General features: G+C 42.6%; 6 protein-coding genes across 9 annotated transcripts; 3 read left to right on the top strand and 3 right to left on the bottom strand.

Annotated features, from left to right (window-relative positions):
* Positions 1-16,544: 16,544 nt before the first annotated feature.
* CDCA2 (cell division cycle associated 2) lies at positions 16,545-28,160 on the bottom strand. The gene is made up of 14 exons (XM_086628112.1): positions 27,587-28,160; positions 26,941-27,071; positions 26,223-26,373; positions 25,235-25,437; positions 24,172-24,241; positions 23,079-23,326; positions 22,639-22,726; positions 21,898-22,118; positions 21,356-21,434; positions 20,666-20,715; positions 19,551-19,691; positions 18,626-18,800; positions 17,907-18,121; positions 16,545-17,504 (listed from the first exon to the last, which is right to left on the bottom strand). The coding sequence occupies exons 1-14, from the start codon at positions 28,116-28,118 to the stop codon at positions 16,671-16,673; spliced, it is 3,138 nt and encodes a 1,045-aa protein (XP_086484238.1). The 5' UTR covers positions 28,119-28,160; the 3' UTR covers positions 16,545-16,670.
* A 1,333-nt stretch (positions 28,161-29,493) lies between these two features.
* KCTD9 (potassium channel tetramerization domain containing 9) lies at positions 29,494-38,391 on the top strand. 4 transcript variants are annotated; one of them, XR_015222914.1, is made up of 13 exons: positions 29,543-29,604; positions 30,759-30,880; positions 31,523-31,566; positions 31,727-31,823; positions 32,288-32,346; positions 32,944-33,072; positions 33,717-33,784; positions 33,887-33,982; positions 34,420-34,569; positions 34,930-35,035; positions 35,300-35,433; positions 35,596-35,747; positions 36,203-36,237. XR_015222914.1 is itself a non-coding variant. In XM_086628139.1 (12 exons), exons 1-12 carry the CDS (start codon positions 29,494-29,496, stop codon positions 36,317-36,319), a joined length of 1,233 nt encoding a protein of 410 aa, XP_086484265.1. In that variant the 3' UTR covers positions 36,320-38,391. The 4 variants fall into 4 exon arrangements, 3 of the variants coding, with proteins under 3 accessions (XP_086484265.1, XP_086484267.1, XP_086484266.1); XM_086628139.1 differs by lacking the exon at positions 35,596-35,747 and having other exon boundaries at positions 29,494-29,604; positions 36,203-38,391; XM_086628141.1 differs by lacking the exon at positions 36,203-36,237 and having other exon boundaries at positions 35,596-36,189.
* Positions 38,392-41,166: 2,775 nt separating this feature from the next.
* On the top strand, positions 41,167-44,602 carry GNRH1 (gonadotropin releasing hormone 1). Its single transcript, XM_009987624.2, has 4 exons — positions 41,167-41,213; positions 41,676-41,817; positions 42,488-42,574; positions 44,561-44,602. Exons 2-4 carry the CDS (start codon positions 41,677-41,679, stop codon positions 44,600-44,602), a joined length of 270 nt encoding a protein of 89 aa, XP_009985926.1. The 5' UTR covers positions 41,167-41,213; position 41,676.
* An 8,221-nt stretch (positions 44,603-52,823) lies between these two features.
* DOCK5 (dedicator of cytokinesis 5) lies at positions 52,824-130,993 on the bottom strand. The gene is made up of 53 exons (XM_086627996.1): positions 130,951-130,993; positions 113,405-113,488; positions 106,052-106,092; positions 105,002-105,057; positions 104,018-104,114; positions 100,228-100,376; positions 99,262-99,397; positions 98,960-99,117; positions 98,216-98,297; positions 97,314-97,443; positions 96,580-96,652; positions 95,542-95,684; positions 94,774-94,899; positions 94,112-94,236; positions 93,645-93,743; positions 93,422-93,494; positions 93,009-93,112; positions 92,149-92,341; positions 91,353-91,450; positions 90,312-90,401; positions 89,126-89,226; positions 86,615-86,749; positions 85,773-85,884; positions 84,568-84,638; positions 83,592-83,698; positions 83,009-83,145; positions 82,255-82,350; positions 81,257-81,355; positions 78,455-78,549; positions 77,139-77,217; positions 76,510-76,610; positions 75,369-75,427; positions 74,719-74,873; positions 73,011-73,096; positions 72,431-72,587; positions 71,874-71,914; positions 71,668-71,758; positions 70,642-70,761; positions 69,793-69,882; positions 68,894-68,998; positions 67,442-67,583; positions 65,052-65,133; positions 64,768-64,852; positions 63,818-63,904; positions 63,173-63,349; positions 61,092-61,175; positions 60,142-60,279; positions 59,867-60,033; positions 58,891-59,068; positions 58,557-58,559; positions 56,411-56,549; positions 54,855-54,970; positions 52,824-52,925 (listed from the first exon to the last, which is right to left on the bottom strand). The coding sequence occupies exons 1-53, from the start codon at positions 130,991-130,993 to the stop codon at positions 52,824-52,826; spliced, it is 5,637 nt and encodes a 1,878-aa protein (XP_086484122.1).
* Positions 130,994-172,259: 41,266 nt separating this feature from the next.
* LOC104371743 (neurofilament light polypeptide-like) lies at positions 172,260-176,515 on the top strand. The gene is given in 5 exon segments (XM_086628202.1): positions 172,260-173,312; positions 173,847-173,971; positions 174,931-174,995; positions 174,998-175,249; positions 176,322-176,515. Coding segments are annotated over 5 exon segments (1,689 nt in total).
* A 6,629-nt stretch (positions 176,516-183,144) lies between these two features.
* On the bottom strand, positions 183,145-187,313 carry LOC147526672 (neurofilament medium polypeptide-like). The gene is given in 10 exon segments (XM_086627995.1): positions 183,145-183,689; positions 183,692-183,765; positions 183,801-184,565; positions 185,839-185,963; positions 186,265-186,436; positions 186,438-186,495; positions 186,498-186,605; positions 186,608-187,061; positions 187,063-187,232; positions 187,235-187,313. Coding segments are annotated over 10 exon segments (2,550 nt in total).
* Between the last annotated feature and the right edge of the window lie 31,124 nt (positions 187,314-218,437).

Genomic DNA, 218,437 nt, shown 5'->3' with positions numbered 1-218,437 from the left:
AAAGGAAAGCACCTACCAACTTTATTTGACACGTTTTGATGTAGAGAGAAACAAAGGTAAGAAGTGGACAACTGTAAGAAAACGCTACACAACTTCGCACCTTACTCAGGGTGTTGTGCTGCAAACAAGACAAGAAAATGTGTCTTCAAGGGTTCTCTAGGCCCGTAGGAGAGCCAAAATACCCACAGAAGCCCTTCCCTACAGAGCTGGGAGCAACACTCAGGCCTTCGAAGCTGATCCATGAGAGACATCTAAGTTTCTGTTTCATAACAGATCAACATGGGAAATAAAGCCTTCTCTGTCTCTCCTTTCATATCTGTAGGCTTTTAGAGGTTTCATAAACATTGTGCAGTGACATAGTTAAATCACCCTCTTTCTACAAAAGGCAGCTCCTGCTTATGAGTACTTGGCTCCTGCACATGCAGAGAATTAAGGACAGGTACGTGCTACCTACTGTTTGCAGGCTACATTCGGAGTTAACAATTGCACAACGTTGGACCAGTTTAGTGCTTAAGTTTCTATTTTATTATTTTCATTTCCCAGATACACACAATTGCTTAGTTATGGCAATTTTTTTTTTTGGTAAAAACTTGTTCTTCATAAGATGTGTATCCGCTGGCTTCCCTCCCCCTCGAACGACCCAGTACACAGGTGTCTTAAATCTGAAGTAATAGACCCTTTTGCAGCTGGTGATTTGCAGCACAAAAGGTGGAGGAGGGGATGGAAAGACAAGATGTTTGCCTGAATTCAGTTTACCTCAAACCCAACAGTGTGCAGAGAAAGTCGTGTTACCTAATTTTCCTAGGTCTTATGTTAAAACCCAAACCAGGCCTCTCCTTTTGCTGTTTTACAGACAACATGCACCACAGAAGCAAAAATGTCCTCTAAAGCCTTCAAAGCTCAAATTCATGTTTTAAATTCATTCAGCACCCAATGTCATGCTCAGCTTCTATCTTCACTGACCAAACAGCTCCATACCCTGCCCTGCTAATTGCAAACAAACTGAAATGAGGCCTCAGATTGAAATTCAGGGAGAATCTAAAAGTAGACTTTGTGTCTTGCTCTGGAAGGAGACAGGTTACAGCAGAAGAGACCCAAGGAGAGTTAAACTGGGACTGAAACTGGTGCAAAATCACCGGAGACAAGTCAAGGTACTGCTGAGACACCCTACAGCTTATCATGGCTGTGGAGAGTATCCAAGAGCATTTTGCATTGGAGTTTTCCCACTGAATGGCAAGCGAAACTTCAGCATTCCTCTACAACCTTCCGAGAAGGAAATAAGCCCAGGCAGCCTGGTGAAACTAAAAAAAACCTCCAAGCTGGACAAGGGTAACCCTGCTATCAGAGCCGGGGTCCTTTTTTATTTCTGACATTATTTAGTCAGGAAAATGACTTTAAGGAACAGATTTCATGAAAAGCCAACAGCATTCACCCACCGAGCAGAACCACTGCGGGGAAGATGACGAGTATTACCACTATTACCTAAAACCACAGCTTGCTTCCCACACAAAGCAACACCATTCCCCAAGCACAAAGCAGGATTTGCTCTGAGCCAGCTCCTGGGTAACAATCTGACCCCATACAGCACCATCACCACCAAGAAGCTTCCAGCTTCTCCCCTCTTGCTTTCAGGTATCAAACCTACATTAATGATGTTGCAGAAATGGAGAAAAAGTAAATAGAAAAAGTAATTTGAGGGGAAAATCCTCTCAGAGAACTTACCCTCTGCACAGCCCAGTGTCACCAGTCGCAGTGCTGGGGAGGAGACTGCAATGAGGGTGATCCAAGGCACCTGAGCCCAACCTGCTCCACAGGTGACTCATCAGGACACAGCACAACTGCCCACCCTTGAATTATTTCTGGCCTTACCCTTCCCCTCCTTTGTGAAAAGAGTGGTTTGGGCTGTGGAAAGCATCTGCAAGGCTATATAGCCACAAAATTCAAGCAGAAAAAAAAAAAAAGAGAAAATGAGAATATATATTTTGCTTTCTTTATTTTAGTGTATCTGGAGTTATAGCCACCTCTGCTGTGAAGGGGAGTTAAAAAGTTGTGAATTTTTTTGAATCTGTTTTGGGTTAACCACATTAATTTAATCATTAGGTTATTGATTTCTATGCATGTGTATACATTTCTCTCCATGCATTGCTCTTGGACTTTGTTAAACCTATCTGAAAGGGACAGGCCAGCATGTCCCAATGTTCTTTTTCTCTATGCATAGTAACTGCTAAATCTTTAAGAAGCTTTTGTCTGCAGAGATTTACTGGTTTGAGGTGTGGCTTTCATGCAGCACATCACAGAGGAAGTGCACACCCTTGGCAATCATGAAAGTTTGATTTCTCTGCTTGTTTATTTCTTTGCTTCCCTTCAGCACATTCAGTAAGTAATTGTGAAGGGAAAACTTGTCCTCTCCCAGAATTAGAAGCTCTAGGATATTTGAAACATTATGAAGACAAAACAAAAAAATTACATTTGCTTACTTCTCCGGAGAGATTAACGGAAGTCCTGCCAGCTAAAAGAAAAAAAACTAAAGAGTAAAAAGAGGCTACATGGAGGGAGGATAGAAACATATACTTTGTTCAGGCAAGCAGACTTGTTCCACCTGCTGAAGAGAGGAAATGAAATTAATTCCTCTTTGTTTTGTTTCTTCCTCCTTTATACTACAGCCAACGTCCTGCATTCCCTGTCCCCACCTGCTGGTAGCAGAATTACCTATTTTCCAGGCTGGATCATAGAAGGAAATGCTTGAAATGAAAAACCAAGTTGTATGGTGATGGGAAGAAAGGGGAAATTCGAGAAAGACAGAGAGAGATATTAAGGACTTTGCTGAAGTACAGCTTTGGCTGAGGCAGGTAAGATGCATGTGGCACTTGGGCTTAACCGTGAGCCGAACTGGCTGTTTTCCACAGGCCAGTGTGACTTGGAGCTGCCCTGAATGAAAGCAGGAAATTACATTTTTGCTATTTATAAACTGTGAGAGTGAAATAACATGAATACTGAATGCCTCTCCCGATCCCCATCTGTAGGGTTTTAAGTATCTTATAAGCCCCAATAGAGTGTTCTTCTCAGATCTTATAAGGGCATTCTCATCCTATCAACCCATAACGTGGTTCAGCGTAATTGCACCGTTGTCTTCCGTTATATTAAGTTGGAGACATTACCTGTTGGGTCACAGCTCCTATACAGCTGAAGCTAAAGTGGTTCTCTCTATTTGAAGCAGTAGGAGCCAGTGCTTTCTAAACAAGATGGTTCTTGTTGAATGACAAGTCATAAAATCCTAACAGCGCTACAAGCTTGTTTACAGGGCTTATTTTCTCCTGGACTTATTCACGCTTCGTACCTTCATGTGTATCAAAAACACAACAGAAGAACAAAGCATATAGTCCCAGGCAAAGTCAGCCTAACACAGCAAGGATTATCTCTAAATCAATCCAGTTTGTACGTGGCCTAATGCAAAAACATCCCAGAAAGAAAATCCATGTGACACTGCAACATAAATGTTGCAGCAATAAAAATGAATGGTTCTGCTTCCACTGCAAACGTGAGGCTACTCCGCCAGCTAAAGATTAGTAACACATATCCCTTCACACAAACACTAAACTCAGGCTGGCGTTACAGTAAAACGTACACACACAGACCCTATACCTTGCGAGGGGGTAGCTCAAGCTGCAAGCAAGACCCTTTGTTCTGCAGCGTCTCTGTTCATCGCCGTTTCCCAGATGAGGCACCTTGGAGAGTTTACAACGAAGCCCTGACTTACCCAAGTGAGTTGTTCAAACAGATTACGGCTTGTAAAATTTCCCCAAGTACAGCACTATTAACTAGAGACTCTGGTGCTGCACTACTTACCAGCTGGGAAAAAAATTTAGTTTCTACTAGATATTGTGAAGTTCAGCTTTTCAGGGCAGGGAAATTCCCGTAGGAACAGGAAAAGCTACAGCTGATGAGCACATCCATAAAAATAATAAAAAAGGCACTCGTGATTGTACTGAGATAATGACAGCAAATAAAAAGACTTCATGCACTGATCACTCCAGTATATTTAATCAAAATGCTCCTCCAAAGTGGCCTCCTGGCATTTTGGAGCTTCTGAGATCCCCCCTGTCACTGTCATGTTTGGCAATAAACCCTAAAACCTATGCAAGTCTCAAGTCCTTCCATGTCAAATACTTTTTCCCTGTCTACAGGAGGCTTTTTAAGACTCATGTCTACAAAGCAACTGGAGAAGGGACAATGCAGTTTCAGAAAAGCACTAACTATCACTTCTTTTCACAACTTTATCCTTAGATCCCACAAAACGTGCAAATCTGCTTTGCAAAGCAAGCGCAGAGACTATTATCACTTAAACAGATCGTCAGCTAAACTCACACCTTACATCAACGGAGCAAAATGGGAGAAAGGGCCAAAGGAACGGCGTTACAAAAAGATAATGTTTCATGGCACAAAAAGTGCAAGCAAAACTCCCTACCAGCTGCGTGGCTGAAAATACAGCCCCAAGAGCCTGGGCTGATCTAACCACGACGATGGAGTCCTTGCCCAGAACTTGCTCACGAGTGAGAACCCACTGTCAGCCTTCCCTCCTTTTCATGCTGAAGAAATTCCATAAGAGAAGCCTAAAAGGTGTTTACAATCTCTTTATCTCAGAAAAGGTGTCAATTCCTCTGACAGCATCCAGTTTCAACCTGTATGGCCACTTAGCAGAAAAGCCCCAGAAAACTCTCATCCCGGGACTCTCGAACGCTGCCCAACAGGACAATGCAGAGGGCCACCATGCCTGATGCACCTTTAAACGTGTTAGATCAGATTAGAGTCCAAAAAGAAATTATTACCTCCCTTCACTTAAACATCTATCCTTTCTTAATAAAGTATCCCAGGCATTGAATTTCAGGCCCAGTGTTTTCAGGGATACACGGGTTATTTCCAAGCCGAGCTATTACCAGTGAATGCGGTGACATTAATATGAGTAAATGCAGGAAAAAGGATGAAATAAAACATATCCTATTGAAGGAAATGAGAGCTCCTTAAGAAAGAAAAACACACATAGGAAAGACGTGGGCATATCAGGATACAAATGGGACACTGGGGAGTGCCGGATTCCACAAGCATGATGTTATTGAAGTGTTTGATACCAGAGTAAGCACCTGCAGATATGAATTACATCCTTGTTCAGACCACTAACATCGGAGTACTGACATCTCAGGAAGTGCTTATGTTATATTTCAAACCCCACTGCCAACTGCATAAATATCAAATAAATCAATCATAGATATAAAAGACATTATCTTCAGGACTTTAAAAAGCTGAACAAGCCACCTCTCTTCCAAAAGTAGTACCACCCTTACATAATTTGGGCTTTTTCTGTCGGTTGCACCTGAACAGCAGTAACATTAATGCTGTTGACCATCAGACGTTAAATGCTTCGCCTCTGTACACGGAGACAGAATTAGTATAGAAATAGTTAACAGCAGTAATGGCTCAGGGATGGTGCCAAAGGCTTTGCACACTGTAAACAGACTTTCCACTGCCTTCAAGAGGTGGACATCTCCTCTTACTCATGTAGGAACTGAGGCACCAAACGACGAAAAGACTTGTGCAATATCAAGAGAGCTCTAGAATGTCACGAGCAAAACGAGCTCAGGACTAGGAGTCATCGCAATGCTTATCAAACCATGCAGTCTTTATTTTCAGTGTATTTTGAGAAGCTATTCCTGACCAAGATAGATGAGGCAATCTAGAAATGAAATGTTGTTGTGATAGAAAGACATTTTGTCATCTGTATGCATCAAGTAAAAAGACCACTGAAAATAGACGACAAACGTATTTTGTCTCATTTTAAAGAAATCTTGTGATTTAGCTGGAAGTGTCTATTCTGTGCTGAAAAAGTCAGGTCTTAAGCTTCTGCTACATTTTTAATAATTTTTACAATTAAAAGTGTACAAATATCAAAATATTAAAACAATATAAATAAATTGGATTTTAATAATTCTGTGAGCTTTAATAAACTAAGATTTTACTAGCGTTATGGAATTTGGGATTTTAAGAACACCTTTCAATTTAAGAGTTTCCTCATAAGCTCTTATTAGATTAATTTGTTATTTTTCCTGGCTTGCCATGGGAGTCTTAATTACTATTGCTCCAAATACAGCTACCATCCATCTTAATCAAGCAGGGACTATTTGGCCATACCGCTAAATCATCTGGTGTAATCAGTTTTAAAAAGTTTGTTCTGCAGTGAAAAAATGGCTGAGAAAGGAAGCAAAAGTAAATATATCTTTTTACATTTTTGTTAACAGCAGCAGGAAGATTAAGTGGCTATTCTAAATGTATCTTTTTACATTTTTGTTAACAGCAGCAGGAAGATTAAGTGGCTATTCTACTAAATATTCATAAGAGTTCCAAATTTTTAAGCAGAAGCGTATTATGAGCGACGTATTCTGGAAGACATAAAAAAGGTCTGTTGCAAAGGACAATTTTTGAATTGGAATGAGTTTGTGAATGAAAATGAAAGTGTCAGTAGAATCTAAACTTAATTGCTGGTGCTAATTTCTTTTGAACTTCTAAGAACACAAGTTCTCCAAACCCAGGGAACTTCCAAGTAGAGACATTTGCAGGACTGTTCTTTTGCATGGAGTACACAGAGAGCTCCAGCAGAAGTTCTGGCCCAGCCTCACAGCTGATCACGCCGTGCAGACGACTGAGCTTTATTTTCGGAGGAGCACCACCACCACGGAACACTAACACGACTTGTCACTCGCTCTGGAGACAGCAGAAGCACTGCAGACCAAGCAGCCCATCTGCTGCACCAGCAGCTCTGGAAGCACTGGGAATTGCCAATGTCAGAAGTCTGCACTGTTAGAGACTTCGCTGCCGTGTTCTGTGGCAGCAATGAAACATCCAAGTAGCTGGTGGCATCAGGGTTCTGGACAACAAGTCCAAGTGCTGATCTTAGAGTCATGCCTCTTTCCCCTACTGCAAGAACACAGTACCACTTACACGCCCTCATCCAGATCCCAGTGCAGCCAGCATGAGTATTTCCCCTGATTTCAGCATGCTTCACAACAGTCTTTCTCTTCTTGCCATCTTGCATTATCTAGCATACACTCTGGTATTGAATGATTTCATGACCTGACTGTAGCAATAATATGCACAGTGTAATTCGTGTGTATTTAATATAATTACATAATTTAAATATGTTTTGGCAGAAGTCTTTTATAACCCTGTGCCAATTTCCAGTCGCCAATTTTAGTGCCAGTCCCTCAGCAGCTGGACCAGCTTAATGGTCCTTCTTGTTATGAACAGTTAAAGTCTGCCTGTGATTTTTTTCTTAAAAAAAACCAAACACAACCCCACCAGACACACACTACAACACTTTTACAAAAGATTAGATATCAAATAGGAACAGAGAAAGCATCTGTAGAGGGCTTGACCTTCTCTTCAGCCTCTTACGATTGCAGGGTATTGTGAGAGAAAAGTGAGGGATAAAAACCAAATTCAATTAAGCTTTTGCTTGGTTTTGTTTTTCTAAGGAGTGATTGAAGGTGCCAAACAAAAGATTTGGGATATAAAAATTCTCTCTTTGCCCACCAAACAAATCTGAAGCAGTAGAACATGGTTTGCCCAAAATACGGATGGAAACAGGACTCAGAAGTATCAAAGGAGGCTCCTTTCTAATTCATCTCCAAGGTCCAATTCAAGCCACTCACGAACCACTAAGTGTCCTGCCTTGGGACATGTTTGTCCAGGAAGTTATTCTTCTAAGTTTTATTACACCGGTATGTATTTTCATTTTATATCCTGTAAGGTAATTATGTGAACTAAAGATGAACATTTCAAAACTTTCCAAATCCAACTTGCACCTGGAATATGCTTTTAGGTCCTCAACTGTCTGAAAAACAAAACATGGACCTTTGTGAAATTGTAAGCTTAGCAGCTTTCAAAGAATAATTCTACAGAGTAGAACGGCCATATTTAAAAAAAAAAAATCTGTTGATCTGCACTACTAAATTAAAGGAGTATATTTCTCCTTGTTCTGAGATTTTCATTTGATATAGGAACCATATCAAGTGCCTCCATCTTTGATGGGGAACCAGTCTGTACACAAGAGGAAACACAATACTGTTACAGCTCAGACATTGTTCATATGGCTGCTGTCCCATTAATCCACCCAAATCCCTCCATCCTCTGGTCTTCTCAGAGGTCTCTCTCATTTTAATCCTCAAAAAAAACGCCTAAATTTAGAGTTTCCAAGGCAGCTTTCATAATTGAGATTTCATTAAATGTTTGCATACAAAACAAATGCATCTCTATGCAGCATTACTGTCAAAAATGAGACATTCCATTACCAGAGTTCAGTTCACAAGATACAATAAGAACGGGGGGAAAATGTAATGACAAAAACAAAGAAGGTTCAAGTTTCCTTAAAAAAGTCTAACCACCCCCCTTCCCTCTGTTCAGCTGCAGTAAGGTGAAAGGCTAAATGTGGACAGAATGGTAATATGTAAGCGGTTTTTAAGCTTTCTGGTGGGAATACTTAACAGCATAAGTATGTTTCCCCTGGAGACCTTCTCCACCATTTGGTCCAATTTCTTACTCCAAGAACTGAACCAATTCATGATGTAATGCTCCAGGGAAAACATTCCTCTCGAAAAAGAGTATCTTCCTAGGGAGAAGTTTGAAGAAAACATCTTAATATTGTTTAAACAGCTTTTGGCACGATCATACTAGTTGCAGTGCATTCAATACTGAAAGCAGAAGAAAGACAGGCTAAAAATATGGAAACGGAAAGTTGCAGGATTTAGTTTAAGACTTCTCCTCAACTGCCACCCCAACTCCCTAGCCCTTGCAGATCCTTAGTGGAATGAGAAAAAAGAGATTTTCAGAAGCAGAGATTTTCTTTGCTAATAAAAGAGGAACAATTTAAGGCTTTGGCTATTCTGTGTGTCAGTATGAAACCACATATTTAATTCTGCCTGTACCCTTATCATTTTCTTTAACTCTTATCCAAAGGTGCAATTCCAAGGCGCTTAGCACCACAGATCTGGCTGTGACTAAGGCTTTTTGTGGCTCTATGAAGAGGCACTATGCCAAGCATTAGAAAAAGTTCCTGGCAGCAATGCTTTAATTTGCTTAACTCACAATATCTTGTGTATGTACAGGTTCTCTGTGCTACCAACTGCTTCGCTTCCCTTGTAGGATCATCACTCTGTGAACCAACTTGTCAGTTTTGTGACTGGCAAGAGCTGGACATCAGTGTATTTGGGAAGAGGAGGAAGCACTGGGAAGACAGGAGGAAGATATGCGGGGCAGAGCAGAAGGCAGCACGCTCCAAACCCAAGGCAGCGGAATACAGCGACGCAGGAAAACTCAGCGGGGTACAGCAGACCTCTGTCTACTGTGAGAAGCAAGCAGGGGGAGAGATGCAAAAGTCAAATGTGAAGTGAACATTGGAGGCTTAGATTGCACAGCTTGTATTATATAATGCTCAGCATTAAGACAAGCTACATGCACATTACCTTCTCCTTACTTAAACCTTACAAAGCTTTCCCTGCAAACCATTCTGTGCGTACTTACGATTTTTTCTTGAGGGGAGAGTAAAATAACCTTTTTATTCATCATTAATATTTGTACCCACACAATTACTTTTTCCTCAATAGCACACACGAGGATACTCAACATATCCAAGTCACCGGGCAAACATGAATTCCCTTAATAGATTTGCATTAGTGAATATTATTTACTACCGAACCTCAGCATCACTGACCTTCTGAACATGGAACTAAGTGCATTTGTTTGTCCAAACATTTGTATGCCACAGGCAGGTTATTTATGACCATGAAGCATGGCTTCGAAAGTATCTTCAGTGTAACTCAGTTGATTTAATGGAAGGCAATATTAGATCCGTATTTTTCACCCTGATGTAACAAGTGCTGACAAATAACTGAAAGACAAAGACCAAGGAAACCGAGTAACAACTTCATTCAAGAACAGCACAAAACCAAACCCTGACCACAGAGGGAACAAAAAGCAGTTTCTGGTTCCTAGCTTGTTGAGTTTACTACATCATTAGGGCTTTCGAGGAATGATCACTATTTGTTCTTGCAACTTCTCTTCAGACTTTGAGACACCTTGTTTGTAACCTGTAATGATTTAATCATAATGATTGAAGATATCATGAGGCTTATTTATTTACTTAAAAACATCAAGAGTTTTGCATGTTATTTGTTCAAGGGGATTTTACTCGTAGGGTGGGATTGTGAGGAATAAGATTTGTTTGCAGGGTGGGGGTTGTCCAGGCACAGTATCTCTTTTGATAATTTAGTTGTAGTCCTTCATTGTTAAAATAGTCAGAGGCTTCTGGGTACAGGGGACTAAATTAAAAGTTATTGTTAATAATTATGGTTGTTCCAACTGTAAAACATGTTGCACAACATGAATTATCTCAGTTACACAGGGCAAGGTCTTCGCTGATCTGATTGGCAATGCTAAAAACCAGCAGTAAGCCTGCACCATAAAGAGGGTATTTAAACTAAACTTTAGTGGAGTTGGAAGCCAGTCCATAGCAGGCTTCTGTCAAGAGGTTTTACTGCTAGTTTGCTGGGTCTTGTGTTTGTAGAATTTTCAGTTTCTTGGTAGACCCTAAACTTTTAAAGCCTTGAATCACAACTATTTATCACCCAGCAGGGAGCTACATAAAGTGTATTTTCCTTCAGAATGACTATTCCCATAAAAAAACTAATTTAAAAAAAAAAAAGACAATTAATATTCTTTAAAAAAAATCTACAATATAGCCCAACTAACTGGTATTCTTAAAACTAAATACTAAGAACCACAAAAATTAATGCCACCTGCAAGCTGTAAATATGTGTATTATTTATTTTTTTCCAAGTATTTTCTTTGGCTGTTACATTCAGCTGAACAAGGCCTAAAAATTGTCAAACTAAATTCTTGTTTAAGAGTAGAGCTCTAACTACTGCCAGTTTGAGTGAAACACACATCCAGGTTTAGGGAATATGTTTTGTTTGCTTTGGCTGCAGCACAGGGTAGAACATTTTCCATCCCATCCGAATGCAGTCAAAAAGGTTTTGAAATATTGCACAATAAAAGCCATTCATTATATCTGTCTCCTCTCCCTTCCAAAAACAGAAATGGCTGACCAGTTCCAAATCTGTGCAGGGGGCAGGAAGATGGGAGTCAAGGGGTCACTGGAAATAACCCAAGACTAACACCAGGTTTTTCAGGTTTGAGTTAGGGAATATGTTCCATGCCCTCATTCCCAGTGCACGCAGGTTTTTCTTCTTCCCTCTCCAAAGCTTGGTTAAAGTAGTTAATTGCTCTGTTATGCACAATTTACAGGACTTAATTACAAAACTAATACATTAGCCTTCTTGTCTGTAAGTCACAGGCACAACTTCATCCTTCCCACTGGGACCCGGTGAAATTAGACCTTACCTTATTTCAAGTTAAAACGTTTCGATTTGCACTGTTTACCTCTTACTTTTGAAAACCTGCAACTTGAAGGAATACCCAACTACACTTTACAGCTTGTTTTTAGATTTATTTCCATTGTTTACCTACCTGTTAGCAACTTGAAAATGAAAATTTCTTTCACTGCCCACTCCTGTTCCTGTGTGCTTAAGCTATACTTGGCATACTTCAATGGCTTTTTTTTTTTTCTCCTCTCCATTTCCTCGTACATAGATCTAACAATGCTTTTCTGTTTGCTTCCTTGTGCATAGATCAGTTCATGACTAAAGTCTTTCCAGGTCTAAGTGAACTGCAAGAGTGCTGGAGGATTCAGAGCGAGAAGGAGGAAGAGTAGAACACAAACATTTTAGTGCATTTCTAAACAGCAACTGGACTAGATGAGCACATAATAGTGAAATTTATATGCAACTCTTCGGTGTTTCAGTATTCCTTTCTATTGCCCAATTAGTCAGAAGTAAGCAGAGAAAAATAAGTTGAAGACTAGATGAAGCTTTATTTACAATTGATTATTTTAAAGAAAAAAAAAAAAGGCATATACTATTCTTGTTATTTTCTTTCCCCTGCTTACCATGAGCGTCAGGTTGAGAAAACTATTTTCTATCTGTTACACATGTGAGAAAACTTGGTCTCCACTATTGTTACTTATGTGCATCTTGATTATGGCAAAATATTGGCATAAAATAATACCTGGAAAACACTAACACTTTCCCTTTAAAACTTCCTGAGGATTCAAGTATAACTATTGTTGTTCTTTGTATCTTCAGCTCACTGACATTAAGCAAATTAAATCAAAAAACTTTCCAACTGTGAAATATTCCTTACTGCTAGTTGTCAGACAATCAGCTATCTGAAAACGTATCAAGATTTCACTTGGTATGATAGCACAAGCAGGAGTGATGTGTAATTACTCTTACTTATTAATAACATCATAATCACAGAATGGCAAAACAATCAGTCTTTCTAGGACCCACCACTTGTCCTCTATGTCAGTCAGAGCACGATAATTACAGGGCAACCTGCTAAATGCAATTATTGGGCAATATACACTTAGTGCCAGCTATTACCACGCTTGAAGCCGTTTAAAGCCTGTACAACACAGCACTTCCCATTAGTGAAGGACTTTTAAACACCAAGTAATCCTTAGAACAACTTAAAGAGAGAAAAAGCCTCTTTAGAAGAGTAGGGCGAGTAAATGAGAGGTGAAAGAGACTGGGCAAGATCACAGATTTATTTAGATGCCACTGTAACACACAGACTGGTGTGGAGCTCAGTACTGCACAAAAAAAGTCAAACCAGTGACTTGACTTGAAGGCTACCAAGGCTTTCCTTCATGGTGGGAGGCTGCACCAGCCCACTGCCCAGTCTCACACGCTGCAGAGTGACACTTCACTGATCAAACCAAAACATCACTCGGTTTTGCAGGGCTGACTTTGTGCATTCTTCTGTCCAATGACTTCGCTGCAAATAAAACTACAGGTTGTATTGGAGTGGCTAAGCTGACCTAATGTGACAGAACACCGTTAAAATCTCTTCCAGATAGTGCTGCAATTAGCAGCTGAAAGCTAGAACCACAAACTCAAAATATCTCGACTCTTGAAACCCAGCTGCACTCACACTCAATATACCTTCATTTTAATTCCTACCCCCCCACATAGCAATGAAGACAAGAAACCACTTCAAAAAGTTCTTCTGTTGATTGAACAGGGATAGCAAAGTTGCTGGTCAGTCAAAGGTTAAAGTTAGCTCGGTTTTAGAAAAGCAAAGCAGAAAATGGAACGGCATTGTTCACTGCTGTTGACACTTGTGCACAACAGCACGGCCACCGAGTTGTAGGTGACTGTTTCAGCAGTCTATAGGGATACTCTTCGGAGTAAGAGCAGCAAGCCACATGAGAGCTGAAGGTATGAGGTACTATGTCCATTTTGTTAGTCTTGCATGAAGATTTCTCTCCCAAATTCCCCAGCTCCCTCCCATGCTGAACAGTCCCCAGCATTGGCAATTCTCGGGCTCCCTCTTCCATGACAGATTCTATCTCAGGTCTTAACTATTAAGCACGTCCCAAATCACCTCTTGCTACCCTAATCTCCAGCCATCAGAAAACACCACCAGAAGAGACCTCAAGAGACCATCCAGGCCCTATCCTCACCCCTAGGAAGGATCATATGTCATTCCTGACAGATATTTGTTTAATCTGTTCTTAAAAGCCTCCAGTGATGGAGATTCCACAACTTCCCAAGGCAATGTATTCCCGTGCTCAACTATCTCTGCTGCTGGAACTTTTTCTTAATGTTTAACAGAGACATTTTTCTCTTAATTTAAACACATTATTTCTTGTCTCATTCAGTACAGTTATGGAGAACAGATTATTACCCCCCACACACACTCCTCACAACAACCTTCTGCATAATTGAAGATCTGTCTCAAGTCCTCTCCAGATTTAACTGCCACCTCTTTATTTCTCTGTGGGTTCCAACCTCACTCTCATGGAAGCTACACAAACTGCCGTCAAGCATCGACATATAATTCCTAACAACCCTTTTCAACCAAGCTGTGCCAGGAAGAAAACCCAAACTTTGTTTTCTTCTCCTTACCCTTGCTCTTCTATTGACTTGACTTAGACTTCGCATCAAAAGTGCACTTAGGCCACCCACTGAAGACACCTCAAGGGGGAATTCTCTTCTGTGACTGATGCCCAGGATAGCAACATCCCAAAGAACACTCTCTAGGCAGCGTTTTAGATTAAGCCATCCAGTATAACACGTACTACTTGACTGCCTCTTCCTCCAGGACAACTCTTTACTTGACCTGACTATTCGTGTCTGGTATTCAGTATCTGACACAGACTCCAAAGGTCTCCCTCGCTGCTAAATTTGATATCTAAAAGCTGTTAGGTAACCCCTAACATCTCAGCTGCAACTGCTGTGCTCCACTGTGTTTAAGAATGCAATGTGATTTCCATGGAGAGAGCCCTATCTGAACGCAGTGCATAAGCGTTCCACTTTTCCAGATTAATTTTGGTGTGCAGTTCGATTTTTTTTTGAATGTTAGAAGTAGCAGCTATTATTAGTTTTAATCTCAAGGAGATTTCGATTTTAACCTTAGTTGGTATCTCTTCAAAGATACTGTAGTTAGGGTGTTTTCAAATCCCGTCACATCCACAAAACTCGTGTCAGACCGCCCTCTCCTGGTACGCCAACACACCGACATCACAACTGGATCCAACTCCAGCAACTACTGGCATTGTTTTCAAACACAAAATTCACATCGTGACACAAAAGCAAAGCCCAAAATAAAACGTCAAGGAAGCTGTTTTGATAATGTCAGCCACTTTTCTAAAGCAGCGTAAGATGAACAGCATTTAAGTAGTGAATTTTCTTTCAAGATGCCGTAGGAGTGGCTTGTCTTGGGGAAAAAAAACGATGATGTCTGTAGAGAAAAGCAAAACATGCATAAAAATGAAACTGTTCTGTTTGCTTTTAAGCTTTATAAAAGCAGCCAAGTCCATAAAGTCTTTTATTCCACATCAATTATGCTAAAAACAAGGTCACAGAAGAGAGCATTTTCAACAGAAAGCCATTTCCTTCAAGCTGGCACAAGTATTTCACTAGGTCTGAAACAGAAAGGTATGAAAAATGAGAGCAGCAGCAAATGTTTAAGTAGACCACCTACAGTCATCACTTTTTATTACATTGTTCAAAGTAGAAAAATGAAAACAGGAAGATGACAGGTCAACTACTGAATAACATGCACTGTGTTTAGTACACATACACCGAAGACTGGAAGTGTCCAGAAAAAAGCACAGCTTTATTGTATGATGAATGTCTCACTTTCCTTAGCCAATTTCATTTTTTAAAATTAATGTTATATACAATAAAGATTTAAAAGCTTTTTTTAAAAAAAAAAAAATGACCACCCTTCACACCAAAGAATTAATTTACTCTAACACAAAATTTAGTCTTACTTAGAGGAACTCTACCCCTGCTCGTGCCCAGAGGGTAAAGGAAAGCTTTTTCAGAAGATGGTAACAGCTTCCCTGCCTTCTACTCTTCCTCTTCAAGCCAGAAGTGATTTCTTTATTTGCAGAGAATCTCAAGGGGTTTTTAAATTTTTGAAATCTGAAAGAAAATTCATGCAGATTTCAAAAACAGTTTACAAGGAATGACCAAGCATATGGGAAACATCAACACTTCAAGCAATTCCAGCTGAAAGGGCATCCTTTACAACATCACCATTTAACTACTAAAGACAAATTCACATTTTATCTACTTCAGTTCAACTTCAAAAATACAACCAAATCTCAGGCTCGAATCCTGTTCTTTCAAAAACAGAAACAGAGCCCCATCAGCAAAATATGGCTTACTATCAACTCCAAATCACCTGAAAACTAATTTGTCACCACAGATCATGTTTTTAAACTATTGAATTTTTTCCTCTTTGCTTAAAACAGCTGAGAGTCCCACATTTGCTGACAGGTCCATTTAGCAACTTCCTATATGGACTGCACATCTGAGAGCAGCGCACGTGTAGCAAGATGGTCCATGGAACACATCCCATCTAACAGTCACCACCAAGTTTCAAGGACTGTAAACATTTCTCTAAACACAGGAAAACCCCAGCCTATGGCAACGTGCATACAAATGCATGCACAGACATTATTTTTGTATATTGTCTGACTGCCATATCCTGCAAGAAAACCCACTAGCCCCTAGCACGATCCTTCCAGCTGAGAAAAATTAGGTTTTGCCTTCTTGAAATGACTCAACTTGGTGTTGCAGATAAAGTCAAGCATTTGTCGAGTTTTTTATAATATTAGCAGTGTTGAATTGCTATTCAACAGACAGCATAAAGTAAGAAAAAACGTTAAGCAAGGATGTAGGCTGCAATAAACAGGTGACGTCAAATTCAGTTCAGTGTGGGAGGAAAAGTTTTTATCCTCTTGCTGACCTGCCATGACTGACTACCAGCCAGACCAGCGCTCTGACAGGTCTCCACACTGTTCTGATCCTCAAGCATTTGAGGCATCAAGACAAGGAAAATCAGCTCTAAGTTATCCAGAAAACAAATAAGGAACTGATAAGTAAGGAAATAAGGAGGAGAGAGAAGAAAGCAGCACTTAAGGGACAGAACGTAAGAACCTAATACTGACCTTCACTTTGGAAAATCAGAGGTAGCTGAAACCTCGCTAAATGTTAATTATTTTCAAGAGGTATTTCTACTTCTTCATAGTGTTTTTGGTTATTTCTGTCTTTCCTATATACAGAATTTGTCATGCTCCTTTTCCGGATTTGAGACCAAGGTCTTGTTTCTTGAGGTGTGGACACACACATGCTTCTCCTCCTCCATCTTTTGCAAGGAGCATCAGCAAGATGAACAGAGTCATCGTTCTCCTTCCCTGGTGCTGATAACTGGATGAGATTATGTTCTCTACGGTGAACGTTCTCGGATTCCGTAAGGATGGATGTGCTGATTGTTCTCCGGACCTTGCAAGTAGAAGCTAGCAGGGGAGAGTTCTTTGGAATCTCACTGGGTACTTGAATCCATGCAAGTCCTTCAGTTTCTGCATCTTTACACAATCTCATGCTGCGCCTCACGCTCTTTGCGCCACCGTTACGGCTCTTCCTTCTTAAAGGCTCTAAGGAGTTGTCTTTCAGCTGAGGAGCAAATAAGACTTCTTCCACATTAAAAGAAGAATCTGGAGAATTTTTTCCAGTTATTTCCAGTTTTTCAACAGGAGGAAAATAGATGGCACTACTTCTTCTTCTCCTTGGTAGAATACCTCTTACAGAATCTTTTTGTGGACACTGAGCTCTTTGAGCATCCTCAGGTACACTATTGACCTGTTGTTCCAGAAATTCTAGGCCAGTTAGCTCCTCTGCCTTATTTAGGAGATTTCCTTGTAATTTCTCGTTTTCTATCAAGGAACCACTTTCTTTTGCCTCTTCTACACATGCTGTCTCTTTACCTTGATGGAAATGGTCAGATGTATCAAAAACACACTTTGCATCTGGCACAATGTTTGAAAACTGGAGTGGGGCAAAAAAGGTATTTTTTTCTTTTTAAACATAGGCAAAGGTAACCCACAAAAAAAATAGTTTCAAAGAGCTGACAACTAAACAACTGCTACTGTTTTCCTCACCAAGTCTAGTCATTCTCAACAAACCCCAACTAACCAACATATAGAATCCCACGCGTTGGAATGTGCTCCAGTGTGGGGCCAAACTGATGTTACTTGAGGCCTTGTTCACATGAGTTCTCAACACCTCCTTCCAAGGATGGAGATTTCATGACCTCTCCAGGCAGCCCATTCCAATGTTTAATCCCTCTTAGTTTTTTTTTCTTCCCCAAGAACATTACTTTTTTGATCCAGCAACATCAAGCACAATTCTGACTTATTTCCTAGCAGTATCCTTAAGAGTATCAGTTACCTCATGATCAATGCCAGAAACAGACTGCAGATCACCATCGGACACCTGAAACACGGCATCACTGGAGCTGCTGGGTTCCCCAACGCCCAGGTCCTTAGAGCTTGAGCACATATGAACTGCACAGATGCTTTTCCTTCTCATTCTCTCAACCACTGGCTTCTGTTGACCATCCTTGTGAGCTTTCCCAGATCTGGTGTTATCTAAAAATATGTCCTCTGAATTAGAATAAACATGGGATTACTTGACTGCTTGTGCATGTACAAAAATCTTTTTTTAATTTTATGAATGACAGCTTTATAGATAAGTAGCATAAAAAAAACACCCAACAAACCAACAGAAAGCTACTGCATATCACTTAACTATTCATGCCCAACTTACAAGTTTTAAAGATATTTTAATATCTGGTAAGATAGTTAAAGATATTTTAAATGAAAATATCAGTATCTAGTCAAAGTACAGAAAGGCTTTGTTTCTTTTTTGTCAGCTTTACACTGGAGTCCAACAAGAGTTAAATTCATCCTGTTGGAGATGATGAATCTATTAGATCTTCTGGACTCTACTGTTACAGGAGGAATCAAAAGTAAAAAATGAATACTGGGCTCTTTACCTATGCACACAGTTCAAGATAATGATCAACAGCTTTTTTTATGTAACTGTTGAAACAAAAAATGAGAAGCAACAGAAAGAGCAACACAAAACAAAACTAAAAACCACATTACCTGAAAAAAGTGCATTTGTCTTTGATAAATTTGGAGATGAGGTAGAAGAGAAAGCCTCTGGAATTTCAGGGATAGGGCTGAGAAGAGGTTTCTTAGAAGCCATCTCTCTTTCCCCATATAAAGATTTTTTTACTTTTTTCTTTCTTCTTTTCCCATAGCCTGAATGTTTTATTTTCTGAAAAGATTGAGACAACTGAATAGAGCACAATGTAATTATAACGATCCTGTACAATATTTTCCAACAAATCAGTGACACCATTACTGACTTTTGACAGGTAACAATTGTTTCTCCTAAAACGAAGGTTCCACTTGTTCTGCCACCTACAAACTAATCTAAGCACTCACAGCAAAGCAGAATGAGATCGGATTTTTGTTTCATTTAACCAAAGCTAGAACTCAAAGGAATTAGTCTTCCAGCTCAAAACTACAGATTCTTCATTCAGGCTTAATTTAAAAAGGAGTATGTGCTTTCCCTTCCTAGACATGAAGGCAAAAATAATTTAGAAGTCTCACACCTTTACAATACTTACCTAGCATGTAAGTGGGCAAGTTCAAAGAACTATTACTGCACACACTTAGTAAGAGAAGAACCACAAACTCATTTTCTCTCCCTGAAGTCTGGAAAGTGACACACCACACTCCTCGCCGCTTTACCTCCATAAAGAATTTTTTTAAACCCTTAAAAGTATTTTTATTTAAACCCTGCTAGTCGGCCTTAACAAGCAGTAAGAAAGAGGGTTGTGCCACTAAGTGCAGGAAAACACAACAGGCATGAAGAACATTGGTAGTAACAGAAAACATAACACCCTTTAGAAAATCTTTACTACAAAGAGCAAAATAATCCCATAAAACGCACAAGAAAGAAGAGACACACGGATAGAGAAATAAAGGCAGCGTTCACCAACTGCAGTGGGCTGTCACTTACTTGAGTCTTTTTGGTAGCAGATGTCGTTCCATTCTTCTGTCTTTGAAACTTGCTCTTTCTTGGATTTTTAGTCTCTTTAGCATTCTTAGTACTCGTGGTCCTTGCGATGCTAAAGCTGGTCCCCTCTGAACTGGTGCTACACTGTTGAGGAACGTGAATTTTAAGTTGGTGAGGTGCACGTGTACATGCTTGCATTTTTAAAAAATATACCCCAGTCCAACAACCATAAAAATCACATTGTAATTAGTCTCCATTATTTCATGTATGAGGTCATAAGAGCTAGATGCTGGCAATTAGAAATTCAGATTTATAGAGCTAGTCTCTATTACCATATAATATATTCCTATTTGTACAAAAAGGACATTCTAATGAGAAAATAGTGAATTTTCATCTTCAAATATTTCTTTCGGAGAAGATGGGTTACTTTTTTCATATTACTTTTTTTTTTTTGCCTTCCCTGTCCAATAAGCACCTTAAAATGCCAGCAACCAGAAGAGATGCATGTATGACACTGTCTGCCTTATGGCTAGCAGACAAAAAGGTGAACAAGCCCAAAGATCTTCAGCGCCGATCTTGGGAACACAACCACATCGTCAGTGATCCTGAAAGTCATCACAGGTTGCAGACTAAACTCGACTTGTTAGCCTCTATCTCACATTCCTATGTCTCAAAAAAATTAAACCAAATAGGAAAATTTGACAGAAAACTTAGTTTCCATTCTCTTCACTTTTCTGTGAGTATAAGTTTTTAGATTCCCATGAGCAAAGCCCCTTATCCTATGAATGAAAATCTGTGAATGAATCTCTTCTAACTTTCGTCAGACTATTTGGGAAAGTTCCTGGAAAATGCAAAAGAAACAGTAAATTTAAGTATCAGGCTACAACCAAAAGTGTCTTTAATAACTGGAAAACCACATTCACTCAAAAATGAGATTCCTTAAGACAAGAACCTGCACTAACACGAGATATTTCCATATACGAACATATATACAATCCTCATACCTGAGGCCATTAAAACCTCTTAGAAGCATCAAGAGGTATAAAAGATAACAATTCTGCCTGAAGAATGTAAAAAAAAAAAAAATCAAAACAAACATCATCACTAAAGAAACTTACCTTCCTTTTAGTGGAAAAACGAGTTTTTATCATATCAGATTTCTCAGTTCCTGAAGAAAACAGGAATATTGATTCAGTTTCAACACAAAAAGTTAATCACATTTTGAGGAAATTATCCACATAATTTCTAACATTACGCACAGCATGGTCAGTCATCTTAGTCTTGATTAACTAGTAACTTAGTCTTGAGGACTATCAAACACAGCAAGATGAAAAAAAAAAACCACCTTCAGAGCTTGCTATTTTATAAAACAGAGGAAAACAAGACTTGTGAGGATTTGGTAACAAAATAATGAGCACTTACACAGCTTTCAGATACATACATACACACACATACACGACCCCCTTTCATTTTTTTTGTCATTGTCTCGCTTGTTGCTTTACAAACATCAAAACTACAATATCAGAATCAAGACAGCGAACTCGATTACTTAAAGCAGCAAGTCTAATTCTCTCAGCCACCTTCACAGAAAACCACCACCAGGTCAAATAACACCTAGTTAACATAACCAGGTACACACTGCAGCTACTGCAGAGACCTTTAGAAGAAAGCACGAGTGCTTACATTTTAGCAAAGTGAAATACATCCCCTGTGTAAAAACAACCAACCAAACCAACCCTGCATCATCTCTGAATTTTCAGATACAGAAAAATGCATTAGCTAATGACAAGACTACAAGTTGGGGTTACCGTCTGCGTTTTCAACAGGTGAGAGGTCTTCTGCAGCAACAGGATCCTCCACTAACTCCTGAAGAGGCTCAACACATTCCTTTAAACAAAAAAAAGTTAATTTTTTTGGCAACATATACCAGATATATACTGAAAACCACCTGGTCCTTTAGAGTTTAGAATAGCCAAGCGATTTTGTTGGGTTTTTTTCCTTAAAGAACGTGGCAGGTCATTTGCTATACACAGGAAAAAGAAATACAGTATCAGAAGTACATGAACAAGCCAAGGCAAAAACATTTCATGCACTACCAGTTCTCAACTTTAAACATCGCTCTGTAGGCCATGATGCTATTTAGAATTCATAAAGCAAAAGTTCTCAATGTCATTCTAAAGCTCAAGCAGACTGTATTTTAATATTTTAGCAATTCCTTTTCAAAACCAAGCAGACTGGGGAAGAAATTAAACAAAAACTGAGCATTCACAGAGACAAAGAGGCTGTTTTTACAGGGAAAAAAAAATCCAAACAAACAAAAAACCAACAAACACACCAACAAAAAACTTACATCAGTGCAATCAAAGTTTGGCTGGGGTAGTGGTTCTTCTGGGAGCCTTGGCCTGGCACAAGGGCTGTTACTTTGCAGCCCTGGCTGACGGACTGGCGTTGCTCCTCTGCGCAGCGGAGTATTTGCAGGCAAAGTTTCATCAAATATTTCTGGGCTTAGAACTTTTCCAAAAGTAACTCTCTTCTTCTTTGGCTTTTCAGAGCTGTGCCATCCCGTTTTCTCTGTTATAATTAAATGCATAGACTGCTTAGTGAATTCCAACAGAACTTTCATAGATCAGAGACTTTTCAAGGTCTTTTTATGGGTCTTAACCTTGTCTTATCAACCACACCCCGTTCCAACCAAACAGCAAAATACCACCTCCACCTGCCTGGATTCAACCTGAATTTTCACTATAGCTTCATTACAGTATCACGAATCACAGAAGAAAGAAAACAGAAGACTAGAAATTACTAGATAATCCACAAGTTCCAGCTGACAAGTGTAAAATCTCTTGGAAAAAAGGTGATTCTATTCCAGTATTAGAGGCTTTCTGAAGTTTTGGTGTGGGATTTGGTATGATTTTTTTTTCTTTTAACAGACATTATTTTCCTTGGCAACCTTACTTTCCACTTCATGCAGTAGGCTGTCACACATGAGCTGCTTCAGTGGTGGTTAATGCATATCATTCTTCAGATTTACCAAAAAGGCAAAAGTCTTAAGATCCCACTGCCTATTTAAAAAATAAAAGAGGAATCTGACCTGTTTGCAATGCTTCAAAGATTTCTGCACAATCGGAGACTGCGAGACATTCACCTCCTCCTCGCTCAACGGCATCGTTCGAGTATTCCTACCGAATTTAAGTGATAACCGTTTAATTAAAATATTGTCCTTGTTCAAATCAAAAGTGACAATAACTTTTTCTGTAAGCAGCACTTAATAATCAGCCCTATTCTTTAAAAACCTACTTGCTTTCTCAACGAATAAAACAACATACATATGGATCTTCTCGTAACAGGAAAGCTTCAAACAAAGCTCCCAAGATGACCCAATGGAGATCCATTGACGGCATCAAATTATTTCCGATGCATGTCAATTAGTCAAAAAGTGTCTTTAACCACAATTCAGCTTCTGGTAGTTCACTAATGACTGCAGAAGTTCATCCTTAGGATTAACAGCTCCATGTAAGTCAGGTAACCAACCTTCATGCTGTCCATTAGCTGCTTCCCTGGCGTTTTCTTCAGCACGGATCGCAGATGGGAGCCGCTCTGGATACGTTCACTTAACAAAATATTTCCCATTTGCAGTGGGGTGAGAGGTGGCGTGACAGGTGGCTTGCTTTCATCAAACATCCCCAGGCTCGGTTCTTCCACAAAACTAACTTTCTTTCTGCTTAGATCTGATAAAACATCACTTGTAATATCTTCAGTGATGTGGTCAGAAGTGAAATCTTCAGAGCAAGCAGACAGATACGACAATTAAAGACTGAAGTAAAATTGAGAAGACTTTAGTATTAGCAACACGAACTATAAATGTATGCATCTCCAGATTCTGTGCATGGGTATCACCAAAAAAGAATCCATTCGTTTCTAAATTTCTATTATTGTGCCACATTTACATTTCATAAAACATACAGAAGTAAAAACAGAGCATTGCATGAAGGAAAAGATATTTTGTGTAAGGATTTCTCTCTCCTCCATGTAAATTGCAGGGGTGGGGGGGAAGTATTCCCTAATGTACAGAGAGAAACTCCGTGCATTAACATCCCTCTCTCCTTCACAGGCTTCAGCTACTGAACTACACTTTTCCACAAAAATTGCCTGACTAGCAAAAGGAAGGAAAACTCTAAACAATTATTCCCAGCCTGTGTCTCAGTTTGATTCTGACAGAAAAAGCAAACTCGGACTGCTGACGTACCACCCAAGAGGCCCTACCCACCTCCCAAATATTTCAGCTCCTCTCATAAAAGCTATTTCCTTCCTATGAATTGTGCTTAAGTGAAAACATGTTTGATGATATGCCATACCAAACAAGCTCTGAATTCAGTTTTTAAACTGGGACTGGAGCCTCCTCTGCAGCAGCACTTGAATAGACAGTTATTTGTAGTACTTTTGTTTTGTTCACCCATCAGCCTTTCTGTCAAAGTCATATCAGGTTTCAACTGCTTTATAAATTGTAGACAAGACGACAGACATGGGCTGACTTCTTGTGAAACGTTTCCTTACAAATATTCTAAGCATTTTGACTTTCTAAAAAGAATATAACAAAGATTGTAACAGTGATGAATCCTCCTACCATGGCCTGTTTCTCCAATTACAACAGCCTCCAATGACTCAATGGGACTGTGTTGCTCACGAACCCATTCCTAGAGAAAAAGTTACAAGATTTTATATATATAGCATCTATTTATATACACACTCGCACAACATGCTGAATAAAAAACTATTTGCAAACGCTGCCTTTTAAAATAGCATGAACTATAGAGTTTTCTTCATCCTAACAAGGATTTCAGAGTTTTCTCAATCATCCGCTTCTTTAGTTGAATTTATTTTCCCAAAATACCAAGGCTAAATGCTTAAAAGGATTAGACATCAGAAATGGAAAAAAAAGATGGAATGAAAAACCTGTGTGTTTTAATCACTAATTTAGGAAGTTTCTTCCTAAACTTCCATACAATAGTTACACTATCACAGCTGGTTTATGACTCAAAAGGTGCTCGGTCCAGCAGCACCAGTGGACACACCGAGCAAAATGGACCCCATCTTCTTTGGTTTTATATATGACACCAATAAAAGGATCACTAGAGATACTTGTATGGAAGACAAATTAACTTCTCCACTTGTATACAAGTAAATCTTTTTTTTTTTCCATGGAATATCAAATAACTGCCAAACAGACACAAGGTGAAGATTAAAAATCGCATTCTAAGTCATCCCAACGGATCAGTAAAGTTGGTTCTGATATCTGGAAAAAGCTGTATTTGCCAGATCTGTGAATTTGGCACCTCACATAGTCACAGCTGCGAATTCAAAAGAATTCGGGCATATTTAAATTTTATCAATGGAATAAAATAAGCATTTGCATGTGACTATCAGAAGAGAGTATAGTTTTACTGACTAGAACAGCTGATAGCACCCACATTGCACATTTGCACGTAGAAGAAAACCAAGCGCAGCCCCAGGAGAGCCAGCAGCAGGTGTCTGAGGTGAGGCTGTACTCACTGTCGGTCCAAACGATCAGTGTCTGTGCCAGATTTTCATTCCTTTGACTTGTCATAACAAGACAGAAAATTCTTACAGGGAAGACTTGCTATGCTCTATGTTTTTTCCATGTTCTTTGCCCACACTTATAGAAGTACCTTTGAAACAGCAGCAGCATGTTCAGTGACAGTCACATCTTGGGGTGAAGACACGATGGTGCAGAGCTTGGTATCAGACTTACTGCTGTTGGTCAAATTTTGTCTTAAATTTTCTTTCAAATTGGCTCCACTGTTGTCTGACATGAACTTTTCACTCCACTGCTCCAGGTTCCGCTCTTTTGTAAAAGGTACTTTGTTCTGAGCTGCATCAATTAAAACAAAACAAAAACCAAACAACAAACCACAAACTTCAAATAATGCTCTCTTTGTGTTTCTTCACCAAAAGGACAGCGAGATTCAAACAGCTAGGTAATTTTCTAGTCAGGAAAAAGAAAACACATGAATTTTTTAGTTCTACTTTGAAAATAACATTACCAACTCTTCAAAACAAAGCAAGTTACTCTTTTCATATAAATGTTATTAACACTACCAATACCAGAGAAGTAAAGCCAATACCAGTTTGTTTTGTTCTATCATCTTCTCAGTTACCACAGTACTGCCCTGACTCGCTTGTGCAACACTTACCCTTTTAATTAAAAAAAAAAGGATGTTAACAGAATAATGTAATGCGATTTCTAAAATTGCTGCACTTAAAAGTTATCAAACCAAAGCCTGCACATCACTATCGAGAGAGATAACCGTTACAACAGCTAAAACCAGTTCTCATAAAAATCCTTCACAGAAAAAAGTGTGAACACTAACGCTTAGTGAAAAGTAAATTAAAGGGTAAAACTAAAAACAGTCACAAAAAATACTAGTCTTCATTTTTCTTCAGGGGTTGTTCTGAGAAACCACTATTCAGGATGCGCTAAGAAATAAGATAGGTTTAAACAAACCAAAAAAACCCCAACTGAGCACAAAAAAATCTGTGCCAAACCTTAGCAAGAAAGATTTTTTTGCTTATAGCGTTTGTAGTTTCGTACTTTTTGGCCTAAAGGAAGACCTGATGTTTAAGAGAAATCATTGACCAGAAATATAATCAACTTACAAGAGCCTGCTTCCTGGGAAGCATCATCCACTCGTGACAGTCCAGAGGAGCCAGTCTCCCCTTCGGCTTCTGGTACTGATTTAAAAGATGTCTGAAAGGCATCTATCTTCTCCTTCAATGACGTGGCATTTTCAGGGTTAAAAGGACTAACCTGCTCAAACAAAATTAACTGCATGAGACTTTCTTTCGCCCTGGATGACATGGGCTTTATTACCTTGTATTTGTACTTTGGCATAAAACAAACTCAGAGAAGCAGCAAATCTTGTATTTAATCTGGCTGCAATTTTAGTTGTGTGGCAAAAATATGCAGACAAGGAAGTGCATCAAGAAATCTGTTAAGTTTTACTGCCTTTCATCATCTGTCCCAGTAGACCACAACCAGAATTTGTAGTCTGAGTTAAGAACAAATGTGATTAAAACCCAAGTCACTTATGCCAGTATTTACTTCACTTTGAACTATCAACAGTTTAATTAGCCAAAAACCAAGCATGGCAAATGCAGGAAAAGTAAAGGTTATGGCAAACAAAAGTTAAAATATACGAGCAAGCTAGACATGGAGAAACGACTCCAGACTCTGCACAAACACGTCAACAAAACTAAGGCCATGGTTATCCCTCTACTGGCTCCTTCCCAAGACTTACCTGCTCTTTCTGCCAGTACCTGTTTATTCCAAGGGGGAACTAAACTGACACATTAGGTATTTGAGAAAGACTCTCACCTGTGTAAAAGCTGCTTTTTGCCTGTTGCTTCGCTGTTGGGCAAGGTATTGAATAAGGGTGTTATTTTCTGGCGACCCCCGTACTCCGACTGTTGATCTTCGTCTAAATTTTAATGAAGTTGGAGACTTCCCTGAAACAGAGACAGGAGGAGATGGTGGGAGGGAACACAACACACACAAAAAAAGATTTTTTTTTTTGTAAGAATACCTAAAGCTTTAAAACGGTTTTTCTTTTAAGAGTGATTTATGCTGTTTACGAAAACATCCAAAGTTAGCTGCTCAGCTCAAGAAACCTTCCTGAGCAAAAGCAAATTAACTTCCTAAAAGCAACATAAATATTAACTAAACTATACAACAAGTGAGGAGCTGTCTTTCTTCTACTTTTTCAATTGCTAGTGAAGGAACTCCCTACCAATAGTCTTACTACTCCTTTGTGAAACTCACTGACACCTAACCAACCGGACAGAAAAAAGTTAAATAGAGAATTATAGCAACATCATATCACAGTCTTATCCTTGGTCATATTCAAACTCAGCCAGACAACCTGAACCTGACCTAAATTGAGGCTTTTCATAACAGGTAGGACTACATGACCTCCAGATGTCCCTCCGAGAAGGCCAACAGTCATTAGTCACTCCAGCCTTACCTATAGATGGTTTAGTAAAAGTTTCTTGAGTAATCCCAAATTCAGCAACAGTTACAGTTGCAAAATCAACAGGTTTTTTCCTCTCTTTCTCTGATACTCCACCACCAGGTTTTCCTTCTGCTTTGTACCTATTTGGTGTCGAGTAGCATTCATTCCCCAAAGAAACAGGCCTACTTCTTGAAACATTTTCCTTGCTGTTCAAAGGCAAGGTATCTTCACCAAGCACATCCCCTTTTCGCATATCAAAAAAGCATTCAGTGAACTGATAGCTAACAAGATCCTCCTTGCTGTGGTAAGATTCCTTCTTGAGGCCTTTGGTGTATTTCGGGGTGCATTTTTGCAACTGGGCCTGCTTCCCATCACTTGAATTCTCCTTCTTGGATGTTTTCACAAGTTTGGATTTTGGCACTTTGCAAGTCTTCCGCTCTTTTGACGCGCTAGGGAATGAGGCCTCTTCTTTCTCTTCAGTATATCTACTCTCATTTTCTTTAACTTCCAGGGGAGCTTTTATATTCTCAGATCGTCTGTGCATTGTTAGTGATTTTAAGAAACATTCAGTCAGCCTTTGCTCTCCTGTAATTACAGACACCTATCAAAAAGAAAAAGATATTTTAATAGGTATTTGGTAAGAGCAAGAGTTTAGTATCATTCTCAAACTTCTATCAAATCCATGTTTTTCCCTGGAAGAAGGGGTTTAACAGTGTGCTGGAAACGGAAAGCCTTGTCAGCTACACAGAACGGACACAAAAGGACAGCTCTGTAAAGAAAAACGCACAGCCGTGTAAACCTGCAACACAAGTGTTTCATCAGTAAGGAAATAAGCTTTTTATCAAAGTTAAAGCTGCTTTTAGTATAAAACACTTGAAGCACAATCACCCTGCGACCGCTGTGCGGTAACTTGCAACGAGCACCAGCAGCTCAAAACTAACTGGAGCCTTCAAGGCGCTGACGTGTTTTGCAGGTAGTTTCTTGACTTTTAAGCCACGCACGTAGAATCAGTAACACCACTTGGAAACTTTGGTTCCACAAATATATGGTTTTGGGTTTTTGGGGTTTTTTTTTGGTTTTTTTTTTTCATTTTGCTAACACGAATTAAGCTGTTAGACACCACGTGCAAGGTGGTTTTTTTTTTTAAGGCCACACGAAACGCTGGCGGTACCTCCACCCCGTTACACACACGGGACGGGGCACTGCCCGCCCCCCCCCCCTCCGACCCCCTTCCCGGCGCACGCCATTCCCGCCGCCCCCCCTCACCGAGGCCCCTCCGGGCGCACGCGCCCCCTCAGACGCCCCCCCCAGCGCTCCCGCTCCTGTAAACCCCCTCGCACCCCCGGAGCCCCCCGCCCTCACCCCACCTTACCGCCGGCCCCCCTCACGCCCCCCTCCGCCGCCGGCCCCGCGCCCGCCGCCGACATTCAAACCGGGCCGCGCTACGCTGTATGGCTACGCTGTATTCCTCCGCGCCCCTCCGCGCCCACCCTCTGCGCCCACCGGCCGCCAGGGCATCGCAGCCGAAGGAGCGCGGAAGGAAGGCGGCTTACGAGGGCCGGTCCCGTACCGCCCTTCTTTCCCGGGCGCCGGGAGGGCTTCACGGGGAGGGGGGACTCTTTCGCTGGCCGCGCGCGGAGGGATCACGAACTATGGCTCTCGTGCCAGTTTTGAAAAAAAAAAAAAAAAACACCACAACCCAAACGGTCCATTCACGAACCGCGCCCACGTGACAGGCTGCACCAATCAAGGGCGGCTCCACCTCGGGTCGTGCTTTATGCTAATACAGGGCTTTACGCCTCCCCTGATTGGCTGTTGGCAGTCCTTGCCCCGCCCGTCCTTGCCCCGCCACTCCGGCGGACCGCGTTTCTTATTGGACAGCGGGCTCGGCGCGGGGCAGCCGCGATTGGCCAGGCCTCATGTCGGTCAGCGTTCGCTGCCTTCCGGGTTCGGCAGGAGGAGCGCGCTGCCGCCGCCGCAGCATGAGGCGGGTCACGCTGTTCGTTAACGGCAGCCCCCGGAACGGGAAGGTGAGGGGCGGGCGGGGGGGTCGGGCCCTCGGCGGGGTCCCGCCGCCCGCGGGGAGGTGCTGCCCGCCGGGAGCCCGGTCCTGAGTAACTCCGCATCCCTTTCCCTCGCCTCAGCCGCCGGTGGGCAGGTGCGGCGCAGCGCTGCCCGTGGTTCGGCTCCGGGAAGGGGCCGCCGCGCCGCGAGCGGGGCTGCCGGCGCCGGTGAGAAGCCCTCCGCCGCCCCCTCGGCCGCGCTGCCGCCGCCGCCGCCCCCTCCCCGCGCTCGGTGCGGTCTGCCGGGGCCCGGCCCTGCTGCGGCCGAAGCGGGAGCGGAGTGTTACCCGCCGGGGAACGGGCAGCGGCGGCCGGCGTTTGTGCGAGCCGAGGGGAATCGCGACTTCGTGCCGGAATCGCGACAGGCCGAGGGGAATCGCGACTTCGTGCCGGAACCGCAGTTAAAGTCACCTTCGCGTCACCGTTATGAACTCAGGTCCTGCTCTACGCGTCCCGGTACCGGTGGGAAGCACGTAGAGTAAATCCCGCAGGATGTCGGGTCTCCGCCGAGTGCGGCGCACGGCGCTGTGCGCTTCCTGTCGGACAGACAACAAATAAAACGAATCAAGCTCTACCGCTTGTTTAAAATCCACGTGGTCATGTCGCGACAGTGGCGATAGTGGAGGTTTGTGGGCCCGAGCAGGGCACAAATCGCCGAGGAAAAGGCCCTATGATGCAGTTCTACTGAACGCGATCCATGATCCCTGACATTTCCTATCCGTGTGTCTGGACTGAAGACAGTTAACGGGATGGCAGTTTAATTTTTGGTTTTAGAGAGGGGAAATAGATTCGGGAGAGACTTGTAGTAACAGAGCAAACAGCAGTATTTCTTTAGAGAAATAATACTTGAATCATCATATTCCTGTAGTCCCAACATTCCTTCTTCCGCTGCTGCCGCCACGTCAGTACGTTGAGTCGTGGCCAAGGGATGTGCACGTCACCTCGTTTTAAGGCAGCTGGGTTTCTAACATCAAAGTTGGTCTGTTTGATTCCCTTTTTCAGTAGAGACCCGTACATATCTTCCTCCTCCCCATAAGAAGATACTGGTGGCCCTGGTAGTAAGTCTGAAATGGCAGGAACTGTGTGAACACAGTGCCTGTAACCACCTCTGTCTTCCACAGGTCGTGGCTGTGTATGGGACTTTGTCAGACCTGCTGTCTGTGGCCAGCAATAAGCTTGGAATAAAAGCCACCAGTGTTTACAATGGAAAAGGTGGACTCATTGACGATATCGCTTTGATTAGGTAAGGCTTATCCAATAAAAGTCAAATCGTGGATGCAGATTAAGAGACTTACCGGCCTATTAATCCTCTGACCTTAATCAATAACCAGTGCTTTCCTTAAAAACAGAACTTGTCGTTGCCAGCCAGTACGCCCAAAGGTGCTGTCATGCCTCAAGGAAAGTAATGCTGTCTTTGAACTTCAAAGCGTTTCTGTCTTGATGAATCAGAACTTGATACAAGCTGCATTTTATGCCTTTTAACACCCTCCTGTGCTGATGTACGTACCAGGAAAATTCCACTGTTCTAGTCAGCACTTGGATGAGGTTTTTTTTTTGAAGGGGACGACCTGTAGCATTGCTTTGGCTTCATGGAACGCTCCCAGAGCGGGGAGAAAAGCAGCTCTTTTGTAAAATTAAACTGGTTGAGTAACAGAAGTGATCCCTACCTCGTTGATACAGATAGCACTCTAATGAAGTCAATCATATTACAATCCACTGGAACCTGCAAAATTCAGATAAAAATCAGATAAAGTTATAACTAATGGCAACTGATTATCATTTACCTGAAACAAATCATGAGGGGTTACCACTATCGCTTAGACGAACCAAAAATTATGATTAATTTTTTTTTTCCCTCTCCTTCTCTTCCCCCTTCCCCTTTCAGGGATGATGATGTTTTGTTTGTCTGTGAAGGGGAACCCTTCATTGGTAAGTCTCTGTAATGCTCATCTTTAACCTTCTGTTTAATGGAAAGATGTTTTGTCTTGCTTTCATGTAAAATCTTACTTTCTGGTGTTCCTACCATATGGAGGATTCAGGAATATTCACAATTTTTCTCCTAATTACTGTGTCTTTCTCATGTGTGTAGATCCTCAGACGGATGGGAGACCTCATGAAGAACTAACAGGGTCACACACAGATTGGTTAACACTCAATGTTGGAGGCCGATACTTCACCACCACACGGTAAAAATGCAACGAGTTGGTTTTGTTCTTAAAGGACTTGATTTCAGTCAAGTAGTTGTAGCAGCTGGTAGTGTCCATCCAGATGGACAGAGGCTTCAGATGCTCTTGCAAAAGAGCTAGAAAAATAACTCTGTGTTTTGTGTTTCCTACCACAGTTTTGCAACAAATTAATTCTTAAACAGTTTAGATATGAAGTAAAACTGGTGAAAAGCCTGAAGAGGCCAGGATTTATCCTTGGAATATTTCAGTCAACTAAGGGCTTTGTATTTAAAATACCTTTACAATACATCAAGTCAGAAAGATACTTCGTTATCACACTATATGAAATTAAATCAGTACAGCATTGTAGCTGTTGGAGTGCGTATCACACCCCAAGGGCAGAAAATACACACCAGCCAGCAAGTTTGTCTCTTGAGGGAAAGATTCCATGGCAAAAATAAAATAGCCCTGCCTTTGTTTCCTAGGAGCACTTTGGTTAATAAAGAACCTGACAGTATGTTGGCCCACATGTTTAAAGATAAAGGTCAGTATATTGAAATAAACTTTATTTTTTCAGCTAACAAATTAGCAAAGGAGGCAGAAGGCACAAGGCACTATCAAGTTGAGACTCGTGTTCATAAGTTAAAATACCAAAAGTATGTTAAAGTATCAGAGTGGAATGCATAATTGGGTTTTTGTAATTGTTTCTCTGTTGCCCATGCAGTGCCTTTCAACTGAAAAGATGACTTCCCTCCATAGTTAATATTTTGGGGTCTTTTTTGTTCGTTTGTTTCATTTTAGATTTTTATCTTCTTGTTGTGTCTTGCTCAGTTTTGTCAGCAGAATGAATGAGCAAACACTGAACGAGACAGCCTTTAGCAAAGGCCAGACTCAAATGCTGCTTTTGTTCTAGCAATGATTCTTATGTATGTGACAAACGTTTTAGTTATAGCAGGAATGAGTTTGGTTTAAGGTGATTCCACACACCCCTCTCCCAATTTTCTTTCCTTTTCTCTAAGAAACACCCGTTCAGGTGGAATGTTTCATAATCCAGTACTCTTTGGTAGTAAAAATCTGAAACTGAAGCAAATGCTCTTCTATTAATATATCAAATTTAATTATATATATGTTGTGGAAACAGATGCTTGGGGAAATAAGCAAGATCATAGAGGAGCATTCCTCATTGACCGCAGTCCAGAGTATTTTGAGCCAATTTTGAACTATTTGCGTCACGGACAGCTCATTGTAAATGATGGCATTAATTTGCTAGGTAGGTATTACTTGTATGACCTCTCCTAAATTACTACTCTTTAGAAGCTAAACTTTGCCCTCAGGTAAACATGATGAAGTCACTGGGACTTTCGTTTGCTCATCTAAACATTTGGGATTTTTCTTTGGTGAATTTATTCTTGAGCATTGCAATTCCACATGCTTGGCTTAATGAGGATACACTGTTTAAACTGACTTATCTTGAGAGCATTAAAATTTCTCCCTACCGGACTAATACCTGGCTGTAATTCTGGATTTGGTATCTTTAGCCTAATACTGGTATTGGAAACATCCTTACTACGTTATTTTCCTCCTTTTAGCTGCAAACAAATTTGCTTTTCCTCTATCCAGCTATAACTAATATAATGTATGTGGTTGTTAGTTTTATTACTTTATGCATTTCTTCGAGATGCCTTAAACTTCCACAAGTGATCTATTCATCTTTGTTAGTGTAGCTGAAATGTATAAAAGGTATAAGAATTAGAAAAAGTCGATTGAATTGATGCTTCTTCAATAGTAAGGATGGATTAACCCAAACTTTCTGGCATGCTCTCTGTGGCTATACACTGCCTTCTCCACTAAGAGAAGAGTGCCCTCTTCTTCAGCGACTCCCTGTAAATAACAAATCCTGCTTTGTCTTGTTAGGTGTTTTGGAAGAAGCCAGGTTTTTTGGTATCGATTCACTAATTGAACATCTAGAAATAGCTATTAAGGTAACTTGTTTTCTTTAATCTATGAATGCACATGTCCTGTTCTTGTAGGCAATATATAATTTAGTCCTGTCTGTATTAGCTTTTAAACGACTCTCTCAACAGAATTCACAGCCAGCTGAGGATCATTCTCCCATATCTCGAAAAGAGTTTGTCCGATTCCTGCTGGCAACCCCGACCAAGTCTGAGCTGCGATGTCAGGTGTGAAAATGCAGACTTTGTCTGGATCTCTATTGTCAGTGTCCGGTGGTTAAACATCCTGCAGCATTTTGTGACAACTTGAAATTCAAACATGTGCTTCCTCCGCTGCTTTTTAATTGAGTTTTGGTTCCAAGCTGTGGCAGAGTGACCTTAACATGAAATTCAAGTGCGCTGTTTGGGCTGCTTTCCTTCTTTAGGTTGAGGGTTTCCTGGAGGAGCAATTTGTTAAGCTATTGTCTTTAAATGTAAAGTGCACTAGGATAACCAAGGACAATGCTTGATAGCTTTGCGTTTTAGTCTTATATAGCAGAATAGATGGTCGTGTGTGTGTATTTAATATACACAGAGATACATATACATGATTCTCTTGCCTGTTTTGTGTTCAGAGCTACACTTCATCTTCTGTAACTTTTTGGGTGGTGTTGTTTTGGTTTTAGGGTCTCAATTTCAGTGGAGCAGATCTTTCACGTCTAGATCTTCGATACATAAACTTCAAGATGGCAAACCTAAGCCGTTGCAACCTAGCCCATGCCAACCTGTGCTGTGCAAATCTTGAAAGAGCTGACCTCTCTGGATCAGTGCTTGATGTAAGAATTGTTGTGTCTTGGAAAGTCTGGGCTGTGCTTTAGTTACTTTAAGGGAAGAGGAATTGGAACAAGCAGAGAAGTGTAAAACACGTAGTTCAATATTTTCTAGTCAGATCACTTCACAAGCTTTTTGAAGCTATCTTAAGTTAGAAGGAAGAGAGCAGTGGGTGATGATATCTATCCTGATATCCTGAGAAGTAATAGTATAGCAAGTTCTTACACTGCCTCACAGTAACAAGGTGGTTATGCTTTAATGGGATTCATTTCCTAAACAGAAATGAAAACTACACTCTGATCATTTTCAGTATTGTTCATCTTTGCTCTTTAATGAATCTCACTGACACGTCTGTCTCTTACCAGTGTGCAAACCTTCAAGGGGTAAAGATGCTGTGTTCCAACGCAGAAGGAGCATCTCTGAAAGGGTGCAATTTTGAAGATCCCTCAGGCCTTAAAGCTAATTTGGAAGGTAAGACGTTTTTGGCTGTTAGGTGCTCTGTGGAAACCGAACCATGTGTTTGGAAATCTATATGGCATAGCTGTGGTTTGTACAATCCATTTTGTCATGAGAAGAGGCCGCGAATACCAACCTGAGTATGTGACCGTATAATCATTACATTGCAAGTTCTACCTTGACTTCTGTCAATTTACATGTCTCTGAGGAAGCATCATTCTGGAACTACTGTGTTTTCTGGCTGTTTTTCTTCACAAAACTACTCTGTGTGTGTTTTAGGTGCTAACCTGAAAGGTGTTGACATGGAAGGCAGTCAAATGACAGGAATTAATCTAAGAGTTGCAACGCTGAAAAATGCAAAACTAAAAAACTGTAATCTTAGAGGAGCAACTTTGGCAGGAACTGATTTGGAAGTGAGTTATCATTCTTTTATATACTAACTAGTCAACTGATAAAATTTTGGAGATTGCTGCCTTTTGGCTGAGTTCTTCAGCTTCAAACTAGACCAAGTGCACTAGTCTTTTTTCAGTCTTAGTGATTCATGAATGATCTAGGGAATCACATTTTCTTTCTAGCCTCAGTTTGGAAGATGAGTCTAAAGTCTTGGATTTGCTAGCACCTGAAAGCCACAGGAGTGGCTCCTATCATCTCAGAAGTGATGCATGGAAATAATGCTAAACTTAACTGTGCCATCATGCCATCACTGAAGAGAAAGGCAGTTGCCTGGGTTTGTGGAGGTTTTTTTGATCCTGTGACATAATTTGTAGACTAGTGATGGAATCTTACCTGACTGGTGGCACACGATACGCTGCTGTCTCTATTAGAAAGACAAACTTGCTCATTTTGCAAGCTGTGTACATGGCTGTTCTTCCTCAAGTACTAGAGCAGCATTCAGAGTCATGTCTGGTGAGATTGCAATAGGCAACTCCTTTCTAGCTTTGTTCAGCAAATATTAGTAACACCTGGAAGATAATTTGATATAAAGAGTGTAAGTAACAACTTAAAAATATACCCAGCTGTTACCAGAAGTAACTGAAACTCTGAACTAGAGCGATAGACTAGAAGTTTACACTGAAATTTGTGGAAGTGAACGTGGCTTGTCTATAATTATAGTTAAGGTAAAGTTTTTAACTATGTTCTGGGTATATTCAATTAACATCTAATTTTTCTTTTACTCTTCAGAATTGTGATCTATCAGGTTGTGATCTACAAGAAGCTAATTTGAGGGGATCTAATGTAAAAGGAGCGATCTTTGAAGAGATGCTCACACCTTTGCACATGTCTCAGAGCGTCAGATAGGGAAGAGAACACGCCGAAGAGGAAGGAATCAAAATATTTATTGTGACTCTCTTCACCTCCTCCCCTTATTAAGTTAAAAGTAATGGTTATTAGATAACTTGCATTTGCAGTAGTGCCTAAGTAAACTCTTTGATCACTTTGGGAGGAGGGAGCTTTTGTTTAAGACTTAGAAATACATGAAAGTGGGCTGGTTCTAGAACCAGAATGTGTGGCTGGTTTAGGGAGAGGGGTAAATAGATTCATTGTTTAGCATTGCCTCACTTTGGAATGCATTTTAATTTATAAAGCACAATATATGCAATTCTATTTATTAAATCTGTAGCTGCAATATGAATAGAAAATGTTATTCATGTATAGTAGCAACAAAGTTCAGGTTTACAGTTAGACTAGTGTATTTACAGTCAGTTTCTTCACTCATGCAGTGTATTAAGTGACAGATGTGGTTTAGACAATGTCCACAGGATGTTTTCAGGTACTCTTCTGGGGTGAAACTAGTAGTTAACTGTCATCATAGGTAATATATTGCCTTGTAGTAGTTTGAATGCAGGTATAGAACAGCTTTATCATCTTCTAAAACGTGCAGTGGAAGCTGCTTCCACGGAAGGGATCTGCCTACACAGCAGATTAAGTTATAACTAAAACATCCCTGTTGAGAAATTGGATGTCTTATTTAATCCTTTCCAAATTAGTGTGAAATTGCACGATCAATCACAGCTGGTAAGAAAAATTCTCTTGCTTTCCAATGTCCTAACCACTCTGAACTGGAGTACCTGTAGGTTTTTCATTCTTTGTGGGGAATTAAATGTACATAGGAGAATACAATACTGTCACCAAAGCAGAGCTAAGCACTGGGGCCACCGCACATACTCTGTCCTCCTGTCATTACTCCAGTACATGAATAAATGGCACCCGTTTCCCCTCAATGCACTATGCAAATACTCTTGTACACTGCATCCTTGGAAGCATGGGCATAATCCCTTTCCCAGCCAGATCTTATTGTTCCACTTTGGGCCTGCTTTAAGTGACTGCAACAGTGTCTTGCGTAGGGCAACTGCTTTACCTGTGAGCAAATAGGGAACTAGGTGACTTCTGCAGTGCAGAAAGCCTCACAGCATGTCTTTAAGTGGTGGTGCACCTCGTTCAATAAGCTGTTTTCACTCTAGTAGCAATCTAGTTCTCATCTAACACGTTTATTTTATACACAATCAAAAAGCACATGAAGAAACTATACCAAAAAAAAGGTGCATCAAGAACTCTTACCTCAGATGCTTACTTAAAACACCCCAAAGTTAAAACCAACCTTGAATCTAAGGAAGTACAGCTGTTACTGGAAGTTAAGAACCAGTGTATCCCAAAACTTACAGAATGTGACACCGTTAGCAGTGGTTTGAGTTCCACAGTTACTTCAGTGGGGGTTGTCTTTGACTTGCAGTGCAGATTTGCTGTCCTCTGAAGTCTTTTTGTCTCAGTAGTTGTTAGAAAAATGCTGCTTTGCCATCAACCTAGAAAGATGAGTTCAGGACCAGTATGTGATTTGTTTGGGGGGAATTGCAGGATTCTCCCTTATTTTCAAGTTGGGTTAACTCAGGCATATGACATGAACTTCTGGGACTCAAAATCCCACAGCCATGTGGTTCAGAATTAGGATTTTATTTCCTCCAGGTTCTGAGGCCTCTTGATCTGGCTCTAGGACACCACCATATCCTTGGTGAAATACACCTATAGATTCAAGGGAAATATTTCAGCGTGATTTTGGAGTCCTTTCTCCCACCTCATCGCTGTCATTGAGAGAGATGTATATGTTGCAGTAGAAGAAGATTCCTAGGGCTAGAGAAATAAATGAATTATTTTTCTTTATCATATTTTGTAGCTGGCAGAAGTAAAATATTGTATGGAAAAAATCTATTTTCATAATCACTGTGTATAAGATATATTTGAACTTTCACTGAAGCACTATGTTTTTAATAATCACAGCATGTGGCATCATTCATTCACAGATGAATTTAAGGTACCTCTTTTGCTATGACAAAGCTGTATGAGTAGCCCGAAGTGGCCTATTCAGAAATTGCAGGTTCCAGCATAATTTAAATTGCATTAATAAAAGTGTGAAATATAAAAGTGTCTTGGTTGTCTTAATTTAAAAAAACAATCTCAATCTTATCTGACTTCTGTGGGAAGGACAGCAAGTTAGAAAAGGCAAATTTTAACTTTGATAGCTTCTTGTATGCAAACTTTAAAGCGTTGTAGCTGTTGGTTTTGCCATTCCTGAGACCTTAACTGTCACCTTAGACTGGATTTGTATGTAACCAGTGCATTCTCAAATAGACTACTTAGTGTAAACTAGGAATTATCCTCTCTTGACTACTTAATTTATGAGAAGGTTGAGTTTTAGATGTCTTCACTTCTGCACAGGCAATTTGCACTATGGCAGAAAGCAAAAGAATTTTTGCTTTCAAGCATAAAGCTTACCTGCTAGAAAAACAACTAAGTGTTCCTTCTGTTGTGGGATTGCTGCAATGTTTCTGATACCTTCAGTTTGAGAACTTCCATGTTCGGTTTTTTTTTTTTGACTTGTCATTCATCTGCAATACTTTTCAGCTTTTCTTTGTCCCCACCCGTCATATTTGCTTAATAAAATATCTGAAGTCAGAAGTCATTAACCACAATTTTCATAGGTATGTGCACTATTTAAAACACTTTCCACATTAGAGATTATCATCACACAGCACAAGCAGCTAAGCTGTGTCTTAGTAAGGAAGTGCCAAAGCACCTATGGAAGAAAAAAACCTGACCTTGACTTTGCTCTATGAAGTGCTCATGATTTCAGTCTGATAAACTCCGGCACAGCAGTGGTAATACAAACACAGCACACCACAGCCGTGCTGTGGAGCACCAAAACTGGGAAAAAATCTAGTTCTTCCTTCGGTTTCTCACCTCCAGTACACATCCATGGGTTAGGAATGCTGCTGAAAAAGCCTCAGAGATTCATTAGGTTAGGATATGCCTTTCCAACTCTTCTGATAGAAGAGAGGTCTTGATTCTTGGAATGGGAATCCACAAACCCGGGTTTTCCTGACAAGTCCTAGACTTCCATGTAGGTACTTCACAGCATTGGCAGGCACTAAGATTTCTCTCCCCAAAGAAGAAAAAAAACAGTGCACTTGAAGGTCTGGGCACTTTGGAAAAGTTTATGTCAACTATGCTCCAGGGTCTGAACACAAAAGAGAGGTCAAGTGCTGAACACCCAGCTTCACACTTGGATTTTTTTGAGAGCACAAAGCTGGGACCAGGCTGACGAGCCCGGAGTGAAGCTCTCGCAGACCTTGGATGGGACTCCATTCAGAGTCCACCTCTGCCAAAATCATAGTTTGTTGGTTTCCGTTACACGGGGCCGTAACAGTATTTGTGGGCAAACAAAACCAGCTGTCATCTTTCCTTGGCCTCCCTGCTCCTTTCTGTAACTCACAACTGTGGTCTGGAGCGTAAGAGAAGACGAGGAACAGCTCACAACCAGTGCAGCTACGTGCTCTTTCGGACGTGCTTTGGGGTCAGCTTTGTAGCAGCCCCCCCCACCCCTCTATTTAAATGTCATCCCTCAGGATGAAGATGATCTTCTATTTACCTTTAAATAACCTTAATTTTTGCTAGGCTCATCGGGGAAAAGGAGTCTTAAAACACTATTACAGGAAAATCTCTCTTCTGCAGCAATGTGCCTACGCTGAGGTCACTTCTCTCCCACTGAAACAAACTATTTTCACAGCTTGATCAGTTTATCAGCTGAAGTTAAATGTTGGCTCCTCTTGCCGTGAGTAGGAGGAGCATTAGAGCAGGAAGAATTACTCTTTGCTAGAGTTACTAAATCTTCCTTAAATTATTTACTTATTAAATTACTTTAATCCATTAATCTCAAAAAGATCATGGGACCAGGAAGAAAGGATGTTTGAAGAACAATAAACATGGTACATTCAACTGCACATAAAACAGTGCATAGCAAAACAAAAGAGCTACCGGGTGGATAAAAAAAAATAAAATAATTCACTTTCTGCAGTCAAAATTACTGAATTTAACTCCTACATGCAAATAGCTATCAACTCCTTTATAAAACTGCAGTGCATAACTCTCAAGAATGAAGAACTCTCAAAGTACTTCAATGCACATTTACACACACACAGACATATACAAAAAAAACCCACAAAATAACTTGTGTCCAGGAGTCCTATGCATGAAAGAGACCCCGTTGTGACAACTAAGAGGGTCCCTTCCCCAGCATATTTACAATTTAATATACTTGTCCATTTCATCACTTTAATACTACTTTGCCTTTTATAGAGCAAGGAAGATGAAGGCATTTTAAACATTAAGGAGCAGATTTTCAAAGGAAAAATGCAAATTGCACTTGTGCAATCCTAGGCTCTTGTTTCTGCACCGAAAGACTGTTGCCTTCATGCCTGACATACAGAGACTAAGCTGAATTCCTCATCCATTTCAACTCTCAACAAAGTCAAACTCACCCAAGAACTTTTACATAAAAATTAGAAGCCACTGAAAGAAAAGGTTGTGTATTTTCCACAGGGTGACAGCAGTCAGGTAGATTTGAATGTCAGATTTACAGCCTCTTAAAAGAAAGGCTGTTACTTTTATGGCTCTTAGAGAAAACAGCTGAATTTAATAGCTACACCCGGGGTGTTCCAATTATGTGCTTTACTTCTGCTGCATTAGAGCAATCTTAAGAACAAAATTGCAGCCTGGGAGAGAGAATTGGATAAAGTGACCTGCTGCGAACGGCTTGGTGTTGGGGTGGCTGTATATAAAAAGTGAGATGACGAGCGTACTTGCAGGACATTTTCAAACAGAGAAGAGCTGGAGTTGCTCTGCAACCTCTCTCAGCAAGCAGGTAATGTGCTTGAACAATATAACAGATTCCCTTTTTACTTATTCAGTGCTTACAGATGATCCTACGAGAAGAAACTTGCATTAGAAGAGACTGCAAAGAGCACTTTCTAAGGAGCTGGGACATTAGAACAGAAACTGCATAAACTGAACACATCTGTCAAATATCAACAGGGACTTTCATGGAACCTTTGAGGTTCAGAAATTCCTAATACTCTGAAAGGGTGTTCAAAAATCCTAATTCAGATCTTCAGCCAAATTTTTCAGATGTTAAGTCTCTTTATAATGAGCTAATCCGTGCTTTGAGAGGCTCAAAGCCCAGCTGGGCTCACACGTAGGCACAACGCCACTGGGGTGCAGAAGACCAGAACTGGAGATCCAGAAACGTAACATTTTCATAATTCTGTAAGATAAAAACGGAGCTGTAATGTCATTATGATCAAAAAGATGTTTTGTTCTCTCACAGAATGGATAAGTCCTGGAAGATCTTTGTCAGTGTCCTCCTATTTGTCTTGTCTCTGGAAATCTGCTTGGCTCAACACTGGTCTTATGGCCTGCAACCAGGGGGAAAAAGGAACGCCGAAAACCTGGCAGAATCGTTTCAAGAGGTGAGTTCTGGACTGTAAAACCACCCTGCTGTTTCAGCTGGGACCCCTTATCTGTAAAAGATGCAAGCAAAAAAGAGAGGACGTAGGCTTTACTGGTATGTGCACATACCTGTCTCTCTCCCTCCAAACATACAGACAGATGTATATACACACACACATCTTTAAATTAGTAACTGGAAAGTAACTGGCATGAGGGGAAGATATTTGCCAGCCCTGCATCAAGAGCAGCACTGTCTACTGTAGGCTGAGAGCTTGGGCAGTCTGCTGGGAAGGAGAGATGGAAGTTTGTGCTCCAGGTTAAACCTGGTTTCATCCTGTCCCTAAATTTCAGCCCATACTGTGACTCTGATGGGCTGTTTTCTGACAACACTCACCCACTTCGCTGAGAATGCAGCCATGGGCTGCTGTGGTGTGGGAACCCATGAGCAATTAAATGACAAAGCAGACGTGGAAGGTTCTGCCCACCATCGGTTTCCCCATCCTTTCTAACACTCCTAACAGCAATTCTAACATCCTGATTTTGAGTTTTCTGTAGCACAAATACAGCACCTGGGAAAGAGGTGAATTTAAATTGTGCAGTGGAACAGTTTCATCTTCACCTGGAACGAGGGTAGAGTCGCTTGAGCAGAAAAATCTCCTTTCCTGAAGGCTGTTTCACTTCCCCATTCAGATTGCAAATGAAATGGAAAAATTAGGGGAAGTGCAGAAGAGAGGCTCGTACCAACGTTCCACGTTCAGTGATCTGAAGGAAGCCATGGTAAGTAACATGGGTTTTCTTTTATCACTATGGGAAAATTAGGGGACCAGTCCAGGCTGGGAAAGTACACAGAGGGAAGAAGAAAAAACGGTGGTGGAGGAGGAGGAGGCAGCAGCATGTAAATTTAGTTCACGTGGCAATACTGGCTCTGCCCTTATTACCTGTATCATTCTCAAGTACCTCAGAGCTACAGTCCTAGGACAGGACTACATTATTCTTGATGCTCCAGTCGTAGCAATGCCATTACTCCCTAAATTAAAAACAAAATAAAGTCAAATGCATTCTACCTTAATACAAATCTATGCAGCATTCATAGATGCTTAACTTCAAAGGTGCAGTTTGCCAGCTGAAGGATCAAGCCATATGGAAGCTGCTGCTCCCAAGGTCCCTAGACTGGGAAATGTCTTTTCCATTAGATGCCCTAACACAATGACAGCAGAGACTTCACATACACGCTAACTGCCACAGAAAGCACGCTCTCCAGCAAAAATGTGCTCTTTAATTAATATAGCAACACCTTGATCAGGCCAGATGGTCACCACTTCCTGGGAAGTGTCTCTGTGCTGTCCTAAAAGTTGGAACACTCAATCTCTGCTTCATTTTTGAAGCCAAGACCAAAAGCTTCAAGTATGTGTTCCAGCCTTTCACTGTGGAATCTGGCCTGCAGAAGGCTCAAAAACTCAGCAACAGTAATGCAGACAGGCAGAGTCTGACTTCCATTGGATTTTCGTACAGCAATTACCCAAACTCCCATTTTTTTCAGGTCATCTTTAATCATATTTGTACTAAACATAAAATGGGATCTTTGTCTGACTCTGGCTTCCAGTAATACTACTTGCAGTATGAAGAGCAAGCAACAGTAACTCAGTATATTTAGACTTTTATTTTTACTGCAAGAGTCTATGTTAGGCAGGAAAAAGATACCAGAACAATTACCAGGATATGTGGAAAGGAGTCCTTAATACTTCTTACTCACTTTGCAGAGCTGCAGGCACCCCCCAGTCAGAATCTTAGGTTTGCTAGTAATCTTGCACATCGGCATAGAAACTTCCAAGCACCTGCATCAAACAGTTTGCATGTCTTATTCCGTGCACAGCCTGAACGATGTGGCCTTCTTATTTCTAGCTTAAGCAGCTAAACGGCATTGAAATGCTAAATGGCATTGAAAACGAACAAAAATTTTTCCAGATGCAGCTTTTCCAATCTAACACATTCCTGGAGTTGCTACAGGAATATTACGCAATGAAAGGGGAGGTGTCTGGAAATGGTCCACCCCATGGAAAAACTTCTCAAATTATCTTCATCATTTCCTGGAGAAACTGGTAGTGAGCACAAACAAAAAATAGACCTAGCTAAGATACAAAAGGGAAAAAAATGCCATGTTCAGACAGCACATCTATCCAAAACACGTGAGGCTTTCAGCTCAGAGGTAACAACATAAATAAATATTCAAGTAGGAGACGATCCAGCAGGATGTGACACAGGAACGTGGTTTCCATTCGTACTAAGGTACACAGAGAATGGTAACAGGGCAACTGTGCCGCTCTGTGATGACCTGGTGATGCTTTTGCAAGCACAGCTTTCTTGTCTCAGGTATCTCGGCCAACTGCTTGGAGCTCACAGAGACATTCTACATACTGATGCTTTGTGCAAGTTCATGCTTCTTGTCCTAAACTGCTGCCAAAGTGCAGTGTTCAACAGCTGTTGGGTTGCACTCCAAGAGCGGCTGCAGTGGTGGACCCATTAACAGATGTAAAGCTGGTCATGCACTTTGGGATGAAAAGGGCCATTATAAGTGCCAGTTACATGATCAGATCCATGGGCAGGTGGCAGAGAGATCACGTCGGGTCAGATTTATGTCATTCTAATCCTCCTTCCAATGGAGACCACAATATGAATATTTTAGCATCTGACCAGGCTTTAAAATTCCATCATCAAAGTCATTTCTTCTCTTTAAAAAAAAAAGTGTATGATGTGTGTTTACAGGAAAGTCTGATCGAAGGAGAAGCTGGACGAAAGAAGATTTAAACCCACAAAGCCAAACTACAACGGACTCAGAATAAAACTTCAAAGCTATGTTAAAATCAATTCCTCTTCAAATGGCCTCCGCTTAGATTGCATTGTGTGAATAAATACTCCGAAATTGCACTTAAAGAGTAGATGATTGTTGTGTAGATGACTAGCTTACATGTAAAAGAGAACACATCCTAGCCCAGTGGCAGGGGCTCAGCAGCAGAGGGTCTGCTTTGTGTCCTGCAATGAAAACTTGGACGTGACAGCTTTGGTTTCACACGTCCCGACGATGCCTGGACAAAAGCCCTGTCTGATCTCACTAGTGGCTGGATAAAGCAGTGATACAACTTTGTTAAAAATCAAGAATAAACTTACTGTTGGGATGTAATTCCACTTGCACTTCAGTAATCCATGTATGAAAGACTTTCATATGGTCTTATTTTACTGGTTCACTCAGAAAAACTACATTTATTTTAAAAAGGTATTTACAAACTTTACAATAGTTAATACATTTTTAAAAACATGAAAATTTATACACCTTGCTTTCATAAATCATTTACCCAGAAAGATGCAGACTCCCTTTCCAAAGCCTAGCTCCTACTCTTTCTTCAATTTAAAAGCTGTAATTTCTGCTGATTCAATTGCAGAAGACCAAAAGAAAGAGAGAGGAAAAAAAAGTTTTTGCAGTCCACAGAGGTGGGTTTTATAACTAAACCATCACATCCAGGATCTCAAAACACTCACAAAAACATGTCATCCATATTCAAGAAAAACGTGTCCCAGGGTTTATGTTGTCATTAAACCTTTATAATACCAACAATGAAAAGCTACATCATTAGTACCATGCATGTTGGGGCTGCATTTTAGAGCTGCTAAGGACTTACACCTCTGTTTAAAACCCACACAAACTGCAGACCATGCATGTGAAAAACAGGTTCCAGGTATGCAGTCATGCACTGGAGGGATGTCCATGGCAGCCTGAAGTCAGAACAGTCTGATTAACACCGCATGAACAGATGCTTTTCACCTTTTGTTAAGCTCCTCTCTACTCCTTGTGTACTCTATAGTGTCCACCACACCGTCCTGGAACAGAAGGATACAGGCTTTTTAGGAAGGACAGGCAGAGGAGACAAGGAAGAGTTGTCCTCTGTATCAACAACCTGCTGGAGTGCACGGAGCTTCTCCCCCTGGGGATGGATGAGGAGCTGACCGAGAGCTTCTGGGTCAGGAGTAAAGGGAGGGCAGGGACAGGTGACATTATAGCCCTGAGAGAGAAGTTTTTCTTGTTGCCTTTGATGTCACTGGCCAGATTTAATTCTGTCAGTGATAAAAGGAAGACAAAGGAAAATGTGGGCTGTTTCCAGAAGGAAACGGGAGACCTGGTTACCAGGGATATGGAGAAGGCTGAGGTACTCAGTGACTTTTTCTGCCTCAGTCTTCACTGACCAGAGCTCCAGCTGCACAGCCCAAGTCACAGAAGGCAAAGGCAGGGACTGGGAGAATGAAGAACTGCCCACGGTAGGAGAAGATCGGGTTCAAGACCATCCAAGGAACCCCAAGATGCATAAGTCCATGGGACTTGCTGAGATGCATCTACAGGCCCTGAGGCAACTGGTGGATGAAGATGCTAAGACACTATCCATCGTCTTTGAGCAGTCGTGGCAGTCCGGTGAGGTTCCCACTGACTGCAAATGGGGAAACATAACCCTCATTTTTAAAAAGGGAAAAAAGAAAGACCCAGGGAACTACTGGCCAGTCTCACTCCTCAAGATCATGGAGCAGGTCCCACTGGAAACAACGTTGAGGCACATGGAAAACAGAAGTGACTGGAGACAGCCAACATGGCTTCACCAAGGGTAAATCGTGCCTGACAAATTTGTTAGTGTTGGTGGCTAAGGAAAGAGCAACTGACATCATCTACCTGGACTTCTGCAAAGCATTAGACACTGTCCCACATGACATCCTTGTCTCTAAATTGGAAAGACATGGATTTGATAGATGGACCACTTGGTGGAGAAGGAATTGGCTGGATGGTTGCACTCAAAGAGTTGCGGTCAACGGCTCCATGTCCAAGTGGAGGCCAGTGACGAGTGGTGTTCCTCAGGGGTCAGTACTGGGGGTCTGGTGCTGTTTAATATCTTTGTGGGTGACATGGACAGTGGGATCGAGTGCACCCTCAGTGAGTTTGCTGATGACACCGGCTTTGTGGCGTGGTGGACATGCTGGAGGGAAGGGATGCCATCCAGAGGGACCTTGACAGGCAGGCCCATGTGAACCTCATGAAGTTCAACAAGGCCAAGTGCAAGGCCCTGCATGTGGGTCGGGGCAATCCCAAACACAAGTCCAGGCTGGGTGGAGAATGGATTGAGAGCAGCACGGAGGAGACGGACTTGGGGGTGTTGGTTGATGAGAAGCTCACCATGACCTGGCAGCCCAGAAAGCCAACCATATCCTGGGCTGCATCCAAAGCAGTGTGGCTGGCAAGTCAAGGGAGGGGATTCTGCCTCTGCAGTGCTGCGTTGAGCACATCGACATTAACAGGAGCAGAATTAGGTGAACCTCATGTGCTTTTGAAAAGCCCCTCTCCTGCCTTACAATCAGTGAAATCACATTATTTGTTCACTTTTTCTTTCTGATGTAGTCCTAGGAAAAGCTCACTCTGGTCCACTAGATATTTGGTCTGCAACAGTAAATATAAGAGAAGTTTTTAATTAAAAGAAAAAAATTCAAACAAGGTAGCAGTAATGGGTCAGGAATGTTTTCGCTAAAAACAAAAATTACAGTTAAATTACAGACATCTTAAACTTATTATTTCCATTTACAATTATAAAAATAAATAAGGAGAGAAAAATCTGAGAATCTGAGCCATTATTACTACAAGTCTAACTCACTGTTAATCTGAGGAACATACGCTGGGCTGCTTAGTGTGAAGGTTACGAGATGCAGGTTCTCAAGAACCACTGCACATACATCGTGGTATTTTCTGCCACTGCAGATCATAGAGCTGTTCTCCCTGGAATCGGTGTCCTTTCCTAATCCAGTAATCCGCTGAAATGGAAAGCTGTCTGTTCTCTCTTCCCCTAATGTGGATTAGAGCCTGTAACATTTTTAAAGGAATTTATCACAGCATGACAAATTTTAATTAAAGCTCCAGAAAACAAGTGTTGAGCATATTTCTCCAAAGAAAAAAAAATCCTCTAAGTCTTGAAATTCAACACTAGCTTTGAACAGCACAGCTATGAAATAGGATTAGTTTCTGTCTTCTCTGTAGACTGGATATTTAGCTTCAAGATTTGTTTTATTCAAAATTATGATTTGGGTGGAAACGCTGCTGTTCGCTTTCATTTCTGGTATGCAGAGATGACATCATTATGGACTGTTCTCTCATTTTTAGCCCTCCAGTTTAAAAGACGTTAGATGACATTTCCAAAAGCACCTAATGAACATGGAAAGATGATTCTCATTTTAAAAACTAAGTAGTGCGACCTTAAATTGTCTCTGAAAATTAAATCTCAGAACTTAAGTCAGGCAGGTACCGTAGCAAAAAGCAGAGCACTTAAAAAAATGAGGGGTCTGGTGGGACTTCTCACCGGAGTGTGGGCACTTAATTCTGCTTAATTAAAATCAGTCAGGCCTCATGCTTATTCACACACCTAATGCCCAACTGCCTTTAAAAATCTGACACTTAGAAGACAATGCTTTTTTCTAAAACTGGCACAAAGCCCTAAATCGTTCAGGCACAGGACAGAAATTCCAGCTCGTACCTCGAAGCAAACTGTGCTGACTTCTATCAGCTCAGAACAAAGCTCTTCCCATACCACAGTCAGCAATACCTTTAAGAAAATTGAACTCCTATTTGTGAGTTAGTTTGCCAAAAGGCAAGAAGGAGAAGTGGAAGGACTTTACAGCACTTCAAACAGACTCGAGAACAAAAATAACGCTAAGAAAGAGAAAAATTCCCCTAACCTTAAACCCCCTTCTGGCATACAAAATTTGCCAATGAAAATGCCCAAAATATCTCAGGAAGGGAAATCTCCTTGCTGTCTACTCCAGGCACCAGCTGCTTCTTTCCCTCCAGTTGGGGTGATGTCTCAGCGACAACAGTCTCCAACCAGCCAGACAACAAAGGCAGCAAGAAGAAAAAGCCTGAGCTGTGCGGAGAGCAGAGCAGAGCAGGATAACCCGTACGGGTCCTGCCGGGTGAGCCAGTGCGACTGCACAGCAGAGAACAGGGGAAGAGAGCATCTTGGCTGCTTTTTAAGGAGCTGGCTCGACAGAAAAAGCCAAAGATCAAAATACCCATGAAAGGCTTGTTTCAGCCACTGCTCAAGTTACCTGGAGCTTCCTAAGCTTCTGCCAGCACTGGGATGGGTTACAGCCACCACCCTGCTTGCTTCTCTGCCTCTCTAGGTGACTCGGGCATCTTGCTAGCTCAGATATTAGCACCCAGGATCAGCACACAGGACAGACAGCAAGTGTTCATGCTCCTAATGACTGGCAGCTGCATGATTAAAGAAAGAAAAGGAGGGAAGAGGATAATTAACCACTCACGTACTATGTACTCTGTTCATTAACATCATCTATAAAACTGCAAAAAAAAAGCAGTCAGAACCAACTCTCCTCAAGCTAAAGAACATTATGTAAAGGGTTATTAAAGATCAGCTGAAAAATTCTTCCCAAGGTCAGTCTTTTTGCATGGACTACTTCCCCCCTCCACCAAAGAAACCCCTGGTGAACGCACAAGGTACATCCACCAGTTAAAGTTATTGAAGCAGATCAAGAAAGTAGAGAATAAGACTCAAAAGTCACTTGGAACTAAAATACCCAAAACCTGCTAGTGAGTTTGTTTACCCATGACAGACAAACCATTAGCTGGGATTCCTACAGAGTCTCCTTTGTTCCTGCTGACTTACCAAAGGAGTCAAAAGCAAACCTGCTCTGAAAAGGAAACGCACCCAAGAATGAGGTAACAGGCAGATGTAGACTGGAGAAAGGCACTGAATGAACAATAGGTGGTGTTGATATGTACTTTTCCACAATTCAGACCACATCCTGCTGTTCTGCCTAAAGCAAAATTCTCATCGAAGACAAAAAGTTCTTGTTCAAGTGAAGAGTTTCAGAGGATGCTTTAGTTCATGCGTGCAGCAGAAGGGAGACGAGGAAGAAGCAGATGAAAAATGAAAGACAAGAAAACCCTGTGGTTTTCAAGTCAAGCAGCGTCTATGTCCAAGAACATAATGTGGAGCTGACAAGTCCTACAATGCACCAGAGAGAGGGGGTGAACCATGGTCAAGTTGTCCAGAAAGGTTTCAAAGATTTCCCCTGAGAAGGCAACAGCCCAGCAGACAGTTGTATGTGCGCTGCAGCAAACATGACTGCGGATGTGACTGCAGCGCGACTTCCAAAACGTCTCCAACTCGTTTTGTGATGTGAATCCAATATGACCCTTTGATGAAAGCAATCTGTTCCACAGAGCCACGCAGGCAGCAAAGCAAATGCAGCTTCTGCAGGTTTCTTTAACTGGAATCACACTGAAGGAATGCGTAAGAACAAAAGAAAGGACTATGTCAGTTGGAGCAAAAAACCCCAGGGTTTCCTTGGTTTTGTCTTTTCCTGAAAAAGGCTTTGCTGAGAAAAGCTTTCATTAGGTTTAATGAACTTAAATGGGTTTCATTACCTTACTGAAAAATTGAAGTCATGTGAGCAGAATGATGGCAAAGGAGCCTGCAAAAAAACCCAACCCAACAGTGTTGGTATTGACTGCTGTGAGCAACATCCTCAGCAAGGTTTTTAGTGGGTTTCCCCAACTTCTACCAGGTAATCAGAAGCCAAATGACAGTTACAGTTAACGAGCAAAACTATTTCCTAGAAGAGAGAGCTCATGATGGAATCTTCATCAATACCGATGATAAACAGGCCACAAGCTGCAACCAAACAGCCAAAGCTTTGTACAGGTTGAGAAATAAACTCAGATCCAAATTCCTCAGCTGGTCTCTCTTTATGATGAGTTTTAAGAAACTTCAAACTTTCCAAAAAGTTTCAATTTAAGCTTTGCAGTCAAACTCCCATGTTTCCTGAGTTCCATAGTGAAAGCAAACAACAACGAGTGATTTCTTTTTTTTTTTTTCCCCTCCTCTGGAAAACATGAGTGAAAAATAACAGCCGTGACGAAAGCTGTTTATAAATAGGCCAGTCACAGAGGCAGAATAGCACAGCAAAATATTCTGCCTGAATGTGACGAGAATAATTCTTACAAATCAAGAACTCCAAACTTCACTGGCTTTTCAGCTGCTGGGAATGTGGCACCAATAGGCAGCTGCAACTTTGGGGGGGGGGAATATACAAAGAAAGTTTTAATTACGTAGCTTGAAATGAAAACAGTGAAGTTCTTCACAATGCATTAGCTCTGAAACGGGCCGTTTAGGAAAGTCCTGCTCTACGCAGAAAAAAAAAAAAAGACCTGCTGTAACTCTCTTTGGGGTCATCTAGATCTTCTAAGAGTAGAACTGAGTAGAAACACACTTTGCACAAGGATTTTCAACTGAATTGTCTTCTGGCCTAAGTGCAGCCCTGCTATCAGAGCTGAGACAAGTAGTTCAAGGTGCAAAATGGATCTGCCCACATTAGGAGTATTGATCACAAATGGTGACATCCGTATTTTTACCAGCAAGCTTCCAGTGGCAGCTCAGGCACAGAGGAATGCTGTGCCTAAGGCCCATCTGGTCCATAAATAACGACGATATTTGTGTTGGATTTTTGGTCACTATGCAACTGTGAGGACAGGCTATTCCAACAGCCTCTTTCTGCATGGATCACATGAACTTAAAAATACTAAAACCTAAGATTATGTCATTTTTTCTCTATCCAAAGACTGATGCTGACTTCCAGACAGAGCAGGGAATAACTAACTAAAAGAAAAGTTAAACAGATTACCCCATCCTCCAAGGAAAGACAAGCTGCAGAGAGCTGGAGTAATCCAAGCAACAGGAATCTAGGTGGTTAATTGTCAAGTCTTTCACATGCATCCCAGATCTAAACGGCTCCTTCAAGTCTAGTGGCTGTTAAAAACCTAGATCAAGGGAGGCTACAAAACAAAGTGCAAGTACTGCCACAAATGGGAGCAGGGAAAAAAAAAAAAAAAGATGAGAATTACTTGTAGTTGTGTGAATTTGCCCAGCCAAAGTAAAGGTTACAGTAACTATCGGACTGTTTTTGAGGTCAGGAGGTATAACTTGTTTTGCACACTCCATCCTCTCAATGTTGCTGGTACCAGTACAGTGCTGGCATCAATGCAGCTTCTATTCTTCTAACATACAGGAGAGAAGCAACTTTTTACACCCTGTTAAAATACACAAAGATGTGATATTGTACAAAGTCCCAGATGCAAGAACAAACCAAGAAGGAGACATAATTCAGGAAGGAGTAACAAGTGCTCTGTAGTGTTGAAACCAGAATCAACAGTGAAATTATGGCACAGTACTGGTGAACCTAAACTCTCCACTGGGAGTGAGCAACAGACACTGCTCGAGCAGAGACGGTGTAAGGCAGAATGTCTGCACTTCGTCTTAAATATATATGATGACTAGCAGAAAAGATGACTTCTTGTTCTGCTAACAATGCTCAGGTCTCTGCCTGCAATCAAGAACCTTAGGAGACCACACATCATACACCGGCACCTGACATCTCAGGAGCCGACACGTCCCGACTTAGGAATGGCTGGGATCTGTTTCACTTCAGGCAAACCAGGGCTTGGCTGTGCTACAGGGGCAGAAGAGGGACCGGTGCCTCGCTACAGCTCTAAAGCTGTAATGAACTTCCCGTGAAAATACTGCAGGACACACCTCATACTGGTGTGTCCACACTGGTGTGGCTTACCTTGTTTCAAACACTGGTGCAAATCACATACTGTGACAGATTTACACCAAGAATGAGCTGCTGAAATTGCATCAGTGAAAAAACTCAGGACAGACAAGACTAAGACAGACAAGAATTCCAGCAGGGTGACTTCTCCTGCTACATGATTAGTGTCTCAGTACCGGAAAGGTAAACCAGAGGCTGGGAATACAGTCACAGTAACAGTTCCTTTTGGCATTTCCTAAAGAAAACTCCCAGTGCAGTGAATGGAATGGCAGGTGAGATCATTAGTCTTTAGGGTCAGAGAGCCCCAGTATGTCAGTAAAAAGAAAGCAGCCATTTCACTCCAGGTGCTTGCTGTTACACCAGCAAGTGATGATCCTCACTGCAACCCTTGCTCTGACGAGACAACGCTGGATTTTCTGGTTTTTGGGGGTGGAGGGGGAGGTTTGGCTTCACGTCTGCTGGGTAGTGGTGGAGCAACCTGAGAAGATAAAACAAAAACAGAAAAATAAAACTTTACCAGCAAGTTAAGACATTTTCCTTTACCAAACAAGAAATCCAAAGAGTCCTGTAGTACTTGATATTTCTTTCGAGAGCAAATCTTTGAATTCAGCCTCTCAGTGCCACATGCAATCAATAAGAGGGGCAAACAAGAACAGATTCCCCAGAGATAAAACCAGACAGGTTTTAGTTGCTAGAATACAGTTTAGCTGCAGCTACACTTTAGTTGCTCCTGACCTGCAGCCTGACTTATGAGTCTGAGCCATTTGCCCCTCTGTCCCACCTTGGGTTTATCAGTAAAACGGCCATAAAGTCATTTCCCTCAGGGTTTCAAGAGTCAACTCTTTTTATCTTGCTGGCTTGACAGTTGCACCAAGGAGGGGCCAAAAGGATGTAAAACGCTTCCAAATCAGAACTGTGAAACTAACTCCATAAAATGGCAGCAAGAGTTCTACGAAAGCAAGCCACAGCCCTCCTGCCCCGCACAGAGGCTTGTAGGGTGCTCCTTGTTCTCGCAGGAAACCACACTAGTGGGGTTTTTTCAAGTTGGCTGTTTGCTTTTTTTAAGGTGCATCCTGTAAACAAATGAGATGGGAAAGGCCAGGTGAACAAAAAGCTTATCTGGCTCATCACCTGATTAGCCAAAATGTCAAGATTTCAGAACTCTTTTAACTGAAGGAGGATAGAGTCAACTTCAAAACCCTTCAGAAAATACTTCTACAATCTCTCCTCACAGTCCTTCGAATCCTTTTCATTTGGCTGCAAGCCAAGGTCAATGTTGCAAGCCAGAACATGTTAGTAATTAGTTTTCTTACAAGACTCAAGGGAAGGAAGCTCTTTTATTAATCCTCTTGAACCACTGACTCCCACAGCATCCCTAGAGCTGGCACACTGCCGCCGATCGTGCCACCTACAGCAGCTATACTGCCCCTTTCCAGAAGAAGTCAATTCTGACCAAATGAAGGTCGAAGTAGAAAACCTCCTATTTACCCCAGGCTTCAAGGCTTTATGCCAGCGTCATATCTCTCTCTCTCTAGCAGAATTCAGTGATCAGCTGTTTTGTTGTCTTCCTGTGCTGTCAGAGGTAACCTATTTTACCTGCGATCATTCTTTAAATTCTTTTTGGTCAAATTCCGTGTTCACCTCACAAAGGAACTCAGTAAATCCTCTTTGCAGATTAGACTGGGGAAGACATCCATCCCTTCCACAGTTACAAAGGGATGCTTTCTGTTGCTGCACATTGGTAAGCAATTATATCAGAAGCACCTACATTTCAGGAGCAGATGAAACGATTCTGACACAATGACCAGAGTATTTGCATGTTAAATATCTGCAAGCTGTTTGGAATCCCACAGGGCAAGAGAAACATTAGTGGTACAGCATAAAGAAAAGGGCAATCTGATGTTCCTAGAAGGAAATCATCTTCATGAAATTGAGAAAAAGGCTGTAGCGAAGATGGTGATATAATACAGGCTGTTTTGAGTGATTAATGATGCACACCTTGAAAAAACCACACTCTTCTAAGCTCAAAAGGAAATATTTATCATTTCCGAAAATGTGTAATTTTTCAGGACCAGATTACTGCTCTCTTTTACATTTATAATGTTTTTGAAACTTTTCAATCATTGCACTTGTTTGTTTTCAATGTTTCTTCCCACCTCCACACACAGTTTGCCTAACCAAGGACAACACAACTCCCACTTGGAAAAAAAAAAAAAAAGGGACTGCACTTGATAGTCTTCTCTTGAAGAGAAAAACTTTTTATTCTTTTGTGGTTTCAGGGAGTGAACCACTAAAATGATTAGACAAGTTTCAAGTAGCACCACCCTAGAAGCAGCTTGGAAAATTCCACTGGTGTCTCTTTCTCAAAAGCTGTTTTCCAAACAAATGTCAGCTCTCATTTCCTTACCTCCACAGAATTCCTGGGGTTGCTATTCTCATAGGGTTTGCTTTTGGGCGGAGGTGGGGGTGGGGTGCTCTGTAAGCTAGAAGTTGCCAATCCATCAGCTTGCAATGAGGGAAAACCTAGAAGCAACAACAATAATAAAAAAAGACATTAGAGAAGGTGGAAAAGGAATGGGAAATGGGATCGACCATGCAGAATTTTAAGGGAGATTCATTGAATATCTTGTGCTTTTGAACTGCTAGCAGTTCTCTGCTTTAGCAGCTAAACCTGAATGGGTATGTCAAAAGCAGAGTCACAGTTCTACCTCCCTTCAGTTCAAAAAGCCCAGAAGAATTTTATCTTCATCAAACCAATATAAGCTCATGTGAAAAATGCATGCCTGAGAAAACAGAAAATGGAATCCATTATCACATCTGCAATGTTCAGTGGGGTTTCCTTTCAGCCTGGGCCTCAACCTGGGAATTCACTTTGATTTTAACTCCAGTTGAAGGGGTTGATAAGTACCCAAACTTCAGAAGAACTCTTGGGAAGCTGTCCTGCTACTAATGGCAATTAAAACCGCTTGCTAAGTAAAAGAGTGAGGTTTCACATTCCTTTCACAGATCTTTCTTTACATAGTTTTCCTGCATTTGTTTGTTTCTGGTTGTCTAATCACTCCATACCCCACCTTCATACGTATTTTTTTGTGTTTTAATCCTCTCAACAGTTTTACACCAGTTTAGTTCATTATATATACTGGATTCTGAATTTATGTCCACATAAGAGGAACTTCTGCTCCTTTAAAACAGAGCAGTGGAGTGAGAAATGCAACAGCAAGCAAGGAAGCTGTCAGTGGTCATACTACAGTTGTATTTTTACCTTAGTCATATTTATATGTTGCTTCAGAACTACAGAGCTTACTGGATATGCAAGGAGGGTAACTGTGAAAATTATTCACTTTGCTAATTTTTCAAGATAAATTCCTTCTCTTTTAGGTCTAACGTTTATCAGCTGAGTTTCCAAGTTGCAACTTTTTGCCACGTGATGGGGAGTTATTGTTCATTAATTAACAAAGCATTCAGGGCTTGCCCAGAAAATTTAGCCATAGAGCTGATCAGAAATGCCATGCTGGATTGATGCAGTTCCATCCAGTGAATTCACAGGAGAGATTCCTTTAGCATGTGCTGCAACCACCTGACCTGATGCATTTCCAAGTATCTACATTGACTGCATGTGATGTTCACCTTGAGGTTTCATATACCTTCCCACAAGTCAATACAGGAGAAAACAACAAAGAAATTGAAGAAGATAAAACCTGTTCTCTGGAATTCACCAGAAATACTGATCTTAACCAGTGATATGTAAGTCACAAGTATGACAGTAATGCCTTTGATAACACTGCCAAATTCTGTTATCTGACAAAAATATCTACAAACATTAACAGCCCAGGGTCATTTGCTGTGAACTCCTTCAGAGCAGTTCCTCCCTCCCTCCTTCCCTCCCCAGCAAAGACATACTAATTCCTACTACTGCAGGTACTGCTGGCAAGGATGTGACAATTCCTCTGTAACAGAACTTACTTTGGGTTCTTGGGGTTTTGGGAGTGATCGGTGGTGGGCTTCGAGGCATTGATTGCTGGAGTGAAGAACTCTGAAGCAAAGTCATTCTGTTGTCTCCTAATTGAAGACTCTTTGGTCTTTGTGCTTTTCCTGACATGCCCTGGTTGAAACAAAGAGTAAACAAAACCTTTAGAAGTCAGCAAGGTTGCTGCACACGTATCAGATAATCAGACCTGTCACAAAGGCATCAACACGCTCCAGAAAAGCCATGCATGAGACAGAGAGGTGCATTCAGGTGAAACGTAAGAGCGAAACCACTGCACTGGCTCAGCCGTGTCAAAAGGCATACGCTGTGTTCCTGTGACACATTCAGTTTTCTGTGGGACCTTACTAACTGGGTAGCACTGGTAAACTGTTTTTAACAACCTTAGTGCACTAACTAAGAGAAGATGTCAAGCTGAAAAACTGCTGCATTTGACTAGCAGTTCTGTGAACAAACTGGGGGGGGGGAAGTCTTTCCAAAAAGAAGAAAAGATGACATTCTGAGTGCAGGTCAGGACTGCCAGTATCATCCAGCTCCTTAGGGCTGTGAAACAAGTCTATTTCAGGCTTTACAGAGCAAATCCCTTCCATCCTGCACTCAGGAGATGTTGTTCCAGTTCCTTCCAGTGTCACACGTGTCCTCTGTGCTCTTCACTCAAATCATGAGGCCATCCCAATATGGTCCCAGGAGTCCAGTGTATGAATATTACAGTCTTTTTAAATATCAGCTTATTGCTTTACTGGGAAGGCTGTCACTTACACACGTAATTAAACCCACGAGGCTCTTCTAGAGATCAGTTCTCCATCATTGAGCAGTTCAGTATTTCTCACTGCACAGAGGGGACCACACACTGGGGTACAGTGAATATAAAACTTACAAAGACCAAAGCTGCTGGACACACAGCAAGCCTCTGGTTCCCTCTGGCTTTCTAGCTCCCAAGCAGCTTAGTCAAGAGCTGCATAAAAATCAGTCTGTCCAAGTCTTGTGCTGCACTATGCAGCTATGGAACAGACCAGCTATAAAACCCAGCTTTCTCTGTACTTTGCGATGTTCTGAGGCATCAATACAACCCTTAACTGCTCGTTCACTTCCATGAGCTGATCACACGTGGAATTTGTCCTCAGAGGCAGAGGGAAGAGGGGAGGGTGGGTGTTCTGTTTTGCATCTCTCAGCTCTCTGCAATGGGAAGTGTTGGACAGACATGCCTTCCTGTCCTAGCGAACTGGTCGATATAAACAGCCCTTCTCCCAACCTTTTCCCTCTTTTACTTAATAAAGCGATCAGCAGCTGACATCACAGTTTGTGGGTTAAACCCACTTAATTCTTCCAGAGGCAGAGGGCCAGGCCTCCTGAACCACTGATATTTACAATCCCAGATTTTCCTCTTGAGTGGGAAGCCTGTCAATACCGAACGACACGATTCTAGAACCACAGCTCCCCTTCTCATACATATTCTGCAGACTCCAAGTGCTGGCAGCATCACTCGGATTTGATGAGAATTCCTGAATATATAGCAGCATAACCTGTTCCTGCCAGATTCAGTTGAGGTCTTGGGAGGGAAAAGGAAATAGAAGAACTCATGTTTTCTTGTTATTTACGCAGCCTTTGTTAAGTCAAATTACTATCACTGAGCCGCCGGCTTAAATACTCAGATGCCCAATTCTTGCATACTCTCCGACGGTGTAACATAGGCTTAGCGTAAATCAGGATGATACTCCAAGGTCATACAACTCTACTTTTGGGTTGAAACATATCCATTTGTATGAGGTGATCACGCTGAATCCCACTGTCAGCTTGAATGCCTAACAGTCTCTGATATGCTCCTCGTTACAACACTCCTGTGGGGGTACAGATTCTCTTATCCCTCTTCTGCAAACAATTTGCTCAAGGATTAAACACTCCTGCCCTCACACAGGAGGTCTGCAGCAGAGCACAGACTGGAAGAACCAGTTTTTTAGAGTCCCAAGCTGGCAACCTAACTGTCAAATCATCTTCTTTCAACTCCCCAATCTACCAAACTGATCTTCACCTTGCAGTACCTTTGATTTGTGCAGTGATGCTGACTGATAGCAGCTGAACATCTGGCTTGCCAGCTGGATTTTTGAGTGGGCTTGCAGTGTCTACTTGCTCCAACAAAAACAGAGCAGTTCTACATTGTGCTGAGTGCACCACAGTCCTCCACTCCGACAAGAAACAAGGGCACTGAGCACCTAGATGAAACATCAGTGCCTCGTGCTTCCAGTTTGTACCTCAGGCCAAACTGCAGTTTGGTCTGTGACACAAGTTTTCCAAATAAAAAAGTCAGAATTACTCAGATGACAAAGGCTTTTGGTATTTGAACCCCTCCCACTATTTAATGAAGTTCCCAATGACATGCATGGCTGAAAACAACGGAAACACTAAAATCTCCTGCTGCGAATTTTATTATTGCTCTTATTATTTTATTATTTTTTTTTACCATTTTGGAAGTCAGTTCTGTTTCTGGCTCCTTCTCTACAATAACCTGAGACTTGCTAACACTCCAGTCCTTCCGCTTGAGTTTGCTAATCCGGTTATCACCATCATCTTTCATGGGCAGCTCCTCAGCTCTGGAAGCTGTTGATATTCTTCTTTCCAAGAGAGGCTCCAGAATAGATCTGTGGCCCACATCAAAAGAGTGAAAAAACATGAAACGTTAGTCCATCAGACATTTAAAGCACTGTCTGTTAAAAAGCTGTGATCTCCCAGTTTGCATAAGAGATTACAGTGAAAAACTGAGTTATGACCATAGAACTTTCAGTAAGACTCGTGCTCTTGAGTTACATCAGCAAGTTTGAGTGTTATGTCTTATGTACAAGACAAAGTGTGATCTACTTCCAGAGGGAGCCAGACCTGCATTTTATGCTGAACCCTGCCACCAGGTCTGCTGTGTGACCTGGAGCAAGTCACCTAGACTCCCTGGTTATCACAGATGCAAACCAGATGTACAGAGGAGTAACATCAGGAAACGTTTCCATGTGTGGCAGCTCCTTTTAATGCCGTGTAGGCAGCTGCAAACAGGTAGGTGGAACAAGCATCCTATGACTATGCACCTCTTTGCAGACCACATCAAACTAAATTACCTTGTAGTATCTCACACCCCTGTTTTCCAGAGTTCCTCGGAAACAGACACAGTTTGCACCTGAAACACACTGCCTCTGTCCCTCTTCAGTATCATGTGGACAATTGGGAGTCCAGACACAGAGAGTGGTGGGTTCAGTTCCCAGAACTCTACCTACCTGTGCTTCAAACTCTCTATCTGTAAAATGGAATAACAACATTGGCCTCCATTTAAAGTTTTAAATGTGTAGGTATTACTATTCTGCATGGAACAAATCTTCATTTTAGGAGTAACTAATTCTGGCAAAAGGCATATCCCCACTCCTGTAAATCCCATGTAAAGACTGATTACTAACCCATCCGAACCCGGTCTGGAGGAAGTGCTGTCAGACGAGGTGGAAGATGTAGAGACCACAGAAGATGCCACAGATGTGATAGAGAGCCGTCGCAGCGTGGAAGACATGATATAGGGCAACACGACAGAGCCTGACCTGCTGGGTTTCCTTTCGGTGAGGGAAGGAGGCTGCAGACAGATACACTGGTGACAAATCACGTACCACTGACCCCCAAGTGGGAAAGGGGAGGGTTGTGTGTGTTTAAGGCAAAACACTAAACGACCAGCTATGCTTACCAAAGTTATTACACCATACTGCTTCTCCACTTTCTTCTTCAGCTCTTTGAAACAGGCTGTCAGTCTGTCATGTAGAGGCTTCAGCTGTTCTGTCAGCTTCTCACCATGGATCCTGATCCCTTCTGCCAATAATGGCATCTGAAAGGAGGAACAAAATTAAGCTACAAAGGACAAATCAGTTCTCCTGTTCCAGGAAGGAATTTTCTATGCATGTTACACATCTCGGATACAATCAAAGGACTTAAAGCAATGTGTTTTAAGCTTGCAGAGGCAAAAAAAAGCCATCACACAGTACAGAAGCTCAGCTACCCCCTCATAACTTGTGACACTGTAGTGACACTGTAGTAACTTAACCATTTGTTTGAACTTCATGTGTTCAAGAAACATGAACACTGTCCCCACCTATACTTATGGTTTCCTCTTCCCTACTCAGATTGTATATTCTGCTCTGGAAAACACAGCACATTAAATGTTGGAGAACCACTTCTTAGCCCCTCAAAGCTGTATGTGTGAGGTAGCTTTAACTGGGCTCTGTTGTATGGAAATACGTCAAAACTGGTCTGCAGGGATGCACTTTGCATTACAGAAGAAATACAGCAATTTTTCATTGCTATGCAGGTCAAAATAGACAACTTCCAATGGTTAGGCTGACAAAACATTAGGTCTGATGATTTCATGAAAAGGTATCAGACATTTTGTTATAGTCATGAGGGAAAAATCTATGCCACATTGGCAAATATTCCAGAATAACACAGGAAGCACTACGAGGTACATGGAACAGCCTAGGCCACAATTTTAGAATAGGACAGTTTTCTCAAAATAAAACACAACTGTATGAACATCCAGATTGTTCTTATAGTATTTATCTGCATTATCTTTCCAAAACAATGATGCTGGAAAAACCACCTGCACTTGCACATAGCGCTTCCCAGTCTTTCCCAATAGGATACCTGTAGAGCAATCAGTTGCTTAAGCAGTTCTATTTTATCTTGATCTTCAGGATGTTCTTGAAGATACTTCTCTGTGAAAAAGGCCTGAAAGCAAAGAGAAAAGATGAAATAGATATTACGTTGCTTTCACAGCTGAGTGGAAGATCCCTGCTCTTTAAGAGCAATTAATTAGCGTTATTCCTAATAGCGAAGTTTGGTTTTAATATCTCCCTGACACAAAGAACCATTTGTTGAGAACTGGGAAGATGAGAGACTTGTTTTGTAAAAAAAAAAAACCACCTCAAATTTATCATTTTTTTCAGTGAACACTGATATGTAAAGAAAGTTACTTCATTGGAAATGTTTTCTTCAATTCCAGTATCGATTTGAGTAACAAAGGTTACGTTACTTGTCACTCCAACACCAGAAGCAGATCCAGCCTCTGAGTTCTCACTTCCAAAAGCCTCTCTCACTTCGAGCATCCAGTGACCCACAGCACACAGTGACTGGCAAACCATTCCAGCTGCCGAGGTGAACAGGGCATCTCCTGCCTGCCATCTCCTTAAGCCCTGCGACTTAAGCCCTTAAGTACAACGTTTTCACTTGGGGCTTGTTAGAAAGATTCAGTAGAAATAAAGACTGTGTTGAGAGTTTGACTTGTGGTTTGATTCAACAAAGCACCTTTAGTCTACACTTCTTACGTGTTTACCTTTAATAAACAGAATCTGGTATCAGTTTAAAGTTGAACAAACAAAAGTACACTTTTCCTGGACTGAAGCCTTAAAATTGTGCCAACTCACATTACTTGCTACAGTGTTTTGCATTGAAATGTATCACAATTCCAGAAGAATTTCATTTTTCTTTTTCCTAGATAAAACCCCTAATAATTTTTCATTTGGTTTTAAAACACGTCTCTGACCTACTTCAGCCTCTGCATATATTTCTTAGCTCTGCATTCCATTAACTGGGCTGTATGTGCAAGTGTTTATAGGCTTAGTGGTATGACTCTGGAAAAGGCTGATGTCAAGAGGAGGTTAGCCTGGGAAAGGACTGCTGGGTGGGTCCCAGCGGATTTTTCTTGAAAGTGTTTAATTATTACAAGAAGAAAGCGCATGTTAAAAACGCAGACTTTGGCTTTTGGCTACAATGAAACAATTAAAACTCAAGATTTTAGCCGCCCCCAAAAGCCAAATGTTCTGTACTGATCTTCAGTTGAAATAGGAAAATATGAACCAGAAATGAGTATTTCCAGATGTGGTTACAGATACTTCGTGTTTCCTAGTTTTAACTGCTTTCCCACTTTCGTAATTCTAAACTTTATGTCAACCTTAATTCATGAAATGAGCGGATTTAGGGCCAAATTGAGCCCTGGCAAAGTGTGCAACTCCTCTGGAATCAGCAGTTAGACCCCAGATAAATCAGACTCTCTCCCATTTAACATTTGCACTCCATTTCACGTGACTGGAACGCATCTGAGAAGAATTAAACATGTTTTAACACCATCCATTCAGTTTATGGAAATAAGCAATATATTTTGTGCTGGGAATACCATCATTAGATACTGGGAATAAACAGCTTAAGTAAAACATCACCAAAAAGGAAGAACGTACACTATTCAACTGAAGTCAACTGAATAAACCTGGATAGGAAATACTGCTTTTTTTTCCTGAAATATATGCTCTCTGCTGCAAGACTCCAAAGACAGATTATCTGCTGGAAAGAGAAATCTTAAATTTACCTTACCATTCCATACTAATGGTAAGGTATGGGCCGACCGAGCAGCTCAATGCCCCCACGAGATATGCCCCCATGTTATTACCACCACTGCAAATGAGGCTCAAAAGAGGTGGATCATTCTTCTCTGTGGCAGTGCAGAGCACCAAAACTAAACACTAAAGATGTGGGGGTTTTCCAGCTTGCAGGAAATCTCTTCTTTTTGTTCTCTTCTTGTCATCTTTGAGCTCTGAACACACAGATAGAGCTACAGAACGCACTATGTCTGAGTAATAGCTGAAAACTGAACATGGATCAATCATGGTCAATCTAGGTCTTCAATCTTGCAGGGGTCAACAAACTGAGATATAGACAAACGTGAAAAAGACCTTTTCGTAGTTGGTATATCCTCCCATGACTGCTGGGTCCACAATCCCATTCAGGAGCATAGAGAGAGGATGTACAGGAAGACTCCGGTCCCAGACGTGCTGTTGGACAATGTTGCTGATCTTCTCATTGGTTAGCTCCATCGTTTCTATGGCGTTCTCCAAGGGGCTGATCTCCTCCTGAAGGAAAGAAGAAACAGAATAAAGCTTCATTTGTCTCCGCTGAATATGTAAGTTAAGCAACTCCTCGTATCTGAATGGCAGCCCAATAGTCTCCAGCAGAGGATTTTGGACTCCCTGTGCTAACTATCTTGCAATTCAGAGATGAACACAAGAGTGATCTTATACCTGAACCTGAAGGAACAACAGTTTAGGACTCAGCTGCTGACTGTGGATTATGTTACAGAAGTAACCACTCCCCAAGCATTATACAGTCAATGCAGAATTTTGCTGCCTTGGGTAGAGCTACCTGCAGAATGGCATAAAAAGACAAGCTCTTCAAAGAAGATACACATTTGCTTTTATCAGAAGCAGAAGTTACTGGTGTGCCACATCCAACAGTGGAAGGACTAGCAGTCCTGACTGTTGCGAGACTTTACTTGATGAAAGATTGGAGGGGATGAGACCCAGCCCACACGCAGATCTCACCGTCGTAATCTGTTTGACTTCAAACCACTTGAGGATGCCTGGAAATGAATATGCTGTCGTGTAGGTTGTCCTTTCTATCCACATATTCTAGTTAGAGAAGAAGAAAATTCCAATAAGTAAGGGAAACATTGGTCTTGCAATTCAATTATCTTCTGTGGTAGAACATGGAACCAGGCTTCCAGCACTAGCTGGCAGAACTTACACAATGATTTTCACCTCCACTAATTGGGATAGAACCCAGTGTTTTTGGTAAGAAACACCACCTCTACTATTTAAACGGTACCAACATTAGCAGCAGTAGGCTGTTACCCTCCACGTTGACCAGTATTAGCAGGACTGTGAAGACAGCACATTTAGCCAGAGTGAAATGCAACAAGCCCAACCACTACACATGAGCAACAGAACACCTTATGGGCAGCAAGGAAATATGCTATCACAGCACACCCAAGGCTCGGTCTCCACTGCAAATCTTAAAAGTTGTCCTGAAGTTGAACTGATCCTTCATGGTTACAGGCTGGCCTCCTTAAGGATGGCTACAGCACCCACAATCTACCAGACACAACTGTACTCTGTAGGAAGCTGCAAGTTAGCACAGTATTTATGGATTCTAGATCAAGGACTTCAAACATTACAACCTGAGCTATGGAGCCCCTTAACATTAGCACGTTGGCTTTATGTCCCTGCCCATGGCAGAGGTGTTGGGACTAGATGATCTTTGAGGTCCCTTCCAACCCAAACCATTCTATGATTCTATGTAAAGATTGCAATGTGAAGTCCAGCCCTTTGTTTCTCCTACATTTTAACAGCAAAACTTCCTTGCCACGAGTGGAGGGAAAAAAAATTATGACAGCGTTGCTCAAAATGCCACCAGCAAAACAAACAAACGCACAGAAGCACTTTCTCACAGCACAGACACCCATGCCAACTGGCACCAAAAGCAAAGGACTCACAGCAAACTCGTTGTCTGGATCTTTCTCTCCTTTCCTGACTGGTCGGGAGTGCGTGAACTGCTGTACCTCGTTTGCTCTGTAGTAGCTGGAAAGAAGCAGGGTAAATGGTGAGTATTCTCACCTTCCATCCTCCTTACAGAAACATTCTTCTGTTTCCTCTCAAAACCAACCAGGTTTAAACAAGACTGTGAAATAAATTCACACAAGACACAAAGGCACTCCCATCTTGTGCCTAGGCTACTTGAGAAAAACACAAGAGGAAAGGTTGAAGGAAAAGAAATTACTTTAAGATCTGTTCAGGAACAGGTTTATCTCTATAATTAGGTGGCAGGTTCATCACAGGCTTCACAATAAAGCATTGCACATCTGAGCAGCTATAGTTAAGGATGGAAAACTATGAATTCTTTTGGGAAAACAGGAGAGGGAAAGAAATGCCCTTCCTGTTTTCATCAAATGTCAGACTTCTCAACAATTCCCTGTGCTCTTGTCATGTTTTGAAGAAAAATACTAGTTCATCAACCATCACAGGCATTATATTGCTTCTTGTTGTTTGTATGCTACTCGTGAACTAAAAGCCCGAAAAGGTAAGGGCTGTGCAAATATTCCCAACTATTGAAATTCCCTGGTGAAATGCTTGGGAAGCCTGGGTGCTACTGATTTCTACTTTGGGGAGAGGAAAACAAGGTTCTGTACTAGGTTCTGTAACGGATGCATCTGTCTCCCCTCTCTGCCATCACCCCATGATTATTTGTCGGATTCTTCCACTGCAGTGAAGCTGCCCCTCCTTCTGAATCAAGTAGGCTGTTTTTAATCAGTGAACATCTACTTCATCTTTAGCTTCTGCACCTCTGAATCATGATAGAAATTTTAAAAACAGTTAGTTATTACTATTCCCAAGCACAACAGCTTACAAGGTTGTTCCTCCAGAGCTCTGCTTTAAGACTGAAGTAAAAACCTGCATGGAAAAGTAAAGCACAAACAATTTGACCCACATTAATAGATTATTTCTGTGAAGCACCTGCCAATTGCACTCTGCAGTGGCAACGTTTTACTGGAGGGTAGGGTAGCCCCATACCTCCTTTATTTCACTGAGGGTAGTTCTCAGCAGTATTTTGAAAGCAAAGGCAAGGTCATTCTCCCTGCATTGAGGAGCCAGCTGGATACCAGCCAAATCTGAACCCAAAACCGCAGAGCCACATCAGATCAAGCTCTGAGCCCAAGCTAATATATTCTTTCTCTCAGGAGAGCTTATTAGCTTGGGCTTCACGCCATGCTAAGCATGCTATACAGCTTCTAGTTCAGAACTGGTGCAAGGCTAGTCTGTTTAGGTGTGCAGGCATTCCCTGAGACTGCACAGCTCACCTGGTATCTCCACTCCAGTACACTATTATGAAACAACCAAAGGAAGAGCAGGGAAGTAAAGTAAAAAAGAGCCTGAGACAAAGGAGGTTATAAAAGCATGAAGTTAAACTACAGAACCATCAACCTCTGCCTAACACAACAGTGATCTGGGCACTCAAACTCCTCATCTTTTCAAAAGGTGTTTGTCAGAGTCCGAGAAGAACCTGTACCAAATCCAAGCTATGCAGCTGCTCCCCTTTACAGCGGGGCTATGCCAAAGACCCGGAACCAAACACCCCCAAACTTTTGGAAGAGTTCAGATCTGGATCCAAATTTTGCAGTTCAGGTTCATCTTGAGCCAAAAACATTAGAACAAACACAAACAGATGCAAAGGAAGCAGCTGAAACAAAGCAGCAATAGAAGAGCCATTTTTTGATACCAAGTTTGGTCTTGAATGAATTTTAATTTCCTATGTGGATTTAGTGCTTGGCAGGCTTATTGCAAGGGAAGCATCTGGTATCACTGCTTGAGTTGTGCCTTTGTACACAGGCTTTTAAGGCCAAAATGGACCATCAGATTCTCTAGTCTGGCCTGTATAACGCAGGCTAGAAGCCCAGTAACTTGGTTTTTACTGATGTACATCTTCCAGGAGCACATCTGCTATTGACTGGAAGTCACAAACAAGAATCTGAAGCATCTTCACTGGGTTGCACTTGGTCATGCTCATGATTAAGAGAAAGAGGATCTCAAGCCTTGTAGTACGCCGTGGCATGCAGTTTGGAGTTCCACCACCACAAAATAGAACAAAAAAAGATAATAAAAAAAGAAGGTCTGTTCACCCAGCATCGTTCATCAACATAATCACTTCACACGTCTTACAAAGTGACTTCTAGGGGAAAAAAAACCCCAAAACAGTCACTTCATAAAAGATGACTGCAAGCAAGAAAAGAGCATACTTCCACTTTACATCCCACTTCCACTGCCTGTGTTTTACATCTTTCTCCGAGAACTACCGAAGTGGATCACACCTGCACTACAGCAGTCAGCACCACCTGCTTGAGAAGGCAGTACAAGAAATCCAGACCTGCAATCTGTTCAGGTTTCAACCTAACAGCGACTCGTTTAACTCTGACAATTTCAAGCTGTCTTTTTCAATAACTTTAAGTTCACTACTGCAATTCTGGATAGTCTTATTTTCATGCCCAGTGCCTGTCTTCAAATGTCTCCCTGGAGCAGTAAGTCCCTTGCTTGTTATTATTCTTGTTTACTCGTGTTATTCTAGGAAAGAGGCAGATCTTGAACGTGCCAAAACGTATTAGAACCAAAAGATACACTGTTTAGGAGAAGACTTGATCTCCTCTCCTGGAGGGGCAGTGCTGGTCATCTTCTCAGCACTAGGAAACTGGGTCAAGAGCTTCAGGTTGAAGTCCTCCCTTCGTTCATACTCTTTGCCACGGTAGATAAAAATTTTATTCTGTGGGTAGCAGAAGAAAAAGAGAATTAACATTAAACAAAGCAATGAGAAAGAGCTTTCCAAATATACACAGAATAGTCTCAGAGATCTAACTCATGTGAGGGGTTGTCTCCTAGCTCAGTAGTCAAAACACGTGAGAGAAGAAAGAGGCTGGAGTGAGAACACAGCAACTCTCAAGAGCGAGGCCCTGCAACAGCAACCTCCTATTTGTCTACAAAATTCATTGTTCCACACACAAGCGTTATTGAACATGTTCATGTTTTCCAGCACTCTAAGAACTCACACATTCAACACACGAAATCTCAGTCAGGGGACTGATTTTAAGCAAGAGAACATCTGTGCCAAAAAGTTCTCTGATGCAGGGAACTGCTTGCTCCTTGCCAGCCCATCAGCAACTGAGGGATGTCCCTATGCACAAAGACACAAGTTTTACCTCCGTTCCACTCCTGACTCTCTTCAGCTGCCGTTAACAAACCAGCCAACTACGGCAGCTTTGTACTACAGACTTAACATGAGACCATGGCCAATTATTTTTTCCAAACTGGCCACCAAGCAGTGGTGGTTTCTGGAAGGGACGGATTGAAAAACACGACCTGGAGGTGAAAGCCTTCTATGCCATCCAGTTACACAGTTCTAAGTTAACATTTTTCTTTTTTATTAAACTTGGCTTCCATTTAAGGCCAGCAACTTCAAACAACTCCAGTCTGAAAACGTAAGTGTTCCTTAATTTTAAATAATAGTCAGGAATGTTTTCTAGTGTGCTGCACCCTGCCCATCTGACTCACTTTGGCTAGATTCTCATATTATAGCTAGCATAGATCCAGCAATGCTTAGCAGCAATCCCAAACAGGAAGCATCTTTGCATTTTAATTCTTCTGCGTGGGACAGACTCTCACTAACGTGCTTGAGCACTGAAACGATCCATGTCCTGAAAATTAGGTTGATTCAGGCTGAAAAGCAACGGGATAAATTCTTTACAAGCTAAACATTTTCTAACAGCAACAATTATGTTTCTGAAGAAGTGTACAGGGCACAAATACAAAAGGTAGATTCTGTTTAACTCCATGTAAGAACATCTAACAAACCCTACTGCAACACTAACTTCACTGAAGATGGTAACAAAAAAATCTGGTTTCTTACTTGTTTCTTTTTATACTCTGAAATACTTTCAAATCCTTAAGAGATTTAGATCTCTCAGTGTCATTCAAAGGAAAAGGAGTTTAGCATTTGAATTTTCTTGGAAGCTCTGCAAAAGTTGTGACTTTTAAGGTACCCACCACTTCAAAACTTGAATGCTGAAGAATTCTTACCCTGAGAAAAGAGGGGAAACCCTGACCATAGTATCCAACAGCAAAGTACTCTGCTTGAGGTCTCATTGCCTTCATAATATTCTCATAAAAAGTAGCTCGTTTTTTCTGAAAAAGAAAAAGTCACCAGCATTTTCACTTTGCAGTATTCAAGGACACTGCCAGACTGTATCTCACATTCCCAGTGACAATTCCTGATCTGTTAGTCTCCCCTACAGAATATTTTACAATTATTTTTTTTTTTTCGATACAGTATCTCATCCTTATCCATTTACTTGGTTAAATATTTGGTTTGTCTGGGCCAGAATCAACTTCATTTCCTGGTCTGCAGACATGAGAACAATGCCATGTTTTTTAGGATTCCAGAAGGATACTTGAAATCCTTAACTATTGCAACACAAATTGAAAATAAATATGTTCTGAAACTGAGCAGACAAATGGTGACAAATGTCAGAGAACTGGCAAAATAAAACTGGGCAGATGATTCTCATATGAAAGAACATAAAGACCATCTGGTTACATCCTTAACCACTAAAAAACATAATTCAGAACCAAGATGATTCTACAGTTCTGTGTTCATACACAGTAGTTTTACCACAGAAATAACAAGGTGATGAGATTTATGGAGCCTGAAAATATACCACGCCAAATGTTACCTTATTTGATTAACACCAAGAATGCTAAACATCTGCACACAATATTGTCATGCTAATTACAAGGTCAAACCCACACACTTTAAGGAAAATTATGAAAACATTCTTCTAACATTAAGCTTTACAAAACCATGGGGGTTACGTCGATTTGTTTGCCTTTAACATAAATGTACTTTGGGCTTATCCTGCTCAACAATATTAATTTAAGCAGTCAGCAGCCTGCTGAAAATGGAGAAAAAGAAATCTTACCAGGAGATTACCAAGTCCCTCATAATCAAAGACCTTGTTTTCATACATGTCAGCCAACTCTTTGCTTAGCTGAATGGCTTTTTCCCACATCTCCATGGAGGGTGAAGGGAGGCAGGTGGGGGAAGAAGAGCACAAGTGAAATAAAAGACTCAGTTAAAAGCATTCATTACCACAGATAGGTAAACAAAAAATTCAGCTGATTTTAATTCAAGCAGTACTTTAATGCACTGCCAACTTTCCCTTAGACTCCACACTGTACATTTTTTGCAATAATTATTATAGTCACACAGCTCTTTTGATTTGTAGATCTGAAAGCAATTTACAAAGTAAGGTTTCTATTGTTCCTCTTGATAGGGAAAACTGAGGCACAAAGAGGTGGAAGAACATGTTTAAACAAAGGAGAGAAGGCCAGGTGGTCTCCTCCTACACTAACACTTCATCCTCTGCATCAGGCTTCTCTGGGTTTGTCTCATTCAGCCCTGGTAGAACCATCCATCCAAAGCCCAACTAACACAAGTTCAGTTTCAGCCAGACAGAGCCCCACTCACTGCAACGCAAAAACCTGACCAAAGCCCTGACCCAGAAAAAGAAACCACAACACCCATAGTTTTCTCATCTACCCAGTATCTTGAACAACGTTAATTTTTCAGATGCTCTTCGACTGACAAGGAAATAGAAGGATCCAAGAACCACCAGGACAAACACATGCCCTGCCCGTGCCAGTGCTGTGGTCCCTATTACAAAGCCAGACCCAAGCATCAAAGCCCTGTTAGGGAACCATGGCTGCTTTTACCCTTGAAACCAGCTCCAGTCCCCAAGCCAAGTGGTTCCCAGTGCAGAGACACTCACTTTGCCCCTGTCAAAGAAGGAGATGATTTCTTGGTAGAGTTTTTCCTTGAGTTCCTGTTGTGAGTAGACATAGTAGCTGTCCCTCTGCAGGAGGTGAGGGACACAGGGCTTCTCCGACCACTAGTAAAGAGGGAAAAAAGGCAAAGTTGAAGGAACTGGAACATTTTCAGATGAAGAAATCCTTAACAGTGGATAGATTCGACTTCTGCAGGGATGTGTTCAAGACAAATCCATCATTAATACAAAGGGAGAGCAAGGAAGCTTTGCAGTGATATAAGCTGAGCTGGCTGACGACTGTAAACGAGGAATGCAGACAAAAACACTGCATCTCAGCAGCACTGTGAGAATAACAAGTAGCCAGTAAGCTGTAACTTCTTAAACCACTCCAGCCAGCTGCTCAGAAAAAATCTGATTATGCTCTCCCACTACACACATAAGCAGCCAGAAAGCTTCAATTATATGCAATTTATTTCGACATTAAAATTTCATTTTAAATCAGTTTAAGAATTCATCTGGACTTCCTAGAATTTTTTAGTCATATTTAAAAATCACTTTAGAATGTTAATACGAGTTTAATTATATTTGCAAAACTGGTGTGATTTTGGCTTAAGGTCTTAGGCTGAGACACTAACTGAATGTGTACGCTTTATTAATCTGTGCAGGACAGGAAGAGGTTGATTTAAATCCAAATTAAGATGGCTTAGGCTAATGCATTTTACACTACTCACACAGAAGTAGAAAAAACTGTACCATGACCCTGAACACGGACATTTTCTCCCAGCTCACTATAGCACTCTGTTTCACCAAGAGTATGTAACAAAACAATGCTAATAATATTTTTGCTTTCATTCATTTAGCTGCTGTGCAATTTGCAAAATCATGAAGCTCCATAATGACCACTAGAACCTAGGTGATGCAAAGTCACATTAAAAAAAAAAGAACAAAGTGAATTATTCTGAGCTGTTTGTCCTGCATTTAAAACTTATACCTTGACAGTAGAAATTGAAATTGGCTTTAGTATAATACCTGGAGCAGTTCTGCATGGAGGAGGAGAGTGTATGCTGCCTCTGTGAAGTTCTCACAGTCTATGTGCAGGTCCCGGAGCTTATATAGATACCTAAATAAATGAAAAGCAATTGGTACTTGAAGTGAAGGGCTCCTCTATCAGTGTACAGAACACCCAGAGAAATAAAGGATTCATCCGCAGAGGTTTACGGAGGGGAACAGCCTACCTGATATAAATGTCCTCTCGTTTCTTCTCCTTATAAAAATTCTGCCAAGAATAGAAAAAAGTCAAATTTTTAAGATGGACTGCATCATAGATCTGCACAATCATCTCTAGACAAGTAACTTAACCATCAGTTTCAGATATTACCAAGATCTTTGCTGTCATTTTGACTACTTAGGTGCACATACCTCTGCAGCCATCCCTTTAAAGTGCAGCTACTATCACCTCTAGGAAAGGGTTAAGTCAAAGAAACACTTGTCCAAAGTTACACAGGCTCTTTGCAGTGGAACAGGGACTTAAGCCCACATTTCCCAAACTATCAGCTGGCCATCCTTCCTGCCTGTGTTCCAGATTACCATACAGACAAGGACCAGCCATGTGACTTCGTTTTGGACTGCACATCTTTTTACCTTTTCTAGCTGATAGCCTGATTTGGGCCCATCATTAACCAGAAATGGCATAAAGAATTACTTAAAATCCTACCAAAAAAAAATCTTTCAGAATCCACAAAAGCCAGGTTGGTAAAGAAGCACCCATATCCCAATCCAGCCTTCCCCATACCAGCACATTGACAGTGCAGCTCATGCGGTTCTCCTTGCTTTCATCATGCATGATCGTCCGGTAGTCCAGCAGGTTCTCTAGCAGGCTGCTGACCAGCAGGGTAAACACCTCCCCAGAAGCAGACAGGTACTTGTGCTTCCGACAGTGCTCCAGGAGGCTGCAGGAATACCCAGAGAGACAGAAGGGAACACTCAGCCACAGTTCTCAGCGGTGGTGAGCAAACTCCAGTGTAAATTACTCAAACAGCTGATCAAAAACTCGTGTGCCACACTTGGTGCTAAAAGGCAGCTCTGATTTTGCTTTAACTCTGAGCCTGCTGTTCTCAAGCTGTTCCACCTGCCAGTTTGGCACCTGCCTCCATGCTTTCATCTCCAAGTTTAGGGCAGTTGTGCAAGTTGCTGCTCCAGAATAACAGCATCATTTTAAGGCAATCGGTCTCAGAACACCTGTACAGTATTAAGATCGCTGTCAACTGCGCTGTCTCCCTGTTCACTGGAGTGATGAATTCGAGTTTCTTTGCATTAGAAAAAGAGCCAACTAAGCTGTTAAAAAGAGCCTCTATGTTCTTTACAAAACTTACAGTTTCTCCAGCAAAATCTTGTACTGTTCGTCCCCTCGGCCACCCTCCACTTCCTGGTCCAGCTTTGTTATCAACTCATTTTCAAACTGAAAATGCAAAAACCCACAATGAATAGACAGCAACTCTCAAGACTGTGGTCTGAACATCAGTAATGTTTGAGGCTGGTGTTTCTGAACTGCCCCGCTGTCAGACACTGATTTTACGAGCCAAGCTAGAGGACACTTTCATTGTTAGAGGAGAATAAAAATTATAAGAAGCCAAAACGACAAGATTGGAGCAAGGAAATGTAAGTCCTCTCTCTTTCATCCTACAGTCACTGGAAAGTCATGCTCTGGGGTGATTCTTCCCCTTCTCCCTCATCTGTTAGCAGTTCAGTTTTTCTAGGATGGAGAAGCATTCTAGAAGTCAGCTTACAAAAACGTCATTCACTCACCCTAAAAAAACTGAACTACTACCATCAGTTAAGGGCAAGTCACAACTCTCTGGCCATCATAAACACTTCTGACTACTAATTAAAGCAAGTTCTGCTGACACAAGAATCAAATCCTGTGTGATTATCTGTCTAGCCATGAAGATACGCCCTGTTACGTGCAAGCAGGCCAAGTACACGGTTTCAGTTATAACTGCAGCTAGTATATAAATACCACTGGAATGGAAAATCCATGCCATACACATCTGCTTCCTTCCACCAATTCCGAAGACCCCTGAGACCCTGGGGCCAACCACACTAAAGACTGATGACCTCAAGGGAAGAAAGATCCCATATGCACACTGAAGCTGGGGTCTAACCTGGTGTGAGGACGGTGCTTAGGGAGATGCACATCACATTTGACAACAGTCTGAAATGCCAAGGTGGCTGCCTTTTGGATGGATGGCTCCTACCCATCTCCAGGGAGAAGACTGTCTACAGTATAGCTACAGTGTCCCCTGCCTGCCAGTTGAGATGTTAATGCCTGATATCCCCAGAGGAAAGTTGGAAGAATAAGTCCTTAGAAACTGCAGTGAAAACTTAACCTCAGGGCAAAAGCAAAGCTCCTCTTTTTACTTCCTTACTTTCTGGTGCTTTCTCAGTAGCAATAAATGGTAACTTTTGGAGAAATTAGCACAGGGTTGGAATCCAGGGATCCGGGTCGTGTTCCCTGCTCTGTCCTTGTGCAGCCTCAAGCAAATCGTGTCTGTCCTTTCTATCACTGTTCTCCTTTCTGTAATGGTGGCATCAGTATTCACAAGTGTGTTATCAACGAAGTCAACGAGCCATTAGTCAGCAGGTAAGAAACTACACAGTCCTAACACTTGACTGTCCAGTTATTTTCTTTATAGTAACCTACATTTACAGCCAAAGATCTGTCTTGGGGAAATTTATATTGTTGTTACAAAAGTAAAAAGATACTACTTTTTAGAATACTCGCTTAGGGTCTCCAAATTGCTTCACAATCTAGATGTGAGTATTCACACATCTGCAAATGCAGAAAGACAGGAAAACAGAGGAATTCATTAATTGTCAAAATCATGCAAACACTCAGTCAGGGACAGAACTGAAGAGTCCTGACTCCTACAGACCACAATAACTTCCCGAAGTGTCTGGCATAACGCTTAGTTTGCATGGGTTTTTTTTTTGTTTGTTTTCTTTTTGTTTAAATGTTCTCTTCTTCTTCTTGCCCAATGGGCACTGTGGAACCTCTGTACTGAAGACACCAGGCTCCCTTACCTTGTGGAAGTTTCTGTTCTCACTGAAGTTAAACTCACACTGCATCATATCAAAGAAGATGGGAATGGTAGCTTTCCGTAGCTCAGGCTCTGGGACCAGAGTTACCTCCAGGATCGGGCCTACCATTGATGGAATGAATTTTTTTTTGTGGGGACCTGCAAAAAAAGTCAAAGTCAGATACATCCCAACGGCAGGATTTGGATGTCCAAATGTTCAAGCACATTATTCATATAAAGTAAAGACCGTAAAACACAGACATTTTGCTTAGAATGCGTATTTTATGGGGATAATTGCTACTTAAGGTAGAATTAACATGTTACAGTTCCAAAATTCAGGAATAGTCCAAGAACAGAACAGAACTGAATTGCATGCAATGTCACAAATCACAAAGACTCTCTGTAAAATTCTACTCTTGTCCTTCATACAGCAGAATAACCTTTATAAGGAATCTAAGTAACTATCTCAGCAGCTGACGTGTGAATTAGCTTTTGCAAGCTATTCACAGAAAAAGAAAGAGATTTTGTGCTCTGAAACAGCTGACCCTTAAGTGTATTTCCCCACATTAAACATGAGCAATTTTTATAAAAAATAAAGAATTTGAAACCCAGCTTGAGAGTTTGAATAAAGATAATTCTTTAGCTGGAACTCACCCAGGTTATACCACATATCCCTTATTTTGAAGCCAATTTCTTTCCTCATGTCTCCATATCTAGAAAAAAAATATTAGAAAAAGATGAAAAAGGCCTACGCATTGAAATCACCTTTACAAAACTGCTGAAGAAATTTAATATCAAACCCACAAAATCTATTACCCTCTCCTTACAGAAAACACCCCACATAAAACAAACCCGGGCATTTCTACCAAGGGGTCTCACAGACTACCTTCCCTACTAAGGGTCTGCCAAGAAGTTCCTCAGGATTAAATATCCTTTTGTTAGATGTTCACCTCTTTTTTCTTCCTTACCCTGCCCAGCAGCAAAGCTCAATGCACACAGGAAGAGAATGGCCATGTGCCACTATGACAGAAGACTGCAGATTGCCTGAGAGCAGAATAAAGCTGCAGCCCTGCTGCTTCATGAAATTCTACCCAGAATTTTTGTTGTATTTGTGTTTTTTTTTTCCTCCTAAAACTTTAACTGCTGACATTGAGAGAACACAGGAATACTTAATTACCAGGCTTCTTAAAGCTGTCATTATTGCAGAAAAAAGATGGCAAACAGTAACTATGTATGCCCTAACAAAATTCTATGTCAAGATCTACAAAGATATTTGGGCACAAGATTTCAGCTAAACATGGACGTAAAAGCTGCTCAGCATCTTTGTGAATTTGGCCAAGTTACTCAAAATTACTACTTTTCAGTTGATGAAAGCCTCTGAAGTGCTCTCGCTTTCAAAGCAGAAAAAGCAAAGAAAGGAGACTAAAAAGTTGCAGGTCTTTTAGGATTCTTGCTTACCTACCTTATGCAACAGCTGAGGAATTGCATGAGGTATTGCTTTGGGAACTATGGCAAGCCTTCTATTACAGACCTTAGAGCGGAAAGAATCTTTTGGCAAGATGCTTAAATTCAGCCCAAACAACTCAGGATCTGTCTGACCAGACTTGGGCATCCACAGTGTAAAAACCTGACATCTGTCCTAGTCACCTCTCCTTCCTTTCTCATCATTCCCTAATCAAGCACTCCTATGGCATCCTTCACCTCACTCTAAGATTGCACAGGGTATGTCTGGAACAGGATAAATAAAGCTTCTTAAAAGCAGGAAAGCCTGGCAACTTTTAAAATGTAAACTCACTTCTTGATAATTTTGTTGCGTTTGGCTTGTGAGAAGGTCTCCAGCTGGAGGGATTCATGAGTGAGAAAGGCCACTGCCAAATGGAAATAGTTATTCCAGAGCTGTGGAAGAGAAACAAGTCTAAACTAGGAGAAGACAAAGGAAAAGCAACAACCACCACAACAGAGCTACCCAGCCCCAAACGCTGCAGTGTCCCAGGTAGGTGTTAACGGGGACACAACAGTGAGCTGGCAGATGAGTCTGTGCTCTCACCACAGCAGGCGAGCCAGGAGCACATGGCAACTCAAAACTTCTCACTCTTTCTAGCTTGTGCTTTCCAACTAAAGGAAGCAACAGCGGGTACACCCGTGCAGCATTTTGTTCTTCCCTAGCCAAGCACAGATCAGCTAGGGCCAGCAAGATGCTCAGTGTGACCTTGCGAAGCCTGCAGCAGTGGCACTGCCTCACTGACCACAGAGTTCTGCCACCCAGAACTGCTTGGCACTCAGCAGCTTTCCTGTAAAAGACCACGGACATTTTCCACAGGCATGCTCCACATCAACCAATCTGTTAACGGTGGGATCTGTTTGTTCTTCCTGCCTTGCAGGGTTGGGGTCCACAAGAAAATACACGAACAATGGAACTATTACCTGAAGTTCAAAATTTGCTTCATCCAGAAAGACACGGTTGAGTACAGTGGTAAATTGGTTCACTGCCCGGAGGAAAACCCTGGAAGAGATCAAAAGATCAAATAAAAGTCTCTTAAAAAAGTAACATCGCAGTTCTGGGTTTATGACTTCTACATGTAAGCTCAGGAGACAGAACAGATGCTCCCAATTAAGACAGGTATTCTTCTGTAATGCTATTTCCCCTCTTTCCCAGAAGAGGGACACTCAGGGAAAGTTATTCTCCTGTTTCTGTTGAGAGTTGTAGAACACTGGAACAGGTTGCCCAGAGAGGTGGTGGATGCTCCATCCCTGGAGACGTTCAAGGCCAGGCTGGATGAGGCCCTGAGCAACCTGATCTAGTTGGAGATATCCCTGTTCCTTGCAGGGGGGTTGGACTAGATGACCTTTGAAGGTCCCTTCCAGCCCTAACCATTCTATGATTCTATGATTCTGAGCAAAAGAAACCTTGACTGGAGGTGGATCAAAACCAAAACCACATTTGGGGTCATCCAATCTCTTTGACAGTGCAATGTCATTCCAGATGGCAGCTTCTGTTAAGTTTAGCCCATCCTCTCCGCTGAAGCATCCAAGGAACTTGCCATTTTCCTGTCCTCCTCCACACTGCACCCCCGTGACACAGCACATGTTGGAGATGAGCTGCACGACTGTGCCATGCAAACAGGAGTTGCATGCCTGTTTTTTCTCCACTCTGCCCCCAGCCTGTGGGACCATTAAACTCACAGGGCATAGCCCCCGCGGTGTCGTGGATGGCAGGTTCTGGCCATGCTTTGCTACTTAGCACAGCAGCCAGCGAGCCAAGGCCATCTCAACTACAGACTGAGCAGGAGAGACTGACTCCCAGGAGGCCAAACAAGGTCCTGGGCCGAGGGCAGAGTGAAGCTGGGTAGCTGTAGCTCTCAGGCTCGCACACTCGGCCCTACACCATGCTTGTGTCCGACCCTAGCGTCATGTCTGGCACGTGATTGCCCCAGAACTGAAATCTAAACGGCTCCTCTGATTTACGTGGTGCTCTCCAGCAGATAAGCAACTGGATGAAAGACAGTATGGTTTTGATCGGGTGCCTTTGGGCAGGAGAAGAAAGATTTCCAGTTCTGTCAGCAGAACCGTGCGGGCACCACAACCTACCGAAACCCCATTTACATCACCCTGCAACTGCAGAAGACAACGAGCCTACGTAACCCCAGTGATTTCAAGCCTGCTTGTGTGAGCCACCCTCCTTGCAGGACCAGGAGGGCTCTGAAGCAGCAGCAAGACTTAAAATAGCAGCAATTACGTACCTGCTCTGCATCATATTCATGACCATCCAGTCAGCTGCATAGACGTTTTTTCCAATCAGATCCTTAAACATAATGAATGTTTCCATCAGGAAGTCCTGTTGGAAAAATAAAAACCACAGCACATCAGGTTGAACACAGCAGTCTCTTATGCACATGAAAATATAGGGAAATGCAAACGTTTGCAGCTGCATTGATTAAAGATGGCATTGATCAGCAATCAATACGCTGTACCTCCCAAGAAGGATATCTTATTGTGTGGGTATATTCCAATAACTAAATTATTTCTGACATCTCATTCATTCAATTACAGAAGGAGAAATAATTCCACAGAACATGTTGATCTGTTTAATTAAATCTGTCTTTACTGTTTTGAATTAAGTTGTGTGTAGGGAGTTCTGGTGCACAAGCTGGATTAAAAAGCAAAACCAATACTCAAGGACTTGTTTCCAAATGTCTGCATGATGACAGTGTAACAGCCCTATGCAGCATCTTCTATGAAGATGGAAATTATAATGTATTTTTCACTTCCCCCACTAGTTAAGTCCTTTCTGGTGCAGTTTACGACAGATAGTCAAACAGAGGCAGCAAACATGCTGTCAGACACATGGTTTAAAACATTATTGCAGAAAAGACACTTTTTGCACAAACACTGAACTGCTCCAAACAAAACTATCACACCTTAAGACTTGGGCAAGGCAAGGTTGAATTACAGAGTAAGAAGAAAGGAAAAGGAAACAGAAGAGAGATGAGCAAAAGAAGGTAATATCAAGAATATTGATCTCTATATTGTGATCTCTACAGATATAAACGCTACCTATGAGCAATTAAATGGATTCTATTCTCTACAAAACATTCAAAAATGAGAGGAACCAAAGAAGGTCACAGGAGAAATCACCACCTTGCAAAGATCATGAGCAAAAAATAGTTCTGTTGAGCTGAACAGCTTGCTCTAAGGAATTGGCAAGCAACGATGGAGTAGAGAGAGAAATGGGCATTTGGTGCTGCCTCAGTAAAAATCCTTTAGGCATTATTAAATTGGAGCTTGATGGAAAGGTTTGGACTTGACAAGGGGCACCTTGAAGGTATGAATTAACTTACAACAGTGCTAAACCAACCAAGTAATGATGCAATGCCAGGACTGAAAACACCAGTGCAAATAAAACCCAACAATAAACAACAAAAATAAATAAAAAACAATTACTGCAGTGAAACAAAATACAATGTTCTATTGGTATTAACAACTACTATACCACCACAAACACAGGCTGGCTTCAGTAGATTTAAGGATTTGTAAAAATTAGATTGCAAATTGGTATTTTCAATGAGTATCTGCTTAAGTGAAATGCAGGTAGTTTTAAGGATTATGTAATTCACACTCTTCAAACGTCTTCATGTAGAAGCTTTATGTATACACACAGAGCAATATTTAAGTCAGAAGATGCAGAATCATGAGAAAAAACAAGACACACCTTCAACTTGCAAGCTGAGCTTCAGTCTGAAGTTTACATTTCAGGAAAGCTTTGAAGCACTTGCTTAACCTTACCTTCAACTTAGGTTAGGACGCTTGAGCTCAATTGCTTTTCAGGAAAGAGAAAAAAAATTCTATATTGAGGTTCACTCAACATAAAATTTGTTTTAATTCTGCCTTGAATTCATGTTTTTCTGAAATCCATCAGATTTATTTTTCTAGCTCTTCCTCCTCAGACATAGTATTTCTACTTAACCCTGCTGAAAACCTTTTCATTCATTTACTTGATGAATGCTGGCAAAATTCCTGTACCTACTTAATTTTTTTTTTCCTTCTTTAATGAAGAATGATTTGGGTATTATAAAAAGCAATTCTAAAACTAGATGATGAGTGCTCTCTATCCAGCCAAGTGGCCTTTTAGCTGCAGAAGGGACAGAAATGTGTGTGTCCTGTAGGTGGCTATGTTGCTCAACAGATTGCAAGCAATTCCAACTGCACAGGGAGACAGAGATCACCTTGCCATCCAAAATGAATTACAAACACCTTCTTGTGGGTTTTGATCTAGCTTTTACAGGAAGAACACAACTCCAGGCACTTCCTCAGCCAGTATTTAAATAAGCAAGCAATTCTACTCTGCAAAACAAAGAGTATGGGGACAAAAAAGACAGAATAGTTGCAGCGTCGCGCGTCAGAGACTTGCATAAACACTGGGTTTGGTTCTGACTTGTTTTGGGCAGTCTGGGGAAAAGTCTGGACAGAGTTGTTAATTCTAAGGGCCTTGAAAAAAGAGAAAACAAACAAAACCAAATACCTAATGTTTCACCTGGTTTCATATTGAAAGTCAAGGGGACGTGAATTGTACCCATTTTTTAACATGAAGGGAACTATTTGCATTGCTGCCCACTAAAGCATGACTAAAGTATTTAATTAGACTCTAGAAGAGAGGAAAGAATTAGAAAGAAGTAGATAAAGAGAACAGGATCACAAAGACACAGTGAGAGCATGAAAGGGGAAAACGCTTTTCCTTTTCATCATCGTTCACTCTTCTGGTTCCTGACTTTTTAATTGCACAGACTTAAATAGTCATTAAACATGTTTTTACTCAATGCTGCAAATGCTATTCTCAGGCTCTACTGAGTCCACATCCACTGTGTATACCCAGCAGGGGTGATGTGAATATATCCCCAGTGACTGTGGCATTAGGTGCCCCTAAGTCATTGCTGATGAACGCAGTACCACCACTTCAAACGGAAAACGATAACTCAAAGTGACCTTTCAGAAGCAGAGTGTAATTCTTTATGGACTGGGCTAATCCCCCAGCCAGGCTGACTTACCATAATGTCCTGCTTGGTTTTGAAGGTACTGATGTAATAGTTGTAATGGGAATCTTCCATCTGCCTCAGGATGGCTGTCATGCAGGCCACAAAAATACCCTAGAATAGGAAAAACAAAACATTTTGTTATTTTCCTGTATTAAGTACTGTAAGTTGAAAGCATTGCATATACTTTCAGAGTTCTGCTTAATCAAATATCACTGATCAAAATCCTGCTTGTCTATGTCCTGGCATCAGCCTGTGTGACTGTTTAGTCCTCTACCATAAACTAGTCCAGACTTCCTACATTTCAAATACAAAGTCTAGGCATAGCTTTCTTTCTCCCCAGGGAACCCAGTTTGCAAGAAAAACACACCCTCGAAACAACAGAAAAAAATAATATGTATGAATCACTTCATTGTATCATGATTCTATGATTTTTCAAATTTACTATGGCAACTTTAATTCTCCCAGCTGACGTATCGGTAACAGCATTAACTTGACCTTAGAGTTATCAAAAAATAAAAGACTGCTATAAACACCCAGCTCTTCATTTTTCCATCTTTCTGTAGATGAAGTACCGGGTAAATTAAAACATATCAACTTGCTTACACCTTCTGAGTTGCCACACAGTAGTCAGAAATGCCCCTTAGAGATGCCTCATCCTTTAGCATTTAATCCTATTCAGTCAAGGTGACAAAAGAGCATTTTTTCAGCAAAGACTCCTTGTGTATTAGAAACTGCACTGAAACCAAATTCTCTGTGCACAAGGGCCCAAAGGAACTTGAAATCACAGCCAGCTGTGACTCAGTTCGACCTGCTGCTGGAATAGGACAATTTGTACCCTAATACCTGGTCTCAGAAAACCACGAAAAGCCATGTTTTAGTGGCACAGAAGCCCTGCAGGAAACGGAAAGATGATTTCATAAACCACTGCTACACACTGGGATCTCCCAGGAGAATAAATTCCACTGTAACAAACGGTAAAGTAATAACTGAAGCAAGTAAAAGGCTCTCACAATGTGTGGAGACTGTCTGCTCATTCCGATCACCGTGCGGTTTACTCTCCTTAGCAGGCGTTCCATGATCAGCTGGATGTGGAAACCAGTCTGCCCCTGGGGATATCCAGTGAGGAAAATGTGAGACAATTCTTAATGTATACTGTTCTATAGAGTGCTCTCAGCATGGGGGGACTGCCCTGACAGTGGTTACTTGCTATTAGAGGGTACAAAAAAGGAGAATTAAAACACACGAGCAATCGATTCAAATACTGTAGGGATACACTTGGTGGAGAGCTCGCATAATTGATCAGCTTCATTAGTTCATCCTGGCAGAGCTAAATCAAACAGCTCTTCAGCTCCAGCTATTCTGTTCACAGCAACTTAGAATCAATTACCATGACTAATGTGGTGAGTAACTGTAGTCTCCTGACTGAATGATGTTTGTTGTCCCTACTGCATAGCAGAGAAAAGGAGAAACCAAATACTTCTACTACTTGCTTCAAATAATTCAACAGGCCACCAAAGTAGTTGGGAATAACGTTTTGGTCCCTAGAAAGGAAAGTAATTGCTTTTTGTACTGTAGTGATAACCACTAATTCAACAGCTACTTTATGTGCAAAGAGATTCAAAGAACCATGCAGCAACGCAACACAATTTCTGCAGAGATCAGAACTTTGTAATTCTTTAAAGTGTAAGTTGACAACATTTCTTGGCCATAACTTCTCAAAAGAAGAATTAACCTTAATTTGCACCCTTGACAGTTCATGCTCACCACGTCTTTCCGATCCAGGACTTCAAGAACACTGCTAAGTAGCTGTGAGCTGGCCTCGTGGTCAGGCTTGTTTGAATTGTCATCCAACTGGCCGCTTAGCTGATCTATTAGTAGAGGCAGAAGAGCATCTCTGCATTCTAAAAAATGAAACAGAGCATTGCATCTTGTTGGTCTCAGGAAGTTCTTCAGCATTCACTACACATGGGTACCACACCATAGCTTTCTGCTCATAACTACTTTATTTTGAACATCCAAACATGCTTAAATTCACTTGAGTTACCACTAACAGATTAGAGAGAGTCATAAATAACCTGTAATTACGTGTATTGCATCAAACAGCACACTCTCACCTTCTGCCTCTTGCTAAATGAACACCCTGGATCAGGATCCTACGCTATTCGGCACTGTATAAAGACTGAACAGCAAAAAACCTTTCAGTTGTTCCATGGCAAGGAATATTTCTGAAGAGGGATTTAACAGCAGACTACTGTTGATGTAAAGGACACGTAAACTTGAGAGATGTTTTTGTTTTAAAGGGTGTGTGGCCTCATCCAGAATCCAGAGACTTCAATTTGCCACTTACCGGTCTGCTTGAACAGCTCACTCTCGACTATCTTGGTCATGCAGTTTAGCTTCTGTCGAACCAGCTGGTTGTCAGGAATACTTTGGATAAACTTGCTGAAGAGGACACTAGTGTGCAAACCACAAAGCAAGCAGACAGTCAGCGTTTCCACCCAATGTGACTCCATCCTACAGTTCCACTGTCCAGTATTCAGAAACTGCAGGCTTCATCTCTTTTAAAACTCCTACAATGAAGCTTGCATCTCAAGACACACTAGATCTATCACAAAAGCTTCAATTAGGCAATACTACCTGCCCTCCAGTGCCAGCACAAGATAAATCATACTTATTTTCATACAAAATGAAAGTAGAATTTTGCAAAGCTTCAGCAGACCACTGCTGAAACTTGAAACACTGCTATATACAGTTGCAAGAGCACATCCTTCCAGATGCCCCTTTCATCAAGCATGATGACTCATTTCAATCCAAGATTCCATTAAATTCAATTCCATGTACATTTGCTGTCTGTCTACTGTTTATGAGCAAATTACGTGTGTCAGAACAAAAAGGCATGGTTGGCAGGTTCTGGGCATATGAACACCAAAGAAGAGAAATCCACAGTGTTGTGAATTTCCTGAATAAATACAACTTTTGTTTTCCCAGCCAAGGGCATGTCTTTGTCACACATTTCAGTTTATCTCAGAAACAACCATTAAGAATTGGTGGAAACTTGCAGAACATTTCAACATATCACACCCCAGTCCTCAAATTTTGGTTTTCAGTGAAATCTCTAAGTGTCTAAGCACGAGCAGTTGAGATGCACAGATTCCTTTGAACTAAACTGGCTTCCTTTAGAGCCCTGCAAATGCTTCCTCAAATACCTGCACGGTACGTGCATCATCATGTCATAATCAGAGAGGCTCTCTTTAGGAAAGTTTCCAAAGTTCTTCCCAACAGATGAGCTGGGTTTAGAGGACAAACAAACTTAACACAGATACCTGAGCTCAACGGGGTCAAATACTAGTTTCACATCATTTATGATGCTTGGCAAATACTTTAAAGCTGCACCCTGCAAGAAAAAAAAAACAAGGATGTGAAACACACAGGGAAACCGAGTTAGACTAGCTTGTTCATTCTACAAGGGTGTAAAGGCTCAACAACAATGCCCATAGCTCACATAGCAACTCTAGTTTTTGTCAAGAGCAAATATGCAGACACCTGTAGAGAACTGTCTTAAAATTTATGCATCCAAAGAGCCTCCAGCAACCACACACCTGCAGCGTAGAGCGGAAAAGGTGAGGGAGGAAGGATTCGTAGCTACGTTCTTTAGTTTTGGCAAACATCCTGCAGTTCCAGGGATTAAGCTCCCATAGACTGACATGAAAAGCACTAGTCACAGTTAAACTGACTCGGTGTTCCACATACTTTACCACGTACACATGCACAGTAAGGAGTTATCTGGGTGCTAATACAGTTTTCATAAATGTACATCCAGACAACTAGGTGCAGCAGCAACTAAAACCCTTCCTGTGATGGTCTATGGCTGCTGCCAGCAGCTGCTCTGCCTGCGTGAGAATCAAAGTTGGGCTTTTAACCACCCAAGTGCTAATTCAAAGTCCAGAATCAATCTTTCCTTCAAACAGAGAAGCATGTTGGCTAGAAGAACTGAAAGCAAGCAAGCAATTTAGCAGCCTCATTGCATGGCTGTGATGCTCTGAGGAGGAGCATCAGCGGAAGGTTCGTAATCCGGTCGACACCAGAAAAACAAGCATGTATAAATTCTAAGATACATTTAGAAACTACTTGTTTTTTCCATTACTTTCATTCCCAGCATTATGTTGATTGTTGTAGTGGTTTAACATTTCTGTTTCCATCATCCCCAAGCCTGGTGTTCCTGGTTGAAAAGTCTCCCGCACTGCAGCAGATTACATCTTCATTGGTTGTTAGCTTTCATCCTAGCACGTGCTGAAGGGTTTTCAGCAAAGCCACAGCTCTCATCTTTATTTGATAAACTTTGAGGTTTAAATATTCCTTTTCTGCCACGCACAGTTCATTAAAACAGACATTCAGAGGTGGTGTGACTCATCCGAATGGGTTTCACGTGCCTCAAAGCTTGTCCCTTTTTCTGCCTCCCTCCTTTCCTCTGCAACTGTAGCAGTTGATCTAATAAAAGGTATTACCTCTCCCTGCAAATTATGCATACCTTAATCTTGACAGCCTCCTCTAAAGGCCGGTCCATGAGGACATTGAAGGAGAGGAACAGTTTGCGTATTGCATCATTAAATTCATCTCCATCTTCACTTTTCTCATAAAACCTACAAAGAACAGAAAGAGCTAGTTATACACATAAATCTAGGCTAACAGAGTCACAGTAGCTGAAATATGATTTTATTCTGTGGAACAACATCTTAAAGCAATCTCCTTCTACACAGACACGAGTGTAAAAATGCCATCAGGGATGCTGCAGTAGTTTCCTGCTGAAATGTATTACAAGGGAAAAGCTACACTTTTTAAGCTGCCCTTACATCAAACTGCTTGAGTTCCAAGAATCGAGTAGCTCATTCTGTATTAATCAAAAAAGCCAGAATGAACATGAGAAAAGGATTCCAAACATTCACTGTACATCCTTGAAAACATGTTTTGAGGCTATGGTAAAGCCACTGTCTTTGACCATACCCTAATTGGACAACGTGTGGCTCTTGTCTAGCACGTAACGGTGTGTGCATTTCTTAAAGTTTCTTGAAGTAAGGAAGTCATTCCACGTTTTATTGTTTTTTAATAAATAAGGGGTTCCTTTTCAGCACTACTATTCGCTGCTTATAGGATGCTACAGGTGACTAAAAGGATTCTCCTCTTGAAATTACTTATTTCACTTTTTACTCGACTTATTTTCTCCAGCTGTAAACAAAGGGCAGAAAGATACTCTTCTTAATAATTCAAGGACAGAGGATATGTTGAAGAATATCCCCCTCAGTGGTGTTGACTGGAAGGAACACCACTGACTTCCAAAAGGAGACACAGGGACGGCAACGACCGTGGCCTCACCTCAGGTACAGTATTCGTGACTGCACAATGAATCGGAACAGGTACTTCAGGGCTTTCAAAGCAGCAAACAGCAATTCTGTCTTGCTGGAGTCATCAGCATTTCCCACGTAACAGTTCAGTACTTTGGTGAGTTTCCTTTGGAAATAAAACAGAAAGGAGGATAAATATAGATGCAGTTAAGTTTCTGTATAAGTCCAGCTTCCTTATTCCAGGGAGGAACTACAGTCTAATAAAGAGATAACAGAGGGGTTCCTCTTCAGAGCCCATTTCCTTCTGAAATCTTTGGCTTCACGCAATGCCAGATTTTCATAACCAGTTCATGACTACAGATTTGTCTACGAATTCCAGCTTCTTGATCTGCTTTTTCCCTAAAATGAAGTGTTCAGGAAGCTGGAAAACCTATTACTACAGAAAGTGGACTGACACCTTCTCCACGTGTTAGCATTCCCATGTGTGGAGCACAAAGTTCTTCTGAAGCAATACTGACCAAGAGCTTTGAGAACTGTGGGCAGAGGTTGCATAAACACATTACAAGGATTTGCTATCTAGTCTCTGCCAAACCAGAAGATCAAGACCTGTGAGTGCTATGGTAGCTAACAGTCAGGCAAAATCCTCTTCTCTTCATTGAACAACTCCCAGCACCCAAAGCGGTGCGTGAGTGCTAGCCAAGCAGACAACAGCTTTTGCACTTGCTTGCTCTACTTGCCACACTGCCAGCATCCTGAGCTCCCTGAGTTGTCAGGTTCTGGCCCGTGGAGCACACGAAGGACACTACATAACACTACAGTCCACTTGGCATTCTAGAGGCACCACGCTGTCAAGCTAAGCTGGGAAGAAAGGCAAGGGAACAACAAAGCTAAGATACAGTGTGCTCATTAACCAAAGACATTTATTTATAGCAAAGGGCAATTAAGAATGAGGCATCTTCCACAGGTTATAGGGAAGAAAGAAAGGAAATCATATGCAAGCAGTGATTGTGTGGCCAGGGCAGAGAAGAAAGCAATCCAGGAGATGGCGACTTCAGAGATTTGTGGAATCCTGTTTCCTCACCGAATTATCTTTAGGTTGACAGCCACCAAGAGAGGCTGAATACTCAGGACTAGAAATTTGCGTGTATCAGCAAAAACAAGAAGAGATTTTTAGAAGTGAAAAGGAGTTTGGTTTCTGGTTTTCCTCTCCCTATTGGCCCTGGTTTTAACTTTTTAGTTGCCTGTTACCACAAGGGTAATGACCTTTGGGTTGAGTGGTACCAGATCAAGGAGCTGGAAAGTCAAGAGATCTGGGGGTCATTCCTGGCTTCTCTGCCAACTTCCTGGGTGTCCTTGGGCACGCAAGCCATGACTACCTACACCACTTAAACAAATGCTTCACTTTTAAGTACATGAAGTCAACAGGTCGACTGCTCATCAGCTTTTTCCTTCCCTGATAAAACAGGACTAACAACTGTGAGCTGAATATTTTTAAACTGCTTTCAGATCCACAGATAAAAGCATTACAGGGAAACAGAATTACTCCCATTGTCCATATTCATGTAGCCAAATGTGAAGGACTGCAAATTTCTTCTAAACAAATGCCAGTCTATGGGACAGAGTTTCAATACATAAGTGCAATCTCATGTTATCTTCATGTTTAAACCTCGCCATGACATTTAGCCCTTTTCTGAAGTCGGTGGCCTCCTCAATCTGCCTGGTTGTAGGCAGACAGTGGAGGTGAACATCATTTTTATCTCTCCTACCATCAACCACAATGTGGCTCATGTTATTTCAGCCACATATGGTTCCGTTTCTCCCTGTGACCCCATTCAAACACATCCCTAAAATTGCAGCCCAGAGAATATCGACTATTTCAAACTTTCTTCTGCTCAAAGTACTTTTGGAGTGGGATGGATTGAAAAAGTTGAGGCAGATACTGGCAAGACAAAACAGTTCCATGAGCAGCAATACCTGTCAGACCAGATTTCTGAATTTATTCAATTGTTGTTGTTCAATTTGTTGAATTTGTGTTCCTTCAACAATTTCCACAGCCCCTGCATACAGACTCATGATATTTTCCATTGCCTTCTGCATATACCCACAACTGCCAACATTACCCTATCCCCCAGTCTTGAGTGGCAATTCTAGACCAAGGCACTCAAAAGTTACAAGAAAGAAAGTATACTGACTGCATGAAAACTGTCTTCAATAGAAAAATCAGGCTGAAAAACATTAAGATGCTTTCACAACACATATAGATGACTACAGGTCAAAAGAGAGTTTGAATCACACAGTCTGATACAGGATTTTCCACGATAGCAGTGTCTTTTCCTTACAGAAAACATTCTTACAATAGAAACTTTTGCAGGGTAAAAAGAGTTATTACAGGGTTTTTTCCTCTGCTGAAAGCAGAGAAGAATAGGGCAGAACACTCTTGTCTGGTATATGCTGCCTTTATCACATCAGTGTAGTTTACCAAAACTATCAGCAAGACACTGCCCCAACGACAGCCTGGGGGTTTGTGGTTATGAGCACTTACACATATGCCAGGGTTGCACTGAAGTGCTTGTAAATATAAGTTTCAAGTACAGGGTTGAAATGCTGGAACTTGATGTCTCCGATCAAAGAAATAATAAATACCTGCCAAAAATGAAAAAAGAAACAGATGTACAGAGCCACGCAACCTCTAACTCAAACATAACTCAGTCTCTAATTGCATGTTATTTATTTTGCTGGGTCATAGTTTTTGTTTGTTTTTCTAACAGCAGTAATGCTACAGAGAGTGGCATTCGTATTCTAACAGTGACTGAATACTGTGGTGTGTGCAACTCCATCACTGCTCGCAGGGAAGGTAGGTCATAGCAGCATTTGGACAGGAAATCTGAGAGATAAAAGGAGCTACTCCACAAAGCAACAATATACAGGCAACAGCACTCCTCGCAGTCTTTGTGACACTGTCACAGAACACGTTAGATAGGCACAGAGCTGCTGAAGTTTGTTTTCCAAAGCTAAGAAATGATGCTTTTCAAGTGAGAACTTGAGATTCTGATGATTTATACTCAGAGCAAACACTCAGTCCTGTTACTACAATGGCATGTATTAGAGCTGGGACATTCTGCCCCCCTACATTGCCCTCTCCGATCAACGTCAGCTGAGTACATCCCACTTTCTACTTCTTCCTGAATTGTCAAGTATGTATTTGTTGATCAGCATGAAGCACACAGCTTTGTTACTGCACTACACAGCAAAGCCAGTGCCTTTCCTACATGCAGAAAACTCCTTGTGAAGTCTATTCCTCAGTCATGACAATCCTTCTACGAAGGCTCAGAGGAGCAGCCACCCCTCCTGCCCAAGGAGTCAGGGTGCACAGGTTCCATTCCCACCACAGCTGCAAATCCTCCACCATCATGACCCTGAACAAATCATTTCACTTTGTGCTTCATATAGATAATAAGGCTTTTCTCTTCTGTAAATTGCCTTAATGCAAGAAGTTATCTGAAGAAATGACTATAAATCATGTAAACGTTTATTACTGTTTTCACTGTGGCTACTAAAAAGCTCAATGCATATCTCAGTGCTGGCTCCCGAAAATGCCTTAAGAAATGTTTAAATATAATTTATTTCTCAGAGCAAAATATCAATCACTCTAAAGGAAGCACCAGGAACAGACTGAAAACGTGGCTGAAAAACAAACACTCTATATCCATAAAAGATGAATCACTCACCAGTGCATCAAACACAAGGAAGTCATAGGTTTCATTTTCTGACATTTCCATCATTATGTTGAAAAGTGCATCAAGGGTGTCTTGCAAAAACTAGAGGAGGGGAAAAGAAAAAACAACAGTAAACGGGTGGGAAAAGATGACTACTTCTCGAATCCTGCACAAGAGCCTACTCTTTTGGAACATTTTTTTCCTTCCAGCCTAGTGCAGTCGAACTGTAAAAGCTGTCCATGAAAGGGCATTTTAAAAAAGGATCTCAGTCCTGTATTCATTCACATGTTGTCATGATCATCATGCTATTCTCTCTCACTGCAGCAAGGAGGAACTTTTCTTATCAGCTCTGAATGGCCTCACTTTTCTGTTCTATTGCCTTTTTATCCAGCAGGAGATCTATCAAATACACTGAATTCTATCCATACCATTTAAGCCTGGGCTTAATCGATCTGGGCCAAATCGATCACATACGCTGTACTAAGGCATGACATTTTATGTAAAAACTGCTTTGCAATGACACAGCATTTACTGTAATTGTTCAGCAGTTAAGTAAAACCATGCCCTTGCATAATCCCAAAAGATCCACGTTTGGAACCACAGAAGCCTTACCTCCTAAATCCTTTCAGCAGACTATTTTCTGTGGCACTTCCCCACACTACTCTGACTATAAGCCCTCGGGGCCACCTCTGCACTCTGCTCCTCGATCCACAGCAAGTCCCTACTCACAAGGGAGGCCCAGAGCCACTACTGAAAATCAAAAGTCAGGCTTTGAGTGTATTTTCTATTTTGTAAGGATACAGGGCAAAATAAAGTCACCACTATCTCCCTGATCCTGGTAACATTTAACTTCTGTAGTTCTGGTGAATTCCATTAATGAGAGCTCTTGAGGCAAAGTGTACCTTTTGTTCTACTGTTGCTTAGCAGTCAGAATGGCTCTCCTAGCCTATATAGAGTGGTTTTGGGTAGAATACAATTACAACCCTTCAAGGTCAACACCAAGCACATACCTAAGTGTTTGCATAACAAGGAGACTTCAATCTCCAGGCATACCTTTACAATTTCTCCTCCTTCCACATCCATTAGCTTCCTTAGGTTGTGAGCTATGTTCTGAGAGTTAGAACGCCAGTTCAACAAACCCAGCAGGTCAACTAGCAAGGACAGAACATCAGCAATTAGAAACAGATTACGACGACACAGCTGACTTAATGGCTGCAGAACAATACTGAACAAGCACTAGAGTTATTTTTGGAATCAGCTTACAAGGAAAAGTCACACTGACTATAGAATATTACCTTGAGATGGTTCTTCTGTCTTGGCAAGAAGTTTTGCTATGAATGGAAATTGGTGTAATTTGATAACACAAGGAATCTGTTAGATAATTTTGCAGGCTTCTCATTCACTCAAGAGGAGGCATTTCAAGCTAGGAATTTTATTAGGGTGCATGATTTTTCTTACTAATGCTTGCGTTTACTTTAGAGTAGCCTCTTGGAGATGGTTCTTGAAGTTAAAATTGAAACCTCTTGTATAAATGACATTAAGCTGCAGAGCTGTTTATCACAGTTCTGGGACATTCCAGCTAAAAACCACACTTGAGGCTTTCAAAGGAGTCTGACAGGTTTCACATGCATCTTCCATGTTAATGAGGTATATACATATCATCTCTGCTCTGAAACTAAATTAATTTACTACCTTCAGATGCAAGAATACATGTGAAACTTAACAGCCTTGACAAAGAATGCCACATTCAGAAACAGAGGTTACATGCAGGTGGGCAGAAAGATGCAAGCGTGCTTGGCCTCGTCAGAGAGGATAATGAAAGTCGGGTTCAGTCTAATGCAAGACCTACCATTCTGGGTAAGTTTGGTGGAGCAGATCAAAGTGGCAATCTGGAAGCTGTCTTTTGTACTGTCTTTAGTGGGTGTGAAGTTGGCTAGATGGTGCAGATTTTTCCCCGAGGAGGCCTCCTTCTCCTCTACCTCCGTTTTGGTACAAGGAAGAGTTAAATAGCATTTAGCATCTTCCATTTTCTTGTTATCACCCTGTTGGTTGAACACAGCAGAGTCAAGGGTTATCTCACACTGAGCAGACCTCATCTGACCTCTTGCGGTTCTCATCTGCAGACACACTTTGACACAGTGACCGCCACAGAGGGCTTTAAACACCTTTTCTCCTCTATAGTTGTTTACTTGCATTGTCTGTTTGGGCCTCTAACTTTAGGGACCAGAAGTAACCCATACTACAAACAAGCTAAGCTCTTTTCAGAGTGATTCAAGTCACAGAGTTTAGGAGTGTTTCTCCTCCCCCACTCTCACTTTGTAGCTTTCTATAGCAATGCATTAACTTTTTCCTCTTACTGCCACTGAAGGCACCAGGGTCTCTCTTCCCATCACTGATCCTCCAAAGCAGGTGTTCACCAGGTCTGTTTGTTGCATACAGTGTAGGCAAATCATGTTGGAGGACAAATATTCTATATAGATAGATACAAGGACATACCACATTTGTGTACTTGCAGCCAGAAAACCCATCAGTGAAAGGAGAGATGAGGGTGACTTATAAAACAAACAAAAAATAATATTGTCCTATTATCCTATTATTAAAAATCTATGCAATGCTGGTGTCTACCTTACTAGTGAAAAAAAAGAAATCAGCCAAGAGAGTTGTTTTGATCGGTTAAACAAAAATGAAGACTGCAAATGCCCAAGCTACCTTATAAACAATCAAATTGTGTTTGCCATCTTGCAGCGTTGTTCCATCTGCATTCATCAACTTCACAAAGCCCATGCCAAAAGCTCTCTCAGACTTATCTCTAGCTGCAAACAGAAAGATCTTTATTAGGAGTTGTCTTATTTATGCCCATACTATCCATAATGCAGCTCTCTAAGTATGTGCAGCTGCTGCTTTATTTAATAGCATCCCATAATAACATGATGGAGCTAGCAAACTGGTGAGCCACAGCAGAAAGAGCTCGCTCTTTCCCTCTCATCTCAAGGCACTTAGCAGGTATTTGCTACTACACAAAAAAAAGTCATCTCTGAAGCATCTGTTGCCACACAATGCCAGTGGTCAGTTGTGCTGCTGGATGCACAGCACTCCTGCAGACCCTCTGTGCTGATACTTACATTCTTGTGATGACCGATGACGGAAAGTGAATCTTAAATGGCAACGACTGACTTCTTCGATTGCAATGGACACCTGCACACGATAACACAATGAAAAATGCAGCACCAGCATCTCTACCTCCAGTCAATTTACAGGACATCCTGTTCCTGATGCATCTACTGATTTTAAATTAGTTGTGTTTTCTACACAAAGGAAGTAAGACTGTAAATTACACACTCTTACCTTTACAGTTTCATACCAGTAAGGTTGCTTGACTTGATAATAAACAACAGACTTATATTCAGAGACACCTTCATAACCAGCACCAGGATGGATAGCTTTCTTTGGACAAAAAGACAAGGGGAGGAGGAAAAAGGGAAAGGTAAGTTCTAGAATGAAGGCAAAAAGTCTTAGATCAGAAATCTTCAAAGCGTATAACTGCCAAGAGTTACTCAAAGTCTAATCTTCACAGACAAGGGAATTCAATGTGTGTGAACTCTTCGAAAGTTTTACAGAATCTGTAAACATTTTCTCACATTTGAGGAAATAAAATCAGCAAGTACTCAAATTTGGTCACTGAGATCACCTATGGCACCTCTTGTTCATTATCACACAGTTCTTGCATCCAGTTGATAAGCAAGACCCTGTGCACCAGAGCTTTTATCTAGCAAACACAGCAGCCTTGTGAGCTCCTGCAAAGGCCATCATACCTCTTGGAGATTTCCATCTTCATCATGTACAGACATGGTGACTTCTACATTCTTAGGAGTCTTCTTCTTCCCTTTGTCAAACTCCCCTTGTATCAGGGTGACATAGATATCATTTCGAACATCACCTAAAATTCGTAGAGCTTAATGAGTCGTTTTTCCTCATACAGTTTTACACATTAATATTTAACATCCTTGGTTTCCACTGTTATCCTTATCTTAGCCTTTACTGATGCCAGTTAATGAACGACACAACATCACTATTTCATCTTCATCTCAAATTATACAAAATCTTTTAAAATGAGCCATTCTCCTTTTCATAAGCCTTTGTCTTTATGTAACTTTTTTAAAGTAATGAGCTCTATAGGGCTAAATCCACTTTGAATGGATTAAACAGAGTAGGGTCGAACCTCTACACAACAAAAATATCTCTTTGGCTAAACAGAAATCTCTTTCAAAAAGTACACACACTATCATTTTTCAACATAAGAAAGGAAGCTTATGTTTTCACTTCTTTGACAAAAAATATAAGATTGGCTGGAAATCTCCAGAAAAATCAAAGCAAATTTTCAGATAGCTTTAAAATAAATCTGTTCATAGCAGAAATTCTAGAATTTCAAGTGGCTCTTTCACTCCATGGAAGCACAGAGGCACATGGGACCTACCAGGTAGGATTATCTCAGGGAATCCCATTTTGCGAGCCACAGCAGTTGATCTGTCTACAAGGTGGGAAAAGTCCTTTTGAACCTGTGCTAGATCACCAGGAAGCAGTTTCAGGGAGACCCAAAGACCTAAGAAAAGAAAGGTAACAGTTGTTTACTGAAAAAAAAAAGTACAAAACCGTGAAATTTAAGCCTATGCTTAACAGAAAACTGTTTCTTCATGTGATCTCCCCACAACGATGCCTTAAATATTCCAAGCTGGTTCTCACTTGCCCAGTTCTCTGTCTCCCTAATGCTGAATAAGACCTTACTGGGCAAGTACATTCTCTGCAGTAAAACACAAACTTTCTGAGATGAATTCACTACTGTATTTGAGTAAAGGACACAAGCAAGACTAGAAGAATCCTGAATAATGCAATTTAAACCCAAAGACATTTAGAATACACAATCAGCCATGTTCACTTAAAAATATTTTATGTCCACATAAACAGTTTTATCTTAAAAATGTTACATTACTAGCAAATAAGTCATCAGCTAGAGAAGCTCTTTTCATGTAAGCAAGAACAGCTCGTGTTTTTATCTTTTTTTTTAGCTCCCAACATGCTGGGGCGACAACCCTTCCAAAGACCATACGTTTGGCTCAGGGAAGGTGGCAAACTCCAGTAAGCCTTGATCTCTGGACTTCCAAAAGTCATTCATTTTCCTTTGCAAGCAAGGAGAACCCTTCCCTGCAGCAGGTTTTCACATCAGCTTCTTGCCCAACTGCTGTACCTTGCCCTTTATGATTCACTTCCTTCGCAGCGATGACTTTGTTGAAGACAGAAGTGAGGGGCTCATTCTCTCCGATCACATGGGAAGTTATCAGTGGGGACATGATTAGCTGTCGCTGTCTGATGTATGTTTCCATGGCAATCCTGAGAAGAACAACAACAGAGACCAGGAAGCAGACAGGCAAACATCAAACACGTGCTTTCCAAGAAGGCTGGCCAACAGCTGACTATTTTCCACAGATTTTTTATTTTTTTTTTTTAAAGGATTCCATGGGAATTTTTTTTTTCTTCTTCACCTGCACAAACCTGAAAAGGTAGTAGGGAAAAAAAACCAAACCAAACCCACACACGATCTCCCATGAAAACACCTTGTAATTACATATGGCCACACTAAAAGGATTGCTGTATTTAGGACTGTAACAACGTGGCTGAGTCTACCCAAACAGCTTCATTTTAGTTCCTGTAATGTGCCAAAAATGTGAGCAATCAGAGAGCCTGCAGAACACACAATTCTCACTAGTAATACAGAAGTGTAAAACACATTGGGGCTTGAATTTCTTTCTCAGAAAGAGGAAGAAATCCCTTTCCTATTGTACTGGGAACTCTCTGTAAGAGGCAGACAATACAGAGGGTATTGACAAGGAGAAGTTGTGTTCTCTATGCTCAGGTGTTTCTGAAAATCTTACCTATCAACCTCCTAACAGTTCTGAAGGTCACATCCCCCAGAGCCCACAACACTATTTTGCACTGTGCTGCTCTTTCTTACCTCGAATGATACAGGCAGCTAGTAATTTCAGTTGCGTTGCCAAAACTCCCTAAGCAATTTAGCCTATCGTACAGACATGTAAATCACAGGGAACAAAGGCTTCAGAGGACTGACAAAAATCTTTTCCTTCAAAGAGCTGACTACTGCCATCAGCTAATCTATTTGTAGAGACCTTGGTACACTGCCAGGCTCCCATACAAATTTGTCCTTCTCCAAAGGACAACTGCTTTAAATAAGCCAGATATGGGATGGACTCCAAAGCCCAGTACTTACTGCTGAAATGGAATAAAATGTTGCTTTTCCTCATCGTCCACCTTTCCATGGATGATATCAGTTATGTCCATCACTGCAACAAGACAAGTTCATCATACAGTTTTACCAAGTTGCTAAAGAACACAGAGAGCTTTCCCCTATCAGAATGGAAACAGTTGCTTATTTTAGGCCAATGCCACTCGTGACAGCAACAGAGTGCACCACTCTCATCTTAACATTTTAAAAAGCACTCTGATAAAAACCAGGTGGGACTCATGCATTTCAAAGCTGAGAAGTTACACTTGGATTTCAAACGCCGATTATTTTGAAATTGTTTCCACCCTAAATTTCAAGCAAGTCTCTTCACAAGAATCAAACAGGAATTGGATGTCTCATTCACCAAGGCTCCTTTAAAAACTCCAGCTTGATCCCATTAGTCATAAGGAACAAATCCCTTTTTGATAAAGATCTGAAAAGTCTACTGCACTGATGGCAGTCTTATCTTTTTAGGGGGTGACAAAACAAGAAGTGAACAGCAACAGTATTTCATCTTCACATACAACTTCCATTAAAAGGTCTCAAAGGGGCACTATATGCAGCTCAGCATCAGCATCTCCGTTGTGAAGTCAGAGATGCTGACACTAAGAGGTTAGTAGGCTTTGCTGACATACAGCATGTACTTCCCAGTTCCCAGCCCACTGTCCCAGCTCAGTACTGGGCCATGCTATTTTCTCCCTTGATTGAATTTGTCATACCTGCCACACCGAAGGGCCTCCGGAGTCCACAGGTGTGTTTCTTCCCATCTTTCAGCTCCATATGCCCCACCCTCACAATCTGGCACACCAAGCTGATTTTTGGTCTGATTAAGTCAGAACTGCTTAAATCCTAGAAAGTATTTAAAATAAAGTTATATCAATCTGCTTTATGAAAGGAAGAGAAGACAACAGAGAGAGTAAGACTTTTCTGTTAGGTTGTACACACATATAAAAAGAAATTTATTTTTTAAAATGTGAAACCTGTTCCCTTTGAGCCCTAGAGAAAAAAACACAACAAACCAAAACTACAAAAACACTTCCATCCACACAGCAATTTCTAAACATCCCATTACTCTTTGATCGCACATCCCAGCAACAGTACTGGAAGGAGAGTAAATTATGTTAGTTGCCAAAGTACTAGATCTTGATGACCAGGCAGTTAGTTGTGCCACCTTTGCTACTTGTCAGAAGTTATTCCATTCATGTGCAGTTCTTCCATTAACATCTTGTTGCAAATAAACTCCAACACAGAAAAGGATCAGCAAAGCACTGAACTGAAAAACAAGCAACTATGATCTCAAGCCTAGTTTTTCGGTACAGTTAGGCTCCAACAGAGAAGTGCCTAACGGGATTTTCAGGAATGCATGGGTGAGTGACATCCACTCACAGTACTATTGCAAAATAACACACCTCTACTGCTGCTTTGGACTGACATACAAAAATCCAAAAGTACTTTCCAGCAGCATTCCTCTGAGGCTGCCTGTAACATCTTAAGTGTCCACGAAAACTCTCCAAAACACCACACGTGACCCCTCCCTGCTGCATGGGGAGAGGGAAAGAACTCAAAACTCCGATGTCTGCAGCATTGGGAGAATTTCCAGGATGTAAATACAATAACTTACAGTAAAGACTGCTTGAAGGTTATTTAGTTTCTCAATTTCTTTAGGCATCCCATTACTGCCCCAACGAACCAAGTAATTTTCACTGCAAATAAAGGAAGAAAAAAAACCTTTACATAAATCAGACATTCCCATTACCTGGCAAAAACTCAAAAGCATTTTCATCTTTTAGGAATATTTGAAAAATTCTGCCAAAATCTATCCCAAAGTGATTCTGAAGTGACTCATTTCAGCAAAGGCAGAAGGCAGGCACAATGTGAATGAGTTACTTCCCTGTATGACTGACTGCATGTCCACACTTGGTAACTTCAACGACTGAGACAGGGGTGCCTGCCACATGCCTCCCTGATAAAATTCTCCATATCTTCTATCAGTACAAGATTCCCAGCTCTTAGGTGTGAGCTTGCACTGACTTGACAGCAAACATCATGCATATACATGATTTAATAGGAAGCAATTAAATGCATCAAGTCAGTGACAACAGTAAGTAAACTTAAGAACATATAGGAGACAATCTGGGATCTTGACTAACGTATCACAGAAATGTCTTAGAGCTGGGCAGGGAGTGCATGGGCTCAGATCCTTGACTTCCTGAAAAATAACCCCCTTCCGAATCACCACTGGAGCAGCAACCAACAGAACAGAAAAAAAATATCTGCTGGATCTTCCCTTCTAAACTCTATCAGCTTCTTTAGCATTATCACCACGATGACTAAATTGCTATGCACCTACTGGAAAAAAACCTACCTGATGAATTTGGAGAGATCAGGATCATAGAGGCTCATTAACAGCTCTGCATCTTCTCCAATATTGCAGACAAAATTCTTGAAGTTTACATACAGGCTGTATGTATGTGTTGTGTTGAATATGGGCTGCCCTCGGAGGTCCAAATTCTGTTGCAGGGACTGCAAAGAAGGGTACTCCCATTAAAACCACCCAGAAGAATTCAGTTCTGGTGCCAAAGTAGCACAATATCCTTAAGTGGAATGTACAAATACAGCAGGCACTAGGTTACTCGAAGAGGACAAAGCCAGCAACACGAAGCGTACCTTCTCTTCCTGGATTCTTTCATCAATCCTTTTTGATGCAGTTTCATGGGACTTGAAGAGAGAGATTGTGCTGGTTTCATCTGGGTCCAAGATGTTCCCATTGTCATCTCGTACAACCAGGTCCAAACCTAGGATCCTGAGCAGCACACAAGTCACAAAGATGAAAGAAGCAACACGATATTTAAAAAGCAAAGGTGACTAAAGAGCACAAACCACAGATCAAACTTTGGACTGCACTAGACATCAACTCCATTCCTAGTCATATACCTGGTTTTCCTGTCCTGAAATACTTATCCCTCACCCTGCATTCTCCCATGAAAGGGGAAAATAATTAGTCAGGTAACTTAATTCTAAGATAATGTCATCTTTGTTTTTGCTTAAAGTGTTGGGTTTTTTTGTTTTGTTTTTTTAAAAAAAGGTATGTATAGCTATCCAACTTACGGATTATAGCTAATGATTATTCCTTGCCATAAGCTTTCTTCTTAATTGACTTCACCTGAATCAAGTCTGACAGGCAGATAAATGAGTTCTGGAGACAATCCCTGTTCTGTACAACCAATGAAAGGTGGAGTTTTGGTGGCCTACAAAATTCTATTATTCAATTGCTGATAAAGCAGTTTAGTTCATAACCAGCATCCAAATCCTGGCTCCAGCTAGCCAGGCACAAATTGTGCTCCATGGGAAATACCATGACGTGCCAGCACTTCTGCGGAATTAAGACAGGTAAGACGTCCTGCCAAGCTAACGAGATTGCTGGCATATGAGGAACCAACTGCTACATGCCCACCTGCCAGGCTAGTCACATTCTCCTGGGCACTGAAAGCTCCAATTATCCCCTTTCCAAGGAAAAACGTAAAGCCTAATTCAGTGTTCCCCTTGCGTGGTCATTCACACCATTGCGTATTAATAGCCATCTAGAGTCTTTACTGGGATTTGCCATTCTCCAAGACATAATTAGGAGTTTACCTGTTGCCATAGTCAATCTTTGCAGTGACTTTTTTCTTTAGCTCAGCTAGCTCATCTTTGGGAAGGGTCCCGGACAGGATCTGTGACCGCCATTCTATCAGGCTGTACGTCAGCTGTTGGACGTGCCGGAACTGTGTCGTCTTGTTATCCTACAGGAAAAAAGGGACAACTCTAAGTTAATGACAGCCTGAAAACGACGAGCTTAGGAAGTTTTCTGAAATGTACTCAATTGAATCTACCATACAAGTTGTACTTAACTAAAAATATCTGAGAAACTGGCAACATGTGACACTGCAAGATTAGACCAATGGCACAAATGCTCCAGCGCTTTGCACTGCCAAGGTTTAAGTGTCTCAAGATTCGAGGTCTTCACCATTTCCTCAGGACGTTATTTCAGAAAAACCTCATGGACAAAAAAATACACTTCTGGTGTTTTCCAGCACTTAAAACCACTATGATGGGTGCTTTTTATATACAGGACAGAGAGGTGATGTTAAATGATCGCAACTGTGTTCCAGCAGATTGAGACAGGAAGGCCAGCTTAATATACAGAAAGGCTCTTTCTCCCCACCTCTACCACTCAGAATGTGTGACACTGGACAAGTTTCCCATTTGTTTTGCCTATTTAGATTGTAAGATTATGAGGCAAACACCTTATTTGCTTTTAAAAACCTAAAGGTGATAACGAAACATAAATAATAATGACAGATGACCAACACTGAAGCCCACAGTTTCTTTTTTTTTCTCATGTCAGTTCCTTCTATAGCTTCCACCAGCTTAAAGAAACTCTTCAGCCTCTTTGTTACGTATAAAAAAGGCCTCTTGTCACCAGAATACGACACTAACAACATGAACAACACGGTTAATGGGAATGTCTGGCCTCACTGCTATTTACAGCGTTAGCAACTACGTTTTAAAGCCAGAACACTAAGCAAATTGAATCCATAGGCTCATTTTCATGGCTGCCTGCTCTCTCATCCTGTCCCACCATACACTCAAAATCCATTACATTAAAAAAAAAACACTAGCAACAAAATGCAGCAATATCTGGCATACATTGCATCCCTGCCAGTACGCATATTATGTTTCAAGGTTCAAATTCTACCCACTGGTAACCACGGATTGTTATGTCCATGTGTGACCTCCAGACAAGAGTTTCACGAAAATCAGAGTAGCTCTGTGGAAACACCATAATCTCGCTGGCTGGTGTCAGCAAATAAGGCTGCAGATTATCTGCTCTTCAGAGCACTTATATTTGTACAGAACTTAAGGCAACGCAGTCCTGACTCATCCCATGCTTTTAAGCACTACCCCAGCAGTAGTTGCTCTGACCCTACCGTGCCAGAGGCTGTCCAAAAATGCAATAAAGATATCATGTCTGGATTCCCAGACACCATCTCCCCAGTCTACCCAGGTACTCGCTCAGGTTTGCTGCAGTCATTGCATTTTCATCTTCTGCTACGAATGCAGCAGCTGTAATTATAAAGCACTGACTGAACAGGACATCAAAACCTGCTTTGTGAAGAGTTTTCTCCTACCATTTCTACTGTTATCATCTTTAATTAATGAAAGTACTTTTCATACTATTTACTGGTCCCACCCTAATAAAATTAGTCACACACCTATACACCCCTTTCCTATAGTTTCAGCTCCAAGGCTGACACTAATTAAAATGTGGATAGCTATGTGGTAACCTTCCATATTGGTAGCAATACGCACTTAGGTAAGTAATTAAGCCTTTGAAAGTGTCAGCTATACCATTTGTACCAGTCCAAAGGGAACCCAGACCTCATCCTCTCTTTACCACCATATAGTGAGCCAGTTACTGGGATGGTTTTTACTTGCACCGAGTGTCAAGTGCAGCTCATTTTCACAAGGAAGTGCCACAAATCAAACTAACATTTAATTTACATTAAACTTTAATCTACTGGGACAAAGTTTATGGTTATGCAGCTCCAAAATGACCGTCAAGAGGTTTTTGACTACATCTCATCCAACAGCTACTGGGAATTGGCCAAGGGTATACTGGCACACTCAGGCAGCAGCTGACTCACATCAGTTCTCTCTACCAAAGCTGTTAATGTTTAACTATGAACCCCAACTGCTCCCACACAGCAGAAAGAGACACTAATTCCTATTATTTCCCAATTCTGGTCTCTGCAAAGAATGTGAGTGATATCAACTACTCATAATTCACCCCCTGAGAACACGAATCTCCAGGAGTTATAAATAGCCATCTTCCTTTTGATTTGGGCTGACAGAGGCTGGATGAGTCTTAGCTCTCATGGAGAAGATTAGAGACATATTCAGTAAACGAAGGAAAAAGCGTGTTCTTCACTTGCATGAAAATAATCTCAAAGAGAAGGCGACTTGTGTTAGCTCTCAGGGAAACAGAGCAGATCTCAGTTTGACAGTTAGCTGAGTTATCTCTACAACTGTTTGCATTAGCTAACTCGTATTAACTAAAGGAAGTTAAACACTCTCACCCATATTTTGCAGTGGAGATATACCCACTGGTGCAATGCTTTCTGAAAACCACAAAAATTAAAGAAGTTAAATGAAGTGTTATCAAAGGGAAAAAAAAAAAAGTCTCCTGTACTTCCTTTTTCTCCTTAAATAACTCCTTCCTCCTTTAGCTTTTTTTTTTTTCTTTTTATACATACTGCAGGGGAAAATAAAATAAACTGAAATCCATTTCAAACCACAACATTTTCCAAGACTATTTTAAGACTTATATTGGTTAAGCACAGGAACATGAAAGATTTCTGCTCTTAAGACAAATGGATTCTGAGGCTAGGATCCTAAATTTATTCAGAAAAAAAGAAGCCGGGAACAAAACTCTCTTTTCATACAGTAATAACATCACATATGGCTTCTCATTAAATTAAGAGGGTGGAACAAATTCTTGTGGTTTCATAGTGCACAAACAAAACGTACTTGTGGCCTGGTGAAATTTTCAATAGGGAGATCTTGCTCTGGGTTATCTGAATGGTTAGAGTTAATTGAAATTAAAGTCTCATCTTAATTAAAGTCTCAGAGCACATACTATGCAGCTGAACTCGCTAGTAACCAAAGAAATATCAAGTTGAACTCTCTTTAATGTGCCTTAATAATCACCTTCAAAAGAAGGCAATTCATTGTGAACTCCAGTTGTGTTTCTTCAACCAAGAACGCACCTGCCTCCGCAAAACCACCAAATCCACGTATTACCTTGGCTTCTGACTTTTCTCAGGTGACTATCATATGGTCAGGCTACTGATTTAGTAGATAAGAGGTCTCTCCCTGGTCCTACTAAGAACTAAATGTATTATGTGATTTCTGCCAAGTCAAATCTTCCCCCAGCACACAGGGCCCTAATCCTCTTCCCATCCTTTGTCCATCTTGGCTGTTGGAGCTGTAGGCACTCCGTGGGGAGGACTAACCATTCTATTAAGTACCTACAACACTTTTAGAAAACCAGGGCTCCTGCTTGTTGAAGGCTCTGTTAGAACACCAGTATGCTTTCTGACACAACAGGTATCTCGCCCTCGTTCAGCACAGACGCACGACAGGCGAAAAGGAACCCTTATCTCACCAGTGAGCTGTGATGCACAGAGTTCCAACCAGCTGACACGATGCTGAGCATGACTCGTGCCAGTCAATGCCTCACCAGTGCTGTGTCATCACACAATTATTCCAGTACAGCACTAAACCACAGAGTCCTGCCTGTGATCACACACGCCATTCAGTGGGGAGCAGAACATTTTCAGCCTCTCATTTAATAAAGTACTAACCACTGAAGAGAACTCACCACATATAATTTGTGCCAAATAACTGCCCACTCCCTCAGGGTAGAAGTGAGTTCTTGTCCAAGGGGCAATTCACTTGGAATCACTGTTTCATGCTGTCTAGAAAAAAAAAAAAAAAAAGGAGAAGACACAAAAAAAGGTGTTACGCTCAAGATTAAATTTAGTGGTAAAACATGCTTTTTTGATAAATGTTTAAACAGAAATTTCAGAGGGTCAGATATTCACACAATTCACTCATGGTGCCAAGATTCTTAAATTGTTCAACTGGTTCTCCAACACACGTGCACATTCATTATCCATCTTTAATGCAAACGTGTTTCAAGTCTCTTTCAGTCTTTTTATTTTCAGCTGACCTATTCCAGAAACATAATGCTAACCAGAGAGAAATTCAGTTTGGAAGAATCACCACTTGCAATGGTAACTTGGCCACAGTTATTTAAAAAAAACCACACACATACACACACAGAAGGAGAAAAAGAAGAACTTTTTTTTCAAGTTGCTTCCTTTGCAACTGCTATTTTCCTCTCACTATAACGATCACCAAATTAGCTCTAAGAATCAAATGAGGAGTCATTTCCTTAACTGTTTTCCAAGACAGGAAGGAATCCACACTCCTGCTGGCTACTTGGCTGCGAGCAGGAGTGTGTTACGACTTGCAGGAGTCCCCAGAGGGGCCAAACGTAACTCGACAGACCTGCCTCGCTCCTAACTCCTCTCGCAGAGCTTTCTTATTTTTTTGCAAGTAGTATTCTCCTGCACCTATGCCTACAATTGTTTTGGCATCTACAATACTCTGAGAAAAAGAAAGTTATGCAGCTCCAGAAGTCTAGCACAGGCAGTATGCCCTGCTGCACACACAGGCAAGTAGCATTCATTACAACCACCACTATCAAGTTTCCTCTTTTTTTTTTTTTTTAAAAAAAAACCCACAACAGTATTCCACTGGTTTTGCTACCAAAAGTACATCCCAAGAAGCTCCAACCTACCCCCGGTCCTTCACGATTGCCTCTTTTAAATGGATGTATGTTTCTGGGAAAATGCCCTAAAAATAAATACAAAAATAAAATAAATCAATCACAGCATAGGATATGACATGACAAAAATGCATTCAACATAAAGCAGAGGAGGAGGGTAAGAACATGATCAGCAGAACAGTAACTGCTTATCTATAACAGAGATGTGAGGTCCACCAGTCCCAGCATCACATGAAAAAAGACAGAAAGGAGCATCTCGAGCACCATCTTTGATATTTGCACCTCAGAGAAGTTAATTCCTTGTTCCACTGAAACAACATTCATCTTCCCGTATGACATGTTGTAAAATCTTGCAAACTATCAATCATATTCATCTCCTGTTGCTACAAAATATTCTTGGAACCATCTGTCAAGTTGCCCTGGACCTGTGGTTCTCTACAGAAGCTCACAACACATGACAGCATTTGTAGGAATCCACCAGTCTCAAGTTTCCATTATTTAAGAGAAACCCTCTAGGAGTGCTGCAATTCTTTTCTATTTTCTTTTATTCCCCTTTATGCCTAAAAAACAGAGACTGTGAAGGCTGTTACCACATGAGAGGTGCCAGGATTCCTATGGGAAACCAGATTTCCCTGTAGTTTTCAGACTGGTTTCACAAACCTCAAGAATTTTGGCTGAGACTCATGCATGCATAATTTTTTGAACATTTCCTACGAAAAATCAAAACTCTACTCTCATTATGACATATAACTAATACTGGACATGTACAGGTCCCAGACCATAATAATAAAGCAATAAGCTGGCGTATGCAGATATGCATCAGTCAATACTACCAGTTCCAACTAGAATGCACACGCTCACAATGGAGGAGTACCCAGTTAAAGGTTTGGAAATGCTTAGCTCAAGGGCATTTATTTCTATCGCTAAGGAAAAGGACGCACCATCAGGGGCCCTGCCCAGAATTAAGACCAGAAACACATCAGAAGCACAGCTGATTACAGCACTGGATGGGGTCTGGCAAGGTGTGGAATAAAAATCAGCTCCTGGAAAGTGAGGTCATACCTTCTTAGATTTATTTCGGAGCGTGTATCCTCGGTACCAGCCTGCCAAAGGGAAACAAAATTATTATTTTTTTGAATACACATTGTCATTCTCACCATGGTTCTACAATGTAAATCGATTGACCTTGCTCATTTGAGATCTACCCTTGTGAAGATTCAGGTTGGATGTTAGGAAGTATTTCTTCTCTGAAAGGGTTGTCAGCCACTGGAATAGGCTGCCCAGGGAGGTGGTTGAGTCCCCATCCCTGGATGTGTTTAAGAATAGGCTGGATGATCTACTTAGGGATATGGTTTAATGGGGATTAGGGATGGTTGGACTCGATGATCTCTAAGGTCTTTTCCAACCTAGAAATCTATGAATCTATGAATCTATGAAGACACCTCTGCTCGCTGCAGGCTTGGTTCCCAAGAGTAGGGCAGAGGGGTGTCCCTCCCTACCATGAACGGACACTCGCACTTCCAGTCTAAATATCCATTTGGGTCGTACTGATGTGGCTCTATGGAAAAGCAGGTTGCTCCACACTATACATTTTGAAAGTGACAATCCTTGTGCCAAAAATCCTATGAATTTCTATGCACATCACAGAACTACTGCTGTGATGCTCTGACAGAGGAGGCAACCACAGACATGCATGCAGAACCACCAGCCCAAGGTCACACAGCAGAGAGAAACACACTCAAGCGTCCCAACTCCAATTCCACTCCACTCCTTTAAAATTTTCTTTTCTATGAAGTGTGTTTTCATCCCAATAATCCCATTGATTGTGCTTGAGTTCCACAAGCATGTAGGTTCTTCATTTTCTTCTGTGACTCAGTTGACAGCCTTCCTCCAAAGGAAGGCGGAAAGAGAATGTTTTATTAGACAAAGCAAAAAAAAATCCCAACCTCAATCTTGCCCTGGTACAGATATTGTTTCTCAATATTATCTTGACAAGATCTAGTGAAGTATGAGATGTAAAGCAATAACTGGGATCCCCAAGACTCAGCAGCATATGTCACTTTTAGATGTCTCTTTCTTCTCTCTTCAGCACCTGGGGTTTGACCAGTGGTTTGATTTCAAGGTCAGTGAAGTGCAAGTGCATGAAAAAACTGCTGTATTTCTTATGTCCTGCAGCAAGCCTTGCTCCCTGAGCAGGCAGGAGAGCAGCACGGCCATGGGCCAGTTCTCCCACTCTCCTCCACCACCTCCAAACTGTGTGAAACAAAGGGTTTTTTTCTCTCCACCCTCACTTTCGTCATCTGTCTTGGCTATGTAGGAGCTGCACACCATCAAGCACTCTGTCCACTGGGTACCTGTTCCTTCCCACAAGCAACAATTTCCATCACCTTCAGTCCTCCTGAAGTTACTGTACTGGAAATAAAACATTTCAGAAGAAGAATCTGCTCCGTTGTAAACAGTGGTGTGCAGACATGACGTCCTTTGTATTGTTCTGGGATAGGACAAACTTGCAGACTTGCACTTTCTCACGGATTCTTGGCCACGAAAAACATTCCAAACGTCAAGACTCTCTGCGACCCCAACTCTCAGTTGACCATGCCCCTGGAGCACTGGTTTTTCACTCTTCTCTTAAGGTTCTCCTTGTGTTGGAACTGAAAACACTGACCCTGTATCTCGGCGGACACGAAGGGTATAGATTATGGTCTATAAGGCACGAATGACGTTCAGAGCTATCAAGACAGACATCACTGATCCAAGACGATTATGTTCAGCTGACTGGCAGACGGAGCAGCATCAGGAAGGCAAAGGGATTTAAAGGAATAATCAGGCAAAGAAGAGAGGAGAGGAGGGTGGCGGGTTTTTTTCCTTTTTGGTTTCCCCCCATATACTCAGCAAAAAAGGCTCCATGAGGAACCATGAGACCCCTCAACCATAAATTAGAGCTTAGGATGTTTTTTTTTGTTTGGTGGTGGGTTTTTTTTGGGGGGAGAGGTTGTGTTTGGTCCTTTTTTTTTTTTAAATAAGCACAGTTCTGGCACCTTTCTCTAGCAATGAGAAGGTGAATCAGCTTGACCACATAATCCCCAATATTCCAGTAGTAAGTTAGGAGGAAAGGAGAAATTCCATTCCTTCCACAGGATGAAGATAAGATTATACATTGATGATAGACCGATGGATAAGGTACTGGATTAGGGATGAGAAGATTTAGGTTCTATTTTTATCCAAGTTGTAATTAATTGAATAGTCAAGTCAAAGTTATTTTGAGTGTAATAAAAAGCTCTCCGAATTTAACAAGAATATTTTCCCAGTGATTTTAACTCCATTTGACACAGTCTCTCAGCCCTTCTATACCACAGCTTCCTCACGTTTAAAATGGCCTCTTGGCATTAACCGCATTCCTGTAAAATATTTTGCAATCATTGCATAAAAGCATGTTGTATATTATTATGCAAAACTATTTGAGCAAGCACCTCACGCAATTTTTTTCAGAATTCTGCTCCAATTTTCACTAATCTTATTCATCACTTTAAAAAGAACAAAAGCTTTTGGCAGTGGTCGATTGATTACTTGATTTCTTCTTGAAAGGAACAAAAATCTGCCTAAAGCTTTGGAGGAATGATAGACTACTCAAGTGTTTCTCTTGAGTATTTTCTTCAAGCAGAGATCTGCTAAACAGAGAAAGGCTTTTCAGTTGAAGATGACATGGCAGATTTCACCTACTACAACACTCTTTCAAACTGAAGTCTGATTAAGAACACAGGGATAGTGGACTGAGTCTTGCAAAGAAATGTCAAAGTTTTTTGGTTTGTGGTTTTTTTTTAATGGAACACAGGTCCTCAATCTTACCTTTCATTAAATGGATTTTACGCCATATGTAAAGGATCAGAAAAATCTAAGAAAAATTATTCAAATTACAATAGTTTAGATGACAAGAAGTTGCACACAGTGATGCAATCCCAGGGCACGTGCCTAACTGCAAGGTCTTTGCTCCTCTGGCACTGGAGCAGACTGTGTCTCGGTACCACAAGGCACACCGCTGCACTGGAGTGCAATAAAACAAGGATTGCTGCTTCTATCTACAGTGGCCAGAGGAAAGAGAAAAGACTGGAACTCGGAACAAATTCCATGCAAACTTATTTGCATCAGGAGAAGGAAGTGGCTGGAATCACAGTATGTGGACACACATTCCTTCTATCCACAATTTGGCTATTTCCCACAGCTTACATGGAATAACAATATATTCTGCAGATGAGAAAAGATTCCCCTAAGCAGAAGCGTATCGTCCCCAGCTCACCACTCAAGGACAGACTCCCAGAGCATATGTAAATCCTGCACTGAAGCAGTCTTGGATGCAGCAAGATTCCCTTTTTTCTTGGATTTTGCAGCACGTGCCCAGTCTTGACAATATTTGGCAAAGAGCAGGATAAGCACACGCTGCTTATCTTATTAAGTGGAAAAAGTAATTTTGTACAGAGACCTCATGCCCTTCTGCAACCGGAGAGCCAACGAGAAAGGAGGAAAAGAAACACCTTGCTCTGCAGGTTATCTGCAGATTACAGGGGCGTACCATGACCAAGGCACCCAAAACTAACAAAAGCATGCTGTGCAGAGGGTGTTTGTGCATTTGTTTTAAACAGAAGGCAAGTCTAAGAAAAATGGTATCCTCCAGATCTTCATGTGTAATAAATACACTCTGCTGGTTCAAAGCATGCTTGAAGTACAACTAAAACATTTCAGAAGTTATTTAAAATCAAAATAAAACACCAAACATGCAAATTTAGACCCTATCTACAGCACAAACCCCACTTACAACTGCGCCTAATGGCAAATTGACCAAGACGCAGTATGCCACAACCTGCATTCTCCTGGTTCGAAAGAAACGCTGCACAGTGTAGACTATGGATTTATTCAACCTAATAGCAAAGGGCTCTCAAGTTGTCCCTACATGGATCTGAGCTGCATTAGACACCAGCACGCTATAGCTTGCACTAGAAACATTTGAAACCTTCAGTTCAAACTGCTCAGTCTGGGGTTTCAGCTCTGATAACCCTCACTTCTACATTCCATACGTTGTCCAAGCTGAAGATACCATTTACAGAGATGATCATCCACCCTTGAACAAATCCTTGACATCAACAAGCTGCAGGCCAACAGTATGAACAGACAATGTACCACGTTTGCACTCCAGTATCTTCTCCCGTGCCCTCACAATCCAAGCCTAACTGTGTGGTTGTAACGGGGACTTGCAAAGCATTGGGCAAAGCATCTGTTTAGAGCAGGGGAAAGGAAAGCCTCACCAGCAGTAGTGCAATGCCAGAGCCTCACCCCAAATTTGACCAACTTTCCAAGGACTTCCAGCCTTTGCAACAGGCCTCTAAGTCCTGATAGCATGTGCTAACATAAATGAGCAGAAATTCTGCAATTTCAAGGTGCTCTTTCTTATTGTGAGGCCATCAGGTGGTACAAGGGCAGCACCTGACTGCAGACACTCCACCTCAAGAGTCCATGCCACACTCCCACCTCGGCCAGGGCAGCACACCATGAGAAGTTTGCGGAGCACAGAGGTCTGCACCGAACCGCATCCCTACCTTCTGCCTTGCACTTGAATTCGAGTTCTCGCTTTTCGCTTCTCACACACCTCCTCCAGTGTCCCAGCTGTATCACTGTTATGTCTCAAAGCTACTCAGCCAGCTGAGAGCCAGATAACATTTATTGTTAACACCAAACCCAGCGCAAGCTTCAGCCTTGCTGCCTTGGAACAACCTGTGCACTCCAACTCCTGCAGACAGAGCAGAGCCAGCCAGAACCCCCCGAGAGAATACAAAGAGGTCTCAAGTGAAGGCTGTTTGATACACAGAGAGCCTTCGCTGCAAATGGAGGGGAAACAAACACCTGCTGACTTCAGCCAGGAGGAAAAAGGAAGCGTGTTCCAGATGACTGACAGAGCCCAAACGAACCGTGGTGCAACAGCCTTGAGAACCTTCTGGTAACTCACAAAAGATGCTCCTGTGCATCCTGAGGTAGGGAACAAAGGCAACGAGCAAGATTTTCCGAACGGCTACACCAGCACATGAGAATCTCTGGACACCCCTGAAAATCACAGAATCACAGAACGGTTAGGGTTGGAAGGGACCTTAAAGATCATCTAGTTCCGACTCCCCTGCCATGGGCAGGGACACCCTCCACTACACCAGGTTGCCCAAAGCCTCATCCAACCTGGCCTGGAACACTTCCAGGGACGGGACATCCACAATTTCTCTGGGCAACCTGTGCCAGTGCCTCACCACTCTCAGAGGTGGTGAGGCAAATCTCCCCCTTAATTCCCTAAAGCACGTCACCGATAGCCTAAGGAACGCCCTCAGCCAGGAGCTGCAGGGATAACTTACACCCACTAAAAGGAGGACTTCATGAGGCATCTCTAAGCCTTTCTTCTTGCAAAGCCAACGCCCTGGTTAAATGGAACCTTTTTCTAAATTGAGACTTGTGTATCCAGATAAGAAGGGCGATTAGTGGAACAAAACCCCCACTTTTATCAGGGGAGAGTTGTATTTGTCAGTATACATCATTAGCATGAGAAGAAACAGAAAAGGCTTCTAGTGAGAACACTAATTCTCAAAAATACAATGCACAGAGGCTTGGAAACAAAGCTGAAAGCTAATGTCCCAAAAGAAAGAAAAATTATCTAAATACACTAAGACATGAGAATTTCCTCCAAGGAAACAGAATATCAGAATTTGGAGTTTTTAAGATGAACTTATGAGAAATAAGACCAGACCCACAGGAGTTACCATCTCAGAGACAATCTGCATCTCTTCCTTTAGATTCACAAAGGTCTGGCCTGTATTTTTAGCTGGTCTTTCCAGGAAAGGTGTTTAGTTGTACTGCAGCAATTCCCAGGTGCCTCAGTCACAAACTAGGATGCCACAGTGATGGCTCAGTGTATGAAAACAATCAAAACATATTCACTTTCCCAAACCATTTACAATCAATCCTCTCAGGCTGAAGTTCCAAACTGGGACATTTTAGGCAAAAAAGGGATGCCATATGGGTATTCATTTCCTATTCTTGACTGTCTCTGTTAAACAGTTGATTATAGACCAAGTTTTAGGACTAAACAATGATGCTGCTTTAAAAGAAGAGAAAGAAATACCCCAACATTTTGGGAAGTACAAGATGCATCCTCTTCATGAGGGAAATTTTCACCCCTGACACTCTCTCTTCCTTGTGTCTTTTTGCAAAAGCAGTTCATAAGTTAGTACTATTAGATACAGATTTTTTTTCCCCATTTCTCCCTCTCTCTCCCCCTGCCAAGCACACTCACCACCATCATACACATCAGTGTGAAAACGCACATCAGCAACATAATCTGCTTTGACATGTAGGAACTGGCTGGCTGTTTCCAGTGTCAAGGTCAAAGAGAAGCGGAAAGAGAACAATTGGCTGAGAACAAATTGCTAAACAAGCAGCTTGCCATTCCCAGCAGGGATACTACAGAGTACTCCGGGTCTTTTTCAAGCTGATGCTGCTTGGGAAAACGATTGAATTTGTATTTTGGAAAGAGTACTTAGAGTTTGGAAAGCCTTCAAATGAAGTGGTGACTAGTACATTCTTTAAAATAATTACATGGCTACATTCCATTCCTGGTATCGAAACCTTAATTAAACAGTCTAGTTTAAAAAGCAGATATGAAACACACAAATGTAATTTTCATGTTGTTTAAAATATGAATTTTGTTTTCCTTTCTGCAAGATGTTTTACATTAAGGTACTTATGAAAAACTTTATCCAGTAAAGTACTGGGAGAAACACCCTAAAAAGGGAACAGAAGCTTTGTAACTGGAGGTTTTTTAAAACATACAATGCCAGTTTGAGATATTACAGCTTAAACCAACACTAGTTTTGAAACAATTAGACCTTTCCTTTCCTTTTCTTTCATCCACTACCTCTGTTGTCTCAGATCAAAGAACTAATTCAGGTTAAAAGCTACTTTTCAAAAATTATTATTATTTTTCAGCTGGATCAGTTCATCACATGACTGCACAAGCACTTGGCTTGGCACAAGGAGGAGTCAAGGTAGACAGGTGGGGTGTGAAAACAGAAATGAAGAAAGAGCCAGAAGTGTTTTTCTCTCTTGAAGTGCTGCCTTGAGATGCCAGTGATGTCTCACCTTGACAAACCTCTTCTAGGAACAGCATAGATACAATCGCCACCTCTGTATTTTATTTATTTTTAATACCATTTTTGAAGTCAAGTGCATACAACAAACACAACAACAAAGCAAGCTTTGTGCTTCTGGGCGTATCAGAAGCTTTCTGAAAATCTAGATCTGAAATTTGTATTATTTTTAAAAAATCTTGATTTGTTGTATTTACTTTCAAAACCACTGCAACATACTTGAAAGTAATCTGCAACCTACCTTCATACATCTCCAAAATGTGAACAGTATCACCAACTTGCAAGGACAGCTCCACATCTTGGACAGCATCGTAATTGTAGATGGCTAGGAAGGGGAAGAAGGAAGAGAGAGAGATGAAAAATACAATCATAAAATCAGCAAGGTAATCAGATTTTGAAAACTGGTATCACGGTACCTGTCAAAGGCAGAATATGATTTTGAAAAAAGCACGATAAAGTTACTAATCTATCCTGTGTATATAATACACCAGAAGAGTAGGCAGCATATCTATTTCCAGAATCTACCATAATTTCCTGCAAAGATAAGAAATATTATTCTTAACAGCCAACAAAGTTTGTCTTTTAACAACACAGATCTGTGACACCATATGAAGAAGCTGCATCTTCCCACTTTACTGACAACCCGCCCAGCAAAGGTCACTATTACCTCAGGCAGAGATTATGGATCAATTAGGTAATTGTCATTTTTTATTAGTGTTTCACAGGACTAACTGCAATGTAGCACTCACAAGCACCGGCAGAACAACATCAATTGGATGTCATAAGAAAAAAACACCACTATTCAATACTAAATGCTTCAGACTATCTGCTACAAAAGGCTCTTCCCAGACAAGAACCAATTTTAGCATGAAAACTTGAGATTCTCTGCAAATTAATCCCCACCAAAGACAAAGCCAATCAGAATGCTTATCGGATTTCCAGTGGGAAGAGGATTAAGTCCTGAAGCTCACGCTTCTAAACTGCCTTTTCTCTGGAACTTTCTTGAGATGCACAGTTTCACTGGGAAAGCAGATCCCTCCTTAGAGATGCTGGAGGCTTGTCAAGATAATAAAGTTTAATTTGACTTTGCTTTCAAACCAATGCAAGTAAAAAGACATAAAGCAGCCAAGAAAATGCTCTGCTACGGTTCAGTGGATTGATCGGCGAAGTCAGAACAGACCACTCCTCCATCAAATTGAGATTATCTTATTTATTTATTAAAAACACTGGTTTAAGCACAGACCACATCTTAAACGCAGCACTGCAATCTTCTCACACACATAAGTGTCATATTTAAGTCTCCAAATCTGTTCTCCAAGCAAACGTATTAGTGAAGTAAGCACAGTATTTATTTTTAAGAAGGCAAATAAATCACACAAATGTTTTCAGGGGGCTTTGGGAAAATTCTTCAGACTTCAGAGGGTGTGTGTTTGAAGAACTCTCTCTGAAAACAAAACAAATGAAAAAAATTGAGGAAATTCTCATCAAATGCCTAGCATTTCCGTCAAGATGAGGCGTATTGTCTCCTGGCGAGGATCCAGCATAAACGCAGGACTTTGGCTTACCACACTGGAAATTCTCTCACATATGCTAGCTTTCTTTAAAATATTGTAACTATAAATAATCCAACAGAAATAGGTAGGCAATGTGAATTTCCTGCAATAACTGAAATCTTTTTCTCACTTATTTCCTTATGCTGCAGGGGCAGTGTTTGTTCACAGTGGCCCCAATTCATGCCTACCGTACCTTCAGCCTGCAGAGATACATACGGAGCGTGCATGGAATCCATGACATTGTTTTCCAGAGGGTTACAGGAATGTTACTGGAGTTTTGCTCCTAAGGCATTAGCTGCCTCGATGTCCTGTTTCCTCCCCCTCCTCGCGACGGTGTTGTAAGCCAAGATATTCAAAATTGATTGGTGATCTGGATATTCAGTTTAGACACCTTAAAGGCTCCAGAATAGACCCAAAAGTTAAAATCCCATCAACATTTTTGGAGAAAAATTCAGGTAATGTTTATGGCCAAACATGAACATACACAGGAGTGGATCAGAGTAATCCATTAAGAGCTACCGTGTATTGGCAGACACTGAGATCACAAACTGACAGAAGAATTGGTTAATTTTGTCTTTGATTCAGTTAAAAAGAAACCGTTTTGCCAGATACAGAAAATAATTCTGCAAGGGTCTGCAGCGGTCAGCATAAAAGTGCAGCACCTGCCTCCAAGGAAAGTGAGCTCCCCGCGGCCGTGCCTTCTGCTGCAGCAAACCTGCCAAAGCCCTAATGCTGAGCAGGGATGCTGCAAGCCATGGCTGGGATGGGACGTCTCCAAACCTCCCCAAGGTGCAGCAGGAAGCGGTGTGGATGGATAAAACAATCCAGGCTTCCTCTGGAGTCACTGCTGAACTGTTGGCCTGTAACGTGCTACAGGGACACTGTGCTGCAGAGGTGGTGTCACTCCTCCGGTGAAGTCCAGGCATGGAGCAGCCTATGGACATCAATAATCCTATAGCACTGTCGACAGACTTAGAAGATTTAAAGCAGAGCGTCTTAGCCAATTTCTAACTTGGCTGATTACATTCTGTCTACTGAAGTTTCCTCTTGTGGTTACAGCTGGACTGCCTCATTTTCTGCCTTTAAATGCTGTTTGGGATTCGTGCTCTCCATGAGAAATAGCTGCTGTTTAGAAATTCATGTATGCTTATACGTATAGAGATTCCGACGTACCATTTCTAGATGCCTCGGGTTTCTTTGAGACAAACAGACATTATACAAATACCAGTCTGAATTTTTCCATAAATTGCTGCTTTAGCTTCAGACAAAAGCAGTGTGAGCAGCGCCAAGGCTCTAACAGAAAGGTGGGCGGGCATCAGACAAGCCTTTCTTTTGAGAACACAGACAGTTAATTCAAAACTAAAGAGCACACCAGCCACAGGAGGAGGGAGAACGAAACACGGCAGTTCCCTTCCCCTCGAAGCTCACACCCGTCACAAGGCAGACCCAAACGTCGCAGTTCCCTTCCCTCCTGTCCCTGCTCCACCAGAAAGGTTTCAGATCCCGATCTGCAGCACTTAGAAGCTGAAGGAACACGCTTCTGCCACTTGCACATCAAAAAAAGACAAGACTTGCAGTATCTTGCTTTGCTAGATTGAAATGAGCAAGAACAGAGGGCCACTGTCTAAAAAAATCTCCTACCCAATGGTTATGCACGAGGTTATAAAAGACAAATTGCTGGCATATTTTCCCTGGGAGCTTTACTGTTTGCAACTGATGCTTCCTGCTGCTCGAAGTCAGTCCTGGCCGAAACAGTCCGTCTGCAGTTCTTGGAAGGGCTGAGCCTCTTTCGCATCGTGTGTATTTAATCTGACCTCTTTCAGACTTAAAAGAGAAAGGAAGCTGCACATAACAAACATGGTCATGGCATGAAAAAATAAAAATCCTTCATACAAAATCCTGACAGTGCAGCTAGAAAGGAAGAAAAAAAACCTGCAGAGACTTTTGTCCCCAAATTTGCAGGAATATCTGAAGTTAAGTCTCTTCCCTTCAAGTTAAACTTCAGTTGAGATTTTGTCCTTGAAGTTCACTTTGGAACAGTGATTCTGTTCCTTTTATTATCCTGAATAACAAGCAGCACTAAAGTCCCACAAATTTAATTTAAACAAAGAGGATGAGATGGAAAACATGATCTGTAGGAAAGAGATACCGGGTTTGTTTTAGTGATCACATTATTTGAGTGTAACTACTGGCAATATATTGTATTATTTAATTTACAGGAAGGCAGTCCCTCAGTTTGATTAGCAGAAAGCAAGTTTAAGAAATGTTTTTTGGCTTTTTTTTTTTTCAACGAGGCATCCAGACTGCAGAATTCATTAGGAGGGAAGGTCAGAGGAGTCACCATCGGGGCTGGTTTGAAAAGGGCAACAGATAACTTTATGACCGATGACAGCAGCCAGAATAACGTAGGTGAAGATAAGGAGAAGCAATTTTCACGCTTCAGGGCAGAGGTGATTCCTCACAACGGATCCAGCAGGAACTCTAAAGGCATTGCACAACTGGGCGTGCACGCTGGAAGCCGGGGAATACGCTGTTCTGTTCGGAAGCATCACGCAACAGCCATCACCAGAAGCAAAGACCACACAAAGGGCAATGGGAACCTGAGACAGCCGGGGCTTTCCGGGGAGCCGGGGCCGAGTAAGAGCCAATGGTGAGCCACAAGTTTCTGAGAAGGTACCCAGTTCGACGTGGGCTGGCACATGGCAGAATTATGATGGGAAGAGCAGGTTCAGTTACGTCGCTCCCTCCAGTTGCACGAAGGCACAGGAGTAACCAGAGCACACGTTCCTGACCCGTGAAACACCAGACTGGCACTTAGAAGAAGTAAGAAGCCTCAATGTCACGCATGGGGCAGAAAACGAGAAGCACTACAACTATACTACTGAAAAAACCCCAAAACACACTTTGAAAACCCACAAAGCCTCACTTTGTTCAAGAGACCTGGGAATGGCCTTAATTTGCAAGAGGTCTGTCAGCAGCTCACCGAGCCTGACCTCGCTTTTAGTGAAACCAGTGGGAGTTCTGGCATGTGTTTCCATGAAAGCAGCGTTGGGCTTCTTTCTGCAGTGCCCACCACCCACATCCATTGGGAAGGAAGGTGACGGTGCAGCCAGCTCCGATGCCACACACACATCTGGGCACACTTTAAGGAGCCTGGTCACATCTGGACACACGATCTCCTGCACTAATGCGGTGTCTTTCACACAGTGTCACCAGCACGTGAGAAAGGAAGCAGTTGTTCTCTTTTGCATGCAGAGAAACTGAGGACAGAAAAACCAAAGGTCACAGCACATTCAAAGACGAAACCCAAATATTAATTTCTAGACCTATTTTAACCACAAGACTGCAACTCATTTTCCAGACTGTTCTAAAAGTGAAGCTCAGCTAAAACGTCTGAAACTAAAGTGAACAAGGCAGAAACTGTCACATACTATTTTGTGTGTAATTCAAAGCAGAATGGAATGGAATCCTTTCCTTAATAACTTGTTTAAATGCATTTGAAATGTGGATTATTGGCCTGAAAAACACAGCCACTGCAAGATCCATTATCTCTGACTTGGCTCAAAATAACCACCCCTCCACCCATTCCAAAGACACGATAACTGCATCCAAACACCATGTCCCACTTCTCTGAAGCCTGCCCTCCCCACTATCCGATAGGAGAAGGCTGTGCCTTACTTCCTCGGAACAAAGAATCACATTCAGTGCTGCTGCAACAGCCAGGCTTCGTCTCATTACAGCGTTCAACTGAAGAGTCAAAAACTATTGCACGGAAACAGAAGTATGTGCTTTCCTGTTGCAACAACCCTCTATCAAGAAATGGCATTTCTGCCAGACAGCCCCATTTGGAGAAGCCTGGTATGCTATTTGTTGCCAAGATACAACCAAAACCACAGTGGCTTTATTTAAAAAAAAAAAAGGAAATGCCCAAGGAATTAATTCTTAATAGGAACAAAGGCTTTTTGATGTTTGAGCAAAAACGTTCTTGTAACTTCCCAGGAATTTGTGTCTGAAAAAATGAGAATAGTATAATTAAGATTTATATGTCAGATTACTTAAAAAAAAAAATAGTCATGGTTCAACACTGTGAAACACGCACATTAACTGATTGTTACAAAAAAAATTACTACTCCTGAATTGGCTGATGTCGACATTCAGCCTCAATTCTACAAAGTTCCAAGTGACTGCTTAGCATTTTGAAAGCAAATAATCCAGAATAACAGGATTACATGGATAGAAATGCTTTAATTAACAGCCATCGTTAGGCTTCAGAGTCAAACATCTGATGAGCGAGAAGTGGGCCTTAAACATCTTCTGTACTTAGTTTCAGGCTGACCTCACCCACAGGAATACACTTGGAAGGACTTCTATTTATCCTTACATTTTTTAAGATTAGTTATCTTAAAAATGGGCATTAGATCAACTGAGAAATTACAGTCTGCCTATGCAGGAGGATATGGCACGGCCTTTCTAATCTGGATTCCGTAACCATCAGCTTCCATATTCATTCCTTTCTTTGGAGAACCATGAGAAAAGCAGGAAGATCCACACTGTCCTCCACATGCTTCCAGACCAACTTGCCACTCCAAAAACCAAACCCAGATAAGGGTGTTACCTGCTCACCTGCCGAGGACAGGGAAGCCTGTCTGCCAGATGCACCATTGATCAAAAGTCTACTAAGATTGTTGTAATTTCCTCTGAATAACAGATTATTACCCTGGAGATAGGGCAGGCAAATAATCCAAGGTTTTGCAGAATCTGTCCTGCACAAAGTCTAAATCAAATCAATTTCTGAATTTGAGACTGGGGAAGATTTTCTCTTTCAGTCATGCCATTATCAGCTTTTGGATATTCCTGTCTCTCTCTCTCCATCCCAGATTGGATTAGATTCTAGGATCAATGGTTCAATCTCTTAAAGCCTGGAATGCTTTAGAAAAAAACAACCACCTCAGCCTATGGGAATAGGGATGGCTTCACAAGCACTACACAAGCACTACAACTAGATGATCTCATGGTCTCTTACGGCTTTAAACTCTACAGAATGAAACCACAGTCAGCTCCACAACAATGCTCTGGAGCAAGTGGCAGACCCAATGACAAATTAGCCTGTGTGTTTTAATTAGAGCTTCTTAGTAGGTTCAGATCAGGCAAACAGAAATGATTCGAACTGTTGAAGCGAGAGACACACTGATTATAAAGGAAAAAGAAATAATCTCCATTTTTTCATGTCTACAGAATTCCCAGTAGTCATCTTGACTTAATTCATCCCCTCAATTATTTATTGCAAAGTGTTTATACCACATTAGCTGTACGAAAATAAAGATTATGTTCTCAAAGTGTATCTATAGTGCAACACAGGAGAGAGATATACATCCTAAACATCCACTGATTTGGATAGCAGCAATAAAGTCATCACAGCGTGAGCTGTTTTGTCTCTCTTAAGTGTGCTTGGGGCAGAAGCAGCCAAACTGTAGCTGCTTCTGTGATCTGAACCACCCAAAAACTCTTATGAGACTCCAGAGTAAGTTTTCTTGATGCCCAGTGACTTTTCTGGACTTACTTCTATGTCAGGGACTAGCAGACGGAGGCTCCAGTGCAATTGTTATAGCATTATGGTGTGCTGGCCCAGTCTTTGCTGTTTAGGAGCAGATATAACACTTGGAAAAAATCTTGAAATCTCTTTCTGTCACTAAGTGCAAATTTTAAAGCAGCTCCGCATTTGGCCCAGATGAAAGAGCTTTGAAGTCTTGGCCCCTCTGTCTCTTCCTCACAACTAGACCATGGAAACCCACAGTGAAGAAAACCTACAGTAGGAAAATCACCAGAAAACAAGTCTCTCCAAAGCATTCACACAGACACACATCCTGGGCAAAATCCTGCTCCAGGAGAACCCACCCTGACTTCACCTGCTGGCTGAAGGACCAACTCAATTCAGAGCTTCTAGGATTTGCAATAACCCACTCTGACCTCAAAAGTGACAGGAATACCCCCCATCTCCAAAAGTCCAATTTTCCCTTCTACCCATCTCAACGTAGAGTTTAAAGCTCTGCTCTTTTTACACATGCAGTAATTTTCTAAACCATTTTCTGGAAAACATATACCAGAAAAACGCATATCAGAGTCACAGTACACAATACTAAGCGTGCACTTTATTTTGCATATGGGTAACACATACACAAATTGTTAGCTGTGTAATTTTCTTCACTAGGCTCTCTACTTCCTTTTATTTTCACTCTAAAGGGCCCTAAAGGATTTTAAGCTCAGATAAAGAATTAATCTACATTAGCTGTCTCAGCTTATGTCTGGAGCAACAGAGAGTGCTGTGAGCCAATGGAGGAATAAATCAGCACCAGCAGTGCAGGAGCCAACCTGCTCCTGAATATACTACACTCAACTTAACCAGTGCTTGATAAAAAAAATAAATAAAATTATTTCCTTCAACTAGACCTGCAATTCCAGTCTCCCTGCAACATCATGAAACGTCTCCTTTTGCAGATACACAGAAAAAGTAAATAGCCTAGCCTTTCTTCTTGAAGACTGACACTTTTGTAAACTTTTATCAGGTTTGATACATCTTTCTACAACAACCATTTAAGGTTGTCTGCAAGACTACCAGGGCTATGGTTTGGAGGAATATACTTGGCTTTTGCTCCCACTGCATTACCAGCCTCCATCTACTTCCTGCAGCCAGGGGGAACGGTGCCTGCCGGCCAGCGTTCGAACAGAAAAGGGAAGATAAAATACTGAAGTGTTAGCCACAGTGTAGAACAGTTTTAAAGGCTACAGTCTGCTTCCAGTCTGGCAGATTCCAACTACGCAACACGCAATAGCATGTCAGCCTTACAGTGGAACGAACAGACACAGGAGTACCCAGCTTGGAACTCGTGCCAAAAGCAACTTCCAAGTGCAAAAAGATGATGACACGCCGCTTGCTGGGTCTGGAAGGTGGTCCTTGACTCAATGGTCTCAACTCAGCTGCTGGAAGATCTTGTGATTTCATCAAGCCAACCTCCCCTTAGTTGACGCAGAAGGAAAGAAGTCAGTGACTGGTACCAGACTGCCATTCCTGTTTCAGTGGTACTCAATTCTGAGCGGTACGCAGTTGGCTCAGGGTAAAAAGGTGAGAAGTTGTAGATGTCCCGTCACTGGAAGTGTTCAAGGCCAGGCTGGATGAGGCTTTGGGCAACCTGGTGTAGTGGAGGGTGTCCCTGCCCATGGCAGGGGGGTTGGAACTGGATGATCTTTGAGGTCCCTTCCAACCCAAACCAGTCTATGATTCTATGAAACAGCTGCCGGTGTTGTTATTACTATCACACTACAGAGAAACCCCTGATTCTGGTGCTATCAAAGCTGCATCTTTTACCAGTTCTAATTTCACAAAACACATCTACCTGGTGTGTTTAAGCACTTCATTTACTTACCAGGATATACGTTCAACTTGCACTGTGACACAGTGACCTTCTCGACATGCAGGATACAAGACAAACTGCTCCTTTTCATCTACTGGTGAGGCTACAAGAACTGGATACCATCATGACACGTGGCTTATGGATCTTATTTGGTTAAAGGGTGCTTGATATTATTGTAAGGCACGTTATCTTCCAAGCCCTGCAGCTTTATTCTGCCTCTTTGAAACCTGAGCAGTAACATCTAGCCTGAACAATTAGTATTCTCCCAAAAATATATTAAATCATAGTCTTGTCCTTTAGAGCAATAGTTCTAACCCTGTTAATACTGTTTCAACTATCATATCAACACAGAAATCAACAGTTTTGCCACTGACTTTAGCTGAATCAGAATCCAATTTATATTCACGTTAGCCCGCTGATACCATGAGAATCCAATAAATTTAAATTATTATGCATCTTCTCTATATTGTGCATTTTGAGGAGACCTAGAAGAGAACGGGCACATAACCACTCTTTGGGTTGTCCTCTACAAAAGAAGGGGTTCATCCCTATGGCCTTCTAAGTACTGCGGTACTTAATTCCAGTTGTAACAACTGCAGATACCTACCAGAGCTCTGAAAACCAGTTTTCACAAAAGTAACCTCTGATTTTGAATGTTTCCATTTTTACAGCCTGTCAAGAATGCTGATTTACAATATGCATACAACTGCAACCAAGTTTTACCAAGTCTGTCTGCAATCCTGTTTTTTTTTTTTTCCCCCCCAAGCCTGCAAAAAACCAAAAACCATCACTTGATAAATTGGACTACTCAGCTAATTCCCAACTTGAAAGCGTGTGGCACTTTCAAAAGAATTAAGTGAATTTGCCACTGGCTTTAAATTACCATCCTAGTTCTTACCGGGCAAAACATCAAAGGAAGTGGAAAGAAAACTTGGAAATACTACTGTACAGAACTGCGAGTGCTACTGTCTAATGAGTTTTGCTGTATGCATTACTTTCAGAGGGAATAAGGGTGAAGAGATGAGAGGAGGTCTAATGAGTAGAACACTTGAGCATGGAGTCCAACTGTGCCTACAGGCTAGTCTTCATCACAAAGTTCACCTGAGTTAAAACTTTAGCATTGTCTCTTGCTAGCATCACACCTACACACACCAACACTAAACTCAAGCTGATGGACCCACAGAGGATATAAAGCTAAGGGATCCCATTTCACCAGCTGCAAACATAACCCACCAGAATTACAGCCAGAAATTTGTATCCAAGTGTTCTCCGGCCTCCAACGCTTTCCCCTTTCCATCCGTGTGTACAGAAAGACACAGACAAGATCTCCCACAATCTGCATGAGACGAACTCATAGCGTGGCTTGGCTCACTGCATTTTAAGAAACTTGGGATCCGCTGCCCAAAAACTCTTAACCTTCACTGGACAGCACCCCTACGGAAACCAGCACTTGAGCTAACTCATGCTGCAGGGCTAACACAAGCAGAATTCCTACCATGCACAACCATGGGGATTCCAACTGGCCTCTGCACCTTCAGCCCTGCTCATCGAACACGGGCTCCACAACACACTACTCTCCCATAACGGATGCCTGTGGTTTCATTGATTCATGTTTGCAAAACAAGACAAGCCCCAGTCAGAGAACTGGCACTGCAGAGCGACATACACAGGTTCACATTTCCAGAGACCTTTCATTCCATTTTTATCTTGCCACCTATCTCAGGTAACAGGCAAACAGGGCAATAGTGTCGAAACGAGGAATAGGAAATCTTGGCTGGGAACTAAGGGTCTTACTCTGGAAGGAAAAAAGCCAAAGAAGAATATTGATCCCTTTGTTGTGATGAAGGCTGAAGAACAAGCTACTCCCAAATTTGCAGTAAGCAGACCAGTTTTAATTAAACCGCACAAATTGCAAGGAGACAAAGAATTTGGAACCGGGTACCACGCACTGCAGCCTTCCCTTCATCTTCTAGAGCTACTTTACTCCTTTACACTAAGCTCCATCTCTCTGCAGCTTGAAGCCACCACTACATTGTCAGAACAAAGAGAACAGAAGCACTGCAAGAATCAGGTCTCCAATATTTAAGCATTTATTTTTTTTTTAAAGTGCTCTTTCAGAACTAATTGGTCACTATTTGCCCATGACATTCTTAAACAGTATTAGAACTTTAGAGCTAAGGTTATAAACTGCGTTATTATTATGGAAGATCAAAGTACCAAGCTTCCCAAGAGCAGAAAACTGTTATCATCTCCACTGTATCTCAGTGAACTTTTTGCCCAGATTCAGTACTTTCCAAAATGAGATCTACTTTTATTGCAGCAACACCTCCAAAAATTTGAGAGTATAAGAAGTGGCCAAAGAACAATCTCCACAGAACAATCACTACTTTTTTTAGATACATTTTGACAATGTGCCAGACACCTCTCTGAAAGCTTCAAGAGGCTGCCAGAGCAATTCATCCTTTAAACAATGTTCCCCTCTCTATTCCTGGGAGATCTTCCAAGGAGGTACAGTCTGTACTGTACCAAAATGACATTTTAATCATTTAAGCAACTGGTCCAACTAGCACTCTGTAACATCTTCAGTTTTTGAAGGCAACCATGAACTGGCCACCTAGAAAGCTGTTTAGTAATTCATATTTATGTTCCAGTTTTATTAGCACATGTTTCCTGGCAAATGCACCGAAATTCATTACAGTATTTTAGGCATTCCATCATGAGTTAAATACATTGGACCTGAAAACACAGTCTCACTCTGGTAGGAAGCAGATAAATGTGTTTATGACTTTGGACTAAGGTAGTTTTAAGCTTGGCCATGGTTGTGTCTTTAACATTCTAAAATAAATAGGACTTTTTTTTCCCTAACAGCACTGATCGAAAGAAATACCTTACCAGTCCAGCTAAGTGCAAGTTAAATAGTAAAAAAAAAAAAGTTGGCTTTCAATTAAAAAGAGTTTTGGCAAGCTTGCACGTAAAAGGCATGCACATTTTTCAACTTCTGAACAACAGGGAAAGATTATTACACACTTACTGCTTCTTGATCAATATCCTATCGGTTTAAGCTTTTTCAATTCATGAACTTTTATTATTTTGCTTTTAATTTCCATAGTTCCTATCTGCATGTGTGCTAGCAAATACAGTCCTAGGCCAAAAGATGAACAAGAATATGCAAGAGACTGGTGTGAAATTCAGAACTGGTTGGCACACCCAGCTCTAGCGGGAACTGGTACTTGACACCCCTGAACAATTAAGCCCACATCTAATCAGCAGGAGACAGCTCAGCCAAAACTCTAGAAGGCAACTAGTAGTTCTGGATGCCTCCAGAGAAGATTTGGAGCCTCCAGAAAGGGGCCTGATTGTTAGTAAGATGAACTGCATGATAGCTCCTAAACATCAGGACTGTGGGTGATGTTTCAAGGTGGATACACGAGAGCTAAAGCTCCCAGAAGTCACAAGACACGTCTAGAAATACTGCTTTTCAAAGTAAGAATAAGAAAAGGAGCGGTTACAAGTCTTGCTCATGTCAGCAATGCCTTTGAAGTCCATAGGATTAGTTTCACAGGGAACTACTTAAGAAGTAGAGTAGTAATCACCAAAAGCAAGAAAAAATAGACTCAGGCTAATATGGATTAACAAAAACCAGAAAGGACTATGGAAGAAGTACCACACAGCCAATTTCCATATCAAATGACCTGTAGACACAGTAGTAAAAACTGGAGAACTAAATCAGAAATAAAGAAGATTCGAAACTTTTTGCTGCCAACAATGCCAAGGTTTTACTTTTCCCTATTGAAAGTTTTGTTGGTACTGCCACAAACATGACAATTTTTAGACACAAATCATAATAAAGCAAATGAGGGGGTGGGGAGAGGGGGAAGGATTGTTATAGAGTGTTTCTCTCAACAGAAAGGAAGACAGCCACTTCTGCAGTGGGAAGGGGCTCTTCCATCCTCCCAGAGCCCTTGTGCAGAACCTGCTGCACAACTTCACTTCCGAACCGTTCTGCAGGAACAGCAGGCACAAGGCAAACAGCAAGCTGAAACAAATACAGATTTCGCTCTCATTTGACGTGATGTACTACTATCAGCATGTGAAAAATCCTTTGATCAGGCTGTATTTCGAGACAACTTTGCAGAAGATGTATGAGGTTTGCACACGAAGCCAAGACCTGATGGCCCAGCACATCAGAAGTTATCACAAATCAAACCATTAGTAAGAAAATCTTATTCCGCAGCACTCTGTCTTCCTCTCTGATCCTCTGCATTTCTGCTCACACAAATCACAAATATAGCTGGCAGGCACTGGTTTACATTTGAAAAATTACTGCCATTCCTAAGACATGACGCAGCTGATTGTAACTCCACCACCACATGGTATTTCAACAAAGTAAATACTTCTTCATGACAAGAATAGTCCTACGCTCCAGTTCCTCCAGCAGGGAAAAATGTAATGGGTTTAAAAGGCCACTAATAACTATTAGGGTTAATTACCTGTCAGTTTACCAAAAAAATCTATTCAAAAAGAAAAAAATCCAACAAAATAAAAGATGATAGATTGAAACTCAAAGGCTGCTATGTGCCACAGCAACAAACAGTTCCTGTTGGTGATACATCGAGGGTATTTCAGCCATAGCAAGCAGCCACACTTCTTTTGGAACCAGAGCCATCCTCTTTCAAACAGCCACCCAGGTATCTGCGTACTTGAAAAGCAAAATGGGAATCCCTGGAACAGGACGTGGAGAAGCAGGGGATGCTCGGGAACTGAAGCTGCTCAAACGTTTCTCAACCTTCCCCTCCAAGCCCCTTGCCTTTAAAAATGCACCAGGTCAAAACACTTGCCACAGAGTGAATGAGCCACTTTGTTTAATTAGCTTCCCTTCCATCCAATATTTTATGACATTCTCTAAACAAAACATGACTCTGGTTTTACTCAGAGCCTATAAAGATTACTAAAATACAAACAACGCATTGATACACCTCATTGACCAGTGAAGTTTTTGTGGGCTCACAATAATATTTTAAGTCAGACATCTAACAATGTGTATAATCTCTCCATAGGGAGATCACAGGCAACAAACATTGCGTAAGCTTTCACTTGCTCCTTCTAAGCAGGACATCACAATTTGTGGCTTTCAGTGTTTTGCTGCAAGCTCCAAGTTTGTTGTTGGGTTGAAGCATTTTGTGGCACATGGAGTGAATGGTCCACTCTGGCCTCCAACTGCAGAGGACTGGCCACGATAATCTGCCTGGTCCTTCCCCAGTGCTACCATATAAGCTCTATGAAACGGCCACTACCCCAAAACAGGGTAAATTCACATTTCGAGAGGAAGTCACACCAGTGCACCCAGATGCCAGCCACCACCTTCACCAAAACGCAAGCTATTCTGGACCTCATTTCTCAGAGCTCTTTCAACAAAACTTCAGTTAATAATTTCTTATTCTGGAAGACCAGATCTATGGCTTGGCTGAACAACAGGTGCACACACAGATCAAACTACATAATTATAAACAAACACTTCACATCCTGTTAGTTCACAGTCAAAGGTGACATATAAAGCTTGTGTGTACCTGATGCATCATTACAGTCACCTGGAAACCATTCTGGCTGAAAACTCAGCACCTTTGATTTCTGAATTGGTTTTGAGCTGGGTCAGTTCCCTGACCTGGCTTACCAGGCTGCTATCGAAGGAATCAGAAGAAGGGGTGCCATTGCTTGTTCAGATGGCACTTTAGATTTACACCAGAGGAGCTTATGATTCCACAGACTCCAGATTGTCTCCTACTTGGTACTGAAATACAGTCTTTTCCAATCCACAAAGGACACTTACAGGTTAAGAACAGATGATGACTAAAGAAAGAATTGCTTTTACAACTGATGTGTAATACTTAAGTTGAAGTTAATGCAAGCCAGTGTTACTACCAGCAGAAAAAGAAAATAATTATATTGTTGATTCCTTATGCCCCAAGTTAATAATTTTAAAACAAGCAGACAATAAAAATCGTGGAGAGTCATTCAAGTATTCTTTCCTTCAGAGCACGCTGTTTTGACTGAAAAAGAGCCTGCATGAAAGGGATTCTGCAAATGACACCTTCTTGAGAGAGGCACTTCACCAAGAATAGGTTACTTCATTTCCTTTGGCCCAAAAACTGACCAGCTTTCAAGAAAGATAGTATCTTTTCTTCTCAAATTAGAGGTGAAGCATGCTGCAAGGAAGCTTTGTGAGACCCAAAAAAAGTCCTGTTGCTTAAAGAGGCAAGACGTCACCCATCAGATGATCAGCAGTGTTTTCGTCCCTTCACAAGGCTGAAGCTTCCAAAATCCCATCTGTTTCTGAGTTGAAAAATTCATTGCAAGTGAGAAACTCAAGCCATTTGTCTCTCACGTATGCTTCCCTAAAAATGCTACAATTTCCAGTCTTGCACTCCCTGCTGTCTGCCATTTCCAACTCAGCCCATATGCCATCTGCATTACCCATGCTAAAGGTAGTCTCCAGGTTTAACCAACTGAGGACAGAACTAGAAGGCAGCAAATGAGTTTGAACCCACAATCAACAAATCCCTAGGATATAATCTAGGACATAAACCATTCTGAACTGGAATGCAGAAATCAGAGAAGTGACATTGAATCACATTGTCTACTTCTCGGAATTTCTTACCGTGTTAGTATGATTTACAGGGTTGGGTTTAAAATAAATGCAAGTAGTGCTATATTAGTTCCCGAAGCACCGATTAAGAACAGGCACAACGTGTGTTCTTTCTGAAAAGAATGAACTTGTATCTTTACACTTCACAATTATCACCTTACCCACGCTACCAGTGAACCAAAGTTGTTACCATCTAATGGCCTGTATCGCACAAATCAGCACCATTACCCTCGTTACAACCACTTTCATAACTGGTACTAAGAGGCACCGTGGTCAGCAGGCAGATTAATGGCCAAGAAGCTCGCGCTTGCTTCCCTTTCAATCCTCATCAACTTCTTCAAATCAAGCACAAAAGCAATGAGGGCTGGTACCTCAGTGCAAAGCTTGAGCACAGGACATGGTGCAATAGCAGACAGGAAACCAGCAAGTCTGCAAACCTCAAATTGACAAAATTACGATTCCGTTAATGCCATGTATCAAACACTGCCTGACAAAGCTCATCATGGCATAAATAATTCTGTTTACTGCATGTGGGTTAACCCTGCCAGTTCTTGTTGCGAATTAAAAGCAAGAGCTGAAACGTTACAGGCTCTGTGCCAGCTTGGTCTGTGTGTCTGCATACAGGGGAAATCAGTATCTTTTTCACACAGCTGTCTGAAAACACAGGAGTAAGGAGATACTTCCCACGCTTTTTCATTGGTAATGTAAGGGAAGAGGCAGTTCTTCCCTCCATCCTGCTTACAAGGCAGTGCCCTTTCTGGGAGAGGAGCTGTCATGATCAGCAGTCGGCTCAAGCCAACACAAAAACTCACCCCGGAAGCTAATGAAAAGCACAGGAGTGCCTCTGATTCATCCCACTGCCCAAGGCCATTCTGGAGGTAGAAGAGTCTTGCTCAAAGGTGTGCTTAAGAAAACCCCACCACAATCTAGCACAGCCAATCATATCAGCATTACGTTTCACTTCACTATAATACCAAAATTTTTCATTTCCTAATGCTCAGAGTAATCTCAACAAGTCATACCTATAGGCTCCCATACAGAACAGCCCATAATAGCCTGGGCTGTAGCCTACACAGAAAGAAACAAAGTTCAGGGCGTACAATACTCCACACCCTCCCAGTTACCAGAGCAGAAACTAGATAAGGTTGTGCAGCGTATAATATCTCTGAAGCTTAAGCCACAGCCCTGCAAGAAGTGGGCTGCCTCTCTGCAATCAAGTGGCTAACTTATTTCAAATTCACTCTGTGAAGAATTGTGCAGGATGAGGTTTTTCCCCTTTAAACTCATGGACTGAACTTGAACGAACCACCTCATGGGAGCTGGGGCAATTAATACTTTGCAAGCATGAAATTAAAATTTTTTCTCACATCAAGAAGTCTACCATGGAACACAAGGGGCACAGAAGATCAGTCTTCATTAAAATAAACTATCAGAAGTTGTTTGTGTCATTAGTGGTTTCCTGCCTGTTGTTCTCTGCCTAATTCTCACAAGCAACCTCAAAATTCTGTGGTTTTCAATTTGTCAAACTCTCAAGAAATGGAGAACTTATCAGTGACACCATTGGTTATGCTTCTCCTAGAGAAAAGCAAGCCAGCATCTAACAATCTCCTTTTAAAGATGAAGGGGAGGACAGGGCAGAAGGTACAAGGTTTCAAGCTTTCACCATTCCTCAACCTATATCAAGATTTCCACCCCCTGCAAAGATGCCACCCACAGCCCCAAATTCACATCGTATCCTGTCACCACTTTTTCTATCCACATCTTCATATTTGCTGCTGTGTTACGAGCACTCCTCACTGCAAAACATGCTGGAGAGGCAAAATGACAAAGGTCAGTCGCGAACTTGCAGAAACCCAGAGCTCCCAGGGTGTGAGCTGGACACACACCGCTGCCTTCATCCCGAGGGGTTCAAAGAGTGAACACCCGCTGCTGGAACCTGAAAGTGGAAGAGAGCACGAACTGGGAAAAAGGAAAAAAAAAAAAAAAAAAAGAAAAAAAAGAAGAAAGTGCGTGGAGAAGCGAGCGCCGGGTGCGGGAAAGAAAAGGACTGACTGCAGCCGGGGGAAGCGAAGGGACGTGCGGTGCGGGGAAGCGGAGCGCCGGGATGCGGGGAGCGGGACGCGGCTCCCGGGGAACGGGGGGCACGGCTCCCGGGGCCGGGGGTGTCCGAGCTGGCACTCACCGACCCCGTACTTCTCCCGCTTGGTGGGGATCCAGCGGGCCATGCCGGCGGCCCCGCGGCTCGGCTCGGCGCGGCCCGGCTCAGCGCGGCCGCTCGCCCGCCGCCGCCCCTGCGCGCTGCCGGGGGCCGGGCGCCCCGCGCCGCTCCGCCATGCTACGGAACTTCCCGGCAGCCGCCCAACTTTCCTGCCTCCCCTGCCTGGAGGAGGAGGAGGAGGAGGAGGAAGGGAGGAGGAGGGGAAGGGAGGGAGGGAGGCGGCTCTCCCCGCCCCGGCCGGGATCACCTGCTCCCGGCCCGCCCCGCCCCGGGAACGGAGCGCTGCGCCCGCCGGTGCGGCCGGTGGGGCACGGGGGGGACAGACGGACAAACGCTGATGGGGAAGGTGGGCGGCGGCGGGTAATGGAGCCCGTTATTGCTACTTCATATGCCGATGTATAAGCGTGCAGGCGTTTCCCCACTGTTAGCATAAACACGGGTTTTTAAAAAGTAACTCATTAATAACTAAGAAAACAAAAGGGTTATTTTAAAAGTACTCCAAGCATCTGGAAAAATGGTCACAGGGCTGTACTTTGCAAAAGACACGATGTTCTTGTTTAGGAGATTGACTTGGCACTCCGTGACGTAAACCTCCACTTGAGTTCGGTGGTGTGAACTGGGACCTGATAAAAATATTTCAAATGGGTGAAACAGAGACATAAGCTGTGTACGCACCTGGATCCTGCCAGGCAGGTCTGATGTTCTCACCCGAACCAGGCTGCCTGGCTTCTGTGCTCATGTCGGCTGTGGTGTGGCAAATTGGCTGGGAGAGGGACGCTCGGTAACACCTACTAATTATACCCTTAATTATGCAGCACCACTGCAAATCACAGTGGCAGGTTCTTTACAAAGCGTTAGGTCCAAACTGAGGAGATCCAGGTTCTCATCATCTCTCTGGGGCTCTAAGTAACTAGATTTGATTTTTATTAGTGCCTGATCTTTGCTGTATGCCCATCTCCTGTGGAAGGCAACGAGGACGATAATCATTCAGAATATTTTAAAACCTAACCACCGGTTTAATTGCATTAAAGCACAAAAATCTGGGGAGATTTTTTTTTTTTATTATTTTACATTACAAGTGAGAAGCACCGGGGGGTAGCCCCATCGCTCAGCTGTTGCGGTGCCCAGGGCACTCCGTATCTCTCCAAGTCCCAGCCCACGTCCCTCTTGCACGTTCAGAACAGCTTTCCATACTACAGACTCTCCCACCTGTGTTTCTAGTAAGTTTAATTTGCCTTGATCTTCACTGGCGCCTCAAAGTGGCAGAGCAATATAAATAAGAATTAATTACTGGTAATTTGCTCTAACAAATAAACTTGTTCTTTGCAAGCCAAAATTTTAAACATAAGGACATATGATATCACCATTAGCCACCGTATCACAGAACAGTATACTGGGTTGTAACAATACATGGTGATCTGTCATCTGTCAAGAATGTGTGGCCCATGGATTTGTTACACTCACAGTGCGTTACTCATCTAGCTGTGATGTGCAGTAATGTTACACCCAGTTTCCACCAGACAGCCAAACCCTTCCCTAGAATGATGTTTTGATCTTCTCCCAAGGGCTGCTCATGACAGGAGTGAGATGCTCCCAACTACATTCAGATGTGTTCCTCTGAAGCACCGAACAGGAGAACACCGCAGGTTAAATATGGACATGGGCTCTTTCAACACTTCAACAGCACCTGAAGCTCCAACACAGAGTATGTCAATATGTAGAACAAGTTATAAGGAAAAAAAAAAAATAAAATTTGCAAGCTGGAACTGGTTAACTAATTTGTTATTTATAAAACACTAATTCTACAGAGCCAAGCATGATCAGATGTTGTACTGGCACATATCTGAAGTCATTGTTCTTACGCACAAAACTCTACAGTTCCTCTAGCTGAAGATTTAGTAGAGCCACTAAACGCAGTCCTTGCCGTGTTTCTGCAGGGAGCTGAGGGCTCACAGAGGGTGCAGGGCACTGCCCAGAGCCAGTGCCCTCACCACAGGATGGGGCACCCGAGCTTGGATGAAGAGCAGATATTTAGATATTTTGCAAATCCTTCTACTCTGGGAGCTTCACTCGGACTTTCTTTATGGAGGCTGAACATGGCAAAGTGCTTTGAGACCTTAACACAAAGAGAATGTGACTACGTGATCACGACAATTAAACAGGGTGATGGTTGCATTAGGCCCCTCTGCTCTGATCCTGGACCACCTGGATTCCACAACACTCCCTGCTAAAAATGGGATGTGGCTTTTCTGTGGCCCTTTTGCAGCGTACGGCAGAACAAGCGATGCAGAGCAGACTGCTGGTTTTCTGTATCCCCCTGCATTCCCGTCTGCCGAGGGAACACCCCATCCGTCCCTGGAGGGCTGCTTTAGCCATGCCTCAAGTGTCAGTCTTGTCAAAGTTTCAGCACTTAGAGCTAAACATTCCTCACTGCGATTCAAGGTGCTATGTGTGTGCCACCTTCCAAAGTTAGTTAAAATGACTCTCTTTAGAAAGAGAAAAACATCTATTTCTTTTCTGGTAAAGATAGTTTGCTTTCTTTCCGTTTCACTTCGCTTAGCCACAGCTTTCTGCAGCAACATCCCAAATAAAGAAGAGATATGGCTTCATGAGTAGTATCTTGTAGATGACAAGAGAGGGACTGTGGAACATGCTTAGATCTGAGGCCAGATTATTAAAGAAGAAAAGTATTCATGAAGACACTGAAATGAGTTTTTGAAAGACCACCTGTATTCTGGCTGCCAAGGCCTTCGGCTAGAGGTTCTCTAATCAAGAGTCTAACTGACAGCCTAGAACTTTGATTTTCCTTGAAGATTCTTGACTTTGTAGTTAAGCTGGCTGAGCTGTGCCAGTATTTTCCAACTCAGGTAAAGCAAATTCTTGGCAGCAAATGAAAAATAGAGCAAAGCATGAAAGATAGACAAGTAGTAACTAGAGTAGCTGGCTTCCTTACTGAAGTAGGGAAAGTTGGTGAACGAGTCATTAAATATAATGACTTGCAAATGTCAGGGGCACATGAAGGAAGCAATCTCAGCTATCACTGAAAGTCGGGTTTTATTTCAGAAAGCCTTTCATTTGATTTTATAATAATACCAACTGCATTTTTTTCCTTCTCTCTTTCTTTCTTTTAATGCTCAAGCGTTGTTTAACCAGGGCCATTGATGATGCACAGTCTGAACCCTGTTCTTCTCTGTCCCAAACAGGATCAGGATAGATAGTTAAATGCTAATTGATGCTACATCAGAGATTAACTCGCTTTGCATAAATACCACATCAAAATCACAATACTGAGGTCATGTTACAGATTCAGAGCTGGAGCGAACTGGGGTGACCAAGGTGCATTCACTTTTAGTGCTCCAAGAAAGTCATACTACTCCTGGGGCTTTTACTTTGTAGTTGAAAGAACAGCTCGTTTGCAAATTGTCAGGCTGCTGAGGTAACACCTTTATCTAAACTTAGCATTTCAAAATGTGAAGTTAACAGAGTCATTAGAAATAACCCCGTGTCTTAGAAACATTTCTGAAGTACCATCATCTACCCGCATCTGGGTTTTTTTTGTGGCATAACTGAAGTTTAGAAACGTAATTCCAGTGCCCTCCTGTGTTCCAGACGAGAACTACCACAGCTAAAGAGTACACCGACCTTCATTGAATGAACGGAAAAGAGCAGAAAACGAGATTTTTCCTGTGATAACCCTTCAGAACTCTTCCACTCTCCCACTTAGACCCTATCTAGCTCGGTTCTGGGCATATGCAAACAAAAAAGATGGCATTTGAATCAAGGAGGTTACAATTCAAAGCAAGAGAAAGGACATAGGAACAGTGTGGAGAAAAAATCATGCTGTTCAGCAAAATATTAAGTAGTTTTAGCACACCAACTAAAAAAACACTGCTACAACTAAAGCCATTTGTTCCTTAATTTAAGAAGTCAAACCCTCTAGCTGATGAATGATCAGGTCTGGTTCAGAATTGGAGCCTTATTTTACAACCACCAGCAGAAACAATAAATAAAAAGTAGCAGAGTAAGTATAAGCAATTAAATATGCAAATACAAACATCACAAAGAGGAGAAAACAGTGGGTTTTATCCATCTGCCTCTACATGTTTTATCATGGAACAGTATTTAACATATTATCTGAAAATCTCACAGCCCAGATACATCCATAGCTGAATATTTCACTGCACATTTTGTTACCCAAATAAGGCAAATGTTTTAGGATAATGCTAGTTTTGCTACTTAGTTTGCACTATCCTATTGTCAGTTCATTTTGTTGTTCTGTTCATGCAACAGAGATATTTCTAAATAATTATTCAACAAAACCACTATTTACCTGCCACCAATTTCACTGGCACTCTTTTTTTTTCTGGATTATTCTGTGCCAGCACAGCTGTGAGAAAGGGCAAACATTCATTAACTAAACTGAGGTTTACAGCTACGACAACCCACCTTTTGATTATCACATGGGGCTAAGGTAGGACCAACTTGTACAGAAGTCCTTTCTCCTATTTACAACTAAAGAGTAAGCAAAGGACTGTGTAACCGACCCCAGCTCACCCATTATTGCAAGATCCCTCTTTTCTGCAAATACATTTCAGCATGGTCCATCTTCCTGCAGTGAGGGAAGAAAACCATTTCTTCACTGGAAAAAAATACGTAGCAGCTCTGTGCACACGCCTCACTGACCCAAGGTCTAACACGAATGGGTGTTCCCTGTTTCCTTGTTTAATTTATATCCAGTATAAATTGATTCTTAAGCAGAGCACATAATATTTCTCTGAATATAATTCCGAGATGAGCAAATTCCCTGGAAGGCTAACTGCATGTTAACACACCGTTGTCCTGCGTGGTACCCTAGGCTGACAAAGAAGCAGAACTGTGGATAAACAATGTTTCTGAGAAGGCAAATAACGGAGAAGATGCTATGTAAAAGTCGTTGCTTTTGTGTAAAAATACCAAAAGCAATTACGTGATTTGGAGAGGAGATTTCCTGTCCAAGACTGATGTGTGTCTTGGGGACAGATCTGTAAAGGTATTTAAATGCTTAACGATGCTGAGATGCCTAGTAGGAATTTAAAAGTACCTCAAAAGCTAATTCTTGCTGAAATAATCTAGGAATCGTGAAGTTTCCCAAAAAGTCGTTCAGGCTCAGGTTTGCTAGTGTACATCTAGGTTGGTACAGACCTGACACTGCATGTCCCCAGCACTGTTCCACACGAGCTGATCAGCTCAAATCCAGAAGCTGCACAGATACTGCCTTCACATGGCTTACTCAGCTGGGTTCAGCAATGTTCAAAATTTCCTGGCTTTAATGACTTCAGGACCTACACTCAAATAATAGGTAGGCATAGATTTCTTGGAGAGGTCAAGAGGGCTTCACTTCCCCTTAGCAGCAGGAACCAGCATGACTAGTATCCCCAGCATGGGACATGTCTGCAGACACAGTGCTGTGCACTTCCCTGGATTCCCTCCAAGTCACCCCTGCGTTTCTTCAGTCCTAATGGGGTAGAGCTGTTGATTCCAGTACAATTTTGCCACTGTTGAGTTGGGATCATACACTGCTGAGCAGGGTAATAGTTTGTTAGACAAGTTTATCACTTTTTTCTCAAGAGAAATTCTAGATTAAATGTAATCATCTCTGTTTCATGATTTTGTACAAATATTTCCAAAGCCATCTGACTAATGAAACCTGACTCCTTTTCAATTAAACAGGAATGGGGACTATAACAACCCTTAGGCAGCTTTGAAAATTTCTGCCTTGATGTATCTTTAAGTCAGATGAACAGGTTCTGAGTAATCAGTTAGTTGGCGTTTCCATTTTAATAGCTTTGTATTTTTACGCCTGAGTTTATTAAAATTTCAAAGCTTCGCTTCTCTACCCCTTCTCCATCTGTTTCTTTTTACGGAAAGACAGAAGAATCTTCCCATCTAGTCTACATTTTATACAGATGGTGATCTCTGACTTTGTTCAGGCACGAATTCTACCCATGCAAATCAAAGCCTCAATCATACAATCAACTGTTGCATTAGTTGCAGAGCTCAGAAGAAAACGCAAGGTGTAACACCACATCTGCAACACTGAAGAGAATGTTCAATGCTGCAAATGCCATCATGATGCACACCTTCATCTACTTATCTGTACCAATTCAGTGTGAGAAGGCCAATACCTTACTCCTGTAGGTACTGTTAAGTCCCAAATCCAATATTCCTGCAATGAAACACAACAGGAAATGATACCTCAAGTGGTAGAGCATCCAGAGATCTCAATTGTAAAATTGCTTTTAACTATCTTCATCACCTATAATTCACTTGAGTCCATTTATTGCTGCCACATGCACGGAGAAAGAACCTCAGGGGCCAGCAGCAAATTCACCTCTTCAGCTCATGAATGAATTACTGCTGGAAGCCAGACTTTATTATTCATATTAGTAACTCATTCAGTGGTCACGATCCTCAATGGATGCAAATCAGCACAGCCTCATTGAAAGAAAGTTTGGCTTGCTTTTCACATTTCATGCACCAAATGTTGGTCTTAGTAACGCCAAAGTTCAGTTAGGGATCATCTGACTGATATTTCCACTCATGATGTCAAGATCTTTCCCCACAGCTGGATATGAAATTGTTTTATCTCACTTCTTTTAAAAAGGTCAGCAGAAGGCATAGGCAGAGGTTATCTTGCAATTCCCTTTGTCTGAAAAACTGCTGCATGTTTGATGAAAGGTTTTGCAAGCCAGTGGCATTGGGTGAAATCTCATAATCGAAATTGCTGAACTGGAATTTGTGACTGTTTCTAGGGAATAACAGGAAGTTTGACAGAAACAGATCTTTAGTACTTCGAGCTTTTATTAAAAAAAAAAAAGTGAAGTAAGATAAAGATCTCTGTTTGTCCTGTCAACAGCTGATCTCATGAGCTATGAGCAACCCAAATGACGTCTGCCATAAAATTACACAAGCGAAGTCAGCAGATTTAAGGAAACAGCAGAATACACATTGTCAGCTGCTGTAAATGAGCAGTTCTCCACCCATGTCAGTGTTTCTACGATTTACACTAACTGAGGTTCTGATCTATTGCCAGAGGGGCAGACACATGATCTCTTCAGTAGGTGACTGAAACAGGCCTGAACCTTCCACAAGAAATGACCATTTTCAACTCATCATTAGAGAAGGAAATCCGTGTGTGTGTCTCAGTCTTGTATCTAGTTAAACTCTGGGTTATTTAAAACTCCCTCAGCTCCTGACTTGAGTTTTACCGATTAAGAACGATGAAAAGCAAGCAACAAGTAACTCTTCCTTCAAAAATATTGAAGTCATTTCTCTTGCCATTCTTCACAGTAAATCAGCTTACAGAACAGGCCCAGGAAAATACAGAAAATGGGCTTAAAGGAGCTGATTTACTGTTTTTTTAAAAGGACACTCGAACTCGTAGAGGAAGAACAGTTGCGTGGCATTGCTGTTTAAAAATATATTCCATGGCTAATTGCTGTGAAGGGAAAAGGAAAATCTCATTTTGTTCAATCTTTGTGTTAAAGAAATTTTCAGAGCCCGGGACATAACCTAGTGATTCCAAACTCCCACACTGTTTTAATTGTTGTATTTTATTCTTTTGCTATTTTATTGAAGAACATTTGATGCTAGAGGAAGAACTCTGTTTATAAAATCAAGAAAGATCACAACTGGTGGGTTGATTTAAACTCCTCTCTCTCAAACTGGTATTTGTCTATGAAAAAGCTGTAATACTGATGGATTTTCTTTCACCTAGTTATTGATTTCTACAGAACTAAATGGTCATAGGGTTATGTTTTCAGCCTCTTGATTCTAAATGTATCCAAAACCATATTCACACACTTTCTAATATTGTTTTCTATGTAAGCAATTCCATATAGCAGCTCCATGAATGGTGTGGAACTGTGAAAAGGAAGCATAGAATTCTGCTAGATTTCAAACAGCAAAAAAGTGTCCCCAGGGCAATATCTGCTTTATGACACCATTCACACCGTGAATACGCCTGAGGCCCCCTGTGCTGATAGAATAATTATTGTGGAGACAAATGTTCTGTAGAAATGTATTGCTGATAAACGACTAAATTTCAATGCCAATGTACTGTGAGGTTTATTATATTATATAGTTCCCATTTAGTATGGAAAAATTAAATCAGTTTTATAATCAGTGAGATACAACAGAGCTCAGTTAATTTCCTGATAGGAGAATAAACTTTGTTATTGCTGCTATTGTGGCATCCTTCACCTACCCATAAGGGACGTTTCATTGCAAAAGACTAAAGGATAAAGGAAAAGATTACTGAACACATAATTACTCTATATTTACAATGCACGGAACAGCAAGGAAAGCTGTGATCAAAGCTTGGTTTAGCACTAAGAACAGACAGGAAGGTGTTTTGCCCACACTGAAGAGCTGAGAGACGAAGTCGGTAGAAATGCTCAGACTAACTTTAGTAAGATGAAGATTTCAGCAAAATCTTGGTGTAACAGCATGAACTGCAAGTAGTGTTATCAATGAAGGATACATTTTGCTCTAGCCAGCAGTTTAGTACATTAGACAGAAACTCTGCTTATTTACACCAGTATGAATCCAAGTTGAGTGATTTTATCTCTTTCTTATTCCCGCGCCTCTGCTGTCATGTAGACCAGAACCCTCAACTGGAGCCACCACGGCACAACTGCAGTGAAACAACAGGCACCAAGAGACTTGAAAACCCTAAATTTCTACTTTACTTTTGTGCCAGTAAGCCAGCTCCTCCCTCCTTTTCGAGATCATGTGAAAGATTAAAAGGAGGAAGTGCTGGCAGGCATTTTCATTAAGAATCACTGGCTAATTCCAAAGTGCCTATTAGTAGAAGCCCTCTTGCAGTGCCCGTGGTATCCATCCATCACAGCTGAATCGTGGGTATCGACTATTTTATATTTAATGTATCTCTTACATCTTTAATGTCTGAAGAGCTTGTTCCCGAAAGTGTCCTCAGCAGGGGGTAGTGTGGTCAGATTTAATCAAAATTTCCAAGGCTGGAAATGAGCTTTCAATAATTCTTAGGAGTTGTCTTCAACAGATTGCAAGCAATAATTCCTTTTTTTAAAAGCAGTACTCTTTTTCTTCCTCTGCTCCTGGGAAGTCTATACGAAAAATATTACTACAAAATCAAGCCTCTGATTTTGGCAGTCAGGATACCAGGAAGCTAAAAACACCTATTTAAGTTGGAAGCCTGTTACATGCAGGAGTAGAGTGTTTTTTCTTAAGGAGTTCAGATGCATTTTATAAAAAACAGTAATTGTTCTGCCTTGGTTCAGAGGTTGCTTCTTTACAAAAAAAGTCAGAGACATTTGGGTGGTGATGGGGAGATGGAGATTCAGATGGACAGAGAGCAGCAACAGTAGAAGGATCTGACTCTGATCTCACGGGAGTTTGATGCCTGCTGGTCTCTACTGTCATAAAGTAATTATTTCTCAAATAATAAATCAATGCTGATAAAAAGAAAAATCAAATCAAGATTTTAGAACTGGTGAGCTCAAGCTAATACTAAACGCTGCAGTTTCTAGACCTAATCAGAAACAAAAAAGGTACCCAAGAAGTCACCCAGTCTAATATCCAGATACATATTTTGCAGCTCAGACTAATCTCCGCTTAGCATGGACCTATGAAGATGTGGATGTGCTTTGTTTTGTTGCAAACAATTAATGTTTATATGCAACTCCTCAGAAGTACTAATCTACAACTTAAGGATACAGCATATTCTCTGCATCCTCAATAAAGACAACCCCCCTATATTTACTTGCAGGGCTTCATTTATTTGCATAAGCAGCTTAGAGATCTTTATAGGAAATGCTCTGAACAAGCACCAAGTTTTATTATGTGATGCACACTTTAGAATCAAAAAATAAAGACTCTATGCTTCTTATGAGTCAGTTCCATTTGCATAGGAATAAATGAGCCCTGGAATGATACATTCATAGCCCTAAGAATTTCTCCATTCATCTAATACTGACTCTTTTTATCTTCCTAATTTCTTTCCTCAATTTTCTTATTTCCCTTTTCTCTCATTGAAAAAGAAGAAAGAGACATCTTCACAATATGAAGAACCAAGACTGAGAAACAATACCAATACAATAATCACTTTTTCTAGGGTACTGCCTGATGCATGCACTACTGCTGATAAGATACTGTCTTCAGTGCTTCAAATGTCCTCTGTGTAAACCACTTCTCTCTGGCTTGAAACAGGCTTTCGTTTTTATAAGAAATTTCTTGTAATGTCTCATTCATTTTTGATTCTCCAGAGGTAGAATACTTCTCCTGGGAACCCCTCCATTCTAGAAATAAAAGTTTAGATGGCATTTGAAGTTCTGCACCTCTCTGCCCATGTAGACTTCCAAGAGAGTACGCTGGCTCTGTGCAGTGCCTCGGTCATGCGATGTAGCATACTGAATGTAGAGCTTTTTTCTTTTATAACAGGCACCAAAAAAAAAAGAAAAAAAGGAAGCAAAGTATGCTGGTTCTCCCTGCTTGCAGAAACGGAGTGGTACAGGCAAAATAATGAACTTCTATGAGCAGAACAGCCTAGGAGTCTGAAGACCTCTGGCATCTAAGATATCTCTTACCTTACACCCTGCTTCTCCTGGCTGTTCCATGCCTTCTTCCCCTCCTCTTCCCATAGAAACCTCACAAAAGGGGTACAGAGCTTGACCACAGACTTTCTGCCAGTAACGTTCACAGACACTCTCTTTGTTTTCTTGATGCTCCCTATAGTATGAGGTTTGCTCTAACAAAGGATCCATTAGACTGTTTCATCCCTCCAGAAAAGCAAACTTTTACAACGGTGTTGGAAGGGAAAAATCTCTGCTATGGGGAAATAGAGATTAGCACTGGGGGCTATGGAGATCCTAAATCCCCAAGAGAGAATTAAGACAAATATATCAAAGTTTAAGAAAAGACTCACTAAATACCAAAATCAAAGGCAAGCACTGGGATGTAGGGAGAAGGCAGGCATTAGAAATCGTTTCTTTTAAAAGGTCTAAGCCTACAGCCCTCATGTGGGAGCGGATATTCTGCATAAAAAGAGATCTACAAATGCTTTATCTCAGGGCAAGGTTACTGCAGCCCCAAAGGTGTGCGAGAAGCCGCTATTGCACGTGTTAAACACTAGATGCCACCAAGAGATCAGCATGGAAAACACCAGTGCTGGCCCAGAGTCAGCAGGGAGTCGTCCAGCTTCTGGCAGGAGAGAATGCCCTTCACTGCACAATGATGTCAGCCCTCCATCAGTTCACGGCAAGGATGCAGCAGTTTGTGATATTTGGGACCAACGGGCTGGTTCTTTGGCAGCAGCAAAAGAAAAGCAAATGAAGACAGCTTCACATAAATCCTTGAAGGAGCAATTTGCACACCTGAAGAGTCAGCGTGCAGTATCGCAGTATCTGCAGTTATTTCCTACTGAAGTCCTTGCCTGCCTCAAATATTTCTGCAGCAAACATACACAGCAAACGAGAAGAGATGTAATATTCTTCGACATGAAAAACTACCTCCTCCAGAAACATAAGATGAGACTAAATTGTCACTCAGTTATGCTCTCAGTATGTGCTGTGCGAGAACAGAAGTGCATGAGTGGAGTCGTGCTCTGTAAGGGTTCTCTCCAGATGTGCACATGAACTGCAACTCAAAACATCTTCACTCTTCACAGCCATAAGTGGCAGTCCAAAATTTTAAAAGTGATTAAGTGTTCATTGGATTTTTTAAATCCACACTGAAGACAAATGTCATAGCAATGTAACAAACACCCTCTGCAGGCTTCCCTCCCTAAACTATGCCAAAGCCATTTTATTTTGAAGATATCATATATATTTTTTTTATTATTATTATTTTTTAACTAAAACTTCGCATTCTGAGTAACTGTGGGAGCCCAGAAGAACCAGGAGTCACTGAGAAGATACTACCAACTGGAAGAGTGGTAACTCATTGCAGTAGATGGCTCCACAGGTCCTACAGGAACTGGGAACCACTACCTTGCATGGAATAGTCCTTTGCTCTATGGAAGACAGTGGCTCTGCCACTTTGCACTGCACGGAAGTTGTCATCAGGTGCCAGGCAGTCACTGGTTCCTGCAGGGAAACAGCTATTGCTGTGCTCAGACCTATGCCCTCAGCACATAGCCAGCACTGTTCATTAACCCCTACTCCAGCCAGGCCAAGCATCATGTTTTCACTTCTCTATGCAGCCACGAAATCTAAGACACAGCCTGTCCCTGCAAGAGCCTAGTGCAGCTCCCTCACCAGGAGAACACGTTGACAAGGCACTCTACTTCTGTTGCTCAGGACCGTGCCTGGACTGACGTCAGATCGCTGTTACCAGGCTTCTAGAAATGTATGCACTGCCAGCAGCAAAGCAGAATCAACCAACCAAGCAAAAGAAAATAAAATTACTTGCTGGCAACTGGTAACTCGCTGTAGTAGCTAAGAAAAAGCTTCCCTCTGTCTTCCTATTCGTCTGGATTTTAATTAGTGAGTTTAGTACAGACATCGAAGAGGAACAGATTGTCAATACCCTGCCCAAGTAATTCAGCCCAAATAATACTTATCTCTAACACTGCATCCTAAAATTAAATAATTTGTTCATCAAAACTGCACCGCAAGAAAGGCAGGAAGACTTGATTATATTACTGCTTTACTGACATCAAAGACTAATCAGAGTAAGACAATGTGCTTGATCCAACACCAGCTTTCAGGGTGAAGGATTAAGCACTGTGGGATTCCAGAATCAGGCACACATTCTTTTATAAGCCTATGCAGTAACAGAAATAGAGACACGACAGCCTTTAGCCTGGAACATTAGTTCAGTCTTGAGATATAAATTAGAGACACACACTACCTAAGAAATGGGGAGGGGGGGAAAATCACAAAAGTGCATAAAAAGGATGCAGCCTTTTGTCCTAAAAGAAAATACGTGAATTTCTTACGTGTGCTCGTGTGCAATCTGTAATTCCTAGTCCAAAGTCTGCATGAGAAAGCAAATGAGAATGCTGGATCTCAGCTGCTGTAAATCAGCACCACTCTGCAGCCTTCCATGACATGCTGACACCACTCAGGCCTTTGAATGTTTCTCACATCTTAAGAGAGAAATTCATCAATTAAGGGACCAGCTCTGACTCTTTTTCAATTTGGTGATTCAGCTCTCTGGTTTCAGTGAGTACCAGATGGGATGACTGATTCATAGGTAGCAGTTCAATGTATTGTTTCACGGGAGGGAAGACAGAAGCAGCCTTGATCTGCAATGTGATGAAGCCATCCTCTGCCCCATGAACATGGAAATGTTTGTCTCAGCACTGCAGGGAACAGGCTGATCGCCTGGTGAGGGACACAATCACCTTGCCTGGGCTAAGGGACTCGGCATTCTTTCTTCTCAGATAGAAGAGGAAAATTCAATCAGCCTTATCTATCACTTGACTACTTCAAGTTTTTGCCCACTTAGGAAATGTCACTTAGATTCATATGCAAGTAGTGATGAAAATATGCTGAAGGGAATAATTCTCCACTGGGCTGGAGTCCCCATTTTGAAAGGTATCTCCTGCAACAGACTCAAGGGTGTCTACTCATATTGCAGTCAACAGGTTTAATTTCTTAGTCAAATAGTCCAGTCTTACTAAAAGTACTACTGCTGTAGCAGAACAGTATACTTAGCCAGTATAAAATATCTCAAATTTTGTTCAGAAGAAATCAAGGACAAAAAAAAGACCCAACTCTTGATAAGACACTGCTAGAGAGTGTGCAATTCAGTGAAGCTCTACCCCGATGGGAAGAGAATAGCAAGAGTTTATAGCACCTGAGCTCTAAAACCCAGGCATTATTCCCTTCTCGTAACACAGCAGAAGGCATGCAGGACAAACCTGCATCACCTTGAGTGGAATAGAAAAAAAATACCAGCACAGTGAGTCCTGGCAGATACAGTCCACTTGAGAATCAAGAAGAGTATATACCTAAAAATGTTCCAGCTCTCTATTTACGTCAGTTCTGGCCAGCTTGCTTCTCTAAGATTACATAAGATTAATATATCCATATAATGCATTGTAGGATCTGTGTCTGGTATATTTATGTCTCCTGAATCATTTCTGTCATTTCAGTCAACAAATTTAAGCTGAGAATGTGGCTAAATCTGTTATTAATAGCTAAGTTGCAGTAAGTTTTAAGGCTTTGGAAGAATCCATGCTGTAAATGACAACTTCAAGCCTTCATATTTCAATGTTTCAGAGACTATTTTAGCTCTGATCCCACCTGCTGCGGATCGCTGCATTCCCTGAAAAAGATCCGTTGGAAGTTGTCTGTGTCCATCAGACAGGGCTGCTTCCTTACTGTGCACTGGCACTTGGTGGCACTACAGCTCATATAAGTGAAAGTGAAGATACAGATGAATCAGCAGCATTTCACTGTTCATCTAGTTGATGCACAGTGCCGTCTGAAACGGTCTGCTCTGTAACATCGCTCCACCAGCTTTGAAGTCTGGCTCTGCACTTTCTTTGAAAATATATGTGCTGTGTAACTGTAAGTGAAATGCTCTTCGCTCAGAATTTTCTGCAATCTTCTCTGAAGTCTCCACAGGACTTAGAATTGTGAATTCTGACGACATCAGAGGAAACTGAATAACTTCTCTTGTTTCCAGTGCCAAAAGTACAGTGAACACTTCACAGACAAGCAGAAATTATGTCTGCTGTGTTATAATTACAGAGGCTGACCTTGCAATCAGTCCTTAATATTACCAGGAAGCCTGATCAGTTTTATCTGGATGCCACATATTCTGCAGGAGCCCATATGCATACAAATGAGCCAGCAGGATCAATCTGTAAGAAAGTATGAGCTGCTATTAAACCGATATCCTAGACTGTAGTTTTGTTTTGGTTAAATATGACCTTTGGATTTAGGTTAACAAAATATCTGCCACTGCTTCAGTTTCTTAGAGGAAAGATCAAGTCTTGGATGCATATTATGATCAAAAGCTCAATTTAAAAAGGACGAGATTTGAGCATGAAACAGCAAGTACATTTGGTGACATTGGAACTCTTCTTATAGCAACACTTTTTGTCAGAGTAATAACAAATTACAAGGTAGGCTAAGAAAGAGTCTTCTTTTTACACAAAAATAACTGCAAGCACTGTCTACTGAGTTCGTAATACACAAATTCACAAGATTTAAATACGGTATTTCTGTGACAGATGGATGTTCTTATATAAAAAGAGAACAAACACTCAGGAGACTATGGAAAGCTTTGTATAACTAAACCAGTATGCCATCAGTGACTGCCCAGCACAGGACAGCTAGTGCTGCAGCTGTGAAGGCAGAGTGTACAATTTCAAAATCACTTCTGTCTTTTAATCCTCTAAAAACTGCTTCTCAGGACTTTTAAAAGCCAGTGTCTTTTATGACTACAGGCACAATGAGTTTAAGGGACTGTTAAATATCTCAAGGAAATTCAACAGCCTAATAATCTCCTTCTTGTAAGTGACAAATTGATTCAGCAACCTTCAGCAACTGCTGCAGAAAATGTTTGATGACTATGTGAAGTTACTGACAGGGTAACATGCTAGGCAGTGCTGAAACCTCTGGCTGGCTCCTTTTTATATACAGCAGAACCTTTTAACTCCCTGCAGCACAGAATCAGGGAAGAAGTTTTTTTGGACCAAGTCATGGGTAGCTAAGCTGGGGGCTATGTGCTGTGCAAAGTTTCCCATCCTTCCCAGGCTCATCGTGGTTTCAGACTAACAGCCATACTAGCGCTGTGTCCGAATATGATCACTGTCTCCAATTAGCACTAATTAAAGAGGGTTAACGAGACAGACAGAGCCCAATTTAAACCTCACTGCAGCAGACTGCAGCAAGTGGATTGGACACACCCTATTAAAGATGCAGTACATCATTGCTGCCCTTCAAGCTTACTTCATCCCCTTTGCTGCAATGCTGTCGACAAACACAAAGCTTAACCCTTTGGAGAGCAAACTGCCTCAAACCAGCAGGCAGCAAACTGTGCAGCATTTAATCTAGAAACTTGGGGTATGAGTGATCTGTATTCTGTATTCACTATAGATACATCCTCTCCTCAAAACAAAGTTTCAATACGTGTGTGTATATGTGTAAAGAATATTTCAGTTTGTCGTTTTTCACATAGGAAGGGCTTGCCGCAGAGAACAGCGTTTGCAAATGCCTGCCTGAGAATTTTAATTCCTGGATCTTCATTGCAAAGATCCGATACAAGGCAACCATGACTGTGCAATTTTCCCAAACCCATCTGGGTTATAAGGTAAACCGAGGCACAGGGTCTACACAAATTCTCTTACAGGCTTTGATTAAACTTCTGATGAAAAATCAGCTGTTTGTAAATCCAGGTCAACTCCACTAAACAGTTTTGGCCAGAAGAATGAAGGAAAAGTTTGCTGAAGCTAAAGCAGAGAAACATTTTCGAAAGGAATGCCTTTGACTTTTAATTTCACAACTGACCTGAATTTCTTCCCAAAGATCAAAATTTTGCCTGCATCAGATTACTAAACAAATCAATCTATTACATACTAACATTTATCTTTGATTGTTGTTCTTCCTTGCCATTGAATAAAGTTACTGTGCAAGAATCTGAGGAAATCTGGACAAAATATTTTGTAGTTCACCTATTCTAGCTTCTGTCACTGGCTCGCAAAAGAGCTGCTGTAGACAATAAATTAGAGCAGTCCCAGAGGTCAGACCTATTTGAATTTGGGAAGAGCCGAACCAGCATTATCCTCACTCCCCTGTGAAGGGCAGCCCAGATTCCGAGCCTGAGAGCAGGCGGTGAGAAACCTCGGGGACTTTATTAATGACTCCGCAGTACGGACAGGAGGGATGCACTGCAGAATCAGACGGCTTGCTGTTCTGCTTCAGAGCCTGGACTTCTGCCTTCCTCCCACCCTTCATCACAAGTAACTATGTTAACAGTCTAATTGCCTGGGGCTGCAGGAAAGAAAAGGAAATCAAGACAAAACATAGTACAGTGTGGAGGAAAGCAGTGAAACACTCCTTTCAGAAAGCATCCAGTTACAGAGGAAAGAAGAAAAACAGATGCCCTGTGAAAGTGCAAACAAGAATGCCATTGAGCCCTTCTGCATAAGCCAGGCACACGTACCTAATTGAGAAAACTATGTTCTTTTGCATTCACATCAATGCCTAAACCTCTCATTAACAGAATAAAAATCTGTCAGTAGCTTTTCAGTGCTCTTGCTTGTCTGCAGCAGCTCCAGAGGTGATGTCTACTGTCTCACAGCTGAAGCACCAAATTCTTCTCACTTCAGTCAGAATGTAAATAAAGCACAGTGGTTTCTGCTAAGCAAGTGGGTCTGATTCTCCTTTTACACTCAGGTTAATTTAGCAATGATTCAGTCAAGCCAGTGGAATCACTAGTGGGTATAAAGACACATATAGATACACACACATATATGAGAGAGATTCAAAGCAGTCCGTGTCATATAAGACTGCTGTAAAATTTTTATACCTATATTTACAGATACCTTTCTCAATAACTGTGCCAATAAAAGCAAATCCCTTGGCTAGTAATAGAGACTACTGGATGTAGGACTTGATGTTGTACGCTGGAATAATAAGGAAATAAAATAAGAAAGGGTTCCTCGAGCACTGGAGCACTTGCAATCCAGGCTACCCATAACACATTTACTTTTGCATGTATAGATCCTTTAAAATTTACAGACAGAAAAATCACGGTTCAAACTGACTCAGATGTTTGCAGGGAGTTATTTGGTACTGACCAATCTTATGGCACAGAACCAGTGTTTAGTCCCAGATTTTCAAGCTGGTAAAAACAGGATTTCTGTAGAGCTTTCCTAATTCACTGCAGCTGATGATACACGTTATTACTTTTAGTGATTTATGAGAAGAAAGCAAAGATAAGGTTATGTTCCTTCCATCTTGTTTTATTCCTTCCTCAAAGGCTCTCTGTTACTAGTGTTTCCCCTCTAGACCAGACTGGACAAAGCTCACTGGACTAGAAATTGTTTTCTTCCTACTGTCAACACTATGAAAACAGTGTCCTTAGCCTCTGCTGGCTAAAGATGCTCTGCTTGAGATCTTTATTTTGTTCCATTTCAGTTGTTGACTGGATACTTGAAAAGCTGGCATCCCTTACTGATAATCCACCTCCAGGCATCCAGCGTGGGAACGCTCCGGGGTGGACCCTTGGAAATTCTGGTCACTTCACTAGCAAGCTGAATGGGAGAGGGGTCTACCTGAACACAGATCTTACAACTGGAGGAAAGAGACCTAGAGATCAATATTCCTGGTTTCTTTAATAAGCTTTGGGAGTGCAAACAAGTGATTAGGGCGGGAGCTGTTGATTATCTGAGTTAAAAACAACTTCCGCACACTTTGACCTTGTGATTTCCAGATTTGCCCACATGTCTAGGATGTATTTTGCAAGTTACAGCATCTACTTGGCTCCCAACTCAGTTTTTCACCTCCAATCCTTATCTGAAGTTTAAATGCCAGAATTTATGGCTACATGTCTGTTAATTCTCCAGGATGTGATTAGCTGCTCTGTCAAAGTAAGATGATGCATAGGTGTTCTTTCAAGACCAGTGAAGCTCAGGTACTAATTCATTTAAGGCACTGTAAATCATGCTAGCAAGAAGCACGAAGGTACTGGCATTAAAGAAAGAGCCCAGATACCCCTGATTCTACTCCCTAAGTATGTTGTCTGCTTAGTATTTTCTGAATAATGTGTTGATTTCAGTGCTGAACTCCTGAAGTATCAGATACGCAGGCTCTTAGGCATTTTAGCCTTTCCCTTACTTATCCTTGTTTTAAAAAGAAAACAAAAAATCCCAAAGAAATTGCATGACATTATGTATTTCAGTTTAAAATGGGAACTGTTCAGGAAGAGGTCAGCTAGTATACTGCGGTGAGTGGCACAGAAAGGAGTATGCAGCATACAGGACAAGTATCATGAAAAAGAGAATGTGGTAGAGAAAGAGTGAATCTGCATTGGACAAAATAAACCATCCTCTTTTCTGTAAGTCTTTTGTAGGCAAATAAAGTACATCTAAAGGCAAAGGATTCTAATCTCAGACACTCCAAGGTTAGGTGATGTACTAAACAGCTAGGGGACTCTTGGTCTCAGAACCTGGAATAACAGGCAGCAGTCCTTGGCTTCTCGTCCTCAGAATAAGCACTCAACACTGGAAAATGTGTAGTTTGGTACATGAAGACTATCTAAATCAACTGAAATGTCTACATTACACACCATTGGTTCTACCTATTGAAAAAAAAAAAAGGAGGAAGGCAGGGAGAGGAGAGAAAGCAGGAAAGAGAGAGCAAGCAGTTATTTTCGAAAGAATAGAGTTGCTTGGTTTATTGACATGTGTGGTACGTAAGGTCAATTTGTTTGCTGTTATCTGCCAGTGCACACCAGTGTCATGTTCTGCTGTCACTGTTGATCGCTAGACAATTCACAGACACTGGCATTTCTGCAAATATGCCACAGCTAAGCTAGACAAAAACGATCTTGTGAAAGACAAAAGACAAAATCTCTCTTGAACCTATCCTTACAAAACACTCTTTGGCTAAAATAGAAGTAAAGTAAGCAGGATTTGGCCCGTGGTGACTTGGTACTGGAAGTTTAAATCATAGAATGGTTTGGGTTGGAAGAGGCCTCAAAGATCATCTAGTTCCAACCCCCCTGCCATGGGCAGGGACACCCTCCACTACACCAGGTTGCTCAAAGCCTCATCCAACCTGGCCTGGAACACTTCCAGGGATGGGGCAGCCACAACTTCTCTGGGCAACCTGTGCCAGTGCCTCACCACCCTCAGAGTGAAGAATCCTATAGGATGATGCATGATTGTTCATTTAACACTTTATAACCTTACTTACAGCGGTGGTCAGATAACCCCTTCCTTTAAAAATCACAGTATTTACAAAAAGCTCAGGCTGAAATGTAAATTATAGTGGAACATAACAGTTCAAAGCAGTTGTGATTGAGAATGAGGATATTAGCAGTCTGGTAGGAAAGAGACAAGCCTGTCTTCCTCAAAAGCTTTTCCTTTCATGGCTGTTAACCCACCTGTTATTAAAATAACAATTCATCACAGCTACAGACTCGACTCAGAATTCTCTCCACACAACAGTTTCTGACACTGTTTTGCATTTCAAAAGAACACATTTGTTATAAATGTGAGAGAGTAAATTATAGGAAGTATTAGCTGTGGAAAAGAGTAAGTAAGGACACATAGTTATGGAGAAATAAGCATCACTGATTAATAGACAGGTATTTAGAACAAAAGGTTAGTTTTATGCCTGTGGACTTCAGCCACTGCTGTAACTGACTTAAAAGCACTGGCATGACAGCTCAAGATTTTCTAAACCTTCCATAGGGGGACAGGGGTGCACAGAGATGTCCCTTCTTCCACAGCAAGTCTCCTGCTGACTTACTCAGAAGCTAGGGGCACGAACATTCTTCTGAACTGGGCAGAATTGTTGACAAAGCCCCCAGTAATTCTAACAGATTCAGGCAGGCTCGTGTGAGGATCTAACTAAAAGTCCACAGAAATCAATAAAAGAGTCTCACTTTCTTTAGCTACTTTAGGATACAACAAGACATTAGGAGAGCCTGCTGATAAAGATGGAGTGAGATCACAGCACTGAGTCTGCTTTCTTGTATGGACACTGTCTTATGATGTGGGATTGGAAGGAGGGACAGTAGCATCAGTTAATAGATGACTGAAAATTACAGCCAGGTTCAGATCAGCCTTCCTTACTGCACTGTGCCATTTTGGGCAAAACTTCCTCCATTATTTACTTATCTTATAAATTTTAAACATTACCTTTGTGGAAATCTTGTACAGTTCTTCCTGCAAAACTTTCACAAATCTGTTTACTTCATTCTCAGCTTTTTAGTATCATCTTACCTTAACATTGGAAGGACCCTTAAGAATATTATTAGAATGTCAAAGTGTCACATACAAGAATGTGAATAAGTGACAAGAGAGAGAAATATTGACCAAAATAAAATGCACACTTTTGCACATCACGATCATGGCATGTTAAAAGATCCACGGAATCGCTCATCTCCATTACAACTGCACTGAGTCAACACTGCTTCCATCTAATCCCTTCAGGATGGCAATCAGGCAAAATAAGGAGAGTTAATTGCTTTGCCAGTGTATATTAGGGCACTATGTCCAATGATATCGATCAATGAAGATGGGATAAAGTAGGCTTTTCTGATGTGAAATTCTTTTTGCCTTGTGCAAATAGAATAGCAAGAAAAGCTGAAGCAAATTTCGGGTTGTGCCAGCCTCATCACATAAAAGGGTGTTTGAACAAATGCATTCTAGCAAAAGATCGACCGTTTTCGAAACCAGAGAGCTGAGATGCAGGGAGACACTGCTTCATTTTTAAATCACATTTGCATGTAAAATCACAGCTTGCAGACACATTTGCTGAACCTACAGCAGTGGCTGCCCTTGTAATGTGACCTTTAAAAACCAGCCCATTGATTAGCTGCAGGACTGCAGGACGTGATTTTATTTATTTATTTGTGCTTGGAGCTGCACACTTAATCAATGAACACTGGCAAAACACTGATAGAGAAAAAGCAGCAATAATCTAATATCAAAGATGATTTCTCTGCACAAACACTACTAATCAAATCACGACTACCTAGAAGGAAATTTAACCTTAAATATGACACAAAGTTACTAGAAAGACTGCAAGTAATTATGTTCTAGACAGCTTCCTTCTTGACATTATTAGTCCTACTATGGAAGTACACCAGAGTCCAGTCCAAGCCAGGAAACCATAATGTGAGATACTGAATATCTCTTAAAATAAAAGCAAGATAAGGTGGTCTGAAAAGAAGCAGTCTCAACTGGACTGAACACTCCAACAAAAAGCTTCTGAAGGAAACAGTATAACCAAATAGCTAGAACAGGGGTCTGCTGGTAAAAAATTCTGGATTTTATTCCCAGCTTTTGGAAGGTAAGGACTAATTAGAGCAGCTTCAGGACCCGTTGATTATGCTTTGCTCTCTGGGCAGGAAGGCAGACTAGTAATTAGGCCACTACGTGCGAGAAACGAACTGAAAATCATCACAGATGACGGGCATGTCTCAAGGTGTAGCTGTACAGCAGTCATTTCAGAGCAGAGGATAAAATGCTGTAACCCTGGTTTATCTTTCTGTGAAGCAGCAGCAAGTGCATGTGCAAGTGTTGTTACTGGTGGCTTTTTATCTCTTAAAACTGATGACATTAGCTGATGTCTGATATTGGGCCTTATTCTGCTGTCTTTCCAATCAATGGCAAAATTCCTGCTGGATGCAAAGGTGGCAGATTGGGCTCATTAAATTTTGAGTAAATTCACAGCAGCAAGCTCAGCATGATCCTCTCTCCTCAGCTATTGTTCATGCTGCAATCAGGCATATCCATCACACAGCTTCGCATCTGTCTGTGTCCTCCTTCCCTCGCCCAAACCTCATCCCTTCGTCTGCACGGACAATGGATGTGATGACCTTCTAAGTCTCTTTCATATGAGGTAACTACAAATGGGAATATGCCTTTGTTCATAACATATTATAGTGTGGACAAGGCTGAGGTTAGCATATGGCATTTGCTAATGGTCCCTTCTATCCCACATTTCTCATAGGCAGATAATTTAATAGAGCTGACGTCTATATCCCTTAACAAACTGAATTAAAAATGTTGCAGCAGCTGCACATGTAATAGAATCTACATGCTCTTCAGCAACCTACTTTATTATGGGCTATTGTTTTAGGCAATAATAGAAGGCGCATAAGCAAAGACGTGCAGAATTTGGGGTGATGGACAAGACACCACCTGCCTTTCACTATAATTCCATATGCAAAACCAGTTAAATGCACTTACCTTGTCTCTGTGACGAAGGCAGCTATGCACCCATTTGTCTTCTTTCATTTGTTATTAGAACCATTAGTCCTATATCACAAGAACAGGGTATTTCTGTATTTCTGGGGTAACAGTAACTAAATTCAGATTCCTGCTCTCCCATGTACATCCTCAGAAAATCACTTACAGCCATTACTACAAAGATGTTTAGGAGTACGAACTTGCTAAAAGAGGCATTGTGGGACTCACAGGAATGCCTTATATGTGACTAGATCTCTTTGAAAGTCCATAAACATGTGTGACATTCCCAACTGCTAAATCGGGAACGGTGTGCCAGTACGGAGACATGTGAACAGAGGACACGTACACTGAAGTTTTGTGAAAGTTCAGATACTACAGAAATGGGAGCCAGCCAGTCGATGCTCTGATGAAAAGTGTTCATTAACAGTTTTACATTATTTTCTGAAGTCAGGCTCGTGCTTACATATCTCTTTAAACTGGGATGCACATGACAGTTTTTCCAAGCTATACTGCCAACCTAACACCAGATTCACAGAGATGTAAGAGAAAAATATACTTGTTATACCAGGCAGTAACAGATCCTCTCTGACAGGATCCAGCAAATTTCCTCTTGCTGGAAAGATCAACAATTTCAGGTAATACATGACATCCATGTAGATGGTCAGCCTATCTTTACAACAATTTATAACCAACTCTATTACCTGCTGATGCATCTGTTTCATAAACCATTTTACTGTGGTCTACAAGTGAAGCTGCACACTCATGCATGTTTTTCCCTTCATCAAAGCCTCCATGAGAACAAAGAGTTGGCATAAATAATTCACAGCGTGTTATCCAGAAAAGCAGCAAAGCTGCAGCACTTACCTGTCTTCTTAGACGCAGTATTAGTCCAGCAATGTGATTTCTAAGTGCTCAATCTTGAAAAACACTGAGGTTGGAATGATCTCTTCATGGAAGGCAACATTTGAAGAATTGGAAGACAACCTGTCTGTAACAAAAACAATCATGCTGACTCTGTTTTTATATTTATTTAATTCTATGACAATAGTAAATGGAAAGATTTAGCCAGAGCCCCAACTTCTGTGAGAACTAATGTACAAGCGTCCCTATGAGAGGGGGTGCTACTGTCTGGAAAGGTTCCCTGTATAATACTACTGCTATTCCTAAAACTACTATTCATGCTCGGACTTTCTGAGGAGGACAGGTGAAGATGTGGTCTCACCACTCAAACTTGGAAAACTGCCTGTTCAGTGAGTGCCTGATGAACAGAAATAAATCTTCAGCAACACCAACCTTGGGACGAAGTTCATGACCTTGAACTACTTACATTGACATCTTTGGCTCTGAAGCTCACAGATTCAACTTTTAGCCCTGAGCAAGGCAGCAGGTAATAACAGAAAATGTCATATCCATAATGTATAGATACCCTTAGATGTTAATAAATGAAGGTTGTTTAAGATGCTGATAGACAGACCCCTAACTTTGTATCGCTGGTTCATGCTTCCTTCCTTTCCTATACAGTAGAATCATAGAATCATAGAATGGTTAGGGCTGGAAGGGACCTTCAAAGGTCATCTAGTCCAACCCCCCTGCAAGGAACAGGGATATCTCCAACTAGATCAGGTTGCTCAGGGCCTCATCCAACCTGGCCTTGAACGTCTCCAGAGATGGAGCATCCACCACCTCTCTGGGCAACCTGTTCCAGTGTTCTACAACTCTCAATTCAGTAATTACATTCAATCACCATGTGCCTCCTGATGCTCATTTATAAACTCCCCAGTTGATAACCTGGATCATCCTTTCACACATGAAACATCTGGGATCCAATCTGAATCCTAGCACCTCCCTGACTCTTCTCCATTGCTCTTCTGTGCTATCTCACACAGATGGAGCACTGTAATTAAACGTGGCAGATGCAAACACCCGCAGTGAATCACTTTTAAACACGGTTCCTAGAGAGTGGGTCTCTGGTGTGTGGGTTGCAGTGGTGGAAGAAAGGGAGATAAATGTTTCACAGGGTGAAGTAACCCAGGAGAAATCCAGACATTGGTTAAATGTGAGTTAGGTCCCTGTGCTAAACATTTTATGATATTAAGCTAGGCAATATTATCCTGATAAAGAGCTAGGATGGGAGTGAGCCATGCATCAGGTAAATTTCATATTCTTTTTCCTTCCTGGCCATAATAATGGATTCATGATTTATGGGAAACAAAGGTACTTTTTATTATTGACATTAAAGATTAATGTAATGAAAAGTTATAACTTCTACATCCTTGTCCCATTTCCAGACCTCTGATCCCATAAAGCGTGAAGGTCAGGGTGTTAAAGGGTACATATATCCCCCCGCTCCCATACAGCTGATCATATATATACTGTTCCACAACAAAAGATGTTGCACACACAGAATCCTCAGACCCCAACAGAATTTGTATGTCCTGCCTCCTGCTCACATCTGCCTGTTTTGCCATACAGTGCCCTGGGCACGGTCAGGGATTTCCATGAGGCCCACCAGGCAGGTCGGTCTGTACACGTGAGCACTTTTAACACACAGTGAGCCAAACCTTGCCAATCTCAATCTCTATCAGTGGCTGCAGCGAGGGCTCAGATGGCAGACATTTATTCCAATTATTCATAGGATGGCAAGCCAATTTTGTGCCTTGTTAAGTAAATTACTCCTTTAATAAGACGGGTTTACATATCTGGTGTACTAGTCCAGGGAAATCAGAGTTTTCATTTTGCCCATAATCATTCTGAATGTTGACACACTGCAGGAAAGACACAGCTAGCATTTTCCATTTGGAAAGATACTGATCAGATTCTCAACCAGAATCAATAATCAAATGTATTAACATAAGACACTAACAAAAACGTCCAAAAATTTTGGTTTCATTTTGCAGTGATGTAGTCTTGGAGCAACTCAGGAGAAGCCATTATTAGGTGAGTGTAGTCTTTATAACAAGCAAATGCAATAGGACTATCTTCAGAAAACATTGCCAGTACCATTTAAACATTCTTTAACTAATATTTAGGTAGGATGATCCAAATCTCCTTTGAAGCTAACTGATTAGTATTTGTGATGCATCTTGAGATTTGTAGATTAAAAGCTCCAGAATAAGACAATGTTTTACTCTATTATTAGTAAAGCAAACATATAGAAACACACATTGAAATTAAATCACTGAAAAAACCTTGATGCTTCCTCTCCCCTTTATCTTCCTCCATCCTTTAATTCTATTTCTTTGATAAACTATTACATTTCAAGGGCCCGGTCTTTGATACTCCTTTTGTAGTTACACAAAGTGCATTAGGAACCATCTGCCCATTAGCTACCAGAGAAGACTCACAGGCATCAGTTCCAAATCTTCTAAAGCAGTTTACTAGCCTCAGAGACTTTGATGATAAGTGTGGGAGGAAGACTGAGACATGCAGAGAAGGGAAGACCGGTAGTCTTCCTACACACACTCCTTATTAACTTGAGTAATCCCCTTAAAGCTATTCAAATGAAATCTCAAAGCCTGATGTAACTGATGCTACAGGCAGACAGATAATTCTGTCTATGTAAATAACTTCATGAAAATTGCAGGACTTGACAAAAAAGATTTCCTGATTCCAAGCCTCCATTCTAACCCTCTTGTCTTTCTACAACAAAAATAACTTATGCATTAGGTAACATCTGCATACCCCTCAAGATGCTCAGCCAGGAATGGCTGAGCTAAAAACAGATTTGAAAAGGAAACAATAAGGATGTGAGCAGATTCTGGAGCCAGGGCTGAGAAAAAGGAAAAGGTTTTTCCTGCATCTGACCAGCAGCTCATGAGAAGCCAGAATTTCAGAGCTCAGAAACGACTTCTCAAGTTCTTATCCTTCTAGCAAGTTCTCCCTGAAAGTTATGTTCCCAAACAAGGTAGGATTAGGACTCCATGAGATTGAGAGCAGGTCTGTGCCAAGGACACCTGCCTAGATTCAGATTTGTGGCTAGCAGTGGCCACTGAAGTAAAATAAATGGTAGAGTTAGAAGCAGCGGGGACTAATGATCAGCATTTTTTCATGTGTAGCTAATGTTCCCTGCTGAGCTCATGGCTATTTTTAGATTTCAGGCCAGCAAGAGCCAATAAGCCAGATTTATTGTGAGACTGGCCACAATTGGTCTTGCTTCATCCTAAACCTTGGAAGAGGAGGAGGAACTGGCTTTCAATGGTTCATTAAATGGTAAAATGTTTCTTCTTGCATATATTTCAGCATTTTATGCCTTTTAGAATTAATTACAGTGTGATCACCATGCAAAAAAACCATAAAAACTGAAGGTATTCCCTGCAGAATTTGGATTGCATGATGCAAACAGTATATGGGGTTAAACACTACAGGAAGAGGATTTTTTAAAAGTATATTAATATATAAAAAGTTTAGTTTACTGCATAAATCTACAAGTGTCCTGGAAAAAAACTGTGCATTTAATTAAAAGACTTCATCATAAGGCATCATAATGAAACAAGATACAACTGTGTAATAATGCCCACCTTTATTAAATTTCAAGACCTTGCTTTAAAATATGGGAAGGCAAAAGATCTTCTAAAGCAAAAGTTATGGTTTGTTTTTTCTTTGTAATATTAAATATAGAAGTTCTGAACAAATGCAAACAGGATTTTAAAATAGGAAGTACGGGCTAACGTTAAAAACAGTGCATCTCTTCGTAATAACACGAAGGAAGTAAGATTATAGGATAGTTCAAGAAAGAGTTGTAAGACATGAAGCAAGGAATCATCACCCACTGACAAGAAAGCTTGCTCAAATAAGCACCTTCAATTCCAGAAGAGCAGGACTCCTCATTTAATAAATTCCTATCTGGTATCACAGATGTTAACTGCCACTAATGTTTGGAAAGGACACAGCGTGACATGTGGATGGAAGTTTTTTTCACATTCCAGCCATCAGCGTTCAGTGAGCACCTGTTTCTGCCCAAGCTCCTCTGTGAAACAGGCACAGTCCTGCACCAAGATTCATCTTTCACTTTCCTATTTTCCTGCAGAGCATCCTCGCCAAAGCTGCACGCTGGACCATTTTTGAGAGTTTTACTGAGTTCTGCAGCAATCCCTGAGGATGAAGAGGTTAAAGGAATAGCTTGTACAGCAGGCAGTGGAAAGCAGCAGTACAGAGTGCTTTATTGCTGCCTATTCCAGCAAAATACACCCCAAAAAAATCATGTTTCTCCCGCCCCAGCCCTTCTTCCAAGAAATGTCAGCCCGATGGATAATCATCGCTGATTCAATGCCCAAGAGGGCTCCTTTAAAGAAAAAAATTGCTGCAGCATTCACTGTATTCATCAAATATTATTGCTGCTCTCTAGAGGAACAGGAAGGTCCATTTACCAAACGAGAAACAGATTCAGCATCACCTTATGGTAGCTACAGCGATAAATTCTTATTTTATTTCGTTTGGTTGGGACCCAGAAAGGAGAAAAAATGAGAGAGAAAAGTCTGACGAGGGGAAAAGAGGAGTCTGAGCTGTCTCCATCATTTCACTGCGGGAGACTAGGGAAGACTGGGAAGTTCAAAAGCAGGAGCAGGCGCTGCAGGAGTGACTCAGCATCCTTCTGCGGCAAAACGGGAGCATCTCCGCAGCCACCGCCCTTCCCCGCCCGCAGCACCGGACCTGCCCTTCCCCAAAAGCAGCAGCTGCAGGACAGAGCCTGCAGCCATGCCAGACCCCCTCCCACGGAGCGCTGCCCTCCTCCTGCCCAAAAATCTCCCTGCAAATAACTGCAAGAGCCCCAGCTCCCTCCACAGCCACTGCCTTCCCTGAGCACCCATGGAGCCCACCCCCTAGGACCTGGCTCCGGGGGATCAGAACCCCTAGGATCAGCAAAGCTGCCATATTCCCACCTCCCTGCTGCAATCCAGAGCCCACCACGCTCCGCAGAAAAGCCATTAACTCCCACTCTGCCATATTCACCTCCTCCTCACTGGGAGCAGCAGAGCAGCTGCTCTGATTCCTCCTCCTCTCCTGCACCCCACCTAACTCTCACGTAGCTCTATACCACTGACTTGAGTAACTGTCATAGGACAGAAAAGATAAGGAAAAAAAAAAAAGGAAAAAAAAATAGTACTGTATGTCCAGACTCACACAACTGAAGCTGCTCTCGTACGTACAAAGGTGCATGGGGGAAGGAAAAGATCCTGTGATTCTATGGAATCTCATGCTTTTTTCTGACAGTCACCTAGGACTGGCTCACTGTGCAAGGGCAGGCAGAGAACTTGGTCCCCTCGTGCCAACCAGAGTGGGAAACTGGGCTCTTCCCAGTGCAGAAGTGGGCCCAGTTCCTGTGGGGAGAAGCACTTGCTGTCCACAACCCCTGCCGCGCAAGCGGGTGCTTGGCGAAGGCGGTAGGAAGCGAGGGAGGCCACGTGCTCACGTCCTGCCAGGTTTGTCTTATCGCCTATCCGTGTCCATCCTGCCTTTCCGTTCCTTATTTAACACCTTCCTCTTGGGTACTGATTTTTTTTTTTTTTTTGGAGTGGTAAATGGACTTTTTTGTCCTCCTCATCCCATTTTGTTGCATCATTTTTGGCTACTTCGAGGAGAGTTTTATGTAGTATAAGCCACAAACACTGCCTCTTGGTGTGAGGTCTGGAGGCGATAAGGCCACTGAAAACTTGTCATTTTATGAAAACCAGGGCAAAGCAGGCATTGCTGCTCAATGGGAAAGGAGAGGCTTGCTCTTTATGAGTCTTTTATTGCTTGCAGCAGTTAGTCTTCTGGGCAAAGAGAGCCTGGGACATGGTAGCTCCTCCTCCATGCGGGACTCTCCTCCTCTCTCCCTCCCTTCTCCTCTCTGAAAGTTGCTGCAGTGTTGAACTTTTGCCAGAAACTGGACCTGCTGCAGAAGCAGCAGCTTCCCAGCAGGAGGAGGGAAGATTGGGTAAAGCTTTCTCTAAGCTCCACTTGACAGCAGCTAGTCAAACAACCCCTTCTCTCTCTTCCTTCCCCTCTCTGCACATAGCAAGCCTTTATCAATCCATAAATCCCCACTAGAGGGAGGGCAATGCAGGGTCCTGCCATCACATCCCTGCAGTGACAGGCAGAGGACACTGCCAAGGACTAATGCAAGAGAGTTTGCTCCCTCCTTTTCCATTTGCAAAAGGCCAAATCCCCCTTCACCACCTCCCATCCTTCCCTAAGGATGCTCTGAGAAACCTCACTCACGTTTTTCCCTTGGGGTGCACCTGCCTCTGTTGCTATCCCTGACACACCAGTCCTAGACCCTTATTAGACCTCACGCAGGCACATTCCATCTCCATCCCTGAAAAGACTGGGGAAAAAAATGTTTCAGCTCCCTTTCTGCCCTTCCTCCTCCCCCTATTTGCAGCTCCATGGGGCAAATTCCCAGCAGGAGGCGCTGGAGGAGCACCCGGAGCAACAAACTACTGCAGTCTTGCCCCAGGGAACTGCGAAACCAGCATTAACCCTTTCTGCAGCTTTTCCCACTGTGCCCAGCATCTCTCAGTCCATTGCAGGCTGCTCCGAGGCAGGGCAAGCCTCCTGAAAGAATGATTTAGGTCAGATTATACGGATAGTAACTCTGCCCCTCAAGGCAAGCCCTGGATGCAGTTGTACAGTCTTGGCCCACCTAAATGAAATCTGCAATGCGGGTTTTTTTTTTTTTCCTCTGAACACAGCAGCAGCATCAAACCTCGGTGGCCACTGAACTCAATAGGTTGCCTCCTGTCTTACTTATCAGGATGCATTACTGTAAGAAATAACTCCTCCCTTTCTCCTTCCTCCCCCCAGCTATCCCACACACATGCACTTTGAGGAGACAGCCCAAAAATGCACCTTCACCTCTCCCTGACTGTTCTGTGCCTGTAAATAAAGGCATTTGCTTCCTACTGGCTGTGCAGTGCTGCAGAAGCAGCTGTTTCCAGGGCTGCAAGCTGACGGAATGGCTTCTCCTTCTTCAGCAAAATCTGCAGACTCATAGCATCTAATCAGTCTTCTGAACATCTGATCTCCAGACCTACTGGTCTTAACCCAAACTTCAGATGTTACCAGATTTAAAGATCATATTAGCTACAGGAACAACCCAGGTTGTGTCACTTCTCTTTTGCTTAGATTAGTGGAAATAAGAGCACTGCCATGGTCACAAATAAATACAACAGAAGGAGAATCCAGCCTTACACATGTCCCTAGATCTTTGCTATCTTCATGTACACACTTAAAAGAGAAAGAAAAATTAAAACCAAGTTGCATGTAGCCACTCTTGAAGTGAAAAAAAAAAACAAAAAGAATCAATGAAACTGCTTTCCATGTTGAACGTGCAATGGGTACAACAAACAAACTAGGTATCTTACCCTGAAATCATAAAAAGTTATCATAAAATCTTTTTTCCAGTACCTCAAAAGCACAAGTAAATATCAGAGCTTGTACAAATGTCTTCATTGAAATCTCCTAAAGCATATTCCTCATGACGACAAACCAATGTCTTAACTGATCAGTAAGTGCCACTTCTATGCCCTATTTTTATTGCTACTGCCACACATTGTAAAGCAATCTATATGCATACATAGATACTGTATGTATATAAATTCAGAGAACTAGCCCACTCGTAAGCACTTGCGATGTAATTAGGCAGGCGCAAGCTGGAAAGGAAAAATGTTAGCCAGAAATCTAAGGCATTGAAGACTCAGCCTCCAAGCTGTTGCTTTCCAGAGCAAAGGAGCTGCAAATGCTCCAGGAGTAGTGCCCGACTTGCCCAAGATTACACAGAACACAAGGACTGCCTTAAATCTGCTTACGGTTTTTGGTCTGTGTCTAGGGGCTGTGCTTACATCTGGTTTTCTTATGGTATGAGGGGGCTAAAAAGCCAAAAGCCCACGAACACAAAGGAAACACTTCCCAACAAGAGAACAAAAAGGTATGGATGCAGGATTATTCCTCTAAACAGTGACAGCACAGCATTTCTGAGGGGTCGCTGAAAGACGCCATACACTCTCCTTAATGTTACAGTAGTGCAGTAACACAAGGAGGTTAACAGTGGTTTAGCCTTTGGTTTTGTCCTTTAGCAACTGAATATTTCCAGGAGTTACAGTTCAAAGCATGGAACTGGAAGAGATAATCTTGGTTAGATTCATAATGCATGAACTGGTGCAAGCATGGCAACTCAAACCGGCACAAAAAACTCCTGGTTTGATGGTTTAGCAAATTACATGATTGAGAACCCTTTGCTAGAATCTCTTCTCTTGTGGTCACTTCTTGTTCCCATCCATTTTATCACTTTGATACCCATACACCAGGAAAAGGGCATTGTTCAAGAACATAAAACCATCATACCCATGTGCTGTAGGTCAGAGAGCTCTCTCAGCTTTCCCAAAGGTCATCCCATATGCACCCAGGCACAAACCAGGAGGCAGTGAGAATCCACCCATAAAACTTCACTGCAGACAAACAACTTTTCTGTTGCTGCCCAGCTGTATTATTGTGTAGTGCAGACCGCTGTACTGGAAGGTGAAACATGACCTTTCATGTTTGGCTTCAGTATTCAAAATACGCTTATTATAGCTTCACAAACATCCTCATGGATTCCATCAACGGAAGCAGAAAAATGAGAGATAAAAGGATGTATGTGGCTACCTCATTTTTCCTAATCCCCTCACTACTCAGAGCTATTCCCTGCAGTACCATCTCAAGTGCTTTATCCTACCTCATAATGAACGGCCAGGTTATTCTCCTCGAAAAGCAAAGTTAATACCATTTCTAGTCAGTTCTGATGGTCATGTTTGTGAATCAGCAGACCCTTGAAGATTTATCTCTTTTTTTTTTTTTCACTGTGGAAGCCTAGCAACTGCACTCCTTTCAGCTGTTGCAGGAATTCCATCCCAATAGCAATGGACCAGCTAGGTAAACCAAATAATCTCCCACACCCTTGTTGATTAATTACTGGGGCCAGTGTAAGTGCACATTTCACCATTTCTGCTGTCAGACAGGAAGCAGACAATCACTTAGAAGGTAACACTTAGAACCATCTGCTCAACAGCCAGAACAGCCCTTTGAGATTCTGGAGTAACTGAGACAAATGACTGAGTAGCTTTTGGCAACGCCAAATAAGCAGACAGACTGGCTAGCTAGAGATGCTACGTGCTTCTGAACTTGTTATTTCAAGAATACACTTCTCATACAAAAGCCAAATTCATGATGCAAGTTTTTACTAACCTGAGGGATTTTAAAGGGTCTAAGATAGTAACAATGCAAGTGCTGAAAATACTAAACCTGAAAGTCTTTAAGGTCCAGATCTCCAGAAAAACATAGGCTCTGAACTCCTATTGGCATCAACTAAGTATAGAGGGAACGTACCCTGGGAATAGGATTAGACAGAAAGACTGTGAAAAGAGTTAATGAATGTTCATTTAACAAACAAGAAAAATATGATTATGATGATCAAGCCAACTGAAAGCAATCAGTAAAGATTTATTCATGTAAACATTTTGCAAATGCTTAGAAGATACAACCAAATTGGAACAGCTAAATTAGGTCCACCAGTTAAGTTTTTACCAGTAGCCACAAAAAGGGCAAAAAGCTTCTCATCAGGGTAGCAGAAATTTTGGAAGACAAAATATGACAGATCCTGATCTAACCAAGCCTTGCCTTCTGCTGTGAGGATGACAGAATGCCCAGAGGCAGAAGGCACTGCTTAGTACCTGCCCAGGGCTCCCTGAAACATCTACCATGCTCTCACTGCCAACAGCAAAACAGAGACAATTCCCAGGCTGATTCGATTCTCCCGCGCTGCGGGACTAACTATATTTTAGGCTTCACAATCATAGAAAGCAATGGCTGTCACATAACCTTGTAACTGTTCAGATGGAGTAACATGAGATGAAAGTCCGGGAACTTGTCAAAACTCCAAACCCTGAAAAATTAAATCTCAGGAATGAAAGACCACAAGACCTGCCCAAAGTTTCAGGGCTCTAATTTGGAGCAATTCCCTTTTCACTCCGAAGGAAAGAAGGAAAAAAGGAAAGAGGAAAGAAGGAAAGAGGAAAGAGGAAAGAGGAAAGAAGGAAAGAAGGAAAGAAGGAAAGAAGGAAAGAAGGAAAGAAGGAAAGAAGGAAAGAAGGAAGAAGGAAAGAAGGAAAGAGGAAAGAAGGAAAGAAGGAAAAAAGGAAAAAGGAAAAAGGAAAAAAGGAAAAAAGAAAAAAGGAAAAAGAAAAAAGGAAAAAGGAAAAAAAAAAGAAAAAAGAAAAAAGGAAAAAAAGGAAAAAAGGAAAAACCCCACATCTGCCCTTGGTAGTAGTATCAAGAAAACACCTGAACTCTCACAGCTAACAGATGCCAACAGAGCCTCTCCATCAGGCTGTGTAATTCACAATTTAATCTATGCATTAGCGTGGTGCAAAGCCATTTTCTCTCTAGGAGGAGCAGTGCCAGAGATTAAACCCCTGCAGACTTCTGCAAACGTTTCAAAGAAGTTATATTAGCACAAAACCAAAACCATAGGCTGCGTTTCATATTCTATCCCACATATGCACAAATCCTTCACTATCATCCTTACTAACCAAATATAGTATCAAGAATCTGATGCATGCAAGAAGATCTGATGTAGGAAATTAGATGCAATGGCTGCAGAAGTTTAGTAATTTTTATTCATATACTGCAGAGCTGGGCAACTTCAGCTCGCTGCTGTGAAACTTGACCAGTCAACACACTGCAGTACAACAGTCAGACAGTTTTATTGCTCACTTTTCTGCTGTGTTTTATGGTCAGCAGTACATGCCAGACTATTAAATAATGGGAAGCTTTTATCTTGCTAAGAAATGCTTGCATGTGTGCGTGGGGGGAGATTATACACATACTAACAGGCAGAGGTGGTTTTGCGTACACCTCACATAAATTTTATTGCTGCATATGCAGCAAGGAGAAAAACCTCTCAAAGGTTTAAAGAGTAATTGAGTTATAGGGAAAGTATTCCTCAACTGTTCATCCAGATTCCGTGACCAAAGGAACAACATATCCTGGTAAGCAGGAATTCTGACTATGCTGAAGTTCCCTGCAGACCACAGACACAAGATCTCTCTCCCTTTTCATTGTGCATGCAGTCCACAAATAAATACTCTTTTCAACCTACATTTTATCTTTACTGGCATTCATCCTGGGAAGTTTTTAGAAGGAAACAGAGTCTCCAACAGCATTATGAGCCTTTTGTATGCTCTCTATACCGTAAATGCAGAATTAACTTCAGCTAGCACAGCCAACTACATGGTCAGCAGAAATGGGAAAACAGGGAAATATTCCCACTGCTTGCCTCTGGATATTGCTGCTGATACGAGTATTCAACTTCAAAAAGATGAAGGATATTAAATTTCTCTTATTATCATCTACAGTTGCACAAGCACATGTTCTTGAAACATACATTCCCCCAAACAAAACTACATAGTTATTTTCGCTGAGCATTTAAAACCTTGCAGTAGTCACAGAGGTGGTTTCCCAGAGCAACTCTTCGGGGCATACCAACACTTAGGGTTCTCTTTGTCTTTGTTCCTCAGTATTCAGGTAGCTCACTGTACTGATAAGAATGTCTCAGGTCTTAGTAACTGAGTCCACTGCTTAACAGGTATGAGTACAACCATAAGTAGAAAACACCACTGTTTAATTGGACAGGGAAATGAAGATTTGTAGGCGTATGTATCAGCTGCCCCTATGGACAGAGAGACGTGCATGACACAAGGCACGTAACTCATCTTTTTCTGCAAAAACAACTGTAACAAGCTGTAATCTTTCAAAGGAGTTTAAAGGAGTTTTGTGTCTAAAATCTTTTGGGATTCAATGGGAACTGGGCATTTAGAGACGTGAAAATCCCACTTGAATGCTTGGTATATATTAGATATGTAGGCAGAGCACTCTGCTTTCAGTCAGCTCAAACAGCTGCATTCACTTCAATTTAATACTCCTCCAAGAAGGAATTGGCTAAGAACAGTAATTCAGAGACACCAAAGACTGAAAACTACTATAACCACATTGTGAAGAATATTTTAAGGTGGTAAAAAATGTTTCCAAGACAAAAATATATGGAGTGACTTAGATAAGCCACTGGAAGGGGAAAAAAAAACCATGCTAGAGGTGACAAATGCCAGCAAGGTAAAAAGACAGACATTGATTCTATTTCTTGCTTCCTCGCCTGGTGTGTTACTGCTATGGGATACCTACACCATGTGCCTACCAGTTAGTTGCTCTATGGTGTACCATAAGATCTGATAGACCAACTCCAACCTTGCCCAATCCAGTGTAAACTGGATGTTACAATCATTAAGATTGATGAGTTAATGAATACAGAATAAGAATTGTCTTCTGTAACTCACCAGATCATGTGAGGGAGGGGAAGAAGGAACCTCTGTTGCAATTCATCAGAAGTTGATACAGCTCAGAACTGTCACAATTATTCTTTTGTATTTTATGGCATCATAAAATACCACTTTTCCAGTGACAGCTTTAAGACAGGTAAGATCACTCACAAGGAGACAAAAGGAAAAGACAAAGCTCAGACCATCAGGTAGCCTTAAGTGCTGCCAACTTACAACAAGCTTCTGATGTGGCCCTTGGTCTCTGGAGTCTAACCCCCTACTTCTCACGTTGGCAGAAGACCTGTTCAAAGCCATGAGACTTTGCAAATGAGTAAATGATCTCTTTCAAAATGGGCTGAGCAGGCTTTTTCAAACCATGCACATGGCAGCTGGCAAGGTAGGGGAGTCATCTTTGCCCAAGAATATTTTTGTTTATGTTTAATTGCTGGAATCAAACAAAAGCAGAACATCTATTTAATTGATTCTGGGAGTTAAGAACTAACCCTTGAAATCGCAAGGAGGAATCTGCCATCAGATTTGGTGGCCTAGTTTGGAGTCCTGATCCAAAGAGTAAACAAAGCTAATGAATCTCCTAATTAAGCATTCATTGATAGAGCTCAGATGAAAGAAGTGGCTGGCTGCTTCCTCCAGCTCATGTAATCAAGAGACAGAACAAACTCAAAGTGAGCAAATTAACGTTACTGCGCGCAGCAAAACAGAATTGGTGTAAGTGATAATACAATAATGAAAGCTGCTCAGGCACTTACTATATATAGCACAAACAAAGCAAATAGCTTTTCAAAAGAAATAAATACTTCTAATCATTTCTTCTGTGTCTTCCAGATACTGTATTTCAGTCCTTGCAGACAAAATTCCACATGGGCTTTGACAATTCATGTTAGCGTTGTCCCATATTAAAAGGGCTGTTTGGAATACAGGAAGCAGACTTCCCAAAATGTAAGATTCATTCCAAGTCATAAAAGAAAAATGCAGCAGGATTACGAGAATCAAAGTAGAATAGCATTTTCAGTTGCACATTTCAGTTCAACTCATTCAGAGATTTTGATGCAATTTTAGACGTATACACAAGATCAGGGTTGACAGCTTCAGGAGAAGAGAAGAAAATGAGATCCATTACTCCTGCTGGTGACTTCCAAAAAATTCCCCTGACAGGTAGAATAGCAGTGACATAAAACAGCAATTGTCAAGTGTGTTCAGCATCAGGTCAAAACTTAAAACCAGCACGGACAAATGTAGAAATTCTGGCACACATGAGAATAAACTCCAAAGAAATTTCTTCAGGGTTTCCCCCTGGCCCCTAGAAGTTTTAAAGAAAGAAGTAGCTATAAACACAGAAAGCATTGTAGGGCAACTCCAAAATCCTTATTCAGACTTTTTCTCAAATGTAGCTCCCAGAGGCTTCAATGAGAATTCTCTTTTTCAGTTTTTGCAACACACCCCTCTGTGGCAAGATCAATAGAAGGACCTACAGGGACAGCTTGGCCGTAAGCATGCTTTCCTGCACTCCCAGAGCACTAAATACTGGCACGAAGCGTTGACTGCTACAATGGACCTGTTCCAGCTCTCCCCTTTCTCCTTCAGAACTGCTCTGATCAATCTTACCATAAAAATCAATCAATCAATCCATAAAACATGGTGCCACTGAATGCCAATATGTTGATTTTTGAATTTGCAGTAGATTTATAAACAATTACAGAACACTGCCAAAAGGAAACTGCTTAATCATACTTTATACCGTGTATAGTATCTCTCAGGTGCCTATTTTTTGAGTATAGATAGCACGCACAGATCAGCTTTTACCATCTCATTTTATATATTGTATAAAAAACAAGATGTTGTGCAACACATCAGAGCTACGTAGCGTTTGCAACAGTGGGAGTGCCTGATTCCCCAGTCCCTCAAAGCTGTGTCTCTATGGAGTAGAAACAATAAATAGATCAAAAGTACGAAGAATGCTTTTGCTTTTCTGACTTAGGACTGCTCGATTTCTGAGCGAGTTCAAACTCAGCAGGCACAGCTCTTTTTATGCTTCTGAAACACGACCAGGAACAGACAACGCAGACTTCATTCCACCATCCACCTCAACCCCAAACCCACCTGTTACACGTTCTGCTGAGGAAACCATTCTGTGATAAAACCAGAGGCAAACCCCACTAGACTTGGCACCACAGGGGAATTTTTACTGACTCTGGCTGCATTCAGGTAACTTCTTGGTGCCCAGTGAGGCCCTAGCAGAGGTCCTACACCTGAACTCTTCCTTGAGGAAACGCCAGTCCTGGACTGAGTACATGTTAATTACACAGTATGTAGCAGAGGAAAACATAGGAACAGGAATGTATTATCACAATGTTTCTTGGTTTGCTTATGCAGCAGTAGTATGTGACTGCACAGCTGCCATTTTAGCACATCACTACTGTTACTTCTGTATCATTTACCAAGATAATTCACATTATTTAGGTCAGCCAACCTAGGGGAGGCTTTCAGGGGATGAACCTGGGCTTGGGATTCTTCTACCTAAAGCCTGTGTTAGATCAAATCATGACACTCACACCTAACTAGAACAGATTTAGCTTCAGCAGATGGAAAGGGATGTAATGCTGAGCTGCTGGGTGACTCAGCTCATCTCTGGGACTGCCAGCCTGCTTTTTTCAATGCAGTCTTAAAAAAAGATGAAACAAACAGCACAGACCATTTCATTCTAGTTGGAAGCCAGCCTTATCCTGTTCCTCTCTTCACTACTATGTCAATGATTTTTCTAACAATAGCATATCAAGGGGCTAGATTATACCGTGCATTATGGCAAAAATCAACAGAAGGGAAACAAACAGAATGGGGAAATTAGAGTCAGCACTACCTTGTACCTGGAAATACAAGTTTCTGAAGCAGGATGCTTCAGTTGTAGCTTTCTTTTCCTTATAGTGACAAAGCTTCATCCTTACCTCTGAGTCACACTGAAACTCAACACTGCAGGGCTGTCTGCAGACACACTTTCCCATCTTCCTGGCACGCGGTTCTGGCAGAGGAAGGGGTTTTCCACTCATTTTCCCCTCTCTAAAAAAACATGAGAAAGAATATTAACAGCCTACACTTACAAAGCCTATTTTCCTGGGATACGCAGTGGCATTATTTTAGAAGCTGAGGTATATTCCTTTATTAAAACATGGCAGAATAATTGATACCATCAATAATTAAATCTTAGGCTCAAACAGAACACAGGGGAGATTAGCATAAATCCATTGGCATGAAACAAGGTATGCCAGTTTGCATCAGTTAAGTATCCCATAACAATTTGTGTTTAGAAGCTGGCTGAATCTCTGACCAAACCCGCTGTGAATTTTTGCTCCTTTCTTCCCCAGCTCTGCAAGCTACACAAGCCACCTTTTTTGGGCAAAAGTCAAACCCAATCTCCCAGTTAAAGCTAGAATTTATTAACACATGAAGCCACACCTGTGCTGCTGTACTTTGTGTATTCAATGTCTGAATAACGGATAACTGTTCTAACACGCATGAATGCAACTGCTACTGAAATTTAAATCACAAATTTTGAGTAAAATTTTGAGTAGAAGCCTCACTTGCAGTGCTTGTAAATTGAGAACAATTTGATTGATCTTCATGGGGACACATTAGATTTGCAAAATAAAATCTCTCATCGGCTCTACCGTGACGTAGTGATGCATAAACCTTTACCAGCTCTTAGCACAGTTCATTCCATCTCGCACGAGCTCAGAGGAAAAGGGACTGCAGCTTTGTACCTCTGACAGGCCATTGCTTTGCACAGCTTAATAAATTCAAGTGTGCATTCAAGCACCCTGAAACCTACGGAAATGATGCCATACAAGAGGTAACAGTCTGTCTGAGATTACTAGAAGACAGTAGGAAACATGATTAAATCAACCCTACTCTACCTTTAGTAGATGACTGGGATTAAGCAAACATATCTTTGTGCCAGAAATACTTATGTACCATTGCAATTAGTGACAGGCGTACAGATTAATTTATGTATATTACTAAATCTTTCCTCTTTAGGAAGCAATTAAGCATTTTTGAGGTATGTCTCTCTCCCAATAAATGGCCTTCAACCCAAGCCTACATTTATTCCTTCAAGAAAACTTTGAAGAGTTTGTTTTGTAATAAATTTGCCCTTCTGACAAATTATTTGTGCTTTTTTGAGCACCTGATGAATTCCATGCTCGATATATTCGTAGTTTATTTTTGATAAACATCGTTTTGGTTTAATCAACCAGTGGCTAGCAAGATGGGTCAGAGGCAGCTGCAATGCAGCTCTCCAGTTTTAGTCCCTGTATCAGCCAGCTTAGGCAGGATAATTAAGCACTCAGTGCCTACGGCCCATGTCTCAGACAGACTCACCTCTACAGAATTCCAAGGAAGAGGGGGAGCGAAGCGGGATAACTAGATAACTCAAGCATCCTCCTAGGATGAGCCATGCCCCATGTTCGCTCCTTCGTTCACGCAATTCCCTGGTTATTAGGAACCACCTGCAACACAGGGCACGGCGAGGGCAGCGGCAACGCGACGCGCCCACGTCCCTGGCAAAACCTGCGAACCGAAGGCACCAAAAATCGCTATTCGCGCGCGCGCTCGGGGGGGGTTCGCGGTGCGGCGAGGGCTGCGCGCACCCCAGGGGGCCCCGGGCCGCCCCGACACCCCGAAACGGCGCCTGCCGGGGCAGCGGTGCCGCGACGGGCTGGGGGGCGGCGGCCGGGCCCGAGGGAGGCCGGAGGGGACGGGGGGGGGGGGGCCCGAGCCGACGGCTCGGGCCCCCCCCCCCCCCGTCCCCCCGTCCCCCCCGTCCCCTCCGGCCTCCCTCGGGCCCGGCAGGGCGGTTCCCGCGCCCGCTGACAGGCAGCACCAGCGCCGCCCGCTCCGCAGGCGCGGAGCCGCGCGGGCCGTCCCTCAGCGCGCTGCCGCTGCTCCGCCCCGGCCCCGCCCGCCCTCCCCGCCGATAAATAGTGGCGGCCGCGCCGCGCCGTTCCGCACAGCAGCCGCTGGCTCCCGCCGCCGCCATGAGCACGTACGGCTACGACCCGTTCTTCCCCTCCTACAAGCGGCGGTACGCCGAGAGCCCCCGGCTCCACGTCTCGGCGATGCGCAGCGGCGGCGGCTACAGCTCGGCGCGCTCGGCGTACTCCAGCCTGTCGGCGCCCGTCTCCGCGGTGTCGGTGCGGCGTAGCTACGCCACTTCCAGCACGTCGGGCTCCCTTCTGCACTCCGTGGACAGCCTCGACCTGAGCCAGGTGGCGGCCATCAGCAACGACCTCAAGTCCATCCGCAGTCAGGAGCGGGCGCAGCTGCAGGACCTCAACGACCGCTTCGCCTGCTTCATCGAGCGCGTGCACGAGCTGGAGCAGCAGAACAAGGTGCTGGAGGCCGAGCTGCTGGTGCTGCGGCAGAAGCACGCCGAGCCCTCCCGCTTCCGCGCCCTCTACGAGCAGGAGATCCGCGAGCTGCGGCTGGCGGCCGAGGAGGCGGCGAGCGAGAAGCAGGCGCTGCAGGGCGAGCGGGAGAGCCTGGAGGAGACGCTGCGCGGGCTGCAGGCGCGCTACGAGGAGGAGGTGCTGAGCCGGGAGGACGCGGAGGCGCGGCTGCTGGAGGTGCGCAAGGGCGCGGACGAGGCGGCGCTGGCGCGGGCGGAGCTGGAGAAGCGGGTGGACAGCTTGCTGGACGAGCTGGCCTTCCTCAAGAAGGTGCATGAGGAGGAGCTGGCGGAGCTGCAGGCGCAGATCCAGTACGCGCACCTCTCCGTGGAGATGGACGTGTCGGCCAAGCCCGACCTCTCCGCCGCGCTGCGCGACATCCGCGCGCAGTACGAGAAGCTGGCGGCGCGCAACATGCAGAACGCCGAGGAGTGGTTCCGCAGCCGCTTCACCGTCCTCAGCGAGAGCGCCGCCAAGAACACCGACGCCGTCCGCGCCGCCAAGGACGAGGTCTCCGAGAGCCGCCGCCTGCTCAAGGCCAAGACGCTGGAGATCGAGGCCACCCGCGGGATGAACGAGGCGCTGGAGAAGCAGCTGCAGGAGCTGGAAGAGAAGCAGAGCGCCGACATCTCCGCCCTGCAGGTGAGGGGGGGTCGGGGTTTGCTGGGGGGGTCATCCTGGAAAGGGGGGCATGGCTTCTAGCTCACACATAAATTCTGTAACTGTACTACATACCTAACCTATAAAGAATCGTAAAATTATAATGTGAAATGCCACAGAGCTATAGTGTGTGATACATCGTGTATCCATATACTGATAAATCCTTGACTGTACCATTATAAAACCGGCATCCTTAAGCTAAAACCAGAAAAAGGACATAGAAGCCAAAACCGAAACAAACCTCATGCGTGCTTTAGTCCTTGGATAGCAGAAAATTGGGCTTTTAACATTAAGTAGGGACGGAACAATAAGGTGTAGGTAGAAGGGTGGGAAAACCCTGCCAGGGAAGGTGGGATTTGGTAAGTGGTGCCTCTTTGGCTGAGGATGGAGCTGTTGGTTTTCTGTCTGCTAGAGCAAGATTAAGCTAATAGGATTAGAGAAATTCCTTGCAAGGTATTATTGCTAGACACAGGAGAATTGAGAATTTTACACTGTCGATATTGTTACTTCCAACAGGATACAATCAACAAATTGGAGAACGAGCTGAGAACCACGAAGAGTGAAATGGCTCGATATTTGAAGGAATATCAAGATCTGCTTAATGTGAAAATGGCCCTGGACATCGAAATTGCAGCATATAGGTATGATGGGGGGAATATTTTAGTAAGTCAGAACTTGAATCAAGTTCATTTTCTCTCTTCAAGAGAATCCATTCTATTTGTCATTTCTCCAGCAGAGATTTTCATAGATAGTTGTCAGAGTTTAAACAGGTTTTCTCCATTGTCTTGCTGTTGGAAGAAGCAGTGCTTTTGAGGTAAAATATTTGCTTAAAGCAAAATATTTAGTGCAGCACACTTCAGTGAGTATAACAGTGTGTATGTATATGCATACAGAACTCCTGGTTCCACAATATATGATCTCTGTTCTCCATCTTTACAGGTAAAAATACCAGTTCTGTACTTAGAGCAAAGAGATTTTGTATCGGTGGACCTTTTTGATACAGATGGCTGTGTTCTCAAAATTGGAAATACCTTACCTGCTTTTAAGAACAGGCTTTGCTTCTAACTCACAGAAGCAATCTCCTGCAAAGCAAATATTTTACAGCAGAACTGCTGTTATGTAGCTCTTTAGTATTTTGTCCTAGATACTGCTAGAAAGGGCAAATGCCGAAACAGAGTTCCTGTGAATGCCACAAGGGGGAATATTGAGAAGGTGGCAAGAAACCTTGCCTAATAGGTAAACATAACATCAAATTGCTTCATCTGCGTTGTTCTTTGCAACCCTACAGGCGACTAAAGTACACCTCTAACTTCACCTGCTGTGGAACCTAGTCCTAGAGGATTTTTTGCCCCGTTATTTCTCCTAAAAAGGAAAATTATTAATTCACCAGTAATGCCTACCTCAAACTTTTAAATTATTCCAAGAAGATAGGGTAGGATTGCCATGTAGCTACTCATTATGGGTTAGCTTTTGTGCTCCCAAGCATGCAGTCTCTAGGGCTTGTGCTGCTCAAAGCATAGTAGTATCTTGGTCTGTAGGTGAATCTGCTGAATGCTGCTGCAACATAACTATGTCGCTTCTATTTGCTTTTTTCTGCTAGGAAGCTACTGGAAGGGGAAGAGACCCGACTCAGTTTCACTAGTGTTGGAAGCATCACCAGTGGCTACACCAGACTGCCCCAACTTTTGGCAGGTCTGCCTACAGTGGTCTCCAGTCCAGCTCCTACTTGATGACAACCCGTTCCTTCCCCACGTACTACTCCAGTCATGTTCAGGAAGAACAGATTGAAATAGAGGAAACAATTGAGTCTGCTAAAGTAGGAGAAGCCAAGGCAGCCCCTGCAGAGGAAGGTGAGGAGGAAGAGAAAGAGGAAGGTGAGGAAGAAGCAGGAGGTGAAGAGGCTGAAGAAGAGGAGGAAGGTACTTACAGTTACTTTCAAATCCCTCTCTTTCATGCTTCACCCTGCTCATATGGGGTAAAACCCAGAAATCCTGATGACTAGGTGTAATGATTAGACCCCTCTCATTGTCTGCTTACATGAGCAAAGGATTGTGGGATTAAGCACACAGCATTTAAGCAGGAAAGACTTGAGTATTGAATGGAAGGTAAGGTAAATGTTCGGTGTCAGGCAGATGATAGGACTGATTCTACTCCCTTGGAAATCACTGGGTGTTTTTCCATTCAAGTTACTGAAACCAACAATGAGAATACTTGAACATGCTATATCAATATAGCAGCAGACAGTACTTAGCTATTACAGGCATCCCCAAAAAGAAGGAACAAGAACATCCTGAGCTAAATACTAATTCCCAGAGAGTAACTTGTGATAGTGGGAGCATCAGCTGATGTTGTGGATGTAGCTGTGGGGTTCAGCAGATAGCAATACCAATTGCCTGAGGTCCAGGTAGTTTTCTTGTTCAAGCAAAGTGTATGCCACTTCCTTGGTGCCCCATAATTTATTTATCAAACTCAAGGAAAATGTAAAAAGGAATGTTATCCAGAGTTGCTTTTCCCAACTTCAGTTGCATAGCTCTGAAGGATTTAACCTAAATATATCTGAAATGCATTTGTTACCACTGAACTATTCAAGGAGTTTATTAGTGTAAAGATTAACTATAATGAAATGGTAGCTAAAGAGCCAGTTGGAGAGCAATGGCAAGATTCGTTTTTGAACTCAAATCTTTGGATAAGGCTTAAAGCAATGAGTCCAGTCAATTACTGTCTTTCAAGGCCATGATTTTTAAGAGGCCTATAAAGCGTTTCACTCTCTCTGAAACCTAAAATAAGTTGGTTGTGTAGTTTTGTTGGTCTCCCTTGCAAGTCCTAGATAAATGTCTCTGCTTTCATACAAAAATCAGTTGCCAGCCCCATCGTGTTTAGTTGGCTGCCATCTGAATGTGTGGGGTTGAAGGATGCAGGCGTGCTGGCCTCTGGTTAAATTGGGATTAGGAACAGTCCATAGATGTGAAATATTTCTTGTTGCTTTCAAAGGTGCTAAGGAAGAATCTGAAGAAGCCAAAGAGGGTGAGGAAGAGGAAGGAGAAGGGGAAGAAACAGCAGCTGAAGAAGGAGAGGAGTCTCAGGAAACTGCTGAGGAAACTGCCGAGGAGGAAAAGGAAGAGAAAGAAAAGGAAGAGAAAGAAGCAGCAGGAAAGGAAGAGAGTGAAGTGAAAAAGAAGGCTTGATTTTTAGGCAGTCCAGCTTTCTCATCAGGTCAACAGAATAAATGATTGACTGAGCTAAAATTGCAGTCTCACATATTTAATTCAGTGACCACTGAGGTTTAAAGTTAATGATCTATGATGTCTCTCTCTGTGCAGAGTATCAGTATGCTTGCAGAGCACCCACTGGCTTGCTCCCTGAATGCTGCATGGTCTACACGTATGAATTCAGGGGTTATGTCTTTCATGGGTGATTCAGAACCTTAAAATTTAAAAAAGGGGGAAAAAATAAGTCCTGGGAATGAAAGTTATCTTTAACTTGCATTTAAAATAATTATGGAAACCTTGGGTGGGTAAAATAATGGAGGCTTCAATAAGTATGTGCAATAAAGCTAGTCAATAAAGTTACAGAAATGCTTACACAGATTCCTCGTGTGTGTCATGTGTCACTAATGGACTTTAAAGGTTGATAAAGTGCTACATCACACTCGGCTTTCAAGCCAGTGTAGCAGGATATGGGATGCTGGTTTCTATCTCTAGCTGGTATGCTTGGGGGACTGATAGGTGGACAAAGAATTTCTTGATGGGGCTGTAGAATTTCATGTGGAAATCTTACAATGGTAAAAATACACTGAAGTCTGAATGTGCTGTTGGCTTTGTGATGGGTCTCACGGGGGCTGCTGTGTGCACACAAGCTCCCTTTTGCTTTACGAAAAAGGAAATTTTAGTAGCAACCAATACAGAAGCAAAATGGGTATTTGACAAAAGAATAATGGATAATGTAGGGAATGCAAACATCACATGGCTGTTAAACAGTGGTAGGAAGTTGTTTAATCTCTGACAGTTCAGTGGAAGAAGGGAAGAATGACTGCAGATATAGCTGAGGCTTGGAGCAAGGTCTGTATGTTTAAAAAAAAAAAAAAAGTGGCAAGGTTTTAAAGAGAAGGATAATGAGGTGGCAGTTCTCTGCTACTTGAAAGTGAGCTGCCTTCAGGGTGCTGTCTGAAGTCAATCCACTATGGGCTAAAGAGGCTCCTTTTCTACTGAGGATTTGGCAGGGCCTTTTAAAGCTTTGAGTATGAGACAAAGAAAGGTCTATCTGTGACCAGGCACAAAATAGGAACAGCTCAAAGAGCAAAGCCTGACAGTTCTGAAAGCAATGTCCTGTGGTCTGAGCCTCTATTTTCAATTAGCTAAAGTCGATGCATAAAATTAAACCTTGTGCTAAAGGTAAGTGCTAGACTAATGCTGCAAATTAAACCATTTAAAATAAACTAACTCCAGGAAAACCCACATTAAAACAGGCATTGCATGGCTGCACTAAAACTATGACAGTTGCTTTCAGTTAGATGCATTTTTTGCATAGGACTTGGGAGTAACTTCACTTTGCACACTGGCTTCATGGTGTCAGTGGACTGGCACTGGTTCTCCTCGATGGCTGTGTTCAGAGAGAAAGGAAGTGTCTTTTTGTACAAACTTTAGAGGTGTTCCAAAAGCATCTCCCTTTTCAGTGTTGAAAGAGTTATGAAGATGATGATGATGGATGAGGTAAGAGCTTTAAACATTTATTTTCTTACATGTTCCCAGGAAAAACAGCAGGAAAAAGAGAAAAGAAAAAAAAAGCCTTCAGGAAAGTTTGAGTTTGTACTTGTATGTAGTAATTCCAGAAACTCCTGTTCAGGGAGTCCTGGAATCATTTCAAATGCGCTGCTTTTTTTTTTTTTTTTCCTGCTTTCTTGTATTTTTTGATGCTTTTAAGAACCAGAAGGCAAGCAAGTAAATTAATTTTTCCTTTCTTCAACAATACCTCTTCTTTTAATTCTTTTCACATTTCCCTGCTGCTTTTAATGGAGATTTTTCTCCGTGTGTTTATGCAGACTTATTCTTACAAAGCAGATTTTGTTTTCCATCTCCAGGAAGCAGTGGCGAGTATTTGTGGTACCATGAACCAGAGACTTGGCCATGCTCTTTGCTCAGCACTTTTAAAAGCTATTGATTGGAGACCTGCTCCTTCTGGAGTGCGATAGCCCGCTTCAAACTGCAGAATATTGAGTCTAAGAGATGATACTTGGAAATCCACCTGAGTGCTCCATCAGAAAATGCTTAGCATGGCACTTCAGTTGGCAGAGAGGTTCTGCTCCTGCAGAGCCAAAATGATACGCACAGATCAGAACTCATCGCAGCCAGTAAAGCCAAACCACTGTTAAATAGATTGGTGTATATTAAAACCACTGCCCCTATCTTGCCTTTCTCCAAGCACTCTGAGCTCCTTTTAACTTTGCAATATCTGGTTTTTTCTTCCTCTTTCATGTGTTTTTTTTGCAGATAAACTTCATTCAGTCCTTTGTATCCCTTTCCCTTCTGGGAAGCAATACAGCTCGCAGCTCTCCAAATCTTTGCAACCAGGCTGCTAGGGATGCTCTCAGACCAGCACACGGAGAGATACACCAGCAAACGCATTTCTCCTTGCAGTGTATCAATCTGATCCCCACTCCTTATGTTATTTTTAATGTATTGCAGCTAGAGGAGAGATGTCACGACTCTGCAGGGAATGTGTGAGTCGCAGCCGTGACAATGAGCTGCAGAGAGCGACGAGCTGCAGTGACCGTCCAGCCTGGGTTGTCACCCCTACTCCTGACTTGCTGCTAAGGTTAAACTGGTGGGACTGGAGGATGGAAGAGTGGGTTTTTGTGCCAAGATGCTCTCAGGGTTGTGGGGATCCTGCTGGCAACCCTTGTTTTACCTTTGAAAATCCAGGAGCTCGCTTTGACGCAATGCAGTAAAAGCAGGCAGAGGGAGACACGACAGAACTTTAACCCAAGTTGCAGCTGCAAGTAAAGCTGCGAGTCTGACCCCAAATTTTCTCTCGCTGCTTGAGCAGACGGGGTCTGCATCAGGCTGAGATCTCATCACAGGGAAGAGACAACTTGTATTTGTCCTGAGTGCTTTTCTTGAGACACACACTCGCCCCTCTTCCACTGGGCAAAAGGAAAACTTGTACTGGTATAGTATCCAGATTCAAGGAATTTAGCTTCTAGTAACTAAATAATTGACAGCTCATGGTTTGCTGCCTTGCCTAGGTTAGTTAAGGGTAGTTTATCCTGAACAGAGGAGGAAGAAAGCCCACACGTGAATGGGAAAAGCACGAACCCTGATGCCGGGAGAAAGTTCTGGCACCTGACTCAGCTCCCTGGCAAATGCAACCTATTTGTGTTTCGTAACACTTCCCAGTTTCTTTCCACCTGGAATTTAGTTTGGGGACGGTGCAAATCTCTTAAGCACGCCTCCTCCACAGCTGTATGGTAAAAGATCCTGGTTTAGAGCTCTCCAGCTCCTGAAGTCGCGGGGGTCTTGGTGGTCCACCTTAATAAGATGCACAAATCTTCACAGTAACTTCCATTAATTAATGTTTTTCCCTTCGTCTTTTCGTATTGATCAATGAACTTCTGTGTCTGAAAGTAATTAATCTCTTCGCTGGTTATGCAGAGTCTGAAGAAGTAATTGGTGCAGAACAGGCAAATAACATACTATTATGCATCTCTGCCCTGGAATTATGCTATCTTTTGAAACTGTTTGATTGCAGATGTCAGTAGACAAAACCTCTTGGCAACATTAAATATTAATCAGTTCTTATAGTTTTATAAATATTTAGAAATGTGTTAACCAGTTGCTTATTTCTCTTAGGATTTGATGGAAACATTTGCAGTGGGAAATAGGCTAAACTCACAAATTTATTTTGTATGTTAGAGCAGAGGAAAAAAATGCAGTTCTCGGTGATAACTGATGGCTGAACTATGTTTTGGGTGGAAAAAGGGGGAGAAATGAGGATGTTTTGAAATACACCATGGCCAGGAGTTTGCCTCCCATGCTGTCTGTGCAGTGACTTCCCAAAACCATCCCAGAAAGCCGACGTACCCTGGGCAGAAGTGTTGGTGCAGCCCTTTGTACAAGAAACTGCAATCCCGTTGGGCTGCCAATGTGCAAGCAGAATCAGAACCCCAGAAATAATCATCTCTATGTCCTTGTACCTACATCCTGCCAGAACTGAAAATAAAAAATAACATGAAAAATAGCTAGTCAGTTTGAGATCCCACCTGCACCTGCGTAAGCCCACGTTAATGGTGGTGTTCAGTCTCCCACTGACATCAACATTTAATTCACTGTACAAGGTGACCTTTCTTGGTCTGGATGCTGAAGATGCCTGACTTCCTATGCTGAGGGGTGGTAGCCCACTGGCTTTGCAGTTTGTGACATTTTAGCAGATTCTGGAACTATTTGGAAGCACGCAAAGAGAAAGTTTGATGTTAAATATTGGTCTCTGGTGTAGTTTTTGTTTCTAGTTGCGGTGTTGTCTCGAAAATTTTTATTAGATCCAAGAGAAAAATTGCTTCAACGCTCACCAAGCCATTGGGCAAGTCTCTATTTTAACATAGCTTGCTGCAACCTCTTCCTGACAGTAGGTGAGTGTGACTGGGCTACTTAACTCCTTATTCCTAAAGGTGTGGGTATTTTTATGTCACATACACATGTAACTTTCACAAATAAGCTCACTACAGAGAAGCTGCTATTTAATTTGCTAACTCTGCTTTAATTAAACGTCACTCAGCCAGCAAGCTGTTGAGCACGATTTCCATTATTGATATCAGCAGGAGAAACATTTATTACTTTCCTACACAAAGACATTCAGATTTATTTGAAAGCCTTATCTGCTGTGGACTTTTTACAATTTCTCCAGTGAAGGACATGCAGAACCCTTTCAATTAAAAACTACTTGATCTTCAATTATTGATAGCAATAAAGAACTGGAAGGCATGTGCAAATCATACAGATTTTGATCAGACTCTCAATTAGTCAACAGATTTCGGGACAGTCCATGTGCTGAACCCAGGCTTAAAAATCATTTGCTTTTCTTTGCTAGTTATGGTAGGTAAGGCAGGAGCAGCGTTCTTTGCTTTCCTTTTGAAATGTAATAGAAATAAACTCAATAATAATCCCATAATAAGATATATTAATTCCTTGGAGTTGGGGCCCTCCTCTTTTCCCCTTGTTTCATTTGTCTCCATTTATTTTCCATGTAGTGGGATTTTAGAGGGCCCTTTCTTCTTAATAAAGCCAACCTGCAAGTAGCCAACATCAGGAGGCCTTTCTATTGAAAACAGAAAAATTCTTTAGTTGGTTTTATCTGTCAGTCACACCAGGTACAATCTGAGCCCTACCTAGCCCCAGTTCAGAACCTGCAAGGGTCTCATTTCTACAGCGATTTTTGAATGGAAAAATATGTAAAAGCAAGTTAGGAATATTTTTCATACTCAATACTGGTGTAACCCCTAAGACAGTTTCCTTCCAGGAATTTATTTGCTCTTTTTATAATTTTGCATTTAGAGGCAGATTGTACTTGTTGATCATTTTAGACAGAGAACCAATAAGGATGTTCCCATATAATTAAGGCAGGATGAGAAAAAATAATCAGAAACTACCCTATTTTGATGAACACATAGTGTCTTGGTAGAGATTACTTAATTGGTCTTTGCACACTTAAGTGACAAACGAGTGCCATAGAAGATGCCAGGACCAGTGTGGCTCACAGACAGGCTCGCTTCGCAGGGAAATCAGGGAAGGATCTGGAAATTGCATCTTGAAGGCTCTCCTTGCATGTTGAGGCTAGTGTGTGGGGAGGAAAGCTATACTGCAGCAGAGTTTAACACTTTCACACTTAGTGCAGGCAGGATCGCTCAGATAAGCGATGTTAGCAGCGCATGGCTCAGACACCTCCTCACTTCAAGAGCAATTGCAACCCCTCTAAGCACCTAAAGGCCCAGCAGCAGAATTCAATAGATTCATCTTTACTCTAGAAAGCACTGGATATGGCTCTTAAGTATTTGCTTAAACCATGCTCAAGTATTTGTGTTGCATTATAGGAAATTTGTTCATCACATCCAATTCAAACACGTTTTCTAAATGAAGACACTAAGGAAAAACCTCAAGGAACTTCTCAACCCACACAACTGTGTTCCCATTCAGGACAGAGTATCAAACTTCGGGGAAGGATCTGAGTTGGAAAAAAAGTCAGACAAGTCATGTTTTCAGTATTGACCTTTATTGAGCAAGAACTGCTGTGACTTTTACATCAAACAACAAAAGGTTGCGTACTGTGCATGTCAACTAGGTTCTCCCATGAGCAAAAGTCCACCCTAATTGCACCAGTGAGGTAAACATAATTATTTATAAGTAGCTTTTTTTTTTTAAGGCTAGGAGAGTTCTGGTTCTCATGAATATTCTATTACTGTTTTCTGTTTGTTTTTGGCTCAGTTGGTTCTTTGCATAATACATCTTAAGTCGTTCCTCAGATATGTCCCTCCAACAGCTCAGGAAATTCAAAAGCTTCCTTTGCACATTTCATCTCATGCACTATTATTAGTATTTATTTTTTAGAACCCCAAGCTCTGTGGAGGGAGCACATCTTGAGCCTGCATGCATTCCCCCCCCCCCCCTATATTGCACAAAAAAGTAAAATACTGTGTGTCTGGAGCCTCCATGAGAGAACCCGTTCTGCTTTGAAGCCGTCACTCACATGCATTTTGCAGCTGTCATATGGCTTAACCTTTTGCACCGACCCAAGCTCTTTAATTTTTTTAATTTAGCTATGATTTATTTTATTCGGTCTCTTTAATCTCTTTTACTACAGCATGTGAAGTAACTTTCTCCACTTTCTTGGTGGACACTAATTTCTCCTCAAAGCTTTCTTCATGTTCCTCTACCTTCTGAGTGACTGTCACTGACTTCGTGATGTACGTGGTTGTACTGTCCCCACCTTCAGCAGTGATCTTCTCTGCTTTTTTGGTTACTACAATTTTCTCACCCTTATCATCAATTGGGCTCACATCTAGGCCATTGGTGACAACTCCCTTGTCTTCCTCCTCAACCTCCTTCTCTTTGGATTTTTCCTCCACCTCCCCATTCACTGCAATGTCTTCTTTCCTGGACCCTTTCTCTACCTCTGCACTAACTTTTGTTACCTTTGTGACAGTGATGGTCTCCTCCACCACAGCCTTTTCATCTTTGACTGGGGAGGCTGGCTTCTCTGGAGTCGCCGGCTTTTCGGGAGAGCGGGGCTTTTCTGGGGTCGCTGGCTTTTCGGGAGAACGAGGCTTTTCTGGGGTTGCCGGCTTTTCAGGAGAACGAGGCTTCTCTGGAGTCGCGGCTTTTCAGGAGAACGAGGCTTCTCTGGGGTTGCTGGCTTTTCAGGAGAACGAGGCTTCTCTGGGGTCGCGCGGCTTCTCCGGGTCACTGCTTCTCTGGAGTTGCAGGCTTCTCCGGGGTCGCAGGCTTCTCCGGGGTCACTGCCTTGTCTGGAGAGGTTACCTTTGGTGTCGCTGGCTTCTCTGGAGATGCTGCTTTCTCTTCCTCCTTGGCTGGTTTCTCACCACCTTTCTCCACCTTCTGATCTTTTCCTGCTTCTGCAGCTGCTTCTTTCTGGACAGCCTTGGCCGGCTCTGTTACAGGGGATTTAGGGGGTGACTTTGAGGGAGGTGTTTTGACCTTCTCTACCTTTGCTGCTACCTCTTCAGCTTTGCCCTTGACCTCAGCTTCTTCCCCCTCTTCCCCAGCCTCCTCCTCTTCTTCCTTTTCCTCTATTCTTCTTTCTCTCAAACCTCCTTCTTCCGCTGCATCAGATTTTGCAGCTTCTTCTTCCTCCTCTGCTTCTTCTTCCTCCTTCTCTTCCTCAGGTGCAGCTGCTTGTTCTGCAGCGGCCTTCTCAGAAACAATTTCTTCCTCTACAGCTGCTTCTTCTGCTTTTTCTTCCTCCTGTTCTTCTTGCTGGGCCTTGGCTGCCATTTCTTCGGCAATAGCTGCTAGGGCATCTTCCATTTCAGACTTTTCATCCTCTACCTTTGTCTCTTCAATGATTTCTTCTACAAACTTGTGCTGGACCTTCAGCTTTGGTGGTTCAATTTTTGTTTTCTGAATTTTAGTGGATGCTATTGTGACAGATGGTTGCCTGTGTGTGAATATGGGTCCAGTAATGCTTCCAGAGAAGGCACTGAATCTTGTCTCTTCACCCTCCAGCAGCTTCCTAAGGGAATTGGGAGAAGGAAAAAAAATATTAGCATAAAACCCAACATAAGGGACAGCTATTAGAATATTTCTATCAGCAGGATGAAACCAGTTTGTATGTGGAATATGCTAGAGCTGATCAGCATAATCCATTGCTCACAGCCCCATTTTCACTTTCCTTGATTCAGTTCTTTTGGTAAATTCATATTCGCAAGCAGCTTTTAGCTTGGTTTGCATGTGGCAAGTGCAGCACCTTTGGCAGATCAGTCTAAATGCATCCTTAATGTCAAAAAACTTTAGCACAGTGTAAGTCAGCACAGAGTATGGCAAAATAATTGACCCCTAGGACGTGTTACAACTTTAGCAAACATGAGTCTGACACAGCCAACAGACCCAAATCAAATATTGTGGCTGAGATCTTCAAAGCCAATTAGAGTGTATGTCCTAGTTTGATAGTTTGGGCATCCACCTTTCTTGTGTGGCTATGAAAACTGAAGACTTCAGACTTCTGTTCCTCTAACTTTGGCAACAAACAGCTGTAGACCCTCAGGTATCTGTGTTTGTATGAGCCACCTCAGGAATTTAAGCAGATCTGGAGATGTATTTTTTTTTTGTTTGTTCTTACTTTTCTTATATTCCAATGCCTGTTTTTCATCTAAGCCTGTGACCCAGAAAAGTCAGCAGCTCTCCAATGAGAGTTATAAAGTGATGCAAAGGAGACTAAAAAAAACCTGCCAGGTGATGGCAATAGCAAGCATGTTCCTGCTCCAGATTAGAGCGGATGCCTTTAAAGGAAAGTTGAGCAAGAAAAGCGAAAGTGTTTGTGACAAGCAGATGAGCACTCCCTGCTTGAAACCATGATCAAGCAAGTGCACTGTCTCTCTCAAGTGATAAAGGGGATTCAGGTGATAAGCACCACTTGCTTGGCATATGCAAGCAAACGGGAATTAAAAATAAACTTGTCTTTTACCGCATCTTTTGCTTTTGTAAACAAGGGCAGAATGCGGCACCTTGTGCTGGTGCACTGAGTCATGCTGCCCTGCACCCACTGAGCTCCCTGGGAGCTTTGCCACCGATTACCAGAGCTGGTCCCTAACGAACTCCGGGTTCTTACTGGAAACGCTCCTTAGATCTGCGTAGATTTTGAAATGGTTGTAGTAATTTAGTCAAGCTCCAATTTTACTTGTGTTCACTGCATGCAGATACTTCTTATCTGTGACAAAGCTTCCCAAGCCAGCAGCATCTGCAGTGCTATTAATATTCCAGACATGTCCGCAGTGATCCTACTGTACCTGTATGCAGCAATTTCAATATCCAGGGCCATCTTGACATTGAGGAGGTCCTGGTATTCCCTCAAGTGACGTGCCATTTCCCACTTTGTTCCTCTAAGCTCGTTCTCCAGCTGATGAATCGTGTCCTGCAACAGAGACCAGAAAACCTCTGAGACACAGACAGACGCTTCACGCAGAGACAGGGCAGAAAAAGTTTTCAAAAGGACTTCCAGAAACTCATTCCCGGGGAGGCAGTACCAGGATCACCGCAGGACCCACCGGCTCCCACCGACACCCCCCTCCCCCTGCAGCCAGCCCTCGGGATGGGGCCCAGCCCCGCAGCCGCGCTCCCCTGCGCTCCCCCCATCCCTCGCTGCGGAGCCGGTACCCGGGCACCGCCGCCGTCCCCCCCGTGCCCGGCGCAGCCTGGGAGGCCCTCCCCGCTACCTGGTAGGTGCTGAGGTCGTTGTTGTGGCGCTCCTCGATGTCGCTGAGCTGCCGCTCCAGCGACTCCTTGGTGCCGCGCACCGACTCCAGCTCGATGCTCTTGGACTGCAGCTGCCGGCGGTACTCGGCGATCTCCTCCTTGGCGGAGCGGATGGCCTCCTTGTTCTGCTCGCGCCTCCGTCAGCTTGGCGTAGCGGCACTTGAACCACTCCTCGGCCTGGTGCATGTTTGGTCGGACTGGCACTCCAGCTGGGCGCGGATCTCCTTCAGCGCCGTGGTCAGGTCGGTCTTCAGGTAGTCCTTCCTCTCCACGGTGGCGTGGGACGCCTGGAGCTGCGCAGCAGCTCGGCCACCTCCTCCTCGTGGTTGCCCCGCAGGAAGGCCTCGTCCTGCAGCGACTGCACCTTCTTGTCCAGCTCCGCCCGCATCAGCGAGGCCTCCTCCATCTCCTTGCGCAGGGCGCGGATGGTGGCCTCCGTCTCGTCGCGCAGCCGCGCCTCATCCTCGAAGCGCTCCCGCAGGCGCTGGATGTCCTCCTCGATGTGCTCCGAGTCCAGCTGGATCTGCGCCTTCTCGTGGCTCACCTGCTCCAGGGCTCCGCGCAGCTCCCGCAGCTCCTGCTCGTAGGCGTCGCTCAGCTGCGCCCGCCCGGCGTGTTTCTGCCGCAGCGCCGCCAGCTCCGCCTCGATCTCCTTGTTCTGCTGCTCCAGGTAGTGCACCTTCTCGATGTAGCCGGCGAAGCGGTCGTTCAGCCCCTGCAGCTGCTCCTTCTCGTTGGAGCGGCTCAGCTTCAGCTCTCGCCGCGCCGTTCAGCAGCGAGGACTGGCTGACGTCCAGGCTCTCGGCGGAGCTCAGCACCGTGGAGCCGTAGGCGGCCCGCGGCCCCCCCAGGTTGGGGCTTGTAGGAGGAGGAACGGTGCTGCCCGAGCCCCGGGACCACGACTGCGAGCGGAAGCCGCTGGACGGGAGGCGCTGGCGCGGCTGTAGGTGCCCGGTCTCGGTCACCCGGCGGTACGAGGGTTGCCCAGGGGCTCCATCGTGTAGCTCATGGTGGGGCACTCGGGGTGGCGGGCGGCAACGCGGCGCTGCTCCGGCGGCCGCCGCCCCTTATATAGCCCCGCCGGGCGGCAGCGGGGCGGCCCCGCACACGTGTGCGGGGGGCGGCATCCCCCCCCCGGCCCTGCCCGGCCCCGCCTCCCCGGCCCCGCCTCTCGCCTCCCCCGCCTCCTGCCCCCTTCCCTTCCCGCTCCCCCTGCCCGGCCCCTCAGCCCCTGATGCCCCCCTATGCCCCTTCCCCATTCCCCCCTTCCCCTTGCTTCCCCCCCTCCCTTCTTCCTCTTTCCCCTTCTCCCTTCCCGCTGCTCCTCCTTCCCCCTTTCCCATCCCTTTCCCTGTCTCCCCTCCCCCCTTCCCTTCTCTCCCCCTGTTCCCCCTTCCCCCTGCTCCTTCCCTCTTGGCCCTGCTCCCCTCTTCCCCCTTCCCTAGGCATCACCTTATTATTTTATTTCTTTTATTTCTTTTATTTTATTTCTTTTATTTCTTTTATTTCTCTTTTCCTTCTTTTCTTTTTCCCTTCTTTTTCTTTCCTTTCTTTCTTTTCTCTCTCTTCTTTCTTTTCCTTCTTTTCTCTCTTTCTCTCTCCGCCCCCCCCGCAGCCCCCCTCCCGCAGCGGCCATGGCGGAGCGGAGCGCGGTGCCGACACCGGGCCGCTGCCGGGGGCGGTGGAGCAGCCCGGCGGAGCCCGCAGGGTAGGGCCGGGGCCGGGGCCGGGGCCGGGCTCGGGGTGGCACCGGGGTGGCACCGGCGGCTGCAGCACCACGGGCAGCTCCCGCCGGGCGCGGGGGGCAGCGGGGGCCGCCCTGCACCGGGGCGAGCTGCGGTGGGCAGGGGCAGAGGGGTCCCAAGATGCAGCCCCCCCCCCCCCCCCCCATCCCCCTTCTCCAGGCGGGGTCTGACATTTGAAGGTCAAAAGCGGGCAGAGAAGGGAGGGTGGGTTTACTGGGTGGGTGCCCTGGGTGGGTGTCCTGGGTGGGTGCCCTGGGTAGGTTCACTGGGTGGGTGCCCTGGGTGGGTTCACCGGGTGGGTGTCCTGGGTGGGTTCACTGGGTGGGTGCCCTGGGTAGGTTCACTGGGTGGGTGCCCTGGGTGGGTTCAGGGTGGTTGCCCTGGGTTGCTTTGCGGCAAGGAGCGCTCCCTGCAAAGGCTTCGCCTCCGTTTGGGGCGGAGGACAGGCGCAGGAAGCGGGAGCTGCAGCAGGAGGCTGGGTGCAGCCGTTGCAGTGCTAGAGCAGCCGGGCAGTAAACAAGAGTTTGAAAGAACCCCCCTGGCATCCAAAATCCTTGATCTTGAGTCTTCTTCCCCTGCCTTTCCTCCTCTCTTTTCCTCCCACCCTCACATTTTGATGGAACGCTTGGTGCATTGCTTAGAAATAAACTCTCCTTCTTTGAAACCTGGTTAAAAATTATGTTTACATGGTACAATACAGTTTGTATGGGTTGCATTACAGTGACTAGCTGCCAACCAGACTTTGAACTCCTCTTGGATGGATTACAGCTACACAGGCGATTGATTAGTAAGCTGCAAAGGAAAAAAAAAAAAAAACCACCACAAAACCAAACTGCTGGTGCTAGAAGCCCTGCTACAGCTCCCGTTGCGAAGCAGAGGAATGCTGAGGGCTCCTCGTTCATAAAGGTGCTGGAAAGGGTCTGCCTGTGCTCAGCAGCCTGTGTTTTTAAGCAGATGATCTTGCAAACAGGCAAAATCCTTCTCAAAAATTGCCTTCTTGCCTTTAATCTGGGACATACACAGTTCCTGGGTTTGGTGCTGCTGTGCCTTCACGGTGGTGAGTTAGGGAATTCTGAGGGACAGGGTTAAACTTTGCAAACCACATGGAGCATCGTACCTCCGCTGGCTCATTAATATGATGCTGTCATAGGACTGCAGCACTGCAGTCAGAGGAGAAGTCAGAATTATCCGAGTTATCTGCTGAATTGTATTTGCAAACACAGGCAGTGAGATCCACTGTTTAACCTCTCTGGGGCTTTATATGATAAACAGAGAGAAAAGGGTTTTATAATTGAAGCAATCACGGAGTCTAAATCTGTTCCATTAATTTTGCTAAAAGTTTTTTCCATAGGCAAAAAGCAGCCCTTTGGATTTAACTGGAAGTCAGAACAAAATTGCTATCTACTATGGCATTGCATTTTGTTTCCTTTTAGGGCAAAAGATATGTTATGATCTGGTTTATTACTGCTCTTTTCCTGGTTAAGTAAAGACTGGAGGGGGGGGAGGGAACAGATCTTGTTCTTATACATATGGAAAACTTTCTGGAAAAGAAAACATATGGTTAACAGAGGTACTTGGGAGTTTTTATTATCCCTTATTCTTCTGAAAACAAGTGAATGGTGTTGAACAGCAAGTAGGGAGGGACATACTGAACTTTGTAATTGAACTCCCTTTCATTAAATACCTTGATGCATGAATTGTTTAAAATCCATTTACCCAGCATGCAAAATAAATTGTTGCTTTATAATCAAGCAGTGATAGCGTTTGACTTATTTATTTAATATTGAAATTCAAGCAATGCAAACTTTTACAGAACACAGTAATTTTCATAATACATACTGATTACCTTAAAAATCAGGATATTTAAATGAGATAAAGTTTGCATTCACTGAGATGTTTACAAGCACTTACAGAAATCCTTCCGAAGTAAAATACGTTGTTTTAATTTAAAGCACATTCTTGCAATGTTCGTTTGGGATCTATAACCACATGCAGGTGGACGGTGCTCCTGCTACGTTATCCTGAAGGTGATCTGAAGGTTAGAATGAGTCAGGGAAATCAGTCTCAAATGTTGCCTTATTTCTGATGGGCAACCAATCCCTTTTTCTGTCAATATCCACTTTGGAGATTTTGAAATGCAGATGGTTATTTCTGCTTATAAAGAACTTTTACCCTCAAAGTTTAACAACGAAGTATTGGTGCTTTGGAGCAAACAGCAACCTGATGTCTCAGGCTTTGAAGAAGGGAAGGCACAGGCACTCCCACAGAATGGAAAAGCAGCAGCATTGATTTTAATCTTGATTATTGACAAACCTGCATTAAAGAAATACTATAGGAGGATGAGACTTGAGTTCTGCAGCTTCCTTAAAAAAAAAAAAGGAAAGAAAATACAGAAGGTGGAGTTGCAGAACAGCTTGACTGCTGCCAGATAAAGGAGTTTAAGATATATCCAATGATCATGGATTAACTTCAATATCTTTTTTTTTTTTTAATTATAGAATCAGATGAGTTGAAGAAAAGGGATTTTTGGGTGGAGTTTTTTATGTTACAAAGAGATAGAGAATGAAGACAACTGGACAGATAGTACAAAATTATTTATCAGCTTAAAAAGGTTTCTGTTGCTAAGAGGCTGCCTGTTTTTAATATAAGCCTGATTTAAGCTTAAGCAATTTAAGCCTGAATAGGTCTTAGTCATATCCATGCAAGGAGGGCAAACAGTAACATGAGAAGGAATTTTGTCGATGAAAAAGAGCGAGGAGATCAGAATTTGGTCCACTTTTATAGTCCAGACCACCGAGCAACATAAATCGGTGTGACTCTCCAGGCCAGGGGAGTTGTACCGACTTTTGTCAGCTGAAGACCTTGATGTCCTGGACGCTTATTTGGTCACCATAAACTCGTAATAAATAATGGCCCAGATAATCAGCTGGTGTAAACTGGTCTCATTCCAGCAGAGTCAGGAGAGCAAGGACGGACATTTCAGTCCAGCTGAGGATGTGTCCTGGGAACATTTATAGCCACAGCTGTGGAAGAAAACACTTAAGATTTATGCACTAAGAGCTTAGTCCTACAGTGTTGGATGCTTCTTGAAAAAGGCTTTAGGACCTTAATTCCTAAGGAAGCCAAGAAGTGATCAGCACTCATGGAAGGAGTGCACAGCACTGCAGGATTGGGCCATGGCATGAACGAGCAGGGCTGGTGTCCAGCTCCATGGGAAGCTGAACTTTTACAAGAATTTCCTTTTTTTTTGTTTCTTTTTGTAATTTGTTCAGAATCTGAAGTATCAGATTCTGTGGGGGGTTTAGTGATGGGTTATCATGGTCATTCACTAATTATCTTCAGCATCCTTTGGGGGCACTGGTACGATGAAGGAAGGAGGATGTAGTGGAGGGGACTGAACCGTGGGCATTTCACCTCCGTCGTCTCAGAGTGCTGGGAGCAGTGGTGAGACCGGGCAGCCCGACTCACGCAGCTACGCCGGGCTTTTTGGGAGCCTGCCACAGCACGAAACGCAAAGGTCCTGCTGGGCAATGCTTGTGCTTTGAAAAATTTATATGTTCATTTTCTTTCCGCTCTAAACTGGACTTTCTCAAGCCAGAACCATAACACAGTAACGTTTTCCTAACACGTCTCACTTTTCATCGTTCCCTTTCAGCCAGTGGTCGCATTTCAGGACCTTAAATCAAACATTTCCAGACACTTGCATTATTTCATCATGCAGAAATGCTTTGTGTTGCATTTGAAGGTAATAAATTTCTGAAAACACAGTCTTACAGCAGCATTTGCATTCAATTGACCAGCGAATGGAAATTTCTTGCAAATTCCTACAGACCATCATCGAGCTCATTGCTGCTTTCGCTTTTCGGGATTTATTTGCTGCAAAAGCAGTTAAACCTACAGACCTAAGTTTCCTTCAGTGTCACACCAAGAATGATTTCACAGCTACAAGCATACTTCAGTCATTTACTAACATCAAAAATCTAAACATTTACTGTGCCGCCTACATTTTTCAGTGGTTTTCCTTGCATTTTTAAAACACTGCATTGCACACTGATTTTATAACTTCTGTAGTGCAATGTTCTCTTTCATGGCCACCTCCTGCCTTGTTTCAAAGGGCCAATTCTTTAGCTCGTGTGAATTCACAAAGGACCAGCAATGCTGAATTACTCCAGTGAAGGACTTAGCCTAGAGCCTTATGATTAATAATAGAAAGATATTCAAGAAAACTTTCAGATCCTGCTATAAATTACTGCAGCTTTCTCTGGCGTTATGTGGGATAACGGCGCTCACTTGGGTGAGAGGGAAAGGGAGATTTGGTGCCTCCATTTCCATGACAGCTATTCATGTCTCCAATTTTCCACAATATATTCAAGCAACATATTGAGTCCTTGGGCAGCAAAGCCCCTGTCCATGCTACTTGAATTGGATGTTGAACTCAGTTCAACTGCTGCTTTAAACTCTTCTTTGTCCAAGTAGCTATAGATGTGTGATGAACTTGCTACGTGAAAAGCAGATTCAGCACACAGATGAACTGTGACCCTTCCCAATGACAACATCTCCGAAGCAATGGCCATGTACATTAGACAGGTACTGAAAAGCTGGTTCCTACTGGAGAATTGCTTTGTAGATTCCCAAATCAAAGAAGCCAAAACCTGACAAAGCAGAAATAAGACTGCCTAGAACAGCTTTTTCTTTTAGGTAGAAAAGTTTGGAGGTGAAAGTTAATGAAATAGTGTCAGAAAACTCAGACCTACTCAAGAAAAGGAATGTGCTGAGATGAAGATGCTGAGCCTCAGTTTCCCTTCTGGTACTATTCTTTTACATCATCGTTGAACAGAGATGCATCTCTGATGCTATGGCCTTGTTATAATGCCAGAGTGATGTCGATGGGTTTGGGTGCAGTAATGAATTTCGATCCTCTGCCCACCTATCAAAAAATAATGACAAAATGTAGCAGCCATAAGACCACTCTAAGTACGACACATAGTGCTAGTGCCTCTCTGTTATGTCACTGTTTTTAATCATTTCATCACATCCAAGTACCTTCGCAGAATTAATTTGCATGCTGACCAGGAGGACTGGATCCAGGTGTGGCATAAATGAGCGTGGAGAATGTCCCGATGCTTCAGATGGATGTTCAGCCCCCCTGAATACCCAACACTGCCTTTGATGAGACTGGAAGTGCTAATTTATCCCTGGACTGAAAAAAGGGTTTGCAACAGAGATACATTGGCAGAGTTTACATGTTTTAAAACTAGTTTCAGGTTGTTGCAAGCCAATTTTTCAGAGAGAACTGGAGTTGATGAAGGGGTACAGGATGGAGGAGTCAGGGTATTACTGTACGTTTTAGGGGTATGTGCCTGGGGTTGGAAGAGCATCAGGTCTGGAAGTTACAGCTGAGGTCCATTAGCTTAAATCACCTTGGATGTTTGGTTAAAATTCAAATCAGTTTCATGATCCCATGCTGAAATACATACTGAATTTCATGTGTGACATCTTCTGAAAGCCATAACTAACAGGAATTGTGTGCCGCTGGGGAAATGCGGCACTAACCTCTCATCTGTGGTCATAGCTTTGAATTGTAGGATTAGCAGGATGGCAGAGGAGTGAGATGGGATCATACACTGATGTTCTCTAATCGATGGTTAGGAAATAGTTGGTTTCAGATTTTCTGGTATCTCTTGGAAAATTTGGCTGTATTCAAGGTATTAAATCACCCAATTCTACCTTTTTCAGGACCACGATTCGGTGATTCAGGCACACAATAGAGCAGACACTGCAAAGGATCAGCTCTGAGCCACAGCCCGGGCAAAGAAAAACTCAAATTTAATTGGCTTAGATGAAAAGCAAAGGAAGTGACATGGCTTTGTTCCCTTGATGCCTCTACACTGTGCTTGGTTTTATGGCTCACTGATCTTTTTTCCTCCGTGTATTATTTCGTGTTTCAAACTGAACTATCCTGAAAGTTGCCGTGCAGAAAATAGCACAGGTCGGGATAGCAATCTTTTGGTGATAAAGTGATCAAAACCAGCTCTTCCTACCTTGTTTTGAGAGGTTTTTTCTTAGCCCTCCCTTTCTAAAAATATAACTTTGAAAAGTGGCCGCAGTGCTTCCTTTTATGACCACTTTTCCTGGAGTCGTACGTACCATATGACAACACTGCCACAGGGCAAAACTATTTCTAGAGTGCTGCTTCCAAGGAAAAATGGAGAAAAATTACTGCAGGCTGGAAATCAGTGAAAGTTAGCCACAGCAGCAGCTAACTTTGACATCGGTTATCACAACAGATGCATCATGCCAGCAGTTAGAGGCATTATTGGGGTAGAAGTCCCATTTTTCAATAGGGTGGCAGCACGCAGATGGGGAGGTCTTGCCAAGAAACCCTCACTGCTCTTTTAGCTGCAGGGTTAACGTGCAAACCACACCTATGTTTAGGATCAGTTTTTTCAAAATATATCCACTCTGGACTATCTTGTTCAGAATATTCTGGGCCTGACACCTAACCTGAAGTTCAGTGGGTTTTAACACAACAGAACTGATCACCTAAATGGGCTGAGAGCTCTGTGTAGCGTCTAGGGTTGGTCGTGGGGAGCTCTTGGGCAAATGGAAAGCAAATATGAATCAGTGTTGCTCCACTGGTTTCACAGAGATGCCTACGTTTGCTCTAATGGGAATAAACCCCATAACTTACAAGGTTTTTAGAAATTGATTTAGTCTATGGGTAACAAGGTTTTATGTTTATGATGCATGGAGCTAACTCTGCAGGCGGTTACTTGATGATATATGGCAGCTGCTACTCGTTTGTTGGTGGGCTTGGCTCCTCTGCATGCAGTTGTGTTTATCTCCTCTTTACTGTCACTCTGCTTTTCCTCTCAGCTTTGCTTTAGCACTTATCACCCCAAAAGCAGCAGCTGCACCCTGTCTTCCCTGTGACATTTGCCTTTTCCTTCTTTTATTGACTTATTTTTAACGGAGGCAAAAAAGTGCTCTTAAATATGGGTGATTTTTACTTCTGAAATAAAAGGCTTGATACAAGGAAAGATTTTCCCTGCTAGTCTAATTGATATCTAGGTTAATTGCCCTCATGCTGGATGTTTAATTGATTTGCATAGAGTAAGCTAATGAAAGGCTGTAGCTCAATGATGTAACTGCAATGACTTTTTTCTGTTTAATTAGTGCTAAAGGAAGAGTCTACCTTGTAGAAGGCTACTGAGATCTCTGAGGGATCAGTTATTATTTAGATGCTGTATATAAAGGTAGTTTATTTTTCTGATGTACATCTCTACAGTAAGTGTTGAACAGAGCTGAAGAAGTTTTTCAGGTAAGAATGTTTTACAGCAAAATTAAGAAAGAGGGGACCATTCAAGTAGTCCTGCTTGGAGGACTTACCTCATATGAAGGCCTAATGGGTGAAAATCTGAGAATTTCATGGTATGAATTATCTTATCGGTTGAGCCAAGGAGCTCAAAGGAACCTGAGCAACCTGGTCGTTCTTCTTTTCTTTGAATTGTGACAGCATGGTGGCATTTCATCTCAGGGCTCCTTGCCATGACCTTGCTTCAGCTTTCTGGCCTGAATGAATGTGAGATTCAAATGTTCCCCAACAGCATATCAAATATTGCCGGGTGGAGCCACGTGATAAACTGCAAATGTAAAATTGTATGAGAGCCTCAGCTAAATACAGATGGCTCTTTGTTGCAACTGGACCAAATTTCTTGTGTGTGGTTATAAATGCACCAACAGTCTGTGTTGAAACCGCCCGTGATCTGAGATGATTGTCCTATGGCTTTTGTGATAGAAATGTGAACTCTGTGTATCAAGTTCAAGATCTCTGCTTGAATTGAATAAGGAATTATGGGGGTGGGCTTGCTTTGTAAGACATTCCTTACATTTTTAAGACTATATACAGAAAAATGAGCTGCTTCTTGGCTGAAACGTCAGTTCAATTGCTCCAGTCTTGTAACATCTAAAGAATATTCTTGGTAGAAATAACTATAAGCTGATTAGGAGGGAAGCATAAATACGAATCAAATCGAATCATGCAGACACTCACGGTAGGAAAATCAATAATTTTAGTAATGCATTTTGCAAACTCATTGTATTGTAAAAAATATAAATAGCTCCTTTGAAGTCTTGATTAAGCGGGACCTATAAGTCTTACTTTTTGTCTCAAGGTCCTCAGCCTCACTAGATTCAGAAGTTTTTAAACAAGTTGAAAAGCAATAGTGTCGGTTTGTACCAAGTAAAAGCTGAAGCGTACAAAACATGCACACACGACAGGCTGGGAAGACCATCCATCCTGAAGGGATGAAGTGGAAGAGAGATGTTTATAGGAAGCTGCCTGTGGCAGCTCTGAAATGATTCCATAATGTGATTTAAAAATAGGAAAAAAAAAAAAAAAAGGTAATTTTTGGTGCTTTTTTTTTTTTTAAACAATGACTGTTCTGGAGAGCTGTACATCTGATTATATCAGTGACTTCAAGTCTGTTATAAGACAAGAGCTTGTTTTCCATTTAGGAAAGTCATCAAAAACGTGTTTTTCTAAATATGTCAGTATAAAAGTAATTCTATATTCCTTGAAACGATTATATTCATGGAGTCCGTAGGCATTTGATTGCTTTGATACTCCAAGGCTTCTGCTTTGTAAGTATTTGTCTAGCTGATCCTCTGTCCGCGTGTTCACCACTCAGACTTCTTTCTTTCATGTCCCCGTTAAAGGTGAGTGTGAGGAGGACCTACAGGGCTAGAAAAGATATCAATGTACAAATTCAAGTGACCTTCAGTAATGCCGTGGTCACACTGATGCCGCAAGACCGTGACATGCAAACTTGGTGGAATTTGCTGCATTGTTTTTTTTTTTTTTAATTTCCAAGCCTCAGATTAGCATTGTCTCTCATTAACTGACTCCATGTCAATTAGATGCATTTAGAAAACACTTTGAGAAAAGAATTTAAGCGTTATCACCTGTCAATTTCAAGGTCAGAATACTCTGCATTATCATTTGAAATGCTTCTTGCGTTGGCAGTGCAGGTTGTGTCTGAAATTTAGTCAGATGTAAAGTCTGTAGGCTTCAGAATTAAAAAATAAAGCAAACAGAACTCCCCAAATCTCTTAATTCCCATTGGATATTTTAGAAAAATGGGGTTATTTACTGTTTGTGGAGAACGAGAGGAAGCTTTACTAATTATCTCCTTTATTCTGATGTGCTGTAGTCTGCTCCCTCTAAATCAATGTCCCCACTGCCCCTGTGTCTGCCTTGCAGTGACCTCTGCATTGTTAAGCCAGTGCTCAAGATGGCAAGAAACTTGTTCCAGTGACTCACACTGGTTTTTCTACTGCTTTTTTTCCCCTCCTGTTTCAATGTTATGTCCTCTCTTATCAGTGGCAGAAACAACACCCATTCTGTAGATGCTGCTGTTCCCTCTTAGTCTCCCATGAAGTTTAATCATGTCCTATTTCAGCTGTGTCCAAGAGTTAGAATTTCATAACTCATAACAGAGATGCTGTGGTCCCAACTTGCAGAAAACTCCATCCAGCCTGACCATGATAACATTTCTCACCTTCTCTTGTCCACGGCTCTCCCTGCATCTCCAGCTCCCCTGGTTTGTCTGCAGGGTGGTATCGATTGCCCAGGGCAGCTGCACAGCGGGCACAGACCGGGCAGCCTTACACAGCTCTTCCTTCGAATGGAATCCAATGGGAGTTTCCCTGAGGTCAGACTCGGGCAGCTGGTGAGATTTCACTGGGATTTTACTGATCCTTTCCATCAACAAAACTCACGTCTGATATGACAGATCTTGCACTGCCATAAATCAGCCTCCTTAACCAGCTTTCCTTCCCTGTTCAAATGAATTATTTTTCTAAATGAAATTATCTATTCTTCTATCACTGTCATTTGGGGAACACAATCTTTACACACTATTTGCTTAGAGGAGTTAATACAATATCCCAGAGCAACCGGTAACGTATCCTTCAGGAGGGGATGTGATGGATCACACCGTGCAGAAGAGCAGTCAGGAATGGGACTGACTTTGGCATCGAGGATCAGAATAGGCTCTTCCTGTTCATCCTAGGGGAAGTCAGATGTAAATTTATGCCCTTGCCAGGAGTGACATGCTGCAGAATTGCAGTGGAAAGAGAACAAAATCCCAGGGGTTGGCTGCTAACGTCAGCGGCACCAGTGCAAATGAGAGCAGCCTCCTGCCCAGGCAGCGTCTTCCAGGAGCGTGGTAGCCCAGCGAGTCAATGATGGGGCAGAGGAGGCATGCCCTCGTTAGCCCCCTAATGAGAAGGGAAGGAAAAAAACCTTCCTTTTTAAGCCAGGCTTGGATGAGGACCTCACCCTGGACACGCTACAGTTTACCTCCCCCGGGTGGCTTCTCTGTTTTTTCTGCTACTGCTCTTTTCTCCCCATCAGACCATGCTCCCTAGCTGCTGTTGCTCCATGCTCCCACTGGTTACTAACTGGGCACGAGAAGCCCCAGTGCCTGTTTGCTGCATGTGCATGGGGTCTCGACTCACTAACTGAGCCAATCATGTCAGGGCGGGTGTGGGATGTGGGGAGCCCACCTGAGCCCCCAGATAGACGGTGGTGGCAGCGTTGGAGGCACCAGCCCAGGGCAAGGAGTGTCCCACCAGGTACCGCAAATCTTGGCCAGTTTTATGACCTGCTGCACCGTACCAGCATCCAGAGCCACCCTTCCCCATCAGCTGCTGCTGGAGCTGAAAGAAAACCCTGCCTGGTTGTGCGTGTACAGATTAATCTCACCTTCATGTGTTTTGTCTGCTAGGGAGAAGTCATACCTGCACATGGTAACTGCTTAATTGCAGCACCCACTGAGGGCTGTAATTTGGCCTAATTAGGCACTTCCTTCCCTTTGTGGCACAAGTGTTACTCGTGTAACACAAATGCAATCCATGGCGTGTTTCTTACGTGCGTGGTGCAGAGTAGCTGGGTCTGCCCTTTCTCCTGTGGGGCTTTGAACTTGTTCTGTGAGCAGCTTGTTTCAATAACCGTAGTTCTTGCTAATAAAATCTTTAATCCAGTGATGAGGTGGTGTGGTTTGTGTCGCCTCCAAACCTGGCCCCTCGTTCCACCTCTGCCACTTGCTCACCGGGGAACTGCGGTGGTGGCATTTCATCTCGCTGTGCTTCTGTTCCTGCCTAATGAGTGTGGGGATAATGAAACTAATGAAACCATCTTCGTCGCAGTGCCTGTGAGATCCACTGAGAAGAATCACCTGATAAAAGGGAGGTGGTTGTTATCGTCTCTCAGTAACGAGGATAACTCAGGTGTGACACTCTCTACCTGAAGTTGTACCTCAGTCCCATCTCGAACCCTTGTGACAAAGTCGATTTTTACTCTGAGTAGGGTTTGCAGAACTGGTGCCACACTGGTGCCCGTTCTGGTGATTAAATGCCTTTCAATAAACTAAGGATAACTTAGCGTGGTGTTATTAAAACAGAATTTTATGGGCCGTAACCTGCTGTCATTTCGTATGCAGAGCTCCTGCTGAGTAAATCAAGATGTCCATGCCCAGAGTGATGGCACAGGGGGAGCAGCCTTCTGGTTCTCCTCTGCTTGCTCATCTGACCTTTCTTTGGGAACTGAGTTGTCTCAAAGAGCAACCACAGGGTCTGACTGCTACACGTGCTAGAAAGGGGTATGTAACTGTGCCACTCAGCTAAGGCTGCTATCTGCAATATGAACAAAAAAAAAAAGTAAATATTTGAAATATTATTGGATTTATTAAACATATTGACAGCCCTAGAAATTGTGCTTTGGAAGAAATGTCTCTTCTCTGTCATCTCCAATATTTCTCTCTCACACTGGTGGGATTACGCATCAGAGGTGCTGCCTTTTGCATAACTTTCTTGTAGAACCCCGTGAACATAGTTCTGAACACAGACTGGTGTTCCCAGTGCTTCTCAGCTTAGAACAAAGCCGATTGCTGGAGATCCGTTGGCAGTGTAAAATAACACTGGTATTTCAAAAAAAAAAAGTTTTTTCTCTTAATATTTTGGTAACATTTTACATCACCCACTGCTCCCATTAGAAGTAGGGATGAACAGACATCTGTTACCTTACACACAAAAAAAATAGTATAGAAAATCTATACTTAAAGTACAGGTTCAGTGTAGCTTCGAGGTGGCCCCAAGAAGCTGCTGCTGTTGTGGTGTGTTCCCAGCAGCACATCGCTGCCCCTGAGCCTTCGGAGTTAATAATTCCACCGCGCGGCATCCAACAAAATAATTTGTTTATTCTTGTGTGTGCATTTATTAGATCTTCATGTTCCCCCCTCTTTGCTAACCCTAATTATAGCAATATTAAAAGAAAGTTCTCACCGTGAGTTTAGTGGTTTTGGGAACTTTTGTAAGAGAGGAGATTGGATTGAGTTTTTAGTGAATTTCCACCATAAGCCAAACTGCTCCTCCTAGTCTCTGATTTTAGTTGTTTCAGCTAATTGTTTGAACAGGTCATTAAATCAAAAGATGCAGTATGAGATTTTCTGTCGAGATGAAAAGCTGTAATGAAAAGCTAATGATTCTCATCAGTCGTCTGGCTTCTCTGATGCTTTGTCCTGATCTAGGCTGGTCACAAGGAGAAAGAACTGGGATTAACGCCAAAGCAGTTTGCCTTTTCCAAAAAGAAGCCTTATTAGCATTTTGCATTGGTCAAATTGATTGTTTCACACCCGAAGTGTGTGTCAGCTGCCCTCAGTCCCTGTTTGTGACCAACACACTTGCACAACTTCTTTTTTTGCACTGAATCCTGCTTATAGAAATAGATTCATAATAAATCCCCATCCTCCTTCCTGGTAGTCTTGGCTCTTCCCTTAATCCTCTACCTTTTGCTATTAATAAAAGAAAATGTGACGCTGGCACCGTTTTAAACATTGCCTCTGGCCTTGGTGCAGCCGTGGGGCTCTCCAGGTGCCTCCAGCCGAGTCCCTGTGCCACTGGTGCTGCCCAGGAGTGGGACTGGGAGGTTGGGACCACCTGCCCCGCAGCGATAACCGCTGCGAGAGATCCCGTGTTCACGGGCACAGACATCGGAGAGTAACGCTGAGAACAGCCGCTCGTGGCATTACGATATGAATGCCAAGAACTGCATTATTATTTTTTTTTTCCCCTTCTGCAGAAAGGGTTGGATTCTTTTCAGATTGTTATTTTTCACCCACAGGAACTGCATCACCTCCTTTAAACACAGAAAGGAAACGTTCTACGTGCCAGATCTTATCTTCATGTGCAGTTTTTAACATCCTCGAGCATGTAATATCTTTTAATTAGGATGAGGATTTGGAAAGCAGCGTGAAAAGGAACGGAGGCAGGTTCCCTTGGAGCAGCTGTGTGATAACTGTGTGCAGGGGCTCGATGTAACCTTCAGATGCTGTTCTGCAGTAGCACAGGGATATTCTGTAAGCATAAATGGAGCCTGATTTCTTTTACAGAGCAGCAATCAATAGTTTCGAGGGGTCAAGGAAAAACATATGTGCTTTTAAAATTTTTTCTTTCGAAATAAATAATGGGAGTAAGACCAGCAGTGATAAACGAGGTGGGGTTGGTCCCAGTCCCCGGTGCTGGCTGAGCTCTCGTTCCGGGGGAGCCGGCGCCGTTGTATCATCGCATCCCGCGCCCGGAGCCTCCGCTCTACACGGCAAACCACTGCACTCCTGTGGCGCGGGAGGCTGCTGGTCCCTCCAGCAAAACAGCGGTGGGGAGCCTGGGGAAGTTGATTAAAGAATCACTTTGCTTTCTCCTTCCTTTCGTTGCGCAGCGGAGCAGCGTTTCTCTCTCTGAATGCTGTGTTAATTTTTTAATCTGTCCTTCAGGATATTTAGATGCACGATGCTACTAAGGCCCCTTACAAGCCAGTGTGATTCCAGGTGCATTTCACAGAGGAGATGTTGCCCTTAGCTGCGCATCCGGAAATCGTGCACTTGCTGGAAACCTCAGAGGATAAGTGACATGACCAAGTCCCACCAGTAAACCAGCACCCATGGCCTGAACACTGCATAGGGATCCTGTTGTGCACCTCGATTGTCCTCAGGCTTTGTTCATTCCCTCCTGTTCTCCAGATGCTGGGGCCTCATTTCTGTTTTTTCCACCTTTATTAGACTTTCCCAACACAGTTCCCTTTTCAGAGCAATTTGCTCTCGCAAAGCCATTTCCATTTGCTGCAGGTAATTGTGCCACCTCAACGGAGCGGTCTGGAAGGGTTTATTGCCTTTTGTTCAGGCTGGGGGATTTTGGGGCAAATTGGATGCTTAACATGGCTGGTTGAAAACCAGCATTAAAACGTGCTGGTGAAAGGATCGTTCTGCGTGAAACCAAGAACCGGAGAAGTTCATGGAGTAGAAGTGCATCCTGGCAGGAGGATGCCAACCCCAGTAGGTAGGTAGTTGACTCCTTTCTCAAGCTGTGAGTGTTGCTGTCGCTGTGGATGGATATATGGGTCACTCCTCTCCCTCTCCCATTTCTGTCTCCGCAGGTCTAAGCCTGAAATACTCTGAAGCCAGACTCGTGTGAGTCAGCAAGGCAGTCTGTGCTGGAGCATCTCCTTCCAAAAATTTCAGCCACTGCTTGATGAATTAAACATGTCCAAGTATTCTTTTCATCAGTGCTCTCCACTAGACTGCTTTCGAGGCTTTTTTTTTTATGTTCCACCTTCAGAAAACTAGAGAGAAACTGGGAAATCCTTGATGTGCAGTTTGTGAACATGGAAGTTACAGGGAAATGCTGATTTTGGAAGAAAGGCGGTGATGTGCTGGGTGTGTGTGGGGGCATATTCTTAAATTCCTGACTACTGGAGGGTTTTTTATACATTTTATTCTTAAGAAACTGTGAAAAACTCCTGAACTGAACAGCTGAGTGGTGCTGCTGCACATCTTAAAGAAAAACGTGAATCAGAGGATGGTGAGAAGAGTGTGTGGAGGATGTTCTGGATGATAATGGATGTCTAAGTTATAATGGGCTTGAAGCATAATTAATGTTAATGGAGACCATTTATATGTAATGCAAAGAACATGTTCTGAGAGACAGATACAAAAATAGATTTATTTTTTTTTAAGACATGAAGTTTTAAACTCTGAGGACTAGCCATCGGAGCTACTACACAGCTATTTTATGCATTTTATCTATGGGAAAACATTGCTCTTAGAAGCTTGCGGGGACTGGGAAATGTGTAGCCTAATTTTTTTCACATCCTGACAAAAGAGGGATGCTCCATCTACCTGGCAGTGTCATGAAGACAATTTGGCTAAAATTTTTCATTTCTTTGTGCACTGAAATCCGGCAACAAAGATGATCAGAGCCAGAATAATAAAAATAAAAATGAAGAGGTCTCCTGTAGAGGGTATGAAACATCAGGGAGGAGGCAGTAACTAACAGCTGGGGAGGGGAAGTAGTAAAATGAGCTTGTGTGATGACGAGTTCTCATCGGTTCATGCCCTTCTGGCAGTGCTGGTTGTGCTGCTTTCCCCAAGGGAGATCCCCTGAGGATTCGGTCTATGGAAGGAGCAAAGGAGAGGAGCCTTCCCTCTGGCTCGATGGCAGATGGGGCTGGAATCTCTGATGCAGCACTAGCCATGAGTCATTAGAGCAGTTGTTAGACTGGAAACATACTTTCCCCATGCGTAGTGATGGTAGAACTCGTCAGGGTGGATGTATTGTGGTACCCTGGCAGTACTGCCGCCCTGGCTGGCTGCTATTGCCACGTATTTATTGATATGCAATTATTCTTCTCTGGTAACAAGACAGGGAGAGAAAGATCTGTGTGTTGTATCATGAAATACTTCCTGCTAGACTGCACATATACTATATGTGCATATGTGCTATATGTGCTTATGTACTATGTACATACTTCCCTTGATTTGTATTTCTTGGCATAAATTTATTAATGCTCGCTGGGTATTTTCCACCAAATATTTCATGGCCAGCAACTTTCCATATATTTACCATCCGTATTCCGGACTATTTCCCTTCTATGGCAAACATTTCTACATTACATTTTGCTGTCTAATGCATAGGGCTAATGATTTTTCCAAAAGCAAATGGGCGTAGAGCTTTATGAGAATATCATGAGGAAAAGGCTGGTTTTTTGTTGTATTGAATTCTTCAGAACTTTAATTTCATATAATTTTAGAAAAAAAAAACAAACTCAAGTGCTAATCATTTGTAGCCTTGCTCAAGGGACTCTGCGTCAGCAAGTAAGAGTTCCTAGTTATTTATGGAAGGACTACACAAATTGGGCTGATGAGTTGGGTTTTTTTATTTTATTTTTTTTAGTTGAGAAACAGGCACTGAGTGCTGGTCCCTCACACACACAACGTGCCCAAAAGAGCTTTTATCACTATGCTATTGCATTGCAGACCACAAGATTGCATCTTCCTTTCGCAGACAACCCCACCGGGGAAAAGGCACGCACTTACTACGAGGTGTAGAGTCTTCCAAACCCAGAGGAAGATCATGCTGGATTGGGGAGCTGCTAAATACGTATGGAAATTAATGTGTGAGACAAATAATTAAAGGCTAAAGTAGTCCAGGAAAAGCAGATGATATGAATAACAATAAAGGTCTTTTTTCTGGTGGCTGAATCAGACTCCTCAGACCTTTGCCTTTCTATTGATGGTTCCCGTCAGGTTTCCAACCCATTAGCATTTTACAGTCCCCTTCTGCAATGACCCTAAAGACCAAAGCTTGAGATGGGATTAATAATGGTTCAGATTTAGCACCAGCTGCATTAGACAACTTCAGTTTCGCAGGGCAAATGCTGATTAGGTCCTTGGACCTGGCAACGTTAATGGCATAACTTCCTTGATGTAAGCAGGAATAGAACTGCCTTAAGCATTAGAGCATCTGATTGATCCCTAAAGGTTGGAGCACGGAAAGCTGTTGGGTAGCTGTCAAGGAAAATGCCAAAAGCCACAAGGTTTGCAGTGGTCCTGCATCTTGGAGTGCCCAAGGAACAAAAATCTCTTTGCTGCATCTAAGAGTGTCTTGCTTCAACAGTGCTCCTGGAACAGGGCTGTGATAAAAAAGTATGAGCCAGCCCTCACTTCCAGAGGGTGTTTTTAGCCCAAATATGTTCCCTCTTTCTCTCTTTCTCTCTTTTCTTCTCCCAGATACAGCCTGCCTTTTCTCCTGGCCCATCTTTCAGTTCTGCGTTAGGGAGACTCAGGCAACAAACAATCCCAAAACCAGGGGCAAAGCCTTAAAGCAGTCCTGCCGTGTGGGGCACACTGCAGCATGCCCCGAGCGAGCCGTGCAGCCGTGTACCAGCCCCAGGCGACGGAGCGGCCGTGGGATGCGGAGACCTGCGCAGTGCAGAGGCAGGAGAGAGCAGCGGTGAGCGGGAGGGATGCGATGGGAGCGCGGGGCACCGGGAGCTGGATGCCCCGTGCCCGAGCCAGGCTCTGCTCTGCCCTCTCCTCCGCACGGGAGGTGGTACTGAAGGGGAAGCTCGTGTCAGTTTCTGCCTCTCAGTTCCTTTTCAGTGCGTGTTTTCTGGCAGGAAAGGGCAGGTCTTTCTGTTTTACCTCTCTGAAAATTCTGTGATGCTCCTGGCAGGGGATGTCACTTGCTCATGCAGCGACCTTTTCTTTTCTTCTGCTTCTCTACTATGATGCTGTGGCACATTAACAGTAAAATTCCTTGCCTTCTGTCCTGCCTCACTGTAAGAAACTCTCCTCTCTGTTTATCACCACTATTTTTGCTAACCTTAACGCTGTCTTTCCTACCTTTGTAGTGGTGGTCAAAGCTCAGGGGACCTTTAAGCTATTGCGAAGTGTGAAAAACATCACACTTTGAGGACCGGGGAGAAAGCACACTTATTATTGTATTACCAACTATGACAATTAAAAAAGCAGCAAAAGCAGGGACTGCTAGCCCCAGATTCCCAGTAAGTCCCAGTAACCCCCTGCATCACCTCATTTGCACATGGGTCATAAAACCTGCACGAGGTCTCGAGCAGATGGCCGCTTGGCACTGGAGAGCATTTAACTAACATACCAAGTTGCACATCATTTCTGGATCTGTTTTTTAGCATTGCTGGTACCCACTGGCACTAACTGCTCATGGTACATATCCTCCTTCTACAGCATTTTTCATTACTCAGCCTCAAAGAGATTTTAAAAGGAGGGGCACTATCTTTAAGCGCCTTCCACAGACACAGAGATGGAGCAAGAGAGAATGAGAATTAAGAAAGAAATGAGCTTTATGAGCCTCGTGCCCTGCCCATGAGGAAACACTTCCATCTGTTTTACAGGGAATCAGCAACCAGATAAGCTGTTCTGATTTCTTTTGTCAGTGCTGGCACATTTACAGTACTTTGCTGGCACGTTGCTTGGGAATTACAGGCAGATCCTCTCCAACATAGTGGGAACAGGCACATCACATGCTACATACTCCTGTCTAGAGGCTGTTGGCAAACCACAACTTGTAGTCAATCAAGGCAGGATTTTATAACCACTGCTACCCCCACCCCCTTCTCACATTCCTTATTTTCATCCTTGCTCTTCAAAGCAGGATGATTCACATGTTATAGTAACCTACATTTGGCTTGGCACCACTTATGGGCTATATATAGATGACAGAGTCACCCTGTTCTTCCTCGTTGATGCATTTTCCTTTTTTTTCAGACACGGAGCAGTTCTGGGTGCCCCGTGGGCTCAGAGAGGAGCTGGAGGTTAAAAGAGACATTCGGCATCACGTCCAGCATCACGGTTTTTATCTGGGTCTGGTCTAGGGTTAAGGTAGCTGCTAAGATCAGGTGGGAGCCTTTTGTGGCTATTAGAGGTGTGCATTTTAGGAAAAGCCGACGTGCTCTCCTTCCAGCAGTCATCTCTCTCCGAGTTGTTTCAAACTGAGAGCCTGAAAATAAAGAGAAATGAAATCACAGCCATTCTGTGCTAGATAGTGGGCAGACTGTTCCCATTGGCAGATGTTGATGGCTTGCACGTTTTTGGCTCTGCTGTTATCTTTTGCACCTCTAGAACCAGACTGTAAAAGTGTGTTTTTTGTGTCTTTTTTCCTTTTTTTTTTTTTTCCTAAGCAAACTGACTCAGTTCCTCTTTTCATCTGAAACTGCAGGAACCTCCTTTGTTTCAGTGACTTCCCACTGGGAACTACTGCCCCGTGTGCCCTGAGCCTCCTGCCCTGGTAGAAAATGACCCACTGACAGCACCGTGGAGGAAAAGAGTCCAGCTGATCTCCCCCTTTCCCCCCCCAGAAACAGCTCGCTGCTCCACGGTCACCATCCAGGGAGATGGCAGCTGTGCTGCTACAACAGCTTTATTGACGCCCGGTGTGACGAGCCCAGGGGCTGCCTGGCCCCGGACATCTCCCATACATCCTAATAAGGCTCCGTGGCCGCGGGGACCGAGACTCGGAGCGCAGGTGCTCCCCGGCCCCTCCGCCTGCTCAGCGATCGATACGGCATTGCAGGGAGGACCTTGATGAGAAATCTGTTGGTAAAAGTGATGTTTCTGTAATGGCCAGCACGGTACCCGCCCAGATCTTCAAGGAGAATTCAACCCCCAGCTTTTAGCCGGATAATATTCATCTCAGACACGAAAGACGGGATGAGATACGTATGTACGAACAGTATCTATGGGTTTTTCTTATTCCTGGCAAGATCATTACAGTAGTCAGACACAACTGCAGGTGTAAAATGACGTTACTGTAGATGAGGATCAGACCCAGTGGAATCTGAGCCACTAAGTGCTTGTGTTTTGCCTGAAGGCAGCTCTGGTTTAGCTCTGTTACACCAGTCATGAAACGGGGAATTGGGAAAGTTGCACCCCATCCTGCAGAAGCTCAGTCTCGGTGCCAGTCCCTGCTCACTCTGAGGGCTTTGGTGGCCCTGCTCATCCTGAGGGCTTTGGTGGCCCTGCTCACCCGAGGATGCAGCTGATGTGTCAGACCTCGTGTCTGGGAAAGCATCTTCCCCCCAGCCCTGCGATGTGCTGCTCGTTTTCTGGATGTGGAGGGTCAAAGGAGATGCACAAAAGGATGTAAAGTTTGCTCACAGCTTGCTCACCTTCTGCTTTCTCTGCAGGCACCTGTCAAAAAACGGATGGCTCAGCCTTTAGGAAAACCAAGCTCTGGGTAAAGAGACTGAGGCTTCATTCGCTGTTCTGCTTGACATGTTCTTTGGGATAAACCTGAATTCTCTGCCTGTAAAATGCAGGTAACAGTAATTCTGTCCTTAGAGAGTTACCAAGAGGAGAAATGCATTAGATGGTGTTGGACACCAAATGCCCTGGAAGGCACTGAATCCTACTTACTTTTATAATGAGTTCCCTACAGCCATCACAGGTTTACAGTCTCTCTCATTCCTGTAGATTATCACCACTTGAAATATTACAGCACGTGTCAGGCCAAAACTTGCTTTCCTGGCTCAGTGTTTATTGCTTTCTTGAGCAGGCTCTACCCCCTCCCATTAATCAGAAATGTCTTAGTCATCTGCAGCGTGCTGACCACAACGAAAAACCCGGCTGCGGGAAGGCTCCAGGGCTGGCACCGGCTCAGATAAGCTTTGTCTGCCTGTAAGTGCGCAGGGGCACGGATCAATGACAATCCATCAGTTAGGGGAGAGGATGAAACAGGCACAAGATTGAATTCAAGGCAACAGAGTGTTCCTGTCTCCCTTTTGCAGCCCACCTTGCATTGGACCATCTCCTTTCCCACTGGGTGCTGAGCACCACGTGGCGTTTTCCTTTCTTCAAACTTTACAGCTTTTTTTTTTTCATCAGACAGGATTTGCCCTGGCTGTACTGCTGGGGCCTCATCTTTCACTAAACAATAGATAACCCGAGGGTCTGAGAAAGCCCTTCTCCCCACCTCTGAGTCTTGGGTCCCCCCTGCCCAGCGCTGCGGCGGCAGCGCCTGGATGCGATACGGTTCTCTGGCCCTTTGGGAGGGGAACACGACCACTCACATTATGACAACAGCTGTGCAGAAGTGAGAGGTCAGTGCTTTTAGCCATTGCTAACACCCTCCAGGCGCTGGAACAGCCGAGGGGTGGGGAAAACCCAATTCTACAAACTTTTTGATTGACTGCGTGGTTTTGTGTGCAAATCTCAATGCTATTCAGTGGCAATATTGATCTTGATGTCTGGAGCAGATGGGCACAGCAGGTAAGGTTTTAAGATGAATGCAGGAGACAGACCAGCGCCCTGATACCGAGGAACAACTGCCACCTCAGAAACCCCCCATGTATTTAGGGTCAGATCCCCTGAAAGCACAAATTTGCCGTGTTCCTCTGAAGGCAGATCTGCTGGAGGGAGCAGATGCTTAGCTGGTACAAATCAGCTTTGTTTTGCAAATCTATTACGGTCCGGAGGACTTCCCAGGTTTATGTCAGGGGAAGATCAAGCCCACCTGGACCAATTTCTGTGAGCTGCCAGTCCCAGTGAGTCTTAAATTTTGGATCAGGCTCTGCACCCATGAACTCTTGAAGGAGAGCAGCAGCCAAGCCACTAGGTCGGAGCTGCAGCTCAGACGTCGCTGCCCAGCCTGGTGGCAGGTCCCCAAAAGAGCCACCGGCTGCAGCCAGCACCGTTCATCATCCATCAGACCTCACCCAGGAGCAAACCTCCCCGGGCTCCCTGCCTGGCGTGGGCTGTCACGAAAGCAAAATCCTCGTGCGCAGGAAAACATTTCTGTCACCGAAGGTCTCGCCTGCTCTTTAGGCGTGCTGCCCTTTCCCAGCCTTGCTGCTGAGATGATGTATTGTTCCCGTTCCCCCTCCTGCCCTGACATGCCCTTGGCAGGGACTTTTCCTTCTTGCACATCACTCGGTGCGAGAGCGGGGCTTGGATGCGCATCAGCTCCCATTAATCAAAACAGTTTGGTCCCCTCTGTGCTGTAGCCTGGGAGCTCATTGCCATTTGCTTTTTTTGTGTGTGCCATCCAGCCACAGAGCCCGACGGGAGCCCTGGGCTCCGCAGGGACCCCCCCGAGCTCGGGGCAGAGCCCGGGGAGGCGATGGCTGCTGGGGGCTGCGTCAGCGACGGGGGGCACGGCCGAAACGCCCAAGGACACTGCAGACAGAACGGAGGCATCTGCCAGGGAACTCAGGAGCTCCGGAGAAAGGGGTGTTTCCTTGATGTGCTCTCACTTGGTTGTGGAGCAGCTTTTTCCTTTTAAAGGGACAAAACCAAGCGAATGAACCAACAAATAAATAAATAAAGGCGCCTTTCCTTTTCTGTAAGATTAAATGCTTTTGTGTAATTGTGCATTAACCTTTGGTCCTGCATTAGGCCGCCGTTGCTTTGCACCCTTGATGCTTTTAAGCCAGGATTGCAATTAGCCAAAGTGGCTCTTGACAGCCTTCCAGGCAACCCCGTACCGGGGGCCGCGTTCCCGAGGGGAGATGGATCACGGCTCTCACGGCTCGCCGGAGGTGCCTGGCCCCGAGGAGGCTGGAAAAGGAGGCACCTTCCCCGCAGGCTGGGGCTAAATGGAGGCTTTCGAGTGTAGGGGGGGTTCGAGGTGGCTTTCAGGCTGAAAAGCTTCCTGCTCAGATGCGTTTCTTTGCTGAACTCCCACTCCCACAAATTAGATTATGAGAGTGCAGGGACCCTCCCCTGGGTCTTGATGTACGGCAGGGATATTTATAGGAAAAGCTTTTTAATAGCCTGAGTTGAAAAATCTGGTTTAAAACAAGCCATCTCCAGATAATTAAATAACCCAGCTATGACTAAGAATATTGATCAGGCACTTGAGCCTCCTCCCACCCACCCTTCCACGGGAGCAGAAACCATGCTCCCGAGTCGGCTGAATTTGGGAATTATCAGATTTGGTCCCCAGCCAGCCGAGGTGCAGGGATGGCCCTGGGGAATTGGTAGCGGGTCCCTCCTTTGCTCCATGGAAGTGTTGGCTGCCCGGGTGCTGCAGAGTGATAGGAACCACAGCTGCTGGGGCATGGCGTGACCAATTTTCTATTCAAAATGTATTTTTCTTTTTATTACTATAAAACCTGTTTAAAATAAAGCATTAAAGTTGCTCCTAATTTACTCTTCTGTTTTAAATTTTTGCTTCATAGATTCATGCCTAGTAAGAACGTAAAGAAAAACCCTCAAGGTAAAAGACTGCAAATACCAGTTCCAGTCCTCATACAGCTATCTGCCAAGTTAAATTAACTGTTAACTTTACACATTAGACTCCATATCCTTTGGTAATCTAAATTTTTATTTTGTACTAAATGTCACAACAGAATTGTTCACATTTTAATATTCCTTTTCATTATAAAGGCTCATGTACACGCAGTTGCACACAGGAATCTTATATTTCTGTTCATGTATGATGTGGCACAAACACTACAATAGACTTTATGTTATTTAGGTCACATATTTGCATACATACATACATTTTGCATGTATACAAACCCACAAACCTCTTTTGTCAAGAAACCCTGTGCTTGGACCAGGTACTTCTGACATCAGTAAGAGATTTTTTCTTAAATATTAATGCAAGTTGGATTCAGTCATCAGCATGGGGAGCATAAAGCACGAAAAAATAAATGTGTTTGCAAAATATACCATCTAATTTTGGCTCCGGTAGTTGAAATACAGGGATTACTGTCAGGAACAGAAAATGAATGAAGTGCAGTGAGTTCATACCGATCATGAACAATGTGATCTGTACTTTGGAGTCTGCATCTATTTTTTCCATATCACACCTAAAAAAAGAGAAAATGTATGAAACCTGTTCATCTGCAGCTTTGTGTTTTAGGCTTCTAACAGAAAGGAGCCTCTTACCAGTCTGTTTTCTACAGGCAATGGATTCCAACTGGTATAGAAATAAAGAGATTAGAAAGTGTTTGTGCCAGGCTTTGTGTTCCTTGATTTTCTTTTGTGTGCAGAAGTATCTCTGATTTTCTGAGGGAGAAGGCTGGGTCAGAGGCACCTTGAACTCTATAGAAAAGAATTGCTTAGTCCACGCTTACCTCACTTGGAAAATCTAATGGGAAAGACTGACGTTCAATCAAAGTAACCATTTGCCTCCATCCCAACCACAGTAAGATCTTGAAGGTCAAATTCCAGCTTGCTATTGCTATGCTTTTCTTTCTTTCCTTCTTTTTTTTAATAAAGCCAGAAAACAAGCAGATCATGGTGGATCCATGCTTCCCTGCAACGGGGGGAGCAGACAACACTGAACAGGGTGTTTCAGAAGGCAACACAGGTTCCCCACTTGTCCCCTGTCCCCACATCAGTTGTCAGGGGGGGTTTCTGTGCTGTTTTCTGTGGTCTTTTGCTCACAAAGCTTCAAACCGTCTGCATTTAGCACCACTGGAATACGGGCTCTTTTGAAGCAAAGGGACAAAAACCTGTGTGCTGAAAATCTGGAGCGTGAGAAATGTCAGCCTGTGGCAGAGCGCGGAAAGATCCTACATGGAGTAAATGGCATCTCAAGGGTTTTTTTCCCCAAATTTCTCAAATCCCAAACTGGTGGTGTACAAATTTGGGAGTGCCCGTGGGTCCCTGCCAGACTCATGGCTGATATAGAAACGCTCAGTTGCAGAATAACTAAAACAAGGGGCAAGGAGCAAACGCCACCAGGGCGACGTGGCCTCAAAGAGGGAGTTTTCAACAAAACACAACAAAATTCCATGCAGATCCACTCAGTCTGGAAGGAAATGAAATGGTGGGCTGGAGCCCTCTCCCTGCACCTCCCCAGGAACCCCATGTGCTTGTACACATTCTATAGTTGTGCAAGAGCAAAAGGACATCACTCAGCACAGGGAGCTGGAGTAATTCAGCATCCATCCTGGAGTAACGAAAAGTCCTAACAGTACTTGGCACTTGCTGCTGGTCCTTGGACACGTCTGCTTATCATCTGACCTTGGGGAAGGCAGATCCACTTCTTGTGCATCAGCTGTTCTGTTTGCAAGCGCTCCGTCCTATTTGTAAAACATTTTGGGATCGGGAGCTGAGAAGACTCCCGTCAGCAGCGTTAAATTGCTGGAAGCTGTAGCCAGGCTGGGGGAGGCTGTGATTTCCAAACCAGTCCTCACCCAGTCAGTTACTTACTGGATTTCTATTTCTTAACCTATTAGTTCAAATTCTTTGATTCAAAATCAGCTTTGTTAATACCGTGACTCTCAGACGGAATTAGAGTTTTAATTGACAGCCAGCCACTTAGTGGCTTCTACTATTTGGTAAAAACCTCCCATTTAGTGATTTGTCCCCTGATGTTCAGTGATTACAACGAGAGAGAGAAATGTTAGCTTTGCGATGACTAACCATCACACTAGTGATTAATGGAGCATCAGCCTTGCTTTTCAACAGAGGCTTGACAGGAACAGGAAAGTATTTATTGTCTTCCTGAAATGAAGTTGAAGGTAAAAACGCTACAGCTTTCGAGCTGCAAGGATGTTTCAGCAATTTATTTCGCAGCTCTTGACTTGTCTGATGTGTTGAATTCAGGAGACAAATAAAACGCGGTTGGAAATATTTTGATAGACTCAAGATATTTTGAAAATTGAGTTGTAAGTGGAAGCATTGAGTTGTAAGTTAGACATCAAAGTCTCGCTCCTGTTCAGGAGACCGAAATTCAAGCTGTTATTTCTTGCTAAAGCAGCTGCAGAATAATCTCTGCGATCCGTACGCTGACCCGTGCTGCCACTTGATTTCCATGTGGCCCTTTCTCTGAGCCTGCCAGCATCTCACATCGTGTCCAGAGACTGCAGCTGCCCGTGGTGGGCCTTTTCCTGATGGTAATTTGGGGGATTATACTATAAAAGAGAAATAAACAGCATCTCTTTTATGACAAGGCACTGGAGGGTAAGAAACCCCGCGGTTTGGCACTGGCACACAGTAAGGTTTCACCATCAGGAGCTCGTTGGTGGGTCCGTGTTCGCAGGTGATGAGTTTTGCTGGTGTTTGCAGAGCACCAACCACGCAGGAGCTCGGCAAGAACCGGAGCTGTGGGACAGGGGGTGATCAGGAGCCTGGCCACAATTTAAGGACCACGTATTACAAAACCTCCCTCAAGCTCTCTGTTGAGGGATACTGGTCTGGAGGTATTCATTTCACCCTCCGTGAGCAAACCTATTGAGGAGAAAGGGTCATTTTTACAGTCAGTTTCCCACATGTAACTGCACTCTGACTGTGACGAAAATTCAGCTCTAAGGGTTGGGTTTGCGGCACTTTTTGAAGCTTGTAAAATCATTTGCTTCTATTAATACCATTCATCGCCCCACTGCCATTCTTATGACGGACAAATCTGCAAGTCACAGATGGAGAAAGACCAGAAATGAGAATAATCTGAAGAACCTGATTTCAACCCACACAAATTCAACTGGAAAGCTGGAATGAGAGCCCAGGGACTTTCTAAGAAACGCATTTATCCCTGACAATTTGGGGCCGTAGCAAAACTGTCACTGACAAGGGGAATGAGGCTCATAACCTTTTCTGGAGATGAAATGGGGAAATGAATAGGGCATGAAAAGCAGAAGAGATGCAGAGAGTTTGGGGCTGTGTATGCAGATGTGCTTCTTCAACTTTGGAGACAAAAAGCCCAAATCTAGTCCTTGGTAGCCTTTTAATGTACTACTGGGTCACTACAAGGCCAGATCAGCCACCCCATGAGCAGTCATGTGAAGTTTGCCAGAAAGCCTCAAGGCACTTGCACTGAATTTGTTACTCCAGGTGACTTTCAGCTGAATTTCAGTGTCTTGAAAGACTCAGATTCTTCCTAATTCTGTGGAGGAGCCTCAGATATCTACCCCATGATGAATTAACTCTGTACAACTATAGCATCATCTGGAAAATGCAACTTTGAAAACATTTCAGTTTAGGACTGTGGAAATGCCAATGAGGCTAAAGGCACGTTCACTCCTATTCTGTCCATGCTGCTCTTTATCCAGCGAGCCAAAATCCTTTATTTTGGTATTGTTCTGATCTTTCCTGTCTGCCAAGATTTGGCTTTCAGCTCCGAGTGGATTTGTTTGCGGTACCCAAGTTTAAAGTCCATGAGGCAGCAGTATAATAAAGGAAAATGTGACACACTTTACTACGCCATTGGAAAAAGAGAGATTTACAAAGCCTGTTTTGCTTTGTACATATTGCATTTATTTTGTTTTCTAAACTAATCAAAAAGAAATAAAACAGAAAGTCAGTTGCAGTCTCCTCTGTTTATTTATTTGTACGACTGTCGCTTCCTGAGTGTAGCTTTTTCTATCCCCTCTCTTGTTTGGGCTGGCTTAAAATACAATGTGTTTTGACAGAGCCATGAAAGCTTAAATAAAAGTGATTAGAGATGGAGAAGAGAACAAAGCTCGCTTCTGAGGAAGTTCAGATCATAAGTGAACTTCTAACCTTGATAAAAATCCTGCTCCAGGATCAAAATTTAAATTTTGACTCTAACTAAGACATATAAAGGACGTTTGTATTTCAAAGCAATTTAAATATAAAGTGCTTGATATTCTTTATGGTTTACTTTTCACAGCTTTTTCACTATTAAACGTGCAATCCCACCTTCAACCAAACGACACCAATTTTTAGCAGCTGGGGATTTGGCTCCAACCCAGTGCCAGGGTAGGTACTTTTGGCCCATCCTACCTTACCACCTGCATTTATTCCTGCCCAGCACCCCCCAGTACCCTCCCCTGCCCAGTCCCACTCAGCCCCACCTTGCTCTTGGGGTATTTAATCTCCCTGCATGGGTGGGAGCTTATTTGTTTTTGTGGTTTCAGGAGCTCTGGATTTTTTTGGGGAGTGCTACGCAACTAGTAAGTGTGGTCAAGTTTTCCTAAGGTGATTTTTTGTGTTTGTTGCTGTAGAATAGCTACAATACCTTAAAGCAGTCTGGATTTTTTTTTTTTTTAGTGCTGTGCAATTAAGGAGGCAGCTAATTTTGAAGCATCCCTGAGGGTTTTACTGGCAAGGAAGGAACTGCCTTTGTGCCTTAGGGTGTTTGGGTGAGCTGATGTCTCTGGGTAATCTGTGGCTGATTTCATAGTGTAAATTTTGAAGTCTGGTTTTGAAACGTTTAGCCTGATCTCTGCCTTGGTGAGATTCATAACCTTGTGGGCTGTCATCTAGGGAAAGGCTCAGAAAAAAGCAGTACCCCCCTTAAGCAGTGCCTGAGTAGTGGCTAATGGTCTGTTCTGATTTTTTGCAGCAGGAACAGAGGATAACGGAGCTGTAGGCTTATGATCTCGAGTAATAACTCATCCTGCCAAATGCTGGAGTTACGGGCTTCTTGAAGACCAAAAAACTGATTAACACCACTTCTGATTTCACAGTAGAACTCAAAGACTCATTTATTTTGCTTTCCTGGCCCAAGACTTCCTCTGTTTCTAACTGTACTGGCCCTAGCAGGTGTGCTGGCAGTGCCCGCTTGGTTGCAAGGGAGGTTGGGATGCTGGCAGCTGCCCATTAACACTCATTTCAGCTGTAACAATCAGCTCACAAGTTTGTGTTTAAGGCAGCTGTGGGCAGCAGTCACTGTCCACAAGTGCTGAGAGATTTTGAGATAGTGAAGGGTTTCCAAGTGTTAATTAAGCTTTTTTCATGGGTCACTGGGGAAATGCTTGCTGTCTGTTTTAACTGGGATTTTCTCTCTTTACCAAGACAGAAATCAAACATGAAGAAATTAAAAGATGGTGGAAGAAAGATGCAATAATCAAACACTTTCACTAGGCAGGAGCTGACTCTAAGGGAAACTGAAAACAGAAACAACTTCCATCCTAGATTAAAGGTGAAGTAACAAGACCTCGTTAGCATATTTAAGGAACCTCTGCCCTTTGGCTGAGGGAGAGTGGCTGCCATGTGTGCTTGGTGCAGCTTGAGGAGGAGGAGGTTGGCTTTAGCTCATCTGTGCTGCTGTGGGCTACAGCCTGCAAAGGGACACTTGCCTCTGACAACGTGCTAATGCCATCGCAGGGGTGTCTGATCAGGCTGCAGCAAATGAGAGGTGGTGAAGCAAGATCTGAGTAAGCATAAAGTCACTGGATTTGAGACTGAATCCAAACTTTCCTAGAGGCTTGGCTTGCTATTGCCCTGATGGAGCAGCTGTGAAGTTGAAGATTGCTGACCTTTGTGAAGATGCCTTGTGTTCTCAGCCCCTGGTGCTCACCTCAGGTGAGAGATTCTGAAGGCTGAATAAAATTGCATCCATTTATCTGATAATGCTTTCTTTTTACCTGCTCTGAATCTTCTTACAGTGACTCGTTGCAGGAGCGATTGGCATGGCTTCCTGCCAATATCCTGGAGACATATTAAAAGTAGCCATGGGAGATAAGGGGCAGTTATTCACAGTGTGATCTCAAATGGGTCCCGCCTGAGACTACCAGTCATCTAAAAATAAATGATCCCTAAACAGGCACTTATCACACACAAGACACTTGCCTATCCAGAGATTTATTCAATTTGCTCAGATTAAGACATTCTTCAGGAGACTTGTTTCATAAATCTTCTTCAAGTTCTTTTTAGGGGGGAAAGGGTTTTGTTTTTTTTTTTCTTCAGGAATCCAAGAGCTCAAGGATTGCCTTACTGCAATGACAATTCTCTTCCACACTTCTGCTCAGCAGGGTGGCCTGAGATGGTATCGGATCAGCAGGTATCAGTTGAGGATCTGGAGGTAAATTGTATTTTGATTATAGGATCCAAAATATTCTCCCTCCCGCTGTGTTCATGCACACTATTGTCACAGGGCTTAAAAGTAACTTGTTTTATTTTGTGCTAGCAGGATAACTTGCATCGATTTTGGTCTTCAAGCATGCTTAGTGCTCCAGTAAAAGCCATAACTGTGATCACAACTGGTGGACAGGGCTATTTAACAAGGCAAGGTAGGGAGATTTCACAGGCCAGCCCTTCTTTTATCACTTATCCTTTACCAAGGATATCATACAGGAGCGTTTGGAAGTGTTGGCCCTCCAGAACAGACAGCTTTACTGCTGGCACTGCAAATTAGGGCTTTCTGTTGTCTAAGCAGTTGATGGAAAGCTTCTTGTCAGGAAAGATTAGTAGCTATGGAAAAAGCTAAAAGTCTCAGGCTTGAGGCAAGCTGACAAATGATTTTTTTATTTCTGTATCATCCATCAGTTTGTTTTCCTGATCATACTGATGCAAAGGATGGATGAGGCGTTTCTGTTTGCTTGACTAACCCTATGCAAAAGGTTCACGTGTAGACTGGTCTTGGTTCTCAAATGAGACCTTGGTCTAAGAAAAATGTAGTAAATTAACACTAGGGATGTATCCATGTTTGGGTACCCACCTTCATGGATCTGCAAAGGAGCTGGGCTGAAGTTGAGGGTAGATGTTTGTATGTTTGAACACTGATCTGGCCAAGCTTGGGCACTGGCTGTAGAATCAGGTACCTGGTTTGAGGCACGTGCTCTTCAGGATAGAAGCATCAATAGCATTTTTGTCTCTTGAGA

The sequence above is a fragment of the Tauraco erythrolophus genome, chromosome 29 (assembly GCF_009769465.1).
Source record: "Tauraco erythrolophus isolate bTauEry1 chromosome 29, bTauEry1.pri, whole genome shotgun sequence".
In the NCBI taxonomy this organism is placed as follows: Eukaryota; Metazoa; Chordata; class Aves; order Musophagiformes; family Musophagidae; genus Tauraco; species Tauraco erythrolophus.
The sequence above is the reverse complement of the archived record's forward strand: the minus strand, read 5'-3'. Positions and strand labels throughout refer to the sequence as shown.

Excerpts from the sequence above, each read along its gene's own strand:
- KCTD9 (XM_086628139.1), top strand. The coding sequence starts at position 29,494 with ATGTCGGTCAGCGTTCGCTGCCTTCCGGGTTCGGCAGGAGGAGCGCGC. Across the intron at positions 31,824-32,287 it reads CGATACTTCACCACCACACG|GAGCACTTTGGTTAATAAAG; the intron begins GTAAAAATGCAA and ends TTTGTTTCCTAG. Across the intron at positions 35,036-35,299 it reads CCTTAAAGCTAATTTGGAAG|GTGCTAACCTGAAAGGTGTT; the intron begins GTAAGACGTTTT and ends TGTGTGTTTTAG.
- DOCK5 (XM_086627996.1), bottom strand. The coding sequence starts at position 130,993 with ATGGCCCGCTGGATCCCCACCAAGCGGGAGAAGTACGGGGTCG. Across the intron at positions 90,402-91,352 it reads AAGGAGGAGAAATTGTAAAG|TTTTTGCAAGACACCCTTGA; the intron begins GTATGCCTGGAG and ends CCCCTCCTCTAG. Across the intron at positions 85,885-86,614 it reads TCACGAATACTGTACCTGAG|GTTTTATGAGAAAAGTGAAG; the intron begins GTGAGGCCACGG and ends TGTTCTTTGTAG.
- GNRH1 (XM_009987624.2), top strand. The coding sequence starts at position 41,677 with ATGGATAAGTCCTGGAAGATCTTTGTCAGTGTCCTCCTATTTGTCTTG. Across the intron at positions 41,818-42,487 it reads TGGCAGAATCGTTTCAAGAG|ATTGCAAATGAAATGGAAAA; the intron begins GTGAGTTCTGGA and ends TTCCCCATTCAG. Across the intron at positions 42,575-44,560 it reads GTGATCTGAAGGAAGCCATG|GAAAGTCTGATCGAAGGAGA; the intron begins GTAAGTAACATG and ends GTGTGTTTACAG.
- CDCA2 (XM_086628112.1), bottom strand. The coding sequence starts at position 28,118 with ATGCACAGACGATCTGAGAATATAAAAGCTCCCCTGGAAGTTAAAGAA. Across the intron at positions 23,327-24,171 it reads AATTGGAGAAACAGGCCATG|ATTTCACTTCTGACCACATC; the intron begins GTAGGAGGATTC and ends CTTGCTCTGAAG. Across the intron at positions 17,505-17,906 it reads TTTCTGGCATTGATCATGAG|TTTTCAAACATTGTGCCAGA; the intron begins GTAACTGATACT and ends GCCCCACTCCAG.